The sequence below is a fragment of the Emys orbicularis genome, chromosome 5 (genome assembly GCF_028017835.1).
Source record: "Emys orbicularis isolate rEmyOrb1 chromosome 5, rEmyOrb1.hap1, whole genome shotgun sequence".
NCBI classification, from domain to species: Eukaryota; Metazoa; Chordata; order Testudines; family Emydidae; genus Emys; species Emys orbicularis.
Window position 1 is genome coordinate 95,652,817 of NC_088687.1, and position 288,358 is coordinate 95,941,174.

General features: G+C 43.4%; 5 protein-coding genes across 5 annotated transcripts in view; 4 read left to right on the top strand and 1 right to left on the bottom strand.

Annotated features, from left to right (window-relative positions):
* The first annotated feature begins 7,525 nt into the window (after nucleotides 1–7,525).
* On the top strand, nucleotides 7,526–89,451 carry TEC (tec protein tyrosine kinase). The gene is made up of 18 exons (XM_065404565.1): nucleotides 7,526–7,604; nucleotides 22,234–22,416; nucleotides 59,166–59,270; nucleotides 60,393–60,474; nucleotides 65,788–65,916; nucleotides 68,008–68,048; nucleotides 69,578–69,759; nucleotides 70,623–70,688; nucleotides 72,588–72,642; nucleotides 72,836–72,915; nucleotides 73,933–74,066; nucleotides 75,939–76,013; nucleotides 80,512–80,683; nucleotides 81,882–82,098; nucleotides 83,938–84,002; nucleotides 85,996–86,114; nucleotides 86,493–86,650; nucleotides 89,365–89,451. The coding sequence occupies exons 2-18, from the start codon at nucleotides 22,279–22,281 to the stop codon at nucleotides 89,440–89,442; spliced, it is 1,896 nt and encodes a 631-aa protein (XP_065260637.1). The 5' UTR covers nucleotides 7,526–7,604; nucleotides 22,234–22,278; the 3' UTR covers nucleotides 89,443–89,451.
* Nucleotides 89,452–107,720: 18,269 nt separating this feature from the next.
* Nucleotides 107,721–136,125, top strand: TXK (TXK tyrosine kinase). Its single transcript, XM_065404674.1, has 15 exons — nucleotides 107,721–107,788; nucleotides 108,005–108,104; nucleotides 109,150–109,167; nucleotides 109,514–109,704; nucleotides 111,927–111,992; nucleotides 113,325–113,379; nucleotides 115,662–115,741; nucleotides 122,411–122,538; nucleotides 123,242–123,316; nucleotides 124,668–124,839; nucleotides 126,525–126,741; nucleotides 128,440–128,504; nucleotides 132,600–132,718; nucleotides 133,910–134,067; nucleotides 136,057–136,125. The coding sequence occupies exons 1-15, from the start codon at nucleotides 107,721–107,723 to the stop codon at nucleotides 136,123–136,125; spliced, it is 1,581 nt and encodes a 526-aa protein (XP_065260746.1).
* Nucleotides 136,126–174,579: 38,454 nt separating this feature from the next.
* NIPAL1 (NIPA like domain containing 1) lies at nucleotides 174,580–205,896 on the bottom strand. Its single transcript, XM_065405729.1, has 6 exons — nucleotides 205,827–205,896; nucleotides 195,599–195,865; nucleotides 194,304–194,360; nucleotides 192,714–192,804; nucleotides 185,694–185,854; nucleotides 174,580–175,211 (listed from the first exon to the last, which is right to left on the bottom strand). The coding sequence occupies exons 1-6, from the start codon at nucleotides 205,894–205,896 to the stop codon at nucleotides 174,580–174,582; spliced, it is 1,278 nt and encodes a 425-aa protein (XP_065261801.1).
* Nucleotides 205,897–241,724: 35,828 nt separating this feature from the next.
* Nucleotides 241,725–262,512, top strand: CNGA1 (cyclic nucleotide gated channel subunit alpha 1). Its single transcript, XM_065405144.1, has 9 exons — nucleotides 241,725–241,831; nucleotides 244,010–244,126; nucleotides 248,416–248,580; nucleotides 249,267–249,329; nucleotides 249,692–249,718; nucleotides 249,816–249,926; nucleotides 258,324–258,431; nucleotides 259,223–259,329; nucleotides 261,128–262,512. Exons 1-9 carry the CDS (start codon nucleotides 241,725–241,727, stop codon nucleotides 262,510–262,512), a joined length of 2,190 nt encoding a protein of 729 aa, XP_065261216.1.
* An 8,470-nt stretch (nucleotides 262,513–270,982) lies between these two features.
* Nucleotides 270,983–288,358, top strand: part of NFXL1 (nuclear transcription factor, X-box binding like 1) — a 101,844-nt gene continuing 84,468 nt past the window's right edge. Inside the window, exons 1-4 of the mRNA XM_065404922.1 lie at nucleotides 270,983–271,169; nucleotides 273,984–274,151; nucleotides 275,619–275,728; nucleotides 279,064–279,197. Coding sequence (XP_065260994.1) covers nucleotides 270,983–271,169; nucleotides 273,984–274,151; nucleotides 275,619–275,728; nucleotides 279,064–279,197 — 599 coding nt within the window. The remainder of the gene's footprint in view (nucleotides 271,170–273,983; nucleotides 274,152–275,618; nucleotides 275,729–279,063; nucleotides 279,198–288,358) is intronic.

Below are 288,358 nucleotides of genomic sequence, written 5' to 3' on the forward strand. Positions count from 1 at the left end.
ACCCCTCACCCCAGGCCCTTCAGACCTTTTCATTGGGCCCCCTCCCTTCCATAACCTGAGCTGGCTGTGTGCCCTGCAGCCAGTTTGCTTCCAAACTGCATCAAGGGAACAACTTTATACACTTGTGCTCCACACATTTCACTTCCTCATCCTTGTGTCCTGCCCCGATACCAAGGGACAGGATTTCTACCACCTGTAAAGGGTGAGGAACCTGGGTGGGGGGCAGCCTATATTCCATCCTGGTTCCATAGCCTGCTGGGGATAGTGGTTGGTGGCTCCTTCATGGAGCCATGAGCATGGGCATGTACCTGGTATGGTTCAACCCCATCCCTGACACCTACCCATTTTGCAGCATGAGGGAGACCCTGGCACACGCCTATCTAGAATGTGCCAGGTTGCAGCCCTTATTAGAGCTCCTCCAGAACCTCTTGTTGAGGTTCTAGCTGCACTTTGCCTGCCTCCCCCCCCCCCAACTCTTCATATATTCACACCCTGTCCGTGGCCCCATGAAGTCACGAGACCACCTCATCAACCTCCTCCAGGCATGGGCCAAAGTGGCCATCTACAATACCAGGAGGAGGATGCTGGATGAGGAGATGCTCTGTGACTGTGGTGGCCTATTTCACAGGAATATAAAGACAAATTACTGGAGTAATGAGCACCATAAAAAGCCCATGAGGACATTAATGATTCTGGCCTCAGAGCAGGGTTTGAATAGTGTGCAGTCAAAGTATGAGACCACATATTGAACAACTAGGCGAAAATATTGAATAAACTGCTTATTAAGTGGACATCATCCCTGCTGTACACTGAATGAGGCAGAGGTTATATGGAAAAAATAGTATATAATCCTGAAATTAAAAACTTGAATATAAGGCATATGTATAAAATGGCCCTTAACTACATTAAGATTTCAAAGTCAAGCACACAAGTTGTGTGTATAGGTAGAGGCAGAGAGGAAAGGAGAGCTCCCTGTTTCATAACAAGAACAAAGACACAATAACATTAAAAAAGGTAGCAAATTTAAAACATAAGGAAAAGCTTTTTCACACAATATAATTAGAGTGGGGAACTCATTGCCACAGGAAGCTATTAAGATTAAGAATTTAGCATAATGCAAAGAGGACTGGACATTTATATGGATAACAAGAATATCTAGAGTTATAACAAGGGCAAAAAATTTGGAAGGTATACTCATTCTTCAGGGCTTAAGCCAATGTCTAACTATTAGAAGTTAGGATGACTCCTAATTTAGGGGGGAAATTATCCCACATCTACCTCTGAATAATCTAATGTTAGTCCCTGTTGGAGATAGGATACTGGACTAAATGGAGCTCAGGTCTAATCTAATATGGCAATTCTTGGTGTTCCTGACTTCATTTGGGAATTTACTACCCGGAAGATGCTTAGATAGTTACTATGATGAAGGGCGACAATACAAAAGCCAAGTCAGACAGTAAGTTCAAAAGGAGAGGAGATTTTAAAAGGAACAGTCAGAAGAGTGAAATGCATGCAAGCTGCATGGAAACTATTTAAAACCACCACAAGATGTTCAAACTAAATGTATGCCTCCCCAACTCCCCCCCCCCCCGCCCCAAATCAAATGCAGGCATGGCTAAACAGAGTAAAAAGATGTTAGAGACATCCTTTAACAATTGGAAGTCAAATCCTACTGAGGAAAATTGAAAGGAGCCTAAACTCTGGCAAGTCAAGTGTAAAAGTATGATTAGGTAGGCCAAAGAAGAATTTGTAGAGCAACTAGCAAAACTAACAGCAAAAAAATAAAGTACATCAGAAGCAAGAAGCCTGCCAAACAACCAGTGGGGCCAATGAATGAACAAGGTGCTGAAGGTGCACTCAAAGAAGACAAGGCTGTTGCAGAGAATCTAAATGAGTTCTTTGCATATGTAAGGGGACTGTTGTCCCCTTACTAAAAGTCAGTGGGGGTGTTTTGGTTGGCTAGCTCCCAATACCAAAAGAAAGGGGAAGGGTCGATGGAAAAAATCAAGACCCTGAGACTGACAGTCCCCAGGAACAATGGGGAGAGGCCAATGCTCCAGGTCAGCCTGATTGATAGGGCAAGCTAATGGGAGTCAGGAGGAGTCCTGTCCTCCATGTGAGCTGGAATTGCCTGGGTCAGAGAGTGGGGCTGAGCTAAGGAAAGAGCAGGGGCCCAAGCTGAGTTGGGGAGCAGAGCTGTGCCAGTTCCAGAGGGGCCAGAAAAGCAGCCCAGGAAGCAGGTCAGAGCTGGGAGCAGAGTCACAGAAGCAGCCCACAGAACAGACCTGTCCTGGGAGCAGAGCTGCAGCAACCAGAGCCAGAGGGGCCGGAGAAGCAGCTCAGAGAGCTGGAGGCAGAGCAGCAGCAACCCCTGTGCTGAGGCAGAGTGGTGGAGCTGGAGCTGAGGCTAGAGCCAGGTGTGGTGAGCAGCTGGGGAGAGCAAGGGGGACCCTGGGCAGCGGGTCCAGCGTAGGGAGACATCCCCAGCCAAAAGGGCCTGCAGGCCAGACTTGGAGGGGGATTGTAACCCCAACGGGGCAGGGGTGACACTGGGTAGAAGGGTCCTGCCACCTAGAGTGTGTGGCCACCACCAGAGCAAGTGTCTGACCTGCAGCATACCTGCAACACAGTCAGGGCCTGAGAAGAGGCCTGGGACTTGTGAGGAACAGACTGAACTTCCCTTACATTACAGAGACACTGGTTGTGATGTCCCTATGCCACAGAGTGGGGTGATGTGTTTTCCTTTAAAAAAAAAAAAAAAAAAAAAGGAAAAAATGGGAAAGGTTAATTGATTGCTGTTTAATAACTTGTATTTGCTGTGAACTGTATGTGAGGATCAGTGGGTCAGGGAAGCATCCAGTGCAGAGAGCACCCCAAAGTGGGGACACCCTAGCCCCTGCCCTAAGTGACCACAACAAGGCAGGGGGTTGAGCTCCCCAGGAATCCTGGGCCCACCTTTGTTGGGGTTAGGAGGACTCTGCCACACAGAAGACTGGAAGGGGAGCCCTTGAGGTCAGGCAGGGCTCTGGGTAAAGGAGGTGGGAGTGAGGACTCAGATACACTACCCCAGTGAAGTGGGCTAGCAAAAGTATCAGCCAGGAAAGTTCCCCACAATAGAGGGACCATTCCCCCACTTATACATGGGTCTTCACTGCAGAGGCTACGACGAAGATTCCTCACCTAAAAAGCATGACTCAGGTGTGGGAATGTCCCAAATTGAGGTATCAGAGGTTTTGGAACAAATTGATAATTTAAAGCAGTGATAAATCACCAGAACCACATAGTATTCACCCAAGAGTTCTGAAGGAACTCAAATGTGAAATAGTAGAATTAACAACTGTGGTATGTAATCTATTGCTTAAATCAGCCTCTGTAGCGGGTGACTGGAGAATAGCTATTGTAATGCCAATTTTTACAAAAAAGGCTCCAGAGACGATCCTGGCAATTATAGGCCAGTAAGCCTAACTTCAGTACCAGGCAAATTGGTTAAAACTATAGTAAAGAAGGGAATTATCAGACATTCAGACTCTTATGTTTATCTATATGGTTTTTATAAAGGGAAATCATGCCTCAATCAGAATTCTTGGGGGGGGGGGGGGCGGGGAGAAGAGAAGTCAACAAATGTGGACAAGGGTGATCCATTCGATATAGCATAGACTTTTAGAAAGCCGTTGATAAGGTTCCACACCAAAGGCTCCAATCCAGGGGTGGGTAAACTATGGCCCGGGGGCTGCATCTGGCCCTCAAGCTCCTGCTAGGGGGTGGGGTTAGGGGCTTGCCCCACTCCGCACAGCTCCTGGAATCAGCGGTATGTCCCCCATCTGGCTACTACACAGGTGCACGGCCAGGGGGCTCTGCCCCTCCCACTTCCTGCCCCCCTGGAACCCCACCCCCTATCCAACCCCCCTGCTCCCTGTCCCCTGACTGCCCTGACCCCTATCCACACCTCTGCCCCCTGATAGGCCCCCCTGGGACTCCCATGCCTATCCAACAGCCCCCTGCTCCCTGTCTCCTGACTGCCCCCCAGGACTCCCTGCCCCTTATCCCCACCCCCTTACCATGCTGCTCAGAGCACCAGGACTGGCAGCTGCACCACCTGGCCAGAGCCAGCCATGCTGCTGCGCAATCTAGAGCACTGGGGCAGGCTGGTGGCTCTTCCAGCCACGCTGCCTGGCAGGAGCTTGCAGCCCTGCTGCCCAGAGAGCTGGCAGCTTGGTGAGTTGAAACTGTGGGGGAGGGACCGGGGGCTAGCCTCCCCAGCCGGCAGGGCCGGCTTTAGGAAGTGCGGGGCCCAATTTGAACATTTTCGGCAGGGCCCCGGCAGGGATGACAAAAAAAAAAAAAAAAAGTAAAAAAAGCCTTTCATTTCTTAGCAACCGGTTCCCTATAAAAAGTTCTGATTTAAGGGATGTGCCACAGTATGTATTTTTTGTACCAATAGGGTTACCATACGTCCGTATTTTCTGAAGAGGAATTTTTAATATTTAAATTTTAAAAATTCCTCCCAGACGGCGATTTAAGAACCAAAAAGCCTGACATGTCCAGGAAAATACGGATATTTAACCCTACCTAAAGTTCTTTTTTAAAAAGATGGGCCTGAACTAGAAATGAGCTCCGTTTCACATGTGTGAGTCCCCGCCACTCCCTGGGTGTGTGCTAGGGTGACCAGATGTCCCGATTTTATAGGGACAGTCCCGATTTTGGGGTCTTTTTCTTATATAGGATCCTATTACCCCCCACCCCCTTTTTCACACTTGCTGTCTGGTCACCCGGTGTGCACATGTGTGGGTCCCAGCTGCTCCCTGCCCCCCTCATTGAAGCAGGTGTGAAGGGTTACTGCCCTGGGAACTGCAGGGCACCAGTGGACATGGGGCTGGCTGGAGGCAGGGCAGGGGCTGACTGGAGGTAGGGTCTGGCTGCAGGCAGGGCAAGGGGTGCGGGGCTGACTGGAGACAGGGGTGTGTGGGGTGGCCTGGCTTCAGGCAGGGCCGCAGGAGGGGTGCGGCCTGGATTAGCAGGGCTGGAGACAGAGGAGTGCGGGACTGGCTGGCTTCAGTCAGAGGGGTGCGGCAGGGGTTGGCTGGAGACAGGGTAGGGGGCTGGCTACAGGCAGGGGTGTGTGTGGGACTGGCTGGCTTCGGGCAGGGCCACAGGGGTGTGTGGCAGGGGTTGGCTGGAGGCAGGGCAGGGGGTGCAGCAGGGGCTGGCTGCGGGCAGGGGGTGCGGGACTGGCTGGAGATGGGCTGGCTGCAGGCTGGGGGTGCGGGGCTGGCTGCAGGCAGGGCAGGGGGTGCGGGTACAGCCCACCCTGTACGGTAAGTGCCCCCTCCCCCACCAGGGTAGCAGCAGCAGCCTGGGGCCCGGGGCTCCCCTGCTTCCACCGCCCCGGCCCTTTAAATAGCCGCAGGAGCCCTGGGGAAGCGGCAGGGCTCCAGCGGCTATTTAAAGGGCTGGGGCGGTAGAAGCAACGGGAGCCCCGGACTTTTTAAATAGGCCCCAGAGCCCTGCAGCCCTACCCCAGGCCTCCAGCAGTGGGGCTCTGGTGGCAATTTAAAGGGCCTGGGGCTCCAGCCCCTGCTGGGAGCCCCAGGCCCTTTAAATTGCCCCCTGGGGAAGCCAGGCCACCCGGATACAGCACACCGGCTCTTGCCAGTACACCGTACCAGGGCTTGGGCGTGGGGCTCTTTTAGGGGTGGGGCCCAATTCAGGGGAATTGGCCTAAAGCCGGCCCTGCCAGCCAGAAGCTCAAGGGCCAGGAAGGATGGTCCTGCAGGCTCGATGTGGCCTGCGGGCTGCAGTTTGCCCACCTCTGATCTAAAAAAGGTGGTTTTTCCTTGAACAGGCTTTTAGGTGTTCCTTCTTCCTGTGGTTGGTCTCTGTGTGACCTGGGAGTGGTGAGTCATTATGGCAACATTTACAAGCAGTAACTGAGGAGGTGAAATTCAACAGCAGCTGCAGAAGTGGCTTTAGAGTGTATAGACAGACTTTTACAGCAGACCAATGACAGACTTATCACTTGCATACAGGTCTTGTTTGGTACAATATCCCCACTCCTCCTTCCCTTGCCTGCCACCCAAATCTATAACATGATCTTGAACACACACAATTGGGGGCATATGGTGAGTGGCTCAGAATCCTTCAGAGACCACAATCTGAGCTACTTACATAGTCCTTCCCATTTGCGGCATACAAGGGGTTCTCCACACAAAATAAAAATGAAAAGGTCCTTTCCCCACTCCTTCCCTTGAGAAGGAATCAGAGTAAAAGTGGCCAGTCTTTTCATCACCCCTTTGGAGTTTGACTTATATCTAGGGTTAAATCAAGGTTAAAGTCTGCCTCTCCTTTTATTTACCTTAACTTTGTACCTGATCCACGCAGTCTCAGGGACAGCAAGGTGTCCCTAGCCTGTTTGCCAGAAACTGGGAATAGGCAACAGGGGATGGATCACTTGATGGTTACCTGTTCTGTTCATTCCCTCTGAGGCACCTGGCATTGGCCACGGTCAGAAGACAGGATACTGGGCTAAATGGATCTTTTGTCCAACCCAGTATGGCTGATCTTATGTAAGGTAAGAGACTCTCCTTACTGCTCAATCCTTGTAATCAGCCATCTTCTCACTAGTAGTCACCACACCTTTTCCAAAAGGGGGAAAACCCCACCCTAGGGAAGGGGTTTTCCCCCTTTTTAAGCTTCCCCCTCCAGGCAGCACAAGCCTACAGGTGTCTGGTTAGTACAGTCTGTTCCCACAGGAACTTGTTAGCCTTCTCCCTCATAGAGTAAGGGTGTGCCCCCTCACAAGGTATACAAGCTCATATTTTAAACAGAGGTGATCCCAAATTGTCAACGAGATCCAAAAAAAAAAAAATAAAAATAAAAAAAATCAGTGACTTTGGGGGAGAGTATGGATCCAGCTCCGAATTTTGTGACTTATGCCCCTGTTTATAATGGCTTGAAACCCAAAACCGAATTCCAACACCCTCAGAAGTTCAGATCTGGGTTTGCTTCTATTTCCAAACTTCCTGATTTGGGCCAATATATCATTTCAAACTCAGTTTTGACATCCTCCACGTGCCAGCACTGGAGATCTAGAAGCAAAGACACGTCTAAACTCCACGATAATTGGAGAGACTGGTTTTATGGGCGACAGAGGGAGGAAAATGGTAAATGGTTTGAGAAGATGCAGGGACACTAGGCGCCTCCCGAATCATTAAACCCTGTTCTCCCTCCTGTCACTGTGCAGTAAGATTTCTCTGCACAAGCCTCAAGAAGCGGGTGTTTCGTGAGTAAATCCAAAGGGCAGAGCAGAAAACTTGGCCGAGGAGGCTGCATTGTGCGCACGATCTAGAAAAACTCGCGGCTTCCGTTTTCTCAGCGTAGCCGCCTTGTAAAATGAAAGTACATAAGCCCTACCAGGGGGCTGGGCTGGGCTGCCGGGTTCTGCTCTCCGGCGGGGCAGTGGGAGGAGGAAGAGCAGGGGGCGGCTGTCTAATTGGTGACCTTCCCCCGGGAGGGTTCGGCTTCAATGCAATCTCGCTCCGCAACGGCAGTTCCAGGGCTCAGCTTCTTTCAGCAGCAGCACCACTCGCCTCAAGCCGCGACCGCAGGTAAGGGCAGCGCTGCTGGGTTGGGCGGCTCCTCCTTTCCCACCTGCTGGTACAGGGGGTAGCAGCGAGGTGAGAGGCTTAGGTGGGGGGAAGCGGACAGTTTGAATCCCCTGGCGGGCGTGGGGTAGCTGCTCTAACAAGGAAGAAATAGTACTGCCGAGGCAACTTCCAGCCTGGGCTTCTCTTACCTAGAGGTTTCTCTTTCCGGCCTGGGGCACCTGTGATACCAAGGCTAGTTGATGGCTGAGCCATACCCAGGAGGGCTAAGGAAGGGGTAATTGGTCCTAATTCATACCATGTAAAATGCACCTAGATACTGCAATGATAGATTCATCTGAAACAGTTCATTTTAGCTGTTAGTGTGCTTCGTCCCCTCCCCCCCAACACACACACACACACACACGACAAGGGAGTAAACAAATAAGTTATATATATCACCAGTCAGTGGAAGAAGGCAGACAGGTAAATTATCTGCCTGGCTGATAGACTTTCGTGATCATCTCATAAGAAAGCAATATTAAGAGGTTGCTGTTTCTGATAAAGGTAACACTAGTTTCACAAATTGGGATCGCATAGAAGAAAGGTTTTTATCTATTTTAAATGTCTCACTACAACACTCTTGGCAATCACTAGACATGTGTATTGTGTTATATTACATTGTATTTGTTGGGTGTATTTTGGGGTATTGTGAATTTAATTTAAGAAAGCAGACTTGGATGGTTGCTTACAATGGCTAAAAAAAGAAAATAAGAACTGTTCATCAGTCTTGCCCTGCAACATTGTATTCAGGGGGTGAGAGGTCATTTTATCATCAAGTAACTAAGAAATAACCAACTTCAGCTGTAGAATCTTTTGGAAACATGAATTTTTTCCTATTTTTTTGAAATCTATAGTAAAAGTGATTTAAAAATTACTGAAGTGTGTAGTTTTATTCTGTTTTATGTTTGGTCAATGTACATTGTTTATAAAATGAAACCATGTAAACACAATAAGCTGTAAAATGCTTTATCTCAAATACACAAGACATTTTCTTTAGAAGACAATGCAACTTTGTACTTCATACTGTCTAGACAGCGATTGTGAAAAGATGCCTAACCTCTATTAGCTAGTGAGGTCTTACTTGTTTTGCTGTTTTTGTTTTCCTTTATTTTCTCTGGTTCCCCCTTCTTTTCTCACTGCTGAAATTTAAGCCTAGTTTAAAAATGCTATAGCATGCATTTGTTTGTACAAAGGTTTCAACATTAGCATGCAACACAAAAATTAGCTCTGCTGCAGAAATGAGATAACATGGAAGAAATATTGAAATGGTCAGCACAATAATATTCTGACATGGCATGTTAATGCTGTTGTGATGAAAAAGGCCTGATTTTCCTATCTGGATGTTTTGAGGAATGCACATGCCTTTACTAAGAGCTGCTGTATGGTTTGCATCTGTGGCATAAATATTTTCGTTACTATGTAGAAGGGCACAAGCAATAACTGTAGATCCAAGTATTCTCCAAACATGGGGTGTTCATATACTAGAACTAAACCCCAGGATATACTTAACTCTTAAAACCTATGGACAAAGTGGCCCAATAGATTCACATTGTATAAGCTGTCAACAACCATGGCATGCTGCTACATGTAGTATTTCATGTAATGCAAGAGACCAGATCCTTATCTCACTGAAGTAATTGACAGAGCTGCCACTGACAACAAAGGGACCAAAATTTGGCCCCTATTTTCTTCATACCAATTGGCCCTGTATACATTGGGGCCAAATTCATGGGTTATGTAATTGGACAACCCTCTGGAAGTCAATAGAATTGCACCTGCTTTACCAATGCTGAATTTGGCCTCAAACCTTTATAAAACCCATTGTTCAATAAATCATAACACATTTCCACCTCAGGGTATCATTCTCATAGCCTGTTCCTCCCCCCCCCTCAGTTTTTATACACATTTTAGAAAAACAAAAAAGTGAAAAAATATATTTGGTAGAGTGCAAAAGCTGAGTCAGCTGGAATGTGTATGTCATTTGTCTTTTTTGATAAAACAGGAACCAAATAGTGGTGATTGGTATTTGATTATCGCCCTTTCATGCTGGTCAGTCACCCTCTGCCTTAGGCTAAGCCTTTCAGACAATTTACAGTAGGATAATAAAAGCAGAAAAAAATGCCATGCCATATAAAACTTTACCCAAAACTAAAACCATGAAAAACAGTAAGGGTTGGGTTTTTCAACACGAGTAGAGGAAAAGAGGAGGCTCTACACACAAGGGCTGACAGTCAGAATAAAACATGCATTTGGAAAAGAAAAGCAATTTCAGAGGTTTCTTGAAAGTAGGGTGGGATGGACTGAGATGGGTATCAAGGAAGATTAGTTCCTCAATGTAGAAGCCAATACAGTGAAGAGCCTGCTAAAGCAGGATGGCAGAATCCCTAAAAAGTGAGAGGTCTATTGAAATGAGGCCTAGAGAGGAATTCTTGAATGTAGACAGGGTCTACATCCTTACTGAAGTTGCCATGATAATCATATTGTATCACCCAACTATCTAGGTACTTGGAGAGAAAAGATGAATCTTGTGGGGGGGGGAGGGAGAGGGGAAGAGAAGGGCACTCTGTTTGGCATAGATGATCCCCATCAGGTATTCTTTTAGGGCCAAGGTCAATAAACTAGCTCTTGAATACTAGATTGAGGCAATATCAGTTTTATCTAATAAAATATTTTCTGGTTAAGGGGGAAGAGATATTTATCTTCATCTGAATTAATTCTTAAATTTCTCTCAATGTCATTTTTAAAGTCCTTCTGCATTTCTTGCTTCTTACACATTTATACCAAGTTGTGTGTGAAGAGGAAGTTCCTGGCATTATCTTGTTTTTCATCCATGCATCCGGATGATATTTCATTAGTAAATGGCTGAAACAACTAAAAATTAGATTGTTTAGACTCTGAATAACTGTAGATTATAATTCTGCATGGGAGATCCAGCTATTTTAAAGAACTTATTGATTATAAGGCTAGAAGCCATTGTGATCTGCCCTGACTTCCTACATAATCACAGGCCATAGGACTGTCTTGAATTAATTCTTTTTTGAACTAGAGTATTATCTTCTGGAAAAAAAAATCCAATCTAGATGAAAAAAAAAAAATCCCCAGTGACAGGAAAAAAAAAAATTCTACCACAACCTTTGTTAATTTATTCCAATTGTTAATTATCCTCATTAAAAATTTGCGCCTTATTTTGTCTAAATTAATTTAGTTTCAACTTCCAGCTGTTGGATCTAACCAGTCCTTTGTCTGCTTTGAGGAACACTTTTACAGAGTTTGTCCCCCCATGCAGGTACTTATAAACTATGACCAAGTTACCCCATAATAGTCTCTTTATTAGGTTAATTAGATTGAACTCCTAGGCCTAGATCCACAAAGGTATTTAGGTGCCTAAGTCCCAGTTTTAAGCACCGTTGTGCAATCCACAAAACTCTTGGCTGGTGCCTACCTCTGTAGGCACCTAAAATTTATTTGCTGCCTGAGTTTCTGCCTCTGGACATGTGCACTGCTGCCTCATGCTAGGCATCTGGATGCCTACCTCCCACTTAAGGCCCTGTGATAGCCTCAAGCCCGATAAGCAGAGGAACATCTATCTGACCCATAGATCTTGATCTGGTAAGTAGCCTCTGAGTATGCCTACCAAATTGGGTCCCCATTTAAAATCTGTCTGGAGGAGGCAACACGGTACCACCCACCTTATTACTTTTAGCCCATGGTTTAGCACACACCTGGGATGTGAGAGACCCAGGTTCAATACAGCCCTGTGTCTGATTTTAACAGGGATTTCCCACTTCCAGAAGAATGCTCTAACTACTGAACTATGGGATATTTTCATGTGGGTCTCTCGCCTGTTGAAGCTGTTCCACTTTGGATAAATAATTAAGTGATAATTAATTAGGGAAGGGGGATTAGACCCTGACCTCCCACCTACTAGGTGGGTCCCCTAGCCACCAGGCTGTAGAATCACTCTGGCCTAATCTCATATTGAGTGCTCTAACCACTGGGCTAAATGTTATAAGGTAGGCACCACAACCTACTCCTCCTCTGGCCATTTTGTGTAGAATGAGGTCGGTACCTAACTCATTCTCACTAGAAACAGCTTAGGCACCTGTGACTCAGAAGGGTTTCTGGTTTTGGATCACTAGCAGAGATGGACACCTCCCTGCAGCCATGACCATCTTTGAGAGACAGGTATGATTTAGGACCCACCCCTCTTGTAAGATATCTCCCCAGGGGCTAGCTTAGGCAGATCGCCTCCTTGGGTACTGGCTTTTGTAGATTGCCTTCTCAGGCACCTATTTCTCCTGTCCCCTTCATTGTGTAGGGAGCCTACGTGCCCAACTCAGGCTTTGTGGATCCCATTATTTCAGTAATTTTCTAGGCACCTTCAAATCAGACAGTGCAATGCTCAGCTTAAGGCCCTTTGTGGATCTGGACCCTGGAGTCTGTCTTTATCAGGTATATTTTCCAATCCTTTAATCATTCTTGTGGCTCTTCTCTGAACTGCTCCAATTTATCAACATCCTTCTTGAATTTTTGACAGCAGAACTGGTTTTACACCAGTGCCAAATAAAGAGGTAAAAGAACCTCTTGATTCCTACTTGAGATTCCCCTGTTTATACATCCAAGTATTGCATTAGCTCTTTTAGTCACAGCTTTGCACTGGGAAAACAGGACTTGATCCAGGTAGCTACTGTTATAGACACAAAATTTGGTGCTCTCAAACTAGGTGAACAATTTAGAAGGGTGAACAGATGGTACAGAGGAAAAAGCCTGTCATACAGAAAAATTGTATGAAAAGACATTTTATCACTGTCAATGGCATTCTTTTCCTAGTTTGATATTGCATGTGGTATGAGTTTTTAAAATATTTTGGGATGTGGTCCAATTTCTGTACAAGTAGAAAGCTAGTGATTACGCTGGCCTACAGAAATAGTTTAATGACGAGAAGGAAGTAGGGCTTAAGATCAGGGGCTAAAGTTTCACCAGGCTTGAATAAACAGATGATTCAAACAGTACCTTTGGTAGAAAGAATTTTTTTAAAAGAAGTGTTACAAATAGAGAGTTCCATCCCCATATCAATTTGAGATAGTGTTTTTTCTGAAGATGTACATCTTGCCCCAAATGTTGCTTTTGGTATTACTCTGCAGAACAAACAAATCAGAAAGATTTAAATTGTCCCTTTATGTTTTGTCAATATAAAATTAGTGAGAAAGCCAGCTGTGGAGAGGTTACAGGAAATAACTTGCCTACCTCACAAGAGTGCAACAAGAATTAATACTGAACAGTAGGCCAATTGCTACTGTGCAAACAGGCTTTAGAATTCCCAAAAGGAACAAAACTGCAGACTCTAGTTTATCAGTATAGACATTTTCTAGCTCTTGATCACCAGAGCAGCATACGAGAAAAAGGAACTTGCTACAAAGATCACCAGGTTCTCCTCCCAAATTTCAACGTTACCTACTTTAAGCCTGTGTGGTGCTGCTCTCCTGATCAAGAAGAAACCCTGAGGTAGCAATTCTGTTGTTGATTAAACTGTATGATCAGAATTGCAGAGCTGATAAATTCTGGCTGCTCTACCCTCAGTAGAATTAATGGACTCTGCTCCCTATAATCTTATGTTTCTCTAGGTCAATAAAGTGCCATTACAGGGTGAGCTCATGCACATACACATGCATGCTAGTGCTAGCACTCTCTCCCCTCTTTTGCCAATGAAAATAGGTCCTAGAACAAAACCAATAGTCTCTCTCCCTGATTGTGAATGAACAAATAAAGTTTACCCACAATTGCAACAAAATCTTACTAGTTCAAATGTCTGTCTTTCCTTTTATATCTGTCAGCGGGGCCCAATAAGTGAATGAGCCTCAGCCCCATCTATTCTCACAGCAATTTAACTCTTCCTGTCCCAATTCCTTAAGGCTGCAGGCCTGAAATGGAAAACCTGTTTTTGGTCTTGGTTCTACTTGGGTAGTCCCTGCCCAACTGTCCAGAGTTTTCTGGGTCCCGGATGAGCAATTTTCCCATTACACACAAAAGTTAATGTTTTTAGTAGACATAAAAGGGTGTTGAGTTTGTAATATACTTTGTATTAATTAGAAGTGGGTCTAAGCTGCAAAGTTCAGATTGAAACTTTTACATACTTTGGGAGGGTTTGGATCTGGCAAAATCAAATATTACAGAGTGCACACATAGGTACTGTAGGAGTAAAGCCAACCCCCAAAGTTAAAAAAATCATAAGTGTGCCTGAAAAATTTAGACATTTATTAAAGATTTTTTTTTTTAACTGCCTCCTGATTTTTGAGCTCCCCTGCCCACTTCAAGTGTGTGTGACAATTAGTGTTGCCAACTCAAATTTATAGTAACATAATTCTGGCCACTGATTAAGAAAATCTCTAGAAGACCTAAGCGAGATTGGGGCCCCATTGTGCTAGGCATTATATAAACAGAGTAAGAGACAGTCCCTCCCTGAAAAGTTACAATCTACAAAAGTTACAATTTTGTGCTGCAGAAGGCACAAAATAAGTCAATCAGTTCTCAGCCCAAAGTATTTTCCATCCATGAGGCAAAGTGAAGAAGGCACACTAGGGAACTGAGAGGAAAGAATAACTTTTAGTCAGCCTGGGGAAGTCACTATTGCAGGAGGTCCTAGTCAAGAGCTGTGGCTTTATTAACAAAGAGTCTGGATAAATTTATGACCATTTGTAATTAGACATGCTAAGATAAGAGGAATCATTTCATGATACCAAGTGTAAACTCTTAATTTCAGGGATCAAGAAGGAACCGCCATATTACTTTGCCCAATTTGCCCACTGAATTGTGGCTATATTTCACCTTTTATGGAGGGATGTAATATTATAAAAGCCACTGTTAAGAGGCGGGATACTGGATATGATGAATCTCTGGTCCAGTTTGATAAGGTGAAACATCCATGCCGCCTGACTATTTAAGAGATACTACCTCTAGTTTTCAGAATTTTATTGGCCATTTATCCCCTCTGGTAATTGAAAAAGCTCTTTGGGCCTGGATCTGATCTTGAGCTATTTTTACTTGATTGTGACTATTGTCTTGAATGGAGTTACTCCTGATTTACACTGAATTAAATGAGAACAGAACCAGGCCTGCTGTGTCCAGTGTACTTACATGGCGTTCAAAGGCATGTCTTTATCTCCTCAAGTCTGTATATAGCTCACCACAAGCTTAAAAACAAACATGTAGCTGTGAAAAACTTAATACTCCATTTCCCTGGGTTTGTGTTTTGCCCTCACAAAGAACCGAGTGGGGCTTTCACCCTGAAATCCCACTCATCTGAGAGAATCTGATGGAGGCAAAGTTTTCACCCAGATGCCCCTTTGCCTCTATGCTACTATTTAGTCTCCTAGCTTTAAATTTTGCTTGTGCAATTATTTGCCCTTGCAAATAATGCATTCCATGTCTACTGTGGGCATTTACACAGGCCCATTTTCACAGATTGAGGTTTTGCACATCTTTGGGTACAGTTTTGAAGTCGGTCTTAAAATTTGACAGTCACATTTTTGCTGTTTAAAATAAAACTAGCACATGCCAGAGAGGAGTGGGAGTTTCAGAGTCTCAGCTTTCATCAAAAGCAAACCAATGTGTTTTGACTTCTCCTTTCTGGTAGCATTAATACACTTAAAATCTCCCTTTTATGCATTTTCCCCTCTGTTTCCACTTTTGAAATCATATGACAGACTTCTGTAATTTATATGAAATTTACCTTTAATAGATTGTTTAAAGGTTTCATCCAATATACTAGCACAAAGTGAGCACAGAGGTAGAAGGCTTACTGTTTTTCATCTCTTAACTAACATAGTGTCAAGTATCAGGAGGTAGCCGTGTTAGTCTGTATCTACAAAAAACAACAAGGAATCTGGTGGCACCTTAAAGACTAAGATTTATTTGGGCATAAGCTTTCGTGGGTAAAAACCTCACTTCTTCGGATGCATAGAGTGAAAGTTACAGATGCAGGCATTATATACTGACGCAGGGAGTTACTTCGCAAGTGGAGAACCAGTGTTGACAGGGCCAATTCAATCAGAGTGGATGTAGTCCACTCCCAATAATAGATGAGGTGGTGTCAATTGAAGAATTCCACCTGGACTTCAACAATTTCCACCCCACCATCAACCGCAGCCTGGACCAGTCCACACAAGAGATCCACTTCCTGGACACTACAGTGCAAATAAGTGATGGTCACATAAACACCACCCTATACCAGAAACCTACTGACCGCTATACATACCTACATGCCTCCAGCTTCCATCCAAGACACATCACACGATCCATCGTCTACAGCCAAGCCCTAAGATACAACCGAATTTGCTCCAACCCCTCAGACAGAGACAAACACCTACAAGATCTTTATCAAGCATTCGTAAAACTACAATACCCACCTGGGTAAGTGAGGAAACAGATTGACAGAGCAAGACGGGTACCCAGAAATCACCTACTACAGGACAGGCCCAACAAGGACAATAACAGAACACCACTGGCCATCACATACAGCCCCCAGCTAAAACCTCTCCAGTGCATTATCCACGATCTACAACCTATCCTGGAAAATGATCCCTCACTCTCACAGACCTTGGGTGGCAGGCCAGTCCTCCCTTACAGACAACCCCCCAACCTGAAGCAAATACTCACCAGCAACTACACACCACACCACAGAAACACCAACCCAGGAACCAATCCCTGTAGCAAACCTCGTTGCCTACTCTGTCCCCATATCTACTCTGGCGACACCATCAGAGGACCCAACCACATCAGCCACACCATCAAGGGCTCATTCACCTGCACATCCACTAATGTTATATATGCCATCATGTGCCAGCAATGCCCCTCTGCCATGTACATTGGCCAAACCGGACAGTCCCTCTGCAAAAGAATAAATGGACACAAATCGGACATCAGGAATGGTAACATACATAAGCCAGTAAGTGAACGCTTCAATCTGCCTGGTCATTCTATTACAGATTTAATAGTCACTATCACTGAACAAAAAAAACCTTCAGAAACAGACTTCAAAGAGAAACAGCAGAACTAAAATTCATTTGCAAATTTAACACCATTAATCTGGGCTTGAATAGGGACTGGGAGTGGCTGGCTCATTACAGAAGCAGCTTTTCCTCTCCTGGAATTGACACCTCCTCATCTATTATTGGGAGTGGACTACATCCACTCTGATTGAATTGGCCCTGTCAACACTGGTTCTCCACTTGCGAAGTAACTCCCTGCTCTCCATGTGTCAGTATATAATGCCTGCATCTGTAACTTTCACTCTATGCATCCGAAGAAGTGAGGTTTTTACCCACGAAAGCTTATGCCCAAATAAATCTGTTAGCCTTTAAGGTGCCACCAGACTCCTTGTTGTTTTAACTAACATAGTAACTACCACTCATGAGTAAGATTGTAGAACTGGGCCCTCACAGGACTAATCCCACACTGGCTACTCATATGAGTAACTACTACTCAATGCGAGTAAGGGTTGGAGACTTGGGATCAGAATTGATAGCATGTACATGTTATGAAATCGTACCCAACCAAATGCTCTACAAAGTCAATTCTTTAAATTGAAGCAGGGAAGTTTACATAAATTACTAAACCTACTATTTAGCCTGTTAACAGCACTGAACCAATAGCAGTCCCAGACTGATGGGACTTTCAAGCAATTTATTTATCTGACTCTGGCAAAGCAAAGCTTGGAGAAGAGCAGTTGTGCAGGATGGAAGGAGGAGATATATTAAAAAAGTTTCTGTATGGGAGCCCATCAGTTAAGCATAATGGCTTTGCACCACAGAACATTAATTACCAGATAAGTGTTATCATACCCAAGATGGAGGTGGAGAACTAAACTTGGAAAATAGAGTTTTGAGTTGAGTTTTATTTTGCTATTCTGGCTAATTACATTCAGATTTGTGGCAAACATTTCTGGTAACATTTGAGATTGTTGGTGAAAGGCTTATTTCCACTGTTTTTCTAAACCATTCTGTCAGACTTCATCATGCACAAACATCTGTATGGTTCATCAAGAAGTGAAAATCCAGTAGGACATTTAGATGTAAAAAGGTGCAGGCCAGATTTGGATGCCTTATCCCCTTGCTATTTATTGGAACAGCCACTCTGAAATGCTTATCCCTATCAAGCTTAACATTAAAGCTGGAAAACATTTCTTCAGTTCGTATGAATGTTTTAAGTTTCGTCACCAAGCTTATAGTGAATAATTGTTTCAATGAGAGACTACAATTCAGTGATTGGGAATTGGACTAGGAGATCTGGGTTCCAGGACCAGCTCTACTTCTGACTCATAACATGACACTACCTATTGGTATTTGTTATGAGGAACCAAATAAGCATGTTATGATGCTATGCCAGTACACTTGCATGTCTGCCTCATGTAAAGTTGACTCATTGCATATTGACAAAGTTCGGACATTTAAAATAAAGTTGGAAGGTATTAATGGCTTGATTTTTCAGAAGTGCTGAGCACTGCAGCTCCCACAGTAGCTGTGGGTACTCACCCACTCTGCAAATTAGATTATAATTGCTACCATGTGAGATAGGCCTGCAAGAACTGGGGCAGATCCTGGACAACAGGTATTGTGAAAATCGGGAAGGATGGCAACCTGAAACTCACAACTGGCTGGAACAAGATGAGTGATGTGTCAATGGAAGGCAGTTTCAGTTTTTAAATAATGATTTATTAAGTAGTAGAATGCTTGGAGGAAGTTGCAGAAGGACGAATCAAAACCTGTAGTGATGAAGCACAGATATTGATATTTTGGTTCCTTACAGGTAAGTTAGATTGTGTTGGACTCTAAGAACTATTATTATTCTGAAAAGGAAAGTTTCAGAACAATGTGTGAGGGTTTAGTTATGTTGACTCATTTTTAAGAGTCGAAGTTGTGGATAAAAGCCCCTGCTGCCTGAAAAATGTATTATGTAATCAGCTACAGATTCTACAATAGATCCTGCTAAACTCCTCAAATAGTAATGTTAGAATTATGTGAAATGGGGAGTTGGTTCCTAATTATTGGGGGTATGCATTTAACAGTGTTATGTAAATAACCACCAGTAGCAACCAGGTATTGTGTTTCCACAGTGTTGACAGTGACTGATTTTTTAAAAATGCTTTGTCTTCATCAAAAGTATTGTGGTTTAGGACTACCTTGATTTAGTGATGGCTAGCAATGAAGTGAGATTTTTCTAGAATCACCAGTTTTGAAATCCCAGTTTTGCTTTAGTCTTACCTGCCTCTGTACATTTTAAGCATTTAAAACAGACTAGAATTATGGGATTACAAACAGAGGCAAATATTGATTGGTATCACTTACCTGCCACCATCTGGAACAGCAGTTGGTTTAACAGACAACACGGTGGAGGTGAGAGACTGAAATTGGGAAAGGGAGGAAGAAATTAGACAGGAATATTTTAAGATGGACTGCAGTCAGCACTGATTTTTTTTTTTTTTTTGAGTCATTGAAGAATTTGCATTTTCTTACCTATCCTTCCCCTATCAACTCTATGCCTGATCTTCTCTTTTTAAAAAAGGTGTCAAACTGATCCCCAAATTTGGTGCCTGAGTAAGTGATGTGAGCAGATAAGAGGAGTACTAGCTATAACAATCTTTCATCACCACAGGAAAGCAGTTTGATCAAATGATCAGCAAAGTGAAGTGTATATATGCCTGTGCATGCATGAGAGAGGGAGAAAGTTCTTGTCACTCTTTAGTCAGCTATGTTTAATATACAATTATCACTTCAACTTTTATCTTCTAGATGATTTCTAACCTTTTTCATAGTTTTTAAATTTACATGTAAACCCTGGACTAATTTTATAGTCAATGCACAAATATGCAGTACTTTGAGAGGATGGGATAGCTGCTGTGAGCAAATCTCTCTCTGTGCAGGTGAACAGGTAGATGTATTGGGGGGGGGGGTAAGAGCAGGTAGCACAAACAAGGGGCACTCAGTGACAGGACCAGACTATTAGAAGAGGTGACGGTTATAATTTCACCTGCTGTCACTGTAAATGTAAAACAATTTTTAAAAAGGGTATTAACATTTGGGTCTAGATGGAGACTAAAGCAAAAGCAGGTGGAGTGGGCAGTGACATAGAAAGCACACAAATTTTATTTAAAATTCATTATAATGTAATTGAGAGGATTTGTAGCTTTTGAATATTTTTAGTACAGTATTGAGAGAGTGATCATTTTATCCATGCTATATCTGTATAGTCCACCAAGAATTTAGAAGGACAAACATACATTTCCTGAATGAATTTTGAAACATTCAATTGTGCAATGATGTGCTAATGGACTTTGACACTGAACTCCCTTTCTCATTAATGGGAAGGCCTGTGCCTCCAGGCACATGATAAATAAGAGCATAAATTAGAACCTTTAGAAAGGTTAAGACACCTGTTTAATAGGTGGAAGGGAAAAATTCTCACTTGTTGATTTGGGGAACGTTTGGTATTTGCCTAGAGCTTGTTTTTTCCAAACTTTGACATTCCCAGTCACTAGTGCCTCATGTGAGAGCTCATTTTCAATCTTGGTCTTCACAAGACACTTTGGCCCAAATTTTCAAACATGTCCACTAATATTGGGTGCTTTAGCTTTGGGGTGCTCAACTTGAGACCCCAACTTTCAGAGATATTGAACACTCAACTCCATCTGACTGGTATCAATTACAGTGGCAAGACTAGCAAACAGGTCTGATATCTACATAAAGACTGTGTGAGTTCACCGAGCAGGATTTTCAAAGGTGACTAGTAATGCTGAGTGCCCAATTTGAGGCAATTTTTTTAAAGGGACCTGATTACGAGAACCAGGTACTTGGCACTTTAAGGTTGGACACCCAAAAATTGAAGTACCCTGTAAAGGTGCGGACTCACCCCTGCGGCACCCCCTACTGGTTGCTTTGGGGAATCAGCTCGTCCAGCATCTGGCGCACCCTCTGCAGGCCAGTGATCCCTCTGTCCTCTTCTGGCCCCCGTATCTCTCCCAGGACCTGGTGCCCCTATTATTGGGATGCTGCCCCCTGGCAGTACCCCACAGATCTGGGTCTCCCCTCCCTGGGGAAACCCCCACCCACTATCCCCACCTTGCCTCAGTACTAGGCCACTGCCAGTCACCAACTAGCCCCCGCTCTCTGGGGCAGACTGCAGTATAGGCCACTCATCACTGGCAAGGGGGGTTTGGACCTGCTGCCGTGGCCTAGCCCTGGGCTGCCCTCTGCAACCCCCAATACCCCTTGGCCTAATACTAGGCCGCAGCCTGGGGCTTTCCAGGCTGGAGCTCCCCAGCCTTTCCCTAGCCCTGCTCCACTCAGGTATTCTGTCTTAGCTCCCTACAGCCAGGCCCTTCTCTCTCTCTCTCTCTCTCTCTAAGTGCAGAGAAAGATTTTTTGGCCTCTGGCTCCCAGCCTTTTTATACAGGCCAGCTGTGGCCTGATTGGGGCGTGGCCCAGCTGTGGCTACTTCCCCAATCAGCCCAGCTTTTAGAGCTGCAGCCCTCTGCCAGGGCTGTTTTAAGCCCTTCCAGGCAGGAGCCGGGTAATCACCCCGCTACACACCCTTAATCACTAATCATTTCTGCAACTCTTGTCCAATATAATTTGAGGTGAATTTTCAAAACATGATGCATATTCAGTTTTTGTATTACCATTTATGCATACAAGTTATATGCAAAAATCACATGTGCACAAACGGAGGCCTTTTGTAGACAGTGTATCTAAAAATAAATGTCAGAACGAATTGGTACAGATTGTACCACTTTTCATTTGCTTTGTATCCCTATCTTGAATTCCTGCCTCTTACTTGGCTTTAAACAATAGTTTTGTGTTAAACTCACGACATCTATTAAAAAAAGTAATATGAACCATGAGAGAGTTATAAAAATAAAGTTATGAGCATGAAAGTTTTCCAACAGCTGAAACGGTCATGACCAGCCTTACAGTAGGAAGGAACTGTTATTCATATAGACTTCTTATTGTGCAACAGTTTTAAATGGCTATTTATCTGAAATATTTCTCAAGGTTTATGGCAAGTTATTTAGAGATAACAAATATCAGTAAGGCCTCTAGCACACACCAATCCTGTGCATATGATCTTACACCAGTTTTGGCTGATAAAAACTTGGACTGTACATCAGAGACTGTTCAAGTAAAACTCATGCCTATGCTCAGTGAATATGGAGTTGTCTCATGGAGACTGTAGATCTAAGCATGTGATACCACATGGATCAAAATAGAGTATCCTTACACAAGATGAGGGGTGCAGCAATGAATTTAATTTTTTCCTCAGTCAGGTACAGCCCTCAGGCTCCTGGCAACATGCCAATGTAGCCCTCAGTTGAACAGTGTTAGACAGGAATGTTCAAATAGTTAGCTTTTGTTAATTTCCAGGATGTTGGATCGGAGTTATATTTTCCAAATTTTTCAGGTAGCTTCGCTTAAGAGCACCATCCCTTTTCAATGTAACAATACAAACAGTCCTTGGCTATCTATAGGCCTGTTTTTCACCCCAAAATCTAATCTAGTATAGTAAAGCTCTTCCCCCCCACCCCCCTCTCTCTTTACAGGATTTGATATTCAATGGCTGGAAATCTAGATATCAAGTGGCCGAAATGAATGTGAACCCTATCTTAGAGGAGATTCTGATTAAAAGATCACAGCAGAAGAAAAGGACTTCTCCCTTAAATTACAAAGAAAGGCTTTTCGTGCTTACGGAATCAATGTTGACATACTATGAAGGTCGAGCAGAGGTAGGAGATAAGGTTTTATATTCCATTGCCTTTGTTATTTGAGAAAAAATGCTTGCTTTTTTGTATTAGTGGTTTTCTTCCTGTAGTATATTGAAGCTTTTCTGTTCTGGAGGTGTGATGGTTGTGGGTGCTACTGAATGGGTATCACGGATCACTTCCCTGACTGATAGCACAGATTTATGGAGACTTAAATGATCACTCCATTCAAAAACAAATGTAAACAAGGATCTAATCAAGTCTGTCAACTGTTAATCCATAAAATGATTTTAATATCACTTTCTGAGAAGTATTTAAACTAGGATGATATTCTCAGCCTCCCAAGTACTGTGTTAGAAAGGCTTAAACTTCCTGCTGTAGTTTAACGGTACCCCATTTCCTACAGACACTATGCAGTGCTACAACCCCTGTTGAGTCTCAGGCTCTGACATGTCTTCCTTGCAGAGTTAGTATAGGCGCTTATGCAAGTGCTCCCCCAACCTCTCCTCCCCCCATGCACACACACAAACCTCTCACCTGAGTTAGGTGGTGCTTTCAATCTGGGCTAGCAGACACTGCTCAGGATAAGGGTTAGAGCCTGGCTTCTGCCTTTGCTCAGGCTGGTAACCTGTCCACTTTTCACTGAGTAAGCCATTGAGTGATTTAGCTAGTAGATAATCCTCCAGTGCCTTCCCACAATTTCCACTTTCTGCCCAGAAGGACTGACAAGTTCTCAGAGTTCACCGTGAAAGAACTTGAGTTCAGCACAAAGAACCATGGGTTATGCCCCCAGAATCTTAGCAACACACACTGTTGAGCACAGCACTAGTAAGGAAAACAGTAACTTGGGTATGACTTTGCAGTATGACTGCTCACACACAGGCTAACTCTGTAGCAGAGACACACCCAAACAGACAAGAACCAGTTGTGTACACTAAGACAGAGAATACAGTCAGGCTACATCATAGTAGCAACACAGTTTGCTTTATGCATTATTATATACAAAAGACTACATTAATAGAACATTGAGATTGCAAAAGCAAGCATTTTGCAAAAGTTAAGAAAGGCCAGGATTAAAATTGCTTGTGGCCTTGTCTACTGTACAACCCCATGTAGACCATTTCCCCTTAACTGAAGGCTTAACTTCCCTTTGAATTTAGCTCATGTAAATGTAAGGAATGTGGCAAAATGGCCAATGTTGGGTCCTATGCTTTTCTTGGTGGGGGGGCTAGGACACTGCCCCTTGCCCCTGCTCTTGGGGCACCCAGGGCCCTGTTAGGGGCCTAGCAGGGCTAGCTTTAGGGCAATTCACCCTAAGAGGGCCTCGCACCGTCCCTAAGGACCCTTCACTGATGTGCTGCCGAAGGCACCGGCAGCCAATCGAGCTGCCGCCGAAGACAGCAGCAGGACTTCAGCGGCAACTCAATCGCTGCCACGGAAGAAGGACCCTCTACCGCCGTGCCGCCAAAGGCACCGGCGGCCAATTGAGCTGCCACCAAAGTCCCACCACTGTCTTCAGCGGCAGATCTTTCGAATCAGGCCCCGCAGTGCCTAAAGCTGGCCCTGGGGCCCAGGAAGATGGTAGGAGGGAAGCAGTCTGGTTTGCCCCTCACTCTGAGCCACAGTACCTCTCAACCCCTGCAGGTTTCTTACCCCTTGGGTAGAGTTATCCTCAGTCCTTAACACTGGGGGAGGGAGTCTTTCTGCCCAGCTGGGGCAGGGTTTCCCTTCCTTCAAATCTCTGGTCTGCCAAGTCTCAGCAACACAACTCTAGTCCTCTCTTCTTCCGGCCCCCGAAGTAGGGGATTTTATTAGGTTCCTGACAGGGCCTTAATTGACTACAGGTGCTCCAATTAACCTGTAGTAACCTTTCCTAGTCTACAGGGAATCACGCCTTAATTAGCCTAGGGCTTATATATCTCCCCTCTCCCAGCGCTCCTTGGCCCTGCTGTATCACAGGAGAAACAGCATTTGATGTGAAGAACACAAGATGAGCCAAATTTGCTCTCCTTTACATTAGTCTACTCATTTAATCATGGTTACTGAAATGAAGCAGAACACAGACTTGTGCTTCGCTACTCTGGTAGCTGAACCGTTGTCTGCACCAATTCGGCTATGGTCAGCAATAAGTAATTTTTGTAGTGTAGACAAATCCTCTGACCCTCACCCTCAAGTGAGCTCTAGGATCATTTTTATCAGACAGCCTACACCTGATATGGACAAGAATATCCTCAAAATCAACATCTGGATTCTCTGCTCCACTAAGACCACTTTGTGCAGTTTAAGCAGCAGAAACTAGTCTTAAATGACTGGAGATAGCCAGTGGAGAATTCCTTCTGTGCTGCCACCTGCAGAAAGTTGGTAGAGGTGGCTGTCTTGCCTCCTGTGTTAGCTGCCCCATCTAGGATGTAAGGGGAAGGAGGGGCACAACAGGACGTGCCACTGTTCCTGGAGCAGAGTGCCACTGTGCCTGATCCTCCTCTGGATAATAGCGTATTAGAAAGTTTACACCAGTTGCAGAATTTAGAGTAGGCCCCTTGCTGCTCTAACTTCCACTGGGGCATGCAGCCAAAGGTCAGAGAGCTGCAAGCGGATCCCTGCAGCTACCCCTCTCCACTAGAGAGCAGAGCTTAGACATAGTGGAGGATCAAGGCCCAGATGTATACTTGTATTACTATATTGACAATGGAGTTCACAGGTGTACTTGTCTTGGGATGTGGATTAATCTCTTCATTTTCTGTGCACATGGCTTTGGTTTCAAAAGCTTCTTGGAACGGTTACCTAACCGTGCATGTCTTGTCTCAATTAACTTCTGGCTCAAAATAAAGGTGAAATTAATTAACACCTTTTCACTGCCACCCTGAGGAATCTGTCTTTTTTTGACTGAAATTCTTTTGGATGCTAATTAGGCTTTCATTGATTTGACTCAGTGTATTATCTGAAGCAATTTTGCATTCTCTCTCTCTGGGTACTAAATTTGGAGAGACAGGATACATATTTTCCAGTAACTTCATTTTAACAATTCTGCTGTATGTTAAATAAAAATGATTGACACAAGAAGGCCTCTCTGAAACACTGATGTTAGTGGTCCTTTGTGTCACTGAATAAGTGAAGTGGAAGAGAGTCTATTTTTTAGATTTCTGGCGGAGGTTGTAGATCTTTATATGCAGTAAGTTAGTTGATGGAATATCTATGAACTAGATCAGGTAGACAAAACTGATGATTCAATACTAAAGTAGTTCCAGTGCCTCTGGTTCTTATATCTTTACTGTATTATAGTAGAATAGTTGAAGGGTTTCTGCTCAATCAGTTATGTGGCTGAAGTGTGGTGGTTGAATTTTTGGGCATTGTTAATAAAGGATAGATATGGATATGGCATAGAGCTAAACTAGGGTTACCATATTTTAATTTAAAAAAAGGAGGACACTCCATGGGGCCCCGGCCCCGCCCCAACTCTGCCCCTTCCCCGCCCCCAGCCCCGCCCCAACTCTGCCCCCTCCCCTGAACGCTCCGTCCCCTGCTTCTCCCCCTCCCCTGCTTCCTGCAAATCAAATGTTCGCGGGAAGCCTGAAACAGGGAGGCAGCAGGTAGGCTGGGGCTGGGGCGGGGCGCGGCGCGGCCCAGTCCGGCCCCCCCGGCGGCCGGCTGGCCCAGGCCAAGAGGCTCTGGCCCCGGCGTCTCCCACCTGGCTCGGCTCGGGCCCTGGGGTGCCGGCCCTGGTTCCGGCCGAGCACCGCCAGGCCCCGGCCCGGCCCCCGGCCCCGGTCCCCGCACCGCCGGCCCTGGCCCCCGCACTGCCGGCCCCGGCTCCTGGCCCCTGGCCCCGCACCGCCAGCCCGGCCCCCGGCCGAGCACCGCCGGCCCCTCCCTCCCTATTTTCCCGGACATGCCCGGCTTTTTGGGATTTCCTCCCGGACGGGGATTTGAGGCCCAAAAAGCCGGACATGTCCGGGAAAATCTGGACGTATGGTAACCCTAGCTAAACTGTAGGTTAGGGCTGATGTTTACAGTTAAGATTGATGAGTAAGACTGGGAAATTATCAAGAGGATACCATGGTATCTCCTTATCGGCTCAGTTGCAGTGGTACCAGTCTCCGTCAAATGTGACATATTTAAGAACTCTGGGCCATCTTCTGCTGCTGGATGCACATGTACAACTGCCCATGTAGCCAATGAAGCTGAGGCCTCAAATCCTGACTCAGTGGGTGTTTGCTTGAGGAATAACTGAGTAAAAAATGAATGAGGAGCCCGGGACTTGACTTTAGTTTAATAACTGGGCCAATCCATTAAAATAGACTCAATTAGTTAATATGCACAAGAGAAATGGTGGGTGGTTCATGACTGTAAGTAAAGAAACAAAATTAGGGTATGTGTACACTACCGCGGTAGTTCGACGGCTGACAATCGAAGTTCCGGGTTCGATTTATCGCGTCTGGTGTGGACGCGATAAATCGAACCAGGAAGCGCTCGCCGTCGACTGCGGTACTCCAGCTAGACGAGAGGAGTACCGCGGAGTCGACGGGGGAGCCTGCCTGCCGCGTGTGGACCGCGTCTGAACCGCGGTAAGTTCGAAGTAAGGTATGTCGAATTCAGCTACGTTATTCACGTAGCTGAATTTGCGTACCTTACTTCGACTTGGGGGGTAAGTGTAGACCAAGCCTTAGATACGGAGTATGTCTGGTAACAAGGGGAATATTATATATATTTATAACAACGAAAGCCAGAATCTGGATTCTGCTGTCCTGTAACAATGTAAAAGTAGTAATGAAGAAGCATGCACTGTGAAATACTGTTGAAACAGAGATGATATGCAGTGCTTAAAGTGTGTGTGTGTGTGGGGGGGGGTGGTCTACAGACCTGCCATAAATAAAATATTGAGATGGTCACTGAGGAGCATATTCGAAGCACTGTCTTACCAAAGCTGCTCCTGCTCCCAGAGAGCCCTCCCCCACTTAACTCACACACTAATCATATAATGAGTGCTTTATCAGTAAAGCAAATCTGCATCACCAGCAAAGAGGGAATGTTTTGCAGATTAACTTCAGCAGCCAGTTTTTTAAAAAGGGAAACCGCATACAGTATACTGCACGAACTTTGGGGAGGGAAAATTTTGGCCAAGTACACTGGGGCAAAGCCCTAGATTTAGGAATAGTACCCAGGGAATTTTAGTGTTCCTGGTAAACAGATAGGATCTTTAAAGGTTTAATTTCTTCAAAGTATCCTGCTTTTAGAGAAAACAAGGAGAACAAAGAGCTTTATAAAAGATAATAAGGGTAAAAGGAGGACACAAACAAATCTCAACAATGGAGATACATACCAAGGATAAATTTAGCTCAATATGTTGTGCTGAGAAATTTGAGAACTAGTTACAAAGGAAGGAGGTTCTGTTATGGTTAAAATGACTTCCATTTTTGGCTGTATTGCTCAGATACTGTGAAATTATTGTGTGGGTGTTGGAAAGATCGCATGACTGCCTTACAGGATTGTACTAACAAGAAGACGCAAAGTCAATCAGTGACTGATTAAAATCCCCCAAACCTAACTAAGCTGTTGTGGGTTGAACAATGTGTCAGTGTTGGAAAGAATCCTTACAGTAAATTTTCACATTGCAAAAGTGGCCAATCAGAGTGGAAGATGATTGATCTAATCTGTAAAGATGGAAAACTTTCCACAGATCTGCTCATCACACAGGCGCTGGAGATGGAGGTGGTGGTGGTGAAACAGTCATTGCCCCTTGTCAAGGTTCCTTCTCCACTCTGAACTTTAGAGTACAGATATGGGGACCTGCATGTAAACTTCTAAGCTTAACTACTAGCTTAGATCTGGTTTTGCTGCCACCACTCCCAAGTGCTAACTCCCTTCCTTGGGTAGCCTTGAGAGACTCCGCCACCAATTCCCTGGTGAACACCGATCCAAAACCCCTTGGATCTTAAAACAAGGAAAAATTAATCAGGTTCTTAAAAAGAAGGCTTTTAATTAAAGAAAGAAAGGTAAAAATCATCTCTGTAAAATCAGAATGGAAAATAACTTTACAGGGTAATCATATTCAAAGAGCCCAGAGGAACCCCCTCTAGCCTTAAGTTCAAAGCTACAGCAAATAGAGGTAAACACTCTAGCAAAAGGAACATTTACAAGTTGAGAAAACAAAGATAAACCTAACACGCCTTGCCTGGCTGTTACTTACAAGTTTGAAATATGAGAGATTTGTTCAGAAGATTTGGAGAGCATGGATTGATGTCTGGTCCCTCTTAGTCCCAAGAGCGAACAACCCCCAAAACAAAGAGCACAAACAAAAGCCTTTCCCCCCCCCAAGATTTGAAAGTATCTTGGTCCCCTTATTTGTCCTTTGGGTCAGGTGTCAGCCAGGTTACCCGAGCTTCTTAACCCTTTACAGGTAAAAGGATTTTGGAGTCTATGGCCAGGAGGGATTTTATAGTATTGTACACAGGAGGGCTGTTACCCTTCCCTTTATAGTTATGACACCCCCCCCTCCTTTTAAAAACCTGAGCATGTTCACAGCCAAGGACGCCAGTTAGGTAGTGCGGAGGGGGTGGCCAGCTGCTCCTCCGAAGAGCAGCCCTGAGTTGCAAATGAACGGTCTACTGGCTCACCTGAGCATGAAGGACAGGCAGTCTGCTGGTGCTCTGAGTGGACTCCAGGGTTGCTTCAGAGCCCTATTCTCACAGAAGAGCTGTGAATGACCCACCGTGCTGTCAGGCACTGCTGCTCTGGATGGGAGAAGGCACAAGTAAATCAGTGAACCCTGTGCACCTGCAGCTGGTGAGTGGGAGCGCTTGGAAGAGGGGATGGAATGAAGACTCCCCTTCATCCCTTGCTCTCTGTATGGATGTGTGATTGACAGGTGAGGGAGCTACCCAATGGGGGTGCTGCCATATGATGTATAGGGGCACTGCCTGGTGATTGAGGTAGAGTATAGCGGTGGGGGGCATTGCTAGGTGATTTGGGGGTGAGTACAGGGGTATTGCTTGGTGGGGGGCACTGCCAGGTGATTTGAGGTGAGTATGGGGTGAGGGCACTTTGGGGTGGGGGGCACTTGCAAGTGATTTGAGGCTGTATGGAGGTGGGAGGCACAGCTGAGTGATACAGGAAATAATCACAACAAATGCTCCTGAAACAGACAAATTTTTATATCTTAACCTTCAAAAAATCCAAGAGCTTGTGGGGGCCCCTGCTGAAAGTTGCCCTCTCCTATTCAAATGTGAAATGGCAGACCTGTTCATGGCTGGGAGGGAGAGCAACACAGCCCAGCTAGCACCCAGAGCCTGCTCTGTATTGTGCAGTGCGCCAGCCAGGGCCTGAATTGTGCGTTGTGCCACATACTGGGCCCTCACCTGCCAGCTGAGGAAACCATGGTGGTGGCTCCTCTTGGCACTGGAGACCAGCCTGGTCTGGGAAGCAGACCTGTCACCCAATGGTGAGGGGCTCTCCAGCAGGGAAGGGAAGGGAAGGAGTGTGCATGGGAGGAGGGGGGGAACCGGGGCTCTGTGAGAGGTTGGACTGATGGTGGGAAGCTTCCTTGAGGGCTGTGGAAAGGTCAGGTTGGGGGGGAAGGGGGCCTTCTGGCACCCATGGCTGATCATGACTTTGCAGATACAACAATGAAGGAAAAAGTGCTGCCTTTGCCTCCACCATAGGCATTGCATAAAATCTGAAAAGCTGTTTGGCCAGCATTCACAATGGGATTTAAACATTGCAGTGCTGACTTTTGCAACGCTTAACTTCCAGACACCTCAAAAATCACAGGAACAATGTGAGAGGGGAGAGTTAGATGCATAAGAATGCAATCCACAAAAGCCAGCATGCAGGCAGGGAGCCTCCAAAGCTAGCTAATGGGAGATGCACAGGAAAGGGGTGTGTCCTAAGCTGTTCCCTGAATTAGGTACCCATTTCTGTAAGAGGGGATTTGTCTACCTCTGCTTGTGATCCACAACTCCCCACTCTGAGTCAGGTGGCTTAGGGCCTAAGTTGTTTGTTGTGAGAATAAGGGAGACACCCCTCTCTCCATGCAAAACTAGTAGGTGGTAGGGGTGTCACCGCCTATTTTATAACTTTTTAGCCCAGTTCAATTTCCAGTTTCAATTTCCCCCCTCTGCCTGGGAGGAGAGAGGATATTAATAGGTGTCTCCTATCACAGGAAAGTGCTTGAACCAGTGAGCTATGAGGAATATAGTCTGGTGTGGGGCTCTCAGTCTCTTCCGTTGAAGCTATTCCATTCTGTATAAATAATTAGTCATTGGAGCATTGGGTCTCCCACCTCCCAGGTGGGTACCTTAACCACCAGGCTATAGTAATTTAGGGTGTGGGGTTGTCAAGAGCAGTAGATGAGAACCATAAAGTGACATGGTGCAGGAGAGCTAATGAGTAAAGGAGGTAGCATTGGAGAGCAGAAGTAGCTTGTGACAACCTGTATGGTTTCATAACTTGTCTTTGTGGAGTTAAATTAAGTTACGGTGAATGTATTTAAGTGCAACATTTGAAAAGTGGCGTAGGTCTTAGATTCGATGTGTGTGTGTGTGTGTGTGTGTGTGAAGCTTGGTGTTTGTGGTGACTGTGGTTCTTTAGCTGTATGGAGCCAAAACACATGAGGCAAGCAATATGTTTCAAATAGGGGTCATTTAAAAATGTTTCCTTTTCATAAGTTAGTAACTATTTTACCAAAAAATAACAGGGGGAATGCAATTGTCCTTTAAAGTGTTCTTCTGTTAAATTTGTAGAATAAATTCAGTCATTAAGATGTGAAACAGAGGCATTTTATTTCTGCTCTAAGTGCAAATCTCAATCAGTCCTAAGAGTGGCACTACTAAAGAAGACTCCATAATGTTTCACTATGCTGGGAGACCATAAGGGTGGAAACCTGAAATAAATTTGGCAGACGTTGAAAGGAAATGCTGGTAGAATAGTTAGCCAATACTGAATCAGCAATTCTGTGAACACTAGAAAGAAATGTTTCCATGTACATATAAATAAAAATAGCGTTCACTGTTTGGGAGTTGTGATGCTACCTGATCAGTTTTCTACAATGATAAGGATGTGGGCACTGGTGAGCCTCTAAGTACTTGGTGCTCATATACACAGAAGCAACTCCCTTCCCCCTACCCTAATAAGAGAGAGGAGGAATAGATCTTCTAGGTGTATCAGCGTGATACAGTAAAATACAGTGAAGAATTCAGTAAAACTTTCTGTAGGAAGAGGACCTTTCTACTTAACTGTTTGCTGTTATTTTATTTAAATAACTGAATAAATATGTTAGTAATAGCAAATCAGGAAATTCTCAGGCCAGTTTTTATTTAAGTGCAAAATAATTTGGCTTGTGGTAGCTGGACACGCCCTTCCTTTGAATCAGGGCTCCTGAGTGTAATAGAACAACAGGGTAAAAGCAAATCTTGTTCTTGAGCATCTTATTAATGTGGAGGCTCAGCTGACATTGAATTAAATACTTTTGGGTAAAGTCAGCCCTGGCATAAGTGAAGGAACTTTGCTTCAATGGAGCTGGACTTACTGATGTCAAGGCCAAATTGAACATTTTTCAGTTTTAATACCTCATTTCACCAGAATGTATGCTTTTCTGCATGAGCTGAAGTTTCAATCTAGGTCAGGGGTTCTCACAGCAAATTTTTTTGGTGGCCTCAGAGTGCGGCCACCAACTCTTGCTGCTTGCCGCTTTGACAATTTTTCCTAAAATAGTCAATTAACTTTAGGAAAAACAAATAAATATGCACCTGTATATGACCAAATCATTGTAATTTATTTATGTAGAGTTTTTTTTTTTTGAAGACTCAATAATAAAAATAATGTACAGTTGTCTATTCTTTACTGGACCTACACAGACTAGAAATACAAATAAGGTGCTTTGCACATTCTTGATTTTTTTTTTTTTTTTTTTTTTGTTCTTGTTTCTTTTGCTTTTTGGTTGCTTTTAAAAAAAAAAGACTTGCTAGCTAGTAAGTCTGCTGCTGCAAAAAGTAATATTTGTATGTTTGTTAATATCACTTTTCACAACAGACTTACTAGCTAGCTGAGAGGCTGTGAAAAGTGCTATTAACAAACACACAAATATCAATTTTCACAGCAGACTTATTCAACCATCGCATGCCAGGGAATAAACTAAGCCCTGGATGGAAAGATGGGTAGGAAGACAGTGGGGACCAGGTGCAATGGGGGCCCATTGATGCGGGGGGGGGGGGGGGTTGCTGAGGGCTGACACCTGCTGCGGCACGGCTGGGGTCCAGAGCCGGAAGCCCCATGAGCAGAGCCTGTGACCCCTGGGCTGAAGCCTGAGCCTCACCACCTCTGGGAAGGTGGGGAACTCACTGGCTGCCTGCTCCTCCAGAATTTGTGGCTCCAGAGGTGGGCAGGGCCCAACCCCTCTCGGGGAAGGACCACTGGTTTGCTGCCCCCCCACCTCCCAGTCATTGCCCAGGAGGATGTGGCCACAAGAAAAGCTCCTGGTGGCTGCATGCGGCCCTGGTGGCTGCATTTGAGAAACACTGGTCTAGTTAGTTACTATATTATGTTTTATAGACTGCAGCTGGATTCACTGACTGCTATATATCCTCTTCAGATGACCTGAAAATACAGTATAGCAGTGGGTGGTGTGGAGAAAGTAAATAAGGAAGTGTTATTTACTTCTCTCCTAACACAAGAACTAGGGGTCAACCAATGAAATTCATAGGCAGCAGGTTTAAAACAAACAAAAGGAAGTATTTTTTCACACAATGCACAGTAATTGCTTCCACAGAAAAAATATTAGAAAAATATTTACTTTACTTTTACTACTTTTATTGCAATTTAGTAGCTGGAAACAAGCAGGAGCCAGCAGCATGTGACTAGTCAGCTCTGATTGAACCACAGGCAAATGTTCTTCAACTCACAATTTGAGACCAACTGTTTGCTGTATCAGCAACAGCTCTATATAAGAGAGATCAGTATTATTCTACTGAGAGAGCTCCCTATTCAGTGTGAGAATGAGAAAATCAAGCAGCTATGTAATCTGTGAAGTCCCTGTCCTGAAGAGTTTACAATCTAAATATAAGATGAGACAACAGGTAAATACAGCAGAGAGACATATGGGTATTATGCTAAGGGTCGGGCAAAGTCTCATGGAGGCTGGTGGGTGTAACAGCCACCCTTTGTTCAGGATAAATGTAAGAAGCAATTAAGCTCTTTTCTGGAATAAGATAGCTGAAGCAATAGAAGCCACCAGTCAGACTGTCTGGAGTGGTCCCCGACCATGCATGCCAACCTCAGGGCAGACTGTCAAGAAGCAGGGCAAAAAACCCAAACTGGTTGTGTGTTCTATACTTAGGAGTACAAGTGTGAACTTCTAAAACACTGTAACAGTCTCACCATGGAGTCACAGACAGTTTCCTGGGGCATTCCAGTCTATCTTGGCACCCAGACAAGCTTGATTCTGTGATAGATGGTCATTTTACACCAAAGATCACACAATATTCAAGTTACTCACAGTTCCAAAGGACCAGTCACTTACCCCAGGTCACCTTGAACCGTAGATCTCACACCAAAGATAACACTTGTAGCCAAGCCTATAATAAACTAACTAAGGATTTAGGTCATGTCCACACTACAAAATTAAGTTGACCTAAATTAAGTTGGCATACAGCCGCTGTAGAAATTACATTGCTCTTGCATGTCTAAACTTTGTTCCTTCTGTCAGCGGTGCCCGTCCTCATCAGGAGCACTTGTATTGATTGTACTGTCAGTGTGGGGCACTGTGGGATGGCTCCCGAAAGCCAGTAACAGTCAACATAAGCAGCGCAGACGGTGTTGACCTAACTACATCAACCTTGACTCTAGGCTGCTCATGGAGGTGGAGTTATTAAGTTGGCATAGCAGGGCAGTTACGTCGGTGGAAGTGAAATTTTAAGTGTAGACACTTCCATAGTTAGGTTAATGTAAGCTGCCGCGTGTCCACCTAACTCTGTAGTATAGACCAGACCTTATTAACTAAGAAAAAGATATAGTTATTTACAAGGTCAAAACAGGTAAGCATAACATGCACAAATGAGTTATAGTGAGGTTTCAAAAGGTAATAGAAATTTCTATAGTAAGCAAAGTCTGTATATGCTTTAGGGGCTAACTCACGCAAAATAGTTGGGGACTCCTGGCATATGCTTAAAAATCCTCGCCCCTCAGAGTTCAAACAACAAAAGAATAATACATTCTCGTTAACAGGCATTTTTATTCCCTTACCCCAGCATTCAAGCTGTGATGGGAGAAGGGCTTGGGCACTTACCCTCTTCTGGGCTATAAGGCTACAAAGCCTTCGTTCCACAATGACCCATTTGGATTCAATAGTCCTGCCTGATGGGCAAGAGATAACACTTTCTGTAGGAATCCAGCATTTTACAGTTGGTGAAGGGTTTTTCATTTGATTAATTACATAGTTTCAGAACAAACATTTTACAGTTAGAGAGCAAACACTGAAGCACTACTTTATAGCATGGGATATAGAAGTTATAAATGAGATTAATTGCTGCAGCAATTTACAAGCTTTCCATAAAGTCTAAACAAATTCTTATAACACTAATTTCTATTTTAACTATATTAACCCACAGGTAAATCAGACTGGTTTCCAGCTATGCATCTGTCAGTAAAGCCTGAGGCCTTGACATCAGCTGGCACCTGGTCTGCCACTGTCACACTATCTACCCAAAACATAGGATGCATCCAAGGCTGGTCTCTGAGCTGTGTGGACAGAGGGGTTTGACTGGGGGCTAAATGCAAAAGCAGGAGGCAAGGTATTATTTGATGGAGCTGTGTGGATGTGAGAGAAAAGTAGCAGAAACACAACAGAAGCAGAGAAAGAAGGCAATAAGAAAGCCCCAGAGACCTCCACAGAAGCACTTATAGCATGATGCAGAGGAAAAGCTAAGAGAGAGAGATTTGGGGCTGAGTGCTGGTGAGAAAGAGGCTTGGAATTGTAAGCAAAGAAATTCTCCTATTGTTTGATTCCTTCTGTGTTCAGGGAAACAGGATATTGTGTATATTTGGGTAAATAAACAGGATTGCATCAAAGAAATACCTGACTCCATTGTCAGTTTCTCCTTTTAACAGGAATAATCTGCAAAACCCCAAATATTGGCTAGCCACTCAGGTCAAAAGGGCATCAAACAGTAGGCCTCAAGGAAGAGAAGCGTTTGAAGGAGGGAAACAAGGCTTGATGTTTGTTTACAGGGAGCTCCTTCCATGAATATGGGGCAGCATTTGAGAAAGCATGAAGGTGCTCATTTAAACATTTAACAAATGGGTGATGAAGGCTGACATTACTGGTAAAGTGAGGGTAGGAATTTATGTCTAAATAGCATAATAAGAAATGATAGGCAGGAGAGGAATTATTTGAAGAGCCTTAAAAGCAAAGACAATTAGTTTGTGTCCCTTCATTGATGCCCCCTGTGCTCCCCATTCAGCACTCAGTCAAACCTCTTTATTCACACAGCTCAGAGACCAGTCCAGGATATATATTGTAACACACTCAAAACTGCCTTTACCAAAGAAGGACACTCCACCAGAGAAGTAGATCGCATCATAGACTTTAAGGTCAGAAGGGACCACCATATCATCTAGTCCAGCAGTTCTCAAACTGTGGGTTGGGACCACAAAGTGGGTCGTGACCCCGTTTTAATGGGATCACTGGGTCTGGCTTAGACTTGCTGGGGCCAGGGGCCAAAGCCCGAGCCCAACTGCCCGGGGCCAAAGCTCAAACCCAACAGCTTCAGCCCTGGGCAGTGGGACTCTGGTTACAGGCCCCCTGCCTGGGGCTTCAGCCCTTGGGCTTTGGCTTTGCCTCCCCACCCGTCCGGGGCAGCAGGGCTTGGGCGAGCTCAGTTCCCCCTTCTGAGGTAATGTAGTAATTTTTGTTGTCAGAAGGGGGTCGCGGTGCAATGAAGTTTGAGAAACCCTGATCTAGTCTGATGTCCTGCACATTGCAGGCCATAGTACCTTACCTACCCACTCCTGTCCTAGACCCCTAACCTCTGGGTAAGTTACTGAAGTCCTCAAATCATGATTTAAAGACTTTAAGATACAGAGAATCAACCATTTACAGTAGTTTAAACCTGCAAGGGATGTGTGCCCCATGGTGCAGAGGAAGGCAAACCCCACTCCCCCGCCCCAGGGTCTCTGCCAATCTGACCCAGGGGAAAATTCCTTCCCAATCCCAAATATGGTGATCAGTTAGATCCTGAGCAGGTGGGCAAGACCCACCACCTAAATACTCTGAGAGAACCTGCTTCAATACAGAAATAAACCCCCCTCTGACTGCACATCCCTAGTTGTCAACAACCATCCCATGCTGGAACCCATATGGCGTATCAAACAACTACAACCCATACTCAATGAGGACTCTATTCTGAAATAAATCTTTCCTGAACCCCATCTTCTGGCCTTCAAACAACCCCCCCCCCCCAACCTCTCCAAGTTCATCATCAGAAGCAAGCTCCTCACACGCTAGGACACATCAACTCAAAGCAGCACCAGACCCTACAGAACAACAGATGCAAAATCTGTAGACATATCTCCCCTGCTACAATGATCAACACCCCTCACAACACACCTTTCAAGATCCCTGGGTCTTACACATCCCTGTCACAGCATGCGGTGTACTCATCCAGTGCGCAAAATGCCCCAATAACAACTACGTGGGTGAAACCAGACAATCACTATGCCCATGAATGAATTCACACAGAAAAATGATAAAAGAAAAAAGACCAAAAAAAAAGAACACTTTTTACAAAGTGATCATTCTATGTCTGATGTCTCAGTCCTCATCCTCAAAGAAAACCTGCTCAATACTTGCAAAAGATGAGCCTGGGAGCTTAAATTTATAACTGGTAGACACTAAAAATCATGGACTGAAGAGAAACACTGGATTTATGGTTTATTATAACAATCTATAACCCACTAACAACCCCCCATCCCAACTGCCTTTTCCCCCCTATCACTGAAGGATATTAACAGGCCACTTCACCTTGAATAGTTCCTTGAAATGTGAGTTAACAATCTGTCCCATCTTGTATTTAGCTGTGACACTCTGAGTACATTTCCCAGATCTGAAGAAGAGCTCTGTGTAGCTCGAATGCTTGTCTCTCTCACCAACAGAAGTTTGTCCAATAAAAGATATTCCCTCACCCACCTTGTCTCTCTAATATGCCTTGTCTTGCACAGGGCGTCCAGCCATTTGTACTATCACGCCATGTTCACAGGAGATCTCAGACAGCTTTGTTCTCCACTGTGCCCCTCTGGTAGAAACCATCTGCCCACCCCACCAGGGCTGCCCCTATCTGAGCTGGGCTTCTCCCTCTTAAAGCTCTTCCACCAAGTGTGGCATGCTTTATTGGTGGGGTGGGGATGTCTGAGCTCATAGCCCCTTCCTGTCGAGTTTGGGGTTTGTATGCCCTATCTCAGTAGTCATCAATATAAAATACCTATGCAAATGCCTTTACTGGACTTGAATTAAAAGAATGTGCTGAAGCTAATACTAAGGCCATATGTACACTACTACTTTTGTTGGTATAACGTATGTTGCTCTGGGGTGTGAAAAAAACATCCCCTGAGCAACATAAGTTACACCATCAGAAGTGCTGGAGTGGACAGTGCTATGTTGGCAGGAGAACTTCTCCCGCCAACATAGCTACCGCTGCTCGTGTAGGTCGATGGGAGAGCTCTCTCCCGTCAGCATAGAATGGCTATAGAACAATCTTACAATGGTGCAGCTGCATCAGTACAGCTGTGCTGCTGTAAGCTTGCTAGTGTAGACATCGCCTAAAAATCTTTATACACATTTATAACACTATGGCATAATTGCTTTAATAAAAAACAGTGAACCTAAAAAGCTAACTCAACTTGCAAGAGCCACTGCCCAAGATGGGGAGAAGAAATATAAAGAATAACTGAACTAGACTGTTAGCCAAAATGAGTTCCTGTAATTATTCCTCCTTTTTTCTCTTTTCTTCTTTTATACAATAGTGCCTAAACACCCCCATTGTGCTATGTGAGGAACAAACGCATAGCAAGAGAGTCTATGCCTTAAAATGCTGTACTCTTAAAAGGTCAAAGGATGTGAGGGAGGAAGGAAGTATTTTACAGACGGGGAATAAGGCACATTTAATCCCTGTGCAAATGGCCTGCACAAGGGACCACTTCAGAACTAAAATGGCTTAAGTGGGACATAGAGTGGTACATATGCCTTGACATGCATGTCTTCACAGGGATGAGTTTCACCCTAAGTGAGGAAAAATACATTCTGCAGCAAAACCTCCTAATGTTGGCTGTGCATGGTTTGGAAAAAGAGTCAAAAAGAAAACTATGGAAATCCTCCTAAAAATTCATATTGTAATTTTATATATTTAAAACATCCTTGGGGTTTTCCTTGTTGTTGTTTATTTCATGCAGCTGCATCCATTTCAAATTGTTGCAGAATTTAGCACAAATGTGCTGGAGAAATCAAGAGGTAAAGGTGCACCTAAAAGTTAGGTCATGCATGACACAGTATAAAGAGAGTCTTACTTAAACGCCTTATGTGATTGCAACAATGTAGCAAGAGTATGACTGTCTACATTTGACTGACTACCTCTCAGTTACAGGAAAAATAAATTACAGATATCATGCTGTAGCAATGGTTAGGAAATTGCATCAGCATTGCTGCTGAGAAAATAGGGCGGGTATGCTGAAGATACTCCTTTTTTCCTTTCTCTTACCTTGGCAGTTGGCCTCCTTTATTCTCATTCAACTGTGCTCTCTGTCTGTGGCAATGAATGCTCACTTTTATGTTGGACAGGATGAAACCTAAACACTTCCTTTCACTCAATTTTTTCCTTGCTGTTTACCCCATAGAGTTCTTCTAGCAATTCCTATCACTTTTTGTTAGTCATCTTTTATCTTAAGCTCTCATTTTTATCAGCCATTTAAAACTGAAGGGGAAATTTGAGATTAGCTGGCCTTTGCTCTATTTATAATAATACATAAATTTTTTTATTTGGAAGCATTTAGGGTTTCTAGACATTCAGCATAACTAACACAAACTGACAAGCAAGGAAATGAAAATGAGGCCACATAGCAGGCTGGCTACAGCTGGATGATTGTTAAAGAGATTGCATGGTTTAAGCACTCATCTGATTAGGGATTTATGACCAAAATCTCAAAGGTATTTAAAATGGGTAGTTAGGAGCCTAAATGCCTTTGAGGATCTGGGCCTCATGGCCTTTTCCAATGCCTAGTCTGAAATCCAATGAAAAGACTCTTGCTGATTTTAATGAGTTAGGATCACACCTTAATAGAGAAGCTGGCTCCAGGGGATACTGGGAATAGCCAAACTTGTCTGAGGTTCCTGAATGTTGCAGACCAGCTGTATAAAAGGAAGGTTAGTGTTCAGGTCAGTCTGATCTAGGTTCATGCTTAGTTTTCGGAACACAAGCTCCATATGAAAACAGGCTGGTGACATCATGGCTATGAGATTTCCCAGATGTGAAGTACAGGGCACAGGCAGGAGAGAACAGACAGTACTAAAAGCAAAGGGATAGAGACCAAGGATGAGAGAGAATGGAGCTACTTCCTGGCAACAGGGACTCATGGAGGCTTAGTTGAGGTTTTTGCAACTGGAATGGCTTGTGTGCAGTTTTTTTGATACTTTTGAAGATAAGCAGAACTTTTGTACATTTTGTAAGCTAATAAATAACACAAGAAAATTTGCTGAATCACCAGTTTCTGTTCCAACAAGGAAATCACCCACTGAAAAGTTCCAAATCTGCTACTATTCACCCACGAGACAATTTCATGTTTATAAAAACTGTATTTGTTTGATTGTATCCCTCTTCCTCAACCCTGTGTACATTTCTTGTCATCTTAGATTTCCAGGGTAGGAATTGTGTCTTTATATGAATTTGTATAGCCCCAATCCTGACTCAAGCCTCTAAATATTACACACATTCAGTGTATGCAAATTGAATTAGTCACCTAAATTGGATATCTTCCCGATTCCCCAGCAGTGCAGGGAGCAAGACAGTAAACCAAACTCATGATATAGAGGAAAATATGAACCATGTCTGGCATTTTGCATTTTGGGGAGCTTTTTATAGTAGTTCTACATGGCAAGTTCACCCCTGTGTTAAACTGGACATAATCTGCTTTTAAAGTTTAGTTCTATCTTTCTTGAGGAAGACATCATCATCATCATGTTCCTATTACGCCTCTGGCGTTTAGGGCAGTGACAAAGCTCCTCCACTCCTGTCTGTTTCTGGCAGGTCTTTCAATGGTTCCCCAGTTGTGCCCCAGGTTTTGCAGCTCAGCTTCCACAGCTCTTCGCCATGTTGTTTTCGGGCGGCTTCGTTTTCGCTTGCCTTCAGGTGTCCATTTTATTGCTACTCTGGTGATAGCATCAGTTTCCATCCTAAGCACATGACCAATCCATTTCCAACGCCTCCTGGCAATGATGCTGCTCAGATCCTGTTGGCTGCACTGTGTGAATAGATCTTGGTTTGCGATTGTTCTGGGCCAAAAGATACGGAGGATTTTTCTGAGGCAGGTTGTATGGAATGAAGACAGTTTGGACATGTCACACTTTCTCATTCCCCAGCATTCTGCACAATAAATAGTGTTGAAAGTATGCAGCTCTGATAAATCTTGAGTTTGGATTTCCAGACTGTATTTAAGCTCCTGAAGGTGTTCCTGGCTTTATTGATTTTGTTACGGATGTCCTGGCTTGTTCCACTGTCCTGGCTGATGGTGCTGCCCAAGTATGTGAATGTTTCTACATTGGTGAGAACATAATCCTCTATCCATACTGGTGATGGTGAGGCAATATTAACGGTCATGATATCTATCTTATTGCGGTTGATTTTCAGTCCAATTTGCTGGCTGAAATGCCTCTTGGCATGTCTTCTGTTGAACGCCACATTACCCAGTCGATGGCAATGTTGAAGAGGATTGCAGACGTAACACACCCCTGACGTACTCCTGTTTTTACTTAAAAACTGAGCTCACTGTGATCAACACTGCATGTAAAGTTGAAATAGAAGCTTTTGATGACATTGATTATATGGAAAGGAATTCCATATGCCTGCAGAATGCGCCATAGGCTGGTCCAATGAATGCTATCAAAAGCCTTCTCAAAGTCTATAAAATTTATGTAGAGTTGCCGTTGCCATTCTAAGCACTTTTCTATTATGTTTTGTAGAGTGAAGATCTGGTTTGTGCCTCCACTCCCTTTCTGAAAACCAGCTTGCTCTTTTCTGAGAATGCTATCAACTGTCTCTGATATAAGCTGGACTATGATCTTACACAATACTTTGCTTGGCACAGATAAAAGTGTGATACCACGCCAGTTATTACAATCACTGAGAGTTCCTTTCTTTGGACTCTTCACTGTAACCCCATTGGTCCATTCATCTGGCACTTTTTCCCTTTCCCAGACTGATGTAAATAGAGGGACCAGGATAGGTGCTGCTAATTTAGGATTTACCTTGAACAATTCTGCATTCAAGTTATCCTTGCCAGGAGCTTTCCCATTTTTTAAGGATTTGATTGGTTGAATGATCTCTTCCTTAGTTGGGGTGTCTGTGTTTTTCTGCCTCCTGGATGTTTGCTTCCTCCTTAGGTGGCTTCCTGTTCAGCAATTCTTTGAAAAGTTCTGTCCAGCGCATTTCTTGTTCTTTTTTGGTTGTTAGTAGGTGTCCTTGTTTGTTCCTGATGAGAGTGTTTGTTGGTGTCTGCCGTTTACCACTGATAAGCCGCATCATTTTGTAGATGGTTCCTTGTTCACCACGAGCAGCTGCATCCTCTGCTTGTTTTGCCAGATTATCAATATAATGCCACCTGTCTGCTCTCACAAGGCATTTGACCCCGTGGTGTGCCCTGCTATACTGCTCGTGGTATTCGTCCTTTAGCTTCTGGGATTTTGTGTCTAAAACTTTTTTTTTCAGGGCTCGTCTGGTTTCTATGACGTTCCATGTGCTGGGTGTAATCCACTCCTTCCGTCTCTTCTGCCTGTAGCCTAGACAGACTTCACTGCTCTGTTTATAAATTGCCGTTACTTTGTCCCACTTGTTGATCTCCTCATCTGCATTCCCCTCCTCTTCATCAAGGTCTGCAAGTGCTTGAAACCTGTTCTTTAACTGAGAATGAAGGCTTTCTGTATTTCAAGGGACTTTAGCTTGTCAATATCATAACGTCTATGTCCCTTGTTCGGTGGACCCACACTTCTCAGTTTTAGCTTGATGGAGGTGGTGGTCGCTACCAACATCTGCACCCCTTCTCAATTTAACATCTGTCAGTGAGCGTCACCATTTGCCATTGATCATGATATGGTCAATCTGGTTCTTATCTCTGCCATTTGGAGAACACCATGTCAGCATGTGAATTTCACGATGTTCAAATAGGGTTCCGCCAATGACTAGGTCATTCATATTACAGAAATTAAGAAACCTTTCTCCGTTTTCATTCATAGTGCCACACCTATGTCTTCCCATTGCTCTGTCTTTGTTTGTGTTGTCCTTACCGACCTTGGCATTCAGGTCTCCCATGACGATAGTTAGGTCGTGGCGTGGTACTCTCTCTAACTCTGCCTCTAGTGCAAGGTAGAATTTGTCCTTTACTTCTTCATCACTGTCATTTGTCGGAGCATAACACTGAATCAGGGTGATATTATGTTTCCCTTTCAGTCTGGCTCTCATAAGTCTGCTGCTGATGGATTTCCATTCAAGCAGGGAATGCTCCACTTCGTTCTTCAAAATGATGGCAACACCCTCATGGTGTTGTCCATCATCCCATCCAGAAAACAGCAAAGTTTCTCTTGAGGCTGAATTTTTCTGTTCCGGTCCATCTGCTCTCGCTGACACCCAGGATGTGTAAGCTGTAGTGTCTCATCTCTGCTGTGACCTGAGCTAGCTTCCCTGCTTCGTACACATTCCAAAAACCTACCAGGAGCAGAAAGCCCCCGCCGACACAGACTCTGTGGATCGTTCGTGCATGCAAGCTGTCCCACCACGACAAGGCACAGACACCAGAGGACAGAGGAAGACATCAGGGATATTGTAAAAAACGGTTACTCACCTTCTTGTAACTGTTGTTCTTCGAAATGTGTTGTTCACGTCCATTCCAATCAGGTGTGCGCGTGTCGCGTGCACGGTCGTCGGAAACTTTTACCCTTAGCAGCTCATGTTGGGTTGGCTAGGGAGCCCCCTAGAGTGACGCCTTCATGGCACTCAATATATGACCCTGCTGACCTGACCCCCCTTCAGTTCCTTCTTGCTGGCTACTCCGACGTAGGGGAAGGAGGGTGGGTATTGGAATGGATGTGAACAACAAATCTCGAATAATAGCAGTTACAAGAAGATGATTAACTGTTTTTTCTTCGAGTGCTTGTTCATGTCCATTTCAATCAGGTGACTCCCAAGCTCTCCCCCAGCGGTGGGGTTGGAGTTAAGGAATCACTGATTGGAGAACTGCCCTGCCAAAAGCTGCGTCCTCTCTAGCATGCTGGGTGATGGCATAGTGGGTGGTAAACGTGTGCACCGAAGACCAGGTTGCCGCTCCGCAGATCTCCTGGATGGGCACCTGGGCCAGGAAAGTGGTGGACGAGGTTTGAGCTTGTGCCGAGTGGGCCGTAATAGCTGGGGCTGGGACCTTAGCGAGATTGTAGCAGGTATGCATGCAGTCAGTGACCCAGGAAGAAATGCGTTGTGAGGAGACCGGAAGCCCCTTCATCCGGTCTGCACCGCTACAAACAGTTGGTTCGACTTCCTGAAAGGCTTTGTGCGCCCAGTGTAGAATGCTAGTGCTCTCCGCACATCTAGTGAGTAAAGCCTCTGCTCCTGCACATTAGCATGTGGCTTGGGATAGAAGACTGGTAGAAAAATGTCTTGGCCAATGTGGCATTGGGATACCAGCTTGGGCAGGAAAGCTGGGTGCAGCCTGAGTTGTACTTTGTCCTTATGGAAGACTGTGTATGTGGGGGGTTGGAGGTTAGCGCTTTTAACTCGGACACCCTCCTGGCTGATGTGATGGCAACCAGGAATGCCACCTTCCACGAGAGATACAGAAGGAAGCATGTAGTCAGTGGTTTGAATGGGGCCCCTGTTAGCCTCGAGAGGACCAGGTTGAGATCCCAAGCAGGCACTGGCAATCGGGACTCTGGATATAGCCTTTCCATGCCTTTCAGGAAACGGCCCACTATAGGGTTGGCGAATACTGAGCGCCCCAACTCTCCCGGGTGGAACGCCGAGATGGCCACGAGGTGTATCCTGATGGATGATCCTGCCAAACCTTGCTGCTTCAGATGCAGTAGATACTCCAGGATGAACGGTATAGATGCCTGAAGTGGAGGTGTGTTATGCTGCTCACACCAGCACGAGAACCTTTTCCACTTAGCTAGGTAAGTGGCCCTGGTGGAATGTTTCCTGCTACCAAGCAGCACCTCCCTCACCGATTCTGTGCATTGGAGCTCCATTGGGTTTAACCATGAAGCTTCCAAGCCATGAGATCGAGGGACTGGAGGTCTGGGTGAAGGAGGCGACCGTGGTTCTGTGTGATCAGATCAGGGTAGAGCAGCAGTGCGATCGGGGTGTCCACGGTGCTGGGGAGTGGCGCTGCGGTGAGGGCAAGCAAGAGCGGTGCTGGGGATGGTGCTGAGCCGGGGACTGGGAGCACCGCATCATAGCGGGCTTGCCTCTAGACCTGGGGTGGGCAAACGTTTTGGCCCGAGGGCCACATCTGGATATGGAAATTGTATGGCAGGCCATCAATGCTCATGAAATTGGGGGGGGGATGCGAGAGGGGGTGAGGGCTCTGTGGTGGGTCCAGAAATTAGGAGTTCAGTGTTCAGGAAGGGGCTCTGGCCTGGGGCAGGGCATTGGGGTGCGGGTGGTGGTGGTGAGGGCTCTGGCTGGGGGTGCGGGCTCTGGGGCGGGGATGAGGGTTTGGGGTGCAGGAGTGTGCTCCGGGCTGGGACCAAGGGGTTCGGAGGGCAGGAGGGGAATCAGGGCTGGGGCAGGGGGTTGGGGCATGGGAAGGAGGTCGGGGTGCAGGCTCCAGGCGGTATTTACCTCAAGAAGCTCCCAGAGGCAGAGGCACATCCCCGCTCTGGCTCCTATGCGGAGGCGCAGCCAGGCAGCTCTGCACGTTGCCCTGTCCGCAGGCACCTCCCATTGGCTGTGGTTCACAGCTAATGGGAGCTGCGGGGATGGCACTTGGGGCGGGGGCAACATGCAGAGCCCCTTGGCTGCCCCTACATGTAGGAGCCGGAGTGGGGACATGCCACTGCTTCCAGAAGCTGCGCAGAGCCAGCCCCCGATCCTGCTCCCTGACCGGAGAGCTGGAGCGGGGCAAACCCCAGACCCTGCTCCCCGGTTGGAGCTCAAGGGATTAAAATGTCTGAAGGGCCGGATGAGGCCCCTGTGCCATAGTTTGCCCACCCCTGCTCTAGACGGTACCGGTCTCATCGGTACCGGAGGCTTGTCCTTTAAAGCCGGGGGCTGTGCCGCCGTCATCGCTATCAAATCTCTGGCGGCTTCGAAGGTGTCCAGGTTGGAGGGTGGCTCTATCACCTCCACCTGGCACTGGCCCGCTGGAGAGTTGCTGTGTGCCAGACTCAATGTTCCTGTCTGGGGCACCGAAGTCAACAGTACCGACTTGCACTGTCTTAGCACTGGGTCCTTTCTAGGGTGCCCTTGTGCATCCCCTGGCTGACCCGCTGCTTTCAGGGCCGGTGAGTGCCCCCTTTCGGCCTTCTTGTGTCGCTTGTGCGGCACTGGGGAAGTTGAGTGGTGCCGGCCCGTTGATCCTGGTTGCGGTGCCGGAGAGCGCCGGTGCCAAGCGTCTCTTGTGCTAGAGTCCTTCCTTAGCACCGTGTTGTGTACAGATGCCGGAGCACTCCATACGGATGCGCTCGGTGCCAGATCCTGGCGCTCTGCAGCCGGTTGCGGGCGAAGAGTGGACTCCATTAAAAGCTGTTTCAGGCGGAAGTCACGCTCTTTCTTTGTTCTTGGCCAAAAAGTTTTACAAATTCTGCACCTTTCAGTTTGGTGCGCCTCCCCCAGCCACTTTAAGCAAGAGTCATGGGGGTCACTTATGGCCATAGGCTTATTACAAGCGCTGCACGGCTTAAAGCCTTGGGCTTGTGGCATGGCCCAGAGCCCAGGGAAGAGATAGGGATTGGGGAGGTACCCCATTCCCCACCTACTATCTAACTAACTATATACAATAAACTACTAATAAAACTAAACACAAACTAGATCTAACAAGAAAGCTAAGGGAGCACTTGCTGAGCAAGCTGAGCACTGTTCCAATGGTCGGTAAGAAGGAACTGAAGGGAGGTCGGGTCAGCAGGGTCATATATTGAGCGCCGTGAAGGCGCCACTCCAGGGGGCTCCCTAGCTGACCTGACAGGAGCTGCTAAGGGAAAAAGATTCTGATGATCATGCTCTGCATGTTGCCCCCGCCCCAAGTGCTGCCCCCGCAGCTCACGCACACACCTGATTGGAATCGACGTGAACAAGCACTCGAAGAAGAACTAGATCTTTACCCTGGTGTAACCATCATCAGCTTTAAGCAGAGGTCATGATATTCCTGTCTTATAAATGGAGAGATAGATCAACTCACAAGGCCAAGTCACATAGATTCATGGACCCAGTGGATTTCCAAAACACCCTGCTGAAGAATTTTGCCCAGGCCACAAATCATGCATTGATGGTCTGGTAAAATACAACCATTCACACACTGGCTCCCAAATTATCACTCCCTCCACATCAGTCCCACAGCTTACTATGGTTTTCTGATGGCCTTTGACGATTGAAATCTAAGGGTTGAAGAATTTGAGCTCAACTGGCAGAAGATGTCTTCCTGAAGTTGACAGAGTGTAACATAAGGAATTCATGCAGTCTTGCACTAATGAAACAGAGAAATCCTTTCTTTCCTCCACTATCGAAACTGCTAAATCTTGACCTGTGGAACTATTCTGGATAGTTGACAGTCTAATAAACCATGACTGTTCTTAGCCAGCTGCAGACCTTTGGACCTCATACTAGAAGGAACTCTCATCCTACTTCATAAAGGAAGTTAGGTGAAACTGTAGTAGTCTCTTTGGCCCTAGAGGAATCAAGTCAGATAGCAATCATTCCACTATATGTGATGGAAGTTGGCCCAATGATGGAGGTAGAGGCCTTGAAAACAGTGAGAGATACTTGTTTCACTACTGTCACCTATGTTTGCAGATCATATTTTACTCCATAATTATCTTAGCTCATTATATCTTACTGGACAGAGATACTGTATATGTACAAAGCAACAAAGAGTCCTGCGGCACCTTATAGACTAACAGATATATTGGAGCATAAGCTTTCGTGGGTACTTGCGTCTGATGAAGTGGGTATTCACCCACGAAAGCTTATGCTCCAATACATCTGTTAGTCTATAAGGTGCCACAGGACTCTTTGTTGCTTTTTACAGATCCAGACTAACACGGCTACCCCTCTGATATTGTATATGTACAGTAGTACAACAGTCTTATTATGATGTAAGATATAGAGCAAATGTTAGACCATGAAGAGCATCATTAGACTGGCACCAAACTTGGTTAGATAACCTTTGAATAATGTCCAGCCTAAAGCCCGGCAATAAAAAGCCCCCTCTCTCACATAATCAGTTCAGTGTGTCCTGATCACATGTCCCAGAAAGCATCTGTCCCTTATGCCTGTTTGACTTTTTAAGTCCAAGTTACAAAACACATTTGCTATTCAAAATTACTCTTTGAAAATCAATGTTTTTAACGTGCATGAGTAATATTTATTTGTATTTTCTTTTTATTTAGAGCCATAAAAAGTGCCCATACCCAACCTCTGAGTGCTCTGCTAATTATTACAAATCTAATATAAATTTCATTCAGCTCATCACTTGTACCAAGCTCTGCAATGAATATTAAGTGGTCCCTGCGATTATCCATTTACAAATGGGTCCTCTAAAATACAAAGTTCACCATTATCATACTAATGGTAGTTACTTTGAGTCCACTTTATGTCTTGAATTAATATTCCTAATGATTCTCTCATACCTCTGAGGCAAACTTTGTGACTAGCTTAACTGCATGGTTTGTCCCAGCTGAGTTCCTCAGACTAACATTAACCAGCAATGCTTACTTCCCTCACCCCAACAGTACAATACAGATAAAATATCAAGTGGAAATTATTGTGTATAGAAGATGACAGAATTAAAACTAGATGAATTGGACCTATTTGTGTCCATGATTAGGTTACCATACTGAGAACAACAAACTCATTATACTTAGGTCTATGAGCATTTGGTGGCAGTGACTTTTCACTCACTTCCACGATAGGCTGGATTTGACTTGACAATCTAAAAATATAAATATTACTTTGAATTTCTGATTTTGTTAGTGGATTTTTTGGTTATCTTAAAATTAAGTTTTTAATTAAACTAATCATTTTTTCAAGAACTGAAAATAAGCAGGAAAACAGCAAAATCATGAATGCTTTGAGTTCTCTCTACTAGAGAGAGGCAGGTCAGAAGGTCTGACTGAATTCTGGTGGAGGATATTTTTGTGGTGAAGGTTGCTGAGTTTTGTGGTGAGAGAAAATTAGCAATGTGACCTAGAATTCTTGTTCTCTTGTTTTATGCAGTGGTCAAAGCAGTTAGTTTCTTTAGCCTCATAAAAGCTTTCAAAGTTTAGTCAAGATTTAAAATTTTTGGCTGGAAGCATGATAGTATACTACAGAAGAAAATGGGAGATCAAAGGTGCCGTGAGGTAATGCTCCCAATTTAACTTATAGGGGGGCTAAATTCTGGCCCCATTGAAGCCATTGATTTCAGAGGGATCAAGATTTCATCCAACGTGGTTATAACCTGGGGCTACAGTGTGAGAGTCTCAGGAAGTGCATAAGAACATGTCCTGAGGCCTTATCATGGTATTAATTTTTAATCAAAACTCCCACCTGAAGCTAATGGGAACTTCTGCATAAAAACTAATGGAACAATAGGTCTCTTTTTCAGAAAGTCCATTATCTTATCAGGAGGGAAGGAAAAGGTGTCTAATATTGTCTTTAACTCTGCAGAGTTTTAAGAGTAAGTTTCCCATTTAGATCTAGATGAACAATGATTTATAAGGCTTGGTCTACACTAAACCCCCAAATCGAACTAAGGTACGCAACTTCAGCTACGTGAATAACGTAGCTGAAGTTCGAAGTACCTTAGTTCGAACTTACCTCGGTCCACACGCGGCAGGCAGGCTCCCCCGTCGACTCCGCGGTACTCCTCTCGTCTAGCTGGAGTACCGCAGTCGACGGCGAGCACTTCCTGGTTCGACTTATCGCGTCCAGACAAGACGCGATAAGTCGAACCCAGAACTTCGATTACACCCATCCGCTAGTTCGGCGGCTGGCAGACATACCCTAAGGGACTTATTCTGTGGGGCTACTCCTGCTGTCTCTGACTTCAATGAGAGTTTTGCCATTGGCTATAACTGGAGACAGATTGCGCTCTCTACATTTAGCAACCACCATATGCAGCTTTAATTTTTTAAAATAAAGCTACTGTTTTAATATTAAAGTTCAATGGACATAAGATTAATTGTGCCAATCTCTAAAGGGATTTTATTCAAATAGTTTTCTAATTAGAGGGTTGCACTAACTAAAAAAGGGGATAGAGAATAAGACAGAGAATATATTATTGCCCTTATATAAATCGATGGTACGCCCACATCTTGAATACTGCGTACAGATGTGGTCTCCTCATCTCAAAAAAGATATACTGGCACTAGAAAAGGTTCACAGAAGGGCAACTAAAATGATTAGGAGTTTGGAGAGAGTCCCATATGAGGAGAGATTAAAGAGGCTAGGACTTTTCAGATTGGAAAAGAGGAGACTAAGGGGGGATATGATAGAGGTATATAAAATTATGAGTGATGTGGAGAAAGTAGATAAGGAAAAGTTATTTACTTATTCCCATAATACAAGAACTAGGGGTCACCAAATGAAATTAATAGGCAGCAGGTTTAAAACAAATAAAAGGAAGTTCTTCTTCACACAGCACACAGTCAACTTGTGGAACTCCTTACCTGAGGAGGTTGTGAAGGCTAGGACTATAACAGCATTTAAAAGAGAACTGGATAAATTCATGGAGGTTAAGTCCATTAATGGCTATTAGCCAGGATGGGTAAGGAATGGTGTCCTTAGACTCTGTTTGTCAGAGGGTGGAGATGGATGGCAGGAGAGAGATCACTTGATCATTACCTGTTAGGTTCACTCCCTCTGGGGCACCTGGCATTGGCCACTGTCGGTAGACAGGATACTGGGCTAGATGGACCTTTGGTCTGACCCAGTATGGCCATTCTTATGTTCTTATGTATGTTCTAAAAGAGTAATTTCATTTCTTTTGTAATAGAGGGTCACGTATGAAAAAGAATGTTCATGAGTGGGTTCTCATGGCTAGGAGCTAAGGAGACTGTGTCTGAAGTCTAGCATTATAAAGGAGAGCTTCATAAGTGGGGAGGGGTATAAAGTGTAGTAGCCAATTACTGCATTTGTATTAAGTCACTTTCTTCTACTTCACCACAAAGAGGTTTAGTGGTCTGCGAAGCTGAGGGGGAATAGAGTAGCAAACTTGCACTTTGGAAGTTGGTGGTCATTAATTAATAAGCCTTGTTGTTGAAGGAATATCTTGAGCCAGAGAGGAGGGAATTCAGATTTAATTCCCAACATTTAATTTTTTTCCAGTGTTTTTATCATCTCCAAAACATTAAATAATGGTCAAGTGATAAAGCAGTGCAAATTACTTCGATTGGTTTGGCACACAGCGGATGTGAAAACTGAGTAACCTAGATGCTGAAAGGGTAAAAGGTGGTGAATCAGGAAACACAACCATTTTTATAGGTGGCACAGGTAGTGAGGTAAGATGTTTATCTGCAGAGGCAGTTTTCTCTTACCCCCTGAAGTTAGATACTTATCCTGCTGCAGTTGCATTGACATATCATTTACATTCCTTTTGCACATCCATTGAGTGCCAGATTGGTGTGAAGGAGTTCACAGAAGGGAGGGAGTTCTGGAAAAGATAATGCAGTCCCAGGCTGTATCATCTTCTTCAAGGAATTTCCATGGGGCCAGAGAAGAAAAACAGTATATATCCTTCTAGCCTCTCACCCAGGTCACCCAAACACCCCTAGCGAGAACCCAACAGGGCAGAGAGGCCTCTGCAAGGTACAGAAGAATAGGTGTATGGTATCAGGGCCCTGGCTAAGCTTCTCTTTCAAAGCGAAGAGATGTGTATGCAAAGAGTCCTTGTCATGCACACACAGATCTAGAGGGGCAACCTAGCCCACTTATTTCACCAGAATTACATAATATTTTGAACACTATGACTTATAGTGTTTGCAGATTCAGGCCCTAACATTCTAATTTGACTGGTCTGTCAGTTGTCAAGCTGAAATACTGGTAGTACAGTTAAAACCTGTAAAAGGGATCATTACAAAATATCTATCAGAGATTGTTTCTGTACCAGGTGTTACATGATTCAACAAATTATTTTTGTCATTCACACTAATATGGGTTCATACGGACAGTACAGTTCAGTGACAGAGAGGGCAGGTGGGATGCTGATATAAATAATAAAGAATTGTTAAAAACAACTTCCTGGTTTTAAAAAAAAAATCCCAGGTTTTGCTAAGTGCAAAGTATTTCTAAATACTGTAAAGGACACTGGAGTCTGGCAGCTTTGTAGTAAAAAAAAAGTAATAGTTTCACTATCTGCCTTTCTGTACTGAAAGTTGAGATTACTAATGTGCCTAATTCCGTTTTTTTAATGTTGAGAAAAAAACTTGTTTATCTTTGTTGTAGAATATTTATAGATTTATCTGGACTTAAACATCCTGTCATTCTTCCTGATGCCTGACCTCTGAAGCATAACTTTTGAGACAAAATTTCTCTGCCTGCTTTCTTTGTAACTGCTAGCAGGCTAAAAATAACAGGGTATTAAAAGAGTGTTTTAGACCTTCAGGTTTTCCATGAGTATATAACTGTTATAGTTATCATTTATTATATGTGGTACAGGTAGTGACACCTCAAGTAAAGGTTACCTTACACTTTCCATTAAAAGACTGTGTTTTCAGTTGCTTATAATTTTGCCAAATTTTTACCATTCAGGATGAAATTTTCCATGCCAGGTGTCTGCCTCAGGCTGAATTTGTTGTGAAAGTTTTAGCAAAAGTGTTTCAGCCATTTCTGAGAATGAAATTAGGGAAAATATGTTGTTTTGCTCATATTAACAAATGAACTGAATTATTTTTTTAGATGCTGTAGCCCCTCCATGCTATGGAACAGGGACTTGAAATTTAGCTGTAGGTGTGGACTCTCTGCTAGGGATGGTGCCTTTTGCTGTTCCCAAGAAAAACCATCCAAATTTGGCCAAGATATGGACCCCTGAAAAAATTCAGTTTGCACATACTCAATAGAGACTTAGGGTTTTGCTGCTAAATTCTGAGAAGATTCTGTGTGCACTGAGCATGCTTCAGCCCCTCACAGCTCCTATGTGCAAACCATCCCCATAGATCAACTTAGCATGCTTCAATGGTCAGCCTAAGGCTGCAGGGGCTAAGCAGGACTTTTCCTGCAATGGTACTCTGGATCAATGTGGTCCTGGGCACCAGAACTGAGAGCAGGGAAATTGTCTCTCCAGTCCTTTCAGTGCCCCCCTTGTTGTCACCCAAGCAATGAGGAGGAACCAACCTGATTTAGAATGCAGAGGGGTGAAGAATGGGAGGATGTGGACATGAGGAAAGGGGCTTCCAGAAGTTAGAGAATGGGAAGAAGCAGAGGGGGAGGGATGGCAGTAACCGTAAGCAAGGAGGAGCAGTAGGAGACAGGAGAAAGTGGGGGACAGGAGCAGGTGGGGTTGGACAGGAGCAAAAGGGGAGGGTGGGGAGGAGTCTGGGGGGTATATAGACAATGAGTGTGGGGAAGAGGGCAGGAGCAGAAGGGAAGGGAGCAAGAATCAGGGGGCATTGGGGCGGAGGACAGAGGTGTCTGTAACTACCAGATTACATTCCACTCCAGAATCTGGAATTGAACCCAGGAGTCCTGAGTCTCTACCTTCCTTTACTATTAGCAAATAGCTGTGAAACCCTCTGGCAACAGTGTGTGTCTCATCCCTATTACTGCCTGATCCACATAGGGTGACCAGATGTCCCGATTTTATAGGGACAGTCCCGATATTTGGGGCTTTTTCCTATATAGGCTCCTATTACCCCCCCACCCCATCCCGATTTTTCACACTTGCTATCTGGTCACCCTAGATCCACATAGCAGTGGTCCCCCAAACTACTACTACCAGTTGCTCTGTTAGCTCAAGTGGTAGAGATCTGTGCAGTGAACTTAAAGATCCAAACCTTTGATGCTAATTACAAAGATCCAAACCTGCTGATGACCCAAGAGGGGGATCAAAATAGTTCCATATGACAGAATTTCAGTTTTTCTTTTGTTTGTTTGTTTTAAATTGGGAAATTACATGTCGGTACATTAAGGTTGGTAGTCAACCACACAAAAGTTAGGAAATTCATACCTGAGGTTGCCCATGCAACCTTAATTTGGTCCCCTTGTGCATATGCATAACATAATATTTAATTATATGATAAAACAATTTTTTTTTTACTGGACCCCTGTCTCTGTCAGTGCACAGGATGCATCGTACTCTGGGAATGAATCAGGGTTGTACAACAAATGAGACTTGGTATGAGCCCTGCATCATTTTTTGTAGAAGTTGGAAGGTGTGTAGTGAATGAGGCAGGGAACAGCAGGAAGAGAAGGGATAGTTTGATGGTTAAGGAAATTTAATTACACCCTGGAGAACTGGATTCTGTCCCTGCCTCTGCCACAAAGTTTCTATGCTAGACAAGCCCCTTAAATCAGAACGTTTACAGTTGGCCACTAATTGTGTGTTCCTCATTTTCTGGGTGCCAAATGTGAGACATTTGGGGCCAGATTTGCAGAAGTGCTGAGCACTCATAACCGCACCTGGAGTCTGTAGGCACTGTCTTTTGAATATATGTGTTATAAAAATGTTAAGCACTATGGAAAATTAATGCCTAATTGTTTCAGGCAATTGTTGCCCTAATTTTGGGCAACCAAAATTAGTGGACACTTGAGAATTCAAAAATGCCAGCCTTGCTCTGAGACTTTTAGGGATGTTTATGAAAAAAATTAGGGAACTTTCTTGGACCAGTGGCAAGTGCCAAAGGTGCAAAGCCAAATACAGATAGGAGTCTGGGGTAGGTGCCTTGAAAGGCTGCAATGCATTTTAGAGGCACTTCTGTGCATATCACAGTAATAACAAAAGTGATACAAGCTGAAGTAACTTTTTACTTAGTAACATCAATAGCGATGACCAGGTCCAACCATGGTATTGGCCACCCCTTTGCAAGCACCATACAGGTTGCTTGCTTGGCCTTTCACAGGATTATCTTGTCTGGATTTCTCAAGTGGCAGGGTTGACCGAGTATGTCCACTTTGGTGATCATCAGTGATTCCAAACCTTTATCACCAAGATTTGGTCTGAGCTCAGTTGGTTTCTTGCGCACGAGAGAAAATACTCTTTCTGAGTCAGAGTTCCTGTTAGGTATTGGAAGGGTTACTTTCATTATCCAGGCCAGAACATCATAGTGTCCATTATCTGCAATATGGTATGCTGCTGTTTATCACAACTGATGCACATCAGAACAGATGATGGCATGTTATCAACCTGGTACCGAGCAAACTGCTCCTGCTTTGTGTCTTGCTGTAATTGATCCTTCAGCAGAGGTGGAAGCTGCTGCACGAAGAATGCAGTATCATTGTATGTAGCCGTCATCCTGAATTCACCGTTAGCTACTTCTGCATGTTGTAGTATAGGATCAAGCAGTGGCAGTTTCTGCGCTATGTATGTGTCCACCTCTCGGTATTACCGATGAACTCACTAGAAGAATGGCTCCAAGGCTCTGTCTGTTAGCCTCACGGTGTTCTCTGAAGGCGAAGCAGGACTTGATGACTGCTGAGAGTATGAGTTGTCTCTGATAAAATCATGTGTCATAATATCCTTGCCATCCTTCTGATTACAAGTGAGGTTGTAGTCTACTTCACTTTGCTTCTACAATCACTAATGGCTTGGTAATTTGACAAGAAGTTCTTTCAGAAGACTGAACAGCTGTTGTCTTGGTATCTGAATCAGAGATTCCTCTTTTTGCATTTGATGTGTTTAGTTTGTCAAAGATCAGGATCCTGTAGTCGAAAAATAGGCAATAAAGTTTGTGAAAAAATAAATGTGTCTTATATCATCACAAAAACTTTCAATGCCAAGTTCTGCAGTTTGTTTTGGCACAGTGATGGCGTCCAATGTCAGTTTAGTTAATTTGTCATGTTTGGCATCAGCAACCTTCTCGGTAAGCTTGCTATTGTGATGATCTTTTTGGATGATCCTTGTTTTGCTGTGACGGTTTTGACATTGATGACTGGCTGTTGGTGGCGGCTACACCTGATTGGTTTTTGCTGATGTTGCTGATCTCTGCTCTGCATGATTTTCAATAGATTGTCACTTATAGTCTGGTCTTGTTGGCATGTCACCTTAGCACACAACTTATTGGCACCGGTGTCAGTTTTATGTTGCTGCAAAGGAGGACGGTGCAGATTGACAGGCATAGATTTGCACTTGGTGCTGCATGAATGAACTTCTTTGGACTTAGCTGCTTCAGCCGGAAGAATGTGGTCAGTAGTTCTTACTGCTGGATGAGCTGAGTCAGACATAGGCCAAGTGACAGCCGGTGTGTGCTTGTGTGCTTCAGTATCTTATGGACTTCTACGTAGGACAGCTTCAGACAAAATGAGCTCCCAGTGATGCTTGGTGCTCTTGTCAACATAATAGTAGATATCAATCAGTTCATCTGTGGTGGCAGGGGGGGACTTCACACTTATCTCAGCCATGATGTGCACCAGGTGATATGGGCAACCCACAAGAAAAACAGACGATGTTGCTCTCAAGTAAATGCTGCAATACCCTTGTGCAAGACCATCATGACAGAAGCAGTGTCACTTCCAAAAGTCAAACTGTTTAACACAGGAATTTTCCTGGCCTCCATATTTTAATTCAAAAGCTTTAATTCCCAACCTGTACAGCAACAAGGTGATCACTTTACCTTTGCTGTCATCAAAATGTTGAATAATGAGTGGGAGCAGTTTGTTGATGTCTGCATCATTACTGCCATCAGTGGCTAGAATAAACGAGGAATGATGCATGCTTTCTGCTAGGCAGTTCACACCGTCATTTGCCATCTCTTTGATAATTGCTGTCATCTTTATGCACACCTAGGCATATTTCTTGGTGACTTCTGAGTCAGGAAAAGCAGTTTTCCGCAGCTTTTTATTAATAATATTCCATTTGGTTCAGGGTTTGAATGATGTGTGGTAAATAATGCCTGGAGCCACACACTGAATGAGAAAGATAAAAATATTTTGAATAACTACTTATTCATTGAATGAGGCAAGGGTTCTGTAGAGAAAATACTATGTGATCTATGTGATACTGTGTAATTAAAGATTGTGTCATGACGCATATGAACAAAGGGGCTGAATTAAGACTGCACAGGCACCCTTGGCATTTCATAACTTTTGAATGTTTGACTTTGCAAACTTAAAATTCTTTTAACAAAGTTACATCACAAAAACTATGTATTATTTTGATGACTATAACACCTAGAGACTCCAAATAGATCAGGTACCGCCACTTTGGTGGGTGCTGCACAGATACACATTAAAATAGTTCCTGGTTTAAAGCATTTTAATTAGTGAGCTGGATAAACCAAGCCTGCTCAGATACATGGTAATGAATGACACATGCACACCATGATGTAGTGGGAAGTGCTGAAAGCTCTTCAGCTGCTAGTTCCTATAGGCCAGGGTGGGCAAACTACGGCCCTTCAGGGCTTTGGATGCGGCCCGTGGGATTGCCCCTTGTGGCCCCGTGGGCCCTGTGCCGCTCTCAGAAGCGGCCGGCATCAAGTCCCTGTGGCCCCCGGGTGGGGGGGGCAGAGGGCTCCGTGCGTTGCCCTTGCCTCTAGGCACCGCCCCCCGCAGCTCCCATTGGCTGGGAACAGGGAACCACGGCCAATGGGAGCTTCGGGGGAGATACCTGGAGGTGCGGCAAGGGCAGTGCACGTGGAGCCCTCTGTCCCCCTCCCCCAGGGGCCGCAGCGCTTCCTGGAGCGGCGCGGGACAGGGCAGGCATGCAGGAAGCCTGCCCTGGCCCCAGTGTGCAACGCTGCCACCCCAGAGCCGCTTTAGGTAAGCGGCGCCGGGCCAGAGCCCGAACCCATCCTGCACCCCATCCCCCAACTCCCTGCCCTAAGCCCCCTGCCTGCACCTCGCACCCCTCCTGCACCCCAACTCCCTGCCCTGAGCCTCCTCATACATCCCGCACCCCTCCTGCACCCCAATCCCCTGCCCTGTGCTCCCTCGTATACCCCGCACCCCTCCTCTGCCCCAATCCCTTGCCCTGAGCCCCTTCCTGCACACCGCACCCCCTCCCACACTCCGCACTCCCTCCCGCACCCCAAGCCCCTGTCCCAGCCCTGCATACGATTTCCCCACCCAGATGTGGCCCTCGGCCCAAAAAGTTTGCCCACCCCTGCTATAGGCTATAGGACTCTATGAGCTAAACACAGAACTAAATCTCTGCCCCTCCCAGAATGACATGTGGCCCAATTCTTTCTCTTCAGTTCATAATAGGGTTGAGGATACTGCAGGTTTATATGTATATACTCTCAGGTCTATAAGAGATATTTCTTAAACTACTTGTACTGAGGCTAGATTCTAGTCTTACTTTTACATCAGTTTTACACTTGTGTAATTCTGTTAACTACTCACAATTTACTGTAGTAGTAGAATTAAGCCCAGAGACTCTTTTTTTCTAGAGTGACCCTCCTGGTATATAGTTCTGCTGTAAGGAGACAACTTCCAAAAAAGCATAAATATATATTCTTGCTTTGGAGAGCTGAAGTCTTGGAAATTAGTGTCTTTGAGTTTATTGAACAAATGTCTTACAGAATGCTATAGAATAAAGTAAAACTTTGAAGTTTTGTTTCACTGTGAGCTTGTCTACACCAACACTTAGTTCATGGCAAACTGGGATGTAAATCTATTCTGTACTAGCCCACCACACACAAAGTATCCCTGTGAACCCTGCTGCCACACACTAAAAGGCCTAGTGTATTTCAATCTATTAACGTTTCAAAGTGGGGTAGATTTACATTTCAATTTGCTGTGAATGATATGTTCATGTAGACAAGCCCTTAGATTACAGTATCATAAAACTACAGGTGTTTAACCTACAGAGTTTTGCATCTGTTCTGTTCACTGATTGTAAAAATATTCAGATGGACACTACCTAGACTGTAATTGCTCTGTGCATCTTTGCTTTCTTTATAGTAGTTTGAATCAAATTATTTAAAGCAAAGAACCTTAAATTTTATATTCTTCAACACAGCTGGCTATGAAAAAAGTCATGTGACCTAAAGAGTACATGATTACAGACTCATAGACTTTAAGGCCACCAGGGACCACCATGGTCCTCTAGTCTGACCTTCTGTGCATCACAAGCCACAGAACCTCAGTCACTCCTGCAACAGGCACATAATCTCTGGTGTTGCAACCCTACAGCACATTTCTCTTTTGCTCTACAATGGATCACATATGGGATTTTTGCTTGTTCTTTTTAAACAGAAAAAATACAGAAAGGGATCTGTTGATATTGCAAAAATCAAGTGTGTTGAAATTGTGAAGAATGATGGTGCCATTATTCCCTGTCAAAATAAATATCCATTTCAGGTAAGTTCATTTGGTTTATTTAAAATGTAATAATCTGTTTTTCAACATAGCTCTGTTATTTTATATTTGTTATTTATCTTGTAGTTTGCTTCCGATGACTTTAATGAAGTTTCTTCAGATACTGGGCCTGATTTCTCTTACTTACACCTGTTCTAAATAATTTCAGTGTAGCTAACCCAATTGACACTAGTGTCAGGGAGAATCAGGTCCATTTAGGTTTTTAAATTGAACATATGTTTTGGAATAATTCAAAAAGTTTGTTTACTTCATTTAATTTCACAATGGAAGGAAAGGGCTCAGAAGGGAAAAGGAAAAGTTTAAACAAATTATTTTGGGTCAGATTCTCTTTCATTTGCAACAGTGTAAATCCTAGTGAAGTATTAGAGGGGTAGCCATGTTAGTCTGTATCCACAAAAACAACGAGGAGTCTGGTGGCACTTTAAAGACTAACAGATTTATTTGAGCATAAGTTTTCGTGGGTAAAAACCCACTTCTTCAGCTTATGCCCAAATAAATCTGTTAGTCTTTAAGGTGCCACCGGACTCCTCGTTGTTTTAATCCTAGTGAAATTACTCTGGATTTTAACTGGTATAATTGAGAATCTGGCCTCTTCTGCCTAACAGTAATGCTTACTTTTTACCAGTGAAAGCAAGAAAGATAAAAAATGCCAATGCAGATGAAGAAGACAGTGCAAGAAGTTATCTAGGGCAATATGGAATCATAAGAAGTTGTAAAGTGACATGTACAGATGGACATTTGATTACAATACAACACTAGTTAATTTTTTTTTAAAGAAAACTCAAGGGTGAAGAATAAACAAAAGAAATGGCCAAGCAAATGGTTAAAGAAAGACTGTGACTATAACATATAATTTTAAATTCCTTATTTGTCCGATCAACAGCAATTTAGATTATTAAAAGTGAAAGAATTTTTAAGTCTAATTTTTCACCATTTATGCTTTTTGCATTTTACTTATTTTGGATGATGAATACAGATTTGTTAGTTTTGCTGAGCCTATTAGCCAAGAAATATTTGTTTTACACTAGATGGTATTTACTAAGAATCAAGTTTAAAATTATTGCCATATAAATGTTATTTATATTTCATTTGATTTATTTTCAGATTGTATATGATGCTAATACACTTTACATTTTTGCGCCCAGTGCACACAGCAGGGATCAGTGGGTGAGGAATCTTAAAGAAGGTAAAGACAACTTCTTAAGGTTAATATGTGAAGCCTTTAAGAGGCAAGGCAATTGCTTGAACTAGAAAAAATGAAGCACAAACTTGTATGCTCTTTGTTTAATGGCCTATATATGTATTGGGACAGATTCTGCATTGGTTTATATCATACACTCAGGGGTGAAAGTAACTTAAAGGACTTACCGGTACGCCAGAGTCCTGAACTGTGGGGGGGGCCCTCAACTGGAAGGGGCGTGGCCTCAACTGGAAGGAGCGGGACCTTTAGAGCCCCGGGCCCTTTAAATCGAGATTTAAAGGGCCCTGGGCTCCAGCTGCAGTAGTGGTGGCTGGGAGCCCCGGACCCTTTAAATCACTGCTGGAGCTACCAGCTGCAGAGGCGGCTGGGAGCCCCGGGGCTTGGGAACCATTTAAATCGCTGCCTGAGCCCTGCTGCCGGAGCCCTGGGGTAGCAGCAGCGGCCGGGGGCTCGGGCAGTGATTTAAAAGGCCAGTGGCTCCCACCGCAGCGGAGCCCCGGGCCCTTTAAATTGCTGAAGGAGCCCCAGGGGTCCCGGCTGCCACCCCTACCCTGGGGCTCCAGCAGAGGGGCTCGGGCGGCGATTTAAAGGGCCCGGGGCTCTGGCCGCCACTACCGCCCCGGGCCCTTTAAATTGCCGCCGGCTCCGGCAGCAGGGCTCTGGCAGCGATTTAAAGGGGTGGTAGCGGCGGCCGGAGCCCCGGGCCCTTTAAATCGCCACCTGAGCCCTGCTGCCGGAGGCCTGGGGTAGTGTCGGCGGGGCTCCGGGAGTGATTTAACAGCCAGGGCCTCCCAGCCGCCACTACCGCAGCGGGGTCCCGGGCCCTTTAAATCACTGCCAGAGCCCTGGGGATCCCGGCCACCTCTGCTACCCGGGGGCTCCGGCAGCGGGGCTCTGGCTGCAATTTAAAGGGCCTGGGGCTCCAGCCACTGCTGGGAGCCCAGGCCCTTTAAATTGCCGCCTGGGGAAGCTGGGCCAGTACGCCATGCCGGGGCGTACCGGCTTACTTTCACCTCTGCATACACTACAACATTCTGCTTCAATCATGCCTCTGTAAATATGAAGTAACCTCAATGACATCACTGGAATTATTCTTGATTCGCACCGTCGTAATTGAAAGCAGAATTTGACCCTATGATGTTGCACAAGCTATAAGTCATCTTATCCATGTAGTTAATGTCACTGATCATGTACAGAAAATATAAATATTTATAAATGTAAAATATTATGAGCCTTATTCTCCTCTCACTTACGCTGATTTTACACCAGTGTAACTCCATTAACTTTAATAGTTACTCCTGATTTACATAAGAATAGCCATACTGGGTCAGATCAGTGGTCCATCTGGACCAGTATCCTGTCTTCCAGCAGTGGCTGGTGCAAGATGCTTGAGAGGGAATGAATAGAACAGGGCACTAAACTTACACTTGTGTGAGGAGAAAATGATCAGGCCCTGTGTACTCAACAGTTTTGATAGCTGATTTCCATAGGAAATTCGGTCACCTTCAAATGTAACCAGTTATTGTCATTTTTCAAGGAAAAACTTGTGTTTCATGCCTTTGGTGAAAGCTATAATCTTGTGCTGTTCAGGAAAGTTGGACTCAATGGCAATATTTCATACATTTGCCTTTTTAAAATTCTTTAAATTATCCTTATGTTATTAATAATATTAAGGTCAACTGACTAAAACTGTGGTTCTCAACCTTTTTGGGCTCAGGATCCATTTATAAACCTTGATGGCCTGTCACAACCCAGTAAATGGCTTTAGTGCAAAAAAATCTGATTTATTAAATATTTCTTAGCCACAATATACAATGCACATTAAAATAATACTAGTATTAACATAATTTAATACCAAACAAGTACACCATGGCAGCTCCTGTGACTCATGTCCTGTGGGCTGGCTGGGCTTGGCTCCCTGCTCCGGGTGTTGTGACCTCCAGGGTTGTGGCTTAGCTCAGATTTGGCCCCACCCCGAATGGGGGGCCAGCCAGGTCAAGTGTGAGTGGCACTGCAACCTGGCGCATGGGGTCCCAACACCACTCACTGAAATTTGACCCCGCTGGTCTCCCATCATCATGACAAGGGGCGACTAGGATAAATCTGAGAGGACCTGCAACCCTGTGCACCAGGTCCCAGTGCCGGGAGCGGGGAGCTGAACCCAGCCAGACTTGCAGGATCAGATTCACAGGAACTGCCACTGAATGGTGAGTGCGAGTTCTGCAATCACCTCCCCTACATGTCCCCAGGACTTTCCATCCTCGGGGGCAGGATCCCCCCCCACCCCAGGCTTCCTATGTGACCCTTTGACACATTCTGGCAACCTAAATTTGGTTCACAAGAAACCCTGGTTCATTTGAGAAACCCTGGACTAAGACTTGCAAATGTACCCCCTTAGTAATATTACAGTCTATTATCTGTAGGGCCTTACCGAATTCACGGTCCATTTTGGTAAATTTCGTGGTCATAGGATTGTAAAAATAATCAATTTCATGGTTTCAGATGTTTACATCTGAAATTTCACAGTGTTATAACTGTGGGGGTCCCAATCCAAAAGGGGACCGTGGGTGGGTGTGTTGCAAAGCTATTGTAGGGGGGTCATGGGATTGCCACCCTTACTTCTGTGCTGCTGCTGGCAGGGGTGCTGCCATCAGTGCAGGGCGCCAAGCTCTAAAGTCAGTGCCACCGCCAGCAGCAGTGCAAAAGTGAGGATCACTCACCAGGTATGAGGGGATTGGTTACCATATGCCCAGGTTTTCCCAGCAGCGTCTCCACCCAGGTCAGGGGCTGACAACCACCCTCACTTCTGCGCTGCCTTCAAAGCTGGGCTCCCATCCAGCAGCCCTGGAGCTTCCTGCAACGGGAGAGGTTCCCAAAGATGGGTCTGACCTGGCTCCAGGAGCAGCCTCTGTAGGGAAACAGGAAATCCCGTCCCTCCCCAGCCTGGGCTGGGACTAGCAGCTGTAGCTCATCCCATGGTAGAAGCCCCCGGTTGGGGTACACTCAGCCCTGCTCCTCCCCTACAATAGCCAGATTGCATGAAGGAGATCAGATTTCATGATCGTGACACATTTTTCATGGCTGTGAATTTGGTATGGCCATAATTATTTGTTTTGAGGTAGCGCCCGGGACAGATCAGGACCTTGTTGTGCTACATTCTGTACAAACACAGAACAAAAAGATAGCTTGTAAAGTCCGTGGGGGCAGAAATTAAGAATACCTTATGCTACAATCCTGTCATTTATCACAAGCTAAGAAGGGTCAGAACATGTAAGTGTTCTAATAAACAGCTACTGTAGGAAGTGCTATTTGTGATTCAATGGATAGCATTCTTATCTCTGAATCACACTGAACCAATTCTTCAATAAGATATTAGGAAGCACAGTGCTACTGTAGGTGCTGTCTTTTGGATGATCTGTAAAACTGAAGTTTTGACCACTTGTGATCATTAAAGATCTCACAGCTACTTTTTGCAAGAAAAGGATTTGGTAACGTTGGTAGGTTGGCCCACTTTCTATCTTTGGCAATTACATCTTGCCTATCCAAATTTCTCCTTGCAGTCTCACTGATATTATGCGTAATTTCCGGTCCTAAATTTTGTTTAGCATTTCTGTGCACTATTTAACAGTTGCTTCTTTCATCCAGCAGCAGACAAGTTTGGTGATAGGTGATATGATCCATACGAGTAGTTTGGATATCAGTTTAAACTGCTAAGGCGCTTTGAGACCTTTTACGAGCTTGTGCAAATGACGAGAGAGAGAGAGAGGAAAAACAAACAAACCTACGAGCACAGGGACGCACAAGCATGAGAATGACTCCACAGTCTGGTGGTTAGCGCACTCAACCAGGTGTGAGACCCAGGATCCAGTCCCCCTGCTCCAGACATTCTAATTATTTATCCAGAGTGCAACAGCTTCAACTGGAGAGATTAATGAAGTCTCTCATCAGAATATCCTGTAGCCAAATGGTTAAAGCACTCCCCTTAGAGATGGCAAATCCTTTTCTTCCCACCCACTCCCCTCAGGTGGAGCATGGACTTGAACCAGGGGTCTCCCATATCCCAGGTGAGAACCTTAACCACTGGGCTAAAAGATATGAAGGAGGTCTTCCACTCCCCCAGCTGTTTTATCTGAACTCACCTGAGGGGACCAATCCAGCAGGTGGCTTCTCAAACATATACTGGATTGGACCCCATATGTGACTTGGGTGGCCAAACGAAAAGCCTATCTTCCCCTGGTTTGTAAATCACTCTTGGACACAGGCAGGGAGAACGGTGCCTGAATACCTAGTGGGAGGCAGCAGTGTGTATGCCCAGAGGCAGAAACATAGGTGCCTAGGGAACTTTTACTGCAAAAACTTAGGCAGCAAGTGAGTTTGGGTGCCTACAGGGTTTGGCAGGTGGTTTTGTGCATCACAGTGGTGCCAAAACCAGGTCTTAGGCACCTAAAATAGGGAATTAGGTTCCCAGCTCCTTTTGTGCTTTCAGGTCTATGTCATTCCATGCACTATAATCACAATTACTGCAGGCACAGTAAAACATATGGCTATCTAGGAGTTTGTCTAAAAGGCCTGATGAAAAAATCAGCTTCTGCAGAATGTTGTCAGAGAGGCCATCACTGCTGTGCACCAATTGCCCTGTGTCCCTGTCAAAGCAGACATGAGTTGGAATATTACATTAGTAATATTATGTATTGCTATATTTTTAAAGGTAAACAGAGCTATTGATGGCACAGGTTAACTATGTTCAGACTTAAGTCTATAAAGTAGGTTCCTATGAGAGCAGCTCACATTACATCATGTTTGGCCTTTCTTCTGGGCTGTTTGCTGGCTGTACATTTCTGAAACTGAACCCCTCAGATTCAGAGCTTTGAAAAAACTATAGGCAGCAATACTTTGCTAATTAGATAATGCACTCAGTGGCATTACCACTGTGTCACATGTCAGGAAATCTTGAGATAGGCAATGCTGTTACTTTGGTGCTCTTCATAATAAAGGTACCCTAAAATGCTGGACTCTTTCACCTAGCTCCATTAAAGTGAATTGTTAAACAATACTCTGGGTGCCCAAAAGCATTCTTGTGGAGAAGTCATCCTGTAGTTTGATGAAATTATCACCTACATTATGACTGTATGATACCCATATTAACTTGTAATGAATCTCTCAAGAGTAGTAATATTGCAATAAGTACCAGAAGTAGTATTGATTATGCCCTTATGTTAAGAGTTATAGTATTTATGAATTAATAACATGAAATTATTTTTATTAGAGCTCATACTATTTACCATTTACTTTTTATAGAAATAAAGAAAAATAGTAATATAATGGTAAAGTATCATCCTAAATTCTGGACAGAAGGAATTTATCAATGTTGCAGACAAACAGAAAAATTAGCACCTGGCTGTGAAAAATACAATCTTTTTGAAAACAGTAAGTACATAGGAAAAACATATCTCATAATTTTAACTTGATTTTGTCTATATACTTATATGACCCTTATCTGAGCACCTTCCTTAAACAAATCTAATAAATCATGAGTGAACAGTGTAACATTGTTGCAAAAAAAGCAAACATTATTCTGGGATGTATTAGCAGAAGTGTTGTAAGCAAGACATGAGACTTCTGGTCTGCTCCAGGGCTGCCCAGAGGATTCAGGGGGCCTGGGGCAAAGCAATTTCGGGGGTCCCTTCCATAAAAAAAAGTTGCAATACTATAGAATACTATATTCTTGTGGGGGCCCCTGTGGGTGGCCCTGGTCTACTCCACGCTGATTAGGCCTCAACTGGAGTATTGTGCCCAGTTCTGGGTGCCACATTTCAGGAAAGATGTGGACAAAGTCCACTTTAATTGGAGAAAGTCCAGAGAAGAGCAACAAAAATGATTAAAAGTCTAGAAAATGTGACCCGTGAGGGAAGACTGAAAAAATTGGGTTTGTTTAGTCTGGAGAAGAGAAGACTGAAAGGAAACGTGATCACAGTTTTCAAGTACATAAAAGGTTGTTACAAGGAGGAGGGAGAAAAATTGTTCTCCTTAACTTCAGAGGATATGACAAGAAGCAATGGGCTTAAAATGCAGCAAGGGGGTTTAGGTTGGACATTAAGAAAAACTTCCTAACTGTCAGGGTGGCTAAGCACTGGAATCTCCATCGCAGATTTTTAAGAGCAGGTTAGACAAACACCTGCCAGGGATGGTCTAGATAATACTTAGTCCTGCCATGAGTGCAGGGGACTGGACTAGATGACCTCTTGAGGTCCCTTCCAGTCCTACGATTCTATGAGCCTGGTATTTTTATCACTTATAACAGTGTAAATGAAGAATAACTGTTGGAGTCAGTATAATTACACCAGTGTAAAAATGATAGAAGAAGAGAATCAGGACCAATATATGTAGGGAAATAGGACAAAATTTCCATAAATGTGTACACTAGACTTTGTGTGTCCAAACCCAAATTATGCCTAGCTGAACTCTGATTTCCATATACATGTTGCTGTTTGCACATGTAAATCATGGGTTTTGAATGCACAACAGTGTAGATGCAAACTGGCCCTAACTATAGTAAATACTACATCTATATGTATAGGATTAATTTAGACCCTGATTCAGGAAAGCATCCATATTAAGGAAAGCACTTAAGCACGTGCTTAAGTCCAACTGAAGTCAGTGGACTTATTAGGCCTTACATGGCAACAGTGAGGCCTGTTTAGAAATGTTTAAGGCCTGATTCATAAATTATGATTATTTATTATTTGTACTGTGGCACCAAAAGGCCCCAATCAGGATCATGGTCAGCCTGATTCTGCTAGGCACTATACAAACAGGAAGATAGTAATCCCTGCCCTGACATATGTACAGTGGAGTCCTCCAAGCTAAATAGGACTTGAGTTTTTACTGTAAAAAACAAACAGAAAAAAATGCCTCTTTTTGGGTGAAAGAGCAGCGACAGCGAACAGACATAAATCTTTTCAAGCCTTCTCTCTATATCATAAATACACAAAAAAGGGCTCAAGCACAGAGTTTTCCCCATGCCTCTGAGTATCTCCTGAGGTCATCAGGAGGGAGATCATCTCCTATTCACCACATACGCTGTGCAGGCAGGAAATTTCTTTTAAATTTAATTTTGAATATCCTTTTGGTGGGTTTTAGGCTTTTAAAAAGAAATTCCTTTTAGTTTTTATCTTCAAATTACTGCTATATACTCACAATTTTAACGTCAACTTAATGATTTTTTTCTGAGATGGACTTTACATGTTCTGTGGATAGATATAGAATTCAGTCTTTAGGTCTGCCAGGCATGCACTTTTCCATTAAGTTCAATTTACCGGTACATTTTGACTTACCAAGTATGGGTTTACAGAGCTTTTTATCAGAGCTGTTTTTGTTTTCTATGAGTTAAAAGTTTGTACTAATTGGAGGGTTGGTTAAGATGTTAAAAATCTTGTCGGAATTTTAAAATCTTTTATATTATTGTTTATCAGTATATTTATAAATGTAACATAGTTACTTCTACTGCATTGCTTTTAGGCATAAGGAAATCACCTTCTCCAATACCAGATAAAAATAAGGTAGGTGGAATCTTCAGAACATTGTGTAGTTCACTGCAATTGACTGAGAAGGGTTTTGTATACACTATTTAGGCTCACTATAATATGTTTCTTTCAAGGATTAGGGTCCAATCTTGCAAGCACTGCCAGGCATAGAGCCTGATCCAGCTCAAACTGACATTAATGGACTTTCTATTAATTACAGTGGGATTTGGATTGGCCCATAGTGATTATTACTTTGAGTAGCCCTATTGACTTGAATTAGAGTACTCACCATAGTAGGCATTATGGTTGGTGATAAATGTTTATAAGATTGCGCCTTTTTATAGTTAATCTATGATTTAAAAAAATAAGCCAGTATGTAAAATGCTTAACAAATTTTCCTAAACTGTTCAATACCATACGTGTAAAGAGAACCCTCTTTTATAACAGGACACCTACTTATTCAGCTGTCTGTTAATAAATAGGGAATTGCGCACTTTGTTGTTTCTTTAGGCTGAGTTTATTGCACATACCAGGGGATCCTTGCATCGCTCCATTCTCCCCCATGAGATCCCAGTGTGCCACCCACTCATCCCCACTATTTCAGGGGCTTGCTGCAAGCCCCACCCCTTCCCTCATGCCAGGGACTCTGCATTACACACACCCCATTCCTCCTTTCTCCCCATGCCACAGCTTCTATGTACCATCCATTCCCTTTTCCCCCCATGCCAGGAGTTCTGTGTGTACCCCATTCCCCCATACCAGGGTCCTCCATTCTCCCCCCCATCCCATGCCAGGGGCTTGATGTGCATCTCTTTCTCTCCCTGCCAGAGTCCTTCAATCTTTTCCTGCCAAGGGCTCAGTATCCCCCCATTTCCTCTCTCCTTATACCAGGGTCCCCTATTTCCCCCTTCTACCCTTGCCCCCATCTTTCTTTCCTTTCATGCCAGGAGCTCTGTATGCTCCCTCTTTCCTCATGCCCCTGCATTCCCATCATGATAGTGGTTGGGTGGCCCCCATTTCCCCCTCACCCAATGCCAGGATCTCCCCTAATCCTTCTTTCTCCACCATTATTTTTTCTCTTCTTTCTGTGTGGAAGAGAAGTCACTGGGGAACCTGGGGTGGCAACAGGTTAAACTCTAATGGGAGGATAAGCAGAACTGAGATAGGGGTATTGTTATGCTGAGAGATGTATAATGGGTGACATCAACCAGTTTTTTGCTCTCTAGAGAGTTGCAGCAGTGCTTGAAACTTTGGCTGTACTGAATAGATGGGAGGGGCTACGTTTCCCATTTTCCCCCTTCAAATTTTCCAATTTTCCCCAAAATCAGCAGGGCTCTGCTCATTGACGCCTACAACATTTCCCTCACATTTTGGAATTGATCAGCTCTGGCATTCAAAAGTTATGATGTTACACCCAAATGCCTTCAAGTTGAGTGTAGGGCCTTGCAAGTTCAGCTAACTAGTTATTGAATAAGTTCAGAATTAACCTGGCCTTCATCTTCAGTGTCTTAATGAGTGTTTTGCTTTGCCTGAATGGAATACTAGTAATTTTATCTCATTTTCAGCGAAGGCCTCCACCACCTGTTCCGCCAGCTGAGGAAGATGAAGATGAAGATGAGGAAATAGTAGTAGCAATGTATGATTTTCAGCCCACAGAGTCTCATGATTTGAGACTAGAGAGAGGTGAAGAATATACAATAATTGAAAAAAATGACATTCATTGGTGGAAAGCAAGAGATAAATATGGGTGAGACGCATTTCCATCCTTTATGCACCCACTGCACTATTGAGTAGGACTATTCCCTTAGTGCAGTAATTTATATTGATTATGCCAATCCAGATCTGATTTTGAGTCACAATCCTACAGTCTGATCCATGTTCATGGACCTTTATGCCCACATGGAATCCCATTAAACCCAGTGGGGTGCTGCACAAACCAGTTTGCAGAGCTGGGGGCTTTTATGAGTAAATTTCCTGTTATACTTCTGAGTTTTTAAACTAAAAAGTACTCAATTTTAATTTTTATAGAAAAACAAACAAATCAAACACCCCCCTCATACCTTTTCCCATTTATTTTAAAGGTGTTCACATTGTCTTAATGATATTCTTCATGCTCCAACATTCACCACTTCAATATTGAAAATTGTTCAAGGTAATTTTGAGTTAGTGAAAGACAGCAGGGTTGTTGTGGTGATATATTTTGGGGAACAGCAGGCATCTGAATTCTCCTGACAATCTCAGTCAGAGTATATCCCCAGGGATGGAGTTAGGACCACCAAACACAACGCTGGCCTGGAAGCATAAGGTTTCTCATTTTGTCCCCTCCTGCAGCTTTTTCTACAGGAAGAGTGGATCGGCTCAGTATTTTAACTTTGACCCTTCTGCATACAGTGTAGCCTCATTAGATTCAGGGTAGATGAGTCAGGATAAAAAAACCACAACCCTCTATATAATGAGAATCAGAACTGGTCAATGATAAGGTAAAAGAGTGCTGGTGACCTTTACTAATTAGCAGTGTGAAGAACTGTTTTAAGCATGCTTCTGTATCTTGTTACCCAGATTGTATCATGATTAATGTTTATGGCGCAATGTTTCTCTTATTCTTTCTAGAAGCACAGGATATATTCCAAGCAACTATGTAACAGGAAAGAAGTCCAACAACCTTGATCAGTATGAGTAAGTGAATATTAGCATAAAAGTGGGAAATAGGATAAAATAAACCTTAAGCTTTAGCAATTGCAAGAATATATTTTAAAAATAAATCTGTATAAATTTATAGATTACATAACTAAGATCAGAAGTGGAACTTTTTAAAAGATTTGAAACACATTTTTTTTCTGATTCTTCTTTCGCTATCACTGTTTCACGGTGGTGAATATCTTGATTTACAGTGATGGAAATGAGAGGAGATTCAGGCATGTACTTTTGAGTCCAAATTTGAGCAACAGCAAAGAAATATTGCTAGAACAAGGGAAACATTTAAGGAACTTCATCTGTTATAAGTCTGTTTTGAATCTTTAATGTGAAGTGGCATGGTCATCTGAAAGGAATCTGACTATAAAAGAATAAAGTACGGTCCTTTATTCCCCACTGCACCCAAGCAATGAACATAAACAGCACAATGAGAATATAGATGATCAGAGAATCTGGAACAATAAGTCCAAATTTGAACAAAAGAGATATCAGTGTGCAGTTTAAACATTAGTGCATTCAATCAGCTAATCAGCTATAAACAACTGGAAATACAACAAGCATTTTACTAACAATATGGGTAATTATGAACTTCTTATGAGAGACTTGAGAGGATGGAAGTTATGAAGCTCTTCTGTAAAATTTAAAATTTTGTTTTAAAATATCAGGTTATGAACAAGAGCAGGCATAAACTACTGTGCTGATCTATTAAAAACTTACTAACGTTTCATATGAACTCATACTAAATAAAATCAAACTGCAAGAAAAGATATGTAAAGCAGTTTATAAAACCACGTTATTAATTCCAAAACTTTGGTCCAAATTATTTATGACTCACATTTCTATTTTTTGGCCAAAGATAGATATTCTTTAGGGATTCATTTTCTCATCTTTATTAGATGTTACTCATTTTTTTCCAACATTACTCCCTGATCTTTGAGACTTTTATTGAGAGCCTTGCCTTGCTCTTTGCTATGAAATTAATAAGGAGAGATAGGAAGAAATCATGCTGAATTCTCTGGTGCAACCACTTTGCACCTTGTCACCTGCATGCTGTAGTCTGGTTCTAACCAGCTCAGGGAGCATTACTCTGGTGCAAAAGAGAGAGCTATTAGAAATTTGGCCTTGTAGTATTACTTTCTAGTGTTGCAGAGCTGATGTAGGGGCTGGGCTTGTATGCTACTTTTCCCCAAACCCCAGTGTAGCAGGAGAAAGGGGGCATAGTTGGGACATGCAATACCATGCCAATCCCCAGCTGTGTTTTTGACTGCTGTGGCCCATCGGTAACTGGCATAAATTTGAACAGCCCTTTGGCTGTTCTAACCTAGCACATAGGATTGGCTATGCACTGAGCTAGCACCAAGATCAGGGATGTGCAAAGGTAAACTTTGATTCACTCCTGACTTGCACTCTGAATAGATCAGTCACCCTCCAAAATCTAACCGACAGATTCATACCTTACTAATAAGCCCAATTAGTAACTAGATGATTGGTGTGTAAACAGCCTGTTCAAGATTTAGTTAAGATTTTCAGTTGCTTAAGGTCTTTCACTGAAATGATAGCTGTTAATACACATATTTGACTGGTATTCTGGTTGCAAAGTGAGTTATATTACCTGAACTTTATTGGGCTCCATGCTTTTGTGAGAGCCTATTGAGTTTATTTCAGAACGGTTCTGTCTATAAACTACACAATGTAATAATGACTGAACCTTCTTGTAAATTCACTATATTTCAATAGATTCAGTTCTTGTCCTCAAGTACTGCAAAATATGTTGACTCTGTTTGACTTCCTGTCTCAGTAACTACATAAAACAAAGTGTTATGTAGTTACTAAGTTTTTTTAATTGCTAATATCTTTAAGAGTTTAGAATTTTTTTTTCAGATGGTATTGCAGAAATCTGAACAGAAGTAAGGCAGAACAACTTCTCAGAGATGAGGTAAGTATTTGTATTATTGTATCAATCCAGCACAAAACTGTTAACAAATGAAATTCTCTTAAGGTAGCTCCTCTTGTTAAAAATGAAATGATCAGTTAACTCTGACTCATGCAAATATCAGAGAGCACAAGTAAAAAGAAAGGCAGCATAACATTGCTTGGAGCCTAAAATTGTCATTGTGCTTGGATTTCAGGATAAAGAAGGTGGTTTTGTGGTGAGGGACTCTAGTCAGCCGGGTCTGTATACGGTATCCCTTTATACAAAATATGGAGGGTAAGTTACTGTTGCCACTAATTACAGTGTCTGTTGTTTGAATTTGATTTGCATAGATACACAAGCTCATAGGTTACAAAAAGGAGATTTATTTGTTCAACAAAGAAATAAGCCCAATATTTTAAAAGGTGGATGCCTAAAATTAGCCCGCTGAATCCATAGTTAGGCAGCTAAATGTGTAACCTGATTTTCAGAGGTGCTGAGCACCCGCAACTGCTACTGGGATCAGTGCAAGTTGAAGGTGCTCAGCACCTCTTAAAATTGGACCATTTGCTGAAGTGGTTAACTTTAGGTATCCAACTTGGAAGTTTTGGCCTAAATTTTACAGCCTTAACAGTGCCTTTAAGACAAAGCCCCACTTTGGAAGTGGTGCAAATTCCTACTGCACCAAAAGGGTCTCTGAGACACATTGTACTTAAAAGCACTGCAGTGCCTCCAGGAGCTTCAGGTAGAGCACAGCCAGTGATACCTTTGAAGTGGGTACACATGCTTTAATCAGTTTACCAAGGGACCAGTGACACTGAACAATACATAGGGGTGAACCCACTCATCATCGCCTCCTCTGGACACAGTACTGCCACTGTGGGTGCTAACCTTACACAGTCTTTGAGCTCCATGACCAGTGATTGTTTCCAGCTGTTGTATGGGGGGACAAAGCAGGTGGCCATTTGTTCTTTCTTATCCATCTGGCAGGGCTAGATACAGTTTTATATGCTGTTTTCTTTTTTTTTTAGTAGTAAAGTCATAGAATATCAGGGTTGGAAGGGACCTCAGGAGGTCATCTAGTCCAACTGCCTGCTCAAAGCAGGACCAATCCCCAGACAGATTTTTACCCCAGTTCCCTAAATGGCCCCCTCAAGGATTGAACTCACCCTGGGTTTAGCAGGCTAATGCTCAAACCACTGAGCTATCCCTCCCCCCATGTATGTATAGGTGATTTCATTTCCTATTTAATATGTACCTCTCTTCTGGATTCATTTCTAAAAATGCCATCATATTTTAATTCTTGTTTTTTAGAGAAGGTTCATCAGGAATAAGACACTACCATATAAAAGAAACAATGACGTCACCAAAGCAGTACTATCTAGCAGAAAAACATCTTTTTGACACCATTCCAGAGATAATCGAGTATCATAAACATAATGCAGCAGGTAAATGAATCTGATTTTTCTGTCAATTAAATAGAAGCAAATTGAATAGGAAGATGATGCCATCTTAACATAGTCTCTCTTCAGACTATAAATGCCCTTTAAAGGGACTATGGGACACTGCCTTTTACAAAATTTCCTGTTTATAGCGTCACTCTAAAATGTTTGTTAAAAAAATTCTTCTTTCCAGTTCATGAATAACCTCTAAATTTTACACATTGAACAAACTCCTCATAAGTAGGGAGTGTTCAGAATTATATAGTTGTTTCTTTTTACTGTACTCTCTTTTCATTAAATTTTGAATCCATCCAATATCTTCCATTAACTTACTACACAGTGGACTAGATCCTTGGCTAAGGTTTAGGGACAGACAGGTAAGACAATGGAGGGGCTCCAAATATGTTGTAAGGCTCACCTTTGCATTCCCCTGATCCTGATTCTGCTCTGTGCAATATTAGTACCGCAGAGTAACCTGAGGGTTTTAGCCAACACAGGCTACTAACAGATTCAAGGGGCTGAATAGGCAGTTGGGAATTGGTATATACATATCCCAGCAACATCCTCTATGCCAGCACTCAGGAAGGGGTGGTTTAGGAACCTATACACCAGCCATATGGCACCAGACAATCCTGCTGGCACTGTGGTGATACTGTAGCTGGTTATGCTAGCAGACAGAATCCACTGGCCATTTAGCACACACTCCAGGATATTGACCAGTGCACAGAAATTAAACAATGCAGTGACTTTCACTCAAGTCCAGACAGTGGTTGATCCCATCTCAAAGGATATATTTTCAAGATGCTTACATCAAATTTGAGGAGACCTGGGATCCCCTGAGAATTATCTGAGGAAATTTTGTTACATTATTTGAATATAAATAATTCTAAACTAATAAATCTGGAAGCAAGATAAGTGCAAATTCCTCTCCTCCAAAACATAACAATGATTCTTATTTATTGTCATAATTTTAGTTCATTTTAAAAAATTATTTACTTGGTTATTGTTCCCTCTATTTTATCCTTTATTTTATTTACTGTCTTTATCTTTTCCTAACCAGGTATTAGGAGAATATTTAGTCAAAATGGAGTTTGAATAAAAGGGATTTTATTTGAGTGACTCTTGTTATTATAAATGGGAGCTGCATGCACTAATCACCAAACATACTGATGAGACTATACCTTTTAGAAAATCTTTCCAACTTGAGCTACAGTAGGTGCAGTCCCTCCTCAACAGCCAGTGGTGTTATTCTAGATGCTAAATGTACATTATTTTAGCAATAAAAAATACAGACAACATGTAGGCCAAATTTAAGAGTTCTTATTTTCAGAGGGGCTGAATGCTGACAGATTCAATGTTTAAGAACATAAGAACATCCATAATAGGTCAGATCAAAGGTCCATCTATCCCAGTATCCCGTCTTCTGACAGTGGCCAATTCCAAGTGCCCCAGAGGGAATGAACAGAACAGATAATCATCAAGTGTTCAAGACAAAGCAAAGATGTACAATACATCAAGAATAAGTTCAATTCTTTTTTTTCTAGAAGAAAGAACTGTCACTATATTCTCACCTTTATTTATTTATATATTCTGTCCCCCCACTTGCATTTACCTGTGACTCAAAGTACCTTTCCTAGACCTGAAGAAGAGCTCTATGTAAGCTCGAAAGCTTGTTTCTTTCACCAACACAAGTTGGTTTAATAGAAGATATTATCTCACCCAATTTGTCTCACTAATCCTGGGACCAACATGACTATAACTACTATATTTTCATGGTTATCCGGTATTATACTACACAATAAAAATATGAGTGACTTGCTGCCTAACATTATTTTGGGGTAGACTATGTTCCATTTATAAATTTTCTCCAAATTTTAGGTCTTGTTACACGGTTGCGATACCCAGTGACGCCAAAGAAGAAGCCTGCACCAACTACTGCAGGGTTCAGCTATGGTAATAACACACCTTCATAAATATACAGTAATTTCCTAGAAAGTGAAATTGTGTAAATCTAAATTGACAAAATATATACTAAAAATGATGGAAATCTCTAATTTTATATTGTGACTGTCTGGATTAATTCTTTAAAGCCTCACAGGAAGAGTAGATTTGGAATCCAGGTGTGTCAGTAAATGCAAGGACTACATTGCTCCTGAAGGAAGTGGTAGGAGGGTCTGTTCCTCCACAAGAATTCATTGCCCCCCTCTATTGCCCCTATGGATGCCTTGTGATCTGCATAGTTAGAGGGCCATGCCCTTTCCTCCTTTGCAGGCCCTCAAGCTCTTTCCACTACTTAAATTTGGCCATCCCATATTTTGTTTTGGCTTTCGGTGGGGTGGGGTGGGATGGGATGGAATGGAATGATCTGGCTCATACTTAGCACATCTAAGTCTGTGCATCTCTAGTTTATGATGCTTAGATGAATTGACAAAATTTTAGATTAGGGCAGTTTGCTGATTCAAGTCTAATATAAGTGATAATACAATGTCAATCTATATAATAGGAGTCCAGGATTGGCACTCTGTATCACTCTGAAGCCTGTTACATCTTAGAGTCAGTCCTAAACGATGGAAGCAGCTACAAGCATGGTTGAAGGTTCTTTTTGTTCAGAATACCACCAGATTCAATCATCACTGGATTTTGCAGTCAGCTACCATCCAATTTTTAAGTTCTCAGTCACTTTGACTTTATGAATTAAAACAGTACATCTATGCAGAGCCATCCCGTCCATAGGATGGACCGGAACAACAGGCCCGGGCCCCACGCTTTGGGGGGCCCTATGCTTCGGGATGCAAAGTCCAGGGTGGCCTAGGAGGTTAGCGGGGGGCCTGGTGCCAGCAGCAGCGAGCGACCCAGCCCACTCCACCCCACCGGCTCTCGGCGTTGCTTGTGGGAGGGGGCAGAAGCCGGAAAGAGGCAGGGCAGGGGCTTGGGGGAAGGGATGGAACAGGTGCGGGAAGAGGCGGGGCAGGAATTTGGGGGAAGCTAGGGATGGCTCTGCATCTATGCCATGCCAAAAATCTTAGACCATTGTGATATCAGAGGTAACTCAACAATTCACCATCCTTACTCTACAACTAATTTGCATGCCTCAGTTTCACTGGTTGTATTAGGGAGATTGCACAGATGGTGGATTAGGATCATAGAATTTAAGGCCAGAAGGGACCACCAGGTCACCTACTCTGACCTCCTGTATATGACAGATCACCACAGTGCCCAGCACCCACACAATAAACCCAACAACTGAAATTAGAACAAGATATTACAGCCCTCAAGAGATTAAACTATGTGGATTACTTGGTCCAATTGGCACAGCTGTGTACCCAACTGCCACCCGCACAAATCAACACATCGCCCAGCACCACCCCACAAATCAAAACAACCATCCACACAATACAACCAGCATACATAATAAACCCAAACACACAGAGCCCCTCTCTTCAGCACACATCCCTCATCTGCCACAAATCCACACAACTCTCCCAATGTAACACAATCCACACACAAATCAATGCAGCCATCCACACAACAACACAACCACTACACACAATAACCTCAAACATCACTCTGAAGCCTAGAATGTTTGTTTGAGTCAGTGTGAAGTGATGGAAACCACTACAAGCACGGTTGAGAGCTCTTTTTGTTTAGAATGGATTTATGGAAAATAAACCCTGTCAAGCTAAGGTGATATCTTTTTTTGATGAGATTACAGTTTGGTTGTACAAGGTAATAGTGTTGACATAATATATGTAGACTTCTGTAAGGTGTTTGACTTGGTACCACACAGGGCCGCCCAGAGGATTCAAGGGGTCTGGGGCAAAGCAATTTCGGGGGCCCCTTCCATAAAAAAAAGTTGCAATACTCTAGTAACATGTATTTGGAAATGTAAAAAATAACCAGTGAAATACATTCAAAAATTAATTTTTAATAATTTGAAAATACACGAAATACATTATTTAAAAACATTAAATGCTTTAATGGTATGTATACATTTGCAATTACATAATGGGCTGTCACTGGGTGATGGTGATGGTTGGTGCCAATGGGCTGTCGCTGCCTGAGGGTGGCGTTGCTGTTGCCCAGGGCTGGGTGGGGAGCTGGGCTCTGGGTCGGGGGGCGCCCGGCTCAGAGCTGAGGGTCTGGGCTGTGGGGGGATGAGATCAGGGGGTGTCCGGCTCAGAGGGGCTGGGCTCGGAGCTAGGGGTCAGGGCTGTGGGGAGGATGGGGTCGGGGGGTGTCCGGCTCAGAGGGGCTGGGCTCGGAATTAGAGGTCAGGGCTGTGGGGGGGATGGGGTCGGGGAGGTGCCCAGCTCAGAGGGGCTGGGCTCGGAGCTAGGGCTGTGGGGGGGATGGGGTCAGGGGGGTGCCCGGCTCAGAGGGGCTGGGCTCGGAGCTCGGGGTCAGGGCTGTGGGGGGATGGGGTTGGGGGTGCCCGGCTCAGATGGGCTGGGCTCGGAGCTGGGGGTCAGGGCTGTGGGGGGATGGGGTCAGGGGGGTGCCCAGCTCAGAGGAGCTGGGCTCGGAGCTAAGGGGCTGGGCTGTGGGGGGGATGGGGTCAGGTGGGTGCCCGGCTGAGAGGGGCTGGGCTCGGAGCTGGGGGTCAGGGCTGTGGGGGGGATGGGGTCAGGGGGGTGCCCGGCTCAGAGGGGTTGGGCACGGAGCTAAGGGTCTGGGCTGTGGGGGGATGGGGTTAGGTGGGGGCCCGGCTCAGAGGGGCTGGGCTCGGAGCTGGGGGTCAGGGCTGTGGGGGGGATGGGGTCAGGGGGGTGCCCAGCTCAGAGGGGCTGGGCTCGGAGCTAGGGGTCAGGGCTGTGGGGGGGATGGGGTGTCCGGCTCAGAGGGGCTTACCATGTTGCTTACCCCCGCCTCCCCTCTCCCGGAGCCTCAGCGTGCCGCGTCCAGGAGCGGCCCTGGATAGCGCTGGATAGAGGGGGAAAGGCGGAGGCGGGGAGGAGCCTCCGACATTCTCGTGGGGGCCCTGGTACCATTTTGATTAATAAACTAGAACAGTATACAATTAACATGGCACACATAAATAGATTAAAAACTGTCTAATAGGTCTGAAAATGTAACTCTAAATGGGGAATCATCATCAAGCTGCTTGGTTTCCAGTGGGGTCCAACTTGGATCAATTCTTGGTCCTATGCTATTTAACATCTTTATTTATAACCTGGAAGAAAACACAAAATCATCACTGATAAAGTTTGCAGATTACACAAAAATTGAGCAAGTGGTAAATAATGAAGAGGACACTGAGGTGCACTGGGTGCAAGCAAGCAATATTCATTTTAAAATGGCTAAATGTAAATGTATACCTCTAGGAACAAAGAACGTAGGCCAGGCTTACAGAATAGAGGACTCTATCCTGGGAAGCAGTGACTTTGAAAAAATGTGTGGGTTGTGGTAGATAATCAGGTGAATATAAGCTCCCAGTATAATGCTATGGCCAGAAGAGCTAGTGCAATCCTGGGATGCATAAAAATGGGAATCTTGATTAGGAGTAGAGAGGTTATTTTACCTCTGTATTTGGCAGTTATGCTGCATCAGTGTGTCCAGGTCTGGTGCCCACAATTCAAAAAGGATGTTGATAAATTGTAGAGGGTTCAGAGAAGTGCCACAGGAATGGTTAGGGGATTAGAAAATGTACCTTATAGTGACAGACTCAAGGAGCTCAATCTATTTAGTTTTACAAAGTTAAGATTAAGCAGTGACTTGATTTTAGTCTATAAGTATCTCCATGAGGATATGTATCTATATAGAGATATAAGTATCTACAATATTTAATAATGGGCTCTTTGATCTAGTAGAAAAAGACATAACATGATCTTATGGCTGGAAGTTGAAGCTAGACAAATGGAGACTGGAAATAATGTGTACACTTTTAATGGTGAGAGTAATTAAACATTGGAACACTTTATCAAGGGTCACAGTGGATTCTCTATCACTGACAATTTTAAAGTCAAGATTGGATGTTTGTTCTAAAAGATACTCTCTAGGGATTATTTTTGGGATGTTCTGTGGCCTGTGCTATACAGGAGGTCAGGCTAAATGATCACCCTGGTCCATTCTGGCCTTCAAATCTATGAAAGAATATGACCAGGTTTAATCATCACTTGGATTCACAGTCTGTTACTGTCCAATTTGTAAGTTCTCAGCTTTTTTAAGCACACAACTTTATGAATGACACCCATGCAAGAGCATGGGCTTTCAGACTAGTATTTAATTAATGGTTTAAAAAACGGAGTCTGATTTTGACCTCTGTCTTGGTTAAAAGTTTGTTGTAGGCTATGGCTGTTTCACAATTTATGAGATACAAAGATTTTTAAAGTGGTTCTAAAGTACACCTAAATCCCCAAATTTGCTAGTAGTATTTTCACACATTCCTCTGTCACTTTAGATCTAATATGTTCCCTATTATAATTTAACAGTCATTGTTTTTTCTTTCTTATAGAGAAATGGGAAATTAATCCATCAGAGTTGACCTTCATGAGAGAATTGGGGAGTGGTCTCTTTGGAGTGGTGCGTCTTGGCAAATGGAGGGCACAATATAAAGTAGCCATCAAAGCAATCCGAGAAGGTGCAATGTATGAGGAGGACTTCATAGAAGAAGCTAAAGTAATGATGTGAGTTGCTATATAATACTTAGCACTTATACCACAGGGCCCAGGTTTCTGGTACATATGCACTTCTTTATAAATAAAAAATTCTAGCCAGGTGAGATATGTACAGTAACTCCTCACTTAAAGTCATCCCGGTTAACGTTGTTTCATTGTTACGTTGCTGATCAATTAGAGAACACGCTCGTTTAAAGTTGTGCAATGCTCCGTTATAACGTTGTTTGGCAGCTGCCTGCTTTGTCCACTGCTTGCAGAAAGAGCAGCCCATTGGAGCTTGGTGGGGGCTTGGAGCGAGTGTGGACCAGCAGCCCCCCTATCAGCTCCCCGCTCCCCTAAGTTCCCTGTGCAGCAGCCGCCCAGCAGCCTATCAGTTGCCTGGCAGTTCAGCTGTCCCTTCCTCCACTGCCATGTGCTGCTCCTGCCCTGCCTTGGAGCTGCTTCTGGGAGCCTCCTGCTTGCTGTGCAGGGGAAGAGGGGGAAGGGGAAGAAGGGTGCTAATGTGAGGGTGTCCCCCTCCCCCCTGCTCCTGCCCACCCCATCTCCATAGAGCAGGGGGACACATGACAGGGCCCTGGACGGAGGGAGCTTGCTGGCAGTAGCTGCTGTCTCAACTTGCTGATCTACTTAAAAGGGCAGTCTACTTAGAGTGGTGTCAGCGTACTTAAAGGGGCAATACGCGTCTCTCACTCACATACATGCTGTATGTCTCTGTCTCTCTCTGCCATGCTGTCTCCCCTCCCTCCATTTGTGCTGCTTTGTAGAGTATGAGGCTACATTAATTACAATGTGTTAACCCTTGAGGGCTCAACCAAGTGCTAGTTCATCATTTAGCAGTAAGGCATTCCCTGGGAAATATCCTACCCTCTTCTACCCTCTGACTCCACCACCTCAACCAAGCTTCACAATCATCATTGCTGTGTATAGTATTAAATTGTTTGTTTAAAACTTATAGTGTGTGTGTGTGTGTGTGTGTGTGTGTGTGTGTGTGTGTGTGTGTGTGTGTGTGTGTGTGTGTGAAAAATTTCCCTGGAACCTAACCCCCTCTATTTACATTAATTCTTATGGGGAAATTGGATTCGCTTAACATCGTTTTGCTTAAAGTAGCATTTTTCAGGAACATAACTACAAAATTAAGTGAGGAGTTACTGTATAACTTCTTGGAGGGATGAAAGGTACAATAACTATATGTTTTAAATCTTTTCAGGAAGCTAACCCATCCTAAATTAGTTCAGCTGTATGGGGTCTGTACACAGCAAAAGCCTATTTACATAGTGACAGAGTTCATGGAACATGGGTGCCTTCTGAATTACCTTCGACAAAAACGTGGACACTTTAATAAAGATACCCTGCTGACAATGTGCCAGGATGTATGTGAAGGGATGGAGTACTTGGAGAGAAACAGCTTTATCCACAGAGATCTGGTAATATCATATAAGCCTCTTTACTACATTTCTGATTTATGCATTAATAGTTAAGGGTAAGAAACTGTTTCTATTCTAAACATGTCTCTTTTTCAGTTACTCATAACTTTTTCAAAAATATATACTATTGTTTAACTGGTTGTGTTTAATATTAAGCAAAATCCACAAAATTGACCCATCTGGGGTAAGGAGGAATGATTGAATCTGCATGGGCAGTGGATTAAAAACCTCCTAAGTGTTTTAATAAAATTATTATATTGTAAATTCTACACAGAAAATTATGCTTTATAATATATTAATTTCATTATTCAGAATTCTTACTAACCACATACAGTAATTTCTCCTGCTCATTTTATAATGTCTCTGTCTCAGTAAGTAAGCACTTAAAGAATTTATTTATATCTTGTCTGTTTCATCACTGACCTAGTGACTGATCTTAATGAAATATTTACTTTGGTGAGCAATGGGATGAGGTCTTGGAAGCTCTCTATCTTACACAGTGGTTCTAATATGACATAGTTTTAGATAACATGTAGGAGTCTAAGATAAGTAATATACTACTGTTCCTCTAAAACAGTGGCTCTCAACCTTTCCATACTACTGTACCCCTTTCAGGAGTCTGATTTGTCTTGCGTACCCCCAAGTTACACCTCACTTAAAACTACTTGCTTACAAAATCAGACATAAAAATACAAAAGTGTCACTACATTATTACTGAAAAATTGTTTACTTTCTCATTTTTACCATATCATTATAAAATAAATCAATTGGAATATAAATATTGTACTTGCAGTTCAGTGCATAGTATATAGAACTGTATATACAAGTTGTCTGTATGAAACTTTAGTTTGTACTGACTTTGCTAGTGCTTTTTACGTAGCCTGTTGCAAAACTAGGCCAATATCTAGATGAGTTGATGTGCCCCCGGAAAACCTCTGCATATCCCCAGGGTTACATGTACCCCTGGTTGAGAACCACTGCTCTAAAACACGGTTTCATTTGAAACATTGCTTGCTTTAATAAAAGGGAGAATCAGATCATTAGAGTTGATCTTCCTTTGTTGTATACTGTATGAATATGAAGGACAGCTATACTAATGGTAATTTTCACTGGAGGCAACAAAATTATGTGTTTCTCAGAATGATGAACTTTGCTATATCATTAAGATATTAGGGTCTGATTCTCTTCTCACTTATACTCATAAATCACGTGCAACACCACTGAAATGAGTTAGAACATGTGGGAAAAGAGACTAGGGCCTGAGAACGTTCTGATGCACTAGAAATGAACAAAATGCTAAACAGCAGGGGGCCTGATTGTGATCATCACACTGAGTTTATACCTATGTAATTCCATTGCTTTAGAGGAACTATTCCCGCTTTACACTGGTGTAAGGGAGAGTAGACTCAGCCCCCATAGTTTCAGTTAAATTAAGTAATAAATAATAAATAATATAAGCAGATAAATCTTGTCACCAAGTAGGTGTCTAATTTCTGAGCCAAATTCTGATTTTATACTGGTGTAACGCCACTGACTTCAACTGACTTTGATTTGTGCTAGTATAAGTGAAAAGAGGCTCATGCACTACATATAGAAAATGAACATGCAAAGAATGCAAGCATTGTGTTTATTTTCTCACTATAAATTATGATTGGGCTTCACAACAACAGACCAAATTGTACAGTTATTATTCATGCAGAATTCCTATCAAATTCAATGTGAGTTTTCTGAATAGTGATTGTAGAATTTATCCCAATATACAATAAATAGAATTTCATCTAATCATGTTCTTATTTTGATCTTTCCTCATCATTAATTACATAATTATTCCTTTTGCAGGCTGCCAGAAACTGTTTAGTGAATGAGTCAGGAGTGGTGAAAGTGTCTGATTTTGGAATGACAAGGTATAGCCAAGTTGACATACTTATTTGCAATGGTTTTTTAATGGATTTGGCATAACATGTGTTCTTGCACTTGAGACATTACATCACTTTAAAATTACAGACAAAAATGACATTTCTTTCTCCAGGTAACTAACTTGTCTTATTTCCAGTGGTTTTGTAAATTTCTCCCTCTCAAACTTACTTATTTTGTGGTCGCAGTGTGATATTTTCTTACTTTTTAAAAAAATAGGAAAAGCAAAATGATGCAACTTGTTTTATGGTGCATTATGGTGACAGGCACTTTAGCACATCTTACATATAGATGGAGTAAGGAGTTGTAGCTTCCACCCTGCTCTGAACAGAATATACAGACTAGGCTCAACCCTCTGCTGTGCATCACTTATGGAGACTGGGCCTCTTACCAATGGGTATAATGGGCCATAATTGATTGTAAAGTGTTTTGAAATCCTTAAAGTATTGTTATTATGGGAACTCAGATACATTTGGACAATTGGATTTTGCTTGCATTGGTTACAATATTATTTTTAAAAGTGACAAGACATCCATGTCCAGTGTTGAAGAAAAACCTGTTTATTACTGTCATCACCAACTTTGTATTCAGAAAATGAAAACGGTTGTTCATGAAACAGTGTAGCTTTCCCCACTTTACTCTTCCTCTTTCTGTACCTTAGAAGTCCCTTTTTGCCTTATGCCAGTCGACACATTTGTTCATCAGGAAACCTGCCTGCTCCTTATCTGCCCTCATTAGGATAATCTAGTATAATCTCACCCATTTAAAACCTAAAATTCACTCAAATTTCCTCTGTCAAAATTCTGTTGTGGTGGGTTCTATATTTAGTCACCCTCAATGATTTCTTTATCAAAGGTGTTCAATTAGCAACTCATAAAATGAGTTTTCTAACTGCCAACCCTATAAACCCACCCTGGGATCTGAAAGTCAAGATGGGCTCTCTCTTCTTGCACTATCACAAGGAATAAAGTTGGACAACATTTGTTCATGAAAACAAAACAGAAGAAAATGAAAACCTTCACATCTCTGGCTCTCCCCATTTCCCAATCTTCTTATGATAAAAGATTCTCTAAACAGAATCTGAAAATTGTGTTGATGATGCACAAAGCACAATAGAACCTAGTCTTCAGTAGATGTAGTCAGACTGCAGGGTTAGCAGTTGTAACACATTATTTTTGTAAATAAAGAAAAGAGGATACACTGGCCCCAGATAGCCTGTCATCTGAGTAAAAGGTGATGCAGGAATACTGGGAGGCACGGTGCCACAGGGTGGTACAATTTCTCTTGGAGTTTCTCTACACTTCTTGCCAGCTCCACTGACGGGTCCCTGTGGGGGCACTATGAGGAAGCAATCTGAGAACAGGGACTTTGATGGTGCCAGTTGTTGTCAAACTGCACTGTGCCTGGTTCCTTTCACCCTTCCCATCTACTCAACTTGTGTACCCACATGATATCTGAACACAAACTGTCCCATGAGCACCAGATCTCTGTTGAGTAAGAAACTGGCATTTTTCACATAGCTCTTTTCCTCAGTGTAACAATGTAATTCATACATGACCTACAGCAGTGGTTCTCAAACTTTTGTATTGGTGACCCCTTTCACACAGCAAGCCTCTGAGTGCGACCCCCCTTATAAATTAAAAACACTTCTAAAATATTTAACACTATTATAAATGCTGGAGGTGAAGCGTAGTTTGGGGTGGATGCTGACAGTTCCCGACCCCCAGTCTGAGAACCCCTGACCTACAGTATGAAACTAATAACTACAAGGGAAGACTGTGCAACAATGAGAAGAGTTAACAGAGGTATAAATAAAACCTTAGCACTATTACTGAAGGTTTTTTTTTCAAATACATTTTGTGAGACTAACAATCACTAACCACTAGGTGGCAATGTGACTCCTAAAATACAAACAAACATGACGTAAATGGTGATTTCAGAAACGGAATCAGACTGGAAATATCACATGCTTTTGTTTTTTAGGTACGTTCTTGATGACCAGTACACAAGCTCTTCAGGTGCTAAATTTCCTGTAAAGTGGTGTCCCCCAGAGGTTTTTAATTATAGCCGATTCAGCAGCAAATCAGATGTCTGGTCATTTGGTAAGACACTCTTTAGCAATTAAATAAGAAAATTATTTTTTTCAATTCACCAATAAGCAATTAGGGTCCAATTGTTAAAGGAGAATCCAAACCTCCTAGGAGATGCTCAGTGAAGTCATTGGTCCTGATCCTTCTCTCATTTGCCCCAGTTTTCCACTGATGTAATTCAACTGAAGTCAGTGGAGTTACTTCTTATTTACACAGATGTTAGGTGAATTAGGCCTGTTGGGTAGTTAGGGGACTGAGCTTTTTCAGGATAGGGCCCTTACTGAACACAATACCATTCAAAAAAACAAATCCATAGTTAGTGGTATACAAGTATTTTAAAGAAGTATTTGTTATTTACTTGACAATCTATTAATGCCTTTCATTTCCCAGGTGTTCTAATGTGGGAAGTATTTACTGAGGGTAAAATGCCCTTTGAGAAAAATACAAATTATGAAGTGGTAACTATGGTTAGCCAAGGACAGCGTCTGTATCGGCCAAAATTAGCTACCAAGAATGTGTATGAAGTGATGGTGATGTGCTGGCATGAGGTATATTTCTTTTTCTGTCCTTTCTTTACCCCCCGAAAGCTGAGTTTTGTTACCACACCTAATTATCAGTGTAAAATTCTGATTGCATTTTATTCAAAAGCCACCCTGTTCAACCATGAGGTAGCCTTGAGGATCCCTCCTTGTATCCCTTCCTCCAGAGGAACTCAAAGAGGAGAGAGTAGAGTCTTGGTGAATCAGAATAGGCAGGGTATTCCGTGCATACAGGCACTATGGAAAGAAACATGGAGAAAGGTGTGGGGGGGGGAAATGAACAAGGCAGTTAAACTGCTATTGTTGATGGATCAGCAGGGGCAGAACATAATAAGAGATAAGATCAGAAATCTAGGCCAGGTTGGAACTTGGTATATTCTTGAAGGTGAGTCTTAAAATTTGAGGAGTGTCAAAGAAGGAGCCAATGGAAGATGACAAAAGGAAAGGGTGACAGGGAGAGATCAAATGGGGAATAAGAATAAGATGGTTTTAGTGGCCATGATTTACATGGAGGATGGAGAGATGGGTATTGGAGTGACCATATGGGAGCACTTTGAAATAAACAAGGTGGTTAGATGCCCAGAGGTTGTTACACAGGTAAGGAAATAAAAAGAAAAAAAGTGACGAGAAAAAATTAACTTGCAGTTATTAACAGAGAGCAGGGGGGAGGGATAGCTCAGTGGTTTGAGCATTGGCCTGCTAAACCCAGGGTTGTGAGTTCAATCCTTGAGGGGGCCACTTAGGGAACTGGGGCAAAATCAGTACTTGGTCCTGCTAGTGAAGGCAGGGGGCTGGACTCGATGACCTTTCAAGGTCCCTTCCAGTTCTAGGAGATGGGATATCTCCATTAATAAAAAAAAATAAAAAAAAAAAACCTCTGTGACTTCTGCAGTGGCTAGTGCTGGCTCAGGGGCTGCCCGAGCCAGGCAGCCCCTGTGCCAGCAGCAACAGTTTGGGTGTGTGGGAGGGGGCTCAGGGCTAGGGCAGGGGGTTGGGGAGTGCATGGGGGATGCTTACCTGGGGTGGGAGGCTCCCTGGCCCCCCTGAAGCTCACAGGTGGCAGAGGGGCGGGGGTCTCCACGCCATGAGCTGCCTGCGCCCGCAGGCCCCACCCCTGCTGCTCCCATTGGCTGCAGTTCTCAACCAATGGGATCTGCGGCAGCTGGTGCTTGTGGTGGGAGCAGCGGAGCACCTGTCCTGGCCCCTGCCCCTGCCGGCTAGGAGCTGCAGGGATGCGGAACTGGGTAGGAAGCCCCTACCAGCGCCCCCAAACCTCCACAGCACCAGTAGGAGTCCTGGGCTGCGTGCCACGGCTCGGCTCCCCCCACCCCCAGCACCAGCAGGGTCCCAGGCCACCTCTCCCAGCACCCGTGGTGCCCCCAGACCGTCCCCCCCCCCCCCCCCCGAGCACCCGCGGCCCCCTGCCCAAGTTTTAGTTAGAGTGGGCATTTTTAGTAAAAGTCATGGACAGGTCACAGGCCCGTGAATTTTTGTTTATGGCTCGTGACCTGTCCATGACTTTTACTAAAAATACCGGTGACTAAAACGTAGCGTTAGCCATAAACTATATAGAAAGACAGACAAGGTTGAAGTGGTGAGGGAGTAGTGCTGAATCCAAAATATTCCATAGAATCCAATGAGAGGACCATGCAGTTGAATCTATGGATACAAATCCCAAGCTGTAAGACTATAAATATATTAGTATGCCTCTACTAACAACCTCCAGATCAAGAAAAGGATATTGAGTGCATAACATTGAAAGAGATCAGAGGCAGCAACATCGAACAAAATGCTTTTGAATAACAACTAGCCAAAGGTATTTTTAAAAATGACAAGACATTCTTCAAGCATATCAGAGTCAGGAAGCCTGATAAGAGAATCAGTCGATTTGCTGGGTATAAAATAATTCATGGTATAAAAAAGGTAGGTCAAGATCTTCTGTTTTTGCTGTCTAATAACACAAGAACAAGGAGACCCTCAATGAAAATAAAAGGTGGTAAATTCAAAACTGATACAAGGAAATATTTTTTCACACAATATATGATTAGACTGTGGAACTCATTGACACATGATTCTTGTTGAGGTCAAGAATTTATCCATTCAAAAATGGATTGCATATTTATATTGATAACAAGAGTTACAATAGCTATGGCTAACATAAATTTTAGAAGGGATGTTAAATTTCATGCTGCAGAGTTTAGGCCAATCTCGAAAGGGTTTACAAGGAGGGGCAAATTCTCACTTCTGCCTAATGAGAGGCTTCTGGCACCTTCCTCTGAAGCATCTAGTGCTGGCCACTGTCAGATACAGGCCACTGGCCTAGATGGCTCTTGGGTCTGATTCAGTATGGCAGTTCCTTTATTAACACAATAACCTTCTTCCACCTAGAAATCTATTAAGAAAAATAATGCTGTATAACATTTTCAGCACTGTGTGAGGTTCTAAATTAATTTTAGATTAATAAGAAATAGAATAGTATACAACCTCATTTTATGGCTTCACCGGGTATGAGATGTTCTAGCAATACTTTAGGTTAATAGAAATTTACCTGCCATGTTTCTTTCTGCTGCCTCTGATCTGCTTAAATGTAATGACATTTTTATCTTTTTATGCATACATTTTTCCTGCTATTTTATTTTGTACACATTATTGCTTCAGAAAAATAAAATCTTTCTGATGTGACTTTAGTAACTGGCAGTACAACAAAGCATTTTAATTCCTAGAAACCTGAGGGACGCCCTACATTTGAAGATTTGCTGCGTATAATTGATGAGATAGCGGAGAGTGAAGATGCTTTCTGAAGAAGAGGAGCGGAGGCACAAGAATTCTATAGTACAGCAAAGAATCAACATTCAAGAGACATGGCATTATTCTTTAAGAGCATGATCCTGCAAACTTCTGAGTGTTGCTGAATGAAGTGTGGAGAGCCTAAGCATTAACACTTAGCATTTCCTCAGCAGTCATGCGGAGAAAGTTCCACATAATAGAAAGAAACATGCACAATATATTCACCAACATGGGCTGCGCGTGCCTGCATTCGGAGAAGCTAGCCCCCTGCCGCCTGCCCTTTTTGCCTGAGGCCCTTCCCCCATCCAATGCCTCACTCTCACCGACCAGTCTTCCAGCGTAGCCCTGAACCCTGGCTGGTGCCTGGAACAGCCCCGAGCCTGGGCTGGCCTGCTGGCACCCGGAGCAGTCTGGAGGAACCCTGAACCCTGGCTGGCTGGTCAGGGCCAAGCCCTGAGCCCAGGCCTCCCAGAGGAGCTCTAAGCCCTGCCACAGCCCAGTCCTGGGGCTGCAGCAGGGAGCATTAGCAGAGGATTGGGGGAGCTTAGCCTCCCCCAGCCTCCATTACACACCGCCAATGCCCTCTCTGAAGAGTTACCATGGGGTTAGTGAAAAATTGGGATTGATGCATGGAGCAAATTATAGGATATGGCAAAAGTACAGACACTTAAATGCAAACCAGTAAATGCAAATGATGTATATAGTGTCCATGTTTATGAGTTTCATTTATTCTTGCTGCCAGTTAGTAGTAGGAGCTGCTTGTATACTGAAGAGCTTTGCTTAAAAACTAAAAGCAAGGTCATTTTGTGAGGGCCACCTACTCCCATAGGAATGCTTCTAGAGGTTCTCCTGAAATATTATTTCTCACAGCCTGTTGATTGATGCTTTATGCCAGTGATGGGCAACCTGCGGGCCGCGCTGACTGCCACTTCCCACAGCTCCCATTGGCCGGGAATGGCAAACCTCGGCCACTGGGAGCTGCGGGCAGACGTGCAAATGTAAACAAACTGTCTGGCGGTCCGCCAGCAGATTATCCTGATGGGCCACACGCGGCCCGTAGGCCACAGGTTGCCACCACTGCTTTATGCCATATACTGGGGCCAATATTCTTGCTATGCCATTAGTCTGTTTTACCCACTCCACTCAGCTTACTTCTCTCATCTGGGTGTAACAAAGCACCATGGTCAACAGCCTAGACCAGTGGCTCAAGTGTAGCACTCAAAGCCCTCACTGTAGGATTGAGCCCTAATTTATTTTATGCCAGGAAGTGTTTCTTGGGAATTTTTCACCCAGAGAGCATCTGGGGCCAGTCCTGAGGCCAGTCATAGCGATAAACAGCATGCACAATACATGACAGCTGACTTTCAATGGACTATAGACATTGAATTTGATTAACAATTAACTAATTTATATACCATATGTACTGTAAATGTATACTGTACACATTTATTTATATGAAATGTAAGTGTTCTGTTCCTGAAAATGTTAAAGAACAACAAGTTACTCTATATTATATGTTACACATACAATGTGGCATATGGCATCTGTGGATGAAAGAAAATGTACTATGAATTCTGTTAAAATGGCAGATTTTCTATCATTCTGTCCCTGGACATTTGTGAAATACGCTTTATAGTCTTAATAGCAAATGTCATACTACAGTATGTGTATAATAAACCAAATGTTAATTGTTTGGAAACTTGAACAACAGTTTGTCATTGATTTATTGACAGATAATGATTTATTGGCCAAACATATTGCTGGTATAACTGTTGACATCCATGGAGTTACATCAGGGATGTATAGGACTGAACATCTTTAGATAGGTATGTTAATTACTTACAGCAGGATTCAGTATCAGAGGCTAAATACAGATAGTACATACAGCCCTGAGCCACATTATGAAATATTACATATTTAGAAATTTTATTGAATAACAGTAAGGATTACAGTAGATGTGCAGCTGATGTGGGATGTGGTTTACAAAAGCATGATGGGTCTGATCATGCAAAATGGTGAGGGTTGCTATATAGGACTGAGCTCCCTTAACCCTCACCAAAGGTCCCCATATGCAACTTATGTGTAATATGCATACAAGGTGATAAATTGGTGGGATTATTAACTAGGGCCTAATGCAGCAGTCTTTTCTATTGAAGTCACTGAGAGTTTTCCATGTAGAATAATAGTATGGTCAATTAAATTTCAAACCAAGTAGTTACAGGGGAAGTTGGTAGTGAACCCTGTACTTGGGTTGCCTCACACTTACCTTATAAAAAGATTCTTGCAACTTGTTTTGTTTTGTGTTTTGTTTATTTGGTTGGTTGTTTGTTTTTGGAAAAACTCAAGCCCCTCCATTGTTTGCTGCTGGCCTTTAAATTTAGTAAGGAGAAAGTCTTTGGACTGGAGAGGAGGCTTTTCTTTATCCCATGAAATTCCACTCAGGTTTAACTGAGTTGTGAACTGTTGAAAAACACCACTTTGATTCTCTTGCTAGCATTGCACAGAAAAATTACGGCCACATGAAAAACTAATAAGCAAACACAAATATTCTAAAGACCCAGCCCCAAACAGCCACCAAAGTAGGAGCAGCAGCACATGCTATACTGTGAAAGCCTGGAACCTGCCAGAGCATCTGTAGCAGCTGGGTTTACCCTGTCCCGCAACCACCCCCAGCACATGGCTCGTACACAGGGCCGCCCGGGGGGGGGGGGGGGCAAGTGGGGCAATTCGCCCCAGGCCCCCACGAGAATGTCGGAGGCTCCCCCCCGCCTCCGCCTTCCCCCCCTCTCCCGGAGCCTCAGCACGCCGTGTCTAGGAGTGGCCCTGGACAGCGCTGCAGCGGCGTGGTTCGGGCGGGGCCTGAGCTCCTGCCGCTCAGAGCCGCGTGGTAAGGGGGCAGGGCTGCGAGCTGCGGCCGAGCGGCGGGAGCTCAGGCTCCGCTGGAGCCACCACGCTGCTGCAGCGCTGTCCAGGGCCGCTCCTGGACGCGGCGCGCTGAGGCTCTGGGAGAGGGGAGGCAGGGGTAAGCAGCATGATAAGCCCCTCTGAGCCGGACACCCCATCCCCCCCCACAGCCCTGACCCCAGCTCCAAGCCCAGCCCCTCTGAGCCGGGCACCCCCCGACCCCATCCCCCCCACAGCCCTGACCCCTAGCTCCGAGCCCAGCCCCTCTGAGCCAGGCACCCCCTGATCCCATCCCCCCACAGCCCACACCCTCAGCTCCGAGCCGGGCATCCCCCGACCCAGAGCCCAGCTCTCCACCCAGCCCTGGGCAACAGCAGCGCCACCCCCAGGCAGCGACAGCCTATTGGCACCAACCATCACCATCACCCAGTGACAGCCCATTATGTAATTGCAAATGTATACATACCATTCAAGCATTTAATGTTTTTAAATAATGTATTTAGTGTATTTTCAAATTATTAAAAATTAATTTTTGAATGTATTTCACTGGTTATTTTTTACATTTCCAAATACATGTTACTAGAGTATTGCAACTTTTTTTTATGGAAGGGGCCCCCGAAATTGCTTTGCCCCAGGCCCCCTGAATCCTCTGGTCAGCCCTGCTCGTACATCCCAAATCCACCCCCCTTCCATCCCATGTGATGGAGGCATCACATGGGACAGGAGCTCCCCCAACTCTCAGGGCAGAACAGAGAGACAGTGCATTCAGTAGGCCCTTGTAAATGTCCCAGACCCAGCACATAGTGTCAGTTGCCATCTCCTCCCTGGGATAACATACTTTGGGTGCTGCCTGCTAACATAGTCAAGTGGTAGCAGTCTGTGTTGAAGGTTTGGCGCTTGTAACTGGGAAAACAGTATCATGCGCTCCCTTGTGGCCAACAGTCATGTTACAGGCAGTTTCCCCTCTTGGACTATTCAAATAAACTTTAAATCAAGCTTTTTCTTCCCCCCCGCTTGATATGGGGTTCTCCCAGGCCTCCCTGCCTAGGGAGCTTTGCAGTCCCGTTCCCTACACAGAGAGCTTTCAGACTCTGCCACAGCTTCCTAAACTGCCCACCCCCCATTCTTCACTACAATGTCCTACTCCTTTTAAACTGCAATCACCTGATTCCTCTCAGGCAGCTCATCCTGTAAACCTCCAGCCCATGGAGACAAATCACTCTGTTACAGGGCTCAGACCTTTCTGATGATGCATGATAGGGGAGTTGTTATAGTAATACATTCCATTTTCCTTTTTTAAAAATAAAACCTCCAGGAAATTACATACAAAATACCAAGTTAAAAGAAAGTTATTTGGGTGCAAAGTCAAGCATATGAAAGTTGAGAAATGCTAGATTTAGTTAGTGCAGAATTAGAGTTGTTGGGGAATTTCCAGCAAAATGGGGATTTGTCAGACAATGTCAAATAGTTGAACCTGAAATGTTTTGTGAAAACACGTTGGGTTCAATTCACTTTCGATGAACCACAGGGCCTCTAGGAGCCACTGCTCTGAGGTAGCCTTGCCATATGGACAGTCTCAAGGCGAGGGACCCCCAGGACTTCCAGGGTCTGCAACTTCAGGGCTACCCCACCAGGCAGAGTGGCCTACTCCAGTACTCTCCCACAGCCTAGTGAACAGCTGCCCTGGGCGCTGGACAGCCCTGGAGTCACAGACTCTGGCAGCTGCTGACTGAAATGTACACTCCTCTTGATAGTTTCAGGGCTGTCCACCACTGAATAGCAGCTGTAAAATTGACAAGAATCACGACAATTTCATTTTGCACCTGCCATGATCCTGGGAGAATATTTCATAATATCATTCTGGGGTATATTAACAGGAGTGTCATATGTAAGAAATGAGAGGTAGTTGTCCTGTTCTACTTGGCACTGGTAAGGCCTCAACTGGAGTAATGTGTCCGGTTCTGGATGCCACAATTAAAGAAACAATTAGACAAATGGAAGAGAATCCAGAGGAGAGCCAAATAGTGGACAAACTGACGAGAGGCCACAGGAGAGCAACAAAAACGATAACAGTTTTTAGAAAACCTGACCTGTAAGAAAAGGTTACAAAAACTGGGCATGTTTAGTTTTGAGAAAAGAAGGATGAGGGGGAGACCTAATAACAGTGTTCAAATATGTTAAGGGGACAGTGATCAATTGCTCTCCACTGAAAATAGGTCAAGAAGTAATTGGCTTAATTTGCAACAAGGCAGATTTAGGTTGGCTATTAGGAAAAACTTTAACTATAAGGATAGTTAAGGACTGGACTAGGGAGGTTGTGGAATCCCAATCTTTGGGGATGTTTAAGAAGAGGGTGGTCAAACACCTACCAGGGATGCTCTATGTATATTTGGTCCTGCCTCATCACAAGGGGCTGGACTAGATGACCTCTCGAGGTCCCTTCCAGCCCTATATTTCTGTGATTCAGTTCAGAAACACCATGTGTCGGTTTTCTAAATGAAAATTGTATGGAATTTCCATTTTGCAGGAAATTTTTAAATGTCGAAATTTCCCGCAACTCAGAAATTCTGTATTTTGATTAGCTTTTGTTTTGATAGTCTTTAATTACATGATCCCATACTATTTTCCCCACAGGATCCCTGCCAAATTCAGTGCGAAGGATGGACACAAAGGAGTAGAATGAAGGTTTCATCAGAAACTGTAAATCTGGCATTTCCTAACTTTTGATCTGTGACTTTGCAATCAAAGTTATGTTATTTTAACGTACTTTTAAATATGAATTTTTACTGAAGTTTATCTAAAAAGTAAAGATAGAATTCCAGTGCTGTCCTCCATCAAAACACTTGATTTAAATATAGTCTAGACTCCAAATTATTAATTTTGGATTGGGTCAGCTTGTCATTATAGTCCATTGCTTTATTCAACTTTTTAATACTCAGAAGGGAAATCTGTAAATGCTATCTTGTAATTTCCCCTGGACAAGTTCAATCACCCTTCAGAAACTCCTTTCTTACTCTTTTCATTGTTATTACTTGGTTTCATATAACAATAGGCACAGAAAATCTGCCTGAATTGCACCAAATCTTCTGGTATATGTCTGATCTTCTTTGTGGTTTCAGACTTTTTTTAAAGTAGACTAGGTATCAAGATTTCAGTTATTCTGCTGTAGAGCAAAATGTGATACAAGAACAAGGCTTCAGTGGAAATACTTCTGGTGTGAGGTTAGTATCAAGCCTCTGATTTTTTTTTTTTTTAAAACAGGAAAGTAGGTGGGGCTAAATTTTGCCTGTGCTAAAACATACCTCTTCTCTGAGGTAGGATTTCAGTTAGAGAGATTTTACTGTTACCGACACAACAACTGAAGAAGAAAGGATTGAATTTTTATTTGAATACAAGCAGACAATCAACTATGATTCTTTCTACCTGTAAGTAAAGTGGGCCATGTATTTTATGCTTTATGTTCTGTTTTGTACACTAGTTAGCAATGAGCTGCATAAATATCACCATATTTTCCAATTATCCTGCTCTGAAATTGTCATATTAATATGCATATTAAAATTGTTGGTGTTAACTTTCCGAATTACTTCACAAAATTGCTATGATGGCTTCAGCAAAGCTACTATTGTTACCAACATACAGACTAGTGAACTCTACAAACGGGGAACACAAGAGGATCAGAAACCAAAGGACTGTCCTTAAAAGTGTGTCGTGCATAGACATGACAGGGAAATTTAACAGAATTATAGGCAAACTTTCTGATTATGAAGAATTCAGCTCAATCAAGAGCTAAGTGATAAAACTTCAGGAATTTCAATATTTTTCTATTAGTGGAAAAACAACATTTGGTTTGGGAAAAAGTATGTAGTTTTAGAAGCAAACTTTACTGTTGATTTCCAAGAGGACATGATTTTATAGTTTTTTTCAGTCTGGATGAAAGGCAAGCAATATCTAATCAATTGTTGGACACTCTATATGTCACAAATGAGATGTTTTTGATGAGCAAAGATAGGTTAGGTGGGCGGACTATGCCTCAATGTACCAATTTACACAAGTAACTCAATCTGCTTGAAAAACAAAGTGGTGTTCGGAGTTTGGTACAAGAACATGATTGCTTAGAATCAGACTAATTATCAACGTTTAGCATCATTCTATCAGAAATGGCAAAACAAAATAAAAAAAATCTGAGTATTAGATTATAAAAGACAAGTGATAAGAAAAATACATTTCTACCTTGGCTGTTGGTTTTGTCTAGCTAACAGATTCCACTCTAATTAGAGCAATTTATATTTAGGAGATCTGAAGGAAGTGGCACATATTCTTATGCATATACTGGCCACATATATGGGCAGCTATATCAATTTAAAGGGCACCCATGGGCCCTAAAATTTTGTGCAGCATCTATAGTCTTAATCTTGTAGTTCCAGTGTAGAATTTAGCAGCAATGGGAACATCTCAAAGATCAGAGGGTTCCTGCACTTTCATTATGCCACCTTTAATTTTCACAGAACTGTCTCTGTAGCGTCTCCTCAAGCAACCCACCTCTCCTCCGCCCCACAGGCACATCTTTTTCTTCCCCCTCCCTTCCTCTGGCACCCAGCACACCACTCTTCTGCTGTGCATAGCTAGAACCAGTCGCAGATCCTTTCCTAGATTGTTTACTATGATGGCAGCTGCTCAACATGTCAACTAACTATGCCTCAGGGTACTCTTGGTTACCCATTTCCCATTTATTATGTCTCCTGCACCTATATCTCTGCAGGTATCTTCAAAATGGTGCCTCAGAAATCACTGAATCCTAAGTCTGGGTCTCACAGACCTTTTGGTCAATATGGCTTTCAGGCTTTGCACAGGTGTTTGATTTATACTTGTCAGCTAGTCAGCAGAACATATAACTAGTCACTGTTTTAAGGACAGGTGTCTTCCTTCCAGCCACTTTTGGGGAGGAGAGGGCAAGCTATAAGACTGGTTGACTTTCCCCTTGTGATTTCCCTGCCATTGTTAGATTATTATTTTATCTGGGAGCAATATGTAGCTTTGTTTCAGACTACCAAATGTCTGGAGAAATGAGATTCTTACCATTACCACCAAAGACAAAATGCATGACAAGCTATAAAGCCAAAGGGCCGGATCCTCAGCTGGCATAAATTTTAAATCATTGACTATGTTTTGGTAGCTTAAGTGAAAGCCCACCATTCAGAGAAGTAAGGATTGAAAAGTGTGCTGTCACCACAGCTGACATATTTACATAGACATATTCCCAAACAACTACTTACTGAAAACAAAAATACATCTTCATATTAACAGCAAAAGGAGTAAAGGGCATTTTCGTTCCAGTGCCCTGTCCCATTATGTCTGTGGGTTATAATATTTTAAACCTCAACAGCTACTACACATGTTCCCTTTGGAAAATGCATTTAGGGCCAACTCTTGGATTCCTTACTGAGGCAAGACTCCCACTGAAATCAACAAAAATTAATGATAAAAACAGTGAAATCTTGGAACCACATAACTAGGGTGGAGGCAGGCAGACAGTGTGTATGTGTGTGTGGTGAGCATCATCATTACTGTTCAGCAACCTCCTCTGGTGTATGCAAAGGGTTTTTCCAAAGGGCAAGCTACTCCATTAAGGGCCTGATCCAAAGCCCACTGAAGTCAATGAGAATCTCTGCATTGACTTCAGTGGGTTTGGCTCATGCCCTTCCACAACATGAATTCAGGGAGAAAGTGTGTAAAAACAATGTTTAAACTATAAGAGTCAATAGGCAAAATTCTATTTCAGAGATCCATAGATTCCAAGGGCAGAAGTAACTGTTGTGATCATCTAATCTGACCTCCTGTATAACACAGGCCATAGAAGTTCCCCAAAATAATTCCTAAAGCATCTCTTTTTAAAAAACATCCAATCCTGATTTTAAAAGTGTTACTGATGGAGAAGAACTCTGCAATGACACTTGGTAAGTTGTTCCAGTGGTTAATTACTCTGTTAAAAATGTACACCTTATTTCCAAATTTGTCTAGCTTCAACTTCCAGCCTTTGGATCATGTTATACCTTTCTCTGCTAGACTGAAGAGAGCATTATTAAATATTTGTTCCCCCTGTAAGTACTTATTGACTGTAATCAAGTCACGTAACCTTCTCTTTGTTAAGCTAAATAGAGTGAGCTCCTTCAATCTATCATGATAAGGGATGTTTTCTAATCCTTTAATCATTCTTCTCTCTGAACCCTACAATTTTATCAACATCCTTGACATGTTGACACCAGAATTGGACACAGTATTCCAGCAGTGGTCACGCTATGGCCAAATGCAGAGGTAAAATAACCTCTTTACTCCTACTTGAGATTGTATCCAAAGATTGCATTAGCCCTTTTGGCCACAATGTCATACTGGGAGCTCATGTTTAGTTGATTATCCACCATGGCCCTCAAATCTTTTTCAGAGTCACTGCTTCTGAGGATAGAGTTCCCCCATCATGTAATTATGGCTAAGGCTACGATTGTGTCATGGAGGTCATGGAATCTGTGACTTCCATTGACCTCCATGACTTTTTCTGCCCCAGAGCTGGAGTTCCAAGCCAGCCCTGCCCCCGCATCTCCCATCCCCTGGGTGGTGGGGGGACTCCGCAGCTGCCCAGCCACCACGGGCAGACAGCGGACCCTTGCAGCTGCCCAGCCCCATGGGTAGGGGGGCCCCGGAGCTCCCACGCACTGTAGCAGTGGGGGACCTGGGAGTCCCTGCAGCAGTGGGTGCTGAACCCACCTACCCCTTTTGTCAGGGATATTTTTAGTGAAAGTTTGAGACAGGTCACAAGCTTCTTGAATTTTTGTTTATTGCCCGTGACCTGTCCATGACTTTTACTAAAAATATCCGTGACAACAACTTAGCCTTAATTATGGCCTACAATCTTTGCTACCAGATACATACATTTACCTTTAACCATACTAAAATGCATGTCTGTTTGTGCGCAGTTTACCAAGAGATCCAGATTGCTCTGTATCAGTGACCAATCCTCTTCATTATTTACCACTCCCCCAATTTTTGTGTCAGATGCAAACTTTATCAGTAATGAATTTGTTTTCTTCCAAATCATTAATAAAAATGTTCAATAGTGTAGGGCCAAGAACCGATCCCTGCAGAACCCCACTAGAAATACACCAGTTTGATGATGATTCCTCCTTTAGAATTGCATTCTGAGACCTGTCAGTTAGCCAGTTTTTAATCCATTTAATGTGTGCCTTGTTAATTTTATTTCATTCTAGTTTTTTAATCAAAATGTCATGTGGTACCAAGTCAAATACCTTACACAAGGCTAAGTATATTACATCAGCACTATTACCTTATACAACCAAACTTGTAATCTCACCAAAAAGTATATGAAGTTAGTTTGACAGGACCTATTTTCCATAAAACTATGTTGAGACTGACATTAATTATATTACCCTCCTTTCATTCTTTATTAATCAAGTCCTGTATCCGCTGGGATCCATGGCAGAAGGACAGGCCTGTAATTACCTGGGTTATCCTGTTTACCCTATTAAAATATTGGCACAACATTAGCTTTCTCCAGTCTTTTGAATCTTCTCCAGTGTTCCAAGACTTATTGAAAATCATCTTTAATATGCCAATGATCTCCTCATTAGCTCTTTTAAAACTCTTGGATACAAGTTATCTGGACCCACTAATTTTAAAATGTCTAACTTCAGTAGCTGCTGTGTAACGTCCTCCTGAGATACTAGTGGAATGGAAAGAGTGTTATCATATGATATTACATCATCTGTTTTCCCCCAAATACAGAACAGAAATATTATCGAACACTTTTCCTTTTCTGCATTATTATTAATAATTCTACCATATCAATCTAGTAATGGACCAAGACCATTGTTAGGATTCTTTTTGTTCCACATATACTTAAAAAACTCCTTCATATTATCCTTAACTCTGTTGACCATAGATTTCTCCCTGTGTCCCCTTGCTTCCCTTATAAATTTTCTATAATTCTTACCTTCTGATTTATATTCATTACTATGAACGTCCGTTTCTTCCATTTGTAATATATTACCTTTACTTCCTTTCTAAACCATGTCTGTTTTTAATCAATAGGGCCTTCTTCCTCGATTGTGGCTTTTTGGGCATCTAGGAAAATGTTCCTAAACAATTCCCAATTATCATTCATATTTTTCTGATTAAATTCTTCCTCCCAGCTGATTTGGCTCATAATTGTTTTCAGCCTTGTGAAACTGTCCCTTATAAAGCACCAAGTATATATATATCACAGATGTGGACTTGATTCTGTTTGCACATTATAAATATGATCAAGTCATGATCACCTGTACCTAAGTTACTGTCAAGATGTCTGTAGTGGCTCAGGAGTGTGAGTACCAACCTCAGTGCACACTATTGAGAAACAGGGCACACACCCCAAATTGGTTGTAAGTTCTATACTTAAATTTCACCAACCAAGTTTCAAGTGTGAACTCCTCAGGCACTATAGCTGCCTTAACAGGATGTCACAGACAGTCCCCTTGGGTACTCCAACCTATCTTGCCACCCAGGTAAAGCTTGCCTTTCTGATAGATGGTCCCTTACATCAAAAATCACAACAATGTTCAGTCTAACAATTGTTAGTCTCTAAGGTGCCACAAGTACTCCTGTTATTTTAACAATGTTCAGGTTATTCCCAGTTCCAAAGGACCAGTCACTTACCCTAGATCACTTGCACTTTAGCTCCTACACCAAAAACAACGCTTGTAGCCAATCCTATAATAAATTAACTAATCATTTATTATCCAAGAAAAAGAAAGATGAGAGTTATTTACAAGGTTAAAGCAGGTAAACATACACACACAAATGAGTTACAGTCTTAGGTTCCAAAAGGTAATAGAAGCTGCTATAATATGCAAGCTCCATAAGTACTCCTAGCGTTCACCCAGGCCAGGCACTGGGAATCCCTTGTTTATGCTTAGAAATCTTGCCCTCTCCAAGTACAAGCAGCATAGACATACAGTCTTCCCCCAGAGTTCAAACTGATGAGATGAGTTCACCTGCATGTCTCCTTTTCATGGTATGTGCAGAGGGAGAGCGATCAACCAAGTCTTTGTTCTTTGATGCTTCACAACGGTTCATTTGGTTCCAATGAGCCTTCTTAGTGGGCAAGACGTAACACTCCATGTGGCAAACTAGTATTTCACACTTGGACATGCTTCTCTCCTGACTGGTGATTTCAGAACAAACACTTTTGCAGTCACAGAGCAAACACTTAAATATTACCTTATAAATGGGATACAGATATTATAAGTAAGCTTATGATTTAGTTATGGGTATTTTTAGTAAAAGTCATGGACAAGTCATGGGCAATAACAAAAATTCACAGCCCCTGACCTGTCCATGACTTCTACTATAAATCACTTTTGTCACCTTTGTCTGGCTTGTCCTCGACCGTCCCTCCACGAACGCAGGTCGATGCCACACCATTCTATTTTGTTGCAAGCACATTCTTTTCATTTCTGGCCAAAGAGTTTTGTCATGGGATCGGCCCAGCGCGTTTTCGGTCTGCCCAGCGGTTGTTTGTGGTCTCTGGGGATCCAATCAATGGTGTGGGTTGTCCACCTATTGTCTTACCTGCATACTATGTGACCTGCCCATCTTTGCTTTGCGTCGTACATTGCCTGCACTACATTGGTCACCTCTGTAAGCCGTCTGATCTCCTCATTTGGTATGTGATCACGGAGCGATATCTTGCACATTCGCCTTTCCATTGCTCTCTGGGTGACAGCGAATTTTTCTTTCTCTGCTTTCGTCATTGACCAGTTTTCTCCTCCGTATATCATTGCTGGCAGAACAGTGGAGTTAAACAGTTCTTTCCTTTCCTTCCTGGGCAGTTCATCATCCATTTGAGATGTCTTTATTTTGTTGAAATTTGCCCACCCCACCTTTCACGTTTCTGCAGCTGAGCAGAGAGAACTGGCCGCTGCAGAAGTCATGGAGGTCGTGGAAAGTAATGGAATCCGTGACTTCCGCAACCTCTGTGACAGACTCACAGCCTTAATTATAAGTGAGATTAATGTATGTAGCAACCTACAAGCATTTCATAAATTCTAAACACATTTTTATCAATCTAATATCTATTTTAAGAATACTAACACACGAGAGCCAGACTGAATTCCAGCTATGCATTTGTCAGTGTGCAGTTGAGGCCAAGAGGCATGGGCAGCGGGTACAATAGGCCAGGGAAGCCTTTGCCTTCCCTGGTGCTGCCACTGACCCGCTGTCGGACACCTGGCCCCAACCCTTCCCCAAGACTCCTACTGCCTCCTCCACTCCACACACCCTCAAGGTCCCTGCTGCTCGCCGTGTCCCTCCTCCTCCGGACAGGGGAGTGAGGAGGGATGCAGAGAGCCAGCAGAATGGCGAGGCTCCGCCGGGCGCTGGGGCTGGCAGCTCAACAGGGGGGCAGGGCCTTCAGGGGTGGGAGGAGCTGGCACTAAGGGGATGGCGGCTTGGCCTGGCCCGACTCTGGCGGGGGGGATGGCAGCTTGGCTCGGCAGGCACTCGGGGGTCAGGGGAGCTGGTAGTTCTGCCTGGGGCTGGCCTGGCACTCAGGGAGACTGGTGGCTCAGCCCAGGGCTTGGGCCGGCAGTCAGCGGAGGTGGGGGGGGGGGGGCAGTGGGTCAAGGGGGTCAGCAGCAGTGGCTCGGCCCAATGTGTGGCTGGGGCAGGCGGGCCAGGGCTCCTCTGGTTGCGGGAACCCCTCAGAGTCAGGGCTTCTCCTTTTATGGGGTAGAAGGGGGATTTCAGGGGTCTGGCGTGAAGGGGCAGGGTCTTGGGTGGAAGGGGTGGGGCTGGCAGGCTAGCCTCCCCCAAGCGGGGGTTCACCCACCACCTATGCCAAGAAGCCTTGGCATAGGCTGGCACCTGGTCTGCGAGCATCACAGTTACCATTAAATTTTTAGTTCTGTGATCATTTCTTCTTTCTCTCTCAAGTATCTCATGTACATTAAAGAAAACAGAATTTGGCTTTTTGTATCCAAATGAAGTTAATTTTCTCTCTGTTGCACTTTGAGTTCTGGCTTCTCTCTCTTGAATGGAGGGATTTTTAAAAAAATAAGTAATAAAGAGTGTAGAGATGTCTATGTGAGGCAATATGCTGCATGTGCTTCTGTCAGGAAGTGCAGGCTTCCTGTACCACTTTATTAATCATTGCTACAATACTTGGAGTCAGCTCTGTGTGTATATAACTTCCTGTCTTGCTAGCACAAGATTATGATGTGAGCAAGTCTAATCGAGTTATTCACACGGAGAGCCAAGCACTTTGACATTTGCGGTGGATACTTTAGAATCTAAAGTTTAGAGGTACAGGTATGGGTCATCTTCTCTTCCTGATAAGGGCTGCAGCGTCACTATGAGTTATTGTGTCACTTTTGTGGTCTGTGAACTGCAAATTCTCTAATCAAGGAGGTCAGAATGAGAAAGAAGTGTCACATGTATTGTGTAAATAGCAGGCTCACCAGTAACTTTGCAAGATGTGACGGCCTACGCAGCCCACCTGAATAGGCCTTCACCTGGGATATCCCAATAGCATTCCAGTGTTTTAAATCAAAGTATCCAAATGTAACTAGCCCCATTGAATCAAATCCTAAAACCTGCAACTCTCAGTAGTCTCTGAAGAACTCTCACAGTACTTCTTATTTCATGATGCTGTCCCTGGCTGATTGGCCAGATTTCCACCAGAAATATGGTGTTTCAATAAGACAGCTCACAGCTTTAACTCCCATTGAGTCACTCTGCAGCTGCTACTGAGTAGCCAAAGTGGGAATCAATGCAAGGACAAAACAACTCCTTCAGAAGCGGTGCTGCAAGGGAGAGAGAGACGGCCAAATCAGGAACAATGCATGCAAACAGATCTGCCTCTACAAAGCTGGGGATGTCCCTTCCCTAGGACCTCACGCCCTGTGAACTCCATGGAGCTAGAGGAGGATATGGTAGGATAGGAAGAAGAAAGAAGGGCAGCAAACCTCACATAACCACCCTACCTCTCAGGCCTTTCACACTCATTTCTCTGCAAGAGATGATAATCTAGGCCACGGTTACTGGATTATGGGTCATATTCTGCACTCTTTTTCAGTCATAAGAACGGTCATACTGGGTCAGACCAAAGGTCCATCAAGCCCAGTATCCTGTCCTCTGACAGTGGCCAATGGTAGGTGCCCCAAAGGGAATGAGCAGACAGGTTATCATCAAGTGATCCATGCCCTGTCACCCAATCCCAGCTTCTGGCAAACAGTCAAAACACTGAACTCAGTGAAAGTTTTGCCCAAGTAAGGAGTGCAGAATAGAGACCTACACTGCATACCATGAAACATCCTAATTACTGATTCAGCCCATAGTTTGTTAGGATTCCTTAAGCACTATAAGAGACTAGCTGGTAAATAGAAGATTAGGATATATGTAAAATGCATTACAGACATTTCATTTATTGCTGGTTTCTTTTAACCTAGCAAAGTAGATTCAAGTGTGGAAAGTGCCTATACTTTACAGAAAGAGTTTGAAATTCAGTGAAGGCAGAAAATTCCTGGGCTGATATTCCACCTTTACTCAAACCAGCCTGAACTCTAAATTCATTTGCATTTGTGATTATAGTCAGATCTTCAGTGTACTTAAGAATGTTGTTTTAATAATACTTTGAAGTTCTACAGAGCCTGATCTAAATATCTCTGGTAAGTACTTTACAAATGTTAATTGAGCCTTGCAGCACTAAGGCAAGGAAGAGATATACAGGGATTACGTGACCCATCACTGAAATGTAGACACCTTTATGGTGGAACGTAGAAGCTCTTTAACAGTGCATGGTGGCAATACGCTATCTAAGTCAGGGGCAAACACTACCCCCAACTGAAACACTTTGGGTAATGAAAAATACCTTGATATCTCTAATGGACAAATGTCAGTTCACCTCATTCAAAAGTCAGCACCTGGAATTCCACACTGCCATCTAACACCATTCCAGTAATTAATTCAATACAATTTCAGACTTTCCCTCTGAATTTCTCCTTTTGAAGGTAAACATAGACCAGTGATATTAAGATACTGAAAGTTGCAAACACTCTTTTCTTTTTTCTTGTTTATAGCTCCTTGTCTGGAAAAATATGGTAAATAAACTAGAAATTACAGCAAGCACCAGTAGGAGAAAGCATGTTCTGGCAAAGCTAAACAGCAACAGTTTTAAATAGCAAGGTGATAGCTTCATGAACAATTGAAAGTAATGCAACAAACCTATCTCACTGCACACAGCTTTTTTAATCTGGCTTCTTTAAAAAAAAAAAAAAAAAATTAATGTCAGCTGGTTTGGGCATTTCCAATCCTCATATTTTCCATAGCTGTCACTGGAAACTTTTATCAAGCGGTTTATGATATCTTGTGATTAAAATGGGCTTGTCAAAGTCCCACACTATAGGCTCTTCACAGGATGTCATGGTCTATGGCAAATTGCCCCCACAAGCTTCACTGGTAACTTTTCAAAGCAAAACAAGCATAAGCCACAGGTTTCTTCCTTTTCTGACTAAGAACTAATTTTGATCTTATCTCCCTGAACTTTGCCATTCTCTTTCCCTTTTTATAGTGTAAGATTTGTTAAATACTGTATATATCTTTATTGGTCAAATAATTCACCAAGTATAATAAGGCCACTTAACCTTTTGAATGCTATGGTACACAGATTCTTAGTAAACTGCCTTGCGGTGCTATGCTAACATATACTCATCTTTAAAATGACTCCAACTCAAGCAGCTCCTCCAGTTCCAAAACAGCTGCCTAAACCACCCACAACCTAGTGGTTATGGGAACACCCAGCCATATATCAGCTGCCTAACTTTCCCTTCTCTTTCAGCTGCCTAAAGGTCATGCAATCTCCAACCAAGAAACCTGGCTCAAGCCCCCTCTCCCACCCCAGGTGTCATCCATCCAGAAATTAGGTCAAATAAAGGTCAATTATCTTGCTGCCGCTGACCCCTTTAGATCTCTTCTCTCCACTTGTTCATTTGCAAGCAGTATAGGAGGAATTGCATAAACATAGTAGCTGTGATACAAGATAAATAGTAATGTATGACTAACTCTCTTGAGATCAGATTTGAGCTCTTGTTTTGGAGGCTTCTGTACCTGAAAGACGTATAATAATGATATGCACTGAGATTATATAGCAAAAGATGCTAAAGCTCTTTTACAAACATTACTTAATTCTTACAATGTCCTATTTCCATTTTACAGATGGATAAAATGAAGCAGAGAGAGGTTAACTTATAAGTAACTTGCCCATGCTCACGCAGTGAAAACATGGTAGAGCCAGGATTAACACTCCAGAGCTCTAACTCAGAGGCCTATGTGCTAACCATTATACTATACTTCCTCTCTTATGTAGATTTAGACTACATAGAGAATGGATTTTCTTATTACTTACACTGAAATATTTCATCCAAATCCCTCACATGTAAATTAAATGAAATTGGGTCATCATCCCAGATGGGGGGCATAACAAACCAAAAATGGTGAAGAGGGAATAAAAAACTGAACACATTAGTGTGACTTTGAAAAGAACATGCATGAAAGATAAATTTGGAAAAATACTCAGTCCTAAGGGAAGGACACTACCTAATATGTGTCTTTAGAGCATCTTCTAATGACAAGAATGTAGTGTCCCCTGTGGAAGAGAAGAGACAGGAAGGATATAAAGGTTGCTGCATACAGAAGGAATCTGTAGCTCTCCTTGGATATCTAGCTTCCACACTGATTAAAACAATCTAGTATAACCACACAGGGTTTCTCTTAAATCCTAGCCAAGAACGGTGAGTACACTACAAGCAAGACTGTATTACAGGCAAAACATGAATAGGGAGCTCAACATAAAAAATGTGTATGGATGCCAGGTTGGTTCTGCAGATTTTTCACACCTCACAAGAGGACATTTATAACATCAGAGGCTCTTCTGGTGCTATGTATTCATTAAGAAAAAATAGCCTAATCAGCATTTTATTATTGTACTGCTCACTGTGGTTAATAATTTATCCATCTGTAAATAGGAACAATACTTAGCACCTGTATAGTGCTTTTCATCTGTGGATCTCGAAGTGCTTTACAGAAGTGGGAAAGCATTGATAACTTCAACAGATGAGGAAACTGAGGCACGGAAAGGTTAGGGGTTCAATTGTGGAGTCCTTCCTTATGCTGGCGAGCACTCACTTAAGTAGTTCCACTGGTTTCAATTGGACTATTCCCATGAGTAAATGTTCCACAATCTGGTCCCAAGTGACTAGCCCAGAGTCTCACAGCAAGTTCGTGGCAAAGAACCTATTACACACTTCAATGCAGTAAACCAAAAACAGTACTAAAAATATAGAAAATGTTCTTGTTTTCAGATCACACCATCCAGTCTGTTTTTTGCTGCTGCTGCTGTTCAGTGCAGAAAAGGTAAATTAAATTTTAGCTTCAACTTGCCAGTAATTAAGCTAATCAAAATAAGTCATTTGCTTTCAAACTAGTCACATATAAAAGGTTCTAAAACCCCTCAGTTTTCAGTAAATCTGCTAAAATTTGTAAAAATTTTCAGACCTTTTCCCTCCCCCACAGCTAATCTGTTTGGTGCTATATATTCTCACAAGCACTGTTTTTATTCTCCAAAATTAGAGCAGTGAGAACAAAATTGAGCCTGGACAATGACGTAGACTTGATGGCTGGATACTCAATGTCACAACAGCTCTCCTATGTGTCTACCCAAAAGCACAGAGTAAGTAAAATCGTACAGATTCAGGAAACTGAAGTACAAAGAGGTTAAGTGACATATCCAAGCCCAGACACTGAATATATGCCAGAGCAGGCACTAGTGCAGAGGTTCTCAAAATGTGGATAGTTCCCTCTAATGTGCGTGCCTGGGTGGCCGCACACAAGAAAATGAAGGGCATGGCTCCACTAATTAGGTGCCTGGACCCTGGAGAAGACACACATGTAAGGTGAGGTGGTGGCCTTTGGGGAAATAGGGGGTAGGTGGGAGGGAGCAGTGGGGTGAATAGAGGGGGTGGAGGGAATTTGGGACGTGCAGGGCTGCGGCGGCCAGAGAAAGAGGCGACTTTCCCCAGCTACAGGATTCCAGCTGCTGGGAAGAGACGGTCCTCCTTCCCAGCCTCAGCTATGTGGCTGCTGTGGTGGGGGAGAGAGGGCACATCCATCGCAGTAGAAAGGTAAGACTACTGATATTAAAATATGAGTTGTGTGCTTTTATTTGTAGAACAAAAAATGTTAATTATTATTAAGGTTTTTTTATATAGCGCTTTTGTCCAAAGCGCTTCACAATAGTTAGCTAACGGTACAAATAACATTTGGAAAGATCATTAAGTGGTCCGCTGAGACCCTCAGCAATTTTCAAGTGGTCCGCGAAAAAAAAATTTGAGAACCACTGCACTAGTGTAACTACTCCCTGCCAAATCTTTAAAGTTGCAATAATACATACTTCATATAAATATTGTAAAGAGTATTTTAATAAGAGTGCAAAGATTTAGAAGATTTACATTGTTATGTATTTTTTCCAGACACGAAGGACCTGAGTATGGTTTTACTTTCATTTGGCCTAACTCCACTGACTTTGATGAGTTCCTCCCAACTTTACAACAGTGTAACCGAGCGCAAAACCAGGCCCTATGTTCATGCAAAACAAAATGTTTATATTCCTGCTGCTAAGTTAACCATGTATGCAATGTTCTCCAAACCCAGCTGGTGTAACTCAATTGACTTCAATGGAGCTATTCTGATTTACATCAGCTGAGGAGCTGTCCCAGAATTCATACCGCATTAATGTAACTGCAAGCACGTTGGTGGGGGAAATGCTCTATTTTGGCTACAGTCACATTATATGCATATTATTTATTTATTTTGTCAGTGTAACTTTGGCTTGAGTAACAGTTATCCACGTGCAATCAACTGTACTCTGTTGCCTTCTTGCAAGTGCAACTGACTGGATGATAAGGCATAGGGAGGGAAGGAATCGTGATCAGTTTCTTTCAGGAACAGAGACAACATAAGAATAAAAATAAAATAAAATATTACTACTACTAATAATACTACTAATAATAAGCAGGGAAAGAAATGTAAACCAATTATGATATTTTTTTCTCTCAACAGTGTGACAGGCAATTTGTTCAGCAATCAAAGAGGAAGCCACTACCAGCGTTACCCCCACAGATCCCTGAAGAGTATGAAGAGAAAATCAGAGTCATTGCACTCTATGATTTTTTTGCCAAAGGACCCTGTGACTTAACACTCAGGAAATCAGAAGAATACATTATCCTTGAGAAGTATGACCCCCACTGGTGGAAGGCAAGAGACCAGTATGGGTAAGAGAGGAGGCATATTTGGACCCATTTGTTTCTATCTATCTTCCTAAAAAAATAAAAATTAGAGGCATAAATATATTTTAGGGCCAGATTTTAAAGTGTTCGGCTCCCAGTTAGGCATCTGTACGAAGCAGCCAGATTTTTGAAAAACATTCAGCACCCAGCATCTCCCATTGAGAATAATGGGAATCTAGAATCTAGACAGACACACACCAGGCTAAACAAGAGCAGCATTTGGGAATTTGAGAAGAGAGTGAGTTGCTGGGTGCTGAGTAGTTCTGGAAACCTGGCTACTTCATTTAGGACCTGTTGGGTGCTGAGCTCTTTTGAAAATCTGGTGCTTCATACTTAATTTGTAAAGTATTTTACAATACAGTGAATCAGAAGAAATGTTGTGTGAGTGTGATGAAATGGCATTCAGATAAGATAGCAACTACAGTCATATAAGTATCTAGATAGATGTACTGCAATTAAGCCAATTTCTGCTCTCAGTCACACTTGTGCCTATCTTCCCATCTAGTTTCATACAGTGATATCTTATATTGAAGTTACTAGGGTTGCACCATTGTAGCTGATGGCAGAATTGTAGAAAGGGTATGTAATTCAGTAAAATATTGTTTTTAGAGTTAGGTCTGCCTGAACCAAAATCCTAGATCCAAATACCCCTGAACTTTAAAAAAAGTTTGGATCTGAACTTCACTTATGGTCCATCTTCCCTCAGTAATGCTTTCATTGTGTCCCCCTTCTCTCAAATTAATGTCTTCATCCACACCTCCACCTCCCCTTATGTATGGAATAGCTGCTTTTTTTTATGTGCCAAATAACCATCCCTTCCTAATTCAAATCCCTCCTTTAAACACACTTCTTCCACCTAGAGGCTCAGTGATAATCCACCAGATACATATAAAAGAATTTGGCTTGTTCAGAGATTAGACAGTCATCTGGTGTACTGTGCATCTGAACTGCAATGTCTGTCCAAATTAGTTTGTAAACCCGTTGGAGCAGGGACCATGTCTTCCTCTAGGAACTGTACAGTGACAAGCTCGCTGACATACGTAATAACCTTGAGCGCAACTGGTTCTTTTAGAAGGTGGGAATTAAAATAATTGGCAATTATGTAAAATGTAGGTATATATATATATATATGCAACCAGGGCCGGTGCTACCATTAAGGCGAACTAGGCGGTTGCCTAGGGCGCCAAGATTTGGGGGCGCCAAAAAGCGGTGCCCCCAATTTTTTTTTACAGCATTCCTCCCCGAGCACGTGGTCGCCGCTCCACTTCTCCCGCCTCCCAGGCTTGCAGCGCCAATCAGCTGTTTGGCGCCGCAAGCCTGGGAGGAGAATTAGAGTGGGGGCGGCGTGCTCGGGGAGGAGGCGGAGCAGAGGTGAGCTGGAGTGGGGAGGTACCGCACGGCTCCCCGGGCCAGGGGGGTGGGAAGCTGCCGCAGGGGTGCCTCAGGGCGGGGGGGGGGAGCTGCCGCAGGGCTTCCCACCCCACCTCACCTCTGCTACGCCCCCTCCCCGAGCACGCTGTCGCTGCTCCACTTCTCCCGCCTCCCAGGCTTGCAGCGCCAATCAGCTGTTTGGCACCGCAAGCCTGGGAGGAGAATTAGAGTGGGGGCAGCGTGCTCGGGGAGGAGGCGGAGCAGAGGTGAGCTGGGGTGGGGAGCTGCCGCACGGCTCCCGGAGGGGGAGCTGCCGCGGGGGGGGGGGGCACCTCAGGGCGGAGGGGGGGGCAGGGAGCTGCCGCAGGGCTGGGGGGGCGCAAGGTGGAAGTTTTGCCTAGGGCGCGAAACTTCCTTGCACCGGCCCTGTATGCAACTCAATCTAGTGTTTGAGCCACATTCTGCTTTCTAATGTGTGCATTTGCCATGCATATGCATTCAAAGGTAAAATCTAGGCTTCAGTGCCACCTGGTGGGTCTTGTGCAGAGCTGGCAACACAAATTCACCCACTTCCTGGTTCTCCAGAGAACACTCCCATACTGAACAATTCATACAGACAGTATTTGCCCATCATCTGTCCTTTGAAAAATCACCAGGTTGATAAGAAGAATCCTGGGGTCTTCCTTCAATGACTGTCTGAATTCACAGAAACATAGCTCATACTTGATATGTGGCCAAAGTGTTAGTTGCCCTCTTGTTAAGTGAAAGGAATATTAACATTTTAATCCCATTAATACTTTACATTGTGTTATATCTTTCATTTGTATTTATTTTAGTAATGAAGGCCTAATTCCCAGCAATTATGTAACTGAGAACGAGCAAAATAATTTAGAAGCATATGAGTAAGTACACTTGAAAATGATTATTGTGCCTCCTCCCTGAGAATTGGTTAGGGTTGTACATTTTTAGGGCCTGCTCTTTCAGTCCTTACTATGTCAACAGGAGTTTGCCTGAGTAATGACTGCCACTGCAGGATGAAGGCCCTTATTTTTTCCTATAAATCATCATCTTAAAAATGAATTCACCATTTGTCTTCCGGTTTTCATGATTCTTCTCCATTCAAATCAATGGCTGTTTGCTATGAGACTAGAATGTTATAAACACTGGTAGCTCATATACAATAAATAGTATAACTGCATCCGTTTGCATAAGTCAAGATGTCACAATCTGGAAGTTTCCTATTTGTGAGCGCTCACAGCCAGATACTATTATACTCTGATCTTTTCCTGTTTTGTACATTTCAATGACTATCCAGTACTGACTTCAACATATTTAAGGTTCATTGACTGGTGAGGAAGAGTAAAATTCCCAAATATTCCAACCAGAGATGGGCCTGAAACACCAAGTGTAAATGCAAAATTTCTCAAACTTGTGGGTGTTTATATCCAGGATTTTACTTAATCTCAACTTTAATTACAACAAATGGGAAAAAATATTGAAAATCATAGGGCTAGACTTGACACCAGTAAAGTTGCCCTCTTTCCCCAACCACGATCCCATCACATATTTGATTATGAGACACTATATGAGCAAAATTCGATACATTGGACTGTAAACTATGAACCCACCAATTTATCAAAGGCAGAAGACTAGACCCTCTAACAACTCTTATGGCATGGGCAAGAACCCACCACACTTTCACATTGTTACTGTGTAGGAATTTTAAAAAATAAATTAGAGAGTGAGATCCAGAACACGGGATGGGCACATTTTAAAAATATAACTATGAAACAGGAAGCACTTGTTTTATGAGGAAGCTAATGGGGTTCTTTCACTAGTTAGGGTGAGCTGAGTGATAGTAAACAGCAGAGTTAAAATTGGTAGTGGAACTTTAAATATTTCCAGACTTTCTGACATTTTGATTTTTTTTAACTATGACTTTCTAACATTTTCACTTTTCATTGTTTTTTTAACCTTAGCTCTGAATTTCCTCATTCATAAATATCTTGTTTTTGTTTGTGTTATTGTTATAACTGAAATAGTCTTATAAAGTTGTTTAAAATTAATATCTGTTTGTTTACAACCTTAGCTTTATATTAACTAAGTTTTTGGTTTGGGAATAGTATAATGGTTAAGAAGTGTTGCTCTTTACAATAGAGTCAATAAGTATTTTTGTTAAAATAGTTTGAAATCAGAACATAATTTAGCTGTCTTTTCTTGGTCATTTATTGTAGGTGGTACTGTAAAAACATAACCAGAAATCAGGCAGAACTTCTACTACAGCAGGAGGTAATTCAGTTGGTTTATAAATAAACTTTCATTGTTAGTAAAGTTACCCACAATCTAAATTATTCTGTCAGTATTACAAGATGCATCATGAAGATTTCAGCAATCAAATCCAGAGCTAACTGTACAATAAGATAGAGTACTTTAAAATGAAGGGATGTCTTGGTGTGGAATACTTAAACATCAGGTGTGGAATACTTAGACTCCCTAGAACTTGTTCTGTTTAGGTCTTCTACCTTCCATATTAGATAAACTGAGTTCTATGCAGTTTACTGTGCGTGTCTTTTGGGTGAGACTTTAAAAACTGAAATCTGTCCGCACAGTATGAACATTAAAAATCTCATACTCTCTTAGTTAATGTAGAGGTTTGCCCCAGTGTCCTTAACTAAAATTTCTACTCCCCTTATTGTCATGCAGCATGTTGTGTCCCACTTAGTCCTGCCTATAGGCAATTGTGTTTTATTGGTGCTATGTTAATATTTTGTGTGAAGCATTGTGAAACCCTTGGGAAGAAAAGTGCATGTCAATATAAAATACAACTGTATCTATGACTTCAAATTGTTACTGTTTTAGAGAGAATAACAGAGTTTTGCTCAGGGGCCAACACAGGGATTGGATAAAATACAGCTCAGCCAGAGGGAGTGCACAGAAATACATAAAATTATAGATGTTAAAGAGGAAAAGGAACAGCACTTATATAATCCAGTCTACCACCCTGCTTTACAGTATATTTTCTAGTGATTTGTGTGGTCTAGTTTTCAATGCTCCAAACATGGAGCTTCCAGCACTTCCCACGGGAGAGTATTCTAATATATTTAACTCTGAGAATTTTTCTGATATTCAGTCTAATTTTTCCATTTCCATTTCTTAATTTCATTCCATTATTATTAGTTATAATCCCATGAATCACTCTAAATGATTCCTAGTCGCCATGGCATTTTCATCCTTCAAATATTTATAGATTTGTGTGTCCTATCTTTAGTTTTGTGTTAACCAAGTCAGATATTTAACTCTGCTCCTCCAGCCAATGGCATGGCTGTGACTACAGCACTTCATAGAATCATAGAATATCAGGGTTGGAAGGGACCTCAGGAGGTCATCTAGTCTTAGCTAAACTACTTAAGCTACACTGTACAGCTAAAGCTTACTGCAACCTACTACACAGGGTTGTGACTACAGGATTTACACAGGTCACAATCCAGCTAGCCAGAGTTCTACCATGCAGATGTCCCACCCACAATTCCCCTTCCACATTCATAAGAAGAGAGCTGCCAAGGTTTGTGGCCTTTCTGCTCCTGGTCCCCTGAACAGAAGCATGAAGCACCACAGTGGTTCCACTATATTTTGAGCCTTGCACAGATGCCAAATAGCCATAAAGTTTTAGCTCTTTATTCTTTAAGTTGTTTCAAGGGTCTGTATCGCATTAGAGCACAGTGCAGTATAAACATTCACAGAAACAGTGGACTGGGTTAAATGTAAATGTTCAATATATTTAAGATGTTAAATATGAGTTATCGTCAACTTACCGCTGATAGTCACCTGTATTTTAATGAATAGCAGCGAGTTATATCCATGGAGTTGTGCCATTCATCTAGTGTACTGAGTGTATAAGATGTACAGTATAGCACAAGGAGTCTCCAGTCACAGTGTTACAAACTTAACATACAATATCACTAGGCTTGTGTACTTAGTTCAATAGTATAAAGCAATGAAATAGCTCCAGGTAGGAGAAGACCCCAATAACTAGAAATAGTAAATAGCTCTATCGCTGTAGAAATTAGGAGGTTAGGTAGAGATCATTAGAATATTATGTTACTATGTAAGTCATGTGTTCTAATATCATAAACCATGCTAGTAAAGTTTGAACAGTTTAAACATCAGTATCCAACAGTCAAAAGACACCAAAGCTTCTTTTGGATTAAGTAATAGCCTTGGAATCACCCAACAGTGATCCACACACAGGTGAATGACTCAGCATTTATATATTCATATTTACTCTAATGTGTTCTCAGAAAAGTACTTAGCTTCCTGCTGATACAGAGATCTCACCTGCATTTGTACAATACCCTACAACTGTTAAGTACATTACCTTATTTTAGAAGTTACTGTTCTTTTAGTCATACAGTTAAAGGCCACAAGATCATCTACTCTGACCTCCTGACCTTTAGCTTCCTTTGGTCTCTTTATAAAACATTCAACAGTATTTTGTAAACAGCTGAATGTCTTATGTGAATTTTCTGTCAAACACAAAAGAAAGGATGAACTAAATCTGAATTGCTTTTCAGTCCAAAGAAGGGGCATTTATGGTCAGAGATTCAAGCCAAAAGGGAGCCCTCACAATGTCTGTTTATTCGCGATCTAGCGGGTAAGTGATTGCTGCTCTGAATGGCTAAGAAGACATATCTTAATTACAATTCTTTGTGAAAAGTGGCTTGCTTGCTGCAGAATATACATGTACGGTACAATATTGTACAGCATTGTCCATACTGTGTATAAGGAATACTGAAAACCTTGTTGCAAATTACAATCCTTACAGTTAATTAATAGGTACATACCAATACTAATACTCAATGGAGTAATTTTGCCCCAAAAGTTGGGGAGGAGGGTGGTGGATGCAAACGTTCCCATGCAGCACAAGATCACCCGCATTCTCTGAAACCCAGAAGGTTCCAGCATAAGTCCCTTTCATCCATCCAATTAAAACAATAAGCAAACAAAACTTACTGTGGCATCCTCTTGCCTCTCTTCCTATGGTGCAGTCCTTGACTGGCTGGCTCCCATGCAATGCTGTAGCAGTCTTCACTGAGCGCACTGTCCTCCTGCTAAATCTCCAACCTCTCCTCCTTCCCCTTCATGGGAAATCCCCCTCAGCCTCTCCTGCTGCCCACAAACACCTCCATTGCCTCCTCCCTCTCTCACCAGCCTCTCCTCTCCAAGAACCTCCTAATCTCTCCTTTCCCCAAACTTGCCTCATTCCCTCCCTCACCCCAAACCTCTCCTTCACCTCCTCCCCACGCTGCCTCTCTTACCCATCCCCTCAACCAGGCCATCTTGTCTCTTTATACAGATTCCCCTCATAGCTGCACCCTAGTGCCTGTTTCCCCCATAATCCGGCCCTCCCCTTTGAGTCCGCCCCCTCCATAGCCATGACCCCAATTTGTGCCTGTCCCCCAAATAGGGTGACCAGATGTCCCGATTTTATAGAGGCAGTCCTGATTTTGGGGTCTTTTTCTTATATAGGCTCCTATTACCCCCCACCCCCGTCCCGATTTTTCACACTTGCTGTCTGGTCACCCTACCCCCAAAGAGGTGTCCCTTCACTTGTCCCTGCCACCCTGTGGGGAGGAAGGGGAGACAGTCACTGCTGCTCCAGTCCTGCTGATCCCTCAAGCCCCCGCCAGCTGGCTCCAGCTGGGCAAACCCTCAGAGACAGCAAGGGCAGGGCCTAGGCAAGGAAGGGAAAGTGGCTGTGCGCAGTAACTATAGCAATAGCAGCAGGGAGGACATAGGGGCCCCCTGCTGCCAGGAGGCTGTAATTGCAGTTCTCTGAGGTATGAAACAATGGCACATTCACCTGCCCCCCATACCTCACCACATATAATCCCAGGCACTGTCTCCCCATCCCACCATGGGAGAGGGCACCAGCCCCTGTGTTCCTGGGGACACCAACCTTGCCAAGCAGGCTGGATGTACCCCACTCTTACCCTATGGCAAACCCCACAGCAGGTACTTGCATGTTGGTGACTGGGCACCACCAGCCCCAAACTCCCCCTGTCCCACTCGATGATTCCAAGCCACTGATTCCTGGAGCTCCCAGACACTCTGGAGTGATAACTCCTTCTACGCAGGCATCACTGTCCCTCAGTTCCCCTCACTACAGCCACTAAGGACTGGGGAACCAGAGGGTGTGTGACTGATAAAAACCAGGACTTTTAATGTCCTGGGAAGGCTTACAGATTTCCTGGGACAGCTACGTAAAAAAAGGGATGATCCCAGGAAAACCGAGACAGGTGGCAACCCTATAGACCAGGGGTTCTCAAACTGTGGGTTGGGACCTCAAAGTGGGTCGCAACCTCATTTTAATGGGGTCACCCCCCTGTTTTAATGGGGTTGCCAGGGCTGGTGCTAGACTTGTTAGGGTCTGGGGCAAAGCCCAAGCCCCACCACCCAGGGCCAAAGCCGAAACCTGAGGGCTTCAGCCCTGGGCAGAGGGGCTCAGGTTACAGGCCCCCTTCTTGGGCAGGGCCGGCTTTAGGCCGATTCAGCCGATTCGGCTGAATTGGGCCCCGCGCTAAGAGGGCCCCGCGCTGCAGCTCTCCACCCCGCCCTCAGCTCACTTCCCCCTCCTCCCCTCCCCTGAACGCTCTGCCCCCTCCCCTGCTTCCCGCGAATCAGAGATTCGCGGGAAGTCTGAAAAGAAGCAGGGGCGGGCAGGCAGCACCAGGTAAGCTGGGGTGGCGGGGGGCGCGAGAAGGGCTCCGGGGAGGCGCGGCCCAGTCCGGCCCTGGTTCCGGCCGAGCACGCAGGCCCCAGCGGCTCTGGCCCGGCTTGGCTCCAGCCCGGCCCCCGCTGCGCGGCGTGGCTCGGGTCCGGCGCGGCTCCGGCGCGGTCCCCGCGGCGCGGCGCGGCTCCGGCCCGGCCCCCGCGGCGCGGCTCCGGCCCGGCACGGCTCCTGCGGCACGGCTCCGGCACGGCCTGGCCCAGCCTGGCCCGGCCCCCGCGGCACGGCTCCGGCGCGGCTCCGGCGCGGCTCCGGCCTGGCGCGGCCCCCGCGGCGCCGGCCCCCGTGGCACGGCGGGGCTCCAGCCCGGCGCGGCCCCCGCGGCGCGGCCCGGCAACCCCGGCCGGAGCGTGGCTCGATTCCTGGGGGCGGGGCTTGCAGCAAGCCCCGCCCCCAGGAATCGGGCCCCGCTCTTGCTAAAGCCGGCCCTGTTCTTGGGACTGAAGCCTTTGGGCTTCGGCTTTGGCCCTCCTACCCAGGATGGTTGGGCTCGAGCTTTGGCTTCACCCCATCACCCAGAATGGCAGGGCTTGGCCGGATTCAGGCTTCAGTTCCCGCTCCTGGGGTCATGTAGTAATTTTTGTTGTCAGAAGGGGGTCGTGATGGAATGAAGTTTGAGAACCACTGCTTTAGACAGCCCTGGAGGAGTGAGAAGGGCTGCTGACAAAGCAGTCTCAAACTTTCTTCTCTACTTCCTCTGCTGCCACCCTTCTTTCCTCTTCAGAGCCAACCAGAATTTGTTATTGTTATTGGTAGGGTTGCCAACTTTCTACTTGCACAAAACGGAACATCTTTGCCCTGCACCTTCTCCGAGGCCCCGCCTCCTGCTCACTCCATCCCCCCTCCCTCTGTCGCTCGCTCTCCCCACCCTCACTCACTCACTCATTTTCACTGGGCTGGCTCAGGAGGTTGGGATGCAGGATGGGGTGAGGGCTCCAGCTGGGGCTGCGGGCTCTGGTGTGGGGCTGGGGATGAGGGATTTGAGGTGCAGGAGGGGGCTCTGGGCTGGGGCAGGGGGTTGAGGCACGGGGAGGTGAGGGCTCCAGCTGGGAGTGCGAGCTCTGGGGTGGGGCTGGGGATGAGGGCTTTGGGGTGCTGGAGGGTGCTCCAGGCTGGGACCGATGGGTTCGGGGCCGGAAGAGGGATCAGGACTGGGGCAGGGGTTGGGGCCTGGAGGGAGGGGTGAAGGATCCATGTGGGCTCTGGGGTGGGGCTGGGGATGAGGAGTTTGGGGGGCAGGAGGATCCTCCGGGCTCAGACCGAGGGGTTCAGAGGGTAGGAGGGGGATCAGGGCTGGGGCTGAGGGGTTTGGAGGGCGGAAGGGGAATCAGGGCTGGGGCTGAGGGGTTTGGAGGGCGGAAGGGGAATCAGGGCTGGGACAGGGGCTTGGGGCGTGGGAGGGGATCAGGGGTGCAGGCTCCAGGCGGTGCTTACCTCAAGCAGCTCCCGGAAGCAGCAGCATGTCCCCGCTGTGGCTCCTATGCGGAGGCACAGTCAGGGAGCTCTGCCCCATTCGTAGGCACCGTCCTTGCATATCCCATTGGCTGGGAGCAGGCGCTTGGGTTGGAGGCAGAGTGTGGAGCCCCCTGGTTGCCCCTATGCATAGGAGCCGGAGGGGGGACATGCCGCTGCTTCTGGGCGCCGCACAGAGCCATGGCAGGCAGGGGCCTGCCTAGCCACCCTGCGCTGCTGACCAGACTTTTAACGGCCCAGTCAGCATTGCTGACTGGAGCCACCAGGGTCCCTTTTCGACCGGGCGTTCCGGTCGAAAACTGGACACCTGGCAACCCTAGTTATTGGCCACCCCATTCCATCTGAAAGTTGGGGTTGGGGAGATGCTTCCTCTCCCTCCCTATAACTAGACCCATACTAACACTTGGAGTGTATTGCCAAAGCTCAGAATCCTCATTAGCTTCAGCATTTCTGAAACAAAGTGTAAACCTCATTTGTTCAACTTGGCTCTCTCATAACCGCAACTAAAATCAGTAGAAACCAGTCCTACTAGAGCAATCCTATCCTTAAAATTAGTGGCAAATCCGTGTGGATGGATTGGATGGACAGTGGAATAATGACTGTATTGAATCTAATTGACAATGATAAATTTAAACACTTTGTAGCTCTTCAGCAACAATTTGGCTTGCCCTGCTAAAGCATTGACTTATAAATTTATTTGGACTGGATGCATTGGGAGTTCCAGAACCTCCAGAATGTTTATTATTTTGAAGGAAACATCCTGGATATACTTGGCCAGCGGTATCCTGTTACAATTTTCTGGCCCCAAAAACTGTGCTAAAGAATGATAATTTGAGAGCTGCTTGGAATAGATATATGACAATATACAACGATCTCTGACCCAATGGAATACAATTGTATCTAATATTAAAAAAGCAACTATAGACATGACACTACGGCTTATTCACCAAAAGACACTTTTTCAAATATACTGGTCCCCACATAGGCTAATGGTAATAGACCTCATAAATGCTGACTGCTGTTGGCAGTCCTTTGGTGATACATTAGCTCATATATTTTGGAAGTGCCCCTGTATTAAGAATTTCTGGTATGGGGTGGGTCAAAGGACCAATTTGATATTGGATGCTAAAATGGATTTCATTCTCGGATATATTCCTGATACCTGGAGATTACCTGGTAACAAGGCAGCATGGTTCCAACGTGCAGCTTTAGTCACTAAAAAATTAATCCTTGAAAAATGCAAAAGTTGATCCCCACCAAATATTGATGCCTGTCTCTGTAATATGGATGATACAGCTAATGACTGGCATTCCACAGAAAGGGAATGCCCAAAAAATTCAAAGCAATTTGGACTGCCTTTTTAGGGGTCTATGATTAACGTAAACCCTGAAGATAGATATGACGCTTCCCATCCCCCACCTTTGTCCTAACCCCCTTTAATTCCTTTGTGTATTATGATGAATCTGAAAATTTGGTATAGTGGTTGTATTTGGAAAAATTAATAATTAAAAAAAAATAGTAAAGACGAGAGGAGGTGGAACAGGGGCAAAAAGCAATGAAGAAAAAAGAGGGATGGGGAGAAGAAATAAAAGAAAGAATAAAATAAAATGAAAAGTCTCTTGACTGCCTTTGGGGGAAATAGAGAGGAAATTTGGGACTTGGACCATATTTTATGGATTAGTTTTTTAACTCTTTGGGAGGTGCTCATATACCTGGTGATGGATATCATTAGAAAAGCCTAGATAGATGCAAGGAAACTAGAGCATTACATAGTTTACCTAGTGTATCATTCAGGTAATTTCTATAGATACAGTGATAAGTAGTGGTACACTAGATACAGGTTTTATGGGAAGTGCTTGGGCCACAGAGAAACTGGAAGGATCATGCAAGGACACCAGTGACAGTGAATGGGGCTGATGCCATCACACGTTCTCCTGGAGTGACAGAGTAGTATGGGTGGCCACAGCATTTGGACCCCCTGAAATTTGGAAATTGGGGTTTAGGAAAAACACAGAAGAAGAAATTACAGGAGTTGAGATACAAGGGCGGGGAGGAGTTGAGAAAGGAATTTATTAAAGAATTAATAAAGATTTCAGCAAACATAGGGCATTTGAATCTATTTGCACTCTCTCCTAGGTATGGGCAGTGGCACCTGAATTTATGGAAGTGTTCCCTATATCTATTACTCCCATAATGCAAGAAGAGGTACAATCTCAGAGGATATATATTGATTGGGAGACTAAAATAAGATAGAATAGTAGCTGATTTTTCATATAGGTTACAAATTCTAATCCTGTTGGAGTCAATACTAAAAATCACTCTGGTCTCCAAGGTACCATGATTTGGCCATCAGAGGCATCTAGGATGTCAAAATGTTTTAGTCAGTGGTGGGCAACCTGCGGCCCATCAGGGTAATCTGCTGGCAGGCTGCCAGACAGCTTGTTTACATTTGCACGGCCGCTTGCAGTTCCCAGTGGCCACAGTTCGCCGTTCCCGGCCAATGGGAGCTGCGGGAAGCGGCGGCCAGCACGTCCCTGCAGCCTGCGCCGCTTCCCGCAGCTCCCATTGGCCAGGAACAGCGAACCACAGCCACTAGGAGCTACAGGCAGCTGTGCAAATGTAAACAAACTGTCTGGTGGCCCGCCAGAGGATTACCTTGACGGGCCGCAGCTTGCCCACCACTGGTTTTAGTAAATGACTGTAGAATGGTTACAAAAGGGACGTCTGCTGTAGGGAGGAAAGGGAGCAGAGAAGTTTTTGGCTAGCATCCCTGGCTCCCAAAAGTTCTATTTCTTTATTTTATAGATTTCTTTAACTCTGAGCCCATAGATCTCATCCCCAGAGGTGAGAGAGGTATTCAGATAAGCTCTGTTTTTCCCCCCTGAAACATTATCCCAACCATAATTCTACCAAGCAATTTTAAACAGGAAAATTGTATTTCCTCCCCATAGATCTTATTGTGTAATAGTAATTCTTGTCCACAATATTATTTAAATCAGACAGCTTTATATGATCAAAATATGGTTTATTTTCAAGTAACTGATGTTTTGTTGATTTCAGAAGCCACAGTGGAAATATCCGACATTATCAAATTAAGCAAAACCATTCAGAACAGTATTATGTAGCAGAAAAGCACCTCTTTCCATCCATTCCTGAACTCATCCAGTATCACCAGCATAATGCAGCAGGTAACAGCAGCTAAGCAAATAAGGATTTAATACTGATGATGATTGGAAGCTCATTGCAGATACGACTTTAAGAGCTCAGAAATAACCTTTCCTGGAATCAAGTTCTGTCTTTTTAAAAAGAGACAGGTTTGCAAAATGTTGAAGAGAAAAGTTCAATTTCTTAGCCTATCCCTTGTGCCAAATCAGTAGTTTTGTACTGTGCAAAAACTGGGGTTGAGTCTATATACATCTGTTGCCTCTTGTCTTTTATTTAGAGTGTAAGTTCCTGGGAGCAGGGATGATCTTTTTGTTCTGTGTTTGAAGAACTCTTAGCACAATGCGGTCCTGATCCATCACTAGGGCTCTAAAGTGCTACAGTAATAAAAATAATAAATAATTACTACTACTAATAATAAACAAGCTAAATCCTATGGGCCTTTGGAAACTGTATAATGTATTTGTCCTCCTACCTATTAACTTATCTGGCAAGCTGCAAAATGCCAGTGTTCTCACCCTATTCATCCAAGGACTGAGTATGCTTTTCCCTCAGTTACTCCTTTTCAACAGGGCTACATCTGAACAAGTTGTAAATAATATAGAAAAAAGTAACTTCAATGGGTAAGAATGTGGAAAACAAAATAGGTTTTGTTTTAGGAAGCTAAGATGGATGCATAGGATAACAGGATAATTGTTCTAAAGAATATTATCACTTTGTCACCCATAGGTCTCATCACCCGCCTCCGACATCCAATTGGATCAATGGGAAGTTGTTTACCAGCAACGGCAGGATTTAGTTATGGTAAAGTTTGAAGTATTGTTTTGGTAGAGTTTTAGGTATCTTCCTAGGTTTTTATATCATGCTCATCATCTTGGTATCTGAGGTATGCTAAAGAAATTATCTCTGTAATAATTAATATATAAAAACACATGTCCATCAATAGGAATTATCCATTTCTTATTCAGGATCCAAAACTCAGTGAAATACCTGATTGGGCATGTATCATTTTAAAAGAATGGTCTCATTCACATTACTAGCATTGCTTCTAAATTTTCTCACATTTTGTAAACAAAGACCTAAGACTCCATAGCCTTTTAAGGGCCATTGGAGCCTATTTGAATATATAGACAATTGATGTTAATGTTAATTGTGATCAAGACTGTTCTTGCCCAGGGCTGGCTCTAGCATTTTTGCCGCCCAAAGCAAAAACAATTTTGGCCGCCCCCCCCCCGTTTTTTAATTACCCCACCCCCGGCCCCGCCTCAACTCCGCCCCTTCCCTGCCTCCTCCCCCCAGGCTCTCAAGCCTAGGAAGGAGGGAGGGAGGGGGAGCAGCGGCGCGCGAATCAGCTGTTTCGCGCGCCGCGGCCGCTCGGGGTCTCCCTCTCCCTCCCAGGCTCTCAAGCCTGGGAGGGAGGGCGAGTAGTGGCGCGTGAGCGGCAGCAGCAGCGGAGGTAAGCTAGGGCGGCCGGGGCACATTTTTAGGGGCGGCATGGCCGGCGCCGGCCATGCCGCCCCTAAAAATGTGCTGCCCCAAGCACCAGCTTGTTTTGCTGGTGCCTAGAGCCGGCCCTGTTCTTGCCAACAATGCAACTATTAGAAATAAGAGTGGCATTTCACCATGCATAAAAGAGCAATACAAATAATTTTGGTTTATATATGATAGTAAATGAAGTTCACCTGGCTGGTGAATACACATCCAGAATGTGTGCCTCCAAAAGTGTATGCTGGGAATTAATATATTTAATGTATTTCCTAGAACTACTACTTGTGGAAGGCAAAAATCATTGTGGATGTTACAATAGAGCCAGCTAATCAATATTATCACATCACTGTCTGGAGATGGATGAGAGTGATGGACAGTGCATACTGAAGTGCTCCCATGATGTTCTCAGATGTAGTGGATAATTAAATATCTGTCCTACCTTCAAGCCCCAACATTCTTGTGTTAGGTGATTATCCCATATCTCAAATAATAGGGGTGGTGAAAATTTTCATAGCGAATAACAGGCGATGGATGATGTTAACAAACAATGATTATTTGTTCTGTGTATACACTGCAGAGGCTGGGGCATTTTTCCTGCACCATAAATAGGGGTTAGGGCAGCTGGCATGCACCATGCTATTATAACGTGTTGAGCTCACTTTCACAGAGAAGTGGAAGATAAACCCATCTGAGCTGACTTTCATGAAAGAAGTTGGGCGTGGCCAGTTTGGAATCGTTCAGCTGGGTAAATGGAGAGCACTTGTCAAAGTTGCCATTAAGGCAATCAATGAAGGTGCAATGTCTGAAGATGATTTCATTGAGGAAGCTAAAGTCATGATGTAAGTACAATGGCTGTTTTGTGCCTGGTGGAAAGGGTTAAACTGAGATGTAATAAGAAACAAATATAATCAAAGATGTTTTCGTAAGGTTTATTATTTGATGAGTATGATCGTTGTGCTTGACATTGTACAATGCACAGAAGACAACACAGACCATGCTCCATGAGTTTACAATTAAAATTGTACTAACTTCATAGTACACACACATTGTACACTGGGTGAAACACTGTATCTTTAGGTCACTCCCATTTTGAATTGAAGTCTGAGTAGGGAAAGTATACTGATAGCTGCTCCTTTCTATCTATTCAACTGCACAAAGCCAGGCATAATCTAGTTTAGGAAGACAAGGAATTGAAAGGGCCAATCTGGATACAGTGCCTAATTATTATATTTAATTTCTCAGTGGACTATCACTGAAAGAATTCATACAGACAGGTGATTTAAGGAAGGATTTGAATTAAGAAATGGTAGTACAGTAACTCCTTACTTAACATTGTAGTTATGTTCCTGAAAAATGCGACTTTAAGCGAAACGATGTTAAGCGAATCTAATTTCCCCCATAAGAATTAATGTAAATGAGGGGGTTAGGTTCCAGGGAAATTTTTTTCACCAGACAAAAGTGTGTGTGTGTGTGTGTATATATATATATATATATATACACACACACATATACACACACACACACAGACTATATTTTATATATATATATATACACAGTATAAGTTTTAAACAAACAATTTAATACTGGTACACAGTGATGATGATTGTGAAGCTTGGTTGAGGTGGAGGAGTCAGAGGGTGGGATATTTCCCAGGGAATGCCTTGCTGCTAAATGATGAACTAGCAATTGGCTGAGCCCTCAAGGGTTAACTCTCATACTCTACAAGGCAGCAGGAATGGAGGGATGGGAGACAGCATCGCAGACAGAGACAGAGACACACACCGTGTGTGTGTGTGTGTGTGTGTGTGTGTGTGTGTGTGAGAGAGAGGGAGATGCGCATTTCTCCTTTAAGTACGCTGACCCTACTCTTAAGTACACTGCCTTGTTAATTAGATCAGCTTGCTGAGACCGCAGCTGCTGCCAGCAAGCTCCCTCCGTCCTGAGCCCTGTTATGTGTCCCCCCTGCTCTATGGAAGATAGGGTAAGCAGGGTACAGGAGCAGGGGGGAGGGGGACACCCTGACAGCCCCCCTCTTCCTCCCCTCCCCCCCGCACAGCAAGCAGGAGTCTCGGGGAGCAGCTCCAAGGCAGAGGGCAGGAGCAGCACATGGCAGTGGGGGGAGGGACAGCTGAACTGCTGGCAATTGATAGCCTGCTGGGCAGCTGCTGCACAGGAAACTTAGGGGTGCAGAGAGCTGATAGGAGGGCTGCTGGTCCACCCTGGTTCCAAGCCCCCACCAGCTAGCTACAACAGGCTGCTCTTCTTGCAAGCAGTGGACAAAGCAGGCGGCTGCCAAACGACGTTAGAAGGGAGCATTGCACAACTTTAAACGAGCATGTTCCCTAATTGATCAGCAACTAAACAACGTTAACCGGGATGACTTTAAGTGAGGAGTTACTGTAGATGATATAACTGGTCCTATGTCCATTGCAGTTTAATACAATGTATCATCCTAATAATCAAAACTGCTTTAACTGTTTGTCAGTGGCAAATGTCTAGTTACTGAAATGCACCTTGTTAACAGGAAATTATCCCACCCAAAGCTGGTACAGCTTTATGGAGTGTGCATACAGCACAAGCCTCTCTACATAGTGACTGAGTTCATGGAAAATGGCTGCCTGCTCAATTACCTTCGGCAAAGACAAGGGAGGCTTAACAAAGAAATGCTGTTAAGCATGTGTCAGGATGTCTGCGAAGGGATGGAGTATCTAGAAAGAAATAGATTTATTCACCGTGATTTAGTAAGTACAGCAGGCCCTCTGTAATTTGCAGTGACAGTAACAAAATACATGTCATTACACCTTATGGGCACTAATGTATTTTGTAAGTGTTGTTTAACTACTGCAGGATCCAATGGACCAACAGTGTGTTATTTTGATGAATATATCTGTATTGTTGTATTCTGACAGTGAAACATTTCTGATGCTCACTCATTTTTATTGTGGTTTGTGGATTTTGTAACATTATATTTAAGGTATTAACCCTTAAAATGTGCATATGTGTGTGGCGTGCTGCATAAATTAATGTATTTAAACTGCTTGCTATAAATGTTCTTAAATTCTGTAGGCAATTGCTGCTGTTGAAAATTCACAGCTGTATTACAACTCCCTTTAAACAAAAGATATTCCCGAAGAGTTAGAGAACACTTAGGCTAGGTCTACACTACCCGCCTGAATCGGCGGGTAGAAATCGATCTCTTGGGGATTGACTTATCGCGTCTCGTCAGGACGCGACAATCGATCCCCGAATCGACGCGCTTACTCCACCAGCGGAGGTGGGAGTAAGCGCCCTCGACTAGGAGCCGCGGCAGTCGATTTTGCCGCCGTCCTCACAACAGGGTAAGTCGGATCTGATACGTCGAATTCAGCTACGCTATTCGCGTAGCTGAATTTGCATATCTTAAATCGACCCCCCCCTGTAGTGTAGATGTAGCCTTAGTGACTGAATAGAGTGAGAGAAAGTAACAGTGTTATCTGAGAGTGATGTCCAAATACTGTGTTGTCTTAACACCTCCTTATCATCAACTGATCTTGTGCTACAACACAGACATCTTAGTGTAACATCAGAACATCCTGCCAAAACTATTTTGGCTCCGTTTTAGCTTTGCTTTAGTTTGGCTTTGTTTGATGTGAGACATCTAGAGGAACATTTAAGCAGATAAACACTGTATGAATAAGAACGATAAGGAAGCGATATAATATTTTTTTATTGGACCAACTTCTGTTGGTGAAAAGAGACAAGATTTCAAGTATACAGAGCTCTTCTTCAGGTCTGGGAAAGGTACTCAAAGTATCACAGCTAAATACAAGATAGAACAGATTATTTAGCAAAAATGGTTAACACATATTGTAAGAGACCGTTCATAGTGAAGTGGCCCCTTAACACCTTTACCATCATAGCACAAAAATGTGGGATTAGTGGGATACAGATTGTTGTAATAAGCCATAAATCCAGTGTCTGTATCAAGACCATGATTTTTAATATCTAGCAAAGTTATGAATTTAAGCTCCCAGGCTCGTCTTTTGAGGTGTTGTGCAGGTTTCCTTTGAGGACGAGGACTAAAGAGGTCAGATATGGAGTGATCATTTTGTGAAAAATGTTCACCCACAGGTGATATGAAGTTTTTGTCTTTGATTATTTTTCTGTGTGAGTTTGTTTGAGAGCGTAGTGATTGTCTGGTTTCATCCAGTTGTTATTGTGGCATTTAGTGCACTGGATGAGAGATACCTATCACAACATGTGGTATGTGTGGGACCCATGGATATTGAAAGGTGTGTTGTGGGGGGTATTCAATACAAAATGTAGTCTCTCTGATATCCTGGGACCAACATGGCTACAATAACACTGCAAACTGCATGAGTAAAGTACTAGCGAGCTGTTGCATTTTTCTCAGGATGCTTTAGTTAGATTTCAGATATGTTTTTCTCATTTTCCTGCAGGCTGCAAGGAACTGTTTAGTCAATGCCAAGAACATAGTTAAAATATCTGACTTTGGAATGACAAGGTATGCAGCAATTGTGTATAACAACAGTATTGAATCTTAACTACACTGGGAATATTTTCAACTAGCAATAATGAGGCCTTGAATTAATCTCCTAGCTTGCAAAACTGCCAGTACCAGTTATTTTGCATGTAGGTACTGCCAATGGAATTGTCTCTCATCTCTTTGATTCCCTTGTACTTTCGTGCACACACTAAGGAGCACATTTTCTAAAAGTTACCTCTATTTGTGCATACATAGATCCCTGCATGTGCATTCTTCAAGCATTAATACTTTGCTCACAGGTATTATAATCTTTCAGCTGCTCATGCAGTTTAGTGTTGGAAAAGTACATGCAATGGTGTTTGTGCACAGATTTGTGCACACACAAAGGTTGGGTTGAGGGCCCTTTTAAAATATTGTTTTATCATAGTGTCTGATACTAAAAGCTTCTAGCTAAGACAATCTTAGCACAGCTCCTATGGGCTTGTCTAGAGGGAATCACCCTTCCAGTACACCTGGCAGGGCTGTTGCATGCACATCATAAAGGTTCCCATTCAAGCCTCATCTGCTAGGCTGTCTGTGGGGTGCGGGGAAGGTGGGTAGAGAGGAGCAAAAGGGGCAGTTTGCTCTGGGACCCACATTTGAGGGGGCCCCAAAACCAAGTGGCATTGCAACCTGGCCACACCTTTGTCATGATGGAGAGGTGGCCAGTCCAAAGCTAAGCGGAGCTGTGATGCCCTGTGCCAGGTTGCAATGACCAGAGTGGGGAGCTGGGACAGAAGCCACTGCTGCAGGGTGAATGTGGGGCAGGCTCGCTTTCCAACCCTGCTGCCCCAGGACCTCCCCTCAATGTTTTTGCATGCTTGGTTTCATGATTTGTGGGTATTCTTCTTAAACTCTTTCATCTCCAAGGTCATTTTTGGAAGGGTGGCAGCCTGAGTTTCAGATTTTGCTCCGGGCCCCCCAAAACCCCATCTGCAATAATATGCAGGACTCACATACCCTACAGCTAGCCATGAAACTAGGTAGAGGATTTCACTAACAAGTTGTTTATGTCATGGTCTCCTGCCACCCATTGTTAGGTACAACAAAGTCTATTTTAAAAGAGACAGAATAATTCATTTATTATTGACTTAGAATCATAGAATCATAGACTTTAAGGTCAGAAGGGACCATTAGGATCATCTAGTCTACCTCCTGCACAATGCAGGCCAGAGAATCTCACCCATCCACTCCTGTATCAAACCTGTGTCTGAGCCATTGAAGTCCTCAAATCGTGGTTTAAAGACTTCAAGGTGCAGAGAATCTTCCAGCAAGTGACCTGTGCCCCACACTGCAGAGGAGGGCGAAAAACCCCCAGGGCTTCTGCCAATCTGCCCTGGAGGAAAATTCCTTCCCGACCCCAAATATGGCGATCAGCTAAACCCTGAGCATGTGGGCAAGACTCACCAGCCAGACACCCAGGAAAGAATTCTCTGTAGTAACTCAGATCCCACCCCATCTAACATCCCATCACAAGCCATTGGGCATATTTACCGCTAGTAGTCAAAGACGAATTAATTGCCAAAATTAGGCTATCCCATCATACCATCCCCTCCATAAACTTATCAAGCTTAGTCTTGAAGCCAGATATGTCTTTTGCCCCCACTACTCCCCTTGGAAGGCGGTTCCAGAACTTCACTCCTCTGATGGTTAGAAACCTTCGTCTAATTTCAAGTCTAAACTTCCTGATAGCCAGTTTATATCCATTTGTTCAATGCCAAGAGGTTCCACTTTTCTCATGAGCTCCAAGGGTGCTGCTCCCTTTTGCCCCCCTTATCTCACCGCAAAGTTCATTGTCTGTTTCAAGAGCCAGGGAAAATGCAGACTCCACCCCCCATCGTGATTATTATGCAATCATTGCCCCTACTTGCTAGCTTGATGGCTTTGTTTACCTTATATTTAAATGCACTTTTCATTGTCTTTTGCCTGACATCAAGCTGATCAGACAAGTAAACACACATTCCTTTATCTAGGGCAGGCTTGGCTTATGTCCTGCCTGCCAAACACATTTTAAGAAAATATTTTCAGCACATAACTCTTTGTATGTACTCCATATATACAGTACACAATGATTTTTGGGATCAGCATGTTACCAGTTTGCATGAGATACTTTACTTGACACCTTTTTGATACAGATTATGACAATGGTATGTTGGGGGTAAAGAATGTGTTAGGCCTCATGTGAGTTACAGTATGGTGTGCCCTCTGCCAGTTGGCACTGCAGGGCTCCCAGAGGCACAAGTTACAGCATTTAGAACAGTAGGTTCAAAATATTTTCCTTATCTACACTAATAAGCCAGTTAGCTTTACCGTATCTTGCTTGCAAAGAGTACAGGGACTACTTCTAGTATTGCATAATCAGGGGAATTTAATTACACCTCTCCTGGTGAATCTCATAGGCCAGGGGTGGCCAACCTGAGCCTGAGAAGGAGCCAGAATTTATCAATGTACATTGCCAAAGAGCCACAGTAATAAGTCAGCAGCCCTCCATCAGCTCCCCCGCCCCCCGTGTCTCCCACCCACTGGCAGCCCTCCCCATACCTCCCGACATAGGCACCGAGTGCATGGGTGCTCCAGGGCTGGAGTGGGTGCTCTACACCCACCGGCAGCCAAGCTCCCCCCTCCTCACCTCTTTCCCCCCGCCCCCGAGCGCACCACATCCCCGCTCCTCTCCCTCCCTCCCCGCCACCTAACAGCTGTTTGGCAGTGCTTAGGACTTTCCGGGAGGGAGGGGGAGAAGTGGGGATGCGGTGCGCTCAGGGGAGGAGGCGGAGAAGAGGCAGGGCAGGGGCAGTGACTTTGGGGAAGGGGTGGAATGGGGGTGGGGCGAGGGCAGTGCAGGGGTGGAAAGAGGCAGGGCAGAGGCGGGGCCAGGGGGTCGAGCACCCACCGAGCGGAGGGGAAGTCGGCGCCTATGCCTCCTGATCAGCTCTTTCGTGGCGTGCAGGAGGCTCGGGGGGGGGGGGGGGGAGGGAGGAGCGAGGGCACAGCAGGCTCAGAGGAGGGGGCGGGAAAAGGCGGAGTGGGGGCAGGGCCTGTGGCAGAGCCAGGGGTTGAGCAGTGAGCACCCCCTGGCACACTGGCAAGTTGGCGCCTATAGCTCCAGCCCTGGAGTCGGTGCCTATACAAGGAGCTGCATATTAATTTCTGAAGAGCCGCATGTGGCTCCGGAGCTACAGGTTGGCCACCCCTGTCGTAGGATCTATTGGCACGTGTCCGTGTGCAATTCAATTCACACATTTAATATAAAGCTTTTTACTCACATGATTTATGTGTATATAATGTATGATATGATTTGGTATACATTATTTTCTAAGTGATTTTCACCATTTTATTTAAAGTCAATGACCAAAAAAGTGCTACTGTACTTCTCACTAATCTATCTGGGTATTTACATCATACTTATCTCTGTGGTATCTGAACACTTAGTTAGCTGTGGCGGTAAACATGCAGAATTCTGCTGACAGAAAAGTTAAGCACACATGGCTAACAGTGAATCTTGTTTGAATTAATCCAGAGTTTTGACAGCAGGAAATCACAGATTACAGATTAGGAACCTGATTCTTCATTCATTTACGCAATTATAAATCATAGAATATCAGGGTTGGAAGGGACCTCAGGAGGTCATCTAGTCCAACCCCCTGCTCAAAGCAGGACCAATCCCCAACTAAATCCCCAAATTGCCCCTTCAAGGATTGAACTCACAACCCTGGGTTTAGCAGGCCAATGCTCATATGTAACTCCATTAAAGACAATGGAGTTATTATTATAAGACAGGTATAAAGTGTTAGGAGAATCATAGTATGTGCCTCACTGGTATGGCAGCTGGTATCAATGAGATCTGGGAAGTGCAACATCTAAAAAAAAATGTGCCAGAACATCTTTGTGAGTACTGGTCATGCATAATCTTTGTATTTAATCCACTCTGGAATTCTTAGAAGTAACAGGTATTTCCATATGGACACTATTTCTGGAAGTGTTTTTTATAGAATCATAAATCATCTAAGGATGTCAGTCACCTAAAGGATTTACCCAATACTTTAGATTAAATATATTGTTACCTGGTTTCTTTAGATATGTTCTAGATGATGAATATATCAGCTCTTCGGGTGCCAAATTTCCAGTCAAATGGTCATCTCCTGAAGTTTTTCATTTCAACAAGTACAGCAGCAAGTCTGATGTCTGGTCATTTGGTGAGTGCGTCAGTTTAAACTAATTTGCAACACATCACTTTGCTCATAAAAACTGCGGCACATAACTTTTATAGTAAATTATTTGTTGCACAGTTACAACTATCTTGAGTTTTAATGAGTCAGTTTCATATTAACAATTTGTCTAAATTGCAAGAGACTGTCCATTTTGAATAAAGCAGTGCTTCTTGGGTGGGATAGGGAGGCAGGAGGCCACGATCCAAAATTGAGGGGATGGAATAACTAGCCTCTTCCACAAGTTGGAAACTGAGGGCTCCCAATGGAAGGATTCCTAAGAAATTCCATGAGCTGAAATTTGCTGCGTTTCCACTCCTTTATACAGGATCCATGGTTCTACAGTTCCATTGTTAAGAGAAAACATTGTCTACCAGACCACAATGCTTTATCTAAACCTCTTGTTACTTGAACTTAGCTTATGACTGCAATATGCATTCTTTACAGTCAGAAGTCTTCACTTATCAAAATCCACATTCATCTCATAAATTCATAGATTCCCAGGCCAGAAGGGGCCATTATGATCATCTAGTCTGAACTCCTGTGTAACACAGGCCATAGATCTTTCCCAAAATAATTTGTAGAGCCGATCTTTTAGAAAAACATCCAATCTTGATTTAAAAATGGTCAGTGACAGATAATCCACCATAACCCTTTGTAAATTGTTCCAATGATTAATTACTTTAACTTTTTAAAATGTATGCCTTATTTCCCATCTTTGTCTAGCTTCAACGTCCAGCCACTAGATCATGTTATACCTTTCTCTGCTAGACTGAAGAGCCCATTATTAAATATTTGTTCCCCAGGTAGATCTTATAGACAGTAGTCAAGTCACCTCTTAACCTTCTCTTTGTTAAACTAAATAGATTGAGCTTTTTGAGCCTATCACTATAAGTCATGCTTTCTAATTCTTTAGTCATTCTCACGCTGATCCATCTCCAATTTATCAACATGTCACTGGGACAGCTCCACAGCTGCTATAAATTGGTGCAGCTACATTGAAGTCAATGTAGCTATTCTCATTTACATCAGCTGAGGATTGATCTGGTCCTGTCTCTCAATGCAGTTCAGATGTACAGTTGTCTCCTGTATTATCCAGGACACAAAATCTCTAGTGTTCATGCGTCTTAATATTATGGAATAGTTTTGTGAACATTTAATTTTCTGGATTATTCCTAGGAGTTTTAATGTGGGAAGTTTTTACAGAGGGCAAAATGCCTTTTGAAAATAAGTCAAATTCTGAAGTTGTCCATGAGATTTCCGAAGGTTACAGACTTTATCAACCATATCTGGCATCACTCACTGTGTACAAAGTCATGTACAGCTGCTGGCATGAGGTGTGTTTCTCTTATTTTCCTGTTCTGTATATTGATATTCCATCACCAGGATCCTCATTCTAAATGTGTAGTTAAAGACAATCATTGAGAGCAGGGAAATTAAATACCTACTTTACATTTGTGATATCCTCAGAATCTTTGATGTGTTTTTCATATATCCTGGCTAAGGTTAGAAGCTTCTGTTTCTTTTAACTATTAAAAACCAATAAATATAAATAATTCTTTACATCACATCAATCACCAGTCAATCTGATCACCTGACCCTCTGTCTGAATCCCTCCATGATCTTTCCCTTCTCCATCCCCTTCTCCCTATTCCATATCATCAAGGCCTTATATAACTATTTCCCAGCTTATATGTTGAACCTGGGGCATGGTTCTCTGTGGTCCAGTGCCTTGTGCAGTCATTTATGTGAGTACAAAGCATAGACAACTACCATTCTGATTTAGTAGTGTTTTACATTCACTTTGCACAGGTGTGAATGACCATACAAGGTGCAGGGCAGCAAAGAACCTGGCTCTACTCTTATTCCATCCCTTCCATACCCCTCTGTTCTGCTAATGTTTCCTGACTTAATGCCATGTTTATCTGCTTCTCCCACAATTGTCTGTGCCTTTTTTTAGGCTTGCTTCCTTATGTGGAATTCCCTCCTAATACGGCCAACTAAACTACTAACCTCTCGTAATTTGAATCCCTCTGTAAGACCCACTTTTCCCATGCTGCCGACAGAAGTCTATAATTTTAAATATATAAAAATCTTTTTTAGATGTACTTTTAACTCTTCCATATAAATAGGCACATGCCTAAAATGAGTAACAGTGTGATCTTAATGCTGTAGCTCTGTCCTTCCTTCCCACATCTCCTCTCTAATGTGTATCTAACAGCTTATAAAATATCTGCTCTAGGTGTTTGATAGCTACAGTACTTCTAAGTTAAAGCTACTATATCTTAAGGGATTTAAACAGAAAATGCATAGTTTGCTCTCTTCTGGGATGCCTCCTGGGATGCTAGCCACATGCCATCCTTACTTTCCCTATATCAGCCAATGGAGCTTGCTGGCTGACTGTGCTGGGAAACATGCTCCATCCCTTGCAATGGTGTAGCTCTGAGTCTGGGAACACGGTATTCCAGACAGCCCTGGTAGACACTGTGGCCTGGTCTACACTGGGGGGTGGGGTCGATGTAAGATACGCAACTTCAGCTACAGGAATAGCGTAGCTGAAGTCGACGTATCTTATTTCGACTTACCTCCCATCCTCACAGCGCGGGATCGACGGCCACGGCTCCCCCGTCAACTCCGCTACCGCCGCTCGCCCTGGTGGAGTTCCGGAGTCGACAGGAGTGCGTTCGGGGATCGATATATCGCATCTCGTCTAGACGCGATATATCGATCCCCAATAGATCGATCGCTACCCACCGATCCAGCGGGTAGTCTGGATGTACCCTGTGATTCTGAGGCACAGTGCTTCTCAGAGCCCCTATTAGGGTGGTGTGGCTATAGACAACTCCCAATGCAGGGCTGAAATGAATATCACCTAAACAGACCTTAGGGTTGGTCTACACTAGCGCTTAAGTCGCTGTAACTTAAGTCGCTCAGGGGTGTGAAAAATACACCCCACTGAGTGGCGTAAGTTACATCAACCTAAGCGCTGTCCACACTGGTGTTATGTCAGTGGGAGACGCTCTTCCGCCAACATAGCTTCCACCTCTCACGGTGTAGTTGCGCTGATGTAGAGCTTGAGTGTAGACTTGCCCTTAGATTTACATTTAAAAGGTGTCTATGCTTATGATGCTGTTGTTCAGAAAGCACCCCAATCAGCTAACACACTTACATGACAAAGCCAAGATTTTCCTTAAAATGACAAACATACACCTGTACATTTGCAGAAAGAAAAGTTGTAACAGTGTTCTGGGTAGTCTGCTTATAAAAGTTTTTTCTTATGTCAGATCAGCCTGTACTATAGAGTTGCCCTCTGCTTTGTTTTTCAGAAACCTGACGGTCGCCCTGCTTTTGCTGAGTTACTTCAGACCCTCACAGATATAGCTGAGACTGGATAATCAGACTTTCTATACATATGTATTCTCATTGCAGAGATAGCATGAAGCCCCTCATGTGGTAATTCTCAGTCTTTTACAGTCCTAGCTAGTTATATCCATCAGCAGCACTGTAAATATTGAGGAATCTGTGCAGTTAGTCTGTTTTTATTCTCAGGGTTCATCACATTTTTAATGTTTTGGGGGAAATGGATAGTTCAGGGGATCGGTGATGGGCTCTTGACCTTTTTGCCGCAAGGTTGCTAGTTCAAATCAAGACCAGGTTCATGATGATCAAGTCTATGCTGGAGAGGAATAACCAAGGTTCCTTCTAGTACATGGCACATAGGTCTAAACCGCACAACAAACGCTTCTGCTTTATATGGCAGCTTTACACTAAATTCTGCAACAATGCCATTGATTAAGAAATCATTTGATAATTGGTGTGGCTCATAGATTGGGGAATGGGGACAGGTGGGAGCAAAAGAGACTTGAGCACCCATTATAGATTTCTATATGGGTATTGGAAAGACCAGGTGAGTAAGGTAATATCTTTTATTGGACCAACTTCTGCTGGTGAAACAGACAAGCTTTTGAGCTAGAGAGAGCTCTTCCTCAGGTCACTGTACAGGTCGTCATACACATTTAAACACAGGACCTTAGGCACTGCAACACAGACTTCTGTCATTTGAGCCTAAAGAGCAACTTAAGATAGTAGAAATAGTAAGCTTTTGTCATCTAGTAGACCAGTCATTAAAGGGAGACAACCTAATTTGCCTGTGTGCTATACATTCTCTTAGAGGAGGGGTGGGAAGGCATGCAGGAAGAGGCAGGTATCCTAATGGCTCTTACATGCCATCTGAATGGAATGCCACTCTAACAATTTAGGAGCTGCATAGCTGGTGAATGTGCCTGCCTGTGTTCCTTAGGAGCACGAGAAAACAACCACCATCTCCTGCAAGCTTGTTTTTGCTTTCTCCAAGGCAGTGTTTCCCATGCCACCCTTCTGCCTCTTGGTGCTGCATACTTAACTAACAGCCTCCTTCAGTCAGCTATACTGACCCCCCCCCCCCGTGGTGTGCCAGTGGACAAGCTGAAGAAATAGAAAATGGAACCTTTTTGTATTTGTGGGGCATAAGTAGTTTTTTGCAAAATCATGGCAAAAAGATAAATTATCTGTCCCATTTGTGTAACCAATACTAGTTATAATTAGAACCCTGCTGTGAACAACAATTGCACTGGTAACTTTTGTTTTCCTTGTACATCGTATATTTGTGGTGACCAATGTTCGTGTGAGCAAAGCTTATTGTTTGTAGCTGTACCATCTGTTAAATTTATAATATAGAAGAGAAGAGCACTAAAGAAAAAGAAAACTAAATAACTCACATACTGCATATATAATCATATGTATTTACACATAGATGAATGTATATATTTGTATTTTACAGCAACTTGTAGGGAGACAAAATATTTAAAACCTATTGATTGAAGAACAGTCTGCATGACTCCTACAGTTTTACCTTTTTATTCTAAATAAAAATAAACATTGTCAGTTTTTGGAATTATGCCTAATGATAGATTCCTTGGACTAAATTCAGCCCTGCCGTAAGCCTGGGTAACTCCCACTGATGATAATAGTGTGCAATATTTTTAAGCAATGTGATTACCTGCAGTTATTTGAAGAATGTAAATATCAAAGAGGAAGAGGAAATGTTTAATTATTTCGTGTACGCCTGTGGAAAGTTGCCAGTTCGTTTGGCTGCATTGTGAAAGCATCTCAGTTTCAAGAGAAACTAGATTTCCTTGTTCCTTTATATAACCTTTTAAAAGAATTTTAACCAAGTTATACCACTGTTTGCTCTTAGAATGGACTCCTAGTACATATTTCATTCCATATCAAATGTATGTCTGAATACAGATTGGTACAATACACTACAGTCAGGAGAAAAGAGTAGTGTGCCTGAAAGAGCACAGTGGATGCAAGTTTTCCATTTAATTACTACAATCCTTCTGCCCACTCCAGTGACGTGTTAATCTTTTCAGCAGGTGTTGCTGTATAAACACAACAAAGAAATTATATCCATAGTGCAAAGCATACGAGTATGTTGCAAATTGCATGAGAAGTTCTATAAGAGATCGTATTGAAGTGGTTTTGCTAAGTTGTTTGTTACTGCATGCCAATATGTAGCTAGGAGACATCACCCAACTGTGAAAGCAAAGAAGATAAGAAGTGGGAGGGCTGTGAGCTGAGCTTGTGACTGCTACACACTGAATACATACAAATTGCTCAAATGTTTCCATGTGTGTTTCTCTGTTATGCTGAGCTATAGTTTCCTTAGACCCCTTCAGTATTGGAAAGTAAGGTAAAAGGTGATTATTGTTGTAGAAAGTGAGAGCCTGAGACATAGGGCCTGGTATAAAAAGGCCTTGTGTAAGGCCTAAGGCCCAAACAGAGTCAAGCCCTGCTAATATAAAGCACAATTAGCAAGAATCAGGCCAACTCAGGCCCTGCCCAGTTACAAAGCAGATGCTTGCTTTGCAGGTTCACTATCCAATACATGAACTTGGCAAGAACAGGGCTGGCATTGCAAAAACACAAGAACTCCTACACACTAAGTATTCATGTAAATACATTCTAGAAGAGTAGTGCCAGAACATCCCAATACAGGTTTATGGTGTAAACACACTCTCCAAAGATGACACAAGGACACACTGACCCCTCTTAAAGAAAAGGGCAGGATGACAGGGTGATGGATAGAGATGTTTTGATTGAACCAACTGGTACAAGGTAAAGGGTGGTAATTAACCACGGCGGAGGGGCAATATGTAAGTTGTTTGTATCAGTGTATAAAAGGAGTCTGTGTCTGGCCGAGGGGGGAATGGAAAGTCCTGCCATTCACTGAGCTGAGACTATTGTCATGGGCATACATGTGCTAGTGTAACTGTAGATATTGATTCAAGGAGCTAGTACCATGCTTCATTGGCAATAAACCTGGCTGAGTGCCTTTGCTACAGAACTGAGTCTGTGGTCTTTTTGGGCAGTTCAAATGAGATCAGCTGGGTTTGCTATCTGCGCAGAGCCAGCACAGCAAACAGGAAGAACATACATATGCAGCTAACAATTTCAACTACCTGTCCCTTTATTCTGTTTTACTTTAATTTTGCATTTATGTTTAGCTCATGAAAATAGGTAAAGTAAGTTTTGAAAATGCTAGCAATATAATTTCAAGGATGTACTGGAAAGCCACGTTAAGTTTGGAAATCCCCTTTGGAAATCTTAGACATGATCTGCGGACCCCCAGAGGACCACAGGTTGAAAACTACTGATCTACATCTTCTAAATGACCACAAAGGGAAGAGTCAACAAAGGCCCCACTTATCGTCATTTGCAGCACAACTGGTCACTACATCTGAAGCACCTGAGCTTTGTCCACAGATGGCATGGAAGGTCAAAACCAGGTAGCTGGACTGCAGTGGGCTAGAAGCAGTTAAATTGGAGAACAAATCCAAGCTAACTTTAATATGAGAGGCTCCCATATTCACAACTCAATGAACTTGCAATCATTTTCTCCGGGAGAGCTGATCAAGGCACACCTATCCTGAAGCTTTAGAGGGGAGAAGGTAGTAGTTTAGATAAATATAACCAAATTACAATGTGTGATTTTAGCAACTACTCATCTTCACTTACCAGTCCCTTCCCCCATCATCTATCATATGCTATTATGTCAGTTCTTGCCTCCCTTCAGCGAATACCAATGGATACCAGCTTTCATTGTCCTCTTGTTGGAAATTTCCAACTAGGGACCTTCCTGGTTTCTCCCATGTTTCCCCTCTTTCACTGGAAGAGTTCAGTGTAAACAGCCACAGAGCTCATTGTCCTCCTTAAAACCCCCCTTTGCTGTGATGCCTACCAATCTCCCCCACCCCCCAAAAAAACAAACCCACACATCAATGGGTAGACAGTTGATATAGCAAGACCATTGCCTATCATGCTGACCAGTATTGTCTTGTGCTACCCACTCTGCCTGTACCCATCTGTTGTCTCATATCTTCTTAGATTTTAAGATCCTTGGGACAGGGACAGTGTGTTTGTATATAGGGTTACCATTTGTCTGGATTCCCCCGGACACGTCTGGATTTTTGAGCTAAAAATAGCGTCCGGGGGGAATTTGTAAATGTCCGGACTTCTCCCCCCCCCATGCAGAGCACGCACGGCTAACAGGGCAGCCGGCCAGATGGTGCCACTTACATGGGGCCCCGACAGCCAGAGAGAGCCCCTCCTCCTCTCCCCTGCAGCTGAGATCACTCCCTCCCTCCCTGCATTCGCAGATCCCTCCGGCAGTCTGGAGCTCCTCCCCCACTCCTCCTCCCCTGCCAGCCAGCCTGCCGGGACGAACGGCTTAGGCCGTTCCTGAGCAAGTTCAGAGACATTAGGCGAAGGCCAACAACAAGGGGGCCAGGGGGTCGGAGAAGGGGCAGGGAGGTTTTGGATGGGGCAGTCAAGAGATTGGGGGGGGGGCTTTCTGGGGGAGGGTGTGGATAAGGTTTTGGGCAGTCAGGGTACAGGTAGGGGGTAGGGTCCTGGGGGGCAGTTGGGGGGGGTCTTAGGAGGGGGCAGGAGTGGGGAGAGGGATCGGAGCAGTCAATGGGACAGGGAGCAGAGGGGTTTAGATGGGTTGGGAGTTCTGGGGGGGGGGGGCTGTCAGGGGGTGGGGAGTGGTTGGATGGGGCATGGGAGTCCCAGGGGTCTGTCCGGGGGTGGGGGTGTGGATAAGGGTTGGAGCAGTCAGGGTACAGGTAGGGTCCTAGGGGCCCAGTTAGGATGGGGGGAGGGTCCCAGGAGGGGGCAGTCAGGGGACAAGGAGCGGGGGGGAGGGTTGGGGGTTCTGAGGGGGGCGGGAAGTGGGAGGGGCAGGGGCGGGGCTAGGGCAGGACTCCTCCCGTCCTCTTTTTTGCTTGCTGAAATATGGTAACCTATTGTATAGTGCCTACCACAGTGGGGTCCTGGTCCATAATAGGGTCTCCTAGAAACTACTGAAATACACAAATCTCTCTCCTACCCTAGTTATCACAGTTAAGTGACAGATACTAGAGGTTTTGCTGTCAGTATCTTACTCTGACCACTAACTTGTCTCTCAGATACCTTCTCAATATACAAAAACTTTAAATTTGGAAGCAGCGAAGGTTGCCACACATTCTACTTGACATAAACCCACAAAAACAAGTGAATGCAAAGTTAAACCACTTAACTGTACACACTCATCTCATTTCCTCCACACTATCAGTTCTGCAACTGCTGCTCACCACGCTCCATGTACCACACCCTCCAGGCTCTCCCTCAGCCTGCTCTTCTGTACATACTCCTTTACCAGATTATTCTTCCCCCCCCCCCCCAAAAAAACCCCCCACAACCTAGTAGTTGGAGATGTTTGGTGCAGCAGCTGGTTGTGGTAGGAGAGGGCTGTTTTGTACAGGGATGTGTGCAGAAGGGCAGTTAAAGGGGGTGATGGAAGAATGGCATTCCTTTGGGGGGGGGGGCAGAGTTAAGGATGCAATGTGTGCCTGTGGTGCATGATAGTTGTAGTAAATGTGCGCTTGTAATTGTAGGGGTAGAAATTATTACTGTCAAGGTAGCATAACTTTTCATGTCCTTGCTTGTGTCAGATACATAATGTATCTGGGAACTCCAACTGCTTCACAACCAACCACATTTTGTGTGTATTATTTGCTTGTTTAAAGAAAAAAAAAAAATTGGGGGTGGGAGAGAAGCTGGGCAAGAGGTAGATTATCAGGGCCAGGGCATGGGTGGCCTGGCATAGGGGTTAGCATCAGGCGCGGGCTGAAGGGTAAGGGGCCAGAGCTAATTACCAGGAATCAGGCTGGGCTGGAATGCTAGAAGGTGAAAAATCAAACCTGGAGGGCAGGGATCAAGAGTCGGTTACCATGAATTAGGCCGATTGAGGATACCAGGAGGTCAAGTTAAGGTGACAGAACCAGAGGACAGGAACCTGAAGGCAGTTACTAAGAGTCAGGATACCAGGAGGTCAGGATCAGAGGGCAGGAACTGGTAAACACCAGCCCAGCAGTCCACACAGGATGAAGTCCAGTTGTATGGACAATTTAGTGTTTTGGCATAAATAGGACTGACACACAATCAGGAGCTTTGGAGCTCTCCCAGTCAGAGACTAGAGGTCAGGTTTGTACCCCAGTTGGACTTAATGGACCTGGCTCCCAGCTGCCGTCTCTGAGCTGCTGGGTGGAAGATTGGAGTATGGCGACTCAGGAACCCCACAAACCCGGGGTTTGAAACTGGCAGGGCCTGATATGGATGGATCTATGAGGGAGAAGTACAACTACTGGCAGGGAAGATTTTAATCCCTCAGCAGTTCCACATGAATGCTTAGGTAATTTTTATGCTGTAGGGAAAGTCTAGCTCCTGAGGGAGGGAGGACATGCATAGCTATAACTAGTAATTACTGAAAGTCACTTTAAATCCAAATTAAAGAAACATCACCAGTTGCCCCAGATCTGCTCAGGATTCACCTCTCTACCAGGTTTTGTGTAGATTAAAAAAAAAAAAAAAAAAAAACCCACACACACCACAACCCACAAGCCAGTCAACAATGAGAAGTAGAAATACCACAGACAAATTTCAGCCAGAGCCCAATTTTCAAAAGTTTTATTAAATATTATAAAGAAAAACCAAACAAAAGCTACTCAGAAAATTCAAAGGGCATAAAAACTGACCTAGGGTGAAGTTACACATAGGTCATCTACTTTTAGATAAACAACAAGAATTTATATCCCATTTTAGAATGCAGTCCTAACTATGGAGTCATAGCCATCACCTCCATAACATATTTGGGTAGAAGTTATGTATATCTGCATGTCAATTTATGGGATTTTGAGGGGGGAATGGGTGCATCTATATTTTTGCAGCTATACCCATTGTGTCCTCCTTTGAAAAATATGCCTTTACATGCTAGTCTATTGTTGAGGGGTATTTCCAGGTCCCTGAAAACACTAAGAGGATATTGGCTATAATAAGGTTTCAAAATCAAGTTCATAGAATATAAATATTTATAGTTATCCTGAACCATTTAGGGGCAAGACTTATAATTTATGAGCATCCTGTCTGTGGGAGAGCAGAGCCATTGTTCCACCCAGTGGTGTATGAATGACTCTCTCTGGTTTAATCTCTGGAAACATATCAGTTACAATTAATGTAGGAAATTCATTGATTTGGGTTGTTTCAATGTCATCTCCATGCCAGGAATGGGCATTTCCTGCATGACCACTAATATGTTCAGAAGTCCCAGGACCATTTGAGGTGTTCTTACACTTCTTGCACCACATTCTAAGGCACCCATAGAGCAGTACCATGGCTAATATGATAAAAAGGACACTGCTGATGAGCCAAATAACCATAGCCAGGTCAATCATCTTGCTGGCTGGAAACACAGCATCTCTGGCCATTGTATGAAAAATGGTACACTGACCTCTAGAAGGCTCTATCCCCTGGCAATGTAACACACAGGATATAGTTTGTAGATGGTGTTAGCCTCTGCAAGGTCAGGAAGTCATGGCTCAAAAGGTATAAGTTCCTCCTGGTGAAAATTCTGTCACAAAACACCAGACAAGATGCTGTTCCAACTGGGCCAGTATAGGACTGTAAAACTCATTAGGACAGGTATAATGGTCGCCCACGAAGCTGAAGTAAGGGTGATATTCTTAATGTTAATTTCATCATCATAATTCTTTTACCTGGAAAGAACACACACACACATTTGGTATTTTAAAATGTTATACAAACACACATTTCTGTGCAGATGCACCTAAAGTAATTTATCTAATATACATTTTAAATACAGACCTAAATGTATTTCAACACTGGGAACAGAAATACCATAGCCTATTTATAACACTTAGCTGGCTAATGAAAAATTCTGCCCTGTTATACAAAAGATATAATTTAATGCCCATCTTGGGTTTAGATTTAGTATTACTTTGATACCAATGTCATCTTATGGCTACCTATTATATAAGAAAACATATGTTTTGTGGCAGAAGCTAGCTAGCTAATCCATCTATGGCTATCTCCTTCTTTGTGTAAGCAGTTCTATGTCATAGCATCTTTTCACATTAAAATATACAACACCTTTAAAGGTGATGTATTTTTGCCAGTTACTTCTTTTATACATTAGTGGTTTTACTTATGAAACAGGGGGAAAAAAAAAAAAAAAAAAAAAACACACACACCACAGCTGTGGCATTAATGCAGGAAAGTCCCCAACAGTCACATTCACACTTTAAAGCAAGCGCTACTACAATGTTTTGTTATAAGCAACAGTTAGACTGTTTAATGTTTGTTTTTATTAGGAACTAACAGGTGCTATTGCTTTCCTGTTGTCTTAGAAACACTCCTCTGCCCTACCATAGTCCATATCAGTAAAAAGCTAAACTCTGGAATGGATTGTGCCAGAAGTTGGATTGATAGTTACCTGTTCTGTTCATTCCCTCTGGGACACCTGGCATTGACCACTGTCGGAAGACAGGATACTGGGCAAGATGCACCTTTGGTCTGACCCAGGTATGGCCATTCTTATGTGCAGTGAGCTGGACTGGAGCCATTTGCATCACACCTACCTTGACACACATGCACCACATAAAGAGGTTATTTATCTCCATACAGCAGAGAGAGAGTGAGTGTCACAGAATAATTCAGAAGAGCAGGTTCCTTTTTCCTGGGTAGAATTCGTGTCCCTGAGAGGAAAAACAACAAACAAAAGGTTATTGAACATTTGTGGCTTGGTTCTGCCTTCCAAAAAGATGACATCCCTCACTCCACAGATTGCAAAACCAGCTGCCATACTCAGATGCCAGCACTGTAGCTGATTTCACAAGCTGCAGAGCAATAGACACTTACATGCTGGAGAAAACTGTTGTGTTAGAGCAAGACTTAAAAAGAAAAAAAGCAAGCACTTAAACAGGGTCCTAAGTCCATATTTAGATACCTAAATAAGTGACTTAATTTTCAAAAGTACTGAGCATCCAGCAGCATCCTCTCAGAAATAATATGTGACCATCTAACTCAATGAAAGTTGGATCAGGTGATACTAGTCAGCTCTGTGTTCTTGGGGAGCCAGGGTGCAGTATCCAGCCTGTCTGACTCATGAAAGATACACCCCCCCCCCAACCACCACCAGCCTCTGCTTAAACCAAAACTCATCAGATAAAAGACTTGCAGAGAGCAATGAAGGGCAGATGGGAGACACACCTAGACCCCTCCTGACAAGATTAAGACATCTCCATTAGCATACAGAATGAAGAACAGAGACAACTCCCCTAGCCTCATCTGCATGAAAGATGGGACAGGAAGACATCTCAATTTGCATACAGAATAGCGAACAGAGAACCACACTGAACTCTGGGACCAGAAAAAGCAGGGAAGCACTGCATCATGGGAATCTCTGCTCCTGATGTTAATGAACCTATGCCTGCTGTAAGCATATGCAGACTCACCCCAGCGGCACCTCTTGCTGGTCATCCAGGGAATTCGCTCTGCCAGCCTTGGAGCACCCTCTTCAGGCCAGTGTCTCGCCACCACTGCTGGCTCACATGTCCCTACTGGACCCTGGTGCCCCTTTAACTGGGTGCTGCCCCCTGGCAGTACCCCCACAATTCTGGGTCTTCCCCTCCCTGGGGAACCCCCACCCACTATCCCCATTTCACCTCAGAATATGGCTACTGCCAGTCACCATCTAGCCCCCAACTCACTGGGGCAAAGTGCAATGTACATGCCATTCATCACTGGCAAAGGGGGGTTTGGACCTGCTGCCTTTGCCTACACCAGGCTACCCCCTCTGTAGCCCCAGTACCTGTCCTGGCCTTTATCAAGGCCTGCAGCCTGGGGGTTCGCCAGGCTGGGGCTCCTCTAGCCTTTCCCCAGACCTGCTCCACTCTAGGTACCTTGCCCAGATTCTAAGCAACCAGGCCCTTCTCCCTCAACAAGCAGAGAGAAGCTATCTGCCTGCCTCTGGCTTCCCTGCCTTTATAGGGCCAGCTGAGTCTGTTTGGGGCGTGGCCCCAGCTGCAGCCACTTCCCCCAATCAGCTCAGCCTTAAGAGCTACTTTCTCCAGCCACAATCCCCTCTCAGGGCTATTTTTCAACCCCTCTGGACGGAGCAGGGTGACCACCACGCTACACTGCCCACACTCAACTCAGCAATTATCAGACCAATTCTAGTAATGAATCCTTGATTGATATCCAAAATACTGAAGCAGCCTAGTTGAATTGTGAGCTCCCTGGAAGAAAACACCACCCATAGCCAAGAGTGATCAGCTCCTATTGTCTAGCATAAAGAAAACCCTTGAGTCATCAGTTTACCCATAAACAAATCTAGTATTCTCCCTTGAACCATTGTATTTTCTCTACAAAAATCCCTACTCACCTTCCAGTCAGTGTTCTGATGCTTAGATCCAAACTATGCATCAGTTCCACTGGGACTCCATATTCTCCTGACTGATCGTGCTAGGGACTCTGCCTGTCTCCTGCCCTCAGAACCCTGAGCTACAACCATCACCTGGGAACTCCAAGCAGTTCAAGCTTCAGGGAGCGGTGAGATCCCCTTTTCTTTCTCTCTCTGTTTTCCTTTCTACCTTAGGTACTAACCTTTAATAATTAACTAGTCTACAATTTTTGAGAAGTTGTCTGCTTCAGAGATAAAATGTGCTATTTATTATGTATTTTGATGTGCTGAATTCAAATATGACAATTAAAACAACTGATTGGCTACTGTTTCTAAGATATTTAAGTTTTTACATTTTACGTCTATGTATATTGTGTAGATAGTAGAGTTTTAATCATAAATTGTAAACCTAGGTCTTTTCATGTGTTTATGGTTGCTTTACATGATAATATTTCACCTGTCCTGTTTATGTAACACTTTAAAAATCAGCAAAAGGGTTATATAAATAAAATTGATTATGAAACAAAAGGCAAAAAACTATTATGTCCATAGTTTAGTCCTATTCAGTGTCTACTCGGCGCTTCTTGGCTTGTCTCTTGTATTCATTAAATGGAGCATCTCTTGTCACTGTCCAGCAATAGTCTGCAAGCATTGATGGGCTCCATTTGCCCTGATAGCGTTTCTCCATTGTTGCAATGTCCTGGTGAAATCGCTCGCCGTGCTCGTCGCTCACTGCTCCGCAGTTCGGTGGAAAAAAATCTAGATGAGAGTGCAAAAAATGTATCTTTAGTGACATGTTGCAACCAAGGCTTTTGTACGCCTTGAGGAGGTTTTCCACCAACAACCTGTAGTTGTCTGCCTTGTTGTTTCCGAGAAAATGTATTGCCACTAACTGGAAGGCTTTCCATGCCGTCTTTTCCTTGCCACGCAGTGCATGGTCAAATGCATCATCTCGAAGAAGTTCACGAATCTGAGGACCAACAAAGACACCTTCCTTTATCTTAGCTTCACTTAACCTTGGAAATTTTCCACGGAGGTACTTGAAAGCTGCTTGTGTTTTGTCAATGGCCTTGACAAAGTTCTTCATCAGACCCAGCTTGATGTGGAAGAGTGGTAACAAAATCTTCCTTGATTCAACAAGTGGTGGATGCTGAACACTTTTCTTCCCAGGCTCCAATGACTGTCGGAGTGGCCAATCTTTCTTGATTTAGTGGGAATCTCTTGCATGACTATCCCATTCGCAGAGAAAACAGCAGTACTTTGTGTATCCAGTCTGCAGACCAAGCAAGAGAGCAACAACCTTCAAATCGCCACAAAGCTGCCACTGATGTTGGTCATAGTTTATGCACCTCAAAAGTTGTTTCATGTTGTCATAGGTTTCCTTCATATGGACTGCATGACCAACTGGAATTGATGGCAAAACATTGCCATTCTGCAGTAAAACAGCTTTAAGACTCGTCTTCGATGAATCAATGAACAGTCTCCACTCATCTGGATCGTGAACGATGTTGAGGGCTGCCATCACACCATCGATGTTGTTGCAGGCTACAAGATCACCTTCCATGAAGAAGAATGGGACAAGATCCTTTTGACGGTCACGGAACATGGAAACCCTAACATCACCTGCCAGGAGATTCCACTGCTGTAGTCTGGAGCCCAACAGCTGTGCCTTACTCTTGGGTAGTTCCAAATCCCTGACAAGGTCATTCAGTTCACCTTGTGTTAGGAGGTGTGGTTCAGAGGAGGAAGATGGGAGAAAATGTGGGTCCTGTGACATTTCTGGTCCTGAACCATCAGTTTCATCCTCTTCCTCTTCCACGTCTGACTCAAGTGAGAATGATTCTGGTGCATCAGGAACCGGCAGTCCTTCTCCGTGGGGTACTGGGCGTATAGCTGATGGAATGTTTGGATAATGCACAGTCCACTTTTTCTTCTTTGACACACCTTTCCCAACTGGAGGCACCATGCAGAAGTAACAATTGCTGGTATGATCTGTTGGCTCTCTCCAAATCATTGGCACTGCAAAAGGCATAGATTTCCTTTTCCTGTTCAACCACTGGCGAAGATTTGTTGCACAAGTGTTGCAGCATATGTGTGGGGCCCACCTCTTGTCCTGATCTCCAATTTTGCAGCCAAAATAAAGGTGATAGGCTTTCTTAACCATAATGGTTATACTGCGCTTTTGTGATGCAAAAGTCACTTCACCACAAACATAGCAGAAGTTATCTGCACTGTTCACACAAGTACAAAGCATCTCTGCTCACTTTCGCTAAACAGAAATGTGTCCCTTTGCAAAATCAAACACTGACAAATAAGAGAGTACGACACTGTATGATTTCTAGAGCTGATATAGGGCAATTTGTTCAGCAGAGTGATGTAAGCTTCATTATGATTGCGTCATCCATGACTTCTAGGAATAACATGATGCAATTCATATCATGTATGATGCAATACCAGCTTCAGGTTGCATCATTCATTGTTTTGCCTAAAAAGCAAGTACTGTCCAAACTCACTCATAGATTTATTCATAGATCCAGTCAAAGATGTATTTTAGTCATTTCTGGTTTAAATTGAGATCCCTTCCCTTTATAACTCACTTATCCTCCGCCATTCCCAAGTCAAGGGTCGTATATACTGACCCAATAGCATATCTTGAAAACTAGAGCCAATCAACAATTTTAAGCATCATTTTCATTCTCAGTGACCCAGAATTAGTAAAGTTTGACTACATTTATTTCAGAAGCATTTTGGCTGTAGAGCAGTGTAATGTATGTTATGTTGGTTTAGCCCTCCTTGTGTAGTTATCACTATTATTCAATAAATAACTTTTATGGTTAAGTTGGTTGCTTCTCCCTCTCTTGCTGAACTTTACTCTTTTGTGTTTTTAGCTTCCCCCATTCACTCTACAGCAACACTTCTTTTACCTAAGCTAAAGATCCCTGCAGCGTCCAAAATACTGTGCAAAAGGTTACAAAAGGCAATATCATACCAAAAGATATGATCTTGAATACATATGCCTTACACAGATTAGAGTCATTATTTTCAATGGGAGCTGGTGACATATGAAAGTGGATAGGCAAAATGGAAATATAATAGGTGCACTCAAAGCCAGATCACAGCATTTGATAAAGATCTATTTGTCTGAGTTCAAACTATGTAAGGAATGGCTATTGATTGCTATAACTAATGGTTCCTGGCTATGTCATCACTTCCTTTGACTATTTACTATTGTATCTGTTTCTGCAGTATCTGTTTTATGAAGCTTTAAGTGTAGAATATTTAATTTGTCTGTTCAAGGCCCCCTTTGTCAGGGGAGGGGGATTCATTATAAAAGAAATATTTTGGAACAACATCTTATCACAGGAGGGTTGCAATTGCCAGATAACGTGAGTCCAGACTACATAATATAAAGCTACAAATGCAATTGGTTCATGGTAGTGAAATGGATATGGATGAGAGGACAATCAGGGTCCAGACACCCCAGGGGGAAAAACAGGCAGTTGAATCAACTGATTACAATACAATAATTTTGTACTATAAATGTGTATTGAGTAAGGTATTTTATGAAAACTGATGAAACGCTGGTCATGCATATTTTGCTGGGGTCCGTACAGTATATAAACGGTTATGTATGTATGCTGCAAATATGTTTCTAAAATATGTTGTGGAGAGAGTTGATAAACAAGCCTGCCTTAGACAAAGGAATGTGGATGCATTTGTCGGGGTCAAGCTTTGTAAGCCAGAGGACAATGAAAATACATTCACACATAAGGTAACAAAGCAATCAAGCTAACTAGTGGCAGCTTGGTGATCACACCAGGGGACAAACTGAAGTCTGAATCTCTGGGAGGAGGTCTTCCTGGCTCTTGAGGCAAAGGCAATGGACTTTGGGAAATATAAGGGGAACGAAAAGACATTCTGATAATCCATCACTTAGGGAACAAAGGGGACAGCACCCTCTGAGTTTTTGAAAGTTGGATCTTCTAGCCTGGAGGGCTAGAGATGCTGGTATCCTGATGTAAGTGAAAAAACTGCTTAGGCAAAGATTGTAACTTGCTTAGATTAAGTTTTAGTCACTAGAAAGCATATTATGTTTTGTTTTGCTTGTAACCATACCCCTCTTTTTCTCTTGGTTAGTATCACTTAAATCTCTTTTCTTTATTAATAAACTTATTCCTAGTTTACTATGTACCATCTCAATGCTGCTATATTGAAGAATAGAGTGAGTTCTCAGCTAAACTGGCAGACTGGTGTGTGCTCTGTCTTACTCTGAAGGCAGTAAACTTAATTTCTGAGAGCGTCTAGTGAGAGAGCCTGTATGCTGCAGTCAGACATCTCTGGGAAACTCTCTAAGGAACTCGGGTTCACTGACTGTTACCTGCAAGGCAAGGTTTAGACTGGGAGAGTCTCGAGCAGTTTGCTGGCAATGAAGACAGACAGGTGTGTCAGGGAGATGACACACAGTCAAGCCCTAGCAAAGTTCTCCCTTGATCAGGGCCGGCTCCAGGCACCAGCTGAGCAAGCTAGTGCTTGGGGTGGCAGATTGTTCGAGGCGGCATTCTGCCCAATCCTAGGGCGACACGGCTGCTTTTGTTTGTTTGTTTTGTTTTGTTCCGCTCCGGCCGCCCTGTAGGGGGCAGCGGCGCGGAGGACCGGAGCGCCCTGCAGCAAGCCCGGTAGGGCAGTCCTCATCCTTCCCTCCCCGCCGACCGGAGCGGAGCCCTCCCGGCAGGCGGGAGGAGGCGGCGCGGCGGGAGGAGGCGGCACGGCGGGAGGAGCCACGTGGCATCGCCCCCGCTGTAGCCCTGGCCTCCCCCCTTCTCTCTCTCTCCCGCCCGCTCCCTCCCCCCCGCTAGCCGGTGCCCCTGCACCCGCGCCACAGGTTTTTTTTTTTGTTTTTTTTTTGCTTGGGGCGGCCAAAAAGCCAGATGATAAGGCAGAGTGGTAACACAGTGGCTTACAGTTCTTGGTGTCCTGAGAAGAGTGTCACAATGAGTTAAAGATTATAAGCAGGAATACCACTTTAATACAAAGAATGGCCATCAGAGATTTCTCACAGGCTGGTCACAACAGTGGAAGTCAGTGATTCACTTTTGCATTTTATGGCTTTTATTGCCCTAAGAAAATTATTCATATTTCACCACTTAAGGTGAAATCAGACACGCATAGATGGTAGAAACTAACATGGGAAAATATACTCTGGCTGAATATCTTTTCTATATGTTTCATTAAGGTAAATTATTTAGCAACTTAATTTCTCTTGTGGTTCATTGTTACAAAGCAACCTGGGAAGCAAAAGCACTGATCAGCCAGTAAGGTTCAAGAAAAAGCAGGATGGAAAAAAGTTAAAATGAAAAATGTACATATTCTCTCATACCTTTGAAAATTCCGTGTTGTAAATGTCCACCTTTTCTTCCTGGGTTGACGATTTCACAGTTATACTGAGATGTCTTAAAGGAAAGAAAATTCAGTCTGCTCTATATTTATCAGAAAGGTTTTTTCCCTCCTTCTTTGAAAATAAGATCTTCTACCATGTTTGAAAGGCTGAATGGAACTCTAGTTACTGTAAGAGAGATGCAGATGTTTAAACATCCAAGCCCTGCCTGTGGTGATATCACACAACAGCAAATTTAATTCGATAGTAAAAGCTCTACTGGGGGAGGTGGAAAATGACTATTATTCATCCAGGTTGTCATTTACACAGAACATGCAGTAAATATAGACTTGAAATAAATACATGGATGATTATTGCTACATAGGGGAATGAATCATTTTGATTCGTGTAGAAATGGCACAATTTCTTGAACATTCTTTTAGATCCCAATATGAAACCAAGTTTTCAGTGAATTCTTCTGAATTCTGATTCTAAATAAAACAATATACAGAAAAAACATAGTATGCCTATGCATCCTCCCCACTCTCTTCTCACTGTACTATCCTTTTAGGGTTTCTCTAGATTTGGAAGAGAGGTTGATTTTAAATTGGGATTAGTCAACAACCTGAACAACACATACCCTTACAGAACTTAGTGTGTCCTTACCTCTGTAGTCAATGCCTTCACTTAACAATGATTTCAGATTTTAATAGAGCAGCAGTTGAAGAAAAGATAAGACACGGGGTGGGGGTCAGGGAGAATAGAAATGTCCAGATAGGAGCAGCGGAAGCTCTCTAAAAGTGGGGGGCCACGGGCACCCAAACCATGGCCTTGTCCCCTGCACCACCCCTTCCTCCTGAGGCCCCGCCCTCACACCGCCCCTTTTCCCCGAGGCCCCGCCCTCATGCTTCCCCTTTCCCCTAGGCCCCTGCTCCCACATCGCCTCTTCCCCCAAAGCCCTGCTCCCACGGCGGCTCTTCCCCCCAAGACCCTGTCCCCTGCTCACTCCTCTCCACCCTTTCCCCCCGTTACTCACCCTTACGGCAAGTAAAAAGTGGGGGGGGGCATGGTCCCCTAGCTGCCCTTGTTCTGATGCCCTGTGTCCAGACACAAAAATTACTCATGGGACGGAGACATACAGGATGACTCATGGGACAAGCTGATAACCCATGGCTTATTCATGGGTGCACTACTAGCTAATAAATCATAATTCTACAACTTTTGCCCTTATGCTGAACTTTACCTATCTATTAGTTACAGCTAATCTCTCCCAATGATATACTACTGTTATCTTGGGTTTCTTCTGTTAAGGTCCTCTTGGCCATAAGGAGTATGTACATTAAGGTGAGGTGGTAATAAAGAAGATTATAATGGAGCTCAAGGGAGTTTTGCCTCCCCCATCTACAGAACAACAATTTTCTTAAACTCAGTTACAGTTCAACATAGATATATAAAAAACATGCTTTGGACCAAGTATTAATTATTATTATTATTAATTATTTGTATTACCATACCACCTAACAGCCTTAGTCATGGAGCAGGAACTGACTGTGCTAGGCACTGTACAAACACAGAACAAAACAACCTTCCCTGTCCCAAGGGATTTACAATCTAAGAATAAGACAAGAGACAAAAGTTGGATATAGACAGACAGGGGAGTACAAGGAAACAATACTGGTCAGGATGATAAGCAGTGGTCTTAGCATACCAGCAACCTAACTGTTGTCAAGTTTGTATTTGTCACAGCAAAGGAGAGTTTTGAGGAGGAGGAGGGATTTGACGATCGTAGAATATCAAGGTTGGAAGGGACCTCAGGAGCCCATCTAATCCAACCCCCTGCTCAAAGCAGGACCAATCCCCAGACAGATTTTTACCCCAGTACCCTAAATGGCCCCCTCAAGGATTGAACTCACAACCCAGGGTTTAGGAGGCCAATGCTGAAACCACTGAGCTATCCCTCATACATGCTGCACTCAGCGCAATAAACTGGATAGCTCCCACTCTGCTGCTGGGCTTCTGCCTGCATTGTCTCCTGCAGCTACCTAGTTAATGAAGGGGTTTTGTTTAAATCAAGAAGTTTTGAATGTAGTTTAGTTTACAGGTTTTAAAGAACAGCAAGTGAACATTGCCCCCTTCCCACTCCCCTTGCGAAACTCCCTGTTAGCAGCCCATGGTCGCTTGTGCACTGCTTTATAAAGCCCTGGCCTTCTTGATAGCCCCGCCCACTGACTAAGGCTCAGCCAATTAACAGAGGCTTCTAGCTTTCCGACCTTACTTTGAAGCTCACAGCTTCCAACTGCCAGCCACAGCACACAGTCCTTCAAACAACCAAACAGACAGACAAACACAAGCTCAACACACAGCAAGTAACCCCCAAACACAAACACACACTACAGACAGCCACTTACCCCAAGGGTGCTGTATTTGCTCCTCCTTCACCTGGAGAACTCCCTTGCGAAACTCCCTGTTAGCAGCCCCTGGTCGCTGGATGGATAATGAGGTAGTTTTGTGGATGTTTACAAGAGTGTGGGGCATCCTGGGATAAAGCACTGAGGTGCTTGTTTGAAAATTTAACAAGTGGGCAGTAGAGGCTGGTATTATGGCCCAATCAGAGGCAAGCATTGGCCGCTTGATAGCAAATGAGAGATGATAGGTAGCATGGGAATTGACTGTGAAGGAACTTGAAACTAAATACAAGCAGCTTATGTATGATGCACTAGAGAAGGGGGAGCCAGTGGAGGGATTCAAAGAGAGGAGTGATAGGGTCATAGCAACAGGCTAGGAAAAAACAGTTACTAACCTTTTCCATAACTATTGTTCTTCAAGAAGTGTTGTGCATAGACTCGTAGACTTTAAGGCCACAAGGGACTATCATGATCATTTAGTCTGATATCCTGCACATTGCAGGCCACAGATCTACTCAACCACTTCTGCATTAGGCCCATAACCTCTAGCTGAGTTACTGAAGTCCTCAAATCTTAATTTGAAGACTTCAAGTTACAGAGAATCCACCATTTGCTCCAGTACAAACCAGCAAGTGACCTGGGCTCCATGTTGCAGAGGAAGGTGAAAAAGTCCCAGTGTCTCTGCCAATCTGCAATCCTTCCTGCCTCTAAACATGGTGATCAGTTAGACTCTGAGCATGTGGGTGAGACCCCTGTTGTATCCACCAGGCAAAGTATTAACAACTTCAACATAACTTTATTTACAGTGCAAGTCTCTTCTCCAAGCTGTAGCTGCACACCCTGTAACTCTCCCAGCCTCCTCAACTCCTCCCCCCTCCTTCCTGTCCTTTCAGACTCCCAACAGCCAGGTCTCCCAGTTCTAATAATACAAGCAGCATCTAAACACCACATTCCCTCCTCTCTTAAGAAACTTTCCAAATTAAAATATTGTTGTTCTAACCCCAGGAACAAATATGAAACAAGACACTATACTGTTGGCAGGAATATTACACTGAAAACACTGTAGATATACATAACATAGTCTTTAGTCCAGGCAGGTGGTGGTCTGAGTCTGACAGGCCGTCTCTCAAGCCCTGGTTCCAGTTCAATGTCTTGTTGTGTTGGTTCTACGGTGAAGTCATCCAATGCAGACTGGGTGTTGGCATAATCTCCTCTTGGTGCATAGGCAGATGCAAGATAAGAAGCATTCCATACCCACCCATCAGAAAGTCGATAGGTGTAAGGTCCCTTCTTCTCTATGATTTTAAGAGGAGCTGTGAATTTATGGTCCCCTTTGCGTAAGATTCCAGGTTTTCGTATTCTAACAAAGGAACCACACTCAAACTTTGGTTCCTTAGCACCCCGCCATTTGTCTGTGAAAGCCTTAGACTTTGCTTGGTTCTGTTCAACTGTCTTTCTCTCAGCATTACTTAGTGTCCTTGAAGCAAATGCAACAGTCCTCTCTGTGTTGTCCTCATGAAGTTGTGTGAGGACAGCCCCAAGTCCATAATCAGAAGCATCAGTAGTTACAATTGTGGGCAATGCGGGACTGAATAATGCAAGTACTGGACTATGTACAATCAAGTCTTTCGCCCTTTTGAAACTAACTTGTGCATCCGTTGTCCACACTAAGGTTGAACTTCTCCGTAGTAATTCTCGTAACGGTTCAATGACAGAAGCATAATTGGGAATGAATTTTGCATACCAGGAGGTAAGACCCAAGAAGCAACGTAAGGTTTGCAAATCTGTTGGAGGAGGAGCATTTGAAATTGCCAGGATATGATCTGGATCAGGTTTTAGTCCAGCCTGTGAAATTGTATGCCCCAGAAAGGAGAGTTCAGTTTGTCTAAATTTGCATTTGGACCCATTGAGCTTGAGGCCTGCTTTGCTGATGCAGTTTAGTACAGACTGCAGGTTATTGTCATGCTCCTCAGTAGTATTTCCAAACACAATAATATCATCCAAATAGCACTGAACTCCATGTTGATTCTTCAGAATCAATGACATCATTTTTTGGAAGGCACTTGGGGCTGATGCGAGACCATATGGAACACGTTTAAAACGAAATAGTCCCTTATGTGTAATAAATGCTGTGAGGTCTCTGCTATCTTCATGCAACATAACCTGGTGGTATGCGCTCTGCAAATCAAGAGTAGAAAACATCTTTGCTCCATGGAATTCTGCAAATACTACTTCTATGTGAGGAAGAGGATGGCTGTCAATCACAATAGCTTTATTTGGCTCCCTTAAGTCCACACAAAGGCGAATGTCTCCACCATTCTTCTGCGTCACTACTATAGGTGAAACCCATTCCGAGGAGTTAATCTCTTCAATAATGTCCTTTTGAACAAGTTTTCTAAGTTCCTCTGAAACAGCTTCCCTGACTGAAAATGGTAAGCGCCGTAATTTCTGTCGTACAGGCATCACATTATTCCGCATTTTAACTTTATGCAGAAACCCATAAGCACAGCTGAGTTTCTCCTCAACCTGGAGTTGGGTCCCAGCTGAAACTGGTGTGTGTACCGCAAGAGTGCTTTGCTGAGGAAGATCAATTCGTCCATTAACTACCCTGAGATTTAAAGCAGCTAATAAATCTCTGCCAAGGATAGCAGTGCCTTTGTGGACAATGTAGGACTCCGCAGTTACACAGCGATCTCCAAAAGTAACTATTGCTGGCAGGCAGCCGTGTACTGGAATATGGTTTTTCAAATAGCATACCAAGTGAAGTTTGGGTTCAGTAAGAGGCACATCTTTAAAGTAATGCAAATAGATGGAATCAGGTAGTATAGATACTGCTGAGCCAGTGTCCAACATTAGCTGAACAGAGTGTGATTTGCCTGAGGGTATGGCAGAAACATTTACAGTGCACTTTATCTGTTCTGGAATATGTGCAGTAGTGATTTTGTCTACACTCAGCACAGTAACATCTGGTATTGTAACTGCATGCACCTGTTGATTGAACTGGCTACTGCGACATACTTTAGCAAAATGCCCAATCTTTTTGCAATGATTGCACTGAGCTACTTTTGCTGGACATCCTGTGTAGTTTGCAAGATGTTGTGGGGATCCACAGCGAAAGCATGCTTTTACTGTATTTTGCATTCGCTGATTCAGTGGCTTTTCATTAGTTTTCCTTTTGCAATTGTTTGTCTGCAGTGATAGTGAACTTTTCTGCAAAGGAGTCACAGTCTGGACTGGGTCTCCTGTATCTTTGCTCATTATTTTGGCTTCAGCTGTAGCTGACTCAATCTGAGTAGGAATGGTTATTGCTTTTTCTAGTGTAAGTTGTGGTTCTAGAAGTAAGCGTTCTCTTACACGAAGCATGGTTGTTTTCTCAATGAGCTGGTCTCTAATCATCTCATCTGCCATATTCCCAAAGTCACACGTTGCAATCAGACTCCTCAGGGAGGTAATATACTGCATTATAGTCTCCCCTGGTTTCTGCTCACGCTGGCGAAATCTGTAGCGATTAGCTACTACATTCACTTTTGGCACAAAAAAGTTCTTTAATGCAGTGAGTGCAGTCTCATATTTATCGTCTGCAAGGGGAAAAGTGTAAAATATACTCTGCCCTTCTGCTCCAAGGCAGTGGATTAGCAGAGCACGCTTTCTTACTTCAGAAATCTCTGTAGCACTGATTGCAAGCAGATAAGTCTCAAACATACGGATCCAGGCAGTAAAAGCAATTGGAGGCTCACCTGGGCTTTGCAGAAAGGGTGCAGGTGGGTTCAGAGGCAGAAGATCCATCCTCGTCGCCAAAATGTTGTATCCACCGGGCAAAGTATTAACAACTTCAACAGAACTTTATTTACAGTGCAAGTCTCTTCTCCAAGCTGTAGGAGCACACCCTGTAACTCTCCCAGCCTCCTCAACTCCTCCCCACTCCTTCCTGTTTCCTGTCCTTTCAGACTCCCAACAGCCAGTGCTCCCAGTTCTAATAATACAAGCAGCATCTAAACACCACAACCCCCCAGCCAGACACCTGGAAAATAATTCTCTGTAGTAACTCAGAGTCTTACCTATCTAGTGTCCCATCTCTGGACATTGGAGATATTTGCTAATAGCAGTCATGGATGGGCCATATGCCATTGTAGGCAGTCTCATCATACCATCCTCTCAATAAACTTATCAAGCTCAGTCTCAAAACTTATTAGGATTTTTGCCCCCACAACTCCCCTTCAAAGGCTGTTCTAGAGCTTCATTTATCTGATGGTTAGAAACCACCATTTAATTTCAAGCCTAAATTTGCTGGTGGTCAGTTTATATCCATTTGTTCTTGTCCATTCCACCCTTGGTGTCTGTGTTCCCAGCACACAGTTGTTGGAAACTAGGGTTACCATACGTCCGGATTTTCCCGGACATGTCCGGCTTTTTGGGACTCAAATCCCCGTCCGGGGGGAAATCCCAAAAAGCCGGACATGTCCGGGAAAATCCGGCGCCGCTGGGTCGGGGGCTGGCCCGGGGCCAGGGGTGCTGGGCGGCCGGGGGCCGGCGGTGCTGGGGGGCCGGGGGTGCTGGGGGGCCGGGCCGCCGGGGGTGCTGGGCGGCGGGGGGGGGGGGGCGCCAGGCCGCCGCCGGGGGCCGGCGGTGCTGGGCGGCCGGGGGGTGCGCCGGGCCGGGGGCCGCGCCGGGCCGGCAGTGCTGGGCAGCCGGGGGCCGGGGGTGCTGGGGGGCCGGGCCGCCGGGCAGCCGGCGGTGCTGGGCGGCCGGGGGGTGCGCTGGGCCGGGGGCCAGGGCCGGCGGTGCTGGGCCGGGGGTGCTGGGCCGCGGGCTGGGGCCGGGCCGGGGGCCGGCGGGGCTGGCCCGGGGCTGGCCCTGGGGTGCTCGGCCGGGGGCTGGCCCAGGGCCGGCACCCCAGGGCCCGAGCCGAGCCAGGCTGGAGAGGCCGAGGCAGGGGCCGGCTGCCGGAGGGGGCCAGAGTGGGCCGCGCCTCCTCCCCCCCCACACCCCACCCCCGCAGCTTACCTGCTTCCTGCTTCAGGCTTCCCGCGAATCAAATGTTCGCGGGAAGCAGGGGGGGGGGGCGGAGTTGGGGTGGAGACTTTGGGGGAAGGGGTGGAGTTGGGGCGGGGCCGTGGGCGGGGCTGGGGGTGGGGCCGGGGCCCCATGGAGTGTCCTCTTTTTGGACACTCAAAATATGGTAACCCTATTGGAAACCTTTTCCCTCAGCGGTACCCATTGGCTGCCTCGAGTGTCCTCTGTGGCCACATGCCACTGTGTGCAGGTATGAAGGACAAAGCTGTCCCCAGTCCCTTTCAGTTCCTTCTTGCCAGAACTCTAGTGCAGAGGGATAGCCGGGTGAGTCATGAAATGGACATGTGCAACACATCTCAAAAAATAACAATTACAGAACAGTTCAGTAACCGTTTATCTTCTTTGAGTGGTTGCACATGTGCAGTCCACTCCTGGTGACTCACAAGCCATGAATCAGGAGGTCAGATCAGAGTCTATCTAAATAAAGACTGGAGGACAATTCATTCAACTCTAGCATTGTCTCTTGAGTCCTGAGTGACAGCTTAATGAGAAGCAAACATGTGGACAGAGGACATTGGAACATGTGCCAGAAAAGGCACAGAGGCTGACTGCAATCTCATCAAATGAACTGTGAGTCTGCTCGGTGGCGTGACATTAGCCAGGTCATAGGATATGCATATACATGAAGCTATCCAAGAAGAAATTATCTGAGTAGAGACTGATTGTCCTTTCGTTCTATCTGCAACTGCCACAAAGAGTTGAGAGGACTTATGGAACAGCTTCTGTCAAGGTAGAACACCAGTGCTCTTATGACGTCCAGAGTGTGCAAACATTCCTCTTCCCAGCTCAAGTGTGGTTTTGGGAAGAATACAGGTGAGTAATCTGGCTGGTTGATATGGAAAGAGGACACTGCCTTTGGGATAAGCCTCGGCTGAGGGTGCAGGTAAACTTTAACATGTGCAGCTTTGCCATCACCTCTGCCAGAAAGGTGGGAACCAAAAATGCCACCTTCCTTGATAGATGTAGCAGACAGCAAGTAGCCAAAGGCTCAAACAGCAGGAACCATAAGCTTGACAACACTAAGTTTAGGTCCCATGGGGGAACAGGGTCATGCACCTAATGATACAATTTGACTAAGCCTTTCAAAAAACCTTACTGGTATGTTGTTAGAAAAAAGAAGGCTGATTATCCTTCTGAAGGATAGCTGAAATAGCTGCTAGCTGTACCTTGATATAATTAACAGTTAATCCTTGATGTTTCAGATATTATAAGTAATTTAGTATGGGGCTGAATTGAAGAACAGGACAGTGAGAGTCCAGAATAGCATGACCAGATGGAAAAACGTCTCCACTTAGAGAGGTAAGTAACCCTACTAGCTTTCTACTATTTAGCAGAACATCTTGAATCTCTTTTGAGCAAGACTGGTCCTTAGTGTCTAGCCATGGAGCATCCCTACATTAAATGAAGAATGTGCAGGCTTGGGTGGAATAGACAACCATGATTTTGGGATATTAGATCGGAGCCCAGTAAAAGTGAAATTGGAGGTTTCATGGACCATGCCAGGAGAGTGGCAAACCAGTGTTGACAGGCCCACGCTGGGGCTATGAGTATGACTCTGGCCTGGTCTCCTCTTATCTTCAGTAATACCTTGTGAATGAGTGGAATTGGCGGGAAAGCATAGCTTTGAGCAGGGGGTTGGACTAGATGATCTCCTGAGGTCCCTTCCAACCCAGATATTCTATGATTCTAGGAGCCTGCCTGACCATGGTAAGAATGCATCTATCAGGGAACCCGGGCTGTGACCCCATAGGGAACAGAACTGCTGACACTTTTTGTTGATCCTTGATGCAAGTAGTCTACCTGGGGAGATCCCCATCACTCGAAGATGTATCTGGCCACATCCAAGCAAAAAGACCACTTGTGGTGACTCATAAATGATCTGCTCAGGTGGTCTGCAAGATTGTTTTGGAACACCAATAGGTAAGAAGCTTCTAGATCTATTGAGCTGGCAATGCAGAATTCCCAAAGCAGAGATGCCTCTTGACGGAGCAGAACAGGGTGGGCTCCTCCCTGCTTGTTGAAGTACAACATTGCCGCTCTGTTGTCTGTGAGGACTAACAGGCTGCTTCCCTTGATCTGTGGCAGAAACGCCTGGCATGCCAACCTCACAGCTTTCAGCTCCCTGATGTAGATTTGTTAAACTAAGTCCTCTGCAGACCATAGTCCCTGAGTCTGTAGAGAACTCAGATGGGCCCCCAGCCCAGGGCAGAAGTGTCAGTCACTAAAGTGAGCATTGGTTGTGGGCGGACAAAGGGAACACTGGTGGGACTTGCCCAGCAATCTAGGGAGGCAGGACATGAGAGAGCACCCTCACCACTGAACTAGATGGTGATGGTTTGGTGAGAAACTGAGGCTAGCCAATCCTGTAGCATTCTGAGGTGCAGACTGGCATATTGGACCATATGTGTGCACAAGACCGTATGCCCCAGCACCCTCAAACAGTTTCATGCTGTCATGACTGGGTGAGCTTTGAGAGCTATAACAATTAATTGAATTGCCTGAAACCTTGAGTCTGGAAGAAAAGCTCTGACTTGAATCGAGTCTGTTACTGCCCCCTATAAACTCTGTTCTTTGGTCTCGGGGGAGGAGAGGTTTCTCTGCATTGACTAGTTGTCCCAGAACAATTAATGTTGATTGGATCAGAGATACAGTGAACAACACCTGCACCCTGACTTGGTCCCTCACAAGTCATCCAGGTAGAGCTAAACTTGCTCTCCTGATCTTCTGAGGAAGTCAGCTACCACTAACTTTCATAGAAACTCTGGGAGCTGCTGACAGGCCAAATAGTAGCACGGTGAACTGATAATGATTTTAATTTACCAGAAATCTGTGGTACTTCCTGTGAGCATCTTTTAAGTCAATGGCAGCTTACCAGTCTCCAGGAAGGGGATAATAGAAGCTAGGGTGACTATGCAAAACTCTCTCTTTTAAGAATTTGTTGAGTTGACTCAGGTCTAAAACTGGTCTCAGACCCCCTTTTGCAGGATTAGGAAATAGCAGGAATAAAACCCTGTCCCTCTATAACACTGTGGAATCTCCTCTATGGCACCTGCCTGAAGGAAAGATTGTACCTCCTGGAAAAGGAGCTCCTCAAGAGAGTGGTCTCTGGAGGTGCAGGGAGGAAGGGTAGGAGGAGTAGAAACAAATTGGAGGATATATCCCACCTCCACAGTGCTCAAGACCCATGGATCTGAAGTAATTTGGGGACATGCACTGTTGAAGTGGGAAAAACTGTTTGCAAATATCGGGGAGATAGGGTTTGGAAACATGGAGACTGGCATGGTGTCCTTGACTGGCCCATCAAAATGATTGCTTAGCACTTCTCGTGTGTCTAGAAGGCCCAGGAGCTGGAGCTGATGCAGAAGGATGGGTGGGCCTGCACCTAAAACCCCTGCTCTTCTTTTTTGACAGGTCCTGATGAGGAGGGCACAGTGGGATCACAATGTATCTGCTGAGGCTGATAGTGCTTTCTGACCTGGCAGGTGTATACAGAATCCAGAATTTCAAGGTCACCCATGAGTCCTTAAGGCCAAGGAAAATGCTGTCTCTCTGCTCTGAGAACAGAGAAGGACCCTCAAAAGGCAAGTCCTGCATAGTAATCTGGACTGCATAGGGTAGACCAGAAGACTGCAGCTGTGAGGATCTATGCATGGAGACCGCAGAAGCCAGGGTCCTGGCAGCCAAGTTGGCATCGCTGCAGCCCACCCTGCAGCGAAGTCCTCACCACTAATCTGCCCTCGTTCACCAGTGAACAGAACTGCTGCCTCACATTCTCAGGGAGCAGATCTTTGAATTTCTCTAGGGATCCCCACAAATTAAAATCATAATGCCCCAGTAGAGCCTGGTGGTTGGCAATTCTAAGCCGCAATCCCCCAGTTGAATAAACTTTTCTACCAAATAAATCCAGTTCTTTTGCCTCTTTTGATTTGGGGGTGGCAGCATGATGCCTCCGGCGCACCCTCTCGTTAGCTACTGCAACCACTAGTGACCCTGGAGGACCTCAGGCGATGAGAGGAGTCCCTGACCTCCTTGACCTGAATGCCCAAGTCCAAAAAGTCACTCTCTTTAACAATTCCTGATAAATCTTGTAGTTGTCAGGAGGGGGTGATGTTGTCTCAGAGGAAACCACCTTGTCCAGAGAGGACAAAGATGAAGATAAAACTGGTTGTGGTTGAACCTCTTCTGCAGAAGGCTTCTTCCTGATGCTCGGCTCTGGGACCAGTACCAGACACTGGAGTCAGGGCAGCTTGGTGCAAGGACTCACCCCATCTGGACTAGGGCACTTTGTAGAAATGACAAGGGGAAGATCTAGAAGCTGGGGGAAACCCTTTGTGGTTCCAAAAGAGCCATTGATAAGGGGCCAGACCCCAGTGACCTCGTGGCCACATTCCCCTCGGAGATCCCATTGTGTAGTTGCGAGGGTACCTGGAGAGGAAGGATCTAGGTGTGGAGTCGCAGGTCCTATTCAGAGGTTGAGACACATATGATCCCATCTCAAAATCCGATGAAGACAACTCCCTTTCTGCCAACCACGGGTATAAACTGCTGGGGACCAGTTCTGAGAGCCTGATGATGGCTGGAGACCAGGGCCGGCTCCAGCATTTCTGCCGCCCCAAGCAAAAAAAAAAAAAGCTGCGATTGGCGGTGGCAGTTCAGCGGCAGATCCTTCGCTCCTAGAGGGAGCGAGGGACCTGCCATCCCCGAATTGCCACAGGTGCCGCCCCTCTCCCTTGGCCGCCCCAAGCACCTGCTTGTTAAGCTAGTGCCTGGAGCCGGCCCTGCTGGAGACACACCATCATTGCTGTTTTTCTCTTAGACAATACCAATGGGCAGACTGTCTGGGAAGTAGGCAGCTGGTGCAGTATCAAGTGCTGCATTGCAAGTGTTGGCAGGGGCAGCTCCAGGCACCAGCGCACCAAGCACGTGCTGGAGCGGTAAGCCGCGGGGGCGGCCTGCTGGTTGCTGTGAGGGCAGCAGTCAGGCTGCCTTCGGCGGCATGCCTGCAGGAGGTCCGCCAGTCCCGCGGCTTTGGCAGCAATTCAGCGGTGGGTACGCCGAAGGCGCGGGACCGGCGGACCTCCCGCAGGCACGCTGCTGAATCCGTGTTACCAGCGGACCTCCCGCAGGCATGCCGCTGAAAACTGCCTGACTGCCGTGCTTGGGGCGGCAAAATACATAGAGCCGCCCGAGTGTTGGTGTTGACAGTACCAAGGGAGCCAATTCCTGTACGATTAGCGATACTGGCACTGACAAACAGAGTAAATTCCTTGCCACTATAAACGCTTCTGGCATAGTTGCACCAAAATTGTATCTGATGCAGAGCCACTGACATTGACAGTTCCATTTCTGGAACCAGACTCAATGATGCCTGTTTTGGCACTGGAGTCAATAGTGCTGTCTTAGACACTAATTTGGAGGAGTGCCTCGATTTCGGTTACACTCTACTTAACTCCCCTTTCCCACCTTTCCTGACTTCTGGGGTGGAGATCTTCCTCTTGTTGGTGCCTTTGTAGAAGGCTTATGCTACTTCCTCAGCACAGGCGAGGGTAACCAGAGCTGGGACTCCCAACAGTCTTCAAGCCACACTTCTGATTGAAACTGCAGCACTCGGCCCCAACTCGGACCAGGACAATTCTGAGGGTGCTCTCAGCACTGCTTCCATTAGCAGGAACTTCAGCCTATCTTTTTTCATCCTGGACTTGAAGTCCCAACAAATCTGGCACTGGTCCTTCATGTGTGCCGTGCCTAGGCACTTAAAATAACTGCCATGTGGGTGGCTCACAGGCATAGGGTTTGAGTAGGAAGCACATGGTTTGAAGACCAGTGATCCAGGCATGCCTTAGAATGGGCAACAGAACCCCAAAATAGGAAAAAACAAAAAAGTTTTGATTTTACCTACTAAAACTAACTAGCCTACAACTAGACTGTGTACACAAAGGCTGAGAGAAAACTGCTCTAGCAATTGACAGAGGTTCCAGTGACTGTCCTGGGCAGTAAGAAGGAACAGAGGGGGTCTGGGCCAGCTCTGTGCTTTATACCTTCATGCACTGGTGCAGGGCAGCAGGGGGCACTCAAGCCATCCAACGGGTACTGCTGAGGGAAAAAGTTTCCATCAGTTGTGTGCTGGGTGCACAGATTCCAAGAATGGAATGCACATGTGCAATCACTCAAAGATGAGAATGATCTTTGCAGCTGCATTCTGAGTGGGCACAACTGCATGTATGAAGGCCACTCAGAAGGATGTTGCAGTAATTCAGACTATTATTATTTTTACTCTCCTACCCCAAATGACTATCACATTCCTGTAGAGTCCAATTCTTTCAGCACTTCTTGTTGCTCTGGCCTTTAATCCTTCACCTTCACTGTCCCAGCCAGAAAAAGCTCTTGAAATAGTTAGGACCTCATGGGGAAACTAGTATGTAGGGTCTGATTGTGCAACCCATATTCATGTTGAGTAGTACCTTAGTAACTCATCCCATTTTCTTCAATGAGACGTCTCACAGCATAAGATATTACTCAACATGCATAAATTTGGAAGAATCTGACCCTTCAGAGGGATTTTTTTCAGTTTCATATAGAGCCTAAACTAACTAATAGAATTATTCTTTTTGTTGTTTTTAGAGAGATTAATTTCACAACCATTAGCAAATCACACAGTTGAAATTCTGATCTGGCTATAATGAATAATGTACACACACAACCTGCATAGATAATGCATCTTTGACTGCCTCACCTAGACTCTACCTACTAATCAGGTTCTCACATCACATGTTCTAAGATTTCAAACTATTGAGCATCTTCCAACACCCCGCAGCAATCACTCAGAGAAAGTAGTGTTATTTTTGTCATGAAAGAGAGCAGATATTACTCTAAATACACACAAAGCATTTTCCCAAGTGGAATCTCCTTTTGTCATTGCCTGCCTATGTTTCTAAACTTTTCCCAGGATATTAGGTATTATTCCTGTCTTCACTGGACATCTGTTTCTCTCTCTCTCTCTCTCGGTTCAGACCATGTCATTCCTTTCTAGGAGTCCCTTTCCTGACTTCTTCCATATTAAGTTCAAGCTCCTTATTATCAAGGCTTCACACAGCTCCACTTCAACCTACACATCAGATCTTGGATCCTTCTAGCTTTATTCTTGTGTTATATGCTCCATCTGCTTCTCTCACCAGTCTGCCCCATTAATATCCTCCTTGTGCTCATGACTTTGTGCCTTTTCCACATTGCACTCTATGCTTGGAATAAACTAAACCCGTCCTTTTCATCAAGTGCCATCCTCTCTCTCCCTTCCAACTCATTTCTTTCAGCTTCTGATCATTACTTGTTACAATATTCTACTTCTTCTCTTACCCATGAGTATATTAAAGGGGGGGGGGGGGGAATTGCAAAGCAACTATGGTATCCCTAGCCTCTCTTTGCCAGAAGCTGGGAGTGGGTGACAGAGGATGGATCACTTGATGATAACCTGTTCTGTGCATTCCTTCTGGGGCACCTGGCATTGGCCACTGTCAGAAGACAGGATACTGGGCTAGATGGACTTTTGGTCTGACCCAGTCTGGCCACTCTTATGTTATCTTCATCCACAATTTACCTGTAAGAAGAAAAGCTTCAAAACCCAGCTCTACATGTAAACAATGTTACCAACAAAAGCAGTTTTTCCTTCCCTCTTGGTTTTCTGTTGTCTCTCTCCTCCTCATTGTCTGTCAAATATCCATTTGATTTAGACTGTAAGATCTTTGGGTGAGGGACCTCGCCTTGTTACTTATCTGTAATCACCATCCCACATATGTTGCTTACCACATAGTTTTCAGGGTAAAATTAAAAAAAAAGGGTGTGTGTGTGTGTGGCCTGTATGTATGTTTGAAGTAACTTCCATTTAGTATAATCTGCAAATTTGATTAACATGTCTCTCCCCCACTAGATGCATCCCACAAACATGATACACCTCTACCCCGATATAACGCGACCCAATATAACACGGATTCGGATATAACGCGGTAAAGCAGCACTCCGGGGGGGGGGGGCGGGGCTGCGCGCTCCGGCAGATCAAAGCAAGTTCAATATAATGCAGTTTCACCTATAACGCGGTAAGATTTTTTGGCTCCCGAGGACAACGTTATATCAGGGTAAAGGTGTACAATGCCATTTACCTTTCGTTTGTGGTTATTTAACCAGTGTTCATTCTGTGTGTCAGTGGAACCATACATATCCTGTCTTTACATGGGCCACATCACCATGCCATCTGTGTCTCCTTGTGCTGGTGAATGTTATTGTAACAATATAAAAGGCAGTAGCCAGCCTGGCATGATAGAATGATAACTTACTGAAGCAAGTTTTACAGTATGTACTAATAAAAAGTAAGTTGTTGCCTCATTCTGAATCATAATACTTCATTGCATATTTAGCAAAGCAGGCTGATGAATCTGATTCATCATTCTCAATATTTTGTATTGCGTAAAGTTAAGCAGAAGAAATGCTCTTTCCTAGTCCTTGTACTACAAAGTGTAATTAAAGTGCCCTTGGATAATATACAAAAGCAATATCCAACTGTTTTATCAGCAAGTTTTATGGTAAGATTTATAAAAAACTGTAGAACATATACTTAGTGAACTTTAAAATTAAAAGTAATAGGCAGGTGAAGGAGAGATCAAGTTTTTTAATCCTCTCTTTTTAGAATGAATATATATTGCCCTGATCCTGGAAGGTGTTGAGTGACCTCAACTCCTATTGACCATCTTCGAATGTGTTGCGTGTCTGAGTTAATGACTCGAGATTGTCAAAATAACAGGCTCAATTGAAATTATTTAATCTAAGATTATTAATCAGAGACCAGGACAGCACTATACAGAATATAGAAATAGATACATTACCACCCTTTGTTGTCAGACTAAGAGCTGGATATGTGCATCTGGAAGGGATGTGCAGTTTTCATTCCCCTCAACCTAAGTTTTCATATCACTATCTTTATAGAGGGTTTCAGACAAAGGAAACCTAGTTGCCAAGAATATTCTCCCAGAAACATGTGTTGTAATGTCATTTCTATACAGTCTCAGTTTACCTGACTCACGTGAGAAGGCATGATTATTTACAGCTGACAGGACTAACAATTCTTCAAGTTAATATCCCTCAGTGGGTCTTTCTTACCCCACAATCATTCTTCCATGTTGACTTCCCCAACAGAAAACATCGGCTATAACAATAATCTCTTATTCGTTTCCCTAGTCTATATATGCTAATGTTAGCATTTTATATATATGTTAAGGAGATGGTTTCCAAGAATATCTAGAATTTTACAGACATGAAGGTGCCTTAGAGTTATTAAATACAGCATAATGAATAAATTCCTGAAAAGGGTTACACATTGGTCAAGACCAGTGTTTTGGGCCTTAGACTTCAGACATATTCTTTGTTGAAGATAAAGATTCTAAAGAATAGTTAATACATATAAATTAATCAAATATACAGAAAGAAAGACTTAAAGGTATTACTATTTACTAACAGGTACTAACAGAAAGATCAGCTCTACGGTGCTCTTGGAAAACAGAAAACTGAAGTCTATATTGCAAGCCCTGTTGTGTGGGTGAATAAAGATCTCATTTTTTCTATGTACAGAATGCCTAATTACAAAACAAGAACACTCAACCATTTAGCATTACTCACAGTATGAGTAAAGGGCTGGTAGGAGGACATAGGAGGCGTACTAATATTTTGGATGTAAGTTTTATGTTGGCTTTGCTGGAAAAATAAGCACATTTAAAGTTACTATTGAAAAATATATCTCAGTTGTAAATATATAATATTTATATGTACAGTATTTTCATAGTTGCCTGGTAACAAGTGAAAAGTATTTTAGAGAGTAAATTGAATCTACGTGACAAAAATCAAATCATTAGACATTATTTTCTGACAAGGCAGATGCAGCTTACTATTAGACTGCATGCCTCAGATGACTAAATTATTTAGTTAACTTTAGCATACAGGACATAGCGAGTTCCTAATATTACCAAGAATTTATGTTAACATTTGATTTTCCCTATTTTGTTATATTTTATCATTTTGATTTACATGGATCTAATCAATCTCTACTCAGTGCTGTCTGACACATCTGAGCTCCCTCAAAAAGTCTATAATCAACTAGAGGGGTATATTTTCCTTGTAGCTTTAGATCCTTTAAACATTAGTTACTGTGAATCCCAACGCAATGCACTAAACCATAATGTATAAAATTTTCAAAAGTGCCTAACTGACCTAGGAGCCAAACTTAGGCCCCTGTGCCAGTTAGGTGTTTTTGAAAATTTTACCCGATATGTTTATCATGAAATATGTTATATTTAGCTAACAAGTTTTATGTCAATAATAACAAAGTCTGCACTATCATTCACTAGCTGGATATATAATTTACTAGTTAATTGGCATTTGGCACCCTGGCACTGTATTGCACTATGAATATCTTGTATACAGATTAGCTTACAGCTAGGTGATATCTGGCTCCTTTCAAATTCTGACACAAACCAATATATCACCTTTTAAACTCTTTAATCCCACTCAAAAACACTTCATGTTACTTTATAAATAGCATTCTCATGTTTATTGTATTAGGTATTTGAGGAAAAACAACTTAAAACTCAGGAAAGAAGAATCACAGAAGCCAGAGGTGGGAAAGACCTATTAGATCATCTCATTAGTCCAGGGGTTCTCAAACTGGGGGTCAGGACCCCTCAGGGGGTCACAAAGTTATTACATGGGGGGTCATGAGCTGTCAGCCTCCAGCCCAAACCCCGTTTTTCCTCCAGCGTTTATAATGGTGTTAAATATACAGAGGCTCCTCGGGTTACACAAGACCTGACTTGAGCAAATTCACACTTACGGAAAAAGTTCCATAAGTCAGAAATAGGATTTTCGAATTGCAGAAATTTTTGCGTAACATACAGGTATACATTTCCGACTTATGCAAAATTCGAGTTACGCAAGGCTTTCAGGAACGGAACGATTGCGTAAGTCGGGGGGGGCGGCTGTATAAAAATGTGTTTTTAATTTATAAGGGGAGGTCGCACTCAGAGGCGTGCTATGTGAAAGGGGTCATCAGCACAAAAGTTTGAGAACCACTGCACTAGTCCATATCCTGCTAATGTTGGGTTGTTCCCCATGGTGCATTTCTAGTGTTTTGCTCAGCTAAGTTTTCAGATGTTTTCCATGCAAATGATAAAATAACGTCAACAAAATTACCTTGACCTAACAGGGATCATCTGAGATTTGCTGCTTAGTTAAAGGCATTGTACCTCCGCATACCCTCCTCAGGTCATTAGCCAATATGCTGTTTAGACATGCTTTGTTTTTCTCTTTCCCACTCATGCCACCTCCCCACCCCTAAATTATCCCCATAGCATTATAGAATTTTATAGCATTAGCTTGCTAAATATAAGTATCAGTTTGTCTAATAGCTAGCTTGCTTTCCTCGCAGAGCATATTTGGCCTTCTTCACCATCACCAATAAATCAAGTTACTAAAAGAAGAAATATTTGAGGCCATCTTCTGTGAATACAGTCCTTTTTGTAGTATTATTTGCCTATCTTGTAGTACTAAGAGCAGAGATTCCATTCCCTTAATGCCATTGCAGCAAGCAAGTTGCAGAGTTAAAGAATGGATGGTAATTGCTACCACCTCATGAATTTCTATTTTATTTCTACTGCAGACCAAGAAGAGAGGACGTCACAGAATGGAGTGTATGTACAGTCTGAATACGGTGCCAAGGAAGCAACTGAGACCCCACCTCCACACACAGGAGGAGGTAACCCTCTATGTGTGGATGTCTGGGGATGTGATCTGGTCCTGTTTCTATCCTGTTTTGGTCCATCATCTTCTGTATCATTCAATCTCTTTCAACCGTTGGTCTTCTGCTGTGTAAAGTCCACAGTAAACCCCTATCTCATCCACAGCATTTCTCAGACCTGGTCTCATTTTCTAACTCTCTGTCTAATCTGGTGCTGAAAGCAGTTTCAATACCTTCTTTGGCGTTTTCTCTCCACCCCTTATACCATGTTGCTCCCTTAAAACTTGGAACTGTCCTCATCCCTACACCTATACACCAACCTCCCTTACCACATAAATGGTTCCCAAATAAATAAATATAAAATATAATCTTACTTTGGCTGTCTTGTCTATGAGAAACAAGATGAAAGAAAGTTCCTTTAACAAAACAAACAAACAAACAAAAAAAACCTACCAAACTATACACGTGCCTTGCTGCAAAACATTTTTACTGCATTTTCTCTTAAAGAAAACATTATCTAGCACATAATTAATATATACTTTTTATTACAAGACAAAACAGTGGAATATCTTTATACTCAAATTAAAACTTTAAAACCCTTCAAGGGAAGCAATCACTAAATATAAACATTTCCAACAAAAATATAAAATCTCTTATAGTTAAGTAATTCATTCAAAAATATTGTAAGAATCAAATCTCAGAATAAAAAGAATTATTTCCTTTATTGACATTCTAGAGTGTTCTTGGACATAATGAAAATAAGCATTAACTATGGGGTTTTGATACTTTAGGAAAAAAGTTTTACGTCCATTTTTCTTTATGGAAGTTAACATTGTATGAATACAAACTAAGAGGCTCATCAGGAAAGACGTCTTTCATACTTATTACAACCAAGCAGATTTTGTCAGAGCCAGGTTTAAAAATAGGTAGCCCATGTGCATATGCAAAAATGTACAAGTATGAGTTCATTTAAAAAATAGTAATACATATACAGACATATCTAACTGGGCATTTGTTCATGCAAATAACCATTTGTGCCTACAACTATGACAGTTATACATGAAAACATAGGCAAGCCACATGCCAATAGACTTCCTTAAAAAAAAATACAACTTTGTCCTAAATGTTACACTGTAACCAGCATAATTAATTTCCACTGAGAAGCAATCAAGTTTTTATTAAAAGGCCAAACTCTCTAAAGTTAATGGTGTACATTTACAGTAACATATATTACCCACTTTTTGTGCTGAACAATTTGATCTTACACACCTGACTAATAAAACCCCAAATAGTCTCTGTATAGCTGTACAATCCCTGTAGAGCTCATTACTGGGAATGTCTGAAGAACATCTAAAGCTATATGAACACTCGTATTTAAAAAGTGAGAAGAATTTTTGTAAGTCTCTTCCTGTTGCATGCAACATTGCTGCAACTATTCCAGCATTATTCCATATGCTTCTCAAAAGAAGTCATAACAGGCTATGCTCTTGAACTCTTAATCAAGAAAGGATCTTATGATAGCAACATTTCCTGTAATACTGTATTTACCTTACTGAGGAGTACAGCTAGACAAACCACTTCAGTCAAACTAGTATTTCACAGGTGGATGGTTTAAAGGCAATCTGCAAATGATTGCTATAACTGATAGAGTTTGTGTCAATGTGTGCCAACTACCCTCATAACCAAGCTAAAAGGTATATTTAGTTTAAAACTTGGGATTAAAATGGTTTTAAACTAGTGTTCTGAACACCATTATTAGTCTGGTTTTTGGTGGTTTCCAAAACATTGTTATAATAAGGGGAAATGATCATCATTAGCAAATAAGACACATTAAGAATACCTCCCAAAAATAAATAAAATACACAACCTTAAGTTATGCAGATATACAAATACTTGTGAAACATTGCAGTCCATTTTCCTCTTGTCAGGAACTCTTCAAAGTTAGTAAAGCAACTTTTTTATGCATCTAAACTAAAGTGCACTTCACAGCACTGGCTTACTTTATAAAAGTAGAAAGAGCAACATTTCATTCCCTAAATTGCAAAAGATTTGTTTGTGTTTCCTTGTTACACACAGTCATGTTTGGCACATCCCTTTTGAGCCAGGAACATGAATTGATTAAGTCCTAAAATCACCTCCTGCTGAAGAGGCTTGGAATTCAGTAAGGGAGCCATGCTGTGTGGTGATGCTGTGCTGAGGAGAAGCTATAGAACTGACCATATTAGTCTATTGGACCTACATATTTGACAGCTGAAGTCACTTTCTGGCTCAAAATATGGCAGGAAAAGAGGTGTCAAATAAGTTAAATAGAAATTGTGCAATAAAATAGCATCTGTGCATAGATTAGCTATCTTTTATAGGTTTCATGGTCAACACTGTGACCTAGAGGTTCTCACAACATAGGCAATAGGCCATCAAGACACAGTTTTAAAGAAGTTAACACATTTGTGAGGCAAATACTAAGTAGCTGTAGAAAATAAGGGCTAGACAAATCACTTAATGCAATGATTTGATCCTTCTTGATCACTCAATACAGTAAAGGTAAATTATAGTATTCCCTTTGCCTAATACACAGTCAGCACTATAGTGCATTAGAAATAGTTTAAAACTCCATGAATAGCTTTTATATAGAAAAACATCCAGACTCAGAAGAACTGGACTTTAACATCAAGAAACAGGAACTAACAAAGGAAAAAAGAAAAATCTTGAAGAGACAAGATATCAGAAAACTGCTACAAAAGTATGCTTTTTATAAGTTTCAAAATATCTGTACTGGGCTCAATACTGACAAATGAAGTTCTCATTTAAACAAATTACGTTTTAGTATAGAACTGTTAATGGGAGAAGGCTGTGTTTTCTTCAGGACATCTGCTAATTGATAGCCTTCAAAGTTGAATGTTATATATGCATTAACCTTGACAATATATTAAGCATTTCAATCTTTGAAATGGTCATCATATTCTTCTAGTAATGCCTTTATTAAAATACTTATAAAGTGCCTGTCACTTAATAAATTGTTTACTACCCCATATCATGAAGGAAAATTGCACTTTATCAATATATATTGCACATATTGCAATTCTTCAGCCGAAAAAGGAAGTCTTTCAATTGACAAAACCACAATAAGGAGACTGAGGAAACTCATATACCGTCAGAAATATGGGCAATGAAAAACAGTCTTAATGCCAGGTTTCTATTCGTGGCGTTGAATGGAAAACTGTTGTATGTAATCAATAACTAACATCACAGTGACTTATCTATTTCTCCAAGCACACAGTGTTGTTACCAACATTTATCTCACTTCATAAATGTTTTTTTCCTCCCAGGAAAAAAGCAAAGCCAGTTTTGATTGATGTAGGTGGATCTAGTTTGCATTTCAAAATTTTAATGGCAAATAGCTCCCTGTGCATTTCCTCGTCTGAACAAAGGATTGTCCTCCTCATATGCCAAGGTTGGGCTCTCCATGTTCTCCAGTAAAGAATGATGAGCATCATATCCATGCAGAGGCAATGAGGGTTCTTTTATAGCTGTGGATGTCAATTGCTTCAGGGTGATATTAGTACTTTTAAAAGCATGCAAAAGAAAAATGCCTATGATTATGGTGAAGAATCCACTGAGGCTGCCAATGATATCACCCAGGTCCATGCTATTCCATTCTTTAAACAGGATGATGGAACATGTAACAACTGTAGTAGTGAAACACACATAATAAATAGGTGTCACGAGAGATGTATTAAACATGTCCAATGCTTTGTTAAGATAGTTGATCTGAGTGCTGACTGACAGCACTAAAGTCCCCACCAAAATATAAACCAGCGGATGTTGGTAAACTGGCTTCTGCTCCAGTATTTCTTTAATGGCAATGCCGAGGCCCTTGACAGATGAGACAGAGAAGGCACCAATCACTGAACAAATTGATATGTAGACCAGTATATTCGTCTGACCTTTCCTTGGAGCCACAACAAAGATCAGCACCAGGGAGACCACAGTTATAACCACAGCAAATGCAATAAACACTGTTTGGGAAGGAGAAAAAGAAGTTACACACAATGAATGAGGTACAGTTTCAAATCAGATTCAGTCAGGTACAAAAAGTTAGATAGCTTTTCTAACTGCAATATAAACATTGGCACAAATTCATGTGGCACAATTTCACTGCAATCAATAGAGTTGCACCCACTTACTCAAACAGTGAAATTAGCCCAGTATTTAGGTATAAGAATCTAACCTGCTTTATGCTTACATGAAGGCATTAAGTATTATATTTGTAAATGAAGTTATGCATTTACTTGCCCATTTAAAAGACAACTAATGAACTATATCAGGCTTACACACACACACACACACACACCCTATAAAAATGATACTGGTGCTCTTTCTCAGCCCCCATGGGTGGTTCCATTGCATTAGCCTAACCAAGGGATGCTCACTTCACTGAAGCAAATTCATTACTTTTGGTTGGCCTTGATAGTCTCAGTTTTTCAACCTCTCACTCTGGGCAATCCTTCTTTCAACACTATAATCTGTCAAGTCCTCCTACTCTTTTTCACAGCGGTGCTTGAATATAACAGGGTTCTGATAGCTACTTCTTGTGCTTATTATATAGTATTTATTATTCCAAAATACCTCCACTCAGTCTAGATGCTAGTCCTAGTGCCACAAATTTTGGAGAGTTAGAATCATAGAATATCAGGGTTGGAAGGGACCTCAAGAGATCATCTAGTCCAACCCCCTGCTCAAAGCAGGACCAATCCCCAACTAAATCATCCCAGCCAGGGCTTTGTCAAGCCTGACTTTAAAAACCTCTAAGGAAGGAGATTCCACCACCCACCTAGGTAACCCATTCCAGTGCTTCACCACCCTCCTAGTGAAAAAGTTTTTCCTAATATCCAACCTAAACCTCCCCAACTGCAACTTAAGACCATTACTCCTTGTTCTGTCATCTGCTACCACTGATAATCTAGATCCATCCTCTTTCGAACCCCCTTTCAGGAAGTTGAAAGCAGCTATCAAATCCCCCCTCATTCTTCTCTTCTGCAGATTAAATAATCCCAGTTCCCTCAGCCTCTCCTCAAAAGTCATGTGCTCCAGCCCCCTAATCATTTTTGTTGCCCTCCGTTGGATTCTTTCCAATTTTTCCACATCCTTCTTGTAGTGTGGGGCCCAAAACTGGACACAGTACTCCAGATGAGTCCTCACCAATGCTGAATAGAGGGGAATGATCACGTGCCTTGGTAGCGGCAGCCAGGAGCCCTGGGCCCTTTTAAATCTACCGGGCAGGCCGCAGGGCTCCTAGGCACACACAACCTCTCCAGGCCCCGCGCTTTGGGGGGTCTCTTGGCCAGTGCGGTCAGTCCCGGAAGTATCGGTGTCCTGGAAGTGACAAATTGTGCTCAAGTCAAGAGAAGTGTATAATCTCTAACATAGGATACTAAAACAACAGGCACATGAAATTACAAGTCTGGTAGCAAAGATTTTTAATAGACCTATAAAATCAAGGGTAATACCATATGATTGGAGAACAACAAATGTAGTACCTATATTTAAGAAAAGGAAAAAAGTGATCCAGGCAACTACAGACCTGAGTAGTATGCCAAGCTTCAGAACAAATTTTGAAGAAAAGAAAAATAAGATATGAAGGTAAAGGGAAAAAAAAAATTGAATAAAATGCAACATTAGTTTACCAAAGGTAGATTGTGCCAGACTTACCGGATTTCTTTCTTTGATAAAATAATTGATTTTTTAGACAAGGGAAATGGATTAGATCTAATCTATCAAGACTTCAGCAAAGCATTTGACATGGCACCACACAACATATTATTAGTTACGGTAGAGAAGTTGGGGATCAGTTCAAGAATTGTAAGGTGTGTAAGAAACTGGCTAAAGGGAACATCACAACAGATTGTGCTAAAAAGAGAACTACTGGGCTGGAGGGAAGTTACTAATGCAGTTCCTCAAGGATCAGTCTTGGGACTGATCTTATTAATATTTTCATTAAATGACCTTGGCACAAAAAGTAGGTGTGTGCTAATGAAATTTGCTGTTGACACAAAGTTGGGAGACATCATCAAGATAGAGGAGGATTGGAATACTATTCAGGAAGAACTGGATGATCTTGGGACTGAAGTAATAGAAATGGGATGAAATGTAATAGCACAAAGTGCAAGGTCATGCACTTAGGGACTAATAAAGTGTTACTCACCCTGTGCAGTAACTTAGTTCTTCAAGATGGGTCCCCCTGTGAGTGCTCCACTTCAGTCGCACAAGTACCACACAGGCCTTTGATTAGAGATTTTCCATTAGCAGTATCAGTTTGGCCTCTGCATGCACTGCTGATAGCCTTGCGTCTGACACCAAGGCTAATACAGGCTGCGCAGGCACACTGCCCTTTACCACCACTGAATCTCAGGGCAAGGAGGATGAAAGTGGAGCACCCATAGGGACACATATCTCGAAGAACTACAATTATTGCACAAGGAGCAATTGCTCTCTTTTCATTGAGTAGCATCCCAATGGTTATCTCATTTCAGGTCATCCCCAAGCAGTAACCCCACAAGGAGGAGAGAGCTTCAGAATTGAGTCCAGAATGGAGGAAAGAAATGCACTGTCACATCAGATCTAGAGGCATCGGACCAAGGCATAATGCCTGGAAAAGATATGTTCCAAGGACCATGTAACAGTTCTGCAGATTTCAGATACTGGGACACTTTTCAGTGGAGCCATAGACCTGGTAGAGTGAGATGACACACCAGAAGGCGGTGGAATGCTGGCAACACTGTAAACAAGCAATAATCAAATACCCAGAAACTCATTTCATTAGTCTTTGAATAAAAGACACTTGAAGGAACCTGAGATGTTGTCATAAAGAAACTTTGTCCCTGTAGAATATTGTGAAAGAAGGGTCTGACCTTAAGGCCCCCCAATTTCTCTGACTCTGCAGGCTGATGTAATAGCCACTAAGAAGGCTATTGTCACAGACAAATTCAGTAAGGAGCAAGTTGCCATCAGCTCAAAAGGAGATTTCATGAGATTTTTAAGAACCAAATTAAGGTTTCAGACTGGGGCAGGAAGTGTCACTTGTGGGAACAGATTTCCCAGACCTTTCATGAACCTTACAGTTGTAATGTGAACAAACCACTACAGAATTGTGGTATGAAAATCTGTTAAGGTGGCCAAATAAACATTAAGAGCACTGACAGTCCTGTTTTCTTTAGTTGCAGCAGGTAATCCAGGACAAGTGGAAGAGAGGCAGATTCAGGAACAGCTTTCTGGAGTTTGCATCAGTGAAGAAATCTCCATTTCTTCTATACAAAGTAAGTATTACACTGGTCTACAATTTTTGAGAAGTCGTCTGCTTCAGAGATAAAATGTACTATTTATTATGTATTTTGATGTGCTGAATTCAAATATGACAATTAAAACAACTGATTGGCTACTGTTTCTAAGATATTTAAGTTTTTACATTTTATGTCTATGTATATTGTGTAGATAGTAGAGTTTTAATCATAAATTGTAAACCTAGGTCTTTTCATGTGTTTATGGTTGCTTTACATGATAATATTTCACCTGTCCTGTTTATGTAACACTTTAAAAATCAGCAAAATACAATTTATTATGAAACAAAAGGCAAAAAACTATTATGTACATAGTTTAGTCCTATTCAGTGTCTACTCAGCGCTTCTTGGCTTGTCTCTTGTATTCATTAAATGGAGCATCTCTTGTCACTGTCCAGCAATAGTCTGCAAGCATTGATGGGCTCCATTTGCCCTGATAGCGTTTCTCCATTGTTGCAATGTCCTGGTGAAATCGCTCGCCGTGCTCGTCACTCACTGCTCTGCAGTTCGGTGGAAAAAAATCTAGATGAGAGTGCAAAAAATGTATCTTTAGTGACATGTTGCAACCAAGGCTTTTGTACGCCTTGAGGAGGTTTTCCACCAACAACCTGTAGTTGTCTGCCTTGTTGTTTCCGAGAAAATGTATTGCCACTAACTGGAAGGCTTTCCATGCCGTCTTTTCCTTGCCACGCAGTGCATGGTCAAATGCATCATCTCGAAGAAGTTCACGAATCTGAGGACCAACAAAGACACCTTCCTTTATCTTAGCTTCACTTAACCTTGGAAATTTTCCACGGAGGTACTTGAAAGCTGCTTGTGTTTTGTCAATGGCCTTGACAAAGTTCTTCATCAGACCCAGCTTGATGTGTAAGGGTGGTAACAAAATCTTCCTTGATTCAACAAGTGGTGGATGCTGAACACTTTTCTTCCCCGGCTCCAATGACTGTCTGAGTGGCCAATCTTTCTTGATTTAGTGGGAATCTCTTGCACGACTATCCCATTCGCAGAGAAAACAGCAGTACTTTGTGTATCCAGTCTGCAGACCAAGCAAGAGAGCAACAACCTTCAAATCGCCACAAAGCTGCCACTGATGTTGGTCATAGTTTATGCACCTCAAAAGTTGTTTCATGTTGTCATAGGTTTCCTTCATATGGACTGCATGAGCAACTGGAATTGATGGCAAAACATTGCCATTATGCAGTAAAACAGCTTTAAGACTCGTCTTCGATGAATCAATGAACAGTCTCCACTCATCTGGATCGTGAACGATGTTGAGGGCTGCCATCACACCATCGATGTTGTTGCAGGCTACAAGATCACCTTCCGTGAAGAAGAATGGGACAAGATCCTTTTGACGGTCACGGAACATGGAAACCCTAACATCACCTGCCAGGAGATTCCACTGCTGTAGTCTGGAGCCCAACAGCTCTGCCTTACTCTTGGGTAGTTCCAAATCCCTGACAAGGTCATTCAGTTCACCTTGTGTTAGGAGGTGTGGTTCAGAGGAGGAAGATGGGAGAAAATGTGGGTCCTGTGACATTTCTGGTCCTGAACCATCAGTTTCATCCTCTTCCTCTTCCACGTCTGACTCAAGTGAGAATGATTCTGGTGCATCAGGAACCGGCAGTCCTTCTCTGTGGGGTACTGGGCGTATAGCTGATGGAATGTTTGGATAACGCACAGTCCACTTTTTCTTCTTTGACACACCTTTCCCAACTGGAGGCACCATGCAGAAGTAACAATTGCTGGTATGATCTGTTGGATCTCTCCAAATCATTGGCACTGCAAAAGGCATAGATTTCCTTTTCCTGTTCAACCACTGGCGAAGATTTGTTGCACAAGTGTTGCAGCATATGTGTGGGGCCCACCTCTTGTCCTGATCTCCAATTTTGCAGCCAAAATAAAGGTGATAGGCTTTCTTAACCATAATGGTTATACTACACTTTTGTGATGCAAAAGTCACTTCACCACAAACATAGCAGAAGTTATCTGCACTGTTCACACAAGTACGAAGCATCTCTGCTCACTTTGGCTAAACAGAAATGTGTCCCTTTGCAAAATCAAACACTGACAAATAAGAGAGTATGACACTGTATGATTTCTAGAGCTGATATAGGGCAATTTGTTCAGCAGAGTGATGTAAGCTTCATTATGATTGCATCATCCATGACTTCTAGGAATAACATGATGCAACTCATATCATGTATGACGCAATACCAGCTTCAGATTGCATCATTCATTGTTTTGCCTAAAAAGCAAGTACTGTCCAAACCCAGTCATAGATTTATTCATAGATCCAGTCAAAGATGTATTTTAGTCATTTCTGGTTTAAACTGAGATCCCTTCCCTTTATAACTCACTTATCCTCCGCCATTCCCAAGTCAAGGGTCGTATATACTGACCCAATAGCATATCTTGAAAACTAGAGCCAATCAACAATTTTAAGCATCATTTTCATTCTCAGTGACCCAGAATTAGTAAAGTTTGACTACAATTATTTCAGAAGCATTTTGGCTGTAGAGCAGTGTTACTGGTAGAATCTTTCCCACTTTTTAGAAATATCTGCTGTATTTCTGAAGAACAGACTGACTAACTCCACAAACAATCAAGGAGCCATGTCTTGAGGTACAGCATGCTCAGATTGGGGTGCAGCAGTTGACTGGCATCTTGGGAGAGGACCTGAGGAGTGACTGGAAGATTTATCACTGGACAATGAGCTAGGTTGAACAGGTAAGGAAATCATGCCTCCCTCAACCATGTTGGGGCTAGTAGGATAACTCTGGCCTTTTCCTCTCTGAGTTTGTTCACTTTTCAGAGAATCAGAGGCATCAGGGGAAACACATAAAACAGATTCTTCATACGAGTGAAGAGGAAGGGATCCCACAAGGAACGGAAACCTGACCCCTCCCCCACCTCAGACAGACGCGATGGCATTTTGTGTGTGTAGCTGTGGCAAAGAGGTCCACTTCTGGAAATCCCCAAGTTTGAAATATGCCAGCAAGAATCTGGGAGTCCAACTTCCATTTGTAATCTGGGAAAACATACTGAGAGTGTCAGCTCTGACATTTTACCTACCCAGAAGACACATTGCCAAAATTCGTATGCAATGTTTTATACACCAGTTCCATAACCTTATTGCATTGGTGCAGTGGAAGGGGATCTTGCTTCTCCCTGATGATATATATAAAACTGGCAGGCTACATTGTCTGTCATGACTCTGACAGACCAGTGTCTGATGAGAGGCAGAAAATGAAGGCAGGCACTTCTGACTGCTCTGAGCTCCAACAGGTTGATGTGGAGTGTGGTTTCTTGGGGTAACCATCTGCCCTTTACCATTAGGGTGTCAAGATGTGCTCCCCATCCTAACAGAGATGGATCTGTAGTTACGGTTACCATTGGTATCAGTTGGAGGAAAAGAACTCCCATCCCTACATTGCGATGAATCTTCCACTAGTCTAGAGAGTGTTTTGCCTGTTGAGACACTGACACCTCTTTGTCAAGGCTGTGACTGTTTGGCAAGTAAACTGATCTGAGCCATCCCTGGAAACAGTGAAGGTGTCATCTAGCATGTTCTATTACAAATGTGCAAGCTGCCATATGACCTACAAGTTGAAGACAGTTTCTGACTGAACTCTGGGGGCTCCCTTGAATAGTTCTGACAAGGTTGATAGTGTCATAAATCTGTCCATGGGAAGAAAGGCTCTGGATGCCAAGAAATCCAGGGATGCCCCTATAAATTGTATGTTCTGTATGGGAATCAGTGTGGATTTTCCCACATTCAACTGAAGACTCAAGTCTAAGAACAGAGAAAGTGCTTTCTGTCGGGTAGTCAACACCTCCTGCTACAACCAACCCTTAGCCAGCCTGTCATTGAGGTACAGGAATACTACAATTACCTGATGACTAGGGCCCTACCCACAATGCATTTTGATCAATTTCACAGTCATAGGATTAAAAAAAAAAAAAATTCATGATTTCAGCTATTTAAATCTGAAATTTCAGTGTTGTAACTATAGGGGTCCTGACCCAAAAGGGGGTAGTTGGGGTGTCCCAAGGTTAGTGATGGGGGTTCATGGTATTGCCACCCTTATTTCTGCACTGCTGCTGGCGGTGGCGCTGCCTTCAGAGCTGGGTGGCCGGAAAGTGGCAGCTGCTGGCTGGGACCCCAGCTCGGAAGGCAGCACCACCACGAACAGCCACGCAGAAGTAAGGATTGCATGATATGGCATTGCTATCCTTACGTCTGTGCTGCTGCCTGCAGAGCTGGGCCTTTGGCAAGCAGCCACCACTCTCTGGCCACCCAGCTCTGAAGGCAGTGCAGAAGTAAGGGTAGCAATACCATGACCCCCCTACAATAACCCTGCAACCCGCCATAGCCCCCTTTGGGTTGGGACCCCCAGTTTGAGAAATGCAGGTCTCCCCTGTGAAATGTGTATATTATAGGGTAAAAGTACACAAGAGATAAGATTTCACAGTGGAGACCACGTTTCACAGTCCGTGACATATTTTTCACGGCTATGAATTTGGTAGGGCCCTACTGATGACATAGGTAGGCAGCTACTACTGACAAAACCTTTGAAAACACTCTTGGAGCTGAGGAGAGACCAAACAGGAGTATCTGGTACCAAAAATGATCCTGGGCTATGATAAATTGCAGGAAGCTTCTGTGGGATGTGTGTATTGCTATGTGGAAATGTGTCTTGAAGGTCAAGGGCTGAAAACTAATCCCCTGAATTTAGAGAAGGAATTATAGCTGTTAGAGTCACCATCCTGAACTTTTGAGACATCAGAGATTTGTTCAGGAGTCTTAAATCTAAGATTAGTCTCCACTCTCCTTCCTTTTGCCAAAAAAAAAAAAAAAAAAAAAAAGTATCTCAAGTAGAGGTCCCTTCCCTTGTGCTGAGTGGGGACCAGCTCTATTGCTCCTAGATGAAAAAATAAATGTATTTCCTATCTTAGTAAGAACTCACGAGAGGGGTCCCTGAAGAGGGATGGAAAGAGAGATTAGAAGGAGGGAGGGAGGGAAGGAAAATGAATGGTGTAGCACACATCTATCTGAGGTGGTATGTTCCTATGCTTGTCAGAAATGGAAAAGTTAGTCTCCAAATGTGGAGAAGTGGGCAAATGTTGCAGCTGACAGGCTAAAGAGAGCGGAGGGTCTGAATCCTCAACTATCCTGTCAAAACTGGTGCTTCGAAGATGAAGCCTGCTGCGAACGTGTGTCGGGTGGGCTGGAGAATCTTTTTCTCTGGAACCTATGTCTTTCTTGAAGGTTCAATCAGTCTCTGAAAAGCAGAGAATTACATTGGCTCAAAGCTCCCATCCATTTGCGATCTACTGAATTTTCTTTTGTTCCTAGGAATGTAAAGGGCTAACGAACGTAATGTGGACCTGGAGTCTTTAAGGGTATGCAATGATTCATCAATATTCTCTGTGAACAACATCAGTCCATCAAACGGGAGATCCTCTACCATATTCTAGACTTCTCTGGAGAAACTAGGCAACTGGATGCTGGATGCCTGTGCATTACCTGCTATAGTGATAGAACAGGCTGCAGTGTCTGTGGTGCCTGAACCACCTAAGAGATGTTCTGGCCAGTAACTGCCCATCAGCAATGTAAGCCTGATATTGCTCCCTTTGGTCTGAAGTTGGTCCAGCACCCAACTACTCCACTGAAATCAATGGAAACTGCTGGGCAGTTAGTTCTTTTGAAAATCAAGCCAGGTGCCTGGCTTTTGGCATCCATTTTTTAAAATCTGGGCCTAAATATTTGTTTCTATTACTCAAGTGAGCAGATATGAGTGAATTTTACCTAATTCATATTCAGAGTAGATTTGCACTCTGCATAGGTCAATCATGGCCAAAAATGTGTCTATGTAAAAAAAAATAAAAAAAAAATGATGAAGTATAGGATGAGGGGGATAATGGGCTACCAGGAGCATCCAGCCCTCTACAGAGGAATAAGACCCACCCTTGCTGTGACATCTGCGAGGCAGTCCCCTAGGGACTTCTCAGCGGAACAACATTAGGGAATGCAAAGGAGGCAGCTTAGTTGTTAAACAGAGAAGCTGCTCAGCAGTTATGGGGCATGCTGAAGCAGCACTAGAACAACCCACTGGTAATGGTAGGAGTGGGGACACATGAACAAACAGCACCACTCTCAAATCCTGCATTACTGATTGACAGGACAGATGCCAATACCACACTCCCTTCCCTAGATTCTCTCTCATGGTCTCTCACCAGAGAGGGGTAGACGAGAAAAGAAAAGACAAGTATTCCTCCCCATCCCCACCTCCCAAAAATGACTCCGGTGCCTGGGACTGGGCACAAGAAAGCTAGTGAAGGGGATAGGGAGAGTGAAGAGCCTTTGGAGACTGACCACTAGACCCTTCAAGTCTTTCCAATGCTCCCAATTTTTTTTTAAGAAAGCATATATAAATATTAGCTATTCTGTTTAAATAGATAATGCGAGGATAGTAATTATAGTAGTAACTCCCCTGCTGCCAGCATAGCACTAACAGAACAGAAGTCTGGCTGCTGTCATAAATGGTTCACACAACGAATAAGAAATTAAGTACAGAATACAAACCACAGGCAGTCCTCGACACAATTGGTTCCTGAAAATTACATCATAAGTCAAATCATCATAACTTGGAACCGCAATCCACTCCATTGCAGGACTAAGCATCGTAAAGTCGAAACCAATTGTCATAAGTCAAATCAGGGTGTCAATTCAGAAATGTTGTAAGTGCCGTTCATAAGTCGAACGTTGTAAAGTCGAGGGCTGCCTGTATTATCATGGTCTTCATGTGATAACAGACACAGCATTCAAAGTAGCCGTGCTTTCTTGTAAATACTGATTTTTCTTTGTTTATTTTTTAAATACTAGCGTAAAGATGCTTCAAGTAAGTCTTGCTTGCTTACATTCACAGCCTGATTTTTGCCTTCAAGGTATGCTACAGTAAAGTAAAGCACCAAAGTGATATCAAATTCCACTTCATCTTCAGGTGAAAGTGAATGGGATGATGGTGGTGGTAACATATAACCCAGTAAAACCCTCCAATTATTCACTTATGGACAGGTCTAGTACTAGCTGACATATCTATGAAAGTAAGAGACATTGAGGCATTTTTTCATTAATGACAGATGATTTAAGTTACAGACCTGGATCTTTCAGTTTTATTTCCATTTCATCTAAAGAAGTGACCTCCTCTTCTTCAGGGGCATGAATAACCATCACCGTTGACCCCAAAATGCTCAATATGCAGCCCAATTTCCCATGAACATTCAGCTTTTCATTTAAAAAATAGGAAGACAATATTGCACTGTGGATGAAAAAAAAGTAATAGGTTCAGCTGCACAAATTATTTTATAATATAGTAATAATGCTTTTATGTATAGTGATACTAATAAAAAAAAAGTTTTGAATTGGGGATAAAGAAACCAGCTGAGAGTAAATAAATACCAGCCAAATCATCAACCTTTTTCCAAAGCTTTTTTTAATTCTAAAAAGGTCAGATAAATCTTGCCCCATTTTCTATGGCTTTCCAACAGGCCTTGACTCTTCCCTCCACATCCTTCCCCATAAACTACAATGTCAGGCAGAGCTCTAGTTTTTCCAGTCATTTTTCCTTTTGGTTACCTATGAATTACCAGAGACAAGCCCTACTGAAACACAAGCCCCAGAACAAAAGACTTAAAGAATCAATGGCCCCCAGGTTTAGAAAGCTGGAGCTAGTGTGGCAAGGAAAACATAGGATTGTAGAGTAGGAGACAGGATGTAGTCCTGTTGGACCGCAACCATTTGGAGTTAGAACTAGGTCATTTTCACATGTAATCCAAGCAAGACTGGTGCCCCAGTCATCTGCCAACTTTTTAAAATTTAGCTTTGTTTCAGCACAATATCATTATACTACTTTAGCATCTAACACATCACACATACAAAATACCAGTGCTTACAAACAGATAAGCATTTCAACTCTCTCATATGAGATTAGGGATTTATATGCAGTCAGATAACACGGTGATGGAGTGCAGTATTCAAATGTAGATACATCTAGAAATCATTTTATCTACTTCTGAAACTGTGCATGCACAATGACATTTACAATAAATTTGGACAGAAAGTGATATGATACAGTTGAAATGGCAAGGGGGCATTTTAGGTAAATGGAATGTAATTAACTGAATTGGAATCTGGCCAGGTCAGAGAGTCAAGCATCTCTACTCTTACATAAAGTGCCACGGGATCATTTAACGTTCATGTGATTACCAGTGACCAGGATCTCTTCTTCCACCACCACAGTGCCTTCCCAACACAATGCTGAGGAACTAGTACAATACTGATTTGGCAGGAAAACCATCACCTACTTAATCACTTCTTGTATCACTTAAATATTCCCTGGAGTCTCCCATCCAAGTACTGACAGCCTGATGCTTCTAAGCTTGTCAGATCCAACAGGATCATGGGCCAAAATGGTATGGTTGCAGACTACAATATATTAATTAGTTATACAATTTTGAATCATCATAACTAGATGAAGTGATACAATATTAGACAATTGCAAAATGTGTATTACATGAACACAACAGCTTGTTTCATGTACACACTAATGCAAACAAGCAAATCGAGAAGCGTATGGTTATACAGAAACTGGAAGCTAAGAAAACGGATATAATAATTGCTAGATTTTAAGGCCACAGGGAACAATTTGATCATCTAGTCCGATCTCCGATATATCACAGGCCATTAAATTTCACCCATTTATTCTTACCCTGATTCAAGTAATTTGGCTTTGAATAAAGCATACCTTCCAGAAAGGCATCCAGTCTGGATATGAAGACATCAAGACATGCAGAATCCACTACTACCCTTGGTAGCTACCTTCTTCCAATGATTAATCATCCTCACTGATAATAATTTGTGACTTATTTCTAATTTGAATTTGTTTGGCTTTAACTTTGAGCCATTGGTTTTTGTTATGCCTTTCTTTGATCAATTAAAGAGCCCTTTAGTAACCAATATTTTCTCCCTGTAATCAAGTCTCATAGACTTTAAGACCAAAAGGGACCATCATGATAATCTAGTCTGATGTCTTGCACATTGCAGGCCACAGAACTTCACCTACCCACTCCTGTAATAAACCCATAACCTCTGGCTGAATTATTCAAGTCCTCAAATCTTGATTTAGGACTTAAATTACACACAATCCACCATTTATTCTAGTTCAAACCAGCAAGTGACCTGTGCCCCACGGCGCAGAGGAAGGCAAAAAAGCCCTATGATCTTTGTCAATCTGACTTGGGGGGAAATTCCTTCCCAACCCCAAATATGGTGATCCTGAGCATGTGGGTGAGACCCATCAGCCAGACACATGGGAAAGAATTCTCTGTAGTAACTCAGAGCCCTCCCCATTTAGTATCCCATCTCTGGCCATTGGAGATAGTCCTAATAGCTGTCACAGATGGGCCATATGACATTGTAGGCAACCTCATCATACCACCCCCTCCATAAACTTATCAAGCTCAGTCTGGAAACAGTTTTTTTTTTTTTTTTGCCTTCACTACTGCACTTGGAAGGCTGTTTCAGAACTTCATTTCTCTCATGGTAACCTTTGTCCAATTTCAAGCCTAAAATTATTGACGGCCACCTTATATCCATTTCTTCTTGTGCCAACATTGGCCCTTAACTGAAATAGCTCCTCTCCCTCCTGGGTGTTCATCCCACTGATGTATTTATAAAGAGCAACCATATCTCCCCTCAGCCTTTGTTTTGTTAGGCTAAACAAGCCAAGCTCATTAAATCTCCTTTTGTAAGGGAGATTTTCATAAGAATGGCCATACTGGGTCAGACCAAAGGTCCATCTAGCCCAGGATCCTGTCTTCTGACAGTGGCCAATGCCAATTCAGAGGGAATGAACAGAACAGGTAATCATCAAGTGATCCATCCCTTGTCGCCCATTCCCAGCTTCTGGTAAACTGAGGCTAGGGACACCATCCCTGCCCATCCTAGTTAATAGCCATTGATGGACCAATCCTCCAGGAATTTATCTAGTTGGTTTTTTTTTTTTTAACCCTGTTATATTCTTGGCCTTCACAACATCCTCTGGCAAAGAGTTCCACAGGTTGACTGTGCGTTGTGTGAAGATGTAATCTATTCCTCTGATCTTCTAAGAAGCCCTTCTCTGCACCTGTTCCAGTTTTAATTAATCTTTTTTAAACGGGAAACCAGAATTGCACACAGTATTCAAGATGAGGTCTCACCAGTGCCTTGTATAATGGTAATAACATGTTCCTATCTCTACTGGAAATAGTTTGCCTAATAAAGCTTAAAATTGTATTAGTCTTTTTCATGGCCACATCACATTGGTGGCTCACAGTCATCCGGTGATCGACCAATACACCTAGGTCTTTCTTCTCCTCTATTGCTTCCAACTGATGTATCCCATTTATAGCAACAATTCTTGTTGTTAGTCCATAAGTGCACAACCTTGAACTTTGCACTAATTAAACTTCATCCCACTTCTAATTCTCCAGTTTTCAAGGTTATCAAAATCTTCTTGTATGATATTCCAGTCCTCCTCCATACTGGCATTATCTCCCAACTTCATGTCATCTGTAAATTTTATTAGCACATTCCCACTTTTTGTGTCAAGGTCATTCATGAAAATGTTAAATAATAGTGGGCCCCAACACTGATCCTTGAGGAATTCCACTAGTAGCTTCCCTCCAGCCTGAAAGTTCACTTTTCAGCATGACCTGTTGTAGTCTCTCCTTTAACCAGTTCTTTATCCAACTTCTCCAATTTCACTAATAATTTTCCATGTGGAACTGTATTAAATGTTTTACTGAAATGCAGGTAGATTAGATCTACTGCATTTCCTTTGACTAAAAAATGCGTTATCTTCTCAAAGAAAGATCAGATTGGTCTGGCACGATCTACCTTTTGTAAAACCATGTTGTATTTCATCCCAATTACTGTTTACCTCTATGTCTTTAATTACACTTTCAAAATCTGTTCTGAGACCTTGCATACAACTGAGGTCATATTAATGGGCCTGTAGTTTTCCAGAGCATTTTTTCCCCTATATCCCTGTTCCCATTAACCATCCTGCCATTGCCCCCAGCTCATTACCCTTATTTAAAAACCAAAGCAAAGTATTCATTTAGGTGTTGGTCAGACCTAGATTATCTTTAATATCCACCCTGTCCTCAGTGTTTAACAGTCCCATTTCTTCTTTCCTTCTCTCTTTTTCACCTCTCAAGTTTCTTTGAATAAGCTAAAAAAGATTGAGCTCTAAGCCTCTCGCTGTAACACATTTTCTCCAGCCCTCAGATTATTTTTGTGGCTCTTTTTAGCACCTTCTAATGTTTTCACCTCTTTTAAATCATGGACATATGAACTGTATGCAGTATTCTAGTATTGGTCTACCAATGCCACATCCCTACTCATTACTTCTTTGTTTTCACATACTGGGATTGCACTAGCTCTCTATATTTTATGTTGTCAAAGTGCTCCTAATGTGGACGAAGGTATTCTGGTAAAGCTGCGCTTTGTTCTGATATAGTAAAAGCATATTTCTCCTCTACACTTGAGCAAAACAAACTACACAGGTAACAGTACAGCTTTGCCAATATAGCTGTGTTTATATTAGGGACTTCTGCCGGCACAGCTATGTGGTCTGAGATCATACCGCTGACTAATGTAGCGATGCTATCAGACGTCTGTAGTGTAGACATGGCCTAAGATACCTAAATCTTTTTCAGAGTCATTGCTTTCCAGGATTCAGTTCCCCATTCTGTAGGTATGGCCTGCATTCTTTGTTCCTAGATGTATGATCTTGCATTTGGCTGTATTAAAACACATTCTGTTTGTACCAAGCTTATCGAAAGATCCAGATTGCTCTGTATGACTGCCCTGTCATCATTATTTACTACTCCATCAATCTTTGTGCATTCCTTATCAGCAGTGATTTTGTATTTTCTTCTAGATCACTGATAACTAGCCTTAAATTCTGCTCTGGAGACCTCACAAATATAGTCTCTGAAAGTTAGTAAAACAATCTACTGAATCACTTGGGTGCACATGACATTTCCAGTGCAAACTACATGTTAAGTTTGCACTGAAATGATTTCTCTTGCCACTGGACTCTTCTGTGCATCCACCTGGGGCAGACACCAATCCTGCTTAATTATTCTTAATAGTGAATTTACAGCCTTTTAACTGAAAACTTGTTTATAATCCTATATCTTCAGGAATTTAAAAGTGTTCAGCTAAATTTAAAGACAATAGGCCAATTCTGGCCCTTGCCACTAAATGCCATGAAGATGCCACCACCAGATGGGGGAGAATTTGTCATAACTGCAATCAGTATCTCCTGTGCTCTAAGGACAGCCTTGATTATGTATTTGCTTAAGTAATTGGGAGTTATTTATTTCTTCATATGGCAAAGACATGAATTTTAATGAACATAATAAAAAGCTCCAATTTCCTTTTTTTCCATTGCCTAAGCTGATTTGATAAGGAACTACAGGAGCATATTACTTTAATAAAAAATAACCCCACCATGAAAAGGAAAAAGTTTTAGAAATACATTTTGAAGTGACAGATCTTATATTTCATTTTTTAAATAAATTTATTATTTGTCAAAACTAAAAAATAGGGAGAAACATTTAAAGCATTTCAGTTATTAAATAGTTATTAAACATTTGGGGTGGAGAAACAAAAACCTAACAGCGTTCCCACCAATATGTACTAGCATTATTAACACCACTAGTGTGCAGTGATTTGGAAATATTGTTTATCGGATGCTGGAAAGCCAATAGGTAAGCACAAATCTATTTTGTTTAAAAAAAAAAAAAAAGTTGTTATTCTCTCTCCCCCACTCGAAGTAAATTCAGTTAAACAAAGGGATCATTTCTATCAGAAGACAAAGGGAAAAAGCAAGGGTTCTGAGAAGAACCATGAGATTGATTACAGTGGGCCTTATAGTGACAGACTCAGAGAGCTCAATCTATTTAGTTTAACAAAGAGAAGACTCAGGGGTGACATGATTACATCCTCGATAAGTACGTATCTGGGAACAAATATTTAATAACAGGCTCTTCAATCTAGCAAAGAAAGGTATAGATAGCACAATCCCGTGGCTGGAAGTTGAAGCTAGACAAATTTCAGACTGGAAATAAGGTGTACATTTTTAACAGTGAGAGTAATTAATCATTGGAACAAGTTACCAAGAGTCATGGTGGACTCTTCATCACTGACAATTTTAAAATCAAGACTGGATGTTTTTTCTAAAAAAACATGCTCTAGGAAATATACGGGAGGAGTGCTATGGCCTGTGTTATAGAGGAAGTCAGACTAGTCAGAGGTTCTCAAACTGTGGTCTGTGGACCACCAGTGGTCCGCAAGCTCCATTCAGGTGGTCTGTGGAGAGTTCCCTCTAAGGTGCACACCTGGGCGGCTGCACGTGAGAGAATGAAGGGCCACCTAATTAGTCGAGTCACGCCTGCACGGCTCCACTAATTAGGTGCCTGGACCCTGGAAAAGACACACATATAAAATGACGTGGTGGCTTTGGCAGGAAGAGGGGGTAGGTGGGAGGGGCAATGGGGTGAGAAGAGGGGATGGGGGGTGGAATTTGGGACGTGCAGGGCTGCGGTGGCCAGAGAAAGAGGCAACTTTCCCCAGCTCCAGGGCTGCGACTGCCGGGGAGAGACCTCCCCCTCCTTCCCAGCCCCAGCTCAGGGGCTGCTGCGGCAGGGGAGAGAAGGCACATCCATCGCATTAGAAAGGTAAGACTACTGATATTAAAACAGGAGTTGTGTGCTTTTATTTGTAGAATAAAAAAAACAGTAATTATTATTAAGTTTTTTTTTAATATGGCGCTTTTATCCAAGACACTTTTCAATAGTTAGCTAACGGTACAAACAACATTTGGAAAGATTATTAAGTGGTCCGCCAAGACCCTCAGCAATTTTCAAGTGGTCTGCAAAAAAAAGTTTGAGAACCACTGGACTAGATGATCCCAATGGTCCCTTCTGGCCTTGTAATTTATGAGCCAAATTTTGACCTGGATTTGCCATACAGTTTTCTTTTAAAACTACTCTCTGTGCAATAAAAACAGTATTTTCTCATATAGTAAGAGACTCACTTCTCAGTGGCTGCTTTCGACTCATACTAACCTTATAAGAACACTCAGTGCACCCAATGGGGTAACCAAGGTTGCAGGTGCAAAGGCATAGGCAGCAAAGTTGGCAGCCTCCCCTACTCCCACTAGAAAAGAAACAATATTAGTACAGAAAAAAAAAAACCTGTTAGAAGTGTTAAGATGATGGGCACTAGACAGAAGATAAGATGTTTGACAAGAAAGGTAGGTAGTAAAATAATATTTCTTATTATCTACACTAATGTCCAAATGTATTCAAAATTATATATATCTACCAATCACTGCTGGACATAACCAAAATAAAGATATTACAGAGTTAATGCACACACAGGAACAATTTTCAAAGTACTGTATTGGTATATTAAAATGTAACAGTAATGGTAGCAGGGAGGAGAGCTTTTCCACGTACTGCTATTTTCTTCTTTCCATGCAACTCCAGTTTGCATTCCTAGGTTTGTTTAACAGAATTGGGGGCAGGAGGGAAGAGAACAAAAGTCAAACAAGCCTCAAAGTTACCTCAACTAGTCACTAAAGAAAACTCTTTATTCCTCAAGATGCAAAAAAGAGTTTTGGAAAGCAAAAAGGGTACTTCATGAAGCTGAGGAATCCTGGGTACCAGAATGAAATTTGGCATAGAGGTCTTTGGCAGGGGAAAAAGGTTGTCTTTTTTTCCCTTGAAGTCTTTTTATTAAAAATTTCAACACCCTGTAACAGGGTCAGCACGCGCCTCTTGTGGGCGCCCCTTTTCTCTGGCCACTATACCTGCAATCACTGTCCTTTTCACAGGGGGCACCCACCTCTTGTTGATGGCCCCCTTTCTTTCTGTTAGGCGTGAGCCTGCTTTTTCTTTTTTTGGTCTTACATAAGGATGGGGCCTGCCTCTCAAGCATCCCCCCAGCTACTGGTTCTCTCGGCTGGTCTTCAGCAGCTCAGCCTTCCGGCCAAGCTGCGCACGCTGTCCCCCCCCCCGGAGTACACAGTCCTGAGTTCTTATCACAGCCCTGGTATGGGGTCACAGCTCTTAGGCAGCTGGTGGTGTTTCAGCAGGCCTCCCTGGGCTCAGTCTTCAGCCAGACCAGCAGAGCCCATCTCGGTATCCTTGCTGACCTGGCCAGGTACTGTGCTCAGTCCCCCTGGGCTTCAGCCTGCCTGCACTGACCTTCTGCTGGTCCTGCTGCTCTTCCCACAAGCCAGGAACACAGTCTTCAAAAACCTTCCCTGGGCTTCAGTCCTGTCTGCTGTGAGCTCTCCACAGTGAGCTATCCACAGTACTGCTGCTCTGTTCAGCCAGCCAGTCACCCAGTCTTCACTCCTCAGTGAAGAAGTGAACTTTTCTGCTGCTTCTCTTATATAGGGCCCTTCTGGCCCCTTATTGGTTGCTGCAGCAGCCCCTCTGATTGGCCACTCTTCTGCAGCCACTCTAGGCTGCCTGGAGGATTTCTCACTGCTCTATTCTGGGGCAGGGTGATGCAGGGCCATAAGGCCTTTAGCTGGGGCCTCCGGACCTAGTCCTCCCTGCCACACACCCCTTTTAAAGTTACACACATTGCTCTGTTTTAGATGTAGTTTAGCAGAGAAAGGTAGAAACATTTTTACTGTGACTCACTTGAAAGTAATCCTGCCCACCAGAGCCATTCCTTCAAGTAAGAATATCCACCCTGTCCTGAAAAAATAATTTTTAATATTAGAAAAAAAAGTTAAAATGATGCTTCAAAATTCAGATTTGTAATAAATATTTCAAATTCTACAGATTATAAAACTTATTCAAATTTAAATAGTTAAATTTGCATGTGCAATGCTCAGTCTGTAGGGGATATGGAGAGAGTCAGCTACACCTAATTTTGAGTTATTCTTAAAAATATAATTGTTTAATATTAAATTCTATTATTTCAAGTCCTGTATCTTGAACATGAACTTTCAGTAGACGCATGAAGGGATAATAAGACTTCATTAATTAGGATTACTCATATGCTTAAAGTAAAGCATATGTTTAAGTTATTTGCTACATCAGAGCCTACATAGCTATCTATACCAAGATGCATCTGGAACATGCTTAAAGTTCCATAAAACTTGGTTTTTTACATAAAAAGTAAAGCTGCTACAGCTATCCAAAGCTTTTTCATCCAAAATACAAACAAGTTATATATTGGGAAATCCATTTTTCCTCAAATACTGAGAACATCCAGAATGGTAGGGTATAATATTTTGCAGGAAACATTGCAAACAAAAGAAAAATAGCAAACCAAAACAAACTCAAAACCTTCAAAAAAGGATTTAAGTGATAATTCTAATACCAGCATGGTGGGATTTTCAAAAGCACGTCAAACTAGTCTAATTCTATTCCTATTGACTTTGATGGGCCAACTCACTCTTACTGTAGAGATAATTCCTGTACTACACAGTTGTTAAAAATATTGCCAGCAAGTTAGCTGGTAAGTTTTTATTAATATTCGTTTTGAAGTGACTTGTCCTGATAGCTCTTAATTTACAAAAGTAGAGTTCAGTTCTCTTCAGACTGCTCTAATTCCACATCCTGCAAATCCACAAGTTAGGCACGTATTCAAACACCTACTTTTATAACTGTATTATCATAACTCAAGTGTTTCCCTCACTCATACTGAAAGGGAAGAAACAGCAAAAATCTTTTTTGGGAGTGGGGCAGAGAAAGAACTTTTTATCTGGCGCCTAGATATTATTGTGGTGGATGCATTAGAAATACCTTGGTTACACATAAAACCCACTGCCATCTGCATCCCCCTAAAGGTTCTTAAATCCAGTATTACCTGTAGTCAACTACTGAAAACATCAGTTGGCTTTAACCTTGAACTTGCTGGTTTATGATAAAAAAAAAAAAATAGATTGATTCTTTCTGTCAAAGATAAGCAAGTAAACATTTCTTACCAGCTCTGGTGACTCCCTTGTCAGCCAGTTGCAGAAGGCCCTTCTTTTTCAGTATAAAGCTGGAGCCAACAAAAATACTGGAACTTATTGCCAGGGCCACACCCACATAGAGCCTATATTTGCTTCCCGCAGATGTGGAAACACTCAGGTTTGTTTCATTGGAATGGTTGACTGGATAGGTAAAGAAAGGGGCCTGTGTTTCTGACACATTGATGATCTGGCACCATGCTTCATAAGAGTCACGGCAAACCAAAGAAAGAACAGCACCTGGGGAACAGAGTGAGGGGGGGAAAAAAAAAAAAAAAAAAAGACTTTTCCTCTGTAAGATGCACGACAAAAACAAATGTAGAAAGCATGATACACAGCATTTAGAAAACCATCTAGTCCTCATATTGGTATTTTATATATAAAAGTAATTGTAATAAATTGTGACCTGGGTGAATGGGCACTAACAGGCCACTAACAAAAGTTTAATTGCAGCTTGACTTGCTCCACCCTTAGGAAAAGAATTGGGGAGGGCTGGAGGCTGCTGGCCAATCACGTTTTCCAGCAGGTGGTGTAAGGAGGACTCCACAGGTAACTACTACAGGTATGTCTACACTGCAATTAAAAACCTGCATCTGGCCTATGCCAGCTGATTCAGGCTCATGGGGCTCAGGCTAAGGAGTTGTGTAACTGTGCTATAGACCTTCAGGCTTGGGCTGCAGTCAGGGCTCTAGGACCCTGCGAGGTGGGAGGATCCCAGAGCCAGGGCTGCAGTCTGAGCCGGACTGTCTGCACCTCAATTAAACAGCCTGTTAGCTCTAGTCCTGTGAGCCCAAATCAGATGGCAGGGGCCAGCCGGGGGTGTCTAATTGCAGTGTAAACATACCCTACAGGACTGAAATGGTAGCCCTGTTTTTTTAATTTTGTTTTCTGGTAATTTAACACCAGTTTATTTTGGGGTGGGTTTTTTTATTATTGTTTTTTTCAAGTAAATGTATGGAACAAGAGCCATAAGAAAAACTACAAATGGTCAGGATTTTGGGCGGGGGCGGCGGGGGAGTGGCAGAGTGATGGAAGGAGAGGTATTAATCACACATGGTCCATAACTTTGTCTTTTTACAATGATGCTAAGTCCATTTTATTTGTTAAAGATTTTTGGAATGCCAAATACAGTTCATTTACAGCAAGCTGTATTTGTTAGAAGCAATATTGACATCCACTGGGTACTTTGGATAATGTAAAATAATGAGACAAAACTCTGAACATGTTAAGGATGCACAGTGTCTGTGATCCATTAAAGAAAAATCCCTATTTGAACCGTCACTGAGTGGATGTTCAGATGATCTCTCCTGACCTGTAATCAAGTGTAATTTTAATAAGCGTTGGCCTTACTGAAGGGTGTCTCAGGTTACTCCCCATTCTGAAGCAATATCTACACCCCTGTTTAGGTACAAAGGCACATAGTATAAGCACCTATAAATGGACAGTAAACTCTCTTTTTAGCAGAGGCTCAAAAGAAATATACCATTGTCAAAAGAACTCCTACCCAAAGAGAATGACATCTATCTGTATCAGTTTTCAGTTGATTCTTTAGTTTCCCACCCATGAACAACTTTCATATCATCTAACAATGAACTTTTAATCATTCCAAATATATTAAGTCACTTAGGTCAGCGTAGGAGGCTCCCATGTGAACAAAACTATTCCTTCTCAATGACTACCATGAAAAATGTCTTTCATTTATCAAATCAAACCTTTGTTGAGTTTGTAAGATCATAAAGTGTATGAAGGGAAGTTGGAATCACAGTATGTGCCAGCGAGCAATTGCGAAGATAGATATTAATATCAAGGCAGTTATGATTTCTGATCTAAGTTTAAAAATGTGTGCAAAAAGAAGTGCCACTATATAAATCAAAAGGTCCTTTGAGGGCTGGGGAAAGAAACATCATATAGTCATGATTTCTTAGTGACTCAGTATGCATCAGTATTCTTTTACCCACCGCTAGTGATCTAATGCTGGCAGTGGGAAGAAGGAAGATTAGACTGAGGGGGAAAAAGTCAGACAGATGGAGTAATCTTACCAGATCCAACTGATAGGCTTCTTTTAAGGAGTATTTTACATTCATTAAAATGGGTCTCTGAATCGCATCTAGTTCCTTTAATGTCCCCACTACTGGACATTTAAAAAGTAGCCATATGCATTTGCCACGAATATGCCTCCTCACACATAAATACAGGCATCAAGCTTTGACTTAAAGCTCATGACAACAGTAAAGAATTTCTGAGTTAAGCTGCCACTTCATCCTTAAGTTATCTTATTGCTCTCAGATTTCAGCTAATCATGTTATATTAATGAATGTTTAAGCATTTACTACCTGACCTACTAGCCTCAAGTTAGTTCAAACTGTTAATCCTACTTTTCAAACTGGCATCAGCCACAGTTGCGCAGGTTTAAGAATCAACAGTACTACACAAGCTCAAGAGTATCACATGCTCTATTTCAGTGCTCTTGGTCACCCTAGAAGCTGCTTGCTTTATATATTGTTTTAGAAAGGTACTTTTTTCAGATCATCTTTGTCAAGGTCATACATTAGTGTGCACCTAACGTAAGTGCTATATTAGAATTCAAATTTGATCTGTTATTGACCATTCAGAAATCAAATACAAGACAGAAATATGACTTCTGCTTTGCTGATGTCAAACAGTGAATCATTTCTAGGACCAAGAACAAAAACATCCACTATAGTTCAATGCTGGCAAGGAACTAATCATTTTCCAGTCTGCTGAAAACTTCCAGCAGATGTTAAACTAGGAGAGCGTATCATTAGCAGATCCCTCTTTAAAAGAACAGAGACATTTTTATGCTGATGGATCCTTATTTTTCATACAAAATTATGGAAAATTACTTTTGCTCATCCTATTATAAAATTCTAATGTGTAGTAGCTGTTATCTAGCTAATTCATTTCTCTTTAAATTAATGCTAGACTGTTTATAATGAAACACTTTTTGCTTAATTTGTAAGAGACCTAAAATTTACTATGATTTAATGAAATTAAGCAATTTATTCCCCACTTCTCAACTTTTAAATTAGATGAAGAAAGCCCAATTGTTATTATATTCATTTATGTCATTTTATCAGTTGGCTACTTTCCCAAAGCTGAAGAAAATTATGAGCAAAACTGATTGTGAGAAAAAAAATTAGACAGAAAAATGTGATAAAAATTGGGGGTTCTTTAAGAAGAGTTTATTAGATGCCAAAAGCCACAATTCCATAATGAAGAGAGAACAACTTTGGCTAAAAGCCCATCCAGATTCAGTGGCAAAGTGAAGGCAGCAATTAGAAATAAAAAAGCAAGATATAACAAGTGGCGAAAAAGAGAAATAGGTAGCAATCAATATAAATTAGAATTTATGAAGTGCAGAAAATTGATAAGGAAAGCTAAAAACAGGCAGATCCCTGTTCAAATCCCTTCTAGGGAGAAGAGTAGGCTTCAGAGCCCAAACTGTAATGTTTACACAGCTATTTTCAGTGTGGTAGCACAAGCCTCTCCCCCTTCACTTATAGGGAGACTGCCTGCTTAATTCAGGCTTTGTGAATTGCCGTGTTGTTCCTGTGATTTTTTTAAGTGTCTAAAAGTTAAGTGCTGCAACACTCAGTGTTGTAATGCTTAAGTCAGGGGTAGGCAACCTATGGCACGCGTGCCGAAGGCGGCATGTGAGCTGATTTTCAGTGGCACTCACACTGCCTGGGTCCTGGCCACCAGTCCGGGGGGCTCTGCATTTTAATTTAATTTTAAATGAAGCTTCTTAAACATTTAAAAAACCTTGTTTACTTTACATACAACAATAGTTTAGTTATATATTATAGACTTATAGAAAGAGACCTTTTAAAAACATTAAAATGTATTACTGGCACGCGAAACCTTAAATTAGAGTGAATAAATGAAGACTCAGCACACCACTTCTGAAAGGTTGCTGACCCCTGGCTTAAGACCTTCTATGGATCTGGGCCCTGGTGTCCACGTTTTAAAAAGGAGACTGAAAAATTAGAGATGGTGTAGAAAAGAACCACCCAAATGATTCAATATGCCTTACTGGGAGAGACTTAAAGAGCTCATTCTGTTCTGTTTACCATAAAGAAGGTTGAGAAATGAGTTGATTATAGTCGATAAGTACCTACATGGGGAGAAAATACTGGGTACTAAAGGTCACTTTAATCTAGAAGAGAAAGACAACAAAAATCAATGGCTGGAAGATGAAGCCAGACAAATTAAAATAAGAAATTTGGCACAAATTTTTAGCAGTGAGGATGATTAACTATTGGAACAAACTACCAAGGGAAGTGGTGGATTATGCATCTCTTGATGTCTTCTAATCAAGACTGAATGCCTTTCTGGAAGATATGCTTTAGCCTAATATATGCTATACTTTAGCCAAACAAGCCTTCAGGCTCAATACTGGGTGACTGAGTGAAATTTAATGCCCTGTGATGTACAGTCCAGACTAGATGGTCTAATGGTCCCTTCTGTCCTTAAACTATGAATCATTAATAGCATTTCCCTCCTTTCGAACCATAACATTAAATTGGGCTAGACCAGGATTTTTTTTCTTTTAAGCCAACCCACCTGAAAGTCTATGGATTTAACTATTTAATTTTAAAATTGATTGAACAGAAGTTTGTACATCAGATTTGCTTGTTGTTTAGAAGCTGGTAGAGTTTAAACATATTAAAATAGCCTTATTAATATTATTTAACAATCCTATGTTCAAAAAACAGGATTTTAGATTTACATGACCAGTTTGATGCCTAACTTGCCTAAATGGGAAAAGGAAATCAAACTAGAATAACAGCACAAGTAAGAGAGGAAATTTGGAAAGAAACAAAATATATTCCATCATCTTACAGGCAACAAATCAAAATTCAGCCATTGGAAAAGAATGTTACAGCTTGTAAGATTGCTTGTTAGAGCTAATTGTAACATGACTTACTTGTGCTGATATTAACATGATTTTTTTTTAAAAAAAAACAAGTTTAAAAAACAACAAATGTAGAAAGACTAAGTGAAAATAACAGGATAGATACTTTTTTTTAATAAAACTTTAAAAATCCCTGTAAGGTGAGAAAGAGGTAGATAACTCAGGAGAGGGGCCTCATTTGCTCATATACAAAAGTTTCTTTTCCTGTTCCTCTATCCTTTCATCCATTCTTCAACCCTTTTCCTGTACATACAGGAAATGGACTGCTAACTGCCACATACAATTGTTTATTGTACTTTGTACAGGTCAGGTATACTGCCAGTATCTGTTTATTCAGATACAGGTAATGTTTATATTAGTTAAGTTGAAAGTGATGACTTAATCATAAAACAATGCAAGACTAAAGGTTTAGTGTCATTGTGAGAAGTGAATACAAATTTAGATCCCAATCCCATAGACGCTTACACATGTGGGCACTCACATGTAAAGTTGAGCATTGAGTATTAGTGTTTACAGCAGTGCTTTTCAACCTGTGGTTCACAGACCCCTGGGAGTCTGCAGACTATGTCTAAGATTTCCAAAGGGGTCCACACTTCCATTCAAAAAATTTTAGTGGTCCACAAATGAAAAAAGGTTGAAAACCACTGGTTTTCAGGATTGGGTTCTTAATATTCAGTTTCACAACTACATACAGTATCTAACCAACAAAGGCTGCTGGGCGGGTCCTTTTGCTATCTGGATTTTGATCCACAGCTTTGAACACGCTGTATGGAAAAAAGTAAAAGCCATTGAAGAAGAATGCTCTTTATTTTGAATTAAGGAAAAAAAAAAAAAAAAAGACAGTAATCAGCTGGGAGGTAAAAAAAAGTCAGAACATTTTTAATAGAGTCTGTGGGTTGATATCGATCAGCAGAAGTGGCATTCTTTATCAGTAAAGGGAAGCACAGCCTCAGTAAGCACTGCACATCCAAGCTGGTCAAATCAAAGTAGGAAACCGTTAAAACTACTACAAAAGCAACAATGAGGGCAGGAAAAAAAAGTGGGAGAGAGTGGAACAAAGTTGAAGAAGAAATGGTTTCTCACCTCTCTTAACTGTTGTTCCTAGGAATGTGTTGCATTTGTCCATTACACTACATGTGTGCATGTCTTGTGCACTGGTGCCAGAGAGTTTTCCCTAGCAGTACCCATAGGGGCGGCTATGCCTGTGCGTTGATGTCCCTTGTTATCAAACCTGAAGGTAGAAAGGGGCAGAGCCACTTTGCCCATCCCTCAGTACCTTCCTACCAGACTCTTAGATGAAAGACTGATGCATTGGGGAAGGAGGGCGGGTCATGTAATGGATATATGCAACTCATCTCAAAGAAAACAATTATGGAGAGGTGAGTAACCATTTTTAATTCTTCGAGTGATTGCATATGTCCATCACAGTAGATGACTCCCAAGCAGTTTCCAATAGAAGTGGGGCTAGGAGTCTCATCAGAAGAGGGACTACAGGACTGCTTTCCCTACAGTTGCTTCTTCTCTTGATGCGGTGGTAAACAGATAATGTTTAGCACAAGCATACACTGAAGACCATAGTGCCACTCTGCAGATGTTCACAACAGGGACATTTCTCACAAACACCGTGGTGGCTGAGTGTGCTATGGCTGAAAGTACAATGGCTGAAAGTACAGAGTGCTTTTCAGGAGGTGCGATGCCCTTCATATTATAGCACATGACATTACTGCTGGTGATCCACATGGACAGTCATTGTGCTGTTCCAGGATTCCCTATCATTCTTTCTACTTAGGAGACAAGCAGCTGTGAAATGACCCAAAAGGGCTATTCTATCTAGATAAGTGGCCAGTGGCTCAGTGAACATCCAAAGTGTGGAGCTTTTGTTAATCTTTATAACCATGTGGCTTTGGAAAGAAGACTGGTAATATACTGACTGGTTGAGGTGGAAATCTGATGCTACTTTGGAGAGAAATTTAGGGTGTGGCCTAACTATGGCTGCCTTGCCCACGCTGGTGCAATGAATATCATTTTGCCTTCCTCTTGCTTCAGCTTAAAAATGCTCTTGGGAATCAGCAACGCTGAATGGTAGGCATAGAGCAGGCGCCTATCTCAGAGGAAGAGAAACGTTTCCAAGGTGGATTTGGGGTTATGGCTGCCCTAGAATAGAAAAGAGGGTATTTCCTATTCTAACAGGTTTGCAAATAAGTCCACTCTTGGGGCTCCCCCCTACTTGAAGTACTGATCTTTGAATAGCCATGTCGAGACACCGTTCATGATCCAAGCTGAGCAACCTGCTCAGCAGGTCCACTAATCAATTTTGAACTACCAGTAGGTCTGATGAGAGTCAGGGAATTCCAGATGCAGAAGTGCCAAAGCCTGACTGCCTGCTGGCACCCCTGCTCTCTCCCCAACTTGTTGGCACAGAACATTGCTGTCCTGTTGGTATCCAGGAAGTATCTGGATAGTTCTGCCCTGCACATGAGACAGAAACTGATGGTGCACTGTGGTGATTGCCTGGAACTCTAAAATGTTTATATACAGCCCAGCCTCCTGAGTGGACAAGACTTGAGCTTGCAGATCTCTCAGATACACTTCCCACCCCATGACTGAAGCCTCTGCTACCAAAGTCATGAGGGAAAGGGTGGGGAGAAGGGGACCCCACCTGCAAACACTGTCTTGGTCCTCTAATTCAGGGATAATAGGACCGTGTCTTGGATACATACTAGTCTGTCCAGGTGATGTGCCTGAGGGGCTACACCAACTTGAGCCACATCCATAACCCTCTGAGATGCAGCCTGGCATACAGACAAGGAGTCCCATAAGTGCACACTGCCATATGCCCCAGGATCCTGAGGCAGTTCTTCACTGAGGTTTGGGGATGTCCCTTGAAGGAAGCACAGAGGCCTTGTATAGATAGTAACCTTGGTAGCACTAGAAAAGCCCTGGTTAAGGTTGAATTCAGGACTGCCCCAATAAATTATTTTCTCTATGGGGTGCAAAGATCAATTTCTCTTTGTTCGCCTCCAGTCCTAAGCATGTAAATAGACCATGTTTGGATAATTTCCTCCATCTGCTGACGGGAGTGACCCCACATCAGCAAGCGTGTACCAGTGGCAGAAGTGGGCTGCCACGCAATTGGCAAAAACCCTCTGTGTGGCTGATAGGCCAGAAGGTAGAACTGTCAGCTGGAAATGGTCTCGTTGTCCAACAAACTTTAGAAAGGTTCTGTGGCTTAGGTGGATCATCACATGGAAATACACATCCCTCAAGTCGAGGGCAGCATTCCAATCTCCCCGGATCTAACAAAGGGATAACAGTTGTGAGGGAAACCATACAGAACCATAGCTGCTTCATGTACTTGTTCAAGATTCAAAGGTCCAAAATGGGTCTGAGACCCCCTTATCCTGCTATATGTCCTTTAGGGCTAACTCCGGCTAAGCAGCTGGGGATCCCTTACTTATACTTAAAAACCTTGCCCGCTCCAAGTCCAAGCAGTATAGAGACCCAGTTTCTTCTTGACAGGGATTTTTATTCCCTCCCCGCAGAGTTCAAGATGATGGGATGAGTCCTCATGCATGTCTTTTACATGGTTGTGGGGGGAGCAATCAACAAAGTGTTCTTTGTTTCACAATGGCTCATTTCACTTCAATTAACCTTTGTGTGTGCAAGGCCTAACACATTCTCTAGAAAGCCAGTCTTTACATTAATTAATGCTGCTTTCCTGTTTGGAAAGTTATACCATTTGCATTGTAAACCTCTAACACTTAATATAATCTTATGACCTGGGTACATATATTAAGTAAGATGAATATATGCAGCATCCTACAAGCATTATGTAAATACCAAACCTATTTTTATAAATCTAATGTTTATTTTAATAATACTAACACACAGGTGAGTCAGACTGGTTTCCAGCTATGTATTGGCCAGTGTTCAGATGAGGCCTAGGGGCCTTGGCATGAACTGGCACCTGGTCTGCCAGCATCAGACCCACATCAAACTCTGAGAAGGAGTAGAATTACTCCAAAGGCCCAAGTGGAATGGTACAGAGTGTCATCATCAGAGATTAGGACTGTGACTTATTGCAGTACTGGCACCAACATCAGGGAGTTCTTGGCTATCAGTACCATGCACTGATTTGGAATAGTTACCATTGGTCTCTGAGTTGGCAGCAGGCACAATGGAAATGCTACCAGACCTGAAGTTGCTGTCAGTACAGCAGGCCCCAGTGTGGAAGCCAACATGTACACCACATGTGATGGCCTCAGCAAAGCACTATCAGTCTGAATGCTCAGTGAGGACTCTACCAAGAGGCCAATCAGTTTCTTCACAGGTTGTAGCCTTATGGAGGAAGAGGAACCCTAACTGACTGAGGGGGTTCTGATGCCAGACCTCCTTGATGTACCTGAGGTGTTCTTCGTTTTGCTCCTTAGTTCTTGTCTTGAAGCCCCTACAAATCAAACACTTATGCATGACGTGACCCTCACCCAACCACTTCATGCAGTGGGAGTGAGAGTCACTCACAGGCATCAGCCTGTGACACCTGGAGCAGGGTTTGAAACCAAGGGACTTTGGGATAGGCTCCCCTGCTGGGCAGAGCCTGAAGTCCACTGATTACTGACAGTCAGAACAATAGGTAGGTAGGAAGAAAGTGTTATTCATTTTGGGTCCTTGGACCCCCTTTTCTTTCTAAGTACTACTAGCAACAACAAACTGTAATGGTATAGTCACAGGAGTGACCTCACAGCATGCTCTGACCACTGACGGTAAGAAGGAACTGAAGGATGGGCAGAACAGCTCTGCCATTTTATTCCCTTGGCTCAGAACACCAGGAACATAAGGGTGCAGGCATAGCGACCCTATAGGTATTACTAGGGAAAACTCTCCAGCACTGCTCCATGAGACATGCACACATAATGGATACATGCAATCGTTTGAAGAACTGAGGCATTTAAAAAAAATCTTTCTGTACTATTTCTCACTTTTTATTCCACATATTAAAAATGTCTGTGTGGATCTCCAACTATGCTTGACACAGCAAAAGATTTTTATTCAAAATGTACTGGATGCCACAGAGGTTGCACAAGAAAGACTTTATCCTCTGATCTTTGCTGGCACTGTAACAAAGAAAGAGGAACCCTGATGCATATGCTAGACAACTTTTCAACTGTCAGAAAAAGCTGTGGAAAGAGGCAGCCACAAAAAATAAAATGGTGCTTGGCTTCAGCAGCCAAACCTCAACTCAAAATCATATCTCAGTTTATTTACCTGCTAACCTGTGTTTAACTCCACCAGAAAGAATCTGGTTCTTGAGGGCTGCAATGATCACCAAGCACATGATTTTACATAAAATGGAAGAGTGGGCTTATGCCCAAGAATAGAACAGTGGTATTTGAACCTGTCTGAGTTAGCAACCAAACAAAGAATATCTTATCACTGTAGACCCCATACTTTTTCAACATTTTTTAAAATCCAAATGTATCTAATAGTTAAAAAATGCCAGACCTCCATTCCACTAATCTTGTCCTCTTTTCCCTTCCCTCCCCAGTGTTCTACTCCCATTCAAATACATCTTCTCCTACTTTATTACTGTTACCCTGACCCTAACATGTTCTTTCTACGTAGTAGTGTCTGGTTTTCTATTGTCTGGTCTTACAGATTTGACAAGTTGTAAAATTGTGTAACTGCATAGAATCATAGAAATGTAGGCCTGGAAGGAACCTCCATAGCTCATCTAATCCAGGCCCCTGCACTGAGGCAGGACTAAGACACTAAGTATTCTCTAGACCATCCCTGTCAGATGTTTGGCTAACCTATTCTTAAAAACCTTCAAAGACAGATTTCCTCTTTAGGTATTTTGTTCCAATGCTTAACTACCCATACATTTAGGAAGCTTTTTCTAATGTCCAACCTGAAACTGCCCTTGCTGCAATTTAAGCCCATTGAGTGCAGCTGCAGGGGCATGACTGGTGGGTGAGGCTAGCCACCCCAAGTACACGCCTAGCATCTCAGATAGGTATGAACTCAGGGCAGCAAGCTCCTCCTGCTGCAGATACTACTTCAGCTGTGCTCAGTTTTTGGCATACTAGCTTGATCACAGTGAGCCTAGGTATATCTCCTCGAGATCAAATTCACGCCTTCCAGCTCTAGTGTAGTCATACCCCTGGGTCATCCAATATGTTCTCCTAAAAGAAGAGAAGTATGGATTGGCATTTCTGATACTTTTAAGGTTGTTTTTTTATTTTTAAATCACTGCTACACATCTTGCAAGCCTCTTTTTATACATCATGGAAAAAGTAGGGTACAAACCCAATTTCCCTCTTCTCCTGCAACTTTACAGGTCACCTTCAAATATGCAAATAAATTTGTCTAAGCTTTTCACAGCACAAGTCCTCACTCATTTCACTGTGCAGATATCACAGGACCCTCAAATTAGTATTCTTACACAGTTCAACCTTTGGTGAGATGGATCCTCTGTGAAGTCATCTTTCACTTCTGCTCTCCCCCCATTTTATTTCTCCCTTAGTGACAAGGGCCCTGAATTCTGGCAATTTTCACTTTGGTTGACACAATTCAGTTGGAACCACTCAACATTACTTGAGCTTTGATCAAGAAAAGTGATGCAACTCCTTCCTTTACCATCTTGTTTTATGTAAAAAAAAAAGGGGGGGGGGTGGAGAGTTTATAATATTTGCACATTGCAGGGCAAATAGGACTACTCTTTTTTTAATAGGAAGAAAAGTTGAAGCTAAAAAGCCAGTTTAAAGAAACATTTGTTCAGGGAATAAGGCTGAAATACTGTAGTGTTTATGAAGAGTACAAAGCCCAACCTGGAAATTTTAAAGAGCTTCCAAAAATAGTTCCAACTTTCCCTCAGAGATAGTGTGGCCTAACATTCTATGGCAGTATCACTACAAGATCCTTCTCTCCATACTAGTTACTAAACACCTGCAGCTCTGATATAATGAAACACTGATGTTGCCATCTTGTAATGGGCTAACTTTTATACATTTTTTTTAAATGGCAACCCCAAGGGTGAGATGAGAAAGGAGCAGAATACCCTTGACTTGGTCAGCTTTATCCAGATACTAAGTTACTGCCCAATACAGCAGAGCCTATTAAGTATATTTTAGTTCAGTAAAATAATTCTCTCCTCCAGAAGTTTTGGGAGTTTGGTCCAAGGATAGTAAGATCAGGCCCTAAGATATTAAATAAAGTTATATGTTCAATATTTGTAGAAATTGTACTGTATCAGTAGCTACTTTCACCCAATCTCATGTCAATTGAGCCAATAGACAATGTCACCCTCTTGGTGCTTTAATACACAAAGAGCAGATTTGTGAAAGTGACATTTTTATAGTCATCTTCTAGGGAAGAACTTCACTTTAATGTATTTATGATTGTATTGCAGCAGCAACCAAAAGTCCCACTCAGGATCAGAGACCTAGGGTGCTAACTACTGATCTCTCTGTGCTAACTACTGGTGTGTGTGTGTGTGTGTGTACACTGAGGGGAGTCTGTTTAAATTATGTGACTACTGCAAAAACAGCTGAGAGGTAAGCCTCAAATTAGCTACTCTTGATTTCTCCACGCACAGTTTTTGCACCAGTAACTCCTGTGGGCACAGGCTGTATCACTGAGAGTGTTTATAGTGGTATGCCTTGCTTGCTGAATGTAGAGACAGGATCTTTCTCAATCGCCCCACTACATTTGCTGGCTGCTCTGTTCCCGGGAAAATCGCACCAGCGTCAGTACGCTACTGCTGTAGAGATACAGATCCCAGGGCGGGCCCCATTCCGCCCAGCAGCGCCTCTTCCCGGCTGTCAGCGCTCTTCTCCCCATCGCCTCCCCACAGGCTGCTCTCTCCCGAGACAGCCCGCCCGCCGCCTCTCCAGCCATCTGCCCGCTCAGGGCGCCCCTCTGCCCTCCCTCAGGCCAGTGCCACCCGGGCGCGCCCTCCTCCCCGGGCCACCAGCCAGAGACACCCCAGCCCCTCTCGGCCCTTCACTGCGCCCCGCTCCCAAGCTACAGCCCCCGGGCGGGTGTGACTGACCTGCGCGGCAGGGCTCCCGGGCTGGTACCATCACGGGCTCCCCCATGCTACTGGGCTCTCACCGAGTGTTGGGCGCAGCGTCTCCTCACAGCCTCATCCCGGCCGCCCCGCCCCTCCTGCACCGGCCCCCACCTCCCTCAGCCACTCCCAGCTCAGGTGCGGAAGCTGCGGCCGGAGCCGGCGCCAGCACCCTGCCCCTGCCGGCCTCATTGTGGTGTCACAGTGACGGGACCATGAGGAATCCAGGGCAAAGGGGAGCTTGCTCAGAGGGCAACTTCCCGTCACCGCAGGGTTGTAGCAGGAGAGGGACAAATGCTGGCGCCTTTCCCCGCTCAGGCGGGAGCGTGGGTTGTTTGGGAGGGGTCTCGGGGTGGACACACAGTCTGGTCCCATGCCCCAGCTTGAGAGGGATGTTCTTACCTGACCTGAGTTCCTCACACGGCCCCCTCTATCGGCAATGGGCAGGTTTCCAACGGGGTGAGGCCCCAATTTACAATCCCTCAAAGCCCCACGGAAATTCGAGCCCCACGGAAAGCAATGGGCGTTTTGCCCTTGACATCTGTGTGGCCAGGATTTCACCCCAGGGCTTGCTATTGCTGGTTTCAGGTCTGATGCCACTTTCAAGGAGAGTGGGTGGCCAAATCATTAGGATTCCAGTAGCGGATTTTAGACTGATAACCTTAAGTGTAAGCAGGGGAATGGTCCTGCTATTGTGGGGAACTTCCCTGGCTTATACACTACCCCAGTGCAATGGGCCAGCGAAAGGGCTCCCCTTCCACTCTCCGGTGTGACAGAGTCCTCGAAACCCCAACAAATCTGGGCCCAGGATTCCTGGGGGCTTGACCCCCAACCTTGTCATGGTCATTTAGGGCAGGGGCTAGGGTGTCCCCACTCCGGGGTGCTCTCTCCGCACTGGACACTTCCCTGGCCCTGGATCATTACATACAGTTCAAAGCAAATACAATTTATTAAACAGCAATCTATTTTTAAAAATAAGGAAAAAATGGGAAAGGTAAAAAGAAAATGCATAACCCTGCTCTGTGGCACAGGGACATCACAACCAGCATCTCTGGAATGTAAGGGAAGTTCACAGTCTGTTCTTCACACATTCCAGGCCTCCATCTCAAGCCCTGGCTGTGCTGCAGGGATGCTGGCGGTCAGTCACTTGCTCTGGCGGTGGCCACATGCATTCAGGCTCTAGGTAACAAGACCCTTTTTCTCAGCATCAGCCCCCCCTCTCAGGGTTACAATCCCCCTCCAAGTCCGGCCTGCAAGGCCTCTTGGCTGGGGGCATCTCCCTGCACTGGGCCTGCTGCCCAGGGTCCCCGTCCCTCTCCCCAGCTGCTCACCGCACCTGGCTCCGGACTGCTCCAGCCTCAGCTCCACTCTGCCTCAGCACTGATGCTGCTCTGGCTCCAGCCCTCTGGGCTGCTTTTTCTGGCCCCTCTGGCTCTGGTTGCTGCAGTTCTTCTCCCAGCACAGGGCTGCTTCTATGGCTCTTCTCCCAGCACAGATCTATTTCCTGGGCTGCTTCTCTGGTCCTCTGGCTGGCGTAGCCCTGCTCTCCAACTCAGCTTGGGCTCCTGCTCTCTACTTAGCTCCGGCTGGCCCCACTCTGTCCCAGGCAGTTCCAGCTCACATGGAGAATAGGACCCCCCTGGTCTCCTGACTCCCTCATTAGCCTGCCCACCCTGTCAATCAGGCTAACCTGGAGCATTGGCCTCTCCCCATTGTTCCTGGAGACTGTCAGTCTCAGGGTCCTGATTTTTCATCCACCCTTCCCCTTTCTTTTGGTACTGGAAGCTAGCCAACCAAAAAAAAACACCACTGAGTTTTAGTAAGGGGCCAACAATCCCCTTACATAAGTCATTATGAAACCTAAGCCTCACATGGGATAGAACACATGAGGGTACAGCAAGCATGCAGAAAGAGGGCCTGTGGGCCTCTGGAACACCAAATAAAGAGTCTGTGTTCTGGCTCTGCACAGACTGGTACCACAGGCCTTGGTGGGATTAAGACTGGGGAGGGACTTTAGTTTCCACAAAACATCCCCCACAACTGGGATGGAGAGGCTGTAGCTTCATTGGCTGTAACAGTAGTAACATGGGAGGTGTGCTGCAGCCTTGGGTCCTGCCTCTCTGTTGGGGTGTGTGGCTTGATTACTCAGGCTCTATGCAGGTGAAATTCTTCACCCCATAGGAATTTTCAGCATATGCCAATGAGCAAAATGGGTGCAGCATGTACACACCCTGAGTGTGATTCACTGTCTTTGTTCTTGCTGTATGTAATCATAAGACGATATTAGCTTTGTTCCCTAATGCTTTCAGAACAGAAGTCCAAATCTTGTTTTTCTTGTTTTGAACTGATGAAAGTGAAGTCAAATTTATTTGTGTCACTGAGGGCACGTCTACGCTGGCAAAGTTACAGCGGCGGCAGTTACAACGCTGCTCAGAAGGAAAACCACTGTTGTGAGTTCACACTGACAGCTGCCTGCACAATAGCATGTTCACACTTGCGGTGCTATTTGGAGTGGTGCACTCTGGGTAGTTATTCCACAGAGCACCTCTTTCTCTTTTGTCGCTAAGACTTGTGGGAAGGCGGAGGGGGTCGCGGAGCATCCTTGGTCCAGTCCCAATGCCCCGTGATGCATTGCGTCACATTCTAGCAAACCCTGCTTCCATCCGCATTTGTTGCTGTAGCACGGCGCGCACTCACCGCCGCGGCACCTCCTGCTGGTCAGTCTGGGAATTAGCTCTTTCCAGCCTCGGCGCACCTCCTGCTGGCCGGTTTCTCTCCCTTGGTTACCGGCCCTGTTGTCTCCACCACCTCTGGCCCCATGTCCCTCCCAGACCCCGGTGTCTCTTACTTTGGGGTGCTGCCCTGCAGCAGCGCCCCCACACTCTGGGTCTCCCCTTCTCAGGGGAACCCCTTCCCCCTATGCCCACCTTGCCTCAGTGGCTACTGCCAGTTATCATCTAGCCCCCTTTCTCTGGGGCAAACTGCAGTCTGTAATGACCACTCATCATTGGCAAGGGGGTTGGACCTGCTGCCTTTCTAGCCCCAACTGTCTCCCTGCAGCCCCAGTACCTCCTTAGGCCTTCCTGCCAGGCCTCAGCCTGGGAGGTAGACAGGCCTGAGTTCCCCCGTTCAGCTTGCCCCTTCCCCAGCACTGCTCTGTCGACGGTACCCTGTCTCTCCAGGGCTAGAGTGAGACTCTCCGGCTCCTTACTCACTGCCCTCTTATCAGGGCCAGCTGTGCCCTGATTGAGCTGGCCACACCTGTGGCCAGCTACTCAGCCAGCTTCCCTCAGCTGCTCTCACTCCTTTTATCTCAGGAGCAGGGTAACCACACTGCTACAGGTGCCATCTTTCAACGGTTTGTGTATTGTGTGCCCTGCCTCTTTCAGGATGCAGGAATGGATCCCAAACTGCTGACCAGTATGCTGCTCACTCTGACCAACACGTCACGAGTGGCAGTGGAGTTATTCCTTAAACTACAAAGTCAAGAGGAGTGCAACGTTGATCTCACCATGCGTAGTAGCTATGACACGAGATTGCTTGTGGCTTTCACGGAGGTGCTGACCACAGTGGAACGCCACTTTTGGGCTCGGAAAACAAGCACTGAGTGGTGGGATCACATCGTCATGCACGTCTGGGATGACGAGCAGTGGCTGCAGAACTTTCGCATGAGGAAAGCCATATTCATGGGACTGTGTGATGAGCTTACCTCAGTCCTGCGGCGCAAGGACACAAGAATGCCCTGTTGTTGGAGAAGCACATGGCGATTGCACTGTGGAAGCTGGCTACTCTAGTCTCATGGAATATCAGGGTTGGAAGCAACCTCAGGAGGTCATCTAGTTCAACCCCCTGCTCACAGCAAGACCACTCCCCGGACAAATTTTTACCCCAGTTCCCTAAATGGACCCCTCAAGGATTGAACTCACAACCCTGGGTTTAGCAGGCCAATGCTCAAACCACTGAGCTATCCCTCCTACCAATCGGTTGCTAACCCGTTCGGAATGGGAAAGTTGACTGTTGGACTCGTGTTGATGGAAGTGTGCAGGGCCATTACTTGCATCCTGCTCCGAAAGACCGTGACTCTGGGCAATGTGCGTGACATTGTGGATGGCTTTGCACAAATGGGCTTCCCTAACTGCAGAGGGGCGATAGATGGCACGCACATTCCAATTCTGGCACCAGACCACCTAGCCACAGAGTACATTAATCGTGAGGGGTATTTCTCAATGGTTCTCCAGGCACTTGTGGATCACCGTGGATGCTTCACGGACATTAACGCAGGCTGGTCCGGAAAGGTGCATAACGCATGCATCTTTTGGAACACTGGCCTGTTCAAGAAGCTGCAAGCAGGGACTTTCTTCCCGGACCAGAAGATCACTATAGGGGAAGTCGAAATGCCCATTGTGATCGTGAGAGACCCCGCCTACCTCTTAATGCCGTGGCTTATGAAGCCATACACGGGGCAACTTGATAGCAGCAAGGAGCTGTTCAACAACAGGCTGAGCGAATGCAGAATGACTGCTGAGTGTGCATTTGGCCATTTAAAAGCCCGCTGGCGATGCCTTTATGGGAAGCTGGACATGGCTGATGACAATATTCCAATGCTTATAGCTGCGTGCTGTACGCTCCATAATATTTGTGAAGGGAGGGGTGAAAGCTTCATTCAGGGCTGGACTGCAGAGGCTCAGTGCCTGGAGGCTGAGTTTGAACAGCCAGAGACCAGGGCTATTAGAGGGGCGCAGTGCGGGGCCATAAGGATCAAGGATGCCTTGAGGTAGCAATTTGAGGCTGAAAGCCACTAATATTTGTTGCTATGCTCGGGATTGCAGTGCTTGTAATGCTAGGAGGTGATTGGTGCACATGATGCAAGAAAGGGCCTTAACGTAATTGTATGTTGCTTTGCAGGGCTCTTTTTGCTTTCACTTAATAGAATAAAGATTGCTTTCAAACAAACACAATTCTTTTATTAAAAGACAACAACAGTAGAAGAAAGTCAAATGACAAAAATACATCAACAGGGAGCAGGAGGGGGGGAAGGGAAGGTCTCCAGAGGAGGAGGGGTCCCAAGATGGCTACTGATTTATGTATGTCCAGGGATCATACCCAACTTTCTCCTTTGGAGTACAATGCAGCGGGTGCTGTACTTCAGCAGGGCCAAACTGTAGAGGGCTGGGTGTTGAGTGCAGTGGGTAGTGGGAGTCCACAGTGCTGGACTGTGAGCAGGGAGGATTGGAATGCTGCGGGTACAGCGTGGAGACAGGAGGTTGATAACAGTGTGTTGGCAGTGTGTGTGTGCGGGGGTGCATGGGAAAGAGTTTTGTGACAGCAGCTGCAGGGGAGGGCGGGCGCAGAGCTGCTCGGTTTGAAGAGCTAGTATCTCCTGGAGCGTGTCCACTTGGTGCTCCATAATGTTTAAGAGCCAATCCGTGGCTTCTTTCTGGTGTGCCGCGTTCTCCTTTCAGTTCCTCTTCATGCTGTTCCGACACTCCTTCAATTCCTGTTTCTCAGCTGTGAAGAAAGTCCTCCTTAGTTCTTCGTGGCTGCTTTCTAATTCTGCACAGCCGTTCTGCCACCAATAAGGGAGGTTGGCCTCTCAAAGTCATCTCTGTGAAATTTAAATGCAACATTTTACAGAAGCAGTATTGTTTGCAACACAGACAAGACTGATTCGGTGCTTTAAAACACAGCCAGTATTCACACACTTGTCGCTAGTTGGCTGACCCCAGGCAAGCACACATGAGCCACAAGGCCCCCAAAATGGTGAGTAACTGCAGGGGCAGGTGAATCACTCTTCCCGGACCCTGTTGTACACTGGGCACATGGCTCTTGGGGAGAGTCAGCACTGTAGGGGGGGCTTGATAATCATTCCTGTCCCCACACTTTCCACAGGATGTGATCATTATGAAAGATATCTCGCTGCTTAGGGTGAGCAGGGAATCAAGGGAGGGTCTTCTCCAAGCCTGTGGCTTCCGCCCTGGTCCCTATACGGCTCACCTGTGTGCAGCAATGGTGTCGTCCTCTCCCCTCTTCCCCCCCCCCCCCCGGTGACGGCACAGTGGTGTGGGAAAGTTACTGTTAATGGGGCAAGAAACAAAGCAGCTCTGCCGAGGAACCTGTAGCAGCGGATTGCCCAGTATCTCCACGAGAGTTTCCTGAAGATCTCTGAGAGAACAGGCATTCTGATGACCAGAGAGGTGAGATCTCCCAGAGGCCAATCACAGTGCTGTAATTGCCACGGTGTCTACACTGGCACCGCAGCGCTGTAGCCCCAGCACAGCAAGCTCTACGCCTCTCATCGGGGTGGTTTTTTTAGAGAGCTACAACTGCGCAGTTTCTGCGCACTAAGTGGCTTGGCAGTGTATACACCTCTGGTTCTCTGGCTGCCGTAGTCCTGCTCTCCAGCTCAGCTTGGGCTCCTGCTCTCTCCTTAGCTCGGGCTGGCTCCACTCTCTCCCAGGCAGTTCCAGCTCACACAGAGAATGGGACCCCCCTTCGTGTGCAATCAGTTGCTCATCTTGGTAGTTTTAGTTCTATAACTTCAAAATAAGTCCTCCTAAAAGATATAATTAATAATCCACTTTGGCGTGAAAGAACAAAAATAAATTCACTTCCCCAAAATAGTAAAGGAAGCTGTTGTAGCTAAGACAAAAAACATCTCTCTCTAACTTTGAAACCAGAAACAAACATTCTTGACAGTGTATTAACATGTACATCAAAAACTTTTTAGGCTCTGATCTGTCAGTAAATTCTGCATAGGGAGACCTCCTCATTGCAAGAGCAGGATCAGAGTCCGGAGGAGCTACGTAGTGACACCCTCTTTAGACTCTTACCATATAAACCACCCAATGTGCTGCTCCTTCAGCAGCCCAGGGAGAATAGGTTATTTTTAGTTACAGAATTGAATGTTTTATCTATGTTATATAGTATCTTTATCTTTGGATCAGTTGTCCCTTGTGTTTATTAAGCCACACAGAAGCAGCTGTAACAATAATTTCAAACTTTTCTGTCTCTAAGAAAAAAATCCTATGAATACAAATCCATAACTAAAAATCCAGAGCTACAGAAAGACATAATTAATGTTAACAAATTATTTTAGGACATATAGTATATGGTATTATCATGCAAAGGTGTGTGTGAGTAAGTGTATTTGTGATTCTATGTGTACTGTACTTGTGATGGACTTTGGAACTATTCAAGAAGAAAGGTGCCATATAATAGTGATTTATTAACGGTGTTATAATTTTATATATTTTGTGCCAGAGCAACTGGTATAAATTGTTGTAGCTCCATTTACTTCAGTATGTAACCCTTCTGCCCATCTAAGTTGGCAGCAACAAGGGCCGGGTTCTGTATCTAAGGGTTCCGTTTCAATAACACAATGCAAAACCGGCTCGAGCCCCCACCCAGTGACCTGGGACAATTACAAACCACCCCCTGGGCGCCTCTAAGAGGCAATACTTCTCCTCTCGCAAGCACGGAGTCTGAGTGTAGCAGAAAATGTTTAATAACATGAGGTAAACGACATCAGCATTAAATTGGAAAAAACACCACAAACAGGATTCCTAACACAAACCATGAGCAAAAGACCCACCCGAGCAAATTGGGCCGTGTCCTTTCCCTTTGGTTCTTGTATCCAGCAACCCAAAAATCATCCAGAGTCCCCAAAGTCCAACACCCCCAAAGTCTCTTGGGTCCAGCAACCACCCAAAGTCCCAAAAGTCCAACAACCCCCAAAGTCTCTGTCCCTGGTCAGTGCAGCCCCAGAGTAAAAGGGGGGCACACAGGGTGTTAAGGGGCACCTTACGTGATCCGAGGCCGACCGGCCGTCTCTCCATGGGGTTCCGCCGCAGCCTTCACCACGAGCCAGTCCACTTCCTGCCGTCCCACAAACTGCTCTGCTCTACGAGCTGCTCCACGAGCTGCTCCGCTCCGCTCACCGACCTGTGAGCCGCTCCAGCCATCCCCGCAAACAGCTCCGCTTGCCGTTCCTTGGGCCACTCCAACCGTCCCCGCAAGGCTCCGCACGGCTCGCTGCTCCTCCAGCCATCTCCGCAAACTTCTCCGCCAGCCGCTTAGCAACATAGCTTCAGGCTCCCCCACTAGTTAACACAGCACTCAGTGATCTCAGCTCTTAGTAACTTTAGCTCTTTTGTGATTTGAGCTCTTAGTGATATCAGCTCATAGTAGGGGAGCCCCAGTGCTGGTGCACCATCGGCCCAAAGTGAATTCAGCTCAGCAGCCTGTAACTAGACTCCTAATGGAATCAAAGTTAGCTCTGACATTCAACAGGGGAACGAGAAGGTGGTGCAATTGGTGTTTCAGGGCCTCAAAAGAGGCCCATACCATCAGGTACAAATACCTGTCCCCATCCTCTCTCCATTCACTGGGTTGTGGAACCCATGTCCCTTGTCTAGCGAGTGCTACTTAGGTGATGGTGAGATCCTCTGTCATAAAACAGTTTCATTGTCCTTGATTCACATAATCAGGGTAACAACACTTTATTCCTCCTGCTCCAATAACAGAGAAACTGGGGATCCCACCACATCCAAAGTAACCACTATCAGTTGCTGTTGTCTCATACCAGGCGGGTGGGTGTGGCTATGCAAACAAGATCAGCCCCTGCAGTTCTTTTCCACACTCGCCATAATTCACCACCAGATTTCAGGGTAGAGCTCATCCTGACTCTGCTTACAAGTAGCACTATGCTAATTTACACCAGTTGAAGATTGGGCCTTGTGTGTAATGTGATATTTATTATATGGACTAGGGCATACCTAAATGATCAATTAATGTGCGGCATGCTGGGGTGTAAATTTACAGTGCTCCAGTGTGCTGTACACTAAGTTTCTGGGTGGACCCTGCTGCTGTGCACAAAAAGTTCCTTAATGCACACTGATACACTGCTGTTTCAAACTGCTTTCACTTCTTTAGGGGTATTAATGTTTGTGATGTATTCATTTGCTATAGCAAAGGATACTGTGTAAGTACCTAGAGATTAGATGCATCATGGGCAGCATGGGAAAAGGTACTGAGATAGGAGAAGAATGAAAGAATGAGTTTGATTCTGATTTACACCAGTCTGAATCAGGATTAGCTGAAGTCAATGAAATCACTCTGGATTAAAACCAGTATCAGTGAAATAAGAAAATCTGGCTCAGGCCTGATATACACTACAAAGTTAGGTCGACATATGCCACGTTAGGTTGAGTTAATAATGTATGTGTCTACACTACCGAGTCCCTTCCCCTGGCCTAAAGGGCTTGTAAAATCAACTTCTGTCCTCCATCTCCACTTCAGTCAACTTCCACGCATCGACATGGGGACAGTGTAGACACTGCGCTGTGTAATTCGAATGAATTGGCCTCCAGGAGGTGTCCCACAGTGCTCCGCTGTGACTGCTCTGGAGAGCACTTTCAACTCCACTACACTTCAGCCAGGTACACAGGAAACAACTGCCCTCCTGTTAAAATTCCGGGAACTTTTGAATTTTCATTTCCTGTTTGATCGGCGTGAAGAGTTCGTCAGCACAGCTGACAATGGATGCTCAAGGCCCCAAACGCGCTCCAGCATGGAGCACACAGGAGGTAATGGATCTTACTGCTGTGTGGGGAGAAGAGTCTGTGCAGGCAGAGCTCCGAATCAGCAGAAGACAAGCTAACATCTATGCCAAAATCGTGCAGCGCATGGGAGAGAAGAGCTACACCAGGGACACACAGCAATTCCACGTGAAAATAAAGGAGCTTTGGCAAGCGTACAAGGGAGGCGAACAGTCACTCTAGTTCTGCCCCACAGACATACCGCTTCTATGAGGAGCTGCATACGATTCTTGGCAGCGACCCCACCACTACCCAAAAATGCTCCGTGAATACCTCCCAGGAGTCCCGGGTGACCTCAGGCAACAAAGAGGAGGACATTGTTGACGAGGAGGAGGAGAATGCATGGCAGGCAAGTGGAAGATTCATTCTTCCTGACAGCCAAGAACTTTTTTTAACTCTGGAGCCCATCCCCTCACAGGACCAATTGTCAGCGGAGCGTGATGCCAGGGATGGCACTTCTGGTGAATACACATTTTCAGTCAAACTGTAGGGGTTACATGTTACTATTTTTAATGTTGAATCTGAATTAAAAAATTGGGATAGAAGTTATTGGCGGCCACTGCAGCTACGCAGAGGGTGCTCTCCGAAAAAGACTGTTTATATGCCTGGGGATGGCCCGGGAATCCTCCCTCGAGATCTCTAGGAAGCTTTCATGGAGGTACTCTGCAATCCTTTGCAGAAGGTTTCTGGGAAGGGCTGCCTTATTTCGTCCACCACGGTAGGACACTTTCCTGCGCCACTCCAGTATTAACTCTTCTGGCATCATTGCAACACACAGCATTGCAGCATAAGGATCAGGTCTGTACCCAGACACTTGCAGCATCTGCTCCCTTGCTGCCTCTGTTACCCTCAGGAGAGTGATATTGCATATGGTCACCTAGGGGAAACATGGGAAGTTTTAAATGCTAGCTCTTAAACCGCAAGCAATTCGATACATAATCCACCCGTTTGGTGAATTCTGGGTCACACAACCACACTTTCCCGAACGTGCCATGGTTGTGGTTGGAAGGAATAACTGTGTATTGCAGCCAGCATTTAAAAAATAAAGGGTGTGTGTGACGCTTCCTGTTCGTCTCTCTTCCACCCCAACCTGGTGCCGCTTTTGTAACAATCAAACTATTTGTGGGGCTTTACGCTGGTGCCTGTCCTCAAGTACCATCCAGGTTGCTATGGGAAAGGGGGTTGTGCTGAGGTTGCAACCATTGATCCCAAGGATGTCTTAACAAAAGCTGCAGCATAAGACCTCTCGCCCATGCCTCATGGCCTGACTCACCATGGCTGGAGCAGCAAACCAATTCTTGCAGTAGCCTGCGGTTCTGCTTACATTGTGGCTTGCAGGGAAGTGCATTGAGGGGTGTTTCTTTTATAAAAAGATTTTACCTTGCACCAGAAACAATATACGCACTGTCAATGCTACCCTTGTACTTTGTATTCTTTGCAGCTGAAACTTTGTCCATAGGTGCATCCTCCACACTGGGTCAGAGACATTCCCAGATTAGAAGGCGGAAAAAGAAGACTCGGGAGGACATGTTCAATGTGTTAATGCATGCCTCCGTGACTGACAAGTCAGAGCTCAGCGCATGGAGGATTGCACTGTCGGAGAACCTGCACAATGACCGTGAGGACAGAAGAACATGTAGGGAACACGAGTGTGACACGCAGGACGAGATGATGCAGATTATGAGGGAGCAAACAGACATGTTGAGGCATCTGGCTGAAGTTCAAGAAAGGCAGCTGGACACTGGTGTCCCGCTGCAGCTTATGCTGAACCTGCTGCCATCGTCGCCAAGTTCCACATCCTCCTCTCCCAGACGTGCTAGGATGCGGAGGGGGGGGGGGGAGAGAGAGAAGGAAGTCCGGTATCCCTTGCACTCAACTCCAGGGGAGGGTACAAGGACCAGAAGGCACCCATTCCCACACCTTTGATTGTTATTGCAGTGCAATTGTAAGCAAGCTGTCCTTGTTTCTCCCCACACACACAAATGTTATCAGCCCTTTTGCCCCAAGTTATCTTACTTTTCTTTCTCAGTGTTTGTGAGCATAATAAAAATTAACGGATTGAGGAGAAAAGGCTCTTTATTCATTCAGTACACAGCTGTTAGCAGGGGTAAAGTTTACAGGGGAGTACATGCAATGAAGGGGACAGCTAGGTAAGGAACAACACATAAATGTCACATTACTGTGGGTCATTGATGAAACTAGTTTTCAAAGCCTCATGGAGAAGCAACGAGCCTCAATGTGCTCTTCTTTTTGCCTTGGTGTCTGGCTGCTCCAAATTGGCTGCCAGGAGATCTGCCTCCACCTCCCACCCCGGCGGAAACTTTTCTCCCTTTGTTTCACAGCTATTATGGAGCATACAGCAAGCAGCAACAACAATGGGGATATTGCTTTCACTGAGGTCTAACCTAGTAAGCAAACTATGCCAGTGGGCTTTTAAACTCCAAAGGCACATTCCACCACCATTCTGCTCTTGCTCCACCTGTGGTAGAAACGCTCCTTACTGCTGTCCAGGCTTCCTGTGTATGGCTTCATGAGCCATGGGAGCAAGGGGTAGGCTGGGTCTCCCAGGACCACGATTGGCATTTCAACATCACCAACGGTTATTTTGCACTTTGAAAAGAAAGTTCCTGCTTGCAGCTTTCTGAAGAGACTGGAGTTCCTAAAGATGCGCACGCCATGCACCTTTCCCGACCATCCCACGTTGCTGTCGGCGAAACAGCCCCTGTGACCCACCAGTGCTTGCAACACCATTAAGAAGTACCCCTTTTGATTTATGTACTCTTTGGCAAGGTGGTCTGGTGCCAAGATAGGGATATGCGTTCTATCGCCCCACTGCAGTTAGGGAACCCCACTGTGGCAAAACCATCCACTATGTCCTGCACGTTTCCCAGAGTCACTACTCTTCTTAGCAGAAGTCTATTGATTGCCCTGGCAACTTGATCACAGCAGATCCCACGGTAGATTTACCCACTCCAAATTGATTATTGATTCCCCACTGACTGGTAGCAGTCTGGCATTGCAAGCTTCCATAGAGCTATCGCCATTTGCTTCTCAACTATCAGAGCAGCTATCATTTTAGTATCGCTGTGCTTCAGAACTGGGGAAAGCTCTTCACGCAGTTCCTTGAAAGTGGCCTTGCACATTCGAAAGTTCTGCACCCACTGCTCATCATCCCATAGCTGCATAACTATGTGGCCCCTCCAGTCAGTGCTTGTTTCCTGGGCCCAGAAGTGGCGCTCCACCATGTCAAGGTGATGCACAGCTGTCACCAGAATCTGCAAGTTGCTCTGCTCCATGGCTTCCAGCAGGGCTGCTTGCATAGCATTACACTGTTCTGCACGGCGGCTCCTGCTTCAGCTGAGCAAATACTGCCGGATAAGGCGTGAGGTATTTGTAATGCTCACAACAACAGTGTACAGCTGAGCAGCGTCCATGCTTGCCGTGCTATGGCGTCTGCATGGGTAACCCAGGCTGAAGAAAAAAGGTGCGAAAAAGGCTTGGTTTGTTTGCTGTTGATTTCAGGGAGGGAGGTAAGTGCATGGTGGGAAGCTAATGCCATGTTCCTATAAGCACCTGTGCAAATGTTTTGGTCCCATGAGGCATTGCAAGCCCAACCCAACATTTCTCTTGACTCCAGACACTGTGGGCTAGCTATCCACAGTGCAGCGCTCCGTGAGTTGATGCAAGCCCTGCTCATGAGGATGCGTGCCGCCGACACAATGTGCATAGTGGGGACATGCAGAATTGACTTGCTTAAATCGGATGCTCGATGTCAACTTAAATAAAATCGTCCTTATTTTGTAGTGTAGCCATACCCTCAGTGACTTCATTTGTATTACTTTTACTTCACTAACTGTTGTGTATCTAAAAATCATCTGTCTTTCTTTTGAAATCTGATGATTTCCTTTGCTCAATGGCTTTTGTTGCCTTTTCAATCTTAACTTTTCCTTTTATTTATAAATATATCACCACAAACCTAATGTATTTTTCTACACTAAAAACAGTTTGCCATTGAACAAAATCTGGGTTTTGGTTTCTATCAGTTGTGAACATTTTAACTAAACAAGTCTTCCAGGACTTCTTTGCTTCATCATATAAAAGGCAATTAACATTTTTATTCCATTAACTGAGAATTTCTCTCTCTCCCTCTCATAAACAGAACATCTTTTGGGCATATATTATTATGCAGTCTTTCAGATTATCACACACTATTTCTCAAATAATGCAATATAATATCATACAATTTTTCTACAATCTTCTACTACTATTTTAACACAGAGAATGAAGGATGGATTCCTGGCAAGTCAAAGAGATTCCCAAGGCTATTTTAGCTAGAGTATATATTGTTTCGCATATCCTCACTGATATCAACATCATATATGGTGATTATCTTTCAAATAAAGATGATTAATCTTACTGGAATCTATCCTGATTGTCTAAAGGCTTGGGCATGATTATTCAATGCAATCAACCTAGAAAGTTAAATATAGTAGTAATGAGATTAAGTTCCATGATCCTTTATTAAATTAAAGCTTCTTTAAGGTAAAGTCATATAAATTAAAAATATACTGAAATAATTTTGTCCGATGTTACTGCAGACCCAAGTTTTAATTACAGTAACATTGTTGAAAGACAGAAATTTAGAATTACGGTACTGTTGCCCCTTTTGACCTAAGTGGCCAGGGGCGGCGAGTTCTATATACTCGTGGTGTCTGGGCTCCACCAATATTCAGGGCCCGGGGGCCCGACTCCACCAATGTTTGGGGCCGGGTCTCTCCCCCCGGCCCTGCCCCCGCCTGCCGCCCCCACTCGCCTCCCCTGGCCCCTATTTGCTGCCCCCGCTCACCTCCCCCGGGCCCCGGAGCCTGCAGCTCATGCTGACTCTACTCTGCCGGCTCCCGGCATCAACTGCTGCCACGGGGTCCTAGTGCCCCCCATTCACTAACGGCAGGGCAGGCTGCCCTTACCCTGCCCTTCTGCCCTAGCCCTGAGCCTCTCGAATGCCCCAAACTCCTCAACCCCAGCCAGAGCCCTCATCCCCCCGCACCCTAATCCTCTGCCCCAGCCCTGAGCCCCCTCCCACACCCCAAACCCCTCATCCTCAGCCCCACAGCCCTCACCCCGCACCCCCTCCTATCCCCAAACTCCTTCCCAGAGCATGCACCCCCTCCCCTTCACACACACCCCCTCCTGTCCCCAAACTCCCTCCCAGAGCCTGCACCCCCTCCCTTTACACCCCCTCCCCCCCAAACTCCCCAAACTCCCTCCTGCCCCCAAACTCCCTCCCAGAGCCTGCACCCCTCACCCCCTCCTACACCCCCACCCCAGACCAGAGCCTGCACCCAAATCTGTTCCAGAGCCTGCACCCCTCACCCCCTCCTGCACACCCACCCCCTGCCCCAGCCCGGAGCCTGCACCCAGCACCCAAACTCCATCCCAGAGCCTGCATCCCAGACTCCCTCCCCCACCCAAACTCCATCCCAGAGCCTGCACCCTGCACCCCTCCTGCACCCTAATCCCCAGCCCAGGGCCTGCACCCCTAGGGTGACCAGACATCCCGATATTTCGGTGTCTGTCCTACGTCCCGACCGATCTTCGGTCGGGACACAATTTGTCCCGATATCCGCTGGCAGCACTGGGGTTTTTTTTGTTTTTTGTTTTGCTCTGCCGGTGGGCACTTCCTCCCCCGCATGTGTCCCGATATTTTCTTCCCCTCATCTGGTCACCCTATGCACCCCAGACCTCCTCCCCCCACCCAAACTCCCTCCCAGAGCCTTAGGCAGATGGGGGGCGAAGTGGGGGGGGGCGGGTTCTGGGCACCACCAAAATTTCTACAAACCTGCCACCCATGTAAGTGGCTACTCAAAGTTCAGGGCCCTGTGGATGTTCCAGTTGGAAGTAGAAATTGATAGAGTCAGGTATTTTCTTTAATGCAGTTTTGTTTATTTACAAAGAATATTCAGAGTTCTGTGTCTCTGAACACAGAAGGAATCAAATAGCAGGAAACAACTTTTTGTGCGCACAAAACTGTGAGCACGCTCTTCAGCCTGCACTCCTAATGCAAAAACAACCATCCAGGTTTCTTCCAGGGTCAGCCACTGTGCATTCAACTACTCCTTTTCGCTATTTCTCTCACAGCTATGTCTACACTAAAAACACTGCAGTGGCACAGTTGCAACTGCACCACTGTAGCGCTTCACTGTAGACAGTGCAGTGATAGGAGGGGTTCTCCCATCACTGTATTTAATCCAGCTCTTCAAGAGTTGGTAGCTAGGTTGGAGGAAGAATTCTTCCCTTGATCTATACTGGGAGTTAGGTCGGCTTAATTATGTTGCTCAGGGATGTGCATTTTTCACATCCCAGAGCCACGTAGCTGGGTCAACCTAACTTATCAGTGTAGACCAGGGGTCCTCAAACTGAGGGTTGGGACCCCTGAGGGGGTCACGAGGTTATTACATGGGGGGTTGCGAGCTGTCAGCCTCCACCCCAAACCCCGCTTTGCCTCCAACATTTATAATAGTATTAAATATATTAAAAATGTTTTTAATTTATAAGGGGGGGTCACACTCAGAGGCTTGCTATGTGAAAGGAGGCACCAGTACAAAAGTTTGAGAACCACTGGTGTAGACCACCCCTCAGTCTTTCTTGTCTGTTCTCAGTTTCTTTATATTCTGCCATCACCCACACCACATTACCCAAAACAAATGTTCAAAGTTGCAGGAAATAAGGGGGAGGTCATTCCATTTATTTAATGACAGGAGACACTGAGATTCAAAATGTTAAAGCTTTATAAACCGTTATCAGAAATTATCAACATCATGTCAAAATATACAAGGTAAATATCCTAAAATCATACCTGTTTTCACTATTCATTTGTCCATTTGTAACAAGCCTTATTCAAAAGTCTAAATCACTGGATTTGTACTCTAATAGGTAAAATAAGAAAAATGCTGCTTGAGAACCTATCTGTAGATTTAGAAGATTATCCATAGAAATATTTTTTGTCTGTGTGTGTACAGTGAAATCAAGGGTTACTGACACTGATAAAAATTTAATCCTTCCAAGCCTATTTATCATTGTGTCTGAAGGAATTAATTTGCTTAAAACTACCATCTTTTGTATGTATTGTTACATGAATAAACTAATAAACAAATACGCTTAATAGGTAGAGTAGTTTTAAAAGAAAAAACACTGTTTCAGTAACATTTATAGACTAACATAACCCAGCAATGTCCAGGAAATTCATGGCTGAAGTTACAGTTAAAAACTGTGATGTTACATATACAAAATTTCAGATGTTTATGTATATTTTGGAAATCTTTTGTGTTCAGATCCTCTTGTGATATTTGCAGAACTTCATAATTTCAGGAGATTGGAATTATGAGAACAGTCCCTCATTACATTTTATTCAATCTATTTCCTGCAAACATTACAAAATAAAAGAATTTTTTGAGACTCAGGCCTGTCTACACTAGGAAATTAGGTTGGTATAACTACGTCACTGAGGAGTATAATAAATCCACACCCAAACCAAACTAATCTTGGTGTAGACAGTGCTAGGTTGATGGCAGAATTTTCTGTTAACCTTGCTACTGCCTCTCGGGGAGGTGGAGTACCTACACTGATGGTAGAAACTCTCCTGTTGGCATAGATAGCCTCTTCACTGAAACACAACAGCGGTATCCCTGCATTACGAACATAAGAATGGCCATACTGGGTCAAACCAAAGGTCCATCCAGCCCAGTATCCTGTCTGCCAACAGTGGCCAGTGCCAGGTGCCCCAGAGGGAGTGAACCTAACAGGTAATGATCAAGTGATCTCTCTCCTGCCATCCATCTCTACCCTCTGACAAACAGAGGCTAGGGACACCATTCCTTACCCATCCTGGCTAATAGCCATTAATGGACTTAACCTCCATGAATTTATTTAGTTCCCTTTTAAACTCTGTTATAGTCCTAGCCTTCACAACCTCCTCAGGCAAGGAGTTCCACAGGTTGACTGTGCGCTGTGTGAAGAACTTCCTTTTATTTGTTTTAAACCTGCTGCCCATTAAACTTCCTTTTATTTGTTTTATTTGTTGCTGCAGCGTTTTAAGTGTAGACAAGCCCTTAGCCTCCCCACCAATTCCTATGTGTAGCCTCAGAGTAGTGAGTAGGTGACAAGGGGTGTTGTGAATGATGAACAGTAAGCCTCTGGAGACTATAATGGACTAAAAATGGCATGAAAGATGCTGGTTCTAGTTGAAATCAAGTGGCCTGCCTGAAAACTGAAGATGATGGATTGGTACGTGATACTGATAAAATACTGAAGCAGTTTTATCACAATCTGTGTAGAAAGAGACAACCACATTGACAATTTCAGTCCTCGAATGCCACTGATGAATACCTTGCCAAAATGCCGGATGTTCACCTAGAAAAAGTCAGTGCTGTGCTCAACTCCATAAAAAAAGGGCAAATCCCCAGAGCCACTTTGAGTCATGGTTTAAACACTGACTGCTGGAAGATAGTACTAGAACTGGTCCAATTGTTCATTAAATGTCAGAAGAGCAATGATGTCCTTGCAACGTGGAGAGTGGCAACCAGTGCATTGCTTTATCGTGTTATGTGCATATAAGATGTCAAGAAGGTCATTACTGACTGACAGATTGCACAGCTGGGTGCAAATCAGTCAAGAGAACAAGGTGAGCTATTCTGTCATGGAATGTGCTCACAGTGGGTGTAGTGACACAGAAGAATTAAAAATATAATCACCTCTCTTATACCTCACCTTCATGGACTACAAGAAAGCCTTTAACTGTTCTCCAAGCATGGCAGAGACAAGGTGTGCCTACCACTTACATCAAGTTGCTTAACAATATTTATATTGATTTGTTAGTCCAGCTCAAAGTCATTCCAAATTGGAAGAAGAGTACAGAAGGGCCACATTATATTGATTTATGGCTGTATTAAAAGTCTTCAAAGAGTTTGACTGATCAGACAAGAGTCTAAACATTAACAGGAAATGATTGAACAATATGCAATTTGCAGATAGTATTGTTCTATTAGCAAAGACTGCAGTTAGCTTCGAGATATACTCCCTGGGCTCAATGAGACAAGCAGGAAGATAGGTCTGCATATGAATCACAAGAGGACAAAGACCCATATCAAATATACCTGGTGCACAGATACCTAACATCTAAATATAAGGCAATGCAACAGAAGAAATGGAAGAGTATGTCTATCTGGGAGAGATGGTTTGCAGAGATAGTGACCAAGAAGGAGAAGTAGAAGGAATGAGCACAGGATGCAGGTCATTCAGCAGACTAAAGTAGTTTCTTATAGGAAGGATGACACTTAGCTTGAAGCAGAAATTATACAACATCTGCATTTGTCTGTTGTCACCTATGGTGCAGAAACTCATATGATGACCTCGAAAATGGAAAATCTCGTAGAGACAAGCCAAAGAAGAATGGAGCAGGTGCTGCTGGATATCATGTTGAAAGGCAGGAGTATCAGCATGTGGATTTGGCAACAGAAAAAAATTTTCATCTATGTGAAGAAAAGGAAATGGTAGTTCACTGGCCATGTTGCAAGGTGGGCAGGCAAAAGATGGTCCAAGAAACTTTTAGGAATGGATTAGCTGAGGGGCTGGAGTAGAATATATTTTATGACCATTAATTACAGTGCAATTCAAATAAAATGAGAATCATCCTGAAGCCTTTTGAAAGTGCACATTATATCTTGTTTGCTGTCAGGATCCCAGCAAGGGCACTTAGGATGACGGGTCAGAGCAGGGGCAAACCTGAGACTGGGAGTACTGGAAGCATTCTTAGTCTGGTTCCAGGCTGGGGTCAATACCAAGGCTCAGAGTCCAAGTCAGGAGGCGTAGTCCAAATCAATCCAAGATCATAGCAGCTACAGGAAATCCATACTTTTACCTGGACACTTCCTGGAACACCCATTGTGTTTATGTACGGCAGGAAACGAATCAAGAGCCATGAGGCTGCTGCCTGTCAAACTCCTTGAGGCAGGACTTCCTATGGTTTGTCTCCACAGCGGGTCATGAGCAGTGAAGCACAAGGTGGTTACAGTTACTGCTGGGTGGCAGTTTGGAGATGTCAGCTACCTGGCAGCTCTGCTCTAGACCCATGAGGCCTTAAATTTAACTACTGCTCTCATTTAGTCAGACAAAAATTCCAATAAACTCAATGGAACTCTTTATGGTATGTGTGCTGAAAGTGTTTTTATGTGAATTACAAATACACTTTAGTTGTCTTAAAATGGACTAAACCCTGCAGACGTTATTCAGTCAAAATTGCCATTTGACTTCAAATGGAATTTTTTTCTGACTAAGGAATGAAGTAATTAGCTAGTATTACTGAGTTCTGTTCTATATCTTATGTACAAATGCAGTGCTACAAATTACAAAATCATCTTTATTAACCCTTATTTTTAGTAAGAGACAGTTTTGTTCGTGGCATAGGTTCAAGTTTTCTGTGGTCATTCATTGAGTTCCCTGAATAAATAGATGAAAAATCCTTTAAGATGTGACTATCTCAGAGCTGAAAAATATGACTGCTTGTAGTATATCAATATTCCTGTTCTTGCTACAGATATTACCCTGGCCACCTTAACAAATCAATTGTGATTCTATAGACAATGCTTCTGAGGCTGCCTGTGTTTTAACTTTATGTTGTCTAATCTTGCTCAGAGAAGGCCTAAATGATATAAGGTTAAAAATGCTAGGAGCTGTGGGAGCCTTTTCTACACTAGTGCTCCTACCATTGTTGGAACAGCACCAGCACTAGGAAAAGGTGGGAAATATTTGCAAAAAACAAACATACCTATAGTGTAGACAAGACCTAAGCATTTATCCACCTAGATAACAAAACAACATAGTAAATTTCTGATTTCCTCTGTGACTACAAAGCAGAGCCCTTCCTTTCAGAAACTAATGATTTATAAATAAATATGTATAGGCAGGGCCGGCTCCAAGGTTTTTGCCGCCCCAAGCGGCGCAAAAAAAAAAAAAAAAGCCGCGATCATGATCTGCGGCGGCAATTCGGCGGGAGGTCCTTCGCTCCAAGTGGGAGTGAGGAACCGTCCGCCAAATTGCCGCCGAATAGCTGGACATGCCGCCCCTCTCCGGAGTGGCCGCCCCAAGCACCTGCTTGGCAAGCTGGTGCCTGGAGCCAGCCCTGTATACAGGTATCATGTAAATGAGAGCTTGCAAATAGAGACAGCCTTAATAGGATTGAAAAGAATTATAAAGGAGCTGACAAAGCAAGATATGGAAATAGATTAAAGCAGGCCTAGTAAAACAATAATCCAGGGCTTCTATCTTCCTCCCATCAGTCAAGGTTACTTGATTCAAATACAAAACAATGTAAGAAATCCCTATGGGAAAATATTGACCCTTGTATAAACACTGGAACTAACTGAGCTTTCACTGATGTTAATGGGATTTCTGATTTTGACTTAAAAGGGAGCAGAGCTGTACCTATTATCAAGTCATTCAGCAAACATAGGGCTTGATCCTGCAAACCCTTACCCATAAGAGTTGGAGTTATCCCACTGACTCCAATGGAAACACTCATGAATAAAAATTACTCACTGGAGTAAGGGTTTGCAAGAACAGAACCACATGTTTTAAAGCAAATCTGATCCTTCCCTATCTCAGTTAAGATATAACCCCATTGGATTTTAGATGGAATTCAAAATTCCTCTACATAAAACATATAGATTTTGTCCACAGTACTTGTGGACCAACATGAAAACAACATGAAATTTGATATTTTTAGTAATAAAATACCACGTTATATAATATAGGCACAGAAGCAGTTAAATAAAAGATTCAAGAAAAATCATTAAACTTGATACAAGTTGAATTTTCAGTCTTGCTGAAACAACAATAAATTATGTCCTGAAAAATATGCCCGAATTTGGCATATGATTTGCATCTGATTTCATTTGATATTCTGGATGCCTTTTGTGAATCTGCATATTTGGGTATAACATTAGCTATGAATTTACTGGGTTTCTAATATGTGGTGTTTTGTTTTGTTTGTTTTTAATAGCTACAATAGCTAACAATACAATAAATGCAGTATTGTTGTAGCCGTGTCGGTTTCAGGATATTACAGAGACAAAGTGGGTGAGAATATATTTTATTGAACCAACTTCTGTTGGTGAGAGAGACAAGCTTTTGAGCTACACAGAGCTCTTCCTCAGGTATGGGAAAGTTATTCAAAGCATCACAGTTACATACAAAATCAAACAGATAGTTTAGCATAATACTCCTGGGAGCATTCTGCACCAAAAAATTAAAAATTCTGTGCCCAATATTTTAAAATTCTGCATATTTTATTTGTCAAAATAACACAATATAATCATACCAGTTTGAATTATTTTGGTAATTTATTTCAAAATACCTTTCAGCAAGTATGTCAGTAATAATACAGACAACAAAATAGATTCCCCCAGAAGTAGAGAGTTAAAGAAATCCCTACGACAACGCAGTTTCTGTTTCTCTGATCTGTTTTTGTTGGGCGCCTCAGTCTGGGTATGTCATGCATTCCAGCTGGGCACATCTTGGGGGAAAACTCTGCCTTTCTGGTCTCAGACACCCCCCCCCCGAGCCCAGCTTCGGGGCACCCCCCACCCAGACACCTGTACCCCCATCCCTCAGAACCCAGCTGCAGGATGCCGGCCCGGTGCAGACACCTGCATCCCCTCCCACCCAGAGTCCAGCTCATAGACTTTAAGGTCAGAAGGGACCAATATGGTCATCTAGTCTGACCTCCCGCACTGTGGGGCACTCCCCAGCCCAGACACCCACACCCCTCCCCCCAGAGCCCAGCTGTGGGGTGCCCACAAGTACACACACCCACACTCCCTACCCCCATAGCCCAGGGATCCAGAGAGAGAAACAGCTTGATGCTGGGTCTGGGGCTTGTATGGAGTTTCCTGCACACTGCCTCCTTCCTTCAAGGTGTGCTGAGAGCCGCAGCTGCCCAGAACCCTCCAGCTCTCCCTCCCCCTTCCACCAGCAGTGTCCTGTATTTGCGAGCTGGAGAGCTGGGCTCTGCTTGGTCCAGCAGCCACTAGTGGTGGCCAGCAGTTTGCGGCACCAATTCTGTGGGGGGGGAAATGAAATTCTGTGCAAAACATTAATTCTGTGCAAATTCTGCATTGCGCAGTGGCACAGAATTTCCCTAACAGTAGCATAAGTAGTTAGCATATATTATAAGGGACCATTGAAAGTCATGTGGCCTGTTAGCACCCTGAAAGAACCTGCTTCAATACAGAAATAAACCCCCCTCTGACCACACACCCCTAGTTGTCACCTACCACCCCACACTGCAACCCATACAGGGTATCATCAAACAACTACAACCCATACTCGCTGGGAACCCCATTCTGAGAGAAATCTTTCCTGAACCCCCTCATCTGGCCTTCAAACAACCTCCCAAGCTCATAATCAGAAGCAAGCTCCCCACAGACTAGGTTTATGTACTTGTGCTCCTTGAAGAGGGCAAACTATGGGCACATGAGTCCCATCACTGGTGCCGGTGCAGTTTGGAAATCCCATTCTTTTAAAGCCAGCAGTTACGTCAGGAATATCTTTTATGCCCACCACTTTGAGATAAACCTGATTGCCTCAGAAACCTCTGCCACCACTTTACCTACAGTCAATTTTCCAACACCAAACTGGTTGGCAATGATGTGTAGCAGTCTGGGATAGCCAGCTTTGAGAGGATTACAGTAACCCACTTCTGGACCAGGATGATTGCCCTGTCAGGTGCCTTTGGTGGGTCAGAAAATGCCACCAAAATGTCCACCAGCATTTCATCAAAGCTCTGCCTGTTTCCTGACACAGGAGTGATAGTTCAAGCAAAAAGTTATTCAAAAGGTGCCTCCTCTATGTTGCTGGCTCTGGTATCTGGGTGCACACAGATCAAAATGACAGCTCAGCAGGATGTGTTGGTGGGCTGTTCAAACTTCCTTTGATGTGCTGGGTGGACAGTCAAGTTTTCCCACAGTGCAACATGGTCAAAGGGCTAGAGCAGTCACATTTCAAGCTGGCATAGGGAGCCTGGAATCTGATCAGTTTGAGTTGGGTCTGTGTACTGCAGTGTGGATGTTAATGGCATATTGGGCTGCATTAGTAGGAGCATTGCCAACAGAGTGAGGTAAGTGATTATTCTCCTCTATTCAGCACTGATGAGGCCATATCTGGAGTATTGCATCCAGTTTTGGGTCTCCCACTACAGAAAGGATGTGTGCAAATTGGAGAGAGTCCAGCAGAGGGCAACAAAAATGATTAGGGTGTTGGGGCACATGACTTACGAGGAGAGGCTGAGGGAACTGGGCTTTTTTAGTCTGCAGAAGAGAAGAGTGAGTGGGGATTTGATAGCAGCCTTCAACTGTCTGAAAGGGGATTCTAAAGAGGATGGAGCTAGACTGTTCTCAGTGGTGACAGATGACAGAACAAGAAGCAATGGTCACAAGTTGCAGTGGGGGAGGTCTAGATTGGATATTAGGAAAAACGATTTCACTAGGAGGGTGGTGAAGCACTGGAATGGGTTACCTAGGGAGGTGGTGGAATCTCCATCCTTAGAGGTTTTTAAGGCCCGGCTTGACAAAGCCCTGACTGGGATGATTTAGTTGGTGTTGGTCCTGCTTTGACCAGGGGGTTGGACTAGATGCCTTCTGAGGTCTCTTCCAACCCTAATCTTCTATGATTCTATGATGCCAGAGCCCCAGGTTCGAGCCTGGATTACAAAATTCTTAATGTAGGGTTAATGTAGATGCTCAAGTCCTGGGTTCTCTTACCCAGGCCCGATGACTCAAGTCCCACTTACACTGGAGTGTAGACTTACCCAAAGTGCCCTTGGGGAAATTGTGAATTGAGCCCTAAGGGAAGGACAGAAGGGAAACCTATGGCAAAGCTAGAATCTGAACCAAATCTCCTGCGATCTATCTCAGTGCCTTAACCACAAATCATACTTTCTTGTCAGCTTGTGATTAATTCTTTGCAGTTTTATGTTCTGACACAATTCTAGATGAGTTTGTCTTTTTTCAAAACCTAAGGTAGAGCAAGGAGATTTCTACTAATAGCTTTTCTCTCTCTGATAGCTAAAATAATATTTTTTCTTAGAATTGGCAAGAAAGATGTTATAAACAATAACATTTTTAACTAAACATATATGAAACATTTTACAGATATTTTAAGCATCATGATGGGAACATTGTAGTCCCTTACAAAGCTGTATTAGTTTGGCTGAGAAGTTTCCAAATTGACTAAAACTGTAATTATTATTATTCTAGGCTATTTGAGAAAATATGAAAGAATAAACAGTAAACCATATCTATTCCAGTGAAAAGCCCTAGTACAATAATAATGTATGAATCTGCAATAAAAGTAATACAAAAATATCACCAGACAAGTGCTATGTAACACTTTTCCAATATCTTCCTTAGTTTCAGAACAGGAATTGTTCAATAGTCTTTGTCAAATCCCATGCATATTCATAGTATTCATAAGCTTCTGCTCAGGTGTGGGATAATGGTGACTGTCACAGTCACTTTCATCTGTCTCTAAATCTCAAAATCCAGCACTAGGTCAAGAAAATCCTTGTCTAATGACCACGCCCTTGTCTTGGAATAATACAGAGAAGTATCATTAGACTGCCCATTTAAGAAATTCAGCAATAAGGAAATTAATACCCTGAAATGTTGGTTATGTTTGGATTTTCATTGTGGCTGTTTACATTCAGTGTGGAAATGCTGACAACTTAAAGGACTGCAATCATTACTAAGAGCAGATTACATTACCAAGGTAAGCACCCACAATAGCAAAGCACCTTGTGACAACAATAATATCGGTGTCTTCTTTTTCCCACTTAAGTATTTTTTTTAATTTGCTTTATTCTAGATGTATCCTATTTTCTAGAGGGCAAAATCTAGAGATTTTGAAACAACACAGTATTTAATGTAATATAACTGAATATTTTGTATGTTCTTCAATAATTAAAAATAAGCAAATAGACGTACTGGGCCAAATTAATCCTTGGTGTATCTCTATTGAAGTCACTACATCCCCGAAGTCAGTGTGGATACAGCAGGGGTAAATTTGGACCATTGTGCCAATAGGAAAGTTAGAACTGGCTAATGTAAAAAAGCACAGCAGATGGAGCTGCTAATCCTCCATTCATTACAATTCTGTACACGAATAATGCTCTATTTTGTTTTCTTGCATCCTAAAGCTCTTGGCTTATCACTGGTAAAATAGTTTAAAAAAAACAGTAAGTGTTTGGATATTTAGCTGTTCTTCATAGCTCTCTTATCTTTTTAAAAAGAGAATACATAAAGTCAGATTATTTGTGAAATCCATTACATGATAATAATTTTGAAATATTTCTAAAGCAAAAGTTAATTTGCATTACTTTGAATTCTAATTTCCTAAATATTATAATCTGCTGTTGTGGAATGGGCTAGAAGATAACAATCAGTATGATAGTTTGTGCTAATATGATATTTTAACAAAAATGGTGTAGCTAGAGAATAAGGGAAAGCTATCTATTAATATAATTAATGTAGTCCAAAATATTTTGCTTAACATAACTTCAATAGGGGCAGGGATTTTGACCCACAAGTGCTCAATAGAAATACCATGCTCACAGATCAGGCACATATAGGCAGACAGTTGTGTTGTCATTTCTACAGGACAATTTTGGGCTTCTGGGTTTAAAAATGTGGCCCTTAACTTCTGAAATTATCAAAAATATTCTTTAATGCTAATAGAATGTGAAGATAGGAGAAACAACCTGATCCTGCACTCTTTACTGAGATCCAAATTCTGACCCACTAATTTGGAACTATAGGGGGCCAAGTCCTTTCCGCTTCTGTGCATAGGAGTTCCACACCAGCCTAATCAGAACTTTCAGGCTGGGAAAGAAGAGGCCTCAGAGTGGCTGTTCCACAGTCTGAACCAGTGGAACTAGGGGTTTGCCAACTTTCTAATTACAAAAAAACGAACGCCCTTGCCCCAGCCCTGCCCCTTCTCTGAGGCCCCGCCCCCACTCACTCCAGCCCCCCTCCCTCTGTCGCTCGCTCTCCCCCACCCTCACTCACTTTCACTGGGGTGGGACAGGGGGTTGGGGTGCAAGAGGAGGTGAGGGTTCCAGCTGGGGGTGCGGGCTCTGGTTTAGGGCCAGTAATGAGTGGTTCAGGGTGCGGGAGGGGGCTCTGAGCTAGGGCAGGGGGTTGGTGTGTGGGAGGACCACCTGACCAGGACAGTGATAGTGACTATGAAATGCTAAGGGAGATTAGAGAGGTTATCAAAATAAAGAACTGAATAATAGTGGGGTATTTCAATTATCCCCATATTGACTGGGTACATGTCACCTCAGGATGAAATGCAGAGACAAAATTTCTTGATACTTTACATGACTGCTTCTTGGAGCAGCTGGTACAGGAACCCACAAGGGGAGAGGCAATTCTCGATTTAGTCCTGAGTGGAGCGCAGGATCTGGTCCAAGAGGTAACTATAACAGGACTGCTTGGAAATAGTGACCATAATATAACAACATTTAACATTCCTGTGGTGGGAAGAACACCTCAGCAGCCCAACACTGTAGCATTTAATTTCAGAAAGGGGAACTATGCAAAAACGAGGAGGTTAGTTAAACAGAAATTAAAAGGTACAGTGACTGGAGTGAAATCCCTGCAAGCTGCATGGACACTTTTCAAAGACACTATAATAGAGGCCCAACTTAAATGTATACCCCAAATTAAAACACACAGTAAAAGAACTAAAAAAGAGCCATCATGGCTTAACAACCATGTAAAAGAAGCAGTGAGAGATAAAAAGGCATCTTTTAAAAAGTGGAAGTCAAATCCTAGTGAGGTAAATAGAAAGGAGCATAAACACTGCCAAATTAAGTGTAAAAATTTAATAAGAAAAGCCAAAAAGGAGTTTGAAGAACAGCTAGCCGAAAACTCAAAAGGTAATAACAAAATGTTTTTTAAGTACATCAGAAGCAGAAAGCCTGCTAAACAACCAGTGGGGCCCCTGGACGATCGAGACGCTAAAGGAGCATTCAAAGACGATAAGGCCATTTCAGAGAAACTAAATGAATTCTTTGCATCAGTCTTCACTGTTGAGGATGTGAGGGAGATTCCCAAACCTAAGCCGTCCTTTGTAGGTGACAAATCTGAGGAATTGTCACAGATTGAAGTGTCATTAGAGGAGGTTTTGGAATTAATTGATAAACTTAACAGTAACAAGTCACCAGGACCAGATGGCATTCACCCAAGAGTTCTGAAAGAACTCAAATGTGAAATTGCGGAACTATTAACTATGGTTTGTAACCTGTCCTTTAAATCGGCTTCTGTACCCAATGACTGGAAGATAGATAATGTAACGCCAATATTTAAAAAGGGCTCTAGAGGTGATCCCGGCAATTACAGACCGGTATGTCTAACATCAGTATCGGGCAAATTAGTTGAAACAATAGTAAAGAATAAAATTGTCAGACACATAAAAGAACATAAATTGTTGGGCAAAAGTCAACATGGTTTCTCTAAAGGGAAATCATGTCTTTCTAATCTATTAGAGTTCTTTGAAGGGGTCAACAAACATGTGGACAAGGGGGATCCAGTGGACATAGTGTACTTAGATTTCCAGAAAGCCTTTGACAAAATCCCTCACCAAAGTCTCTTACGTAAATTAAGTTGTCATGGGATAAGAGGTAAGATCCTTTCATGGATTGAGAACTGGTTAAAAGACAGGGAACAAAGGGTAGGAATAAATGGTAAATTTTCAGAATGGAGAGAGGTAACTAGTGGTGTTCCCAAGGGTCAGTCCTAGGACCAATCCTATTCAACTTATTCATAAATGATCTGGAGAAAGGGGTAAACAGTGAGGTGGCAAAGTTTGCAGATGATACTAAACTGCTCAAGATAGTTAAGACCAAAGCAGACTGTGAAGAACTTCAAAAAGATCTCACAAAACTAAGTGATTGGGCAACAAAATGGCAAATGTAATTTAATGTGGAGAAATGTAAAGTAATGCACATTGGAAAAAATAACCCCAACTATACATACAATATGATGGGGGCTAATTTAGCGACAACTAATCAGGAAAGAGATCTTGGAGTCATCGTGGATAGTTCTCTGAAGACGTCCACACAGTGTGCAGCTGCAGTCAAAAAAGCAAACAGGATGTTGGGGATCATTAAAAAAGGGATAGAGAATAAGATGGAGAATATCTTATTGCCCTTATATAAATCCATGGTACACCCACATCTTGAATACTGCGTACAGATGTGGTGTCCTCATCTCAAAAAAGATATACTGGCATTAGAAAAGGTTCAGAGAAGGGCAACTAAAATGATTAGGGGTTTGGAACAGGTCCCATATGAGGAGAGATTAAAGAGGCTAGGACTTTTCACCTTGGAAAAGAGGAGACTAAGGGGGGATATGATAGAGGTATATAAAATCATGAGTGGTGTGGAGAAAGTGAATAAGGAAAAGTTATTTACTTGTTCCCATAATATAAGAACTAGGGGCCACCAAATGAAATTAATGGGCAGGAGGTTTAAAACAAATAAAAGGAAGTTCTTCTTCACACAGCGCACAGCCAACCTGTGGAACTCCTTGCCTAAGGAGGTTGTGAAGGCTAGGACTATAACAGGGTTTAAAAGAGAACTAGATAAATTCATGGAGGTTAAGTCCATTAATGGCTATTAGCCAGGATGGGTAAGGAATGGTGTCCCTATCCTCTGTTTGTCAGAGGGTGGAGATGGATGGCAGGAGAGAGATCACTTGATCATTACTTGTTAGGTTCACTCCCTCTGGGGCACCTGGCATTGGCCACTGTCGGCAGACAGGATATTGGGCTGGATGGACCTTTGGTCTGACCCAGTATGGTCATTCTTATGTTCTTATGAGGGGGTGAGGGCTCCGGCTGGGGGTGGGGCTGGGGATGAGGGGTTTGGGGTGCAGGAGGGGGCTCTGGGCTGGGACCAAAGGGTTTGGAGTGTGGGAACGGGCTCAGGGCTGGGGCAGGGAGTTGGGGTGTAGGAGGGGGTGTGGGCTGCGGCTGTGGGTGTGGGGTTTGGGGTGGGGCCAGGAGTGAGGGGTTTGGAGTGCAGGAGGGGGCTCTGGACTGGGGCCAAGGGGTTTGGAGTGTGGGAGGGGGCTCAGGGCTGGGGCAAAGGGTTGGGGTGTGAGAGGGGGTCAGAGTGCAGGCTCTGGGGGAGAGTTTGGGTGTGGGAGGGGGTTCAGAGCTGGGGCAGGGGTGTGGGGTGCGGGAGGGGGTGTGGAGTGCGGGCTCCAGGAGGGAGTGTGGGTGCGGGAGGGGATTCCGACCAGGGGTAGAGGGTTGGGGTGCGGGTGGGGGTGCAGGATCTGGGAGGGACTTAGGGTGTGGGACAGGGTTCCAACCTGGGGCAGGGGGTTCAGGGTACAGGCTCCAGACAGGTATCACTTACCTTAGGTGGCTCCCAGTCGGCGGTACAGTGGGGCTAAGGTAGGCTCCCTGCCTGCTCTGGCTCCCCGCTGCTCCTGGAAGTGGCCGGCATGTTCGGCCCCGAGGCAGAGGCGCGACCAGGCGACTGCGCGGTTCCCAGCCAATGGGAGCTGCAGAGCCGGCGCTTGGGGTGGGGTCAGCATGCGAAGCTTCCCTGGCCATCTTTGCGCTTAGGGTCACAGGGACATGCTGGCCACTTCCAGGAGCTGCGTGGAGCCAGGGCAGGCAAGGAGCCTGCCTTAACCCCACTGCACCACTGACTGGACTTTTGATGCCCCAGTCAGTGGTGCTGACTGGAGCTGCCAGGGTCCCTTTTCGACTGGCCATTCAGGTCAAAAATGGGGCACCTGGCAACCCTACCAACAGGGCCTCTACAGATTCTGACTCATCTGTATCTTTTATGGAGTGATGTGTGGGTATGAGACCAAGGATCTTAGGGGAACATGTGGCTCAGTCAAAGCCTCCAAATTCCAGTGCTTGAGCGTGAGGGAGGGTTTGAAGGGTCTCTACTGTCTCCTTTTCACCACCAATATCTTGGGGTGAGGAATGTTTCAGTCGCATTGGTTCTCTGTCCCCAGCTGACAGCTCCTTTTAAAAGTTCTCAGCCAGGACTATAAATTGCTATGATTGCCCCTTAGACCGGTTGGAAAAGCCTTATGGGGTAGTTCCATTTGAATGAGAAGTCAGTGACAAGAAGTTGGAGTAACCTTGGTGTAATCCATTTATTTACTGAAATATACGCAAAGTCCTGTTTCTTTGAACAGCAGAGGAATATACAGCAAACCAGCTTTTGCAGAAATTCTAAGCTAGACATTCCAGCCTGGTACCCAAGAAGCCTCTGTTTTCTTATGGTGTCCCACAAACAGGGCCGGCTCTAGGTTTTTTGCCGCCCCAAGCAAAAAACTTTTTGGCTGCCCCCACCCCGGCCCTGGGCTCCCCCCTGCACCCCGTTGCTGCCCCAGCCCTGGGGCATGCTGAGTATAGTGACCCAATTTTACCAGCATTTCTGAAAGGATTTTATAAAACACCTACCTTTATTTTGTATCTGAACACTGAGATTGCATATTAACCAGAATGCATTGTGCAAGGGCTAGAGTACCAACTTTAGTTCATGATTTGCTAATAAATTCTCTTTCCAACAGTAAAACTTCACGTCAGGCACAGGTCCCTTATTCATGTGACTGCATGGTACTCTATCTAAGGTACTTATATGGCCTCCATCAACATTATATCGGAGTGCTTCACAATCTTTAATAATTTTATCCTCACAACCCTGTGAGGTAGGGAAGTGCATTTAACAGATGAGGAACTGAGGCAGAGAGACTAAGTGTTGTGCCCAAGATCACACAGGAAGTCTGTGACAGAGCAATGAATTGAACCTAGGTCTCTCAAATCCCAGGCCAGTACCCTAACTACCCTAAACCATCCTTCCTGTCTTACTCAGCTACATAAATGGGCCATGTTTGAAAAACCTAAATGATTCCATATGGAGGGCCGCTACCATAGTCCTATTAAATTGGGAGTTTTGCTGTTGACTTCCTGGGGACCACCAGAGGGCCCAACAGAGCAAACTCTCTCAGCTGCTAGTGTCTTTGTCAGTTCCTAGGAAAGCATTAAGAGTGAAATAAGTCAATGGCAAAGCTTGCTTTGAAAGGACCGGGATTCCACCCTACATATTTAGTAGGCAAAGATATTGGGCCTGATTCTCCTGCCACTGACACCAGTTTAAAACTAGTGTAATTCCACTGACTTCAGTAGAAGCATTCCTGATTACACCAGGGTGAGAGGAGAATCAGCTCCATTACATTTATTCTAAAGTTATAGTACATTGGGGAGCTGAACTGCATTCAGTTTTGCAATTTGTGGCTTGCACTCAGACCTAGAGTCTAATCTCATATCCCTTTAATCTTACAGAGTCATATTTTATCATTTTTATTACTTCTTAGTTGTATTGCAGCAACAGCTAAAGGCATCAATCAGGATCAGGGCCCATTTGTTCCAGGCGCTGTACAAACACATAGAAAGACACAGCCTTTGCCCTGACACGCTTGTAATCTAACCAAGGGCAAGATGCAACAAGTGGCTGTGAAAAATAACTGGAAGAAGAGGGGAGGGAGGATGAGGGCAGTATGATTCAGCTAGAGTGCCTTTGCAATTTGTTGTTGTAATATGGGAAGTACTTGACATATTTTATACTTAATAATACCCCAATAAAAATAGAAAAAAAATTAAGTCACATATTAAGCCTGAAGCCATACTACTGACATACACACAACTTCCACTGACTTCTGGGAGAGCTACACACGTGTAAAGAACTACAGAATCAGGTACATTACATAGAGCTAGATTTTAATGCTGTAATACAAGTATTGTGAATAGAGAAAATGTGTTCTATGTAAAAACAACGAGGAGTCCTTGTGGCACCTTAGAGACTAACAAACTTATTTGGGCATAAGATTTCATGGGCTAGAACCCACTTCATCGGGTTCTAGCCCACGAAAGCTTATGCCCAAATAAATTTGTTAGTCTCTAAGGTGCCACAAGGACTCCTCGTTGTTTTTGCTAATATAGACTAACACGGCTACCACTCTGAAACCTGTGTTTTATGTGTTTTTATTGAATTGTACATAATACATTTAAATCACATCCATATATCTAGAATTACATTGAAAAGCAGCCTTGCTTAACATTCTTAAAACACACAATTGTGTTTTCTGCTATTGTGGAAGACATTCTGGGTTGTTTTTTTCCCCTGATTCCACCTCCTATTTTCCAGATGTGTAATGATTGAATCAGGAGCAAAGAGAGCTATGTTTAAATTTCATCTCTCTAATTTCTATGATCAATTTTCTACTTTTTGCCCTAGAGCATGTAACATGCAGATGTTAGGCATTCTGAGGTTTCTTTTTGTATAGAACCATAAAAGTACTTTTTTTCATTTTGAAATGATTCCTCCCCTCTCACCCAAGGAGTACCAATCTGACCATGAAGGTTGGTGTGATTAACACCCATCACTCCTATATAAATGTTCCCAGGCCAGCAGTACAGGATGCTGATGTGGGCGTAGGAAGGATAGAGAATGGGAACAGGAGGTAAGTCAAGTACACTAAGTAGGTCAAATTCTGCTTTTGGGATTTTTTAATTTTTATTAGTTTGCATGGGAGTGACGGGGACAGGTGTTTGTCCATCTTGGTGTCTTCTCTCTTCCATTGATAAGAAGTTTAGCTTTTAACCGACCTGTGATACATTGCCCATTGTAATTAATTAGGATAAGGTAAAATGTGACTATATTTGTAAGTAAAATGATTTGGCTTCCTTAAAAATGAGTTTAGCTAGTCAAAAAATACACTCAAATAGTCATTACCAAGTTTTCACCATCCAGCAAAGTGGCTCATGCCTTGAGTTGGGACAATACTGCAAAAAGTACAGTTGTGAGTACATCCCACTTTGCTGGATTCACAACCCTTTTTATCTGATTATTTGTAGACATTCAACTGAGCCACTTTTTATTCACAAGAAAGTCCACTGAAAGCTAAGCAAGATGAATACTATTCTGAATAAATATTTGTGAGCATTAAACACTGGGAAGACCATTTTTTGCAGAGAACCACCACACAGTTACAAATGTTTGTAGATAATTTTACACACAGAAAAGGGGATTTTTTTAAGGTTTCTACAGCTTAGTTCATCAAAGCAGGAAACTGAAATAATATCCTGTGACTCAGATGATTGATCATATAGCAAAAAAAGTGAATAACTTTTTATTCTGACTGCTCATAGGCTAAAACTTTCATATTTGGCTGTCCAAATTTAGACTCCTCAATCCATGTTTTGGCTTCTAAATAAAAAGTATTCTGATATTCAGAGGTGCTGAACACCCAGAGCTCCCACTGAAGTTAAATTGTAGCCTATGGTTTGTTTACAAGCTGGTCACTATGGCCACATTTTTCAAACCTGAGTGCCTAAAGTCAAGCATCTAAGTTTAGACAATTAAATAAAAGTGGCCTGATGAGCACCTGCAGCCAGTCCAGTCCTATCGATTTCAGTGGGAGTTACAGGTGTTCAGCACAAAATTTTGCATGCAAGTTTTGCTTGAGGAATATCTAACTAGACAATTTGCATGTACAAGTGAACATCTGGTGTATCTGCAATTTTGGAGGCTGGTTTAAAAAATTGCCCCCCCCCAACAGGTGAATTTTAAAGTTAAATGAAAAGTGTGCTAAACCCAGAAATGTGTGCTCAGAGCTGCCATTAACAGACTGTAGGGGGCATTCATCAGACATGTTAAATTAATTTGGTAAAACAGCTATTCCCTCTGCTATGAAATCCACTTTCTAGTTCACTAAAGAATGCACCATGGATTGCATAGGAACATCCTATAACCAAGCAGTGTACACTGATATAGGGGTACATTTTCCTCTTGATGTAAATATGTAACTTAATCCCTAACCCTGCAAAGATTTTGCGTGCGCTTAACTTTACACATGTGGGTAGTCCCACTGACTTTCCAAGGTTGCGGCCTTAGATTTGTACATTTCTGCAAGATCAGGGACTATGTTTTGTAGAGTTCCTAGCACATTCTCAATGCTTAACAAATAACAAAAGTCCATACCAAGAAATAATGTTAATGCAGCTTTAAGGTTTAGAGATAAAACACATAAGTAAATCATGCCTGGGGACCACTATTTATGAATTAGCAAAAACAACAAGGAGTCCTTGTGGCACCTTAGAGACTAACAAATTTATTTGGGCATAAGCTTTTGTGGGATAAAACCCACTTCATCAAATGCATATAGTGAAAATACAGTAAGCAGTATATATATGAAAAGATGGGAGTTGCCTTACCAAGTGGGAGGGTCAATGCTAACGAGACCAATTCAATTAAGGTGGAAGTGGCATATTCTCAACAGTTGATTACTTTTGTAGTGTTAACGAGGTCAATGCAATCAAGGTGGATGTCACCCATTTCCAACAGTTGACAAAAAGGTGTGAGTATCAGCAGAGGGAAAATTACTACAAAAAACTCCCATCTTTTCATATATATGCTGCTTACTGTATTTTTCACTACATGCATCTGATGGAGTGGGTTTTAGCTTATGCCCACAAAAGCTTATGCCCAAATAAATTTGTTAGTCTCTAAGGTACCACAAGGACCCCTCGTTGTTTTTGCTGATACAGACTAACACAGCTACCACTCTGAAACCTATTTATGAATTGTTGCTGTAAGTACAATAGATAATTTCTTCATTGTACATACTGTTTAATTATAGGTCTCTGGCTGAAGCGTATGATAGTTCATCCATATTACAAACACAGGAGCATGGGGACAGCTGCAGTGGTTATTCTTCCACAAACAACTCACAGGCACTGAAAAGAGTGCTACAGAGGTGAGTTACATCCCAGGAATCCATGTTTAGCACAGTGTACCTACATATTTATGTGTTTACCTATCCATGTATCCATTTATTTACACAAGTTTAGTGGAGATATTTTGGTAATCTTTCTCATGTTTAAAATATCTATTTTAAGGGGACATTCTTGAGTTTACAATTAAAACTTGACATATATACATAATCTAAGCAACTGAGAAACTCTCAGCAATAATCACTAGTTATATGAAGTCTATGGCATGGTGCCAAATTTGTTTCTGGTAATTAATTATACCAATAATTATTGCATTAGCACCTAGAATCCCCAACCCAGATCAGGGCCCCATCGCATGAGGCACCGTACATACACATCATTAGTAAGAAACAATCCCTGCCCCAAAGAGTCTCTTCACCTTTGTTTTTTCCCATCAATTGGGGTTGGCAGCTCTTGTTCTTTGTTTCCAAACATTTCTGTCAAGTGTGTCTTCCAAGCTGACACCAACCTTCTTCATATCCTCCTTCAGCATCTCAAACCACCTTTTTCAGGGTCTTCCTCATGGTCTCTGTCCCATCACTAATAGCTCTTCTACTCTCTGGTCAACATATCCCACATCTCTACCCCCAAAAGAGTATACAATCTAAAGACAAGACAGACAAAGTTTGGTAGAAAGTTGGGGACCAGAGAGATTAAGTGACTCACTCAAACTCACAAAGTCAGTCCGTGATCGCACTGGAAATTGAACTCCTATTTATTTAGTCCCAAGGTTTGGGGCAGGGACTGTCTTTTTTATTTGTACAGTGCTTAGCACACTGTGGTCCTGCACTATGATTGGGGCACCTAGGTGCTACTGCAATACAAACAGTAAAATATAATATAATAAAATAAAATAATAATAAATAATAATAATAATAATAATAATGCAGTACCTTAAGCACAAGACCATCCTTCCTCTCTCTAATAAGGAGAGTTGCTCCAGGGAGGATATTGGCTTGTGATTTTTAAATATTTTGTTTACAGCAGAATCAGCCAGTCAACAAAGGGAGCACTAGTTAACCAAAGGAAATTAAAAAAACAAGCAATCTGGATTGCTGTGTTGAGCTGACATCACTGTTATTATCAGTGATGCTGATACACAAATAAGGAAAAACACAATTTTTTCCCACTGAAAACACACAAGAAAAATGTGTTCCAACTGTAAAAGGAAAAAATTCACAGGACAAGAAATCTTATTTTCAGGCTTTTAAGTGAGAATTACAAACAATGCAATTTAAGAAAACAGTGTGGACTGATTTAAATCAAAGTGAATTAAATCACAGATTTTAAATCAGCAAGAAGAAAACCTGGATTTAAATCAATTTTCATCTTGTTTTGAATTTGAACTTTCTTTATTTTCTTAAAGAAAGGTTGGTAACTATTAAAACATGTTGATTTGCAACTAAATATAGCTTTTACACTAAATTTGATACTTCTTTTTGCTAACCAGGATACTTTATATCTAAACAAATTTATGTAAGCAATTATATAGCATAACATACCTTCAGATCCTTAATTTTTGCATTTTTTACTATGTTAGAAATAATGAATGACATTTCTTATTTAGCAACAGAGGATCCTGTGGCACCTTTAAGACTAACAGAAGTATTGGGAGCATAAGCTTTCGTGGGTAAGAACCTCACTTCTTCAGATGCAATGATGACTTGCATCTGAAGAAGTGAGGTTCTTACCCACGAAAGCTTATGCTCCCAATACTTCTGTTAGTCTTAAAGGTGCCACAGGACCCTCTGTTGCTTTTTACAGATTCAGACTAACACGGCTACCCCTCTGATTTCTTATTTACTAGATGATTAACTCTTTTTTACTTGTGATTTGTATCACGCTGTATTTGGATAGAAATTATAATTCAATTACAAATGTACAAAACCACCATTTTAAAATGGTTTGATAGCTAACTCCAACTACCTTAAATATGTTGGATACATAATAAAAAGTTTATCAAAACATATTTTGCATTTAAAACTAACTGATTTATTAAACAAAGGAAGTATCAGCTGCTATTTGTGAACTGAATTAATTGTTTCTGGTCATCAAATCCTCCACAATTTTAGAACTAGTATAGCTCATCCTCTCACACCTCATAGCTTGGAAGAGAAAAAGAAGCTTTCCTGCTTTTTCAACTCCTAATCTATTTCTCAACTTTGATTCAACTAGTCATTAAACTGAACTAGTGGAATAAACTGAAATGAAGAAAATATTCTCCTTGCACTTGCAGAAGAGGCTATTGCAGTCAAAACCTGGTTTAGCACTTCAACAAACTTTGGTTTCAGGTGCTTAACCAGTGACTTTCATCAGTTCAGTGGTTTGACTTTCTTTAATATTTTGGCAGCAAACATGTACTGCTTGATTTTTTTAAATATAATTTTAACAACTTTAACAGATTTTAGTAAATTGAGGCCATAATAGAGGATGAGATAATTTCAAATTTAAATTTTAAGTAGGTTGTGTTTGAAAAATAAAAATGTATTAATTTATATTTTTTAGAAATCAGGTTTTTTAAAAAATTGACTTGTATTCAGCCTGTAAGAAAAGTATTTAAAAACTGAAATAATGAAACTATACTCAGATCTCTCTATTTAGTTTTCTCTAAGCCTATCCTGTCACTGATATCTAAACTGATATCTAAACAAATTTAAAATATTTGTTCATATAAGGAGAAAATTAAACTTCAGTTGATATACTATTGACAGATTTATTTTCAACTTTTCTGTTTTAGTTGCCATATAACAGTGGCTCTCAAACTTTTTTTACTGGTGACCCCTTTCACACAGCAAGTCTCTGAATGCGACTCCCCCTTATAAATTAAAAATACTTTTAAATATATTGAACACCATTATAAATGCTGGAGACAAAGCGGGGTTTGGGGTGGAGGTTGACCCCCCATGTAATAACCTCGCAACCCCCTGAGGGGTCTTAACCCCCAGTTTGAGAACCCCTGCCATATAACATTTAACACAACATGGTAAAATTACTGGAGAGAAACATTGCTCTGATAGTCTTCAAGCTAATAATATTGAGTGCAAGGGTGCTATGTATTCAACACTGGATCTATATTATGTGCCAGGCTCCTTGGTATCTTTGGTGCATGGAAGAATAAAATTCTACTATTATGGCATGGAAAAATTTGACTACTATGGCATGTAAAAATGTTCACTGAATTAAAAAATAAAATAACAGTCAACACCATTATACTGTACTTAGTTCAATAACAATTAGAATGTTTATCCATGTATTTCATACAGTCACAAAATTTACACCTTGCCTCAGAATTCAGGGCTAACACATTGGGGATACAGTAGAAACTCAGAGTTATGAACACCAGAGTTACAAACTGACCAGTCAACCACACCTCATTTGGAACCAGAAGTACACAAGCAAGCAGCAGCAGAGACACCTCCCTCCCCGCCCCCCCAGGCAAATACAGTACAGTACTGTCTTAAACATAACCTACTAAAAAAAAAAGGAAAAACAGCATTTTTTCTTCTGCATAGTAAAGTTTCAAAGCTGTATTAAGTCAATGTTCAATCGTAAACTTTTGAAAGAACAACCGTAACATTTTGTTCAGAGTTACAAACAACCTCCATTCCTGAGGTGTTCGTAACTTTGAGGTTCTGTAATGGGGGCTTGTTTTAGGATGTAAGTCCAGTGTGCCACCCGCAGAATACACTGTTCCACACTCTGCTCCCCTGGGTGCTGGTAAGGCAAAAAATCCATTCTGCTGATGGAACGAGGTGTTGTGGCTCTCTTTCCCCTCTTACTGGTGAATGAGGTAGGTGGGGGAGGACTCCGCTTACTGGGAGTGTGTCATCCATCAACCTGGCTTCTGGGAGGAAGTTATGAAATTCTCTTTTACTTAAAAGCTAAGTGAAGGAGTTTGTGTGGGCTCTTCAGTTCCCACCCCTGCAGCTGGTGACTTTCTCTTCTGTGTATGTGTGTGGGCAATCTTATTAGCTGATCTCTTGCTGTCACTCTGAATTCAGTGATTTTTCCCTGTCCTATAGGCGCAAAGAAGAATGGGGGTATTGTGACTCCCCACTTCCACAATCTGGCAGTTCTTCCTCTTCTGGATCTGTCTGATTTGTACAACGCCGACCATCCTCACTCTGCCTGGTGAATGAAATCTACAGTGAAAGTGACATATGTGCAAATGCACTGTGACATTTAGGTTTCCTACAAAGGTTTTTTTTTTCCACCAAAAAGAAATTAAGCTTCTTTTAAAAAATATTTAACTAATATTTCTATCTATTTTTAGAATACCCTACTTTTTGGTTACCTTAAAAGACTGGGAGAAGACGATTTCCGATGAAGGCTGCCAAACCTCAGACTCTTTCTTGGAAAAAATTCAAGGTCCACAGCTAAGATGGAGCAATAATTGTAATAATCAGAATCTCTGTGATGAAATATCAGAAGAAATCATGTGAGTTTTGTGCTTCTTGTGTGGGGTACATGTCAAATCTTTGACTGTGTCCATATGGTCCTGTTTATGTGGATTTTTATCTGGTTGTTTTTTGTATCTCACTTTATGCCACAAAACAATTTTATTTTATCTAATTTCAATAAAATCTGTTTTGATGAGGTGCAACATTAATGTTCATGGCCTAGTTTTAAAACACAGGCACCTCGACAACACAACCAGATTCCCTACTTGAGCATTCAGCTCGCTCAGTCATAAAAAAATGGTTCAGTTTGAATGTATAAACATGAAATACCCTATGAGGCTATGAAGACACCTGCAGTTTAAAAACAAAATTCATGTGGTCAGGCATTTAACAGGGTAAACATCAATGGTAAAATCCTGATTCCACTGAAGTCAATGGCAAAATTCCTCATGGCTTCAATGGCACCAAGATTTCACCCCTTTTCTTTTCAGAAGTATTGAAACTCCAAGAAAGGAAAACAGAGACATAATCAACATTTCACTGGTTTTCTTCATCTCTATATTTACTGGTGAATATTTTCATTCTAAACTTATCAAACCAGTTATGCAACCTTAACTAACTTATGCAGCTGTAAATCTTACTTTAAAGGACTATTTTACATTACGAGCCTATTTAGTGTCATGTAGCATATATATGGTAACTATTTTATTTTGCTGTTTCTTAGGGAACAGCACCTACCTAGTGCCATTGCACAGTACAATGTTAACAACAACAGTAATAAAGATGAGTAAGTACTCTACAGTTTCATTATAAAGTTATTTGTATTGTAGAGAATAGTAAAAAAAAGCAATATACCTAGTTCTTTCCTTGCAAATTATTGCATCATACAAGTAATCCAATAAGGAATTTCATGTACATCTGAACTATATGCACAGCAAATGTTTTTCTAACACAAGTTAGTAGTGTCCTATTTAATTATGTAAAAATGGAAATAGTTGAAAACTATAAACAAAGGTTTTATTCAAAGGCCAAAATCTTAAGTATAATATTAGACTTATAGAACACAACTGATTTTAACAGGGAAAATAGTGGAAATAATAGTTATACGTATCCCAAGAGCCTATCACAGAGATATTGTTTCTTTTTTAGAGAAAAAAAGAAAAAAGAAAAGAAGAGGTAAGACAATAATATTGCATAGTTTCTTTACAATCTTCTACAAGTTATCATTCTAGTTTTTCTGTAAAACCATAACATTTTAATCCATTTTTTTCAGCAAGTCTGATGGTAAAAAGGAAAAGGAAAAGAAAAAGGACACAGAAATGCAAAAGAACAAGGAAAAACACAGAAATAAAGATAAGCATAAGAAGAGAGACAAGAAAGAGAAGTAAGTGTTCTTAATTTGGTTTCAGAATAGTGCTATGTTCTTCTAGTAAGATTGCTTTGCCTGTACAACTGAATCCAGTCATGGGTATATTGCAAGCATGTTGTGTATGTTAGCCCTAGATAAGTGAATATGCTGACCACTGTTTGGTCTTGTATGTTCATGAAGTTATTCCTGATTAATTCCATGTGTGAACACTCTTATTCTTAAGCTTAAATCCTAAACAGGAACAAGGCACACTTAGGCTTACGTCTACACTGCGTACCTTACAGCGGCACAGCTGTGCCAGTACAGCCACGCCGTTATAGTTGCTTCTTGTTGACAGGAGAGAGCTCTCCTGCCAACAAAATAAAATACCCCAATGGGGGGCGGTAGCTTTGTCATTGGGAGAGCATCTCTTGCCAACATAGCGCTGTCCACACTGGTGCTTTTCTTTAGTAAAACTTTTGTTGGTCAGGGGAGTGGGCTTTTTTGCTATAATGTCTCCCATGTAGCCTGCTCTATGCCGAGGGGAGAGAACTCTCCTATCAGCATAATTAAACTACCTCCAACAAGTGGCGGTAGCTATGTTGGTGGGAGAATGTCTCCCACCGACATAGTGCTGTCCACGTTGGCGCTTCTGTTGGTGAAATTTATGTTGCTTGGGGGTGGTTTTTTCACACCCCTGACCATGGGCAGCACGTAATGGAGGCTGGGGTAGGCCAAATCTCCCCAAACCTTGTGCCACCAGGGGTGGGGGAGCAGGGGCAGATTACCGCATGGGCCTATAGAGCCCATGCCCAGGGCCCCAGCCAATTTGAGGCCCCTGGAAAAATCTCTCCCCACCACGGCCCTGGGGCTGGAGGAGATCTGACTCCCTGCTGCGGCCGCAGAGCTTTTCTGGTCTTGGGGCTGCAGCAGGGTGTGTTTGGAAAGGAGTGACCCGGGGGCAGGGCTTCGGGGGGAAGAGGCAGAGTGGGATGGGGGAGTGGCTGAGAGTGGAACAGGGACAGGGCGGCAGGGGAAGGAATGGGATCGAGGAGGGGCTTGGAGCTCCGCTGTTGTGGTCCCTGGCCATGAGGGAGGAGCTCTATGCTCTCAGCCCACCTCCGTGGCCCTGACTGAGCTCTCAGCCACTCCCCTGCCCACACCAGCCAGGGCCACGAGGGGGCTGAGGAGCGAGTGGGGATGTGGCCTTGGCCGAAAGATGTGGGGCAGGATGCTAGCCTCCACAAGGGGAAGCTTTGCCCATGCCCCTGACCGACAAAAGTGCTAGTGTAGACCTAACCTTATTCTAGAACTGGAGCATCCAAGTGTGCCTTGTTCCTTTTTAGGGGTTGAGCTAAACAGAGACAAGGCACTCTTATTCCAGAATAAGAATGTCCATACATGAAATTAATCAGCAAAACTCCATGTATAGAATCCCTTATGTGTAGACCAAGCCCTTTATGTATTTAAATTCTTCCATCTGCTTAAGTCAGGCCATTTTCATAGCTGTTACCACTCCTTCTGCAAGACGGAGTGTTACTGTTCCACTTAACAGCAGGGTGTAATTTCAAATCAAATGAAATTTGAATATATAGTATATAAATTTTGGTAACCTGTTTTAGTTTAAAAGTCTAAATATCCCAGTACTGTATTTTCAGAATCTTGATAACTTTACAATTACTAAATTCAACAGTGAATAGATATTGGTACACGGAGACACTGGGTATGTCTACACTACGAAATTAGGTCGATTTAATAGAAGTCGATATTTTAGAAATCGATTTGATACAGTCGATTGTGTCCCCACTAAGTGCATTAAGTCAGCGGTGTGCGTCCACAGTACTGAGGCTAGCATCGACTTTCGGAGCGTTGCACTGTGGTAGCTATCCCACAGTTCCTGCAGTCTCCGCCGCCCATTGGAATTCTGGGTTGAGCTCCCAATGCCTGATGGGGCAAAAACATTGTCGCGGGTGATTCTGGGTACATGTCGTCAGGCCCCCCTCCCTCCGTGAAAGCAATGGCAAAAAATAGTTTCTCGCCTTTTTTCCTGGGTTACCCGTGCAGATGACATACCACAGCAAGCATGGAGCCCGCTCAGCTCACGGTCACTGTATGTCTCCTGGGTGCTGCTGGCAGGCGCAGTACTGCAGTGCTACACAGCAGCATCCCCTTGCCTTGCCTTGCGGACGGCAGACAGTGCAATATGACTGCTATCCGTCGTCGTCGTCCCGTGGGTGCTCCTGGCCAACCTCGGTTAGGTTGGTCGGGGGCGCCTGGGCAGACATGGGTGCTCCTGGCCGGCCTCGGTGAGGTTGGTCGGGGGCGCCTGGACAAAAATGGGAATGACTCCAGGTCATTCTCTTCTTTAAGTTTCGTCTAATGGAGATTCAGTCCTGCCTGGAATATCATGCCAGCTGGAGGTTTCTGCCTCAGGCTGCTCTCTCACTCGGCATCACCATGCGGTCGCACCTACCCCAGCCTACCCATTGCTCCCATGGCTCATGAAGCCTGGACAGTAGTAAGGAGCAATTCAACTATAGGCTAAGCAAGTGCATAATGGTGGTAGAATGTGCCTTTGGACATTTAAAAGCTCACTGGCGCAGTTTACTGACTCGGTTAGACCTCAGCGAAACCAATATTCCCATTGTTATTACTGCTTGCTGTGTGCTCCACAATATCTGTGAGAGTAAGGGGGAGATGTTTATGGTGGGGTGGGAGGTTGAGGCAAATCGCCTGGCCACTGATTACGTGCAGCCAGACACCAGGGCGGTTAGAGCACAGCAGGGCGCGCAGTGCATCAGAGAAGCTTTGAAAACCAGTTTCATGATTGGCCAGGCTACGGTGTGAAAGTTCTGTTTGTTTCTCCTTGATGAAAACCCGCCCCCTTGGTTCACTCTACTTCCCTGTAAGCCAACCGCCCTCCCCTCCCCCCTTTGATCTCCAATTGCAAAGGCAATAGTCATTGTTGTTTCAAATTCATGTATTCTTTATTAATTCGTCACACAAATGGGGGGATAGCTGCCAAGGTAGCCTGGGAGGGGTGGGGGAGAAGGGAAGCACAGGGGTGGGGTAGTTGTAGGGGCACCCCCTAGAATGGCATGCAGCTCATCAAGTGAAGCAGCATGTCTGGGGCTCTGACCCGGAGTGGCCGTTTGCCTCTCTGGTTCTTTGGTAGGCTTTACGCGGCACTGCTGTGGGTCCCTGTTATAACCTCTGTCCTTCATGCCCTTGGAGATTTTTTCAAATATTCCGGCATTTTGTCTTTTGGAATGGAGTTCAGATAGCACGGATTTGTCTTCCCATACAGCGATCAGATGCAGTACCCCGTTCAGTCCATGCTGGAGCTCTTTTTCGATTCTGGGACTTCATGGTCACCTGTGCTGATGAGCTCTGCATGGTCACCTGTGCTGATCAGCTCGCTACACTGGCCAAACAGGAAACAAAATTCGAAAGTTTGCGGGGCTTTTCATGTCTACCTGGCCAGTGCATCTGAGTTGAGAGTGCTGTCCAGAGCGGTCACAATGGAGCACTCTGGGATAGCTCCCGGAGGCCAATACCGTCGAATTGCATCCACACTACCCCAAATTCGACCCAGCAGGGTCTATTTTCAGCGCTAATCCCCTCGTCCGGGAGGAGTACAGAAATTGATTTTAAGAGCCCTTTAAGTTGACAAAAATGGCATCGTTGTGTAGACGGGTGCAGGGTTAAATCGATCTAACGCTGCTAAATTCGACCTAAACTCGTAGTGTAGACTAGGGCTAATATACCAGGATTTCAGTAAAGCATTTGATATAGTTCCACAGGGGAAATTAGTTAAATTGGAGAAGATGGGGATTAATATAAGAATCAAAAGGGGTGTAAGGAACTAGTTAAAGGGAAGATTGCAACAGGTCATGCTAAAAGGTGAAATGTCACACAGGAAGGAGGTTTCCAGTGGCGTTCCTTAAGGATCAGTCTTGGGTCCAATCTTATTTAACATTTTCATGAATAAAAAGTGGGAACATGCTAATAAAAATTGCAGATGAGATAAAGTAGGGGGGTACTGCCAATATAGGAGGAGGACTGGAATATCATACACGATTTGGATGACCTTGAAAACTGAAATATTAGAAATGGGATGAAGTTTAATAGTGCAAATTGTAATGTCATGCACTTAGGGGGGAACAAGAAGAATTTTTGCTATCAGTTGGAAGACCTGGGAGTACTAGTTGATCAGAGGATGACTATTAGCAATGAATGTGATGTGGCTGTGAAAAATGCTAATACAATCTGAGGATGCATCAGTCAAAATATTTCCAGGAAAGATAAGAAAATGTTATTACCATTATACATGGGACTGGTAAGACCTCATCTGGAATACTGTGTACAATTTTGGTCTCCCATGTTTAAGAAAGATTAATTCAAAGTGGAACAGGTGCAGAGAAGGGCTACTTGGAAGTTCAGAGGGATGTAGAACCTCCCTTATGAGAGAAGACTTAAGGGGTTTGGCATGTTTAACCTAACAAAACAAAGGCTGAGGGGAGATATGGTTGCTCTTTATAAATACATCAGATGGATAAAGGCCAGGGAGGGAGAGGAGCTATTTCAGTTAAGGGCCAATGCTGGCACAAGAACAAATGGATATAAACCGGCCATCAATGAGTTTAGACTTGAAATTGGACAAACTATCAGAAGTTTTGGACCAACCTTCAAAGGCTAATATTGGAAAAATCAAGAAAGAAAGACTACAGGAGTGGAGAAAGGAACACCAGTGGGTAGGATATTAAGAGGAAAGACAGTACCAATACCAATTATGCTAATTGTCAGATAGGCGATACCAGTAGTAGAATAACTGTACCTACTCAGGTGAGGAATCTGGGTGAAGCTAAGCAGAAACAACTAAGATGTCTGTGCACCAATGCAAGGAGCCTGGGTAACAAAATGGAAAAACTAGAACAACTGGTGCAGGAAGTGAAACCAGATATTATAGGGATAACAGAAATATGATGGAATAGTAGTCATGACTGAAACACAGGTATTGAAGGGTATGTGCTGTTCAGGAAAGGCAGAAATAAAGGTCAAGGTGGTAGAGTATTACAGAAAATACAAACCTATACACAGTTCTTATAGGTTTGCAAAACTGTTTTATTTTTGTTGTGTACGTTTTACCACTTTGTGTTATCACTTACCTTTGCATGTGTTTTTACTGTTGTATTGTATATAATGAATGTACTGAAATTTCTCTGCATGTAGTGTAAAGAATAATTGAGCCAATTTCTGGCTGCTGTTGTGTGAGTGTGTAAAGGGGGAAGAGAGCACCTCCACTTGCTCATTTGTGCAGGGGGTAGCCAAAATTGTGATGCTTGTGCTCCTGAGGGAGAGTAAGAGAACTACCAGACATTCCAAAGGAGGCATGATGGAGTATGGCTATACTCTTGCTCCTTTTCACCAGTAGCTGGACAACCAGGGTGAGTGGTGGGAGAAGTACCCACTGCACCATTAAAGGATGCGGTAAATGCTGCTCTAGGGTTCACTGTGGCAGTACCCTCAAACGGTATTTTATCCGTTTGTGTTTTCCACTGGCAAAATGCCTCCAGGAACTGCAACTGGTGCAGTGTGCAATTATACTTATTATGGAAGTGGCTACTAATGCCACTCTGACTCTTTATTGTTTTACATTTATCTATTAATTAGATTTATACAAATGCTGAAAAGGGCATCTAGCTATACACCTAAAAGGCATCAAAATATCACAACAGAACTGAAGTGAAGCAGTGCAATTCAGTATGACTGAGCACCAGCAAACCAAGCAACTTAAGAACTCAAACTCCCTTTCCCTCCGGTCCAGCAATTACCCTTTTTTCAAATACCTGGGGAGTAGAGAGGAGCTTTACGGTATGCTCTGAAGCTCATCAGATTCAGGCTTTCCTGAAACAACATGGGGAGTGAATTCCAAAGCTGTGGGTCCCTCACAGAGAATGTCCCATCAGCAGCCCAATTTATAATACCAGGCTTCAGCTCCGGCACTTCTGCTGTTCTCCGCTATGGTATTTTAGCATGAGGAGAGAAGTGGTCTCTCATGTAGGTAGCTCCTGAGACCTAAATGTTCACTGGTCAAAACCAATTCCTGAACTTCACCTGAAGCCCTACAGGCAGCCAGTGCAGAGATTGGATCACTTGTTGTATGATTATGCTCCTAGTGAGATCCTCCACTGACCAAACAGGCTGCTGTATTCTCTACAAGCTTCAGCTTCTGGATGATTTTAAGGCATAACCTGATATCGAGTGCAGTGCAGTAATTCAGTCTTGAGATGATAAAGACAGGGATGACGGTCACAAGGACTGCATCCAAAAGGAACAGGCACATTCTCCTGACTACAGAAATGATAAAAATGTGATTTGGCTTTTGCTGCTACCTGATTTTCTAGTAGCAGTTGGAAATCCAGCCAGACGATTGCAAACCTAACCAACATGTAGAAGAGGTGCCCTAAATTAAAAGGAGAGGTATTCTTGCCACATACTTTTGGGGAGAAGCAACAAGAATAGCACCACCTCAGTCTTGACTGGGCTGAATGTCAAACATCTAGCTGTCATCCATGCTCCAATTTCACACACATACTAAGCTCATTGAGCATTTTAATTGGTCACATGAAATGGTGACAAAGCTGCATGTCATCAGCATACTGGATATGATGCAATCCTTTTCTCCTTATTAGCCCTCTCAGTAATGCCACACAAATATTGAACAAGAGGGGCGATAAGATGGAACTATGCAGAACTTCATATAAAACTTAATCACCACCCTTGTGAAAACCCACTTTAAGGATGCACTGGGGCCACAATAAAGCAGCCTCATCCACTCATATTAGGATCCAAAAGCGAGTTAACAGCACCTACAATGTAAAGAGTCTTGTTTTTCTCTTAGTGTCACACCCCAATGGCTCTCTCCCTTAGGGAGTCCCCAAGGATGGCAAATTAGCATTGTATGTGGCTAACGCTGTTGCAAGCATTGCAAAGCATTTTGGGGAGGGTCAAAGGTGTGTGGGTGGGGAGTGGAAGTTTTTTTTATCTGGTACAAAAAGCCCCAAAAAATAAAATAAAAAAAGGCAAAAAACAAATCAATTCAACGCTCCAGCTAGCTAAATCCAAAAATAAAAGCTGGCCCCAGCCAGCCCGCCCGCTCGCCCACCCAGGGACACAGCTCACAGCCAAGGCTTGACTATGAGCCAAGAAAGACGGGGCTTAAACACTTTCCGAGCAGCTGTAAGAAAGAAGAATCCTACTGACCAGACCTGCAAACCGGCAAGGCCAACCAAAAAAAATAACCAGCAAAGTATAAAAACACAAACAAAACAACAAGAGGGGGACGCCGTGCCGGGCGTCCCTGGAGCCGGTGTGTTTTGGGCAGCCAAAAAGGCCACAGCAAGCCATTGGGACTGGTACAAAGAGCACCAGGCACAGAGGGCCCTAAATAACACCACCCCCCAAAAAACCCAGGACTTAAAAACCCTCCTGAGAGCTGGAGCAATTCGGAAAACACAGCGGATTCTTGGACGACCTGGGCCCAGGACAGCACTCCCCGTCCACCCCTTCTTCTAACATTACACCTAGACTTGGCCAGTCTGGGTTGTGCGTGGTATAAATATAAAAGTAGGTTAAAGCTTGGGGCATTAATGCTTTCTTCCTTCCTTTAAATAACGTAAAAGCATTTCCAGCACTCTCCGCTGTTATTTTATTATTTTATCAATAAAGCTTTAAAATTCAAATACGTGGTGTGCCTCGTCATCTCCTCCCCCCCAAAAATCCTGTAGTCCCAGCCTAATCAACTATGGGCCCAAGCAAATTAATAACGAAAATCTGTCACATTAGTATGTTTAGGCATTTTACTTTGTAAATAAATAGAATTTTGGGGGCCAGGAAGAATGTAAAGCAATGAAGTGCTCTAGGTTCCTTAGTTTCTTTTGCAATCCTTTGCAGTGTTTCATCTTTCACAACCAGTCTTAGACTCCCCTAATACTGAAGGCATGATCTGTTCAACGCATTCAAATACTAATGGCCACATAGCCATTTTCCTTCTGAAAAGATGAAGCAAAGATGCTTTGACTCATTTATTCTACAAAGAAGAAAATTAACTTGGTGGGAAACAGATTATTTTGAAAAAGGTTGAAACTACATGTGTCACTATGACTTTGTGTTGAAGCCCGCCAATTTAATTTCCCTTGTGTCCTAGGTTCTAGTATTCAAATCATGTTCACCAACTAGTTTCTTATCCAGGAATTCAAGCAAGGAGGCTAATTTGAATTTAAGGGTGTTCTTACACAAATGAACTGCCTACTAAACTAAATGACCAGCATATGTTAGTAACCATGGAACATCTTTTGTGGTTCCTAAAACCCATTTCCATTTTTATAAGTTTCTCACTAATATTCCCTTTCCTTTCTGCTTACTGCTCAGGGAGAAGAAAGATCTTTTTGTTATTGATCCATCAGGAAATTTGTATTATTACTGGCTGTTTTGCATCACATTACCTGTCATGTACAACTGGACCATGATCATTGCTAGGTGATGTATAACAGTGTGCATTTCCCCCTAGCCTCTCTCTTTCCCCATTAAAGTAATGAAATCCTCTCATCTGGTTGCCACAAGGAAAGCCTTGTTTTTATCAGATAGAATGGATAAAAATAATGTATTGACCCAGTACTTTTACTGTGTTTATCCTTTCAGTCTGGTATTGAATACAGTCCACAGACTCTTAGGTTCAATAGCAGAGATCACACACATTTATTTACAATCTCTAAAGTTCTTTCCATCATGTCTTTTGTCCAGTTCAATAAAGGACTTTCATTAACTTAATTTCATTACATTTTTCAGTCTGATGCTTCAATATTTTATCAGTCTTACTCTCCCTGGTAATGAAATGCATATACATTAATTGAGGTTTGGCAAAGTTATAAGCAACATAAAACAGGATCTTATAAAGGAAAGTGTTAGGCAATCTTAACCATTGGCATAGCTATCAGCTCCACCTACAGTTACTCAAATTAATTTTTCTCGGTTAAATATTTTAAAAGATCCTTATAATCTGAGTTGTAAACATTTTCTGAAAGCAGATCTGAAAACAGGTTTTTCCACAAAGCCTTTAAAATATACTTTTATAACATAAAAACAAGTATTTACAAAGTTTTGATAAAAATATTACATTTTCCAAAGTTTGCTCAAGCATGACAGAGATCCTTTAAAGAACACATAAAAAAAAATTGTAGCGCCTCTGAATATATGGCATATTTACTGTATTAATTACTGATCTCATTGGGACTATTTCAATTGTGTACTTTTTTTCTTTTCCTATCCAGAGCCTGTTTTGATGAACTTCAGAACGACCATTTAGGAATGTGGTTCATTTTTGATTATATATCAGATATAATCTATATTGCTGATATGTTTGTACGGACAAGAACAGGTAGATGTACTCACTGTTTAGTTATCTACATTTATCTGTGTTAGGACTTTAAGGTGCCCATCAGTATATGATTTAGGGGCCAAATGCAACAATTAAAGAAGAATTGGCCCTCTCCTGGAATGGACCAGTTAAATTGACTCTCCAGTTACACTTTATATCTATGAAATGATGAAGTAAAGAAGTATCTTGCTGGCAATTTTCCCTCAATAAAGGAGGCCGGAATGACTTCACACTGAAATATATCTTGACATACATGGTCATCCTGATTTCTAGCAGAAAGGAACTGAAGTCCTTCCATTGCAAACATAATTTCTGCAGTTTTAGAGTCACACTTCAAATATTTCACAGACACACACACTTGTTTATATTCTGTGATGTACTTCATCATGTTTTATACATCAGACATAAGTTTATCTGTAATCTACTTTAGTGTCCTAATTTAAATGTTCCATAAAGAAGGGACCAATCCAGCAATCCCTTTTAGGCACAACTGCCATTGAAATTCAACGGGAATTTGCCTGAAAAAGGAGGGCAGTGTCCAGCTGCTTATGCTAAAACAGGGCTTTGGCAGCAAATGTGAAGTGGTATATAGAGAACAACATTATACGTATGGCAGGGATGTGCTGATTTGTATTCGCCACTGACAAAACTCCTAGAAAGCCCCAGTCACTGAAACTATACTCAAACTATATATACTGCCTAATCAAACTAAAGCTAGAACTTTTATATTTTTTTCCCTTTGTTAAAGATTTTAAAATATCTTTATAATCCAAGCTGTAAACATTTTCTAAAAGAACAGAAGAAAATCCCTAGGGAGGAGGAACCATTTGCCCTCTTTTGTGGTGAATCCCTGGTGTGCAAGGGGTCATATTGGTGGAGGAAACATAAAATTATACCTCCTTACCCCAGGTGTAATGAACATAGCTTATGAACTGCAAACCAGGATATACCATGTGGCTAAAACCCTGCACCACATTTATGCAGTAGTAAGGAATATATAAACCTCTTGCCACCATTTAAGCCAGCTGCAACCTTTGCTGGCTGAACTTGAGAACCATGTAGTACAGGACAAGGCAGAGAATCCACTTGCTCTCTGTACGAGTTAGAATCAAGATTTTCAAAAATGTGTTGTTAAAACTAGGTTCCTAATTCCATATTTAAGCACCTAAATCAGAAGCCTGATTTTCAAGAGTGATGAGCCCCCAGCAGCTCCAGTTAGCTTCATTATATTTATGCATCCATTTTTACAAATCTTACCCTAGGAGGAGAGTTGTTTGGGGGTGGGGTGGGTGAACAAGGAATGGAATGCACATGCATGAGCACTGTCCTCACTCTAACTCTCTCTCTCCCACACAAGGGCCATGAAGGTTACTAGGTGCTAGGGCAGCAGAAACCACAGCAGGAAGAGGGTGGACTTGGGAGGCTGTAAATGTGACACTTCCACCATGGGTGATGGTTCCTCCCTTCAGGATTTCCATAAGACTCCACGGAGCCCAGCCAGGCCAGGCAGTACAGATGGCTCTGCTTAATCAAGTCGTCTAGGTCCAAGATTTGGCCCTGATTGCTTATCTACAAAAATTCAACATAGGGCCTTAAAGTTAAAATCCAATTAAAATATATAGCTGTTAAAACTATGCATCTTGATAAAAAGATGGAAAAGTATGTATGGCCAGAAACTCTATAGCCAAAATAATTTTAAAGATTAATTTGACATTCACATATAACAGAATGCAATAGATGATAAAGCAACAAAAAAGTCAAAGTCAAAGAATTTTAAAGATTTTATATTTTATTTTAGGTTACCTGGAGCAAGGTCTGTTGGTGAAAGAAGAACTTAAACTTAAACAGAAATATACAGGAACTTTACAATTTAAACTAGATCTACTGTCAGTCATACCAACTGATCTACTGTACTTTAAATTAGGTCTGAACTATCCAGAATTAAGAATAAACAGAGTACTTAAAGTATCTCGTATGTTTGAGTTCTTCCAGCGAACAGAAACAAGGACAAACTATCCAAATATCTTCAGGATCTCCACTCTTGTCATGTATATAGTGATTATTATTCACTGGAATGCGTGTGTGTACTATTCTATCTCCAAAGCCATTGGATTTGGGACAGACACATGGGTCTATCCAAACACCTCTGATCCTGAATTTGCCCGTCTGGCTAGAAAATATGTATATAGCCTCTACTGGTCGACGCTGACCTTGACCACTATTGGGGAAACACCTCCTCCTGTAAAGGATTCTGAGTACTTCTTTGTGGTTGTTGACTTCTTGGTTGGGGTGTTGATCTTTGCTACTATTGTTGGTAACATTGGTTCTATGATCTCCAATATGAATGCAGCCAGAGCAGAGTTTCAAGGAAGGATTGATGCTATCAAGCAATATATGCACTTTCGAAATGTGAATAAAGAAATAGAAAAAAGAGTTATTAAGTGGTTTGACTATTTGTGGACAAATAAAAAGGCAGTGGATGAACGAGAAGTTTTAAAATATCTACCAGATAAATTAAGAGCAGAGATCGCAATCAGTGTTCATCTGGACACATTAAAGAAAGTTCGAATTTTTGCAGATTGTGAAGCTGGCTTGTTAGTTGAACTAGTCTTGAAACTGCAGCCTCAAGTCTACAGTCCAGGAGATTACATCTGCCGAAAGGGGGACATTGGACGAGAGATGTACATTATCAAAGAAGGTAAACTTGCTGTAGTAGCTGATGATGGAATTACACAATTTGTGGTTCTAAGTGATGGCAGCTACTTTGGGGAGATTAGCATCCTTAATATCAAAGGCAGCAAAGCTGGCAATCGAAGAACAGCCAACATTAGAAGCATTGGATACTCAGACTTATTTTGTCTATCTAAAGATGACCTCATGGAGGCTTTAATAGAGTACCCAGATGCAAAGGCCCTGCTGGAAGAGAAAGGTAAGGAAATCTTGCTGAAGGATGGGTTACTGGATATAAATGTTGCAAATACAGGAAGTGACCCTAAAAACATTGAAGAAAAGGTCATTCAAATGGAAGGAGCAGTGGACAACTTACAAACAAAGCTTGCCAGGCTGTTGGCTGAGTATGATGCCACACAGCAGAAACTGAAAAAACGACTGACACAGGTTGAGAAAATACTGAAATCAACTATGCAGTTTGAATTCTCAGATTTAGAAGAATTAGATAAATAAATCTGGAGTGTCAACACTAGAATAAAACACTGGGGACTGCCACTAGCAGTTAAAGATAAATCCTGCAAGGTACCGAGTGCCCTCAACTCTTATCTTTGATGATGTGGCCCTTTATTATAAGCTATTGCTTAGTCATGAAACATCACTTATTTCCTATTAGGCAATACACATACACAGTAAACGTCAAGAAAAAAATAAGATGAAGACTCAGGAATAAGAAAGGAGCATAAATATTATCGTTTTCATGCTAGGAAATGCTACTCAGTCCTGGGCTTGCAGTTATATTTATGAAGTGCATACATAAATTTAGTGTCTTGATATTTAATCTCAGTGAAAATGTTACAATATAAACCTATCAATCATTTTGTCTTTTACAATTGTATGCCCTTCAGGACAAGGACTGTGTATTTGTATTTCCTCTGTATTTTGAAAATAGCTGGTATATGTTAGGCCCTAAAGCAAAATAAATAATAAATATCGGTAATATAAAATGTTTGCTAATGGGTTATTTATATTATCCTTTATGTAATGTTGTAAAAACAAGTGCATTTAATCTACATACTATAATATGTTGATAGTCATGCAAAGTTGTACTGCATATTATACTTTTTTATAATTTTCTTCTCATTCACTATATAAATAAGGAAACATTTGGTAACATTTGTATTGGTTATCTGAAGTCTGCATAGGTATACAGTAGAACCTCAGAGTTACGAACACCTTGGGAATGGAGGTTGTTCATAACTCTGAAATGTTCCTAACTCTGAACAAAACATTATGGTTGTTCATTCCAAAGTTTACAACTGATCATTGACTCAATACAGCTTTGAAACTTAACTATGCAGAAGAAAAATGCTGCTTTCCCTTTATTTTTCAGTAGTTTATGTTTAACACAGTACTGTACTTGCTTTTTTTTTTTTGGTCTCTGCTGCTGCCTGATTGTGTATTTCTGGTTCCAATGGAGGTGTGTGGTTAACTGGTCAGTTTGTAACTCTAGTGTTCATAACTGTGGTTATACTATAAATGTAATATGGCCTTTAAACAAGCCCCTAACCTCACCAACCTCATTGTCAGAAGCAAGCTCCCCACAGACCAGGACACACCAACTCAAAGGGGCACCACACCCTGCCAGTAGATGTACAATAGATGTAAAACCCAAAGACATATTTCCACAGCTACAATGATCAATACCTTCCACAACACACCTTTCAAGATCCCTGGGTCCTATACATGCCTATAACAACCTGTGGTGGACCTCATCCAGTGCATCAAATGCCCCCAAAACAACTGTGTGGGTGAAATCAGACAATTACTACACTCTCAAATGAACTCATAGAAAAAATGATAAAAGACAAAAATAACATATCACCCATGGGCAAACACTTTTCACAAAGCGATCACTTCATCTCTGACCTATTAGTCCTCATCCTCAAAGGAAACCTGCACAACTCCTTCAAAAGACATGTCTGGGAACTTAAATTCATAACTTTGCTGGACACTAAAAATCATAGTCTGAACAAAGACACCGTAATTTTATAGCTCATTACAATAATTGTCACCCACTAACCCTTGTTTGGTCCTATGAATGCAGAGGTGTTAATTAACATGCTGTCCCACCATGTATTTAGCTGTGACACTCTGGTTATCTTTTGCAGACCTGAAAAGAAGCTCTGTGAAGCCTGAAAGTTTGTCTCTTCCACCAACAGAAGTTGGTCCAATAAAAGATATTACCTCACCAACCTTAATTTTGGCATTTCCTAACTTCTTAGTGCTTGGCTTGGCAACCTTAAAAAAACCCTATAGTAAAGTAATATTATGTAGTTTATTATTTATATTGCTGCAGCACTTACAGGACCAAGTCCTATTTTGCTAGGCACTGTACAAGCATTTCAGAAACAGATTATCCCTGCCTTGAATGGCTTACTCTAAGAGTCTAATTAACAAAACTCACAATTTGAAGAAGGGTATGAGATGTTACCTACAGTAGGGCAATTTGTGGTTCAGTGGTAGTAACATGAAGCAGCTGCCAGATATCACTGTTATGGTGTTGATGTGTTTTAGTGAAGAAAAGTGGACATCTATTGCAGGGCTGGCCTTACCATGAGGCAAACTGAGGCGGCCGCCTCAGCTGCCAGACTCGGGGACCGGGGGCGCCACTAGGACCCAGAGTGTAGAAAATTGTGTCTGCTGCTGGTGCATATGTATTCTCTCTACTCTAGATGCACAGAGATGGTGGAGTGCTGTGCTGGAGGAAAGAGGGCACAAGAGACATAACAGGCAGGCAGGAGAAAAGATGAGAGGGAATAACAGAAAGCAGCAGGAGCTGCAGGGAGAGAGAGGAGGAGCAGCCTCTTATGTACCTCTCTAGCACCCCCAGGAGCCTGGACTGATTAACACCAGCTTCTCAGGGAGCTTCCTGTTTCCTGCTGCTTCCCTGAACCCACTTGAGGAGAACAGGCAGTCACCTGAAGTAGTAGGAGCCAGTTAGGCCCTTAAGATGCTGATATCTTCCCTCTCTCAGGCCCAGCTACCAGCCTGCTTATTTGTCCCCTTCAATTGAGTGTTGAGAGCCACTATAGTTGGCACAGAACAGCAGTCATGAGTGAAAGAAGAAAACGCCCCTCTGGGGCAGCATTCAGAAAAAGAAAGAAAACAAAGGAAGCTTTTCTATCTAAGCAGGAAGGAGCTCTCCTGAGATACATAGAAACAAATGTTTACGGTGAGCCTTCCGGCCCCAGTGAGGATGTGAGTGGTGAGGAGATGCCTGATCTTCCAGTTAGTCAGAGTGCAGGTGACCTGGCAACTACTGCAGCATCCATATCTCCATCTCAAATGGATGTAACCATGTACATTCCTGAAGAAAAGTGTAGATCAGAGAAGAGTGTGGTGGAGGCACAAGAAACAGCTGCTGCTGAGTTTAGTTCCTTAAGTCTAGATGATCCAGGACTATGGACCCACTTGAGCAGTAGTCTGAGGGACTTCCGTGTACTGCATGGGCCACAGCAAGTGAAAAACTGCATGTTTCCCAAAGACAGTAAATATAGAAGTTTCCATCCAACACGTTACTGTCGTGAAATCCCCAATGGTGACAAAGTGGAGAGGCCATGGCTTATGTACTCAAAAACCCAGAATGCTGCATACTGTTTTTGTTGCAAACTCTTCCAGTCTAATGTTCTAGCCACATTGGGTTCTACAGGAACAAAGGACTGGAAAAATCTGGCTAGAAATTTGGCGTGCCATGAGAAGGCAGCAAATCACCAGAGAGCATTCCATAGGTGGAAAGAGCTTGAGATGAGACTAAGGTTAAAGGCCACCATAGATGATCAGAATCAAAAGAAGATTGCACCAGAGTCTCTTTACTGGCAAAATGTTCTGAAAAGACTCATTGCCATTGTGAGAATGCTTGCTACTCAAAACCTAGCACTGCGTGGCACTTCAGATCAGCTGTATGTGCCAAACAATGGAAACTTTCTTAAAATTGTGGAGCTGATGGCTGAGTTTGATCCTGTACTCCAGGAGCATCTAAGAAGAGTCACAACCCAAGAAATGTACACACACCACTACCTTGGAAAAACAATTTATAATGAGATTATACAGTTACTGGCAACAAAAGTCAGACAGAAGATTGTGGCAGATCTGAAGTCAGCAAGATATTACTCTGTTATTCTGGACTGCACACCTGACATCAGCCATACGGAAGAAATGACTTTAATGGTGCGTTTTGTAATAACAACAGAACCTAGTGAAAATGTCCCTGCAGTGGTGACTGTCAGAGAGCATTTTCTAGAATGTATTGACATTGCTGATACTACAGGAGCTGGTATGACAAATGTGCTTCTTAAAAAGCTGGAAGATACAGGAATTGCGAAAGCTGACATGAGAGGTCAGGGCTACAATAATGGTGCCAACATGAGAGGAAAGAACAGCATCAGCTTCTAGTGAGGCTGCTGAATTTTTTAATGTAATTCAAAGCATCTATGTATTTTTCTCTGCATCAACTCATCGATGGCAATTTTTGAAGCAACATCTGGGAACATCCTCTCTGACACTGAAACCACTGAGTGCCACACGATGGGAAAGTCGAGTGGAGGCGATAAAGCTATCAAACACCAAATTGGGAAGATAGATGATGCCATAGTTGCCATTATGGAGGATAATACTATGATAGGAACTGTACGTGGGAGAACAGTGGCAGAGGGAAATGGAATCACCAGAAACATACATAACTTCAAATTTCTGTGTGGCTTAGTGTTGTGGCATGACATACTGTTTGAAATAAATGTTGTAAGCAAGAGACTCCCAGGTGTTGACCTTGATATATCTAGAGCCATGGAACAACCAGACAAAGCAAAGTCATACCTACAGTCTTACCGGTCAGATGAGAGATTTCAAAACGTTCTGAAGAGTGCACAGAAGTTGGCAGAGGAACTTCACACTGAAGCTATTTTCCCACCCATTCAAGAATACAAGAGCCACCGAAGAAGAAGACATTTTGATTACGAGGCACGGGATAATCCTGTAAGAGACCCCAATCAACAATTCAACGTTGAATTCTTTAACCAGGTGCTAGATTGTGCAATACAGTCAGTTGAAGAACGTTTCATGCAGCTCAAGGAACACAGCAGTATATTTGAGATGTTGTATGATATTCCAAAACTCCTCACTATACCTGAAGAAGACCTACACCAGCAATGCAGGGCACTAGAGACAGTGTTGAAGGGGGCATGGGGGCGTCATTTGAGCTCCCCGCCTCAGGTGCCAAAATGTTGTGGGCCAGCCCTGATCTATTGTCATAACCACAATTTTTGGATTGTTTTAATTGGCCCATCAGGCTGTGACATCAGTAATGACCACTAGATGCCACTGTTGTTACATGAACAAATTTTCTTGACAATAGAAATCTTGAACCAAAAATCACTGAATGCAAAACAAAATGCTGCATTTCTAATAGAAACACCAAATCATATGCTGGTGTATTTCAGACAGATAGAAGTTTTCTAATGTAAAATATTGAATTTTTTAACTTTAACAAGCATGTATTTGCTAAAATAAAACTATGTTTAAAGTTTTCTTCTGACAAAGTAAGTACTTTGAAATAAAAATGTAAGGGTTATGTATACACCCCAATCATATTAAAATTCTTCCACATTGTTTATCTGTCAACATTTTTTAAAATGTTTTAAGTTTCATGTTAAAGACACTGTAGCTCTTGTAAATCATGCTGTATTTTCTGAACATCCTAAATCCCTCAATTCTGAAAAATTTTAAGTGTATGCATAACACTACTTCCGTGAGTAGTTCTGCTGAAGTCAATTGGACTTTGTAGATGAGTCAAGTTGTGAACAAGCTTCAGTATTTGCAGGATCAGGACTTAGCAATTTGGGTTCTAGTTTGGTCCATTCTAGACACAGATCCCACTATATTCAAATGTGGGTTTGGATTTCAAAGAACCCCGCAAAACTGGAGTGTTTTGTTTCAGAATTCTCATCTCCAGAATTTATCATTAAGAGTGAAGCAACTGTCAGTCATAAATGTATTCAAATATGGTTAGGAAGTCTTGTGTATTTAATAGATTAAATCTATGGTGTATGAAATAAATATCTACAGTATTGCAACAACTTTTAAGAACTTGTCATTGAAGTAAATCTCATCGATTACAAACATATTCTTCAATTCCTGTTTTGTGAAGTAAAAATCTTCTGAGACATTCTTATAGTGAAGTTGCTGAGTATGGATAGTGGTTGATATTTTAATCTCACAATAGACTAATTATTTATTAAATAACATGTTCAAACCAAAGCCAGGTGGAATTAAAGAGGTAAAACATCTAAAATAATGAAAAATTGTATATACTTAAGTGACATTATAGACAATTACATTTTATTTCAAATTTTATTTAAGATTTTCTGTCCTGGGTTAAAAATTATTCCAGTTCCTTTACTATAACTGACAAAGACTGCACTGTGTACAGGGTTTCTATCTAGATTGTAATCTACTCTGTTTAAACGTAACAGTTCAGTATAGCCCTTCTTTTCTAGCCATAACTCAGAACACCCTGACTTACTGGCCTGACACTTAAGATTTTTTTTTTCTGTCCTCTTCACATATGTCCTGAATTATTCCAGTAAGTAGTTTTCATTCTTTTACTTATAGGGCTTATCTACATGGAGACTTGGGGCATGTCTACACAGCCCCGCAGTTCAAGCTCTGAGGGGTGAATAGCAGCGAGCACCAGAGTGCTGTGCTGTAACTCTTCTGTGTAAAGGCTGTGGGCACAAACTTAAAGGTTCTTCGTTTGCATTAATATAATCCTGTCTGAAGAGGATTAAAAAATCATAACGAATTTTCATACTTAAATTTGGGTCATTCCTATTTTAACAATCCTTCCAAACAGACATAAAAAAACCTCCAAACAGCAATGCTCTTCCCCCAACTTACTCTCTTTATAGATAAGGGTGCATTTATTGCCTCAACAAGAATTAACAATATATATATGTACAGCAGAACTCAGAGTTACAAACACCTCGGGAATGGAGGTTGTTCGTAACTCTGAACAAAACATTATGGTTGTTCATTCCAATGTTTATACAGCTTTGAAACTCTACTATGCAGAAGAAAAATGCTGCTTTTAACCATCTTAATTTAAATGAAACAAGCACAGAAACAGTTTCCTTACCTTGTCAAATCCTTTTTTTAAACTTTCCCTGTTTTTTTAGTAGTTTACATTTAACACAGTACTGTACGATCTTTGCTTTATTTCTGTTGTCTTTGCTGCTACCTGATTGCGTACTTCTGGTTCCAGATGAGGTGTGCGGTTGACCAGTCAGTTTATAACTCTGGTGTTCGTAACTCTGAGGTTCTACTGTAATATCTTTATGAGGGAATTTCTTTCAAGAAAAAGTCAGCATTAGAAAAGTAAATACACATTAGCTCTGAAGATACAAGCAAGCTTACCAACCAAAGACATCTACTATTTACTTGCCAAGAGGTTATACATGTATTTTGCTGGTTGTAGAAAACTAAAAACAAGAATCCAGTCAGTCCTCTTTACAAGATGATCCTTTGGCCTTGGCTACACTTGCGAGTTACAGCACAATAAAGCAGCCCCGGGCGCCCTAGGTCACTCCCCATCCACACTGGCAAGGCATGTAGAACGCTCTGACTCCGCAGCTACAGCGCTGCTGGTACTCCACCTCGGCAAGTAGAATAACGTTTGCTGCGCCCTCGCTGGAGCGCCGCGGCGCCAGTGTGAACGAGGTGTTGCGTTACTGCGCTGTGATCAGCCTCTAGAAACATCCCATAATCCCCTTAAGTCAAGTGGCCACTCTTGTCACTGTTGTGAAATCGGCTGCAGGAATGCCCTTTCAAAGCTCCGTTTCAGAGAAGCTGGCTGCTTATCAGCTCCGAGAAAAAGCAAACATTTACTGTTTGCTTTGAGTGAGTGAGAGGCGGTGGGGGGTGGGGGGAGAGAAGGGGGTCTGAACTTACAAGACAGCATGCTGACATACTCTCAGCACCCCAAAAACCCACTCTCTCTCCCCCCACATACACACAATACACTCCCTGTCACACTCCACCCCCCCATTTGAAAAGCACATTGCAGTCACTTGCATGCTGGGATAGCTGCCCATAATGCACCACTCCCAATGCCGTTGCAAGTGCTGCAAATGTGGCCACGCCAATGCGCTTAAAGCTGTCAGTGTGGACAGACCGCAGCGCTTTCCATACTGCGCTCTACGAAGGCAGGTTTAGCTCACAGCGCCCTACATCTGCAAGTGTAGCTATGCCCTTTGTTAGTCATAACCTAAAGTAAGTTCAGAACAACAAAAACAAATGAATATTATACACTATGCACACCGAGTTCTAACATTCCTTGATCCTAATTACAAGAGGTCTTATGAAGTTTAGTTTATAAAGTGTAATTAAAACAATGTAATAGTGCCTGCTAATTTGCACTAATTCAGAGACCTATTATGAATGACTGAATTTTGCAAACTAGCAGGTAAATGAGCAATAAAAAAGGAACGATATTAAATATCAATATAATTGGAACATTATTTTGCAAAGTGTAGTTTTGACTCAATTATTTATTAAATAACACGAACAAAAACACCGCAACACTGTTAATTTACAGTTGACCTTGCTACGTGCAACGCAATAAAAGATGAGTAAACATAACCAGGCCCCAGAGCTGTGATCATTTCTCTTGCCTTCCTCCCTGTCTGAAACGCCTCCCGTGTAGCCTCTATGGGGGCAGCATTAAAGAAGTGGGCGGAGCACGCTCGGGCCGGCCGGCGGCCCGGGAGCTGGGGGGCGGGCGGAAGGGGCGGAGCATCGGGAGGAAGGGGCGGGGCTTGTCTCCCGCTGCTGACGCTGCCCGGGTAGCTGAGCCGGTGGCTGGCTGGCTAGCGAGTCCGGGAGCCGGGCGGAGAAGGGGTCTGCTCGGCGCCTCTCTCGCTTGGCTGGAGGGATGGAGGCGGCGTGGCGCCAGGCCGGCCGGGGCAGGGGCCGAGCCCGGGCCGGCGGCCAGGCCGGGAATGGGCTCTGTGCCCGCGGGGGAGCTAGCGGCGGCGCCGCCCGGCCCGGGCCCGGCCGGGGGAGCGGAGGGGGCACTGCCTGTATCTCGCTCACCGGCAGCAGCTCCCTGGGAGCCAGTGGTGAGTATCCCCCGGGGCGGCCCAGCCAGGGCAGGCGGAGGCCGGGCCGGGCTGGGCTCTCCGGCAGGCTCCGCTGGCGGCCCCAGCTTATAGGGCAGCAGCATGGGCAGGTCGGGGCCAACGCAGAGGGGCTTCGTTAGCAGGCCTGAAGCCCCAGCCACGCAAGCCAGAGGTACCCGACAGCATAGGACTACGGGTCGGGAGGCATGAATTAATTCCCAGCTGTGCCAGGGTGTCCCTGCCTTGCCCACGCTGGTGAGCCCCCGCTCCCCTGAGTGGCGCTGTTGATTTCCCACTTTTCTGTGCAAGGATCACAGTGTGCACCCTAGTAGTGATTGTTCCAAACGATGGCTGCAATATCTTATGTGAAGTCTGGTTTTGACTTTGGTGGGGCTGCTCATGTGAATAAGTGCTGTGCTCCTCAGTGTGGGCAAGGGCCCCATAATCTAGCCCCTAGTTTCTGCCACCATTTCCTGTGTGTAAAATGGAGATTATCAGTATCTCTCAGGAGTATTGTGGATATACATTTGCTGTTTGTGAAATACTGAGCTGCTACATTGATGAGGGCCATGGAAAAATTTATAAATAAGTATTTAACCCCTTATGCTTAACAGTCTGTTTTACCTTGTATTTAGCTGTGACACTCTGGTTACTTTCTCCAGACCTGAATAAAAGCTCAGTGAATCTCAAAAGGTTGTCCCTTCCATCAATAGAAATTAGTCCAATAAAACACATTACCTCACCCATCTTCTCTTTATTAGTAAGCTCCTCTTTATTTACAGCGAGCTGAGTTGGGTCATGGCATAGTCTCTCAAGGAAAGCAAGGAAGACTTCTGCTAAGTCTAGTTTTAAAGCACTTATAAATACGTTGCAGGGAACAAACTTGCACTTGGCATGGGAATGAAATGAATGGCCTAAAGTTTTTGCATCTCTAATTCTATAGTATTTGATCTTATGGCTACTACCCTCTGTTGGACTCTTAACAAGTTGTGATTTTATTCGTATTCATTTATATTATTGAAGTGCTTGGGAGCCCTAGTCATGGACTAGGATTCCATTGTACTAGGATTCCATTGTACTAGGTGCTGTACAAACAACAGAAAGATGGTCCCTGCCCCAAAGAGATTACAATTTAAATATAAGTTAAGGGATAACAGATGGATACAGACAGTTGAGGGAGTACATATGAACAGTGAAACAGTATTGGTTGACAGGATGGGCAGTGGGCTCAGTGTATCAGCAGCCTAACCATTACCAAGCTTTTTGTATGCATCATGTCAGATGAGAGTTATGAAGGTGGATATGAGGTAGCTTTGCAGATAGTTATGGGGACCTAAGTTCCCTCTAAGCTGCGTGGCCACGCAGCTGCCTATTAAGCCCCGCGCAGGTGTTCAGGGCTGCCATGGTGAGAGGTGCCTCCCCCCCAGCATGGACCTGCCGTGGCAGGGAGAGGCGCCTCTCCCCGCTGGCCCCAGAACGGACCTGCTGCAGCGGGAAGAGAGAGCGGGGGGGAGGTCCTCTCTCCCCACTGTAGTCCCGGCCAGCCTGCACCCCAAACTCCTCATCCCTGGCCCCACCCCAGAGCCCACACCCCCAGCTGGAGCCCTCATCCTCCCGCACCCCAACCCTCTGCCCCAGCCCTGAGCCCCCCTCCCACACTCTGAACCCCTCGGCCGCACCACATGATTTTTGTTATGTGCACCAATATGGAGGTGATGTGTCCTACATCAGTTCCATATTGGTGCACATAACAAAATTCATTCCGCACATGCGTGGGAAAAATTAGAGGGAACACTGATGAGGACATTCTCCCAAGTGTGAAGTGCCTCAGAGGGGAAAGCATGGAAGTTCTTGTTTGAAAATTTAACAAGTGCCTGATGGAGACTGGTATCATTGGTTGATCATAGTTAAGAATCAACCTTTTGATACTGAATAAGGGATACGTAGGGAGGGATAGGTTGTGATGGGCTTTGAAAATGAAGGCAGTAGTTTCTTTGCAATAAAGAAGGTTGAGCCAGTAGAGAGATGCAAAGACAAAGAGGTGACATGGTTAAAGAAATGGGTTAGGAAAATTATCTTTGCAGTAGCATTCTGAATGAATAGAAGTGGGGCAAGATTGCATTTATCAAGACCATTAGTCTCTCTCCAAAGGAAGGAAGTGAGACTTTGCAGTAGAGTCCCAGCTGCAGATCCAGCCTCCCTCTATATCATACTCAATAGTCAGAAATTATCTGTTAAAATGACAATGTGGAGGCTACTTAATGCTGTCAAATGAAGTGGTGGCATGGCTCCATTACTGCAATAGCGAAGCACTGAACAGGTGAGAGAGCCCCAAAAGTCACAATTGTAAGAGTAATCGAAACGGTTAAATGTACCTCCAAAGTTTCCACAAAATAGCGCAGATGCACTATTGCAAACTATTCACAAAAATTGTGAAATTTTATGTGCCTGACCCAACAAAAAGGAATACTGTTTTTAATAGCCTTTAGTTAGAGCAGCAGTATGTACTGTCTAGCCAGCATACTTTTATAGGACATGTCTGTTTGGTTAGATTAATATTTCTTTTGAAATAGTGATACTGGTCCATCAGATGCAATTAACTACTCCCAAAACTGTGAACATTCATGCCGATGCACAGTATTTTTTTTTTTTAAGTCATGTTTACTTGTGCTGCATTAGAAACACTAAAATGCTGAACTGTCTGTAAGGAGAGAATAGTTATTGAGAACACTACATTAAAAAAAAAAAACTAGAAAAGGACAGTGGAATCTGCAGAATTTAATATGGCATTAAAATTAATGTATTTTTATACAGAATTATCTTCTCAGAAGAAATTTGATGAAATTAAGAAGGCTAATCAAGCGGCAGCAAAAAAGTTTGTTGAAGACCAGTTTAGTTCCTCTTCTGAAGAAGATGAAGATATTGAAGGAAAACATGGAAAAATATTGGCCAAAACATTTACAACTTATACTAATCAAACTGGTAAAATATTTTAATATATTGACTTCTCTGTTTGTAGCATAAAAAGATTGGCAGCATTGCACTATCATCTTATATTTAAAAGCTTTGATAATTAGAGGTAGATAATTTATTCTGATATTGTAATGTTCTTAACATATGACTTTAAGTACTTCATTTTCTGTGGTGTTCAAGATTGGTAGAAGATTTGTCACAGGGTATCTCTGTCACTACTTGGTGTGCTGTGCTATCTAGACTTTCTGTCACCTCACAGTTACAAACACTCCCAGGCTGTTTTCCTTTCATGACATGTATCTTTTATTCTTCTGCTTTTTTTAATGCACAGAACATCATGTAGGTATAGTGTAGCAGAAGCTTTCAGTATAGCTTCCCTCCTTAGTACAGCTCACACTCTGAGCTTCCCTTCTGAGCTCACCCTTGTTTCCTGTCCCTTCTATTTATATCCTCCCAATGCCATCGTTAGCCCATATTACCACCCAGGTGCTCATAATCCCACAATGGAAAGTGTTTAATTGTTCACAGCTGAGCTTGCAGCAGTCTTCGTGCTGCAGCAATTGATTAGGATGCTGCTGCTAGCACTTTATCACAATTGTATATGCAATTTATACAGCAGGCCAGACAGTTCAGGAGAAAGGCTGGCTGATTAGGTAAATGGGGAAGAAAAGTCTCAGGTTTGCAAAATAAGGCTTCAGAGCTGTGTGGTTTTTCATTGGTTTGTATTGTTTTTGGAGAGAGAATAAATGCCTACATGTATCCCAACTTCTTATGCTGAATTGTTATAGTCCTGCAACTTGGGTAACCTAGTCCCATGCATGGGAGACATAGCATCTGGACCTTTTCTGTTCTTCAGTTCTTTCATGCCTACCTTTTTGTTTTATTTGGTGGGGCAAGGGAAGTGGGATGGTGATGATGGACGAGGTCCTGAACATTGAAGGAGAGGGGATGACTGGAGTAACAGGGCAGAACTGGTCAGGGAGGGCTGTGTTTGGACTAGTAGGGCATGGATAGGTAGCAGCTGGGGAGTGGGAGGTGTGCTATCTGAGGCAGAAGTTGGTGAGTGGAGCTGGGAGTAGCAACTTTTGTATACTTGCCACCACTTGATGGGGGGAAGAAGTGATCTGGTGAGATACAGGTGAGGAGGAGGGCTGCAGGATTTAGCCATTCGGTCCCAAGAATGGAAATGAAATGAAACTAACTAAATCCCTGTGCACCTGTTGACTATTTATACCCAATTGGGTGGACAGACTTGCAATCTTGATTAGTGTGATTTTTTCTTTCTTTCCTCTTCTAAGCTCAATGAAATGGTAACATGACATTTTCTTTGACTTGTGCTTGGAAATAATGCTGCACAAATGAACACTTGATTATCTTTAAATGTGAGTGCTTATCTTTGAATACTCAGAGATATAAATAGAGGATCAAACACTGTTGATGGTTTTACAAGAATACTTTGTTTTTTGTGTATTAAAGATGGAGATGCAAGTGAACTAGAACGTACAAGACAATATGTGAATGAAGCATTTCAGTCTGGGGCTTTGACATGCTTGATTTGCATTGCTTCAGTTAAGAGAAACCAAGCTGTAAGTATTTTACATGGTATTTTATAAGTCTTCAAGGTATTAACCAGCTAAATTGCTTTTTATTAATACTTATCAAGCAAATGTTAAATATTTAAATATGAACACTTGCCTGATTTACTGGAGTATTGAGGATTAATATGAAAGTTCTAGGAGTGCTAAATACTAAATAAAAATTATAGTTTACTTTTCAGCTAACTGTCATGTTTGCAGTATCAAAGCTTGTGCATACATAACTTGAAATCATAGTATTGAATTTTGGTTTTTGTTCTGTGAGGTTCCTGTCAAACCTGTGGTCATGGTACAGTATAAGTAAGCTTGACATAATTTTATTTTTATTTTTATTATCCATCAAAATTATATATTTATTTTTAACTATTTAAATTTTCACAGTTATAGGAAATTAGGGGAGGGGACTCAGACATTTAGTTAATAACACTGAGATTCAAAAAGGTAAAGCTTTATAACTGTTAAAATACACATTGTCAATATGTCAAAACATAAAAAATAAATAGCTTTAAAAGTTTTCAGCAGGTACTTTTCTTAAATTTGTAAATTTTGATTATCTAGGGAAATATTTTTTCATTGGTTTGTGTGTATACAGCAACATTGACTTGATATTTATCAATAAAAACTTAGTTCTTCCAAGCCTAAATATAAGGATCACATTTTAAAATTTTAGAAAGTCACAGATACAAAAAGTAGCAGCAGTAGGATCTACACTTCAAAAGGATACAATTGTTGAATCTTGGTTAAGATATTGTTACAATCAGCAATAGGGGAGTATTACAGTTGGATCATATAGTAAGGGGAACCAAAATTAAGGTACGGTATTGCAGAATGGGTCAGTAAGGTACAGTGAGAGGAAAAATGTGGGATTTTGCTTGTCTGGGTATTGAGATCTGCATGGTTGAATAAATATAGCCAAAATGACCACCACCCCCACACAAATTTTTTTATTTCGTGTAGCCACATTTTTCCATGACCCAACATATCTCAAGCCAAAGCTTACTCCCCCTGAAGTCAGTGGAAAAATGCCATTTAATTCAATAGGAACATGACTGGGGCCCATCATACTTCACTGTAGTAAATATTGTAAGGGGAAACAGACTGGCTATGCCCTTGGTTTGCAATAACAAATCTTGTTGCAAAAGAGGGAGTGTGCAGAAAAACTTTACTTTTTTTAATGGTGGATAGTTGTTATATGTACCTAATAAAGCTGATGACGTTAACTTGTTCACAGAAGCCTCGTACAACACATAGTATGTGATTTTTTTTTTTTATATTAGACCTTTTGGTTATTACAAATGAAATACACTTTTAATGTGTCAAGGTCTGTGTTTTTGTGGTTTTTTAATTTGATTTGTCCTGTGACAGTTGACATCACTTACCAGTAGACCTAAAATCATTTGGAAGCTTGAATGAAAGTTGTTTTGTTTTTTAAATCAACACATTGTTACTCATCTTGTATCCTTAACAGTTTTTTCCATTGAGTATTTTAATTCAAATATAGTAAACCTCTCAACTGTTTATAAATGTTAGTTTTGGAAATTAGCTATTGAGCTATTAGTAACTTTCTTAGTGGGTCTGGGGTAACACGCTTTTGACTTTGAGTCAGAAGATTGGAAATGTTTTCTCTCTTGCCTTTCACAGGCTAAACGTAAAACAACTTGCTTCCATTTTAAAATGTCCAAGGGTAAATCCAGAGAAAAGGGAAATTCAGACTTAAATCTTCAGCTGTTTCACTTACCCCATTATGTCTAGTTCCTGCAACACACTGAACCTTTTAAGGGTGTCTACAGAGATCATGGCAGTGAGCCTCCCATTCTGGGATGACAGAGTCAGGTTTGTATGGCTCATGTTACCGTGCTAAAAATACTGTTGCAGCTTAGGCTCTGAGTCCTGGGTAGGGGGTAGACTTCAGACCCAGAGTTCCAGCCTAAACCATGACATCAAAGCGCTGCGTACACAGTGGGTTTTTTTGTTTTTTAGCACGGTAGTGCGAGCCTGAGTCTGTTGACCTGGACTAGGAGACTTTCTGCGATGGGCTATGTAGACATGCCCTAAAGGGCGTCACATCATAAGTTAGGCTACGTCTTCACTACGGGGGGGGGGTCGATTTAAGATACGCAAATTCAGCTACGCGAATAGCGTAGCTGAATTCGACGTATCGCAGCCGACTTACCCCGCTGTAAGGACGGTGGCAAAATCTACCTCCGCGGCTTCCCGTCGACGGCGCTTACTCCCACCTCCGCTGGTGGAGTAAGAGCGTCGATTCGGGGATCGATTGTCGCGTCCCGATGAGACGCGATAATTCGATCCCCGAGAGGTCGATTTCTACCCGCCGATTCAGGCGGGTAGTGTAGACCTAGCCTCAGACTATAAACTTGCAAACAAGGACATTTTAACTTAAAGGGCTGTGACATAGCTGTGTACAGCCTTGCGTTCCTTGTGCAGTGCACAAGATTTACACGCATACATACTTATGTATGTACACAGACCCTGATTCACATCTATGCTGTGGAGACTGTCCCTAAATTGGGTGTATTTTTATAGATATTTGCTTATAATATTGCTTTGAGATAATTTTCATAGTAATCTTTCAAATATAAGTCTGACAGTACAAATTCACCATTGAGGTGTTTTCATAACTGTTTTTATCCTGTTTGCAGGTTTCCAGTTCTCTTTTAGACAAAGAGTATGTTCCTTCCCAACTCACCTTCTATTTCACCTTGTTGTGAAATCATAAAGCTGCATTTGTTCTATTTCACTTGATTCTCAGCCACAGGCTGATGTACTGAGCATACGATTATGACTTCGCTTCAGAATCAGCAAAGAAATACAGCCAGGACCAAGAACACAAAACTTCAGTAATGGCAAGGGGAGCACAGAAGGAGACTGGCCACAATAAATTACTTGTTTTTTTAAATTTATCAATTATGAAAGTACCCCCTTTAAAAGGGACACTACATTAAAATTGACACTTCTACATGAATCTTTGACTTATTGTTGTTGCATATAACACCTAAGATTAGAGAGGGGAAAAAATGTTTCAGTATTTCTTTTGTGTAACTATGCCCACATAAGCAACAGGAAAAACTTACACAGCAATAGAAGAGAGAACAACATTTACAGCAGTATGAAGCTGTAGTAGTAAAATCCTCAAAATTGGCAGGTGAATACAGGAATACATGTAGTATATGAAACTAGTTTTACCTCCTCTTTTAATTGAACAGATTTAAAGTTGGTATCCCTTTTAGACACTAGTTTTTTTTCATTCATTTAATCAGAAGCAACCTTAATAGGTGCTAGTCATTTCTTTTATGTTTATCTTTTAGGTCTGGAGCTGTTCTGGATGTTTCTGTATATTTCACATGCCGTGCATCCAAAAGTGGGCTAAGGACAGCCTTTTTCTTATATCTTCTCCCTTGACAGATGATGATTTTGGGAAGAAAGATTATCCATGGCCTTGGTAAGCTTTTCATGTTACATTTACAAAGATGCCTTGATTGAGGACTAAGTGAGAACTGGAGTCACTTTAAAAAGTAACAATACTTGTAACTGGAAAACGTGCACTTCATACTTGCTTTCACATTGTTCTATGAATTTGTTTGAAGTTCACACTGGCACAGTTTGTGTTTAGGAAGCATAAAAAAAGAAATCACTGCATTGAAACTTCAACATGTGAATACAGTAACTTGACTGTTGTACAGATCTCATGTTTTACCCTCGGTTAAAATGTGTTTTTGATGGGTTCCCCCCCCTGGAGTGCCACCTGGAACTGGTGTACCATTGAGCCCTCCCGACCCACCAGCCTGGGCTCCCTTTTGCACTGTATTGCTGTGACAAGCTGCAAAGCCCTCTCCAGCCTGCACTTTCACCTGCATACATACAGGTAGGGGCACACCCAGCTCCACTTAAACAAGGCTCTTTGACCAGCCCTTGCATGGGAAGGCTACAGCTAGGGCAACTATCAGCTTCTCAGGCACGCACCCACTCTGGAGTATAAACCCAAAATTGTACCGTCTTGCGCTGCACAGGGAACCGTACAGTGGAAGCTCATAAAACTTGCTCCCTCCCTCAATGTGGAGAGGAATATGCAACAGGCTTTTGCCCTTGAGTTATGATTTCCACACATTGGTTTAGATAAAGCAAAAATAAGTTTAACTACTAAAGAGATCTTAAGTGATTAAAAAAATTGTGATCAAAAGATAATAGAATACCATTTATTTAAATATTTTTGGATGTTTCCTACATTTTCAAATATAGATTTCAATTACAACACAAAATACAAAGTGTACTGTACTCACTTTATATTTTTGATGACTAGTATTTGCACTGTAAAAAGCAAAAGAAATAGTATTTTTCAATTCACCTAATACAAGTACTGGAGTTCAATCTCTTTATCAAGAAACTTGAACTTAAAAATGTAGAATTATGTACAAAAAACCTGCATTCAAAACCAAAACAAATAGAGCCTGAAAGTCCACTCAGTCCTGCTTCTTGCTTAGCCAATTGCTCAGACACACAAGTTTGTTTACATTTGCAGGAGATAATGCTGCCTGCTTCTTGTTTACAATGCCAGGTGAAAGTGAGAACAGGCATTCTCATGGCACTGTTTTAAATATCTTGCGATGCAGGCTACATGCCAGATGCGGTAAAGATTCATATGTCCTTTCATGCTTCAACCACCATTCCCGGGGACATGCATCCATGCTGATGATGGGTTCTGCTCAATAACAATCCAAAGTAGTGCAGACTGACGCATGTTCATTTTCATTATCTGAGTCAGATGCCACCAGCAGAAGGTTGATTGTTGTTGTTGGGTATTTTTTGGGTGGTTCAGGTTCTGTAGTTTCTGTATCAGAGTGTTGCTCTTTAAAGACTTTTGAAAGCATGCGCCACACCTCGTCCCTCTGATTTGGAAGGCACTTCAAATTCTTAAACCTTGGGTCGAGTGCTCTAGCTATCTTTGGAAATCTCACATTGGTACCTTCTTTGCGTTTTGTCAAATCTGCAGTGAAAGTGTTCTTAAAACGAACATGTGCTGAGTCATTATCCGAGACTGCTATAACATGATCTATATGGCAGAATGTGGGTAAAACAGAGCAGAGGACAGACAATTCTCCCCCCCCCCCCCAAGGAGTTCAGTCATAAATTTAATTAATGCATTATTTTTTTAATGAGCGTCATCAGCATGGAAGCATGTCCTCCGGAATAGTGGCCTAAGCATGAAGGGGCATAGCATATCTGGCACGTAAATACCTTGCAATGCCGGCTATAAAAGTGCCATGCAAATGCCTGTTCTCACTTTTTGGTGACGTAAATAAGAGCGCTGCATTATCTCCTTTAAATGTAAACAAACTTGTTTGTCTTGGAGATTGGCTGAACAAGAAGTAGGACTGAGGCCTTGGCTACACTTGCAGATGTACAGCGCTGTGAGGTTAAACCTGACTTCGTACAGCTGAGTAGGGAAAGCGCTGCAGTCTGTCCACACTGACAGCTGCCCAGCGCACTGTTGTGGCCACATTTGCAGCATTTGCTGCACCATTGGGGCGGTGCATTATGGGCAGCTATCCCACAGAGCACCTCTTCCCATTCTGGCGCCGTGGGAAGGGGGCGAGGAGGCGGGGCATTCTGGGTCCTGTCCCAACACCCCGTGATCCATCGCTTCACATCCCAGAAATCCCGTCCACCTTTGGCGCCATCTTTCAACAGTTTCTGTGCAGCGCGATCCGTTGTCTGCGGGAAATGGAGCCCGAACTGCTGAGGCGTATGCTGACTTATCTCGCCAGCACGTCTCGTTTGGCTGTCGAACTATTCCTTAAGATCCAAAGTGACAGTGAGAGTGAGGAGTCCGATGATGCTATCGAGCCGTGTAACGCGTATGACACGAAATTGCTTGTGGCATTCACGGACATGCAGTGGCTGCAGAACTTTCGGATGAGAAAAGCCACTTTCATGGGACTGTGTGAGGAGCTGGCCCCCACCCTGCGGCGCAAGGACACGAGATTGAGAGCTACCCTGCCAGTGGAGAAGCGGGTGGCTATTGCAATCTGGAAGCTGGCAACTCCAGACAGCTACCGGTCGGTCGCAAACCAGTTTGGAGTGGGAAAGTCGACCGTTGGAATCGTGTTGATGCAAGTTTGCAGGGCCATTAATCGCATCCTACTCAGAAGAACCGTGACTCTGGGTAACGTGCAGGAAATAGTGGATGGCTTTGCACAAATGGGGCTCCCTAACTGTGGAGGGGTGATAGATGGGACGCACATTCCTATTCTGGTACCACCCCACCTAGGATCCAAGTACGTTAATCGGAAGGGGTATTTCTCTATGGTTCTCCAGGCGCTTGTGGATCACCGTGGGCGTTTCATTGACATTAACACAGGCTGGCCCGGAAAGGTGCATGACGCACGCATCTTTCGGAACACTTGGAACTTTTTTCCCAGAGCGGAAGATCACGGTAGGGGAAGTCGAAATGCCCATTGTGATCCTTGGAGATCCCGCTTACCGTTAATGACGTGGCTCATGAAACCCTACACAGGGAGGCTTGACAGCAGCAAGGAACGGTTCAACTACAGGCTGAGCCGGTGCCGAATGACTGTGGAGTGCGCCTTTGGCCATTTAAAGGGCTGCTGGCGATCTCCGTATGGGAAGCTGGACTTGGCCGAAAACAGCATCCCCGCGGTTATACCCACGTGCTGTGCCCTCCATAATATTTGTGAAGGGAAGGGTGAAAGCTTCACTCAGGCATGGACCTCCGAGGTTGAACACCTGGAGGCTGAATTTGCACAGCCAGAGAGCAGGGCTATTACAGGGGCCTAGCCCGGGGCTGCAAGAATTAGGGATGCCTTGAGGGAGCAATTTGAGGCTGAAAACCAGCAGTGATATCTGGTGCACTACACGGGAGTGAAGTGCAGTAGTTCCAATCTTTAGGAATCCGTGTTTGCTAAGCAGACTTGCAGTGCCTGTTTATTTCCTGGGCTAAGGAGTCTTTTACTTTATGCAATAATAAAGAATGTTTTCAAAGCCAAAAAATCCATTTAGTGAAAAGAAACAAGGGGGTGGAGTGGGGAACAGTACAATCACAGATTCGCGTATGTCCTGTCTGGTGTGCTGTGCAGTGAGTGCTGCACTTCAGGACAGCTATACTGCATGGTGATGGAGGTTGAGTGCAGAGGGTAAGGGTCGTGGTTTTCAGCGCTGGGTGGTGAAGATACTGGTGTTGGAGGCAGCTGGTGGTGTGAAGAACACGGAAGTTGGGGAAAGTGGGTTGGAGGTGACAGTGGGGCACAACAGAGTTTTGGGACAAGGGCTGTGGCGGGGGGGGAGGGGGGGCGTTTGCACTTGCGGTACTGCTCCTTCTGCATGGCTACGAGCTCCTGGATAGCATCTGCTTGGCGCTCCAGAATGCTTATGAACCGATCCGTGCTTTGCTGCCGGTGCTCCGTGCTTTGCCGCCGGTGCGCTGCGTTTTCCTGGCAGATCCTGCTTTCTCTCTCCCTCCAGTTCTGTGCTTTCTCATTCTCTTTAATAGATTGCCGCATCACTTCTTGCAGTATGCCGTCTTTGCTTTCTCGCGGTCTCTTCCTGAGTCTTTGCAGTCTCTGAGCAGGCGATAAGAGGGACGGCTGAGGTCTCAAGGTTGATGCAGCTGTATAGGCAAAATGCAACATTTAACAGAGGTAGCATTGTTTATACCAGACAGAGTAATGATTCCCCCCGCAGTTAAGGAGTAGAAAACACACAGGGTCTACACAATAGCATAATTCTCCCGTCCGAAACAGAGCACACATATCCCACGGGAGCCTCAAAATGGTGAGTAAGGGGGATTGATTGTTTCAGGGCTGCACTGTCCTCTGCGTTTCTGTGCCTTGGGGAGAGCCAACAGCTTCAGGGGGCACCTACACTGAACATTGTCCCAACATTTTCCACAGGAGTTCGTCCTGGACGATATCTCGCTGCTGAGGGTGACCTGGGAAGCAAGGGAGGGTCTTCTACTGCAATGCGGCTTCCGCCCTGGTCCATATGCAGCTTGCCTGTGTGCAGCAATGGTCCCCCCCGCCCCTTGCGGCACAGTGGCGTGGACACGTTAGCCTGGCTGGGACAAGGACCATGGTGGCTCTCCCAATAAACCTGCGCAAGCGCATTGCACACGTTCTGGATGAGACATTCGAGGAGATTACTGAGGCCGATTACCGCGATGTGATAAACCACATCAATGCACTATTCCGCATCTAGGCATGCATGCCTAACCCTCCTCTCCCAAAGAGCCCGCACCGAAAAAATTCCTTTCCGAAAAAAAACGGCTTACCGGGAACCTGCTCTTCTGTTTGTCCTCCTCCAAGTACCAGCCGCTGCGACTGGCTACCTTCCTCCTGGCTCGAGAAGAGCTCCTGGCTGCATGGCTCCAGGGATTCCAGGGTGTCTCCATCCGGCCCACCACCCTCACTCCCGTTTTCCTCCTCCTCCTCCTACCCCCCCCCCCCACCGGCTCTGAAGTGTCCATGGTGGTGCTCGGAGTGGAGGTGGGGTTAACCCCAAGTATCGCATCCTTTGTAGAATCGGCAGGTCACGGGGGGAGCACCCGAGCGGCCGTTTGCGTCGCAGGCTTTGCGGTAGGCACTCCGCAGCTCCTTCACTTTAATCCTGCACTGCAGGGCGTCCCGGTCATGGCCCCTTTCCATCATGTCCTTTGATACCTTCCCGAAGGTATCGTAATTCCTACGGCTGGAGCGCAGCTGGGACTGGAAAGCTTCCTCCCCCCAAACACTGATGAGGTCAAGCAACTCCCCATTGCTCCATGCTGGGGCTCGCTTGGCGCGTGGAGGCATGGTCACCTGGAAGGATTCGCTGATAGCACTCCACGCCACTCCGGGCTGAGCAAACAGGAAGGGGATTTATAAAATTTCTGGGGAATGTAAAAGGTGGGTCACATGGTTGGTTACATGAGGCCAGGGCAGTAGAGTTTGAACTGATGACCAGAGTGGCTAGAACAGGCATTGTGGGATACTGTCGAATACTTCTGGAGGCCAGTCACAGCGCATTGAGCGGCCACACTGGCGCTGCAGCGGCAGCACAATACACGCTATTCCTGTCGGGGATGTGGAGTACATGCAGCGCTGCAATCACGGAGATACAGCGCTGCAAATGCCTTGCCAGTGTGGACGGGGAGTGAGTTACAGCGCTGGGGGCGGCTTTACAGTGCTGCAACTCGCAAGTGTAGCCAAGGCCTGAGTGGACTTGTAGGCTCTGAAGTTTTACATTGTTTTGGTTTTGAGTGCAGTTAGGTAACAAAATAATTTCTACATTTGTAAGTTGCACTTTCATGACAGATTGCACTATAGTACTTGTATGAGGTGAATTGAAAGACACTACCTTTTGTTTATCATTTCTACAGTGGAAATATTTGTAATAATAATATACACTTTGATTTCAATTACAACACAGAATTCAATATATATGAATGTAGAAAAACATCCAAAATATTTAATAAATTTCAATTGGTATACTATTGTTTAGCAGCGCAATTAAAACTGCGATTAATCGCAATTAATTTTTTTTAAATTAATCGCGTGAGCTAGCTGCGATTAATCAACAGCCCTAATTTTAAGTGATTATAAGGGATAGCAAACAGATCAAAGCTGATTTTGTAGCTGTGACGTTATTGATATAATCTGGGACCATATAGATCATTGTTGCAACCAAGGTCCTGTAGTGGCACCCAGATATTGTATAAAGGGGGTCAAATGGGGTGTCTAAGACAAGGTTATGGTTTACTGGTTATAATTATGCTGTCTATATGTGTGTATCAATTTTGTAGTTGAAGTTATGAATATTGGCTCTATACTGTCTGTATTTCAAACTTATGCTATGCTGCTGGGTGACATCCCAGACAAATTGGTGTTAGCTCTGCCTAGCCTGCTTGATGGCCCATTAAGGACCATCAGCTATACAATGGACCCATTGAGAGAAGGCAGATACGCCTTGTAACTCAGCAAAGTATGCAGGGACTGGCCCATATGACTCCAGACTCCATTTTGCTGTAATTTTCCACAGTAAGAACAAAGGTGTTCTTACACCTGGAAAAGACTATGTAAGGCGGATGCCTCATCTCCATCAGGTCTTCAATCCTGCTTCATACCTCTGGAGGAACTTTGCTACAAGCTGAAGCTTTGAACAAAGGACTGAGGACCCATCCCAGCGGGGGATGTATTCCAGAGACTTGATTTGAACCTGCAGTTTATTCTATCGCTGCTGCAAGCCTGAACCAAGAACTTTGCCATTACTGTATGTAATTGATTCCATTTAACCAATTCTAACTCTCATCTCTATCTTTTTCCTTTTATGAATAAACCTTTAGATTTTAGGTTCTAAAGGATTGGCAACAGCGTGATTTGTGGGTAAGATCTGAGTTGTATATTGACCTGGGTCTGGGGCTTGGTCCTTTGGGATCAGGAGAACCTTTTTCTTTTACTGGGGTATTGGTTTTCATAACCATTTGTCCCCATAACGAGTGGCACTGGTGGTAATACTGGGAAACTGGAGTGTCTAAGGAGATTGCTTGTGAGACTTGCGGTTAGCCAGTGGGGTGAGACCGAAGTCCTCCTAGTCTGGCTGGTTTGGTTTGCCTTAGAGGTGGAAAAAAACCCAGCCTTGGGCTGTAACTGCCCTGTTTGAGCAATTTGTCCTGAGTTGGCACTCTCAGTTGGGTTCCGCCAGAACCGCATCGTCACAGTGGCGTAGTCGTGCTAGGATCCACAGAACCAGGTCAATTAAGCTTTGGGTCAGAACCCCACGCTATCCACATTTGAATTTTGGGATTGAGAGTTTTGTTGGTTAAAGAGCTGCTGCAATGGCTGAGCAAAGAGCATATGAGGGACTTGGCAAAAAAGCCCTGGAAAATTTGTGTTCAGAAAAGAGGATAAGCTTTAGAAAGAAAGCTACAAATCAAGAACTGAGAAATCTGTTAATAGCCAATGATCAGGGGGCAAGAGCACAGCCCTTACCTGAGGCTGCAGAAGATGCAGAAAAAATTAGGATGCAAAAGGTGACAAGTAAACTGCAATTTGAGCATGAACAGAAGCTAGCAGATCTTCGATTGCTGGAGAAGCAAAAAAATAGCAGAGTTAGAAAGAGAGAGAGAGAAAGAAGCCGATCAAAGAAAGAAGGAGGCTGATGAGCGAGAAGAGAGAGCTCGTAAGGGGCGTCTAGAGCTGCTCGCAGGATGGAACAGGAGACTCGCAGGATGGAACAGGAGACGGCCAGACTTCAGCTCCAAGTAATGGAAGAGCAGAGAAAGTCATCCCCACCTGGTACTCCACTTCCCCCCCCGCCATGAGAAAAACTGGGAAAGGATGTGTCCCATTTACAACGATACTGAGGATATAGAGGAGTTTTTGTCTACCTTTGAACGCCTCTGCAATCTGTACCAGATCCCCGAGGGTCAGCGAATGCCTGTCCTGCTGACCAGACTGACTGGAAAAGCCAGGGAGGTATTTAATGAATTGGGGAAACAAGAAGCCTTAGATTATGAGCGGTTTAAGGATTCTGTGTTAAGGCGGTTCAAGGTTACTCCTGAATCTTAGAGTTAAGTTTAGAAAGTTTAAGATGTCTAATGATTGTACTTTTGTAGAATGTGCTCATAAGCTGATGGGTTTTGTTAAAAAGTGGGTTGTGGGAGCCAAGGCGCATGGGAGTTTTGAAAAACTGCTGGATTTAATAACTTTGGAACAGTTCTTAGACATTCTGCCTGACAATGTGAGAGCAGCTGTGTGTGATAGGGACCCTGAGTCAGTCCTACGGGCAGCAGAGATTGCGGATGCCCATACCCAAAACAGGGCTCGAGAAGGGTGTAAAACCCCGGGGAAAACTAATCACCATTCTCCCCAGTTCAAGAGGAGGGAAGGATTTAAAAGTAAACCTGTCCCTGACTCTTCTAAAGGAGTTCAAGGGGGCCCGGAGGGTAGGAACTCTCATCCCAGGACGGAACAGATTACATGCTATCACTGTGGTATGCTGGGCCACATGAGACCAGACTGCCCGACCCTGAAGGGCAGCCCAAAGCCAGCAACCCCAAATGCCACGATAAATGCCAACTCCATTACCCTGAGCACTCAGGCTGAACCAAGCCACAACAGCTCCACCTTAAGTTCAGGTGCAAGCACAGCAGTAGCTAATGTTAACCCCATCGTCTCCAGTGGCATGGGAGGAGGTGATAAGCTCACCAGTTATGTCAGGACTGAGGCATGGCAGGGGAGTGAGAGGTTTATCATGGAGGCCAAGGTCAATGATGTTGAATGCACGGGATGGCGAGACACTGGCTCGGATGTAACTATAGTCAAGGGACATCTGGTGAAGCCGGAGGACATGCTGCTGGGGGAGTATGTGACGGTAGTGGCACTATCTGAGTACTCTGTGGACCTGCCGATGGCTAGAATCCACCTGGAGTGGGATGGCTTTAAAGGGGATGTGAAGGCTGCTGTCTGGGATTTGATTCCGGCTGATGTGTTGGTAGGAAATAACATATTGGGGGTGCCTGGCCAAGTTAATGTAGTGACCAGGTCACAGAATTTGGGGCTGTGGCAGATACCCTGACTGATGGCAGTGAGGGGGGCAGCAAACAGACAGAGA

Excerpts from the sequence above, each read along its gene's own strand:
- TEC (XM_065404565.1), top strand. The coding sequence starts at position 22,279 with ATGAATGTGAACCCTATCTTAGAGGAGATTCTGATTAAAAGATCACAG. Across the intron at positions 22,417-59,165 it reads ACTATGAAGGTCGAGCAGAG|AAAAAATACAGAAAGGGATC; the intron begins GTAGGAGATAAG and ends CTTTTTAAACAG. Across the intron at positions 82,099-83,937 it reads GCTTTATCCACAGAGATCTG|GCTGCCAGAAACTGTTTAGT; the intron begins GTAATATCATAT and ends TTCCTTTTGCAG.
- TXK (XM_065404674.1), top strand. The coding sequence starts at position 107,721 with ATGTTCTTGTTTTCAGATCACACCATCCAGTCTGTTTTTTGCTGCTGC. Across the intron at positions 113,380-115,661 it reads AACTTCTACTACAGCAGGAG|TCCAAAGAAGGGGCATTTAT; the intron begins GTAATTCAGTTG and ends ATTGCTTTTCAG. Across the intron at positions 124,840-126,524 it reads GAGGAAGCTAAAGTCATGAT|GAAATTATCCCACCCAAAGC; the intron begins GTAAGTACAATG and ends CCTTGTTAACAG.
- NIPAL1 (XM_065405729.1), bottom strand. The coding sequence starts at position 205,896 with ATGTGCTTGGTGATCATTGCAGCCCTCAAGAACCAGATTCTTTCTGGT. Across the intron at positions 195,866-205,826 it reads AGTTAAACACAGGTTAGCAG|GTGCTGTTCTTTCTTTGGTT; the intron begins GTAAATAAACTG and ends TCTGTTCCCCAG. Across the intron at positions 185,855-192,713 it reads GCACTGAGTGTTCTTATAAG|TGCAATATTGTCTTCCTATT; the intron begins GTTAGTATGAGT and ends TTTCATCCACAG.
- CNGA1 (XM_065405144.1), top strand. The coding sequence starts at position 241,725 with ATGAAGGTTGGTGTGATTAACACCCATCACTCCTATATAAATGTTCCC. Across the intron at positions 244,127-248,415 it reads CTGAAAAGAGTGCTACAGAG|AATACCCTACTTTTTGGTTA; the intron begins GTGAGTTACATC and ends ATCTATTTTTAG. Across the intron at positions 249,330-249,691 it reads AACAACAGTAATAAAGATGA|AGAAAAAAAGAAAAAAGAAA; the intron begins GTAAGTACTCTA and ends TTTCTTTTTTAG.